Source organism: Coregonus clupeaformis, chromosome 29, assembly GCF_020615455.1.
Source record: "Coregonus clupeaformis isolate EN_2021a chromosome 29, ASM2061545v1, whole genome shotgun sequence".
Taxonomy (NCBI): Eukaryota; Metazoa; Chordata; class Actinopteri; order Salmoniformes; family Salmonidae; genus Coregonus; species Coregonus clupeaformis.
This window is the reverse complement of record NC_059220.1, coordinates 42,239,078-42,512,968: the sequence shown is the minus strand read 5'-3', so window position 1 is coordinate 42,512,968 and position 273,891 is coordinate 42,239,078. Positions and strand designations below refer to the sequence as shown.

Below are 273,891 nucleotides of genomic sequence, written 5' to 3'. Positions count from 1 at the left end.
ACTACATATATATTTTCCAATGAATTCAGTATTACAGCTCGTGATGTTTTCTCAAACCCACAACTTGGCTCAGGATGTTTGTTGCTGTATGGTTAAATGCACAAAATAATGAGATTATTGTGGATAGTCAGATTAATGTTATAGTTCGATTAAAACGTTTACATGCTTTGCAAGAAGAACGATTTTCAAACAGAACGATTTGCCCCGTCGTAGCTGATCCTCAATTAGCCTACCCCATTCATATACCCTACCCCTTTCAGACATATGGAATGTGTTTGTCTGAAAGAGCACACTAAGCGCCACTGAATGAGCATTTAACTTGTCTATAAAGGAATGCCGCTTCTGAACAGTGGAGAAAAAATAATCGATTCCTCGACTCCTTGCCCGTCGACTCCCGGTGTCAACTTTAATTTCTGGGTGTCAAGCTTAAATTCCGCTAAGAATCGACTCCTCGACTCCTAAGATTCAGTATTTTTCAAACGGAGGAAGCTATTTTCCGTAGTCTCCTTCGAGAACACAAACTCTCGCATATTTCACAGCAAAGAAAGAGCGAGCTAGCGAGGGAGAGAGAGAGATGGGAGGGGCACAGCCAGGCAAAGCAGCCACCAGGCAGAACTGTGCATCCGTAATCAAAAGATGTAGGCGATAGGCTGTCGCAGTGTTGTATTTCGCAATTTCTTGGCTTGCAATGTCTCGCGCAAATTCACTAAAGTAGGGGCTAAATCAATGAGTAGGCTGAGCTATTCTACACGCAACAGACCGAAGACTAAACACACACTAGCGTTTCTCACAGCGAAGAGAAATGGGAGCAGGCGAGGGAGAGAGGATCGGGGCAGACAGAGACGGTCAGAACCGTGCGCATAGGCTATATTTACATTTACATCATTTAGCAGTCGCTATATCTTGGTAATCTGTATCTCGCAATGCCTCAAATTCACCTAAAGTATATTAAAGTATATATTAGGCTATCAATGAGTATGGCAAAGCTATTATGGCAAAGCTATTATTCATAGTGCCAGTGAATTGAAGTTGAACATCGCCAAATGCATCAGTTTAATTATGTGCAATAAAAAATGTTGCCTATATCTTATTTAATGAAACCCTAGCTGTCTGTTGATGTCCTAGCTTAGGGCTCTCCAACCCTGTTCCTGGAGAGCTACCTTCCTGTAGGTTTTCGCTCCAACCCCAGTTGTAACTAACCTCATTCAGTTAATCAACCAGCTAATTATTTAATCCGATGCTAGATTAGGGTTGGATTGAAAACCTGCAGGATGGTGGCTCTCCACGAACAGGGCTGGAGAGCCCTGTCCTAGGCAATAGATCGCAAAGCAGCATCCCCGCTAAACTTTTTGGAAATTGCAAGTTCACGTTCTCATCCATAAACACTGTCAAGTGCAAATACGGTTCAGCAGCTCAAATCAGCAAGATGTGGGGCATTGTTATTAGGAAGGACGTCTACCATGGATGGATCGCTAAAATAATGATTATGATCACAATTCATTAATTTAAATATTATGGGGAGACCTATACATTTGGCAGCCAAACAAACACGAGTTATCAGTGAAGCCTATTATCGTCTAGACATGACGTTGAAATCTCTTCAAGCCTACAATAAAAACCTCCAGGCTTCCGTCATACAAGTCAACGCAATTTGAAAAAATTACGAATGACAGGGCAGTCTGGAAAAACTAATCCTGTGTGCATCGTCCTCTCCTCTGGAATAACGCACATGCTTGGATAATCATTACAAAACCAACATCTCTATTAAAACCTGTCCGAATAGGGCTATAACATGGCAAAGAATAGGTTTATCAGCGTAGAGTGCACCGCGTCATTCCATGGGATCCGACAAGGCTGCACACAGCAGAAATATCACTGAAATATTATAGTTCCTACACATCACTTTCTATATTCAAACAAAATAGGCCTTTTATAGGCAAATGGGCAGCATTGGAGTTGAGTGGCGAGACAATGAGTTTTGGCGGTGTAGCCTACCTCCGACTACATCGAGTCGGTATCAGTCTATACTTGTAAAAATGTCGATTCTTTCATGCATATCTTGTACCTATGTTTGTCCTGTGTAATTGCGTTCTTTTCTTTGGGTACCGCAATCCATAGTTTATGATAAAAAATAACATTTTACGCGACCTCCGCCAAGGGAGCCATTTGTTAAAGCAGAAGGAGCGGCGCAATTTGACAGAGGTCACATACAATTAAGTTTTTATCAAAGATGAAGGATTGCAGCAACCAAACAAAATAACGCAATTACACAGGACAAACATAGGTAGATGGTATGCATGAAAGAATGGACATTTTTACAAGTATCGACCGTCTCTCAACTTCATCCGGTATCGTGGAGTTGAGAATTCGTGGCTAGAGACATCCATGTCTTCATTGCTGAAAACGATAAACTGTTGAGTTAGATGTCATTTGAAAGCTTATTTGGTGTCGAGACAACGATGCTGATATGCTGTGTAGACAAGAAATCCACGGACACTGTACTTGATTATAAAGGTTTATTATATCAAAGGTTCCAGCATCAATTTACAGATTTCTGCAGAAATCCGGAGAACAACTAACCCAATCTAAAAATGATTATTCTCCCAGTCCTTTGTTCAAACATGGTATTTATCCTATGTAACATAATATGGGTGTTTTTAATAGACCAATCCCTGGCTTCCACATATCCAAGTCTCCTCTGTTTCAGGGGGGCCCTATAGTAATGCTTTCCAGATGTTTCAGCAAGGCAAAGTAAAGTTCATCTAACACACCATTTGCAAACGTCAGCCAAAATTATAAACTGTTCAGATACTACACTTACAAACAGAGTTGTCAAACTATTCTGTGATTTCTTGAAGAATAGTTCATTTGAGGTCCAATTGAGCTGTTTTTATCTCAATATTAAATCATTTCTGGCTAACAATTAAGAACCTTGGTGTGATTATTTTAAATTAAAACGGTCAAAAAGAAACAAAAATGCATCCCACCAAAACAGGCTGAAATGTCAGGCAATCTTTTCAAACAGTTCTTACACTAAAAGGGAATTATCATCATTTTCACAATTTCACAGTATTATTCTAACCTCATAGAGTGGAAATATATAAAACACAAGAAAATCACATTTTTGACTACACTGGGCCATTAATAATAAAAAATAAATAATAATTTCCTGTAGCCCTCTACACTCGTACCCGTATACGGGTTGAAAATGGCAGGTTTGGGCACTGATAAGCACCTAAATTGGAACGCAGTGGCTGTATAGTAAGTAACATGCTATAAATGACGTCAGAGTTCAGGATCTGCGCTTCACAGCATTGTATGGATTTTGACTGACAGCCGTTCTGAACTTGAACACCCCACGTGACAAGAAGTTGACCACAGCCCTCTCGCTAATTGGGCAACTTTTGCACATGGGCAACTTTTGCACATGTTGGCAATAGAGCAAACTTTCAAATTATGTCCACCTGAACCAGATTGCGATTTATAATGGGCCGTTTTTGAGTAGGTGTGTCCAATCTTTTGACTGGTAGTGTATATATGTACACACACACTACCATAAAACATTTTGGGGTCACTTAGAAATGTCCTTGTTTTCCATGAAAACATACATGAAATTAGTTTGAATAGGAAATATAGCAAAATGAATAGGAAATGTAGTCATTGACAAGGTTAGAAATAAATATTTTTAATTGAAATAATAATTCTGTCCTTCAAACTTTGCTTTCGTCAGAGAATCGTCCATTTGCAGTAATTACAGCCTTGCAGACCTTTGGCATTCTAATTGTCAATTTGTTGAGGTAATCTGAAGAGATTTCACCCATGCTTCCTGAAGCACCTCCCACAAGTTGGATTGGCTTGATGGGCACTTCTTACATACCATACGGTCAAGCTGCTCTCACAACAGCTCAAAAGGGTTGAGATCCAGTGACTGTGCTGGCCACTCCATTATAGACAGAATACCAGCTGACTGCTTCTTCCCTAAATAGTTCTTGCATAGTTTGGAGCTGTGCTTTGCATCATTGTCCTGTTGTAGGAGGAAATTGGCTCCAATCAAGCGCCGTCCACAGGGTATGGCATGGCGTTGCCAAACGGAGTGATAGCCTTCCTTCTTCAAGATCCCTTTTACCCTGTACAAATGTCCCACTTTACCACCACCAAAGCACCCAGAGACCATCACATTGCCACTACCATGCTTGACAGATGGCATCAAGCACTCCTCCAGCATCTTTTAATTTGGTCTGTGTCTCACAAATGTTCTACTTTGTGTTCCGAACACCTCAAACTTCGATTCGTCTGTCCATAACACTTATTTCCAATCTTCCTCTGTCCAGTGTCTGTGTTCTTTTGCCCATCTTAATCTTTTATTTTTATTGGCCAGTCTGAGATATGGCTTTTTCTTTGCAACTCTGCCTAGTTTTGAAAAGAAGGTTGACGACATCCGATCCTCATTTGTTAAGTCAAATGACACTGCTGGTCCTGCTCACACTGCCCTACCCTATGCTTTGACTTCTTTCTCCCCTCTCTCTCCAGATAAAATCTTGCGACTTGTGATGGCCGGCCGCCCAACAACCTGCCCGCTTGACCCTATCCCCTCCTCTCTTCTCCAGACCATCTCCGGTGACCTTCTCCCTTACCTCACCTCGCTGATCAACTCATCCTTGACCGCTGGCTATGTCCCTTCCGTCTTCAAGAGAGCGAGAGTTGCACCCCTTCTCAAAAAAACCAACACTCGATCCCTCTGATGTCAACAACTACAGACCAGTATCCCTTCTTTCTTTTCTCTCCAAAACTATTGAGCGTGCCGTCTTTAGCCAACTCTCTTGCTATCTCTCTCAGAATGACCTTCTTGATCCAAACCAGTCAGGTTTCAAGACTGGTCATTCAACTGAGACTGCTCTTCTCTGTGTCACGGAGGCTCTCCGCACTGCTAAAGCTAACTCTCTCTCCTCTGCTCTTGTCCTTCTAGACCTGTCTGCTGCCTTTGATACTGTGAACCATCAGATCCTCCTCTCCACCCTCTCTGAGCTGGGCATCTCCGGCGCGGCTCACTCTTGGATTGCGTCCTACCTGACCGGTCGCTCCTACCAAGTGGCGTGGCGAGAAGCTGTCTCCGCACCACGTGCTCTCACCACTGGTGTCCCCAGGGCTCAGTTCTAGGCCCTCTCCTATTCTCGCTATACACCAAGTCACTTGGCTCTGTCATATCCTCACATGGCCTCTCCTATCATTGCTATGCAGACGACACACAACTAATCTTCTCCTTTCCCCCTTCTGATAACCAGGTGGCGAATCGCATCTCTGCATGTCTGGCAGACATATCAGTATGGATGACGGATCACCACCTCAAGCTGAACCTTTGCAAGACGGAGCTGCTCTTCCTCCCGGGGAAGGACTGCCCGTTCCATGATCTCGCCATCACGGTTGACAACTCCGTTGTGTCCTCCTCCCAGAGTGCGAAGAGCCTTGGCGTGACCCTGGACAACACCCTGTCGTTCTCCGCTAACATCAAGGTGGTGACCCGATCCTGTAGGTTCATGCTCTACAACATTCGGAGAGTACGACGCTGCCTTACACAGGAAGCGGCACAGGTCCTAATCCAGGCACTTGTCATCTCCCGTCTGGATTACTGCAACTCGCTGTTGGCTGGGCTCCCTGCCTGTGCCATTAAACCCCTACAACTCATCCAGAATGCCGCAGCCCGTCTGGTGTTCAACCTTCCCAAGTTCTCTCACGTCACCCCCGCTCCTCCGCACACTACACTGGCTTCCAGTTGAAGCTCGCATCTGCTACAAGACCATGGTGCTTGCCTACGGAGCTGTGAGGGGAACGGCACCTCCGTACCTTCAGGCTCTGATCAGTCCCTACACCCAAACGAGGGCATTGCGTTCATCCACCTATGGCCTGCTGGCTCCCCTACCTCTGCTGAAGCACAGTTCCCGCTCAGCCCAGTCAAAACTGTTCGCTGCTCTGGCACCCCAATGGTGGAACAAGCTCCCTCACGACGCCAGGACAGCGGAGTCACTCACCACCTTCCAGAGACATTTGAAACCCCACCTCTTTAAGGAACACCTGGGATAGGATAAAGTAATCCTTCTAACCCCCCCCCAAACATTTTTTTTGTGTAAAGTGGTTATCCCACTGGCTATAAGGTGAATGCACCAATTTGTAAGTCGCTCTGGATAAGAGCGTCTGCTAAATGACGTAAATGTAAATGTAAATGTAGAAGGTCAGCATCCTGGAGTCGCCTCTTCACTGTTGACGTTGAGACTGGTGTTTTGCGGGTACTATTTAATGAAGCTGCCAGTTGAGGACCTGTGAGGCGTCTGTTTCTCAAACTAGACACGCTAATGTATTTGTCCTCTTGCTCAGTTGTGCACCGGGGCCTCCCACTCCTCTTTCTATTCTGGTTAGAGAAAGTTTGCGCTGTTCTGTGAAGGGAGTAGTACACAGCGTTGTACGAGATCTTCAGTTTCTTGGCAATTTCTGGCATGGAATAGCCTTCATTTCTCAGAAGAAGAATAGATTGATGAGTTTAAGAAGAAAGTTATTTGTTTCTGGCCATTTTAAGCCTATAATCGAACCCACAATTGCTGATGCTCCAGATACTCAACTAGTCTCAAGAAGGCCAGTTTTATTGCTTCTTTAATCAGCACAACAGTTTTCAGCTGTGCTAACATAATTGAAAAAGGGTTTTCTAATGATCAATTAGCCTTTTAAAATGATAAACTTGGATTAGCAAACACAACGTGCCATTGGAACACAGGACTGATGGTTGCTGATAATGGGCCTCTGTACGCCTATGTAGATATTCCACAAAAAAATTGCTTTTCTTTAAAAAAAAAACAAGGACATTTCTAAGTGACCCCAAACTTTTGAATGGTAGTGTATATACAGTGAGGGAAAAATTTATTTGATCCCCTGCTGATTTTGTACGTTTGCCCACTGACAAAGACATGATCAGCCTATAATTTTAATGGTAGGTTTATTTGAACAGTGAGAGACAGAATAACAACAACAAAAATCAGAAAAACGCATGTCAAAAATGTTATAAATTGATTTGCATTTTAATGAGGGAAATAAGTATTTGACCCCTCTGCAAAACATGACTTAGTACTTGGTGGCAAAACCCTTGTTGGCAATCACAGAGGTCAGACGTTTCTTGTAGTTGGCCACCAGGTTTGCAAACATCTCAGGAGGGATTTTGTCCCACTCCTCTTTGCAGTTCTTCTCCAAGTCATTAAGGTTACGATGCTGACGTTTGCCAACTCAAACCTTCAGCTCCCTCCACAGATTTTCTATGGGATTAAGGTCTGGAGACTGGCTAGGCTAGGCCACTCCTTTGTTGCCTTGGCCGTGTGTTTTGGGTCATTGTCATGCTGGAATACCCATCCACGACCCATTTTCAATGCCCTGGCTGAGGGAAGGAGGTTCTCACCCAAGATTTGACGGTACATGGCCCTGTCCATCGTCCCTTTGATGTGGTGAAGTTGTTCTGTCCCCTTAGCAGAAAAACACCCCCAAAGCATAATGTTTCCACCTCCATGTTTGACGGTGGGGATGGTGTTCTTGGGGTCATAGGCAGCATTCCTCCTCCTCCAAACACAGCGAGTTGAGTTGATGCCAAAGAGCTCGATTTTGGTCTCATCTGACCACAACACTTTCACCCAGTTCTCCTCTGAATCATTCAGATGTTCATTGGGAAACTTCAGACGGGCCTGTATATGTGCTTTCTTGAGCAGGGGGACCTTGCGGGCGCTGCAGGATTTCAGTCCTTCACGGCGTAGTGTGTTACCAATTGTTTTCTTGGTGACTATGGTCCCAGCTGCCTTGAGATCATTGACAAGATCCTCCCGTGTAGTTCTGGGCTGATTCCTCACCGTTCTCATGATCATTGCAACTCCACGAGGTGAGATCTTGCATGGAGCCCCAGGCCGGGGGAGATTGACAGTTCTTTTGTGTTTCTTCCATTTGCGAATAATCGCACCAACTGTTGTCACCTTCTCACCAAGCTGCTTGGCGATGGTCTTGTAGCCCATTCCAGCCTTGTGTAGGTCTACAATCGTGTCCCTGACATCCTTGGAGAGCTCTTTGGTCTTGGCCATGGTGGAGAGTTTGAAATCTGATTGATTGATTGCTTCTGTGGACAGGTGTCTTTTATACAAGTAACAAGCTGAGATTAGGAGCACTCCCTTTAAGAGTGTGCTCCTAATCTCAGCTCGTTACCTGTATAAAAGACACCTGGGAGCCAGAAATCTTTCTGATTGAGATGGGGTCAAATACTTATTTCCCTCATTAAAATGCAAATCAATTTATAACATTTTTGACATGCGTTTTTCTGGATTTTTTTGTTGTTATTCTGTCTCTCACTGTTCAAATAAACCTACCATTAACATTATAGACATCATTTCTTTGTCAGTGGGCAAACATACAAAATCAGCAGGGGATCAAATACTTTTTTCCCTCACTGTATGTGCTTGTGATAAAACTTAATCCACAGTTATTTTTTTATAAACTATTGATCCTCTGTGGCTAAATTATGCTCTCTGGTATATTTTCAACATTGAGAGCGGGCTTCTGTGGTTGGATTAAACATTTGAATAATAAAACAATTAAATAATCAGTTACCCAATCAAGGCAAGGCCTCCCAGTTACCCACGTGGGCCACCTACCTCCTCTCCTCCTCCCATCTGATGATTATCAGAGCGGCAGTAGCAGGCTGTCTACACTCATTGACAGCTGGCTCCTGAGTCTTTCTGTGGTTGGCAGTTACAGTGAAAAAACTAAATATATACTACATATATAATATATACTGTATATATAATATATGTATATATAATGTATATATAATATATACAGTAAATACAGTGCATTCGGAAAGTATTCAGACCCCTTCACTTTTTCCACATTTTGTTAAGTAACAGCCTTATTCTACAATGGATTAAATAAATTTAAAAAAAACTCAGCAATATACACACTATACCCCATAATGACAAAGCAAAAACAGGTTTTTATAATTTTTTGCAAATGTATGAAACAAAAAACAGAAACACCTTATTTACATAAGATTTCAACCCTTTGATATTAGACTCGAAATTGAGCTCAGGTGCATCCTGTTTCCATTGATCATCCTTGAGATGTTTGTACAACTTGATTGGCGTCCACCTGTGGTAAATTAAATTGATTGGACATGATTTGGAAAGGCACACACCTGTCTATATAAGGTCCCACAGTTGACAGTGCATGTCAGAGCAAAAACCAAGCCATGAGGTCAAAGGAATTGTCCGTAGAGCTCAGAGACAGGATTGTGTCGAGACACAGATCTGGGGAAGGGAACCAAAACATTTCTGCAGCATTGATTGTCCCCAAGAACACAGTGGCCTCCATCATTCTTAAATGGAAGGAGTTTGGAACCACCAAGACTCTTCCTAGAGCTAGCTGCCCACCCGGCCAAACTGAGCAATCGGGGGAAAAGGGCCTTGGTCAGGGAGGTGACCAAGAACCCGATGGTCACTCTGACAGAGCTCCAGAGTTCCTCTGTGGAGATGGGAGAACCTTCCAGAAGGACAACCATCTCTGCAGCACTCCACCAATCAGGCCTTTATGGTAGAGTGGCCAGATGGAAGCCACTCCTCAGTAAAAGGCACATGACAGCCCACTTGGAGTTTGCCAAAGGGCACTTAAAGGACTCTCAGACCATGAGAAACAAGATTCTCTGGTCTGATGAAACCAAGATTTCACTCTTTGGCCTGAATGCCAAGCGTCACGTCTGGAGGAAACCAGGCACCGCTCATCACCTGGCCAATACAATCCCTACGGTGAAGTATGGTGGTGGCAGCATCATGTTGTTGGGATGTTTTTCAGTGGCAGGGACTGGGAGACTAGTCAGGATCGAGGGAAAGATGAACGGAGCAAAGTACAGAGAGATCCTTGATGAAAACCTGCTCCAGAGCGCTCAGGACCTCAGACTGGGGCGAAGGTTCGCCTTCCAACAGGACAATGACCCTAAGCACACAGCTAAGACAATGCAGGAGTGGCTTCGGGACAAGTCTCTGAATGTCCTTGAGTGGCCCAGCCAGAGCCCGGACTTGAACCCGATCTAACATCTCTGGAGAGACCTGAAAATAACTGTGAAGCGACACTCCCCATCCAACCTGACAGATCTTGAGAGGATCGGCAGAGAAGAATGGGAGAAACTCCCCAAATACAGGTGTGCCAAGTTTGTGGCATCATGCTCAAGAGGACTCAAGGCTGTAATTGTGTTTTGTGTTTAGATTGATGAGGGAAAAAAACAATTTAATCAATTTTAGAATAAAGCTGTAATGTAACAAAATGTGGAAAAAGTCAACGGGTCTGAATACTTTCCGAATGTACTATACAGTGGGGAAAAAAAGTATTTAGTCAGCCACCAATTGTGCAAGTTCTCCCACTTAAAAAGATGAGAGAGGCCTGTCATTTTCATCATAGGTACACGTCAACTATGACAGACAAATTGAGGAAAAAAAATCCAGAAAATCACATTGTAGGATTTTTAATGATTTTATTTGCAAATGATGGTGGAAAATAAGTATTTGGTCACCTACAAACAAGCAAGATTTCTGGCTCTCACAGACCTGTAACTTCTTCTTTAAGAGGCTCCTCTGTCCTCCACTGTTACCTGTATTAATGGCACCTGTTTGAACTTGTTATCAGTATAAAAGACACCTGTCCACAACCTCAAACAGTCACACTCCAAACTCCACTATGGCCAAGACCAAAGAGCTGTCAAAGGACACCAGAAACAAAATTGTAGACCTGCACCAGGCTGGGAAGACTGAATCTGCAATAGGTAAGCAGCTTGGTTTGAAGAAATCAACAGTGGGAGCAATTATTAGGAAATGGAAGACATACAATACCACTGATAATCTCCCTCGATCTGGGGCTCCACGCAAGATCTCACCCGTGGGGTCAAAATGATCACAAGAACGGTGAGCAAAAATCCCAGAACCACACGGGGGGGACCTAGTGAATGACCTGCAGAGAGCTGGGACCAAAGTAACAAAGCCTACCATCAGTAACACACTACGCCGCCAGGGACTCAAATCATGCAGTGCAAGATGTGTCCCCCTGCTTAAGCCAGTACATGTCCAGGCCCGTCTGAAGTTTGCTAGAGTGCATTTGGATGATCCAGAAGAGGATTGGGAGAATGTCATATCGTCAGATGAAACCAAAATAGAACTTTTTGGTAAAAACTCAACTCGTCGTGTTTGGAGGACAAAGAATGCTGAGTTGCATCCAAAGAACACCATACCTACTGTGAAGCATGGGGGTGGAAACATCATGCTTTGGGGCTGTTTTTCTGCAAAGGGACCAGGACGACTGATCCGTTTAAAGGAAAGAATGAATGGGGCCATGTTTCATGAGATTTTGAGTGAAAACCTCCTTCCATCAGCAAGGGCATTGAAGATGAAACGTGGCTGGGTCTTTCAGCATGACAATGATCCCAAACACACCGCCCGGGCAACGAAGGAGTGGCTTCGTAATAAGCATTTCAAGGTCCTGGAGTGGCCTAGCTAGTCTCCACACCTCAACCCCATAGAAAATCTTTGGAGGGGAGTTGAAAGTCCGTGTTGCCCAGCGACAGCCCCAAAACATCACTGCTCTAGAGGAGATCTGCATGGAGGAATGGGCCAAAATACCAGCAACAGTGTGTGAAAACCTTGTGAACGCTTACAGAAAACGTTTGACCTGTGTCATTGCCAACAAAGGGTATATAACAAAGTATTGAGAAACTTTTGTTATTGACCAAATACTTTTTTCCACCATCATTTGCAAATAAATTCATTAAAAATCCTACAATGTGATTTTCTGGATTTTTTTTTCTCATTTTGTCTGTCATAGTTGAGTGTTCCCATGGTGAAAATTACAGGCCTCTCTCATCCTTTTTAAGTGGGAGAACTTGCACAATTGGTTGCTGACTAAATACTTTTTTCCCCCACTGTATATATATCAGTTGAAGTCGGAAGTTTACATACACCTTAGCCAAATACATTTAAACTCAGTTTTTCACAATTCCTGACATTTAATCCTAGTGAAAATTCCCTGTTTTAGGTCAGTTAGGATCACCACTTTATTTTAAGAATGTGAAATGTCAGAATAATAGTAGAGAGAATTATTTATTTCAGCTTTTATTTATTTCATCACATTCCCAGTGGGGCAGAAGAATACATACACTCAATTAGTATTTGGTAGCATTGCCTTTGAATTGTTTAACTTGGGTCAAATGTTTTGGGTAGCCTTCCACAAGATTCCCACAATAAGTTGGGTGAATTTTGTCCCATTCCTCCTGACAGAGCTGGTGTAACTGAGTCAGGTTTGTAGGCCTCCTTGCTCGCACACGCTTTTCAGTTCTGCCCACAAATGTTCAATAGGATTGAGGTCAGGGCTTTGTGATGGCCACTCCAATACCTTGACTTTGTTGTCCTTAAGCCATTTTGTCACAACTTTGGAAGTATGCTTGGGGTCATTGTCCATTTGGAAGACCCATTTGCGACCAAGCTTTAACTTCCTGACTGATGTCTTGAGATCTTGCTTCAATATATCCACATAAGTTTCCTTCCTCATGATGCCATCTATTTTGTGAAGTGCACCAGTCCCTCCTGCAGCAAAGCACCCCCACAGCATGATGCTGCCACCCCGTGCTTCACGGTTGGGATGGTGTTCTTCGGCTTGCAAACTCCCCCTTTTCCTCCAAACATAACGATGGTCATTATGGCCAAACAGTTATAATTTTGTTTCATCAGACCAAAGGACATTTCTCCAAAAATTACGATCTTTGTCCCCATGTGCAGTTGCAAACTGTAGTCTGGCTTTTTTATGGCGGTTTTGGAGCAGTGGCTTCTTCCTTGCTGAGTGGCCTTTCAGGTTATGTCAATATAGGACTCGTATTACTGTGGATATAGATACTTTTGTACCTCTTTCCTCCAGCATCTTCACAAGGTCCTTTGCTGTTGTTCTGGGATTGATTTGCACTTTTCGCACCAAAGTACGTTCATCTCTAGGAGACAGAACACATCTCCTTCCTGAGCGGTATGACGGCTGCGTGGTCCCATGGTGTTTATACTTGCGTACTATTGTTTGTACAGATGAACGTGGTACCTTCAGGCATTTGGAAATTGCTCACAAGGATGAACCAGACTTGAGGAGGTCTACAATTTTTTTTCTGAGGTCTTGGCTGATTTCTTTTGATTTTCCAATGATGTCAAGCAAAGAGTTTGAAGGTAGGCCTTGAAAAACATCCACAGGTACACCTCCAATTGACTCATTTTCTGGAATTTTCCAAGCTGTTTAAAGGGACCGTCAACTTAGTGTATGTAAACTTCTGACTCACTGGAATTGTGATACAGTGAAATATAAGTGAAATAGTCTGGCTGTAAAGAATTGTTGGATCATGCACAAAGTAGATGTCCTCACCGACTTGCCAAAACTATAGTTTCTTAACAAGAAATGTGTGGAGTGGTTGAAAAAACGAGTTTTAATGACTCCAACCTAAGTCTATGTAAACTTCCGACTTCAACTGTATATATACAGTGGGGGAAAAAAGTATTTAGTCAGCCACCAATTGTGCAAGTTCTCCCACTTAAAAAGATGAGAGAGGCCTGTAATTTTCATCATAGGTATACGTCAACTATGACAGACAAATTGAGAATTTTTTTTCCAGAAAATCACATTGTAGGATTTTTTATGAATTTATTTGCAAATTATGCAACTCGTCGTGTTTGGAGGACAAAGAATGCTGAGTTGCATCCAAAGAGCACCATACCTACTGTGAAGCATGGGGGTGGAAACATCATGCTTTGGGGCAGTTTTTCTGCAAAGGGACCAGGACGACTGATCCGTGTAAAGGAAAGAATGAATGGGGCCATGTATCGTGAGATTTTGAGTGAAAACCTCCTTCCATCAGCAAGGGCATTGAAACGTGGCTGGGTCTTTCAGCATGACAATGATCCCAAACACACCGCCCGGGCAACGAAGGAGTGGCTTCGTAAGAAGCATTTGAAGGTCCTGGAGTGCCTAGCCAGTCTCCAGATCTCAACCCCATAGAAAATCTTTGGAGGGAGTTGAAAGTCCGTGTTGCCCAGCGACAGCCCCAAAACATCACTGCTCTAGAGGAGATCTGCATGGAGGAATGGGCCAAAATACCAGCAACAGTGTGTGAAAACCTTGTGAAGACTTACAGAAAACATTTGACCTGTGTCATTGCCAACAAAGGGTATATAACAAAGTATTGAGAAACTTTTGTTATTGATATAATTTGCAAATAAATTCATAAAAAATCCTACAATGTGATTTTCTGGAGAAAAAAAATCTCATTTTGTCTGTTATAGTTGACGTGTACCTATGATGAAAATTACAGGCCTCTCTCATCTTTTTAAGTGGGAGAACTTGCACAATTGGTTGCTGACTAAATACTTTTTTTCCCCACTGTATATATATCAGTTGAAGTCGGAAGTTTACATACACCTTAGCCAAATACATTTAAACTCAGTTTTTCACAATTCCTGACATTTAATCCTAGTGAAAATTCCCTGTTTTAGGTCAGTTAGGATCACCACTTTATTTTAAGAATGTGAAATGTCAGAATAATAGTAGAGAGAATTATTTATTTCAGCTTTTATTTATTTCATCACATTCCCAGTGGGGCAGAAGAATACATACACTCAATTAGTATTTGGTAGCATTGCCTTTGAATTGTTTAACTTGGGTCAAATGTTTTGGGTAGCCTTCCACAAGATTCCCACAATAAGTTGGGTGAATTTTGTCCCATTCCTCCTGACAGAGCTGGTGTAACTGAGTCAGGTTTGTAGGCCTCCTTGCTCGCACACGCTTTTTCAGTTCTGCCCACAAATTTTCAATAGGATTGAGGTCAGGGCTTTGTGATGGCCACTCCAATACCTTGACTTTGTTGTCCTTAAGCCATTTTGTCACAACTTTGGAAGTATGCTTGGGGTCATTGTCCATTTGGAAGACCCATTTGCGACCAAGCTTTAACTTCCTGACTGATGTCTTGAGATCTTGCTTCAATATATCCACATAAGTTTCCTTCCTCATGATGCCATCTATTTTGTGAAGTGCACCAGTCCCTCCTGCAGCAAAGCACCCCCACAGCATGATGCTGCCACCCCGTGCTTCACGGTTGGGATGGTGTTCTTCGGCTTGCAAACTCCCCCTTTTCCTCCAAACATAACGATGGTCATTATGGCCAAACAGTTATAATTTTGTTTCATCAGACCAAAGGACATTTCTCCAAAAATTACGATCTTTGTCCCCATGTGCAGTTGCAAACTGTAGTCTGGCTTTTTTATGGTGGTTTTGGAGCAGTGGCTTCTTCCTTGCTGAGTGGCCTTTCAGGTTATGTCAATATAGGAATATGAAAACCTTGTGAAGACTTACAGAAAACATTTGACCTGTGTCATTGCCAACAAAGGGTATATAACAAAGTATTGAGAAACTTTTGTTATTGATATAATTTGCAAATAAATTCATAAAAAATCCTACAATGTGATTTTCTGGAGAAAAAAAATCTCATTTAGTCTGTTATAGTTGACGTGTACCTATGATGAAAATTACAGGCCTCTCTCATCTTTTTAAGTGGGAGAACTTGCACAATTGGTGGCTGACTAAATACTTTTTTTCCCCACTGTACACACTTTTTTTGGGGGGGCCACCCCGGTAAATCCCTGCAATAATCCGGCCGTGGCCATCGCCTGTTCTCTCTCTCTCTCAAACTCCCTGCAAGTTCTTTTGGCTTTTGTATTTAACATTCAGCAAACAAGAGCAAGCTTGCATCCCTCTTCGAATAGTCTATTACTGTAGTATAAGAAATGCAACAACAAAAAAGTCCAAAAAGCTATTCTAGTCCACCTTTTCCTGGGACTCCACAAGAGCTAAGGAGAGAGGCCAGAGGAGAGCAGGTGTGTAATTGTGCAAGAAAACAGTGAACTGTCCAACAATCTTGAACAGGATTATCTATTTTGCATGCAATTTGAATGGAATTGATGGAGAGGGAGAAAGATTTAAACCAACAATATTCGAGTGATAGGCTGTTTTAAAACTCTGCAGCTACAAAAAATGTTTTATAAAACATCTTTACAATTAAAAAATAAGGTGGGTTAATTAGGCTGCGTGTAGACAAGCAGCCCAATTTTGATATTTTTTTCCCACTAATTGGTCTTTTGACCAATCACATCAGATCTTTTCACATCAGATCTTTTTCAGAGCTGATCTGATTGGTCAAAAGACCAATTAGTGGGAACATTTTATCAGAATTAGGTTGCCTGTTTAAACGCTGCCTTCATATTAATCTATCATAGGCTATGCTGCAGCAAATTGAGCTGTCACAACAACAAAAAGTTACAAGTTGATGATTGATCATGCAGATGGCAGAGCAGAGAAGGCAGATTTAGACATTGCATATAATTTAAGTTTCATTTCACATCATGCTGTTCATATAAATAATTTATTATAATTTACTGGTTTCTTGCAGTTATTTATCCCGGGAAACGGCAGTGGGTTTGGGTGGTAAATCTCGGTAACCCAGTTCCTGCTATTAAACCCTAATGTTTAAATGATATCAGAGTGAGAGTGACTAAGAATATTAATGGGGGCCCTGACCCAATTATTATAATAATACTTTTTTTAGGAACTCAGTCACTGACAGTCATTCAATTAGCCTTTTTCAGCTAACATTTTTTAAATTGGTAAGTTACACTAGCTAGCGATCTAAACGTGTAGTAATCATGGTGTAATTATCGTGCCCAGGGGCCCTGACCTCCAGGGGGCCCACATTGATTTTGTTAGTCATCTCACTCAGATATCATATTAGCATAAGTCATGGCAAAATGTGTAGAATTGCAGGAAATTAGCTTTAAAACTGCTAAATGTTCTCTACACCCCATGACAAAATGTGTAGAATTGCAGTAAAATGTTGCTTAGGGCCCCCAAAAGGCTATGGCTGTCCCTGGGTCAGTAATTCGGTCATGATTACAACAAGGTTTAGATAGCTGGCTAGACTAATTTACCTAACAATCTATAAATTATTAGCAGACATGGGCTAATTGAGTGACTGTCAGTGACTGACATAACGAGGAAAACTGCTGATGCACAACCAAATTTCTAAATTGCACGTTGTGTATTCTACTTTCCCAACTGTAAGTTAGTTATAATATAATGTTTAATCATGTGCAATTTTAAGGCTCAATAATCTTTAACTCAATAAACTTTTGCAGGTGACGATACAGACGCAAATAGAGATTTACGGGAGTTTGGCAATGCGTTCGAACCACATGGAAGACAGAGGGGGTGAGTGCCTCAGTGACATGTTGAAAAACCACCATATGAAGGTCTGTAGTTTGGACTTTGGGCTGACGGCTGTCTGTCTCTCCATAGGTGTATGGATTCTACAGGAGCATGTCTTTGCCGGTCACCACTGTGTCCGTCAGCTCCTCTGTAGTGTTTGGCGTCTACAGGAATGTCCTGCAATGTCCTACGTCAACTACGCGCCACCCCCACAGGTTTAGATTTTCTGCAAGCCAAGGTGGACATCTTCTTGTCCGGGTTGTCAGGCGTTGCCCAGGTAGTCTACTTATTATTATATTAGTCTACAGTCGTTGTGACATTACATGACATGATGCTTTTAAAATATTGATCAGTTTCAGTAAATTCCTTCAGTAAAACTAAAACTAAAAGTTCCCCTAAGCAAAAACTGGGTCATATACCACTAGGAACCAAATGGAAGTTGTCCTAGTTGAAACGTTTGTTTTCCTTTTCCGTTGCAAGCGTTTTGCTATGGTATGCACTAATACGATCCTGATGACATCATTACCACAACACCTAGGGTTTGAATCCTCCCTCTCTTATCCTCTTTAAAGTATCAGTGGTGGCACCAGCTGACATAGTGAAAGTACGGATGCAGTGTCAGATGGTACATCAAGGCTTGGACGCTCAGCAACCCAATGCACGGTCTGAAGACCATCGCTCGTGAGGAGGGCTTCCTCGAACTGTACAAGGAAGCTAGTGCACTCGCCCTGCGAGAAAGCCCTTGTTTTGCCACCTACTTCACTATTTATCACGTTATCTGTGAGCAACTGTCACCACCTGGGAAGACCCAGTCAGGTAAACACACATCATCACAATCCCGTTTGCAGGTGGACGGTATAGGCAAGAGGAGATACAAGGGTTTCTTCCACTACAGAGCATAGGCACTGAGGGGCCGGGTGTTCTCTTCAAAGGCCTGGGCCTCAATTGCATACATGCCTTCCCCGTCATCATGTCTGTGTTCGCCATGTACGAGGTGGATGTGCGCCTCCTTCGACCGTGAATCTATAGGTCTGGGTTGAATTCATTAGGCATTAAACGGAAGAAAACTGACTGAAATAGTTTAGTGTCCTAATGAACACAACCCTGGTTTTGAAAACTTGGGTGACAACCTTTTTTTATTTACTTTTTTAAACAAGATGTGATTCTATTTTAATGATGTTTCTCATGCAGTTTTCCATGATTGGAATAATCCAGTTAGCGTTTATGCTATATCACCATTCACCTTTGCCTCAGTTGCTGCTATATGTGATTGTTCAATAGTGCCATATTGCACTATAAGGGAAACTTTCAATATTCCTGCAAAGTATTTCAAGTGAAAATGAATACGGTGTTAAAACAGTTTTATGGTAGATTTCTCAGCCCTTTTGGGAATAGCACTACAGTACCTTCATTTGCACATCATTTTTATTTATTTGAAGGGAGGCGTTACTTTTTACACAACCTTCCCTCACGGACCTTAATACAGGGTTGTATTTTACACAGCAGGATCACTTGATTTTACTGCTTTATAAATTAAGCTGAAGTGGATTAGTAACAGTTTGTTTTATCTTCTTAATGAATTTGAAAGTATGGAGATAGTTATTTCTGAATACTGTATTAAGGAAAGTTACTTAGCAATCTTGTTGATCCTGCCCTAAGAATTATCCCATTCTTTATATCACTCCTGTCACAGCTTGGAAAACAAGTGCCTTTGCAATAGGGCCACCAGCCAGCAAACTGCAGTATTCTCGGTGTATCATCAGTATTTAGGAATTGATTCACTTCTGCCACAGGCTTTCACCTCACATTCGGTATGAACATGAGTGAAGCCGAGGCTAGGAATTGATCAACTTTGCTTTGAAAATACAATAGAAAAATATTTGATGTTACTGGATCCAAGCAGTAACAATTCTGAGACGTTGACATATAGTACTGCCTTAACTCCCAGTTCTCAAAATACTGTGAGTCATTCTCTGTATACCTCATGTAGTGATGATACTGTAATTTGATTTTGAATGACAATCCCGTTATTTGGTAGTGTTTGAGAAAAATGAACTTCTAAGTTGTGTATCCGATTTTGGTGTGATTAAAAATAATGGATTTTTAACATAAACATTTCTGCAGTGTAAAGTGAACGATTTAATTATTGAATAAAAATGTGTCCAATCACAAGACCAAGGTTATTTTATTAATCCAATAGTATTGGTGTTAAGACTTCCTTCTTTGACCATGCTTAGTAAGCTTGATGTGAAGCCATATAGTTGGTTAATAATTAGACATGAACTGTGCAGCATAGGGAGATGTAGTTGACACATTTAAGTTAATGTTTCTGGCATCACCTTGTACCAGCTGCGTGTAGGCATGCTGCATGTCAAGACCTGTCACATTCAGTAGGTAAAGGTTGTGGAATGTTGCAGATAGAAATGCAGTGAATAGATCAGACACGATTCCTTTATGCTACACGTCAGAGGCATATCTGTTCTACAAAAAATATTTATATCTGAACGTTTCACAACTTGTGCCCTGCTGAACGCAGCCCTGCTGAGTTTCGACATGGACGACCTCCAACATTGCGTTGAGACTTAGCACATGATTAAAACGCTGCGCACTGGCTAGAAATTGAAATCAAGAGGTCTCGGGGTCATGAACTGCTTGACTGTCTCTTCTGTGACCTGCTTGCGTCTCTCCTGATGGGCTGTGATGATTGGCTGCAGGGTCTCTATCAGACTCTTCTTCAACTCGCCGGTAAGCAGCGCTCCACTGGCGTAGTCCTGTAGAGAGAGAGAGAGAGATACAGTACAGCAATGACTGAGAGGATTACTTAGGACACAATACAGCTAAGAACTGGCAGGAAATCATTAGCCCGGTTGTCCAATCTGTTTGTGTTTTAGCCACTCCTCTCTGTTCGTTCTTTGCCAGGCCAAACATGGCATCTATAGAATAGATGGCTACAGCACATAATAGGAGAGGCACCAGGAATCTAGCTTTGTTTCCAGACAGTTTACCATTCTGATAATACTTTCTGACACACAGAAAGCAGCATAGTGTTCAATTGGGGAGATTTCATAAACAGAAATTAATCTTATCTGACTAGGACAGTCAAATATCCTGCTCTGTCCAAGAGTGTTGATACCAAATAGAGAGCTGTTAGTGTGCTTATTTCTGATAAAAGTCAGTTATTCTCTACCTGTGGGTAGTCATGGATAGTATGGTTGAGTGGGTAAAAACAAAACACCAATTCAAATATAGGGCTATGAAGAATGTTTTTTTTTTTTTTTTACAAATAGTATGACTGCGGGTTAAGAAAACACCAGGCCCTAACCCTGGTCCGCAATACGTGTTAAACCAGGTGCATTGGGTTCTCTGACAGTTGTCGAGCAGCACGCTCCCCCACCTGTCGGATTTTCTCCAGCTGCTCATCGTCCTCCAGGAAGAAGGTCAGGTACATGAAGGACACATCCACGTCGGGGTTGCCGCCATATTTCCGGTGCTCCTCTACCGTGTCCTTTCCCCCGGAGAAGGCGTGCTTGTTCACCTGGGAGATGATAGCGACAACGCGACATAAAATATAGTTGTGATATCAATCAATAGAATGTAATGTGTAATGTATACTGAACAAAAATGTAAACAACATGCAACAAATTCTAAGATTTTACTGATTTACAGTTCATATGAGGACATCAGTCAATTGAAATAAATTAAGCCCTAATCTATGGATTTCACATGACTGGGAATACAGATATGCATCTGTTGGTCACAGATAAAAAATAAAATAAAATAAAAGCCTCAGAATCGATAAAATGCCAATTGTGTTCGTTGTCTGTAGCTTATGCCTGCCCATTCCATAAACCCACCGCCACCATGAGGCACTCTGTTCACAATGTTGACATCAGCAAACCACTCGCCCACGCGACGCCATACACATGGTCTGCGGTTGTGAGGCCGGTTGGACGTACTGCCAAATTCTCTAAAACGACGTTGGAGGCGGCTTATGGTAGAGAAAATAACATTCAATTATCTGGCAACAGCTCTGGTGGACATTCCTGTAGTCAGTATGACAATTACACGCTCCATCAAAACTTGAGACATCTGTGGAGTTGTGTGACAAAACTGCACATTTTAGAGTTACCTTTTATTGTCCCCAGCACCTGTGTAATGATCATGCTGTTTAATCAGCTTCTTGATATGCCACACCTGTCAGGTGGAGGGATTATCGTGGCAAAGGAGACATGCTCACTAACAGGGATGTAAACAAATTTGTGTACAACATTTGAGAGAAATAAGCTTTTTGTGCGCATGGAAAATTTCTCGGATCTTTTATTTCAGCTCATGAAACATGGGACCAACACTTTACATGTTGCGTTTATATTTTTGTTCAGTGTAATTTCCATTTCAGTTGACTGTATGTGGAATTAATAAAGTAAGGTAAGTGTATCTATAAAGCTCCATTTACATCAGAAGTTGTCACAAAGTGACCTCTTTCACACTACTAAGCTGAGCTGTACTGCGCCAGTCTGGTTACGGATTCACTATTGCTGGAACCATGCCGGAAAGGACGAGGTGAAAAGAAAATATCAGAACAAGCCCAGTACAGTTTGGGTTGGCAAGATAGTGTAAAAAGGGTATTAGAAAGCTTCAGTGTCACCTTATTTTTGATCTGCTTGGGCGTGTCTGTGAGGAAGATGGAGGAGTTGGCGTCGCTGGCGGACATCTTGGTCTGGGCCCCCTGCAGCGCGGGGAAGAAGGTTGAGTGCAGCAGGGCAGGCTTGGGGTAGCCGATCCTGGGTGCCACATCCCGGGTCATCCGGAAGTAGGGGTCCTACAGGGGTAGAGTAGGAAACAGGCATGGGTAATTGGAGGGATAGGTCTTCAAACCCATTATAGTGCTCTAGATGTGATGCTAAAGTCCCTGTAAACTTAACCAGATCAGACTGAACTTTACTGAGTTCTTTACCGTCTCAGTAACATGCTGTCAGACCCTACTAATCAGATCCTTTTGTTCCTCTCAAAAATATGCTTTTTAACTTCACATAATTTTTTATTCTGGCTAAATGAAAATATACAGTCACAAGCATAGTGTGTAGAAAGAAAGGCTGATTCTAAGGTTATTCAGTTGCCACTAGTTCAGCACATTGAAGATGATCAGTCAGAGCATCCCATTTCTAAAATGAACTGGAAAATCTTTCCCTGTTAAAGGTTAGCAGACAGTGTGCGTCCTAGTTGTGCCGTGTGGCCCGACTGACCTGGTCTATGGCGCAGGGAATGAGACACTGGACGTCTTTTCTGCCCTTGAAGATCTGAGGGAAAGAGTTACTGAACGATGGAGCGGCCTGGATGGCTGGGAAGGCGATCTTTCCTGGGGTGGGAGAGAGAGAGGAATACGTAGCTGTTAAAAAGCATTCACCTGGGTCGTATTCATTAGTGCACACTGTAGCAAAACATTTTTCTACGGAAAATGAAAATTAGTCTTTCTTATTGGACAGTTAGTCCTTGTTTTTTTCTGTCCGTTTTCTCCCGTTTGGTGTCTAGTGCACTGCACTGTGCCAGTCAGCACAGTTCACATTGCAGCACCCACTATGCAGATCAGAAATAATTCATAGTGTTAATTTAGAATGAAAGCGAAATCTCAGCATTTGTATAATCGCTCAACAGGTGTTGACTATCTTCCTGCAATCTCTTACCGATGCAGTCACTGTCACCAAATCCAAAAATGCCTTTGACCTGGTTGAAAGTCACATGCTTCTGTATTTTCACCACATTCCTGTAGAAGTCTGGGGACGCCCTGTAGAGACAAAACAATCAGAGTTAAGAACAATCAGTTAAATCGGCAACATACTGTAGCAAACATGACAGCCCCATACCACTAGCCGGACATGGGTGCACTTTGAATAGGTCAAGTATTTGTCACCGTGAACCTCCTATCGAATGATAAGCATCGGCTTTGTAATATCTCCCAGTCACATCAGGCTGTTGAGCATATCACCCACAGCTAATAATTATGGTGAAGAATTATGATGAATGACAGGAGAGAGAGAGAGAAAGAGAGAGAAATGTAGGCGTCTATCTGTATTGACTTCTTTCAAGTTATTGCACTACAGCACCACCTTCTGGGAGATCAGTGAACAAAGACATGGGATAAAGCAGAAGTACCACAGGTCTTGTGGGAGAGACCCGTTTTTAGTATTCCCATGATGTATAAATGCTCAAACAGCAAAGAGCTTGATGAGGGGATTCTGAAACAACAGGCAGAATATCTAATTGTACTAAAACATAGAGTACGTACAGTCCCTGCACCTCTAAGTAAAAGAGGACCAGGGCCCGGATCCACAAAGCTCCTCAGAGTAGGAGTGCTGATCCAGGATCAGTTTAGCCTTTTAGATCATAACGAGTAACATTATATGGACAGAGGGGATCTGATCCTAGATCAGCACTCCTACTCTGAGACACAGTGAGACAGAGGGTCTGTGGTTGGTTAGTTACCCCATGTAGTCCAGGTCAGAGAAAATGAAGGTCTTGTTGACGTTGAAGCCACAGGCGATGATGTCCTTGGCGTTCTCCACGGCGTAGCGGTGACAGTCCTCCAGGGACAGGTCCTTCCACAGGTACTTCTCATCGTCTGTCAGCTGGATCACCAGCGGGATGTCAAACGTGTCCTGCAGCCACCTGGGAACAGGTGGAGGAGCCCAACCCTTTACTCTCAACTGAATCCACTACCATCCCAACCGGCCTTAAGCCTCCTTCTACAAGCCTGACCTAAAACGCTAGGGCATTATGCAGCATGTGTTATATAGGCAATGCGTGATACACTAGGTAGGGCTTAGTGTTTCCTGACAGAGGGACCTAACCAGGACAAGGTCTGGAATATACCATAGTGTAGGGATCATAGACGTAGTCTACAAAAACGATTGAAATGTCAGTGGTTCTTCAGAGTCAACTCCATCCACTAATAGATACTAAAACTAATAGAGATAAACCGTATAATAGCCGAGCCTCACTTTGTGAAGATGAAAGGGATGAGGTGACCCACGTGCATGGCCTCTGAGGAGGGTCCTCTGCCCGTGTAGAGGTAGAAAGACTTGTTCTTCTCATATGCATCCAGAACCTGGTGCATATCTCTGAAAAAGAGCAACATAGTTACAGCATATAACATAACCTAAAATGCCCTCAAGGTAAAATGAGAGCAGATTAAGACTAGATTCTTAATACAATTTCGTATCAATTGCTCATGCTCAATCCCAGACAGTCGGACACGCCGCCCTCTAGAGTACATTCAAATACATTAATAGGAATGAGGAACTCAGTGATGACATGCACAGCGGTCATACTAGAGAAGTGACCCATATGGTGACTGTGTTGACCAGTGGCGGCTCCTGAAAAAATTCTCAGGAGGGGCAATTTTTCTGATGATTTAGGTGACCTACACACATTTAAAAAAAGATATGTCCAGCAACAACATGAAGACAGGGGCAGCATATAAGTCAATACCAGAAGCATTTATTGACTGATCTCAAAAGTGTTGGCTTACCAGGGTTGGTGGAGCCCTCAGTTTCATCTTTGCCTCGCAAAGCTAACTCAAACACTCGCAGAAACTTCACACACTGGATTAGCCGGCTGAGGATGTGGCGGTTCTTGCTAATGTCGTAGTAAATATATTTGTTATAGTGAATATGGAATATGATATGTTGAGTAAAATGTTGTGCTAAGATCTATTTAGGTCAGGAGCTGGTTATAAGTTCTGTTCCTATCCAATAACAATGGACAAAAGGGTCCTATCTTGTCAGCCTTGTCAGCAGGTGGCCAAGGACAACACCCACGCCATAGGCCTCTCAGTTCTTCCAACTCACGAGTTCTTGCTCTGAGGACACACACACACAAACACACACACACACACACACACACATCATCACTGTTAAACACACACACACACACACACACATCATCACTGTTAAACACACACACACACACACACACACACACACACAAAAAATCCCCTCTCTTAGGCTGAACATTTGAAGACAGAGAACCCGACTCAGAGCCAATGCAACAGTGACAGTAGCCTGCAGGGGACCTCGCCCAACTCATCAGGACCAATCAGAAGATCAGAACTACTAGATTGAACCTACTTCATTTATTGCATAAAATGTCTGCACACAATGTTTCGGGGGCTCTCTTCACATAATAATAATAATAATAATAATAATATGCCATTTAGCAGACGCTTTATCCAAAGCGACTTACAGTCATGCGTGCATACATTTTTGTGTATGGGTGGTCCCGGGGATCGAACCCACTACCTTGGCGTTACAAGCACCATGCTCTACCAGCTGAGCTACAGAAAGTGGATACTCATGGATGCGCATTGCAATTGTAAAATGTCAACACAATTGGAGACACCACGTCATTTTTGGAGACATGTTATTGACAGTAAACTATTGTAGATGCGACTGCTAACTAAATAAAACATTTTAGCTGGCTAGCTAATCATCTTAGCTAAATGTGGGGCAAACAATTCAGTTATTTACCGTTAATTTGAGGGATTGGGGTGAAAGAAATCGAGTTACATAGTGATACTTTACGATATACTGTATTGACAATATCGCAATATTTTAGCGCTAGTTGGCTGTACCTGCACCAAAACACCATTATTGTTCCTTCATAGCTTGTTCTCAATCTTTTCACATTGGGAGCAAATTTGTTTTCAGCACTTTTATTTCCATGACTGATCAAAACTCGTTCTCATGGCTTTCTGATCCCTCTGCAACAGACATATGGTGCGCAATAAAATCACAGTATCGAATCGCAATACGTATAGAATCATGAGACTCGCAATGCTGATGCATATATCTTATCGTGAGGTTCCTGGCAATTCCCAGCCCAAGTTCATTTGCCACAACAAATCTCTTCGCTTAGCAAACGCGATGTCTTCTCCAAAACGGCAATGTGTCTCCAGCAATGTTTACTTTTTTGACGTTCTATGGCATCTCCACTTTCCAAGCATATATGACCACATGTAATATTTTGGTAAGTGATGCAAATAGTGAACTATGTAGGGCCAGGATGTAAAAATATATGTAGCTGCAGCAATTTCTCTTATCTGATATGGTAAGTAATGGGGCTTAATTTATAGCTCCCTAAGAGTTTGACGAACGGGTCCGTGAACGCGATTCCAGATATATTTACCTCTGAATAAACTGCCTTTATTACACCATATCCACATCCAGTAAACTTGTGATTATCAACACTAACCTCATCGTTGTGGCGGCGGACAGCTAGCCTGTATCCCTCGTCATCCAGTTGAGTGAGTGGCAATGTCTTTTTTTTTTTTTTTTAATTTTTGGAAAATCCTCGGGTGTAGGACTTTCCGCCTTTAGTAGAAACCTGTTGAATTATTAAATTTGGTCTGGGAGGTCCTAATTGTTTCGTTGCCAATTTATCTTCATTTGTTCGCCGAATCGCCGACAAAAAGGAACTTCTTTCAAACAATCCACTCTTTTCTCAGTTACGTTCATGGTTACGTAACGTATGACGAAAGCGCGTAAGTGCAAGCCCACAGACACCCATTGAGATTGTATTGAAGGCTCTGAAATTTGAAAAAAATAGATTTTACATGGGAGTCTATTACAGACTTCTGGGCGATTTTCAACCTGACTGAAATCGCCCTCAAAAAGGGGGGAGCCATTTGAAGCACGACTTTAGCCTGATTCGACATTTAGTGGCAGTGTGGCACTGTGGCAGATCAGACGTATAGATTACAACACTGATAACTACTGTTGCCGTGATATAATTGATTAGAAAAAAAATCCCTTCCTTTTCCCGTTTGGCAGTGCGTCGCCCATATCGCCCTATTGAACAGGCCGCCCCTGGTGTTGACTAGTGCACCACTGACCTGTGAGAGAAGAAGATTCCTCGACGTAAAAATCGGTGTGCTTTCTGTCCCGAGACGCTCTCTATTCTGTCCACCAGCTCCTGGTCAATCTTGCTACTGCCAAACCTCACTGAAAAAAGAAAAAAAAATCATTTTACAGCAGTTCACAATACCATTAATTATGCTCTGACTATGCATATAAAAAAATTTAATAGCTTGACATTAGATAACATCCATTTGTTTGGAGCAAGTGTACAGAAACGTGCGAGATCTCACAGACTTATTTTCGCAAAGGCCCAAATTCTCCCATGGACATCAATGCAATGACAGTGGCTAACTAGCCTTGGTGGTTATCCAATACAGTGCATTCGGAAAGTATTCAGACCCCTTGACTTTTTCCACATTTTGTTATGTTACAGCCTTATTCTAAAATGGATTCAATTGTTTTTTCCACCACTCAATCTACACACAATACCCCATAATGACAAAGCAAAAACAGGTATTTTTTGGCAGCAATTACAGCCTCAAGTCTTCTTGGGTATGACGCTACAAGCTTGGCACACCTGTATTTGGGAAGTTTCTCCCATTCTTCTCTGCAGATCCTCTCAAGCTCTGTCAGGTTGGATGGGGAGCGTCGCTGCACAGCTATTTTCAGGTCTCTCCAGAGATGTTCGATTGGGTTAAAGTCCGGGCTCTGGCTGGGCCACTCAAGGACATTGAGACTTTACCTGAGGCCACACCTGCGTTGTCTTGGCTGTGTGCTTAGGGTCGTTGTCCTGTTGGAAGGTGAACCTTTGCCCCCAGTCTGAGGTCTAGAGCGCTCTGGAGCAGGTTTACATCAAGGATCTCTCTGTACTGTGCTCCGTTCATCTTTGCCTCGATCCGGACTAGTCTCCCAGTCCCTGCCGCTGAAAAACATCTCCACAGCATGATGCTGCCACCACCATGCTTCACCGTAGGGCTGTCATGTGCCTTTTACTGAGGAGTGGCTTCCGTCTGACCACTCTACCATAAAGGCCTGATTGGTGGAGTGCTGCAGAGATGGTTGTCCTGCTGGAAGGTTCTCCCATCTCCACAGAAGAACTCTGGAGCTCTGTCAGTGACCATCAGGATCTTGGTCACCTCCCTGACCAACGCCCTTCTCCCCTGATTGCTCAGTTTGGTCGTGCGGCCAGCTCTAGGAAGAGTCAACATCTCAAGGATGATCAATGGAAACAGGATGCACCCTGATCTCAATTTCGAGTCGCATAGCAAAGGGTCTGATTTTTTTTTAAACATTTGCAAACATTTCTAAAACCTATTTTCGCTTTGTCATCATGGGGTACTGTGTGTAGACTGATGAGGGGAAAAAATAACTACATTCATTTTAGAACAAGGCTGTAACGTAACAAAATGTGGAAAAAGGGAAGGGGTCTGAATACTTTCCGAATGCACTGTATGTTTCCCATAGCGTTGCCTCTGTTCTGAGCTACTATACTACGCCATGACAGTGGCTTTTGGTTGAAAGGACATGTTTATCAAATAAACACTGGTACAACAAAGGAAATATTCAAAATGTTTACAAATAATTCACATACACGTACTGTTCAGATTTCATGGCATAGCTGCCAATCTACTCATTCAATTTGCATCAGCTTGCGTGTTGGGGGAAGTGTTCCGGGGAAATGTATCCCCTGAGAAACAAGTACTTGATCTATATAGTTCCACTATGCATTTATTTATTACCGTAATAAGAGAAGTTATAATATTTACATGTCAAAACGTTAGAGAAAAGCCAGTCTCATCAAATGAGAAGGTCATAAAGTGAAATGCATAAATGACAATGCAAGTCTGGTCAAACCATCAACGGTGCCTGCTGGAAATGTTTTTTGTTCCGACTGACTGATTTCAAAATAAAGTTTGTCAAGTTCTGTGCGATTGTCAAGTGAAGTGTGCGGCGTGCAAGTCAGGATTCAGGGCTCTACACTGCCCTTTTTTTTTTTTCAAGGAACATGTGTGCGCCTAAATTGAAAAATGTAGGAGCACAATGAAATATATTTGAGGCAAAAAGCAGTTTTCTTTGTAGTAATGGCACAAGCATTCCTGTCCTGCATCTGCGCTCAGTGTATTCTACATGGTACTCAGGGGCTGTGGTACAGTGAAGAAATCATCGCAACAATTATCATCAGGGTGATTTTTTTCTAGGCACACTGGTGCTACTAAATTTAAATTCCAGGTCGCACAGCTAAATATTTAGGCGTATATGCAAATAAAAATGGTCCCACTGTAGAGCCCTGGGATTCTGCCCCCAGAGATCTAACATTATGATTTTCCCTCTGACCTATCAGCTTGTCATAGTCCACTCCTTTGGCGCTGGAGGTGGACACATTCCAGGGGTCAACCATGTCTTCCCCATCAGCAGCTGCTGCTGGCCCATTGTCTTGTGAAATGGCGCTTTCTGAGGGTGGACATCCAGTCTTATAGTCCTGACCCGTTACCTGCTTGTAGTCAACTTTGAGCTTCAGCAGCAACTGTACAGCAGCATCAATATCAGCCTATAATCCAAAACAGAATACAAGATACAGGTATTACACTGACATAATGGTATCCCATTTTCATGGCCACGGATGAATTCACTATATGAAGAAGATATGACACATTTTTATTATGACTGTATTGCATAACTTGGACAGTAACTTATTATTATATTAAAGCTCACTTTTGCAGCCTTTTCCGTTTTCAGAGTTCGGACTGTCTCTCCTTGTGATGTTAGTTTCTCATATAGGTCCATTGGGGTCATATCCCCTGCCCCGTCTCCCTGACAGTCTGTCATCTTCAACCTGGTCAAGACCCATTAGGAGAGATACAAGGCTATGTGACACTTTTACATACAGTAGTTTACATCATGTACGTTAGTTTTAGCTAATGCAATCGCATATATGCTATCTTGCTAGCTAGCATGTCTAGCTGATTCATAACGTCGTAAGGAGTATATAGTTACTAGTAGTATGGCATAAAACCGCATTTTGTCTGGTAAAATATAGTCCAGGTTTTTGAGTTTCTTGGGCTAGGGAAAGTAGCTAACTAGCTAGTGTATGGGCCATTTAAATCAACAAAACACACGTGGCTGTCAAGGCTTGTTTTTGAAGTTCACTTACATAGCTAATGAACTGCAATATCTAGCTGTCTGGTTTTGTTATGGTCCATGAGGCCACCTGAACAGAAAGGATGGTTCAAGGCGAATATTGTATGCTGTGAACTACTCTCTACTGTATTAGCTCGCTAACTAGCCTTGGTGGTTATGCCATAGTTTCCCATACCGTTGCCTCTGTTCTGACCTGATCTACCACGCCTTGACAGTGGCTTTCGGTTGATCGGACATATTTACCAAATAAACACGGGTACATCAAAGGAAATATGCCAAATGTTTACAAATAATTCACATACACTTACTGTTCAGATTTGTTTGAAACCGCTGCCAATCCACTCATTGACTTGCATCAGCTTTCGTGTCGGGGGAAGTGTTCGGGGGAAATGCATCCACTGAGAAAAAAGTACTTGATCTATATAATTCCACTATGCATTTATATATTATCTTAATAAGAGAAATTATAATATTTACATGTCAAAACGTTAAAGAAAAGCCAGTCTCATCAAATGAGAAGGTCATAAAGAGAAACGTATAAAACGACATGCAAGTCTGTTTAAAACGTCAACGGTTCTTCTTCTTCTGTGGGTTTTATGGCGGACTAAATCCAAAAGTTGTATTGCCGCCACCAGCTGGACGTTTTGAAACCACAAAATCTATAAAATAAAAAATAAATCCATCCTTAATAGTAATACTAACTTACTCCACCCTAATAAAAATGGTACATTGCAAAAACAAACAAAACTCCCATGACTTCCTACTTTTAGTTCTCCATCTCTCTCTTCTCAGGCTCTAGGACCTGAGAGCGTGATACGGCTTTCAAATCAAATCAAATTTTATTTGTCACATACACGTGTTTAGCAGATGTAATTACGGGGTAGGGAAGTGCTTGCGCTTCCCCAATACACATACATCTAAGTAAGGAATATAATTAAGAATATATACATATATGGACAAGCAATGACAGACTGGCATGGACTAAGATACAGTAGATTATACAACACAGTATATACATATGAGATGAGTAATGCAAGATATGTAAACATTTTTAAAGTGACTAGTGTTCCATTTCTTAAAGTGGCCAGTGATTTCTATAGACAGCAGCAGCCTCTAATGTGCTAGTGATGGCTATTTAGGCCTTGAGATAGAAGTATGAAAAAGTATGAAAATGTATGCACTCACTACCTGTAAGTCGCTCTGGATAAGAGCGTCTACTAAATTACTAAAATGTCAAACGTAAGCTGTTTTTCAGTCTCTTGGTCACAGCTTTGATGCACCTGTACTGACCTCGCCTTCTGGATGATTGCCAATATTCCATGTAACAAAAGAAAATCCATACATGATAGGGAAATTAACTAAACCCACCCAAATAAAATAGTACATTGACAAAACAAAACTCCCATTTCTTCCTTCTTTAAAATATCCATATCTCCCTTCTCAGTCTCTAGGGCCTGAGATGGTGGTACGACTTTTGCCAATATTCCATGGAACTCTTCTACCAAGAAAACTTTCAGCCCCAGGAACTGTTCCGCTGCAACCACAATGATGTATATCTTCTTAGATCTTTTCTCCACCTTGGCAGTGCCATTAATCACCATTGCGATAAAGGCCAAAGTCCACCTTTGTAACCTTTAAAATGTCAGGATCAACTTGGTGAAAGGCAACCCCTGCAGCTTGCATTGAAGGCCTATCCACCACCATGGACTCTTCAGGAGCACCATTCGATCCCTCAACCCTTTAAACAGCCGCTGCATATGAAATGCTCTGGACAGCCCTGACTTTGGCCACCTAATTTTCTTTCACCCTTGTCAGACATTCAAAAGGCGTGGCTTCATGGTTCCCACCACAATTGCAACATTTCACTTTTTAATCACTTTTACAACACAAATGATATTTTCCACAACTTGGACATCTCGGTTTCTCCCTTCTGCAAACCCTTGACGCATGACCAAAAGCTTTACAGTGATCACACTGCATTGGTCTTGGGATAAATGCTCTGACTTTGTAGTTTATATACCCCAAATGCACTTGAGCAGGGAGAGACTCCATATCAAAAAATAAAAACTTCACTTTTTCATCATTCATCACTCGATTCATCCGACGTGCATCAATCACTCAAGGAATATTTTTCATCTCTATAACATCGACTTCCCACGAGACGCCAGATAATACCCCCTTAAGGGGTGACCTGTTCCGAAGAGACACACACGACACGACAAACTTTTCAAATCGGGAGAGCCGCAACACACGTTCCTTCTGATCCGCAGAAGTACAACAAATCAAAACAAACCCGCCTCTCGTGATCCTCACAGCCTTCACTTTACCCATCACTCTCTCCACCAGTTTGGATAGCTCAAATGGATTCTTCAAGATTGGTATTTCGATAAGCTGCTCCTCATTAACAAACCTTACTCCTACAAGATATAAAGGGACATTCTCTGCACTGTACCCTACTTTGCTCCCTTTTCCATTCTTTTGAACAATACTCAAATCCTCCTTGATTCTACCGCCATTAGTCACAATCCACTTCATCGTACCCTCTTCTTCTTCTTCTTCTTCTTCTTCTTCAGTGGGGTTTATCGGCGGTTGGCATCCAACGTTATGGTGCATTACCGCCACCTACCGTACTGGAATGTGGGCCAGAGACACGGATAAACTAAATCCTACCTGCCAACCCCGTTTCTCTTAAAAAAGATAACAAAATATTTGAGACTATATCTAATGACGTTCTGCTCAATATACTCTTTAAACTAATTTCCTGTATCCCCTTCTCCCTCATACTAAATCTCATCCTCTCTCTTTCCCTCTGATACTGCCCACACTGTAGCAATACATGCTCCACCGTCTCTATTTCCTGACAATAATCACACTTTCCTGATGGATGCTTTCCTATCACGTTGAATGTCTTATTCAACAGGCTGTGTCCCACCCTTAATCTTGTAAAAATAGCCTCCTCTCTTCTGTTCCTTCCTGCCGTCCTCCCCTCCCCGACTTTCCTCTGTACTTGAAATAAATGCCTTCCCATATTATCTCTATTCCACTGCTCCTGCCATCTCTGCACCATCACTGTATATATCAGTCTTTTTGCCTCTGCCTTGCTCATTGACACTTCAACATCAACATCCCCACTACTAAGTGCTTGTTTAGCCTGTTCATCTACTGCCTCGTTCCCCTCCACCCCCACATGGGCTGGAACCCAAGTAAATCTTATCTGAATACCCATCTGTTTAATCCTGCCATGGGTTTGTAGCACCTCATAAAGCAGGTCTTGTCTGGTACGTGAGGTAAAGGACTGGAGACTCATTAACACTGCACATGAATCAGAGCAAATAACTACTCTGTCTGGCTTAACTTTCTCCACCCACTGCAAGGCCAACAGTATGGCCATCAGCTCCGCCATATATACAGCCAGATGATCTGTAATAGGTTTCCTGACTTCCACCCCACATTCCTGCACTACAAATGCTGACCCAGTACGTCCTGTCCTTGGATCTTTTGAATCATCTGTGTAAATGGACACAAAATCCTGATACACATTTTCCAGACATCTCTTAAAGAAATCAGCTGGATCAACCCCCTCCCTATCTTTCCGTAGTCTCTCCAACACTTCTAGATCAACTACTGGAGGCGGGAGTAACCATGGTGGATTTACAGGAATAACTACTGTTGGACTAAACTCCCTTCCATACAGTCCCATCTCCTTCGCCTGGGTATTACCCACCCACCCCTCGCTCATGTTCCCAGCATGCCTGTAAAATCCCTTTTGCAGGATGAGACACCCATGTCCTTGTAGGTTGACCCAATAATTAATTACCAGCTGCTGTCTCCTAATCTGCAACGGCATATCCCCCATCTCCACCTGTAATGCAGCCACTGGGGACGTACGAAACGCCCCACTACATATTCTGAGTCCTAGCCTTTCAAATCAAATCAAATTTTATTGGCCACATGCGCCGAATACAACAGGTGCAGACATTACAGTGAAATGCTTACTTACAGCCCTTAACCAACAGTGCATTTAAAAATTAAACAACAACAAAAAAAGTGTTGAGAAAAAAAGAGCAGAAGTAAAATAAAATAACAGTAGGGAGGCTATATATACAGGGGGGTACCGGTGCAGAGTCAATGTGCGGGGGCACCGGCTAGTTGAGGTCCGGGCTGCCGATCCATATGCTATACTTCCCATAGTCTATTACAGATCGGATCAATGCAACATACATGGTCTTCAATGAGGAACGCCCAGCCCCCCACTCCATCCCCGTCAGACAGCGCATCACATTTAGCACCTTCTTACACTTTCCCACCACTCTCTCAATGTGTTCTGCCCAGGTCAGTCTAGTATCAAAGTATACCCCATGGAACCTGAAGGCCCCCACCCTCTCCAAGTTTATTCCATATAACCTCAAGCATACCTCATCTCCCACCTTCCTCCTGGTAAAGAACACTGTTTGAGTTTTCTCTACAGAGAACCTGAATCCCCACATTAATGCCCACAGCTCTACCTCATCAATTGCTTCCTGTACCTTCCTGACTATGTATGGCACATTTCTACCCCTCTTCCATAAGGCCCCATCATCTGCAAATAACGACCTCCCTATATCCGGCTGTACCTGAGAGTAAACATCATTGATCATGATTGAGAACAGAGGACTAATCACGCTCCCCTGCGGTGTACCATTATCCACCAAGTAGCTGCCTGATAAAGACTTCCCCACCCTCACCTGGATAGACCCTCCAAACAGGAAATCCTTTATCCAGTTGTACATTCTTCCTCCTACCCCCATAATATCAAGCTTGATTAACAACCCCTCCTTCCACATCATATCATACGCCTTTTCCACATCAAAAAAGACAGCTACAACAGTTTCCTTGTTCACCTGAGCCTTCCTGACCTCTGCTTCTAAGCAGAGCACTGGATCCATAGTTCCCCTACCCTTCCTGAACCCACTCTGATGTGGCGTTACTAGGCCTCTGCTCTCCAGGAAGTAAGTTAACCACTCCGTAATCATACGATCCATAATCTTACATACATGTGATGTTAAAGCTATTGGCCGATAGCTTGTTGGCTTCGTTGGATCCTTCCCGGGCTTCCGGATTGGTACCACTCCTCCCACACTCTGTTGTACAACACCAATACCTTATCCAGTGCCTCATCACTAAGATGGGCCAACATAACATAGCACACCTCATCTTTCCCAGGTGAAGTTAACCCAGCCTTACCTATTGCTCTTTTCATCTCTGCCATGGTAAATGGTGCATTCAATGCATCATTTACATCCTCCCTCCTTTCCACCACTCCAGGATGCTCCTCTCTCGCGTTCTCTCTCCCCCTCTGCCCCTCCACTGACAGATTTGCGGAGCTATGCACATGGACAAATGCTTTGGCCATCATCTCTGCCTTCTCCTCCTCTGTTACTGCCACATCCTCCCCACTCGTCAACACTGGATAATCCCACTCTCTTCTGACCCCACTCATCCTCTTAATCACCCCCCCACACTTCTCCCACACACTTGCCCCACATTCCTCCGTCCACCATGGGACTGCTTTCCTCCTCCTCCTCCCTGAACTCTTAGGTATAGCCTCAGTAGCTGCCCCCACTAACGCTGTTCTCACCCAGTTATTCATACTATCTACATCCCCTCTCATATCCACCTGAGCCATCACCTGCTCACTCAGCTCCTGAAACTGATCCCACTTTGCCCTTCCAAACACCCACCTGCCTACTCCATCCACTGACACCTCCTCCTCCCTCCGGCCTACTGTGCATACAATGGGGTAATGATCACTCCCTACTGTCGACTCCTCCCATACCTCCCACTCACATATTCCTGCCATCGCACTAGATACCAGAGTGAGGTCCAAAGCAGACTCTTTCCCTGTGGCTACATCAATCCTGGTCCCTCTGCCATCATTCAGGCACACCAGATCTTTCTTTTCTATCAAATTTTCCATCACTTGGCCATTTCCATCCATCCGTTTCCCCCCCAACGTGTTGTGGGCGTTAAAATCCCCACACCTCATTACCTTACTTCTTTCCTGGCCCTCCACCCTCTCCAGCACTTCCACGTCCAATATCTGACACGGATTATAGTAATTCACTACCACTAGCACCCCTCCTCTCATCCACACCTCCACCACCACATACTCCTGTTCAATTCCTTTGCCTATCATCTTGTAGGGAATTCCTTGCTTTATGAAGGTGGCACATCCCCCCCCCCCTCCCCCTATATCTCGTTCCCTACGAACCACTACATATCCCTGTATGATAAACTCCACATTCAGTTTGAGTTTGTTTCCTGCACACAAATCACATCAGGCTTAGCTATCATATCAACAATGAACTGCTTGAATTCCTGCCCATTAGCCAACAGGCTTCGAGCATTCCATTGTAGTACTACCACCATAACTAAGATCCAGTAATACGACTCCACCATCGGCTGATTGAGGTAATCTCGAACCTCTTCCCATGTCAACCCTGTCATACTCAAATGTCTCCCAGCAGCTTTCACTATTAGTTTAATCCTCTCTGTTTTAGACTCTACCTTATCAGTGCTATTGATAGCTCCTGCTATGAACGTCACCAGCTTTCTCTTTTCTATGTATACCATATTGCTGCCCACCTGCCCCGTAATCCCCGGTCTAGATGCTCCTACCCATCTCTCCCTTGAACCTGTATCTCCCTGGACCTGTACCACCCTCACTGCCTCAGCATATGACACCCTTCTCTCCTGGACCACCCTCACTGCCTCAGCATATGACACCCTTCTCTCCTGGACCACCCTCACTGCCTCAGCATATGACACCCTTCTCTCCTTGACCACCCTCACTGCCTCAGCATATGACACCATTCTCTCCTTGACCACCCTCACTGCCTCAGCATATGACACCCTTCTCTCTGCTCTCACTTGTTGCACCTCCACTGCCTTCTTCATAGCCTCACACCCACTTTATGCCACACTATGAGCACCCCCACAGTTGCAGCACTTTGGTTGTACACCATCTCCACACTTCCCATACTCATGCTCTCCTCCACACCTGGCACACCTCTTTTTCTCTTTACAGACTGTTGCCACATGCCCAAACCTCTGGCATTTATAACATCTTAAGCCCTCACATAATAACTCATATATCCTATTGTTACCTTATTTGGCAGAACCCGGTCCTTAAAATGTAACAGAATAGACGTGCTATCTACCCTATATCCACCCCTTGTTGCTTGCAATCTGTGTACATTCACTAGAACGCCTACTCTCAAATGTTCCCTTACCTCTTTAGTGCTAACACTCACAGGCACTCCTGTTATCACCCCTTTACTCCACTGCTTCCCTGCTTGATCAGTCCAGCTGCTCGACTCCACCTTACACTTCCCTATTTGCTTCACTCCGATAGCTTTTTCCCTCTGCACCATGTCCTTACACCACACCAACAATCTCCCATCTCTTAACACTTTAGCATTAACAACTTCCCCAATCAACTCTTTATCACAGCCGTCAACCTTATCAGACTCATCGCCCCAACTCCCCCTTCCTCCCTAAACTTCATAATCACTTTATGCTCCTCCTCACCTCCATGTTCCTCTCGTGTCTTATGCACTTTCTACCCTCTGCACTTTCTACCTCCGAACTTCCGCTAGCATTGGAAGCTAGGTTGCTCTCCTCAAACTTCCTTTTCTGCCTCCTCTCTACCTCCGTAGACCTCTCCCTCCCCTTCATACCCCTAGTCCCTTTCTCTCCCGCTTTCTTTTTCGCTTTCTTACTCCCTCCTTTATTTGTACCACTATGTTCCATTCTTGCTTCACTTTCCTCTCCATCACTATTTCCTACCATCCCTGACCCATTCACAGCACGGCCGTTTCGAACCGCCGCCTTGCAAGATCCTATTGGCGCGTTCCAGAATTAATTGGCAGATTTCCGTTAGGGAACGCCTCTGTCGTACCCTCAACTGTCACTCACGTCTAATAACCTCCACAGTGTTGCCAACTCCTCAGTAAGGAAAGTAGCTATTGGCTGTCCTAAAAGTCGCTAGAAGTCGCTAAATGACGTAATCACCTAATTTGCATAATTGGCCATGTGCATATAATTGTGATGGACGCTGTAGGAGAGAGGAATACCGTTGTGGGAGAGACAAAAAGTGAGTAAAAAACACCCTAAATATGTTTGGAACTACAAATGAACTTTCTTCTGTCGATTCTTGTTGTTTTTTTATGTCACAATTCCAACCCTCCTCCTTTATCCAGGCTTGGGACCGGAAAAAGTGACCCAAAAGAGACACTCTGGCGGAGTTACTTAGTTTTTTATTATTATTTTTTTTAAAATATATATATATATATATATATATCTTCTTATTTTTTTCTTTTTTTCTTAAGTTTGGTTTTTAACCTTATGGTCCACTTAGGAGCCTACAACAAGTCATTTTACAATAGAAAAAACTGTCAATGGCAATGTGAGAAAATGATGGTAACTAGTCTGGCCCTAATTCAGGTTAATTGTTTGTTTTTTCCAGACCCCCCTCCACACTCACACACAGGTTGTGCTGGCTCACAGAAAGAGTGGGTCATCGTCATTTTGGTCAAGGCTCTCTATGGCAGGTTCAGCAACTGAGGGAGCTGACTTAAATGAGTAAGCAGCTGATGTACCAAAAAGCTGCAAAACATTATCATGCAGCTGGTGCTCATAGCAAGCCTCACCAGACAGCTTCAGTCCATATCGAATGTACAGGATGGAGTTAAGGGTCTGCAAGGACATCCGATTTCTACGTTTGCTTTTTACCACACTCATCTGGCTGAATACTCTCGACTTCAGCATTCGAGTGTGGCAAGGACAACACAGACACAGCAGCCATGGAAAGTTCTTGAAACGGGTTGATATCAACTGCATCCCTGAACTTCCAAAACCCACTCCAGAAGCCCAGTGTGTTTTTTGTCTCATTCCATTTACTAAGATGGATGGCACGCCATTGCTGGACAATCTTGTCTATCTCTGCAGGGGAGTAGCCAAGGAGCTTGGCAATTTTTTCTATTTCTCCAGGGCTCTTATTGTGCTTTAGAGTTTCCTCCACATTGAAAACTGACATGTACTGCAATGCTTCGATGTTGTCCGGCAGTCTCACCCTCAACTCATTAGTGAGGGAGATGGTGAAGGCTACACACCGCTTTCGGACATTATTTTCATCCTCAGGCGCAAGGTGGAGCTCAGCTGCCTTTGACTCAAAAAAGGTAACCAAGGTACCTACTAGTCCTTCAATCTATAGGCAGATAGCGTTGACATTTTATGCATGTAAATTTATGGAAAGGATGATAATGGAAAGGCTGACTTACTTTCTGGAGAGTAGAGGCCTAATGTCACCAGATCAAAGTGGGTTCAGGAAAGGCAGCGGAATGATATATCCTGTACTGTGCCTTGAGTCAGTCATAGGGAAGGCACAGGCAAATAAGGAGGTTTTGGTAGCCATTTTCTTCAATGTAGAGAAGGCTTATGATATAATGTGGAAGGAAGGCCTACTTATCAAGCTTATCATGTGGGTTGGAGGAAGGGTTTTTAACTGGATAAAGGATTGTTTTGGGGGGCGATCAATACAAGTGAGGGTGGGGGGCTCTATGTCAGAAAGTTATGATGTAGATAATGGTACCTCCCAGGGAAGTGTCATTAGTCCTTTGTTGTTCTCCATTATGATTGACTATGTATTCTTCCAGGTGAAACCTGATATTGGGAGGTCATTGTTTGCGAATGACGGGGCACTGTGGAAGAGAGGGAGAAATATTCCCCATACAGCCAGGAGAGTTCAAGAAGCGATCTGTGAAATTGAGCAGTGGTCCCTCAGGTCGGGCTTCAAGTTCTCAGTTAATAAAACACAGATTGGTTCTAGAAGGAAGTTTGGGGAGGAAATATACTTGGAGCTGTACGGAAGGAATCTGGAGAGGGTGGGATTTTAGGTTCCTGGGGGTCTGGTTTGACCCTCAAATGACATGTGCAGAGCATATTAACAGAGAAGATGTCAATGGAAAGAAAATATTGAATGTGATGTATTGGCCTGTCAGGTATGGAGTGGGGGCAGATAGAATGGTGTTGAAAATGCTATGTATACATTGTGACGTCACGAGAGGCTACACAGCTTTCAGCGGGATTGCTCAAGTAGTGCAAGGAGACAAGGTTCAAACAAAACAAGGATTTTATTATAGGTCTTGGGAAATTAACGAAAATATAACAAAATTCTGTTCTCTTGTGGCTCTTTAAGGGTTAACAGTTCAGGGATGTCTCTTCCACATCCAAAATCATAATTCTCACTCGCTCAGATAACTTTTCCCCAGCCTTACTGTAGTCCACGTTGCAGCTAGTGGCCAACCCAGCAAAAAGTCCTTCCAAATGTCTCTCACGTATTTCCACAGGTGCATATATCCAAAGGTGAGTATTTCCCAAAGGTAAGTATCTCCAAATCCTTATATTCCTCATGGAAGTGGACGTGCAGCACTCTTGTCCTCCAGAGAGCCCAGGTTGGAGACTGTGTCTCTTCCCTTCCCAAACCTTCAGCTCATCAGCTCCTCATTTGTTTCAGCTGCGTGGGAAGATTGGCCATAGAGGGGTGGAGTTCCCGACCATACCAGCAGATGGAGCCATAGCTGTCTGGGTTTGCAGCCACCTCAGGGGATGTAACGTCCCTCCAGGACACAGCCTCTCGTGACATCACACATCCCCCTCCTCGGGACCGACGCCCCTCGTCGGGTAAAGGCAGCGAAGAAGGCATCACGCCGGGAGAGGGCGTCCGCATTGCCGTGGTGCTTGCCAGACTGCTCTCTCTTCAACTCCTCCAACTCTAGGACCAGGGACTCAGCCTCCTGTTGTCTCTCCTTGAGTTTCTTACTGAACGCATCAGCCTTGGTTTTAGCAGAGTTTAGCTTCTGTTGAGCAGCTTTCAGTTCCTTCTCTCTCTCTGCCTCCGCATTCTTCATCTTGTTCTCCAACACCTTGTACTTCTCCTCTGCCTTCTTCTGGACCTCCTTACTACTGCGCAGGGTCTCCTCACACTCCTCGATGGTCCTGCGCAGCCTCTCCAGCTCCTCCTGTTGCTTAGGGAAGGAGCTCTGTTGGAGTTTAGCCTGGAGGATATCTAACTCTTCTGTCTTCATGTCTAACTGTTGCTTTAACAAACGATACCTCTCAGCGGTCCCCTTCAGACCAGACAGTTCTTTGTCCAGATTCTGTAGCTCCGTCTCTGTGTCGGTCTGGGCACCTGCCATCCCTATCAGAGCCCGGGGCGGGAGTGAGTAACTCGGAGGATTGCACCGGAGCCTTCCCAGGATGAGTCTTGCCTCTCCGTTTCCGAGGTACTCGGGTTATCCTCTCCTGAGACTCTCTCCAGAGTGGGTAAAAGGCTGGGCAGTCTCGTCCAATTAGGACAGGGACGGGGAGGGAATCAACCACCCCCCGCCGTCGTGTGTATGGTTCCCCGTGTGCTGGTCATTGTAAGTTCAGTAATGGGGTATTCTCTGGTGTCCCCATGGACACAGGAAACTGGGAGGACTTTCCCCGGGGGTCAGACACGTTGGGCCCACCAAATCCTTACGCACCAGGGTGGCCCGGCTACCAGAATCCAGTAAGGCCTCCACATCATGGTGATTCACAGTTACCGGGCAGGTGGGGGGTCGATCTGGGCCGCCATCTACGACTCCCAAGAGCGAGGCAAAACGGTGTGTGGGTGCTGAGCTGGAGGACTCCGCAGTGGGCATAGGTTCATCGACTGGTTTCCCACACTGCCAGGAGATATGTCCCATCTCCCCACACCGGTAACACTGTCGAAGTTTCCCCCTCCTGGTGTACTCTTCTTGGACCCGCCTGGTTTCTGGCTCCCCCTGAGCCGGGATAAGTCCTGACGTGGCTGGGTTCGAGACCTTGGGGGTCCTTTGGACGGGTTCTTCCCATTTGTGGTGGGGCCGCCCTCCTGGGGTCTTTCCGGGAAGCATTCAGCATCTCCGCTGTGGCCTGGTACTTTTCCACAGCTTCCACGGTCAGATCAGCCGTGGTCAAGGCCTGTTGACTGATGAACCGTTTTGCCTCATAAGGCAGGGCGCGTAGGTAACGATCCACCACAACGGCCTCCACCACCGCCGCTGCTGTATTCCTCTGCGGATCCAGCCATTTCCTTGCGATTCGGACAAGTTCATGCATCTGCGCCCGAGGAGGTTGGTCTGGTTGGAAGGTCCAGCTGTGAAAGCGCTGGGCCATACCAAACTTTGTGAGTCCATATCTGCTGAGGATCTCAGACTTCAGGGCATCATAGTCAGTAACCTGGTCAGGGCCCAGGTCCCGGACAGCATTCAGCGATTCCCCGGTTAGAAAGGGGGCTAACAGACCAACCCACTGTTGCTTGGGCCAGGCTTCCCTAGTGGCCGTGGCCTCAAATGCATGCAGGTATGCCTCAATGTCATCGGTAGCTCCCACCTTAGATATAAAGTCACTTGCCTTTATTGGGCGGGTATTTTGGACCACCCTCTGTCTCTGCAACTGCAATTCCTCTGCCTTCAGAAGGTTGGCTTTCTTTTGCTCCTCCAAGAGAGCCACGTTTGCTTGCATCTGGGATTGCTGGCCAGCAACAAGGGCTTTCAATATGTCCTCCATTTCAGTCGGGCGGGGAGCCTACGGCCAACTTGGAAAACTGGGTGATCAAACCTTCGGTATCCTCCTCTGACATGCACTATTAACGCTTGAGCGTGCCCGTATTCTCCACCATCTGTGACGTCACGAGAGGCTACACAGCTTTCAGCGGGATTGCTCAAGTAGTGCAAGGAGACAAGGTTCAAACAAAACAAGGATTTTATTATAGGTCTTGGGAAATTAACGAAAATATAACAAAATTCTGTTCTCTTGTGGCTCTTTAAGGGTTAACAGTTCAGGGATGTCTCTTCCACATCCAAAATCATAATTCTCACTCGCTCAGATAACTTTTCCCCAGCCTTACTGTAGTCCACGTTGCAGCTAGTGGCCAACCCAGCAAAAAGTCCTTCCAAATGTCTCTCACGTATTTCCACAGGTGCATATATCCAAAGGTGAGTATTTCCCAAAGGTAAGTATCTCCAAATCCTTATATTCCTCATGGAAGTGGACGTGCAGCACTCTTGTCCTCCAGAGAGCCCAGGTTGGAGACTGTGTCTCTTCCCTTCCCAAACCTTCAGCTCATCAGCTCCTCATTTGTTTCAGCTGCGTGGGAAGATTGGCCATAGAGGGGTGGAGTTCCCGACCATACCAGCAGATGGAGCCATAGCTGTCTGGGTTTGCAGCCACCTCAGGGGGATGTAACGTCCCTCCAGGACACAGCCTCTCGTGACATCACAACATATATATATATATATCGCTGTCAAGGTCATCACTGGACTATGGAAGTGTAGCATATGGATCAGCAACTCAGACATCTTTAAAAAAGCTAGATGTAATCCAGGCTCAAGGCCTAAGAATACAGTATGTTGTGGAGCAGTCAGGACCTCCCCTGTGGCAGCGCTGCAGGTGGAGTTGGGAGAGAAGCCGTTAAAGTTAAGACAACCACCCATGACATAAATCGTCAAGGACATAAGGTTACACATCCTATAAAAAAAAGGTGCTCTTAGTGTGCTAGGAGCATTAAATAAATCTGAATACAAGTTTTGGGTGGATAGGTAATGGTATGGCGAGAGAGATGGGGTTGTTTGGGAGGGAGTTTAGCGCCTCTGTGGTTCTTCCTGCTATCCCACAGAGCTGTTGAGGAAGGAGTAGATTCCGTTGTAAGTGAACATTTAAGAACACAGTACTATGCTTTCTTGAATATATTCACAGCTGGAACTAAGGACCCTAAAACAGGGAAGACAGGCACAGATTTTAGTATTCCTGAGTTTAAAGTGGAAGTGACAAAAAGAGCAATGGATCTTTAATCTGTTTACAAAATGGAGTTGCTGGCCATGCTTTTGGCGGCAGAGTGGGTGGAGGTGGTGAGGCCAGACAGGGTAGTCATCTGCTCTGACTCCTGTGCAGCACTGATAAGCTTCAATTATTTGTGTCTCGGAGCAGACAGGATGTACTGTATGAGGTTTTGCAATGCTTGTATAGGGTGAATCAGATGGGGGTATTTGTGATGTTCCTCTGGGTACCAGCTCATGTAGGAGTAGAGGGGAATGAGGAGGTAGATGTTCTTGCCAAGCAGGCTCTCAAACATCCTAATGTTGAAATGAAATTGTCAAAATCAGTAAAGCAGAAGCCATGGGGTTGATAAAAACAGTGGTTAAATACAAAAATGGCAAGAGTTGTGGAACAGGGAGGGAAAGGGAAGACACCTGTATAAGATCCAGAAAAAGCTGGGGGCAGGGAGGGCCTTAGGTCGAGAGAAAAGAGAGGAAAATGTCATCACAAGGCTGAGACTGGGACACACAAGGCTCAATAGTATATTGAAATTGGTAGGAAAACATCCGACTGGGAGGTGTGATCATTGTCAGGAGGAGATGGAGACCGTGGAACACATTCCATTTCAGTGCCAACAATATGGGAGGGAAAGGGAGAGATTGTTATGAGATTTAAGGAGTAATTGGGTTGAAGAGCTAAGATTAACTGAACTGCTGGGGAAATCTTCAGGGGATGTAGAATTTCATTATATATCTTGTTTCCTTAGGGAGACGAGAACAATGGGTAGGATTTAGATCTTTCCGGTCTTTGGTCCACACTCCAGTCCAGTTGGTGGCGTTAATGCACCTTAAAGTTGGTTGCCAACCGCCATATAAAATCTACAGAAGAAGGCGGCTTCTGCACAGGCTTCCCACAGGACAGGCTGTGGAATGTCAGACTGGAAAACAAATGAGATAAGTGCAGGAGAGGTAGGGCTCGAGTTTGAAGAGGAGGGAGAACAGGGCTTAGCATGTCTCTCTAAAGTTAGATTTTGGCTTGGAAAAATTGAATATTTTCAGAAGGAGTTGGGTAATTGGTTAAGACTGAGGGAGGCAGAGGGTAGGTTTGAATCTGTTGAAGCTAGCAATAACAATGGAGAGGGTATGTCGAGAAGATTGGTGTCAAGTTCAAACAGAGTGAGCTGGACGCCAGTTTGAGTTCTGGAGGTGAATTGGAAGGGGTAGAAGGTGTTGTGAGGACATGGTTATGATGATAAAGATATGTTTGGTCCAGTGGGAGTGAGATTTTTGAAGAGGGTGGAACCAGGCCTTTTGGCTGATCCATGGGTGGTTTCAGGTTGGGTGGAAAAGATGGTGGGTGCTGTTGAGTCGGGGAAGGTAACTCAAAGTGGACTTGTGATGTTTGTTTGTGTTTCTTCAGATCAGAGGGAGCAGACGCTCCATGTGACGCAACTTGGGGAAAGACCTGTATCTTGCTTTATGCTTTACCATTGAAGGGAGTGATTTCTGGGTTAGCGTTAAGTGTGGAGGTGGAGCAATTTAAGTTGAAGATTCCTGGTGTTTGTGACGCTCACCGTTTGCTGCGACGCAGATCCAGTGGGGAGCGTGGTGAAACATAGGTGACAGTCTGTTCTTTTGAGATTTGATTCCGAGTCTTTACCTGACAAAGTAATGTTAGGATATATTAGTTATTCTAATAGAGTTTGTCGCAGCAGTGTGTAGGAGGGAGATTCCAAGACGTGGGAAGTGTGCAGGAGGACATGGGACAGAGGAATGTGTAGTTTTGGTGGAAAGAGTGGTGTCAACTGTAGGGGTGCCCATGTTGCTGGGGATCGGAGGTGTCCGGTGCGAGAGAGGCAGGTTGAGGTGGCCAGGGTCAGAGTAGTGCAGAATATGTTGTATCCTGAGGCAGTGAAGGAAGTAGAGGAGGGTGGACCAAGGGTGAGGGATTCTGAAAGGATCCCTGTGAATAGTTGATCTTTGCCAGAACAGAGGGATAGGCCAATGAGTGATACACTACATGACCACAAGTATGTGGACACCTGCTCTTCGAACATCTCATTCCAAAATCATGGGCATTAATATGGAGTTGGTCCCCCCTTTGCTGCTATAACAGCCTCCACTATTCTGGGAAGGCTTTTCACTAGATGTTGAAACATTGCTGCGGGGACTTGCTTCCATTCAGCCACAAGAGCATTAGTGAGGTTGGGCACTGATGTTGGGCAATTAGGACTGGCTCGCAGTCGGCGTTCCAATTCATCCTAAAGGTGTTTGATGGGGTTGAGGTCAGGGCTCTGTGCAGGCCAGTCAAGTTCTTCCACACCGATCTCAACAAACCATTTCTGTGTGGACCTTGCTTTGTGCACAGGGGCATTGTCATGCTGAAACAGGAAAGGGCCTTCCCCAAACTGTTGCCACAAAGTTGGAAGCACAGAATTGTCTAGAATGTTATTGTATGCTGTAGCGTTAGGATTCCCCTTCACTGGAACTAAGGGGCCTAGCCCGAACCATGAAAAACAGCCCCAGAACATTATTTATCCTCTACCAAACTTTACAGTTGGCACTATGCATGGGGCTGGTTCTCCTGGCTTCCGCCAAACCAGTGGCGGTCGGTGCAGTTTAAGATGAGGAAGGAGGACCAAAAAGTTGTTTTAATGAGCGTGGCCTTATTTGGATTACAGCATATTGGATGACTGTCATTCATTTTCCATTCACTCAGTTCAATGTAACAGTGATAGGTTTAGGCTACTAAATGATGCGCACATTTCCCCTATACCCATCATGAGGTTGCTACAACCTAGCCTATGAATGGAAGTTTACAACGTAGGTGCACACAGGTCGACACATTCAATACCGCCTTGCACACTCTTGCCTGCATCTAGCTGATACAGTGTGTAATCATTAGTCCAACAGTTGCAAACAAGAGTTTCTATTGGACAAATTCAGGTATGTTTATCCCAGTTTCGTTCCGTTTGCTTCTGTTTAAGAAACGTTTTTCAATAGAATCGGCGGAATGAATACACCCCTGATCACGTGTAAACACATTTCACTTTCATAGCAGCCAAGTTGTATTCCTTCTCGCATCTATGCGCTCTCCTCCTCTCACCTTTTGCTTGTGGACTTCAATGCACAACACATCAGCTGTATGTGACCAGGTGAAAAAACCTTTCCAAGCCAAACCATATCATAACCGCTACACACAGCCTACATCGTTGTCACCATATTAGCTAAAGTAACATCATAGTCAACATAGCTAATAGAACTAACGCGTTAGTAAACCCACTACAATCATGCAGTAACATTAGTGTACAGTCAGTAAGCAGTTTAGCACTTACACCGGCGGACCCTGGTGGCAATAAATTAGTAAAACCAAAAGCTTACCTTGACTTGGAAGAGTTCCAATGTTGTGATGGATAGTCATAGCCAGCTAGCTAACATACCATCCCTCTGTTTGAGCAGGGTGTTTGAGTAGGCTAAACTAGCTAGCTGCATTTGCTAGCTACGTAAGTGAAACTAAAATTTCTCTCACTTCTCCTTAATTTTGGAAGACATTTATTTTTTCAAAACTGTTCAAATATTTTCTCTCTCTCTTTTTTTGAGTCAAATACTCACCACATTTTATGCACTGCAGTGCTAGCTAGCTGTAGCTTATACTTTCAGTATTAGATTCATTCTCTGATCCTTTGATTGGGTCGACAACATGTCAGTTCATGCTGCAAGAGCTCTGATAGGTTGGAGGACGTCCTCTGGAAGTTGTCATAATTACTGTGTAAGTCTATGGAAGGGAGTGAGAACCATGAGCCTCCTAGGTTTTGTATTGAAGTCAATGTACCCAGAGGAGGATGGAAGCTAGCTGTCCTCTGGCTACACCATGGTGCTACCCTACAGAGTGCTGCTGAGGCTACTGTAGACCTTCATTGCAAAACAGTTTGTTTTAATAAATTATTTGGTGACGTGAATATATTTAGTATAGTTTTATCAAAAAAGGCAAGCTTTTAAAATGTTTTACAATAATTAAATTAAATATCACTGAGGAGGATGGTCCTACCCTCCACGGCACCAAACTCAGATTTATCCATCGGACTGCCAGATGGTGAAGCGTGATTCATCACGCCAGAGAACGCATTTCCACTGCTCCAGAGTCCAATGGTGGCGAGCTTTACACCACTCCAGCCAACGCTTGGCATTGCGCGTGGTGATCTTAGGCTTGTGTGCGGCTGCTCAGCCATGGACACCATTTCATGAAGCTCCCCACGAACAGTTCTTGAGCTGACGTTGCTTCCAGAGGCAGTTTAGAACTCGGTAGTGTGTATTGCAACCGAGGACAGACGATTTTTATGCGCTATGCACTTCAGCGGTCCCGTTCTGTGGCCTACCACTTTGCGGCTGAGATGTTGTGGCTCATAGACGTTTCCACTTCACAATAACAGCACTTACAGTTGACCGGGGCAGCTCTAGCAGGGCAGAAATGTGACGAACTGACTTGTTGGAAAGGTGGTGTCCTATGACGGTGCCACTTTGAAAGTCACTGAGCTCTTCAGTAAGGTCATTCTACTGCCAATGTTTGTCTATGGAGATTGCATGGCGGTGTGTTCAATTTTATACACCTGTCAGCAACGGATGTGGCTGAAATAGCCGAATCCACTCATTTGAAGGGGTGTCCACATACTTTTGCAAATATAGTGTACATGTTTCAGTAAGGTTGGCTTCTTAGTGTTCATAGCAATGTTTATCAACTGTACCACAGAGATGGAACGTAAGTCACAGAAAATAGATGTTGTGGTGGCAGCTGAAGAGAAGTGCTTGGGGGTATGAGATTTGACTTCAGATGAGTTACAGGGTGTGTTGAGTGATAGTGTCCCGTCCTCTCAGGTCGTTGGCCTGGGGTACGATCAGATATGGTTATAGTAGTGGAATAAGGTGATGGGTTTTAATGAGTGTAGGGTATTTAAACAAATATATTATTTGTCCCTTTTCCCATTTTGTATCACAAAGTGTAATGGATTTGTACTATAGTTCAGTTTGGGGCGGTAATGCAACATATTGGATGCCTACCGCGGTTAAACTTCATCGAAGAAGAAGGCTTCCCACATTTGGAGCTGGACGAATTGGTTAGGCACATTTACTGTACTTTCTCCTTAACCACGGTCGCTGAATTGTAAGTAACGTTAGCTACAGCAACCATTCCCCCGTAACGTTAACTGTAGTGGCATATCTGTTATAGACACAGGAAGATAGATATTGCTAGGCAGCTTATTGCTTGAGTTGTTAGCTAGCTAATGACCGCGTGGCTAATGTTATGCGGTTGTGCCTGACTTCAGCACATAGCTAGCCAATTTGCCCATGATTTGTGCTAATAGCCAGCTACCCCATTCATAGATGCTAACTGCTTTAGCGCCTATTGACGATATGAGAGTATCTTCTGACCGGGGCAGTTTTAAGAGCCCCGAAGCTTGTTCTAAACATTAAGACGCGTCGCTTACGGTACGGTTTTAGAAACATAAGGAACGTATCTTTCATATCAGTTAAATTACGACACTCCTTTAAATGGTTAAGGTTCCCACACGGCCATATTTCTATGTTACAGCGCTTGTTTACAGAAAACAGACGGAAGACAGTGGACTAGTGCGTCGAACACCTGTGTGTGGAAACGGAAGACGGAAGCCATAAAAGTGTTGTCACAAAAAAATGCTGTCGGCTGCAACTGTGTTAAAACCGGGTCATCCAGTGAAGTAAGTGTGTATTTTGCATTTGTGAAAATATTTTGACGTGATATGAAAGTAGAGGGATTTATGTTTCTAGAACCGTTACCGCAATTGAGAATCGATTCACGTTTAGATGGAGTATGTGTTGGCATCCAGAGCGAATTCGCCTTTAAACAGAACATGTAAGGTCCTTGGACTAAAATGAGTACAGTAACGTTATTCTACTTTAGTCCGTTATTGGGGTAATAGCCATCTAGTTAAGGTTAAATGGTGCAAAAAGCATTTCCTCATTGATCAATGTGTTGGCTGGATTTGTAACAGCAACATTTGAAACATTTTGGTATTCTAGTTCTGAAAGCAGATAATTGCTACCAGTGACATTATGATTAGGCCTACTCTGCCAGAAAGCTATTATAATATCCGTAGTTAATGTCTACAAGAGGACACAATTACTAGAACTGTTGTGTACTTTGTTAGGCAGGGCTCTACAGTGTTACCATTTTACTTGCATATGAGCCAAAATATTTTGCTGTGCGACGTGGAATTTAAATTTAGGAGCACCACAGATTCATGACCACCATGCTTGCATTGTGCTCATACATTTCTTTGTGTGCTCCTATGTTTTTCAATTTAGGCGCACACATGCTCAATGTAACGAAGGTCAGCGTAGAGCCCTGTTAGGCTATCAGCTTTTCAGCTGTCTGGCTTTTCAGCTGTCTACATAGCTACAGATTGTAACACAAATAATGTTATTTAACCAACATTGTTTGGTATCCATTATACTGGGAGTTACAGGTTACCGTTAGGTACTGTTTGGTGTAGCAGAGAGAATTTTCGACCAACCTTAGCTTGGTGATACCATATTCTTCCTTGATTCGTGGAAACCGGAGTGTCATAAAATTGACTTTTGCAGGGGTTCCGTTTGAATTGAGAAAATGATCCGTTATTAAAATAAATACTTGTTTTGCTCCATGAAGTAAATAATCCAACAATGTGTACGCCGCCATCTTGTCTATTTAAAGTCTTCTTTCATTGATTGAGACAGGTGGGTCCACCCTGAACCAGAATCTGGCCTTACAGGAGACGTTGAATATGGCGATTCTCCTTTAAGCCCAGGAAGCAGCCATTCACCAACTTTTCAAGTTTAATAATGTCGAAATACTTTAGGTACTTACCAAAGAATGAAGTTTTGCTGAGCAACTGTCGTCATGGCCAGTGTACTTCCAAAAAAGGTCTAAATAATAAGTTCCATTGGTTGGTAGCCTAGTGGTTAAGAGCGTTGGGCCAGTAACCGAAAGGTCACTGGTTCGAGTCCCTGAGCCGACTAAGTGAGAAATCTGTCTGTGCCCTTGAGCAAGGCACTTAACTCTAATTGCTCATGTAGTTCACTCTGAATAAGAGCGTCTGCTAAATCACTGAAATATAAATAAATAAATAGTAGTGTTGCTTGCTTATAGTAAGAGTTATTCATGTGGCCTGGTTGTTCTAGTGGTATTGCCGCAGCCTCCAGCACATGTCTACAGTGTTGTCATAGGTTCGAATCCGGCCTACTTCCCTTTGACACAACCTCTCTCTATCTTTTCCAACTGTCAACCTCTCCTCTCTCTAATCCTTTAAAAACATATTTGTGAAAATGGTTTTTCATTTCTAGGGTGCGGTTGTCTGGGTGGCCCATGTTATGCCTACTCCTGGACTAAAAACACATGTTCAATCTCTATTGAATGTGCTCTTTAGCCAAGGAATAGATTGTGGAGGAAACTGTCTGCAAATGATTTAGATTGTGGTGTGGTCTGCAATACTTCAATCCAGCAGGTGTCACTAGTATCTCTTATAAAGTACATTTTTATGCAGTGGATGGAAGTGGAGAGGGAATTGCATATGGACAGAGCTTTAGCCTCAATGTAGTAGATCAAGGGTGCGTTCAGTTCGCATCAATGTTTGCTATGTAGCATGATGGTTTGTACTGAAACCGTGGCACCGTTCTTCAACAGCCTTTGAGGTACGTGTTAGAAAAAAAGGAAGGGAAGCGGTCCTAGGGTAAACAATAGGTCAGGGTTCTTCAATTCCGGTCCTGGAGGGCCGAAACACCTCTGCTTTTCATCCTCTCCTTATAATCAGGGGCTAATTCAGACCTGGGACACCAGGTAGAAATAAAAAACAGAAGTGTTTCGGCCCTCCAGGACCGGAATTGAAGAACCCTGCAATAGGTCTTTGTAGATAGAAGGTGCTCTTTGGTAAAATGGGTAAATTGGTCATCAAAAAGGAAGGAGAACCAAGGCACTCTTCAGATAATGAATTAAAATGTATTTATTTGTATGGCATGTTCAATGGAACAAAGATTTAAAAACGGATGCGTTTCGGCTGCATGGCCTTTGTCAGGGAGTACAAGCATTTTCCAATCAACGCTGATTGAAGAGGGAGTGGTTACAGAATAGTTAATAGTCAATATTCATTGGACAACACCTAGTAATCAATACTGTACATTCAAAAGTGAAATGGATAGGCTATGTTATAAAAATGCATATTCAAGTTAGAAGTATTAGAAAAGACAAATTAGTTCTAGCCTTGAATGGGAGTGGGCGTAGGAGAGCCATACATTTTATAGTGCACTATATGACAGCAAACATGGACCACAGCATTCCAAACAGAGGACAATAGGGCAATATGTTCACTAGATGACAGCAAAGGGACCACTAAGACCCTACAGGAATGGTGAGAAATCCAAATCTTCATTTAAACCAGGGTACTTAGTGGCCTGTAGTTTGTAAAACCAAAAACGTTCCCTTTGGTTTAGCTGTTTAAGGTGGCCCCCTTTTCTGATTGAGGCCGGAACATGATCAATACACATAGCTTGTAGGGAGGCAGGGTTACCATGGTGTAAGCTGGTGGTTTTGGTTTTACAGTTAATGAAATGTTTGACTTGATACTCTATGTCAACAAAATACTTTTTCTGTGCAATATTTCTGCACTGGTTGCATTTGAAAGAGCCCCTGGGTTTGTGGTTTAGCCAAGTCTTTTGAGTGTCACCAGGAACGTAGCTGTGGACTAGTTTGTCTCTTAAAGCTTATGACTGGTGGCTCTGGGAAGACTTTGCATAGTAGCGGATCACTTTGGATGATTCCCCAATTCTCTTTTAAATATTATTTTAATGTTCTGTGCTATATTTAAGCAACAAGGCCCGAGGGGGTGTGGTAATGGCCAATATACCATGGCTAAGGGTTGTTCTTATACACGATGCAACGTGGAGTGCCTGGATACAGCCCTTAGCCGTGGTATATTGGCCATATACCACAAACCCAGAGGTGCCTTATTGCTATTATAAACTGGTTGCCAATGTAATTAGAATAGTAAAAATAAATGTTTTGTCACACCCATGGTATACGGTCTGATATACCTTGTCTTTCAGCCAATCAGCATTCAGGGCTTGAACCACCCAGTTTATAATTTGTAACAAAGTACACTCTCTCTTGTCCATCACGAGGAGTTCCCCTCCGCAACAAGTCCTCTCTGTCAAGTCGTCCGGCCCTTGTACCTGCGTCTTTCAGAACTTGACTGCTTCACCCCGGCTCAAGAAGCGATTCTCCAATTCAGCAGAATTGATCGCAAATTCTGCAGACTCTTTGGAATTGGCTATAAGGAATGTTCTCTTTTAGCCTTTTGGGGAGGAACTGTCTGCCCTCAGAATGGTATTCCCATTTGTAGGCTTCCTAAAGTTGTACGTGTGCATAAAGCCTTTGTCATTTTTACTGATGTCAAGATCTACAAAATGTATGTTATCTTTGCTGTACTCAATAGTTAGTTTGATGTTAGGGTTAATGCTTTTAAGGTATTGGTGGAAGGAAATAAGTTCATCTTCTGAGCCAGACCAGAACAGGCAGACATCATCAACATAAAGCCCCCACCATATAATCTGGTCAAAGAACTGGTTTTTAGAAGGATCCAGAAAGAAGTCATTTTCCCATTTACCGAAGTGCAATCCAGCGTAGGAAGGGCTGTAGCAAGCTCCAATGACACATACTTTGACTTGTTTAAAGATGAGGTTCTGAAGACAAAGATGTTATTATTAAGAGTCCATTCAGTCAGTGAGACAATTAATTATGTGGGAGGTGTCTCAGGCCGAGTACTCAAGAATGGTGCATAGCTGCCAATACTTGTTCAAGTTCAGTGGTGGTTTACAAAAACTCCACATCCATGGTGACTAAAAATAATGAAGCTGTGCCTATGTTGTTAAATTCCTTAATTTTGTTCAACACATCTGTGGTGTCTTGAAGAAAGGCTGGGAGTGATGGCAGAAAATGCTTAATAAAGTAATCAATGTACTTGGAGATGGGTTCTATCAGACTTCCATTAGCCTACCGCTAATGACTGGTCTGCCTGGGGGGGTTCTCAATATTCTTTATTATCTGAAATATAACCATTCTCCTTAGCTTCGGTGAGGATCCCTTTCAATTCAGTTTTTAGGGCCTCTCTAGGGTTGAAAGTAAGAGATTGGTAGAATTCATCATTGTCTAATTGACGGCAGGCTTCTGTCACACATTTGTTCTTACCCAACACTACTGTAGCGCCATCTTAGTCTGCTTTTTTAACAACAATCCGTTCATTTTTGGACAAGTATTCAATTGCATCCCTCTGTCTTTGAAAGGTTACATTATGTTTGGTTAGTGTCACTTTTACCCTTAAACAGGTTCGCCACATCAAAATTCATATTCTTGACAAATGTGTTTTGTGTGGCATTCTGGACAATGGGACAAAAAGTGGATTTAGGCTTAAAATGTGTTTTTGAGGGCACACAAACTGACTGACATGACACTGGTGTCTGTAGTTAGAAAGGTGTTCTGCTTGTACCAGGCCTTCAGATGTAGAAACAAAATAGGTAAATCTTTGTGTTAAGTTCATTAGTTGAGTATGTGGGCGCAAAGGACAGTCCTTTAGACAAGACCCTTACACAGTCATCAGAAAGGGGTTCTCCAGAAATGTTGATCACAGCCTTGTTCTGGTCCTGCTCCGTGTGGTTGGATAATCTTGCTTTCTTCCTTCCCCTCTGTGTTGGCCTCTTCCGCGTCTTCTCCTGTTTGAGAACCTACGTTGCTCCTCTTTCTGGTCAAAAAAATCTTGGGAGGAGCCGGCCTCGGAGTGTCTTGGATGATCCTCATCGTCACTACTCACAAAGTTGAAAGAAACTGATCTGGGCTTCCTCTGTGGGTGGTTCCTCTTGCATGTTGGTTTTCTCCACGAAAAGACCTTCTCTGTAGTCTATTTCATCTCTTCTAAACTTCCTTAGCTTGTCTTGCTTCAATTTCAGAGTGAATGTGTCTATATTGCGGTACGTACACTTGCTCCCGTTTGGTGGGTGTGGTGTGTTGTGGCCTGATCAATATGGGTGTGGCCATTTTCAATCGCAAAACTTGTGCAGCACGCTATACGGTAAGCACCATCTGGGCCACCATAATCACAACATTTTTCAACTGGTTGTTCAGTACAGTTTCCGTTAAATTCAACGTTGCACACTGTTTTGTCATGTTCTGTTGAACTGAATGCAACCCAGGATTATTTAACACTGCTTTAAACCTGTCTCAAATTTGTTTATTTCATTGACATCCCACAGGGTTCTGGGGAAAGGACAATGACCTCGTTAGTGGCCTATGATGATTCTGACCAGGAGGAGGATGACGGCGCACTCCCTCCTCTTGCCATCTCTCCCATGGATGATATTAGTCAGTCCCAAGGAAACCAGAAATCGTTGGGTTCTAACTTCTATGGACCATTATTACCCAGTCCCCACTACAAACAACTTGAAATAGGACTATGTGATGGTGGTGATGGTAGGACAGTGTTCAAACCTCACAGGGAGATTTATCCCCCTGCGTTGGGTCGCTCAGGGATTGTGGAGAACAGCTCAAATGCAAAACCATACTCTACTCCACAATACCATGACTGTGTTAATTTGACCACAGTGAAGAGGCATCAGGCTGCACCACCTGGTGTCAGGCCATACATTCCCAAGAGACAGAGGTTGGCCACACCAGGAAATGGAGAAGAACCAACCTCTTTGGAAACGAACGACAAGTCCACTGTCTCCAGGCTGCTGACCGAGGTCTCTGAGCGGGTGCGTCCGTACCTGGGGCCCAGGCCTGGCAGGGCAGCGGTGCCCAGGCGCATGCAGCTCAGCCTCCAGGCCCACCAGGCTCCAATCAACATGATCCAGTGGTGCCCAGTGCCCCAGCTCAGCCATCTCCTACTGTCGGCCTCCATGGACAAGACAGTTAAGGTAACCATGATGATGATGATGATGGTATTGGGAATGGATGTGGTAAATGGTGTGTGCCATTAAGTGCTCCATGTTTTCGGTCATACGTGTGGTAGCGTACACACAGCACAATTTCACACTTGTGTCAGTCCTAGGGGCAGGCAAGTGGGTAATCAGTGTACAGATGATCTGACAATCAATGTAAGTGGCTCACCACGTTACAGACGGTAAGATGGATGATAACCGTCTTGCAGTGAGATGGAGACATAGAGACATGCTGCCTTTAGAAACTCCTCTGTCACTGTCAGAGCAATGTGTGTCGGGGCCCATGGGCTTTCCTTTCCTCCACTCCTACCTACTAGTGTTGTCACGATACCAGAATTTTGACTTCGATACCATGTTTAGTATCACGATACTACATACCAAAACAATACCCAAATGATACCACGGCAAAAAAAGAATGCGTATTAGCCAAAGTCACAGGATGGCACTTGATCCAGACATCAATATAATTACATTGATTTTTGAATGTATGCTTTAATGAATCAATTATACAATCATACAATCAATATGACTTTAGTTTTTTTTACCAATCTAACTACATAACAGCATAATGGTTGTCATGTATTTGAATGGTGAATCTCTATTGATAAACTGGGTAACTCAAGATGTAGCCTAGGCCTATCCACAATACAGGTGAATGCATTGAGTTATTGAGCTTGTTTTGGCTGATTTCATGAGGCTACAGATGGAAAACAATCTGTTTACCTTCCATTTGGGACTTATTTTATTGTACTGATCAACATTTGCATAGAAGCAGTCTCTTCTTTTATAAAAGTGACGCTATCTCTAAGATCCATGATGTCATTCCCACACAAAGTCCGTTCGAGGCTCGAGCCAAGATGATCTTGACTGGGAGAGACGTGAGGCGGGGGAGACAAAGTGAATGAATAACATTTTGGTGACAGTCAGCAATATTTTGCGTTATGGTTTGCATATGACAAACAAGGTACTAGGGTAGTGAATTGATGTTTGCTTCAGCTGTAAGCTAGCAAGGAAAGTTAGCCTACAAAGCTGGAAGCTACCGGTATTTTCTTGTATTGTGGTGTTCTAGCCTGTACTGGACATTGTTTTGGGAACCGTAATTAGCTAGCAGTTTCAACATTTCTACATATCGGGTTGCATTATTTAAGTGTGTTAACTTATTTGCAGCCTAAGCAGTGATGCAGCATAAACTCCCAGTGGGCTCACTGAGTATGTTTACATGCACACTAATAATTCGATCTTAAAGTGATTATGCAGAGTATGGAAATATCTTACTCTGCTTATCTTTTTTGGTACTTTTTTTATCCCTTTTTCTCCCCAATTGCGTGATATCCAATTGGTAGTTACAGGCTTGTCCCATCGCTGCAACTCCCGTACGGACTCGGGAGAGGCAAACGTCGAGAGCCATGCGTCCGCCGAAACACGACCCCGCTAAGCCGCACTGCTTCTTGACACACTGTTTACTTAACCCGGAAGCCAGACGCACCAATGTCTTAACCCGGAAGCCAGCCGCACCAATGTCTTAATCCAGAAGCCAGCCGCACCAATGTGTCGGAGGAAACACCGTACTGCTGGCGACCAAAGTCAACGTGCATGCGCCCGGCCCGCCACAAGGAGTCACTAGAGCGCGATGGGACAAGGACATCCCAGCCGGCCAAACCCTCCCCTAACCTGGACGACGCTGGGCCAAATTGTGCGACGCTGGGCCAATTGTTCGCCACCTCATGGGTCTCCCGGTCGAGGCCCGGTATCGAACCCGGATCTGTAGCGATGCAGTGCCTTAGACCGCTGCGCCACTCGGGAGGCCTTTACTCTGCTTATCTTAAGGTCAAAATCGAAGTAGGCATACACCAATTAAAACCCCTGGTTTTCAGAGCAATCTTTCAAATTTTGCGTTCCAGTGTTGTATTTGATCTGCGCATGTGGCAGCACTGGTAGCGCCTCCCTCTTATGCCGAGTGAAGAGAGTTCAGAAAAACTATAAGTATGCATCTTAGAAATAGTTTTCACGTACAAACTTTATATGTCCGAACTCCGAATCAAATAGGCTTCGCAAAAATAACATGGTCACTGTTGTAGAACGTTTATTTTGATTGGCAATTTTCTGCATGAATTTAAATCCCATCAGGTAGCCTGATTTCAGATGTGTCCATGTAAACAGGATTATTAGGGAAATCGTTCTTCTTGCAAAGCATGTAAACTTTTTAAACAAACTATTTATATTAATTCTGTGCAACTTCCGGCGCGTGTTTACTGTGAACACTGAGGCTGTACCCGCTTTAATTTACTGTTTTAACAGTGGCCAACTAGGCTACTGTGGCTATTTGATCATAATGTAGGCCTACCAGAGTGGCCTATTATAAAAAAACAATGGAGAAAATGCATCACATAACATTTTAACATGAAAATAGTGGTTTTATCATTCAGTCTACAGTAGCAGCCAATGTGTGGTGTTCAATGTAGGCCTACATTCCATGAGACTTGAAAAAACTAAACGTGCAGGGCTTGACATTAACCGGTTTATCCACTTGTCCTTCAGACAAGGTGACTGAACATTTTGTGTGTTTTAATGTAAGAAACCACTTAACAAAATAAAATTAATTATTGTTCCCATACCATTATTACAGAAAATCAGACAAATTATGATACCCTCTGCCTATTGGCTACTTAGCTTATTCAAGCCTGTCTCAAAATACAACACTGCCCCTTTTTAAGACATAAAAAAAAGCTCTGTACCTGACTTGCTTTTCAAAGATGGCTAGAAATGTACACATTTTGTGCTCTTGTAGGAAGCAATCACTCCCACATTGCTGACTACAATTTAGCTATAACTGGGCTAATAACTCATTAACTAGTAAAGAATATGAACAAATGTTGCAGTGCTCGCTTTGATCTCAAAATGAGCGCATAATAATCGTGACTGCTCATGCTGTACAACAGTCCAGTTCAAGGTGAATGGCACAAATCCATATATGGCAAGGGTCTATTTGCAAATAGGCCTGCTGCAGCTCTGCTTCGTTATGACGCACCAGTCTGTGTAGAGTACGGGCCTGTGTCATGCCTGTCAATGCAATAGAATCCTATTCTGATGCACTCTGCCTACAACAAAATCTCTTGCATAGTTCGTTTTGTTTCGGTATGTTGCATCGAAAGTGGCTAATATTGCATTGATTCGATCACAATTCCCACAGTAAAGGGAAACATTAATAGTGTTAACTAATGGGGAAAACTCTAGAAAGTTGAGCGATGTTCAATCTCTTGCTTCTCTCTGCTGGCTGATATTTTTTCTGCAAGGCAGTTCTGGAGGAGCTGCGCACCCGCGCTCAGCTTAGAGGGAACATTGCATGTAACCGTGCTCAGTGTTTCCTCATGGCAGGCTAGAGCTAGCAATGAGTAAGTGGAGCAGGCATGGGGATCTCGCGCTATGGGAACATCAGCTGATCTGATGGACAGACTTGATCCTCTCTCAATCAGTTGACTTTGTGAGACACATTTGACAGAAGTACCGAAAGTAAAAAAAAAGTTATAGTACCGAACCGTTTTTCATGTTCTAGTATCGAGAAAGTACTGACGTTTCGGTATTCCGTGCAACACTAATACCTACCACATTTTACAAGGGTCGTATGGCACCAAATGGAAGAAAACTGGGAGAGACTACCTTAACTTACCCAATAAGAAATTATTGTTTTCATTTTCTGTTGCAAAATGTTTTGCTACGGTGTGCCCCAATTAATACGACCCAGGAAGACCAACGTTTACCTAATGTAACCCCGGTTCTATGATATTATGAGTGATGTCTCTCACTTTGGGTAGCGCCTTGTTAGTGGCGGAGTCTAGGAAGATCCAATCACACAACGTCTGTCAGACAGGAGCAACGACCAATAGTGGACCAACCCACTTCCCATATAAGTCAATCATCTCACAAATAATTTGAATGGGGCACCCAATTGGAATATGCAATGTAAATATTTTCAAAGTTCCTCCAAGGAAACAAAAATGGGTGCCCAGCTGAGGAAAGGGGGGACAGGTCAGTAGGGGACACGGGTAGGTCAGAAGAGGACCCTATGTCCCTGGCCAGCCCTGTTCTTTTGTAGGCGACTATTTGTCATTTAGCTGCAGGAGAGAGATGTTTGTAGCTGTACACAGTCACCATGTTGACAGCAGGTGTCTCGCCGTAGTGTTTACGTTGATAACATGAAGACAATTTTTATATTTGTTATTACTTAGAACCCATTAGGAGGCTGATTTTAAAGAACGAGTCATTTGCAAGGACTTGAAGTGACCAGTGAAATGGAAAATGTTGTAAACATTCATTCTCTACATTAAGCCTACACATTTACACCTACTGTCAGAATCTCTCCTTTAGAGGGCAGTGTTTCCCTTACAATGATTATTTAGCTGAACTTGTTTAGATGTTACTGTTGATGTTGTTCATGATAGAGACGGAAATAGTATTGTACAGTTCACCTACTCCAGTATATTTCATTTTCAGCTCTTTTTTTGTGTTGCTCTGGCATTCCCTCAAAATGTCTTCACTGCTTTACATTTCCAAAATATTCACCCTCGCCTGTAAGCTTCTAGGGGATTCTGTTTGGTAAAGGGCAGCAAAGAAGGAGCTTGTTCCTGGATTGACATGTCACACATTCCAGTCGACTCTCTCTGGAGTATGGGAGCTGTCATACTTCTCCATGCTCTTTTATGCTCTGTGCAGTACAGTGTTCAATAATGAAATAGACGGAGACGGATCTGGCTCACAGATCTTCAAAGACCCTCTGTGGGTCTGGATATGCTAGGGCATAGAAACTTCTCATCATTAGTTTTGGCCTTCACACATGAGACCACCCACTCAATTTCAGACGTTTCCCCGGGGAGACTTTTCCAAAGGGGCTGGCAGATGCTTTCTTTTGACACTGAGATGTCTCCAATAGCACCGACAGTTGGCCCCAGTGCCCCCTACTTGAATCAGGGTTTGTCAGGTTCGGCAAGCCTCTAATTAAACTCCAAAGTGTGAACACTACTTATTTGAACCAGCGCCACTTCAGTTGTCATTGGGCTCCTGTACGTCTGTTTTTGCAGCCTTCCTCTTGTCAAGCACTAGAAACACAAAGCGGTGAAGCATTGAACAACACAATCACGCTCGTGAAAGGCTGGTGCACTCTTTTCCTTTGTCTCTTCACGACTAGGATCAGAGAAGCCTGCACAAATCACAAAATCATTTAGCTGTTTCTTGCTAGAGATTGATTTATGGCACTCACAATGGTAATTAGCTAGATAAATTAATTAGTGAGGGCTGTCTTGCTTTTTTAAACCCTCAAAATAAACCCTAATTTACAACCGAATGAAGCCAATTTGTCAGCACTTTGCGTTTTGTTAAAATAGAACACCTTTAAAGGTCCAATACAGCAGTCTTCATCTCAAGATCAAATCATTTCTGGGTAACAATTAAGTACCTTATTGTGATTTTCAATGAAAATGGTAAAAAAATAAAAAAAATAGTGTGGAAATATACACTGAACAAAAATATATAAATGCAACATGTAAAGTGTTGGTCCCATGGTTTCATGAGCTGAAATAAAAGAGCCCAGACATTTTTCTATATGCACAAAAAGCTTTTTTCTCTCAAAGTTTGCGCACTTTGTTTACATCCCTGTTAGTGAGCATTTTGCCTTTTCCAAGATAATCCATCCACCTGACAGATGTGGCTAATTAAGAAGCTGATTAAACAGCATGATCATTACACAGGTGCACCTTGTGCTGGGGAAATTAAATGTCCACTCTAAAATGTGCAGTTTTGTCACACAACACAATGCCACAGATGTCTCATGTTTGGAGGGAGCGTGTAATTGGCATGCTGACTGCAGGAATATCCACTAGAGCTGTTGGCAGATAATTTAATGTTAATTTCTCTACCATAGGCCGCCTCTAACATCGTTTTAGAGAATTTGGCAGTATGTTCAACCGGCCTCACAACCGCAGACCACGTGAATGACATCATGTGGGCGAGCACTTTGCTGATGTCAACGTTGTGAATCGAGTGCCCCGTGGTGGTGGGGTTATGGTATTGGCAGGCATAAGCTACGGACAGCAAACACAAGGGAATTTTATCGATGGCAATTTGAATGCACAAAAATACCGTGACGAGAACCTGAGGCCCATTGTGACGTCCATTTTATTTTAAGGTATCTGTGACCACAGATGCATATCTGTTTTCCCAGTCATGTGAAATCCATAGATTAGAGCCTAATTAATTTATTTCAATTGACTGATTTTCCTCATGAACTGTAACTCAGTAAAATCAATGAAATTGCTGCATGTTGCGTTTATATTTTTGTTGTGTGTGTATGTATGTATGTATGTATGTATGGTGGGACTGGTGCACTTCACAAAATAGATGGCATCATGAGGAAGGAAAATTATGTGGATATATTGAAGCAACATCTCAAGACATCAGTCAGGAAGTTAAAACTTGGTCGCAAATGGGTCTTCCAAATGGACAATAACCCCAAGCATACGTCTAAAGTTGTGGCAAAATGGCTTAAGGACAACAAAGTCAAGGTATTGGAGTGGCCATCACAAAGCCCTGACCTCAATCCTATAAAAAATGTGTGGGCAGAACTGAAAAAGCGAGTGCGAGCAAGGAGGCTTACAAACCTGTCTCAGTTACACCAGCTCTGTCAGGAGGAATGAGACAAAATTCACCCAAATTATTGTGGGAAGATGGTGGAAGGCTACCCAAAATGTTTGACCCAAGTTAAACAATTAAAGGCAATGCTACCAAATACTAATTGAGTGTATGTAAACTTCTGACCCACTGGGAATGTGATGAAATAAATAAAAGCTGAAATAAATAATTCTCTCTACTATTATTCTGACATATCACATTCTTAAAATAAAGTGGTGATCCTAACTGACCTAAAACATATAATTTTTACTAGGATTAAATGTCAGGAATTGTGAAAAACTGAGTTTAAATGTATTTGGCTAAGGTGTATGTAAACATTGCAAAATACCACTGCAAAAATATAAGTTTCTCTAGTTTTACTATTTATAGGTATGTGTTTGGGTGAAATTAACATTTTTGTTTTATTCTATAAACTACTGACAACATTTCTCCCAAATTCCAAATAAAAAATATTGTCATTTAGAGCATTTATTTGCAGAAAATGACAACTGATCAAAATAACAAAAAAGATGCAGTGTTGTCAGACCTCGAATAATGCAACTGGCGCGAAAATTCAAGCAGCATAAATTTATTTGCATTTTAATGAGGGAAATAAGTATTTGACCCCCTCGCAATCAGAAAGATTTCTGGCTCCCAGGTGTCTTTTATACAGGCAACGAGCTGAGATTAGGAGCACACTCTTAAAGGGAGTGCTCCTAATCTCAGTTTGTTACCTGTATAAAAGACACCTGTCCACAGAAGCAATCAATCAATCAGATTCCAAACTCTCCACCATGGCCAAGACCAAAGAGCTCTCCAAGGATGTCAGGGACAAGATTGTAGACCTACACAAGGCTGGAATGGGCTACAAGACCATCGCCAAGCAGCTTGGTGAGAAGGTGACAACAGTTGGTGCGATTATTCGCAAATGGAAGAAACACAAAATAACTGTCAATCTCCCCTTGGCCTGGGGCTCCATGCAAGATCTCACCTCGTGGAGTTGCAATGATCATGAGAACGGTGAGGAATCAGCCCAGAACTACACGGGAGGATCTTGTCAATGATCTCAAGGCAGCTGGGACCATAGTCACCAAGAAAACAATTGGTAACACACTACGCCGTGAAGTACTGAAATCCTGCAGCGCCCGCAAGGTCCCCCTGCTCAAGAAAGCACATATACAGGCCCGTCTGAAGTTTGCCAATGAACATCTGAATGATTCAGAGGAGAACTGGGTGAAAGTGTTGTGGTCAGATGAGACCAAAATGGAGCTCTTTGGCATCAACTCAACTCGCCGTGTTTGGAGGAGGAGGAATGCTGCCTATGACCCCAAGAACACCATCCTCACCGTCAAACATGGAGGTGGAAACATTATGCTTTGGGGGTGTTTTTCTGCTAAGGGGACAGGACAACTTCACCGCATCAAAGGGACGATGGACAGGGCCATGTACTGTCAAATCTTGGGTGAGAACCTCCTTCCCTCAGCCAGGGCATTGAAAATGGGTCGTGGATGGGTATTCCAACATGACAATGACCCAAAACACACGGCCAAGGCAACAAAGGAGTGGCTCAAGAAGAAGCACATTAAGGTCCTGGAGTGGCCTAGCCAGTCTCCAGACCTTAATCCCATAGAAAATCTGTGGAGGGAGCTGAAGGTTCGAGTTGCCAAACGTCAGCCTCGAAACCTTAATGACTTGGAGAAGATCTGCAAAGAGGAGTGGGACAAAATCCCTCCTGAGATGTGTGTAAACCTGGTGGCCAACTACAAGAAACGTCTGACCTCTGTGATTGCCAACAAGGGTTTTGCCACCAACATATATATATATATATATATATACAGTGACCTATTTCCCAGCCAAAGTGAGAGGTGAACACAGAGGCTCAGATTGCCATTTATCCTTCTCAAAAATAATTAACTGCCATTCTAAAGGACTGTGTGGCTGCCTGGGGCCCACGATGTGGGAGGCAGCAAAGAGGATGAGAGATTTGTTTACACGTACAGCAGCCCATGGATTTTAGGTCGCCGCCAGATCATTATCTCAGCGTGATCCTACTAGTAGGTGTGGATTGCCGGCTTTACCTCAATTGCCTTGTCACATTGACATTCATTCAGGCAGTCTGAAAGTAGAATTTTTTAATATCTTATGCAATTCATAATAGATGTCACTCAACCATGGATACAGACACATTGTTGTTAGTTGTTACTGCTCAGATGCTTTAGGCTTAGTAATTTGACTTTTCCTGTTGGTAAAAAAAAAGAACTGGGCGGAAAGGCACTCTGGCTAGCTTCAGTTCTCTGTAGTGTCCAGACTCCTGATGGCAATGAAAAGAGACTGACAGGACTTATTAGACCAGTGGCCCTGTCATAATGTCACAGGCTCTGTCTCACCAGCTCTGGACAGCGAATATCCATCACATAGCTCTTGTTCTCCACCAAAGCCATTGATCTAGGTGGACATGTTTTGTAGTGTTTGCTTGTGGACTTCATTTTGCACAAACCCTTGAACCAATGTGCTATTGGAGGCAAAATGCCTTTAATTGAAGATGTTTAATCTACAGTGGAGAGTTTTAATTTTTTATATCCCTCCTGCATACACTTAGCAATATGATCGTGGGACAGGCAACTTTTTATTTTATGAAATCAACAAAATTCATGCTTTGAGAAAGGGCACATTTGAATGATGTTGTTGATGATTTCTGTAAGCAGGAAGTTGCCCTGCTGTGTGTGATTTCATATGGCCGACTCGTTGCCAAAATGAATGGTGCCACTGTAAGTGTTTAGGCTCAACATTTGCACAACAGAGTTTCATTGTGAGTTACAGGCCTATGTGTTTCAGTGCTAAAATACCTGTTACACCAGAGGTGTGAAAGAATATGTCCAACTTGTTGAATAAAAAACCTGAGGCAACCTGTTTTAATGTAGTCAAATTTATTTGAATTGAAGAACCGTGAAAGAAACCAATGAGTATCCATATTTTATAGAGTATCCATCTTTTTTCCTATAATTTATAGGGAAATTGTCCAGGTTGAAAGCCCCCATATTACTGATTTACTTAGCCGAAGTGTGAATGTAGCACGCTCCTTAAAGAACATACTTTATTCCGATACAGAATAATGCATGTGATTAAAAAGCCTCTTTGTGCTCTCTCTGTGCGGTGTATGAGAATTCCCATTACAACTGATAAAGTTCCTCAAAACATGACTGTCTCTAATTAACCACTGCACTGTGTCCAGGGGTGTATTCACTAGGAACCAAACGGAAGCAAATGGGACGAAACGGGCAGCGAACTACCTGAATTGGTCCAATAAGAAACTCGTTTTCAAAAACGTTTTGCTATGGTTTGCACTATGGGTGCGCAGGGTCAGCTGTTTGTTCACCCACAACCGCCTGCAATCGCTAACAACCCATCTGCAACTGCCCGACTATATGTGGTAGTGAAAATCTGAGGCCCGACCCTAACCTGCAAATATAGAAAATGCGCTATAGACTACAGCCAAAGACGGCAGAACAATTTTTTGACAGGGTGTGCAGGATTTGTTGTTGTTGCCTGATTTTAGATATGTTTCTGCTTATAATTTCCAACATTTTGGTAGGCTATTTGTTAGTCAACTTGTCTATAAATTAGATACAGTGCTGTGAAAATGTATTTGCCCTCTTTCAAATGTTCTCTACTTTTGCATATTTTTGATACTGAATGTTATCAGATCTTCAACCAAAACCTAATATTATATAAAGGGAACCTAAGTGAACAAATAGCACAACAACTACAATGCCCCTGTGTGAAAAAGTAATTGCCCCCTTACACTCAATAACTGGTTGTTCCACCTTTTAGCTGCAATGACTCCAACCAAACGCTTCCTGTAGTTGTTGATCAGTCTCTCATGTCGCTGTGGAGGAGTTTTGGCCCACTCTTCTATGCAGAACTGCTGTAACTCAGCGACATTTGTGGGTTTTCAAGCATGAACTGCTCATTTCAAGTCCTTCCACAACATCTCAATTGGGATTAGGTCTGGACTTTGACTAGGCCATTCCAAAACTTCAAATGTGTTGCTTTTTAGTCATTTTCATGTAGACTTGGTTGTGGACGACAAGAGTCCCATTATGCCTAGCCAAAAAACCAAACACTGCATTCCACAGTAAGAACCTCATACCAACGGTCAAGCATGGTGGTGGTAGAGTGATGGTTTTAGGGATGCTTTGCTGCCTCAGGACCTGGACAACTTGCCTTAATAGAAGGAACCATGAATTCTGCTCTGTATCAGAGAATTCTACAGGAGAATGTCATGCCATCCGTCTGTGAGCTAAAGCTCAAGTGCAGCTGGGTCATGCAGCAAGACAATGATCCAAAACACATAATCAATTCTACATGAAAATGGTTAAAAAGCAACACATTTGAAGTTTTGGAATGGCCTAGTCAAAGTCCACACCTAATCGCAATTGAGATGTTGTGGCAGGACTTGAAATGAGCAGTTCAAGCTTGAAAACCCACAAATGTCGCTGAGTTAAAGCAGTTCTGCATACAAGAGTGGGCCAAAATTCCTCCACAGCGATGTGAGACTAATCAAAACGACAGGAAGCATTTGTTTGGAGTCATTGCAGCTAAAGGTGGCACAACCAGTTATTGAGTGTAATGGGGCAATTATTTTTTCACACAGGGGAATTAGGTGTTGCATAACTTTGTTAATTCAATATATAGAATAAGTTAAAAAAAAATATATATATAGATATATATTTGTAAACGCAGGTTCCCTGTATCTAAAATATTAGGTTTTGGTTGAACAACATTCAGTATAAAAAATATGTAAAAATAGAGAAAATCAGAAAGGGGGCCAATACTTTTAGGAAATATTTTCTTTGCAAAATGTCCAAATGACATCAGTTTGACCAGTTGTAAGGAAAATGAAAGCTGTGAAAACGACCCACCGTGTTTCTGATAAGATTTCAGTTCGGCTTGGATGCATATTTTATGTGGTTGAAATACTATCAGCTGTTATGATGCTAATAAAGATAGCACCTTAACAGATGGTATCTAACTGAGCATTTGCATTCTCTCAAGATGCTAAAAGAAATCAATCATATTTCTCCACTCCTGTTCCCGAGTAAAAATGTAGCCTACATTTGGTGTATCATTTTACTGCAAGAAATGCTTCATTCTAAAGGAGTAATTTTAAGGCTATGTGAGAGGTTATAGACCTACAGTCAGTGTCCAGATTTCAGTTTCCATTTAACCCGTCTGAACAGTAGGCTACAGTTCCCTTGACATGCCATAGGCCTATTTGTAGACCCCATCTTGTGATTGTCGAATTTGTATAGAGCCTCACAATCATCACACATAACATAGCCGGCACTGCTATCATCCTCTTTAACCACTTCACCAAATCTTTCCCAAACATGACTTTTCTGGCCCTCCCTTCTCTTTATTTTCAACTCTCCTTTCGCGCCTTTTGCACTTATTGAATTAAACATTGTCCTTTTTGCCTCCCTGGATTGACATTAACTTTTTCTGCCCGTTCCCAAAAGCATTTGGCAATTGGCGTGTAGGCTATTTGGCGCGTGTACAGTTAGGCCATACAGCTTAGGCTTATGCACTAATGCCAGATAGCCTGAAAGAAAAACCTCAATGTAGCCTATAGATATAAATTGCACAAGAATAATACATTTATGGTTTTTTAAGATATTGTTTTCTCTTTATTTAACCCGCATGTCACCCACCCGCCTTTCATCCACATAATATTTAATGACCCTAAACCCGTCCACCCCACCGGGACTGCGGGTTCTGAGTAAACCTGCGCATCACTAGTTTGCACTAATGAATAATCTGTGTTGCAGATTTGGGATGGTGCAGAGAGTGGGCAGTGCCTGCAGGTATACTCCTCCCACTCGGGGGCGGTGCGAGATGCCTGTTGGTCCCCCTGTGGGCGACGCCTCCTCACTGGCTCCTTTGACAACACGGCCATGGTGACGGACGTGGAGACAGGTGAGCAACACTCTCTGGGACAATGGAAGTCACTGGTATTTCATATTGGTGACCAACAATGTTTTTTTGTATTTTCTTTTGATTAGTTTAGGTCTACTAGTATCCATTCTACATGTATTTACCACAGATACTCCAAGATCTAACATCAGATTTTGTGTTATGAACATTAGACCATTGAAAAATGCCATATGTAGAAAAAACCCAATTATGGAAAATCGTTAAGACAAATGGCATTTGATAAGACTGATCAAATTGTGAACTTAAAAACCTGTGCACTTAAAAACTGCATATCCAAGGTAAGTAGAACATCTTGTAAAATCCTATTTGGAGTGATCCATCCCCTTAAATCCTCCCGTAATGCATATCCTATTTTCTTAAATGTTTTTTCAACCGTAAACACATGTAAGTAGTTGGTTTAAAGCTCCCAGTGGCACTCCATCTTTTAGGTCACCACATGATTAGTCGTTGCAGCGTGCACTTCCTCTCCCCGTGTGACTGTCGATTCTGCCAATAAAGCCCCTGGATATTTGCTTCACCCGCCCATTAAATACCCTGGCAGCTCGGGGTAAGTGATCGATAGCAGATCCACAGGCAGAATCCAGCATGCCCACACACCACCAACCCTCAGTCACCAGACTGCTGTGACATTATCTCCTGTTTACCCTTCATGTCGTTGGTTACAGAGTGTGTTGACTCAATGGAGGACTGACCCAGCAAACAGGGGATGGCTGAGCGTTCTTGGAAAGCTACAACATGATGTTTACCTCAGTTTGGTTGCAAAATAACTTTACAGTAAGGACTCTTGATGACCATTTGGCGTGACAGTTGGGCTCCATCAGTGAACTTTTACACTGGTAGGCCAGCACTCTTGAATACCGGTATGCTGTGCTCCTTTATCTGGCAGGCAGGGAGACTAGGCTCCCTTGCAATGCCTGAGAAGCCTCTACCGCCATGACTAGATTTATATCCCTCTGGATGGCGCATTTTGGTGAATGGCCCAGACCCGAGGTATTGAGATAATTAGAATATCAATGCAGCAGCATTTGTTATGTCCGCGCTGACAGTCACAAATTCAAATGATATGTTAATAGCAAGTGGAGTGAGGAGCTGGAGTGGCGTGCTTGTGTTTGGAACATCAGCTCGTAATCAACAGATGTGATTGATTGGCTCTTGATGCTCTTCAATAAAGCAGAAGCTCTCGGCTGCAACGAGAAAGGCTGGGTTCTTTAGATGATGGGCCCTCAATGTAAACAGCACAGCTCTTGGCTGTCTGGCTGGCTTTTGGAGAGCCTGCACTTACAGTGCCTTCAGAAAGTACTCATACCCCTTGACTTATTCCACATTTTGTTGTGTTACAGCCTGAATTCAAAATGGATTAAACAGATGTTATTTTCACCCATCTGCACACAATACCCCATAATGACAATGAGCTTACTAAAATGTAACATTGGTGAGGGAGACTTTAACACTGCTTATAGAAGTCTTGGTTGTGTGTGGGATTAATTAATGAGGAGTCGCATGGCCCTGAGGCACATTTTACATAGCCTTTGACAGGTCTGCTGCCTGGGCATAGTCTGGAACGGTCCCCTTGCAGGTTTGTACTATACGTTCCGACGGTTTCCTGGGGAAACATTGGGCTGTCGCACCCTTTCAGGCTTAATTAAATTCAAGCCCTGCAATGTTTTTGTTTTGAAGCTCAACATCACTATAATTTAATAAGAAATGCTTGCTGACACTCGCTGGCCAAAACAGTGGATTTTTGTTTAGTTTTTTAAAACATATTTGTATCATTTCTTTGTCAGTTTAAATTAGCTTTTTATCTGGACTTTTTACTGGTGTGAGATAAAAGCTGCTTTTGGTTTTCAAATACTAATTTGTTCTACATGGTTAAGGGCATAGTTCCAAAAATATCACAGGACTGTTTCCCAAATGTCTCATACTTTATTTCGGTATCACTGATGCATTGTGCCAAAACATTGTACTAACTGGGTTTGTCATATATGGTACATGATGTTGAAAACCAACCACCGCAAGCAGGGGTTTCCAACCTAGGGGGGACCAAAAATGTCCTGGGGTGGCGCAAGACCTTCCTCGATCTGAGGGCTTCTTTGACTTTGAAATGGCTCTGTGTCCAATTGCTCTGTCATATATGCTTTTATCCAAGTCGTCATTTTTCCGTACTCATCTCCTGTTTGTAAAAGATTTGCTAGAGGTTTGTGATGGTGGTTTCTGTGTTTGGTTCTTCAGGACAGCAGATCGTGAAGGTGGGCAACCAGTTCAAGGTGATGTGCTTGGCAGTGCAGCCCAACGACCCTGAAGTGTTCCTGTGTGGGGGTTACAGCGCAGAGGTCAAGGCCTGGGACGCCCGTACCTGCAAGGTCAGCTGCATCATTAACCCTGTCTTCTCTCCAGAACTGTAGGCCTATCCCTGTTAGACTAGTATTTGTTTTCTTTGAAATACTTTCGTGATGGAAACATGTGCAAACCTCGCCCATCTGGCACTCTAGGCAGGCTCTATCAAACGCTCAATTTGATAGTTGTTCCCAGGTCTGATCTCTCTGTGGCTGTCCGTCACCGAGACAGAGAGAGTCATCTGAGCTAACAGCACTGTCAAGGCATGCTAATCTACACTATGGTGCACTGCACCCCTTCTGGCATGAGTTCAGGCTGGCATGTTCCCAAGTGGCTAGCCACTAGTACATTTTAATGCATAAGCAATTTGTTCTGCCAGTAGGTGTCAATGTATGTTGCAGAGGAAGTGGAATTGTCAATTTATGCCCCATCTTCTCTGTTTCCCCAGGTGGAGAGGGTGTACAGGGCAGGGATCCAGCAGACTCTGGCCATCTTGTTCCTGACTGGGGGCAGGGAGTTTGTGACCAGCAGTGACTCGGTCAGCCGGGATTCTGCCGAGCGCACGCTCATTGCCTGGGACTTCCAAACCACCGCTAAGGTCTCCAATCAGATCTACCATGTAAGTAAGACCAGGGTTGTGTTCAGTAGGGAATACTGTATCAAAACAATTAGCAACAGAAAATGTATATGATAGTTTCTTGTTGGACAATTTCAGTTAGTTCCTCCCTAGTTCTCTCCGTTTCAAAGTGTTGCCAACCTACGGGACATGGCCTAGATAGCTTGTCTCACCTCAGCCATGTTGTCCCTGCTGCTGCAAACATACTGTACCTGGAAGGAGCAAAGAAAATCTCTCAACTAGTTATAAAGTACTTTATCTACTGATTTATTTATGCATCTATCTTAAAAGCGGCAATCTACGATTGGTAAATAAATTTTTTTACTTTTAAATTAATTATATATATATATACCCATTGATTCTCGAAGAATATAACATAGAAATGCAGCTCAGTTTATTTGTCATACGCCATCAGAACTCAAAATATAAGCTTCTTTTACTCCAATGTTTGTTAACAATGTAAATGTAAATAAACACAATATAGCCTCAAAGCATGAATAAAAATATACTGAAGAAAAATATAAATGCAACATTCAACGATTTTACTGAGTTACAATTCATATAAGGAAATCAGTCAATTGAAATAAATTCATTAAGCCCTAATCTATGGATTTCACATGACTGGGCAGGGGCACAGCCATGGGTGGGGCCTAGGAGGGCATAGGCCCACCCACTTGGGAGCCAGGCCCACCCACTGGGGAGCCAGGCCCAGCCAATCAGAATGAGTTTTTCCCCACAAAAGGGCTTTATTATAGAGAAATTCTCCTCAGTTTCATCAGCCTTCCTGGTGGCTGGTCTCCGACAATCCCACAGGTGAAGAAGCCGGATGTGGTGGTCCTGGGGTGGCGTGGTTACACGGTTGGATGTACTGACAAATTCTCTAAAACGACGTTGGAGGTGGCTTATGGTAGAGAAATGAACATTAAATTCTCTGACGACAGCTCCAGTGGACATTCTTGCAGTCAGCATGCCAATTGCACGCTTCCTCAAAACTTGAGACATCTGTGGCATTGTGTTGTGTGACAAAACTGCACATTTTAGTGGCCTTTAATTGTGCCATTGCACCTGTGTAATGATCATGCTGTTTAATCAGCTTTCTTGATATGCCACACCTGTCAGGTGGATGGATTATCTTGACAAAGGAGAAATGCTCACTAAAAGGGATGTAAACACATTTGTGCACAACATTTTTGCGAATACGCTTTTTGTGCATATGGGAAAATGTCTATATTTTATTTCAGCTGGTGAAACATGGGACCAACCCTTTATATGTTGCGTTTGTATTTTTGTTCAGTATATAATGTTGATATCATGGATGGTCAGTCCTTGCATCCATAGCTATGTTTAAGAATTTGAGTGGTTACAATTTTCCAGCCTCCATCCTTTCGCTTTTTACTAAAACAGTGACTGGGTGTTTGCTTTGTTATTGTTTCAACTGCAGATTGCCCCTTTAAATCTCTTGTTTTTATTTTCCATAATAGTTGGATACTAAATTCTTCCTCTCCCTTTAATGTATGTAAATGTTGGTCCATGCAGCCATAGATGTCTTATTGACTATTTAAGTACATGTGGGTGGTTTTTATGGCAGAAAATACAGATAACAGTATAATTTGAGTATGAATGCCAACCCAGTTGAATGCTCTCTGACCTTCTCCCATTCACTTGAATGAATCCAGGAGCGGTACACGTGCCCCAGCCTAGCCCTTCACCCCCAGCAGGACTCCTTTGTAGCGCAGACCAATGGTAACTACATGGCCCTATTTTCTGCCCAGCGGCCATACAGAATGAACAAGAGGAGGCGGTATGAAGGACACAAGGTCAGTGGTGATGAGGCCGTGAGGTTGCATGGGAGATCATACACTCTACACACAGCTCTATAGCTAAAAGCAGTAGTCCCTCTGGTCTGTCATTTACAATCCTCTACCAACAAACATGGTTAACCAAAAACAATTACACCAATGAGTCACATATAGAACGTGACATTCAGATATGTTATACAAATATTAAAGGGACCTGCTGAGTTTTTGCTGTCAAAATTTGTCTTACGAGTGAGTAGCCTATAGCTAACTATAAAAAGCAGCTGTTACGTTAGTGTAGTTTCAACGTTGGTCCTTTGTGTAAAACATGGTCTGTCTGCTAAACGGTGCTAATTGAAAAAAATCGACAATCTAATTAGAATACGCACAATAAACATGTCATTTAATTTGTTTATACATGTTATTTCCCCTGTTTGGGAATGATGTGCTAAACAGCACTGAGACGCGTATTACTAACAATAGGCATAGGGGGTCTTTATCTTAAAGCCTCTCATGTGCATGAGATGGCATGGCGGAGGTAATAAAGTAAACAGTGTGAATATGAAATGCATGCAATAATAATAGTAATTGCTAGGGCTTTTCTACCAGGTGCTCTAACTGCTATATGGAGAGTCTCAAGCAGACAGCACAGGATTCCAACCTCAATGCAATCTCGAGCTGCATTGTTGTATACTTGTTTTGCATGAATTGCCAATTCCCATCTACATTTTGATAATGTTTTGCACTGCAAGTGTCCGAATAGAAGTGGAAAATGTGGGCCTGGGTCATTTGTAATGTGTATAGAGTCTAAATTGATTTCAGTGCGTTGCTAATGTGTGATGGTTTAGGTAGAGGGCTACGCGGTGAGGTGTGACTTCTCTCCGGATGGGTCCATACTGGCCACGGGCAGCTCCACGGGCTCCGTCCACTTCTACGACCAGCAGAGTGCTCGGACGCTGCACACGCTGCTCGCACACCAGCAGGCATGCATGTGTGTGTCTCTGCACCCCGTGCTGCCCGCTGTGGTGGCGACGTGCGACTGGGGTGGCGAGCTCAGGATCTGGCAGTGATTGGCACAGAGAAGGGAAAGAATTATAACACCCAGACATTACAAACATCCAGCCGTCCTTCCGATCCGAGCTGCCATAGAGGAAAGAAACTGCTAAGGGAGGTTACCATGAGGCCAATTGTGTGGCAACTTACTCTTCATACTGAAATTCGCTTCTATTTGAAGACATACCTGTTGACCAAACTGCTGGCAGTTGTCCATTGGTTAGCTTGTATCCTAACTTCAATCAAATGGCTAGGCAAAAATGTCAAATGGACTGTATTTTTTTTTGGTACCATCGCTTACTCAGGAATTAGTGTACAGGATGCTCACTCACATTGTAAATGAACGACGTGATGAACTTGTTAGTCACAGCTATAATAAAAGTACCTCATTTCATTGTACAACAACCTATTCTACATTCATTGTCATGCATTGTACTGTGTGTGGTCTTTGTAGAGGTAAATCATTTGCTTTCCTACAGCACCGAGCAAGATTGCAACATGAGCTGTGGCAACAAAGGCTTTTTTTATGGAAATGTTTGATTTTAAGTATGTCACTCCCAAAGGGCTCGACAGGAGTTGTTTAGGCTCCTGTAATCCTGGATGGTGGTTGAAATGCAGTCAGGGCACATTACAGTGCAGAGGATCAAAGACAGGTTTTCTTAATTAACATTTCAAAGGGTAAACTGTTAAAAGCTTTGGCTTTGTGAGTTTATTATTTATCATCAGACAGTAGTGGGTAAGGATGCAGCTCTAGCCTGTCTGTCATATTCAGTCACCTGACCTAATTGCGAAGCCAAGTCAGAATTACTCTCTAAATGAAGCAACTTGTATATTTCCTCTTCCAATACAGTCATTTGGTAATTAAATAAACTTTTCAAAGGAATGTCAATGCCTGTCACAATCCAGCCTGTCAATCAGAAGTATTCCGAAAGGCCAGAGATTCTGTACCAGGTAACAATGATTAAATCAACTGCATGTGTAAATATTTTGAATATCTGTGTACCTACAGTTGAAGTCGGAAGTTTACATACACCTTAGCCAAATACATTTAAACTCAGTTTTTCACAATTCCTGACATTTAATCCTAGTAAAAATTCCATGTCTTAGGTCAGTTAGGATCACCACTTTTATTTTAAGAATGTGAAATGTCAGAATAATAGTAGAGAGAATTATTTTATTTCAGCTTTTATTTCTTTCATCACATTCCCAGTGGGTCAGAAGTTTACATACACTCAATTAGTATTTGGTAGCGTTGCCTTTAAATTGTTTAACTTGGGTCAAACATTTCGGGTAGCCTTCCACAAGCTTCCCACAATAAGTTGGGTGAATTTTGGCCCATTCCTCCTGACAGTGCTGGTGTAACTGAGTCAGGTTTGTAGGCCTCCTTGCTCGCACACACTTTTTCAGTTCTGCCCACACATTTACTATAGGATTGAGGTCAGGGCTTTGTGATGGCCACTCCAATACCTTGACTTTGTTGTCCTTAAGCCATTTTGCCACAACTTTGGAAGTAGGCTTGGGGTCATTATCCATTTGGAAGACCCATTTGCGACCAAGCTTTAACTTCCTGACTGATGTCTTGAGATGTTGCTTCAATATATCCACATAATTTTCCTTCCTCATGATGCCATCTATTTTGTGAAGTGCACCAGTCCCTCCTGCAGCAAAGCATCCCCACAACATGATGCTGCCACCCCCGTGCTTCACGGTTGGGATGGTGTTCTTTGGCTTGCAATAACCCCCTTTTTCCTCCAAACATAACGATGGACATTATGGCCAAACAGTATTATTTTTGTTTCATCAGACCAGAGGACATTTCTCCAAAAAGTACGATCTTTGTCCCCATGTGCAGTTGCAAACCGTACTCTGGCTTTTTTTTTATGGCTGTTTTGTAGCAGTGGCTTCTTCCTTGCTGAGCGGGCTTTCAGGTTATGTCGATATAGGACTGGTTTTACTGTGGATATAGATACTTTTGTACCCGTTTCCTCCAGCATCTTCACAAGGTCCTTTGCTGTTGTTCTGGGATTGATTTGCACTTTTCGCACCAAAGTACGTTCATCTCTAGGAGACAGAATGCGTCTCCTTCCTGAGCGGTATGACGGCTGCGTGGTCCCATGGTTGTTATACTTGCGTACTATTGTACTATGATTTCTTTTGATTTTACAATGATGTCAAGCAAAGAGGCACTGAGTTTGAAGGTAGGTCTTGAAATACATCCACAGGTACACCTCCAATTGACTCAAATGATGTCAATTAGCCTATCAGAAGCTTCTAAAGCCATGACATCATTTTCTGGAATTTTCCAAGCTGTTTAAAGGCACAGTCAACTTAGTGTATGTAAACTTCTGACCCACTGGAATTGTGATACAGTGAATTATAAGTGAAATAATCTGTCTGTAAACAATTGTTTGAAAAATTACTTATGTTATGCACAAAGTAGATGTCCTAACCGACTTGCCAAAACTATAGTTTGTTAACAAGAAATTTGTGGAGTGGTTGAAAAACTAGTTTTAATGACTCCAACCTAAGTGTATGTAAACTTACGACTTCAACTGTAAATACACCTATCTGCTGGTAGTGAGTGACATCTAAATACATAAGATTAAATGTAACAAATAATGTCAAATGCAGCAATGAAATTATACAAGATTATAGTGTATTATTTTACTTTAGATTACCTTAATCTTAACTGCTGATGTTCCTTTTATCCTCCTCTTCTCACCTGTTTATGTCTGAGCGAGGCAAGGCGCGCACTCCAAACTGTTCAGTCTGGTCGACCTGCCACCCAGTTTACTTCCTTTAATTTAGGCCCGATCCTGGACAAGCCCCCAATCTAGGGCCGATCCTGGACAAGCCCCTAAACTAGGGCCGATCCCAGATGAGCCCCCAATCTAGGATCAGAAATTGGCTTTGGGGGCAGGACGACCAGAACGAACAGTTACTGCAAATATAATGGATCAGAGCCATATATTTAGAAGAGGACAGACATTTTAAAATGTTGAATATTGTTGTAATTCTAAGCATTTGTTTTAAATATTCCCCTATGTAATATTAATGGGGGAGCTAACATGGCTGCCATAGAATTTTGACGTGTCATATAAATGCATCATAATGCTCCTTCTCTTCTAGACATTATATTCCCCATGTAATGTTAATGGAGAGCTAACAATGACGAGACAGCCCACAGGGAGGAGGTGAGGGCCCTGGCAAAGTGGTGCCAAGAAAATAACCTCTCCCTCAACGTCAACAAAACGAAGGAGCTGATCGTGGACTTCAGGAAACAGCAGCGGGAACACGTCCCTATCCACATCGACGGGACCGCAGTGGAGAAGGTGAAAAGCTTCAAGTTCCTGACAGTCTGAAATGGTCCACCCACACAGACAGTGTGGTGAAGAAGGCGCAACAGCGCCTCTTCAACCTCAGGAGGCTGAAGAAATTGGGCTTGGCCCCTAAGACCCTCACAAACTTTTACAGATGCACAATTGAGCGCATCCTGTCGGGCTGTATCACCGCCTGGTACGGCAACTGCACCGCCCGCAACCGCAGGGCTGCCCAACGCATCACCGGGGGCACACTGCCTGCCCTCCAGGTCACCTACAGCACCCAATGTCACACCTTAGAGGCTGCTGCCCTATATACACAGACATGGAATCACTGGTCACTTTAATAATGTTTACATACTGCTTTACTCATTTCATATGTTTATACTGTATTCTATTCTACTGTATTTTAGTCAATGTCACTCCGACATTGCTCGTCCTAATATTTATATATTTCTTAATTCCATTATTTTACTTTTAGATGTGTGTATTGTTAGAAACTACTGCACTGAAGCATTTCGCCAAACCTGCAATAACATCTGCTAAATATGTATATGTGATTGTGACCAATAAAATTTGATTTGATTTGACATGGCTGCCAAATAATTGTATAGTGTCATGTAATGCATCATAATGCAAAACCTCCTCTTTATTAAGTAAATAAACATACAGCAAAAATATAGAAACATGCATCAAACAACCAGCTGGCCTGTTGGTCCTTGAAAAGTTATTTGTCGTACGTAGTCTGAGGTAGAACAGGACAGGAGGACATTTATTCAGGGGTCAAAGTAAAGAACATCAACATAACCAGGATAAAAATATAAATAGTAACGATTATATATATATATATTCTTATTACATCCACAACAAAAATACTCTGTCTTTGGGGATCAGAATAGGGGCCACTTCTGTACAGTAGTTTAGATTTAGGGAAACCATCAGGTCTGTGCACAATGTTACCTCTGCAAAAATGGACAGAAAGAACCAAAATGGCCGCCTGGTGGAAGAGCTACAGTGATGCCAGTGCTCAGATGGGTGGAACTGCCTCTGCGCCCTCTCTGTCCCTGGCTTCAGCAGCATTTTGCAGGTGTCCACCTTCCCCAGATGGTATCCTGAGACCAGGGCATGAACGACATGTCCTGGTCTTAAAGTTTTGGGGGAAGTTTATTCTCCAAAAACGTCACAGTGAGAGGACTCGTCAGAGAAAGAAATGCTTTGTTTTGGTTAGAGATCAATGTGGCTGATGCCAACAATGTTCAAGATTGTAGAGTAGGAAACCTGACTGGTATATTAATTAACATTTAATAACAACATAAACACACACTACTGTCAGATGTGTTGAAAAGGAGAAGACTTGCTACAGAACAGAATTAAGGCTAAATGTACTAGCTAGTGGTTGGGTATTCATGAAATCATGCAACAGCATTGAATTCATGCTCTTTTACAATTTGGACATTCAAAACTGCTTAGTTGAGACATTAGGTGCTTGGGCCAAATTCCTACATGAAATATTTAGAGTAAAACTAGCCCAGGTACATGGAATAATTTACACCCTGCTTTGCAACTTTTAAAATAATTAATCAATATCTCACTTTTTAGCTAAAGGATTGTCAGTCTGCTCTGTGGGGATATTTTGTACATAAATTCCTTATATTTTCTGTATTATTGGCAGGAAAATACCCCCATACTGCTCCACCAGCTTTGAAATGGTGTTATTAACAGTCTATTCTTTTTAAAGCTGCCTTTGATTAATCGAATTCCAGTGCATGCCAAATTTATTTTTCAGACGTGTTCCTCCTAAGTATCAATATGCATGTAAATTGGATAAGAGAAATTAACTTTTTTAAATTTATTTCTGTAGTCCCTGCCCAATGTTCAGGAGCTAACCATGAGTTGCTGCCTAGAAGAAATCACTCTAGGGTTAGAAAGGGTAAGAAACACTTTTCATACAGTGCATTCAGAAAGTATTCAGACCCCTTCCCTTTTTCCACATTTTGTTACGTTACAAATTAATTACATTGTTATTTTTCCTCATCAATCTACACACAATACCCAATTTTTGTGCAAATGTATTCAATATAAAAAACAGATACCTTATTTACAGACCTTTTGCTATGAGACTCGAAATTGAGCTCAGGTGCATCCTGTTTCCATTGATCATCCTTGATGTTTCTACAACTTGATTGGAGTCCACCTGTGTCAAATTCAAATGATTGGACATGATTTGGAAAGGCACACACCTGTCTATATAAGGTCCCACAGTTGACAGTGCATGTCAGAGCAAAAACCAAGCCATGAGGTCGAAGGAATTGTCTGTAGAGCTCCGAGACAGGATTGTGTCGAGGCACAGATCTGGGGAAGGGTACCAAAAAATGTCTGCAGTATCGAAGGTCCCCAAGAACACAGTGGCCTCCATCATTCTTAAATGGAAGAAGTTTAGAACCACCAAGACTCTTCCTATAGCTGGTCGCCCAGCCAAACTGAGCAATCGGCAGAGAAGGGCCTTGGTCAGGGAGGTGACCAAGAACCCGATGGTAACTCTGACAGAGCTCCAGAGTTCCTCTGTGGAGATGGGAGAACCTTCCAGAAGGACAACCATCTCTGCAGCACTCCACCAATCAGGCCTTTATGGTAGAGTGGCCAGATGGAAGCCACTCCTCAGTAAAAGGCACATGACAGCCCACTTGGAGTTTGCCAAAAGGCACCTAAAGACTATCAGACCATGAGAAACAAGATTCTCTGGTCTGATGAAACCAAGATTGAAGTCTTTGGCCTGAATGCCAAGCGTCACGTCTGGAGGAAACCTGACACAATCCCTACGGTGAAGCATGGTGGTGGCAGCATCATGCTGTGGGGATGTTTTTCAGCAGCAGGGACTGAGAGCTTGTAGCGTCATACTGTACTGAGTAAAGGGTCTAAATACTTATGTAAATGTATTATTTCAGTTTTTTATTTTTAATACATTTGCATACATTTCTAAAAACCAGTTTTTGCTTTGTCATTATGGGGTATTGTGTATAGATTGATGAGGGGGAAAAAACTGTTTAATCAATTTTAGAATAAGGCTGTAACATAACAAAATGTGGAAAAAGTCAAGGGGTCTGAATACTTTCCAAATGCACTGTATATGCATAACATAACATAACATGCAGTTTGTCCATGAGAAAATGAGGCCTTGGAAGTTGTGTTACAGCTTTCGAGTCAGCAGGATATCCTATACATAATATGTAGCCTTTAGTTGGTGCTATGCCATGGTAAAGAATACGGGATGATATACTGTAGGAAACGGTACGGAAATCTGGTGGCTAGTCTCTCTGATAGCTACACCGTATAATACCATATAAACAAACAGCCAAGTAACAACAGCTGTGTAGCATATGACAGCTTGAAACTTGCCTTCACCGGATTACAAAAAATCTCAAATCCATGCCAACTGTGTGTTTGCCACAGGAAACATGGAGATGTACATAATCACCATGCATAAGAGGAGAAGCTGTTGGTAACACTACTTCAAGCCGACCGGTATAATGATGTATGTTTTATTACTTGTTATAAGCAGGTATGAGCTTTTATGTCTTATTACAAGGTTTACAATATATGATGTCCTTTTTATTAAGCATATTTTCAACTTGCTCAAAATGGCTGTTATTTAGTCATTGAGATAATAATACAACTTTTTATAAGGGGTCATACGTGCTTATGACAAGTCTTACAATTAATTATAACCGCATCATAATGCATTATACCGGTCAGGTAAAGTGTTACCGAGCTGTTCAGTTCAGGAGGGTGCCGTACAGCTGGGCCTTGGTCAGACTGTCCTTCCTGCTAAGTCCTGTTCCTGTGCTTCCAAATTGTTGGTGTTGTTGAGAACTCTTCTTGGGAAGAGCTGGGCTCAGGCTGGGCCTCACTCTCTCCCTCTGGTAGGGTTGCTGCTGCAAACAGGAGGCTTCCAGGGAGGTTTGGTGGTGTAAGGACTCGGCCAAGCTGTTGGGGCTCACATCCACATATTCCTTGTTCATGGTCCCCCGTGCCGCTCCAGCCGCCCCGCTGTCCTTATCCTTCAAGTTCCCTGAGAGGAACTGCAGGCTGCACTCTGAATCCTGGCTGTCCTCCTTGGCTCTGTAAAGGGGCTGGGGCTTGTCTGGCTTGCCCCGCAGGCCCATACTGGGGTGTTTGGGGCTGGGACTGGGTGAGAGTCCGCCACCACTGACAGCAGCGGCCAAGCACTGGTCCAGCACACTGTTGTGGAGAGAGACGTTGTCGTCCCCTTCCTGGAAGCTGCTGTAGAGGGGCCCCAGTTTGAGCTTGGCTGGGCCTATGGCAAAGTGCTGCTCGGAAAAGCTGTAGGGAGACATGCGACCCGGATTGCGGTTGTAGGAGTACGAGTTGATGTCCTCCACACTCAGCTGCCTCCAGCGTCCAGTCAGTTCCTCTTCCGTGGGGATACCCATGCTGCCCATGCTGGCCTGGCTGTCAGAGCGCTCCACCGCCCGGGGTCCTCCTCCACCCTGGGCCGAGCCCACGCTGTGCGACGATGCTAGGCGGGGCGAGTGGTACGGCTCACTGTAGGCACAGGACGGCGTGCGCACGTACGCTGGCGAAGAGCCGCCGCCGCCTTTCGCCGGGTTGGGGGAAGGCGGCATCGCCATGTGCTGGAAGCTGTGGGACTTGGGGAAGAGGCTGGAGCTGGGAGGGCTGTCCTTCTCATAGGATGAGGTGCTCTTGCGCTTGCCGTACCCCCAGTCCCGCCAGTCCATGTAGAGCGCCTGGTGGGAGGAGGACATGGTGCTGCCGGGGCCGCCGTCGCAGCCTTCCCCTCCCTTCTCCTCCTCCGACGCCTGGCTGAAGCTGGAGTAGGAGCTAGAGGCCGGCAAGGAGCCCACCGTAAACTCTCCGTGGAAGGAGGGGGCCCTGTGTTGGGAGAAGTTACCTGAATGGAAGGCCACCTCCTCAGGGTTGGAGTCGGTGGAGTTCTGGGCCTGGAGGAGGAGACCCATGGGGAGGCCGTGGACGTCTACGCTCTGCCTACGCTCCTGCCAGCGCTCAGGGCAGTAGAGGGCCGTGTCGCTGCAGTACAGGTCGGCAGTCCGGTAGGCAGTACGGCGCTGAAGGCTTTCACCACCCACGCTATTGGGCACGAAGTCACGGTCATGGCCCTCAGCCACCAATGGCTGTGGGCTGGGCGAGCGGGTGACTGGGCAGCTGCTGCCCGGTTCGGGCTTCTCTAGCACCTTGGCGATGACGGCGGTGGGCACAGCATCAGAGTAGGATGAGTGGCACGGCGCCATTGTGACGCCGCGTGCGTGCTTCTCTATGTGGGAGCTCACCCGCTCCTGGAAGTCAATGGGCAGCTAGAGAGAGAGAGAGAGAGTTGGTGAGGAGAAATATTAAGAGAGGAAGGAGAGAAACCTGGATAGACAAACATAAAGGAAGAAATGGGATTGAATTTAAGAGAAACTGATTCAGAAATTACAGCAATAAATAACAAATGAGGACTACTACTGCTCTAACAATGTTATAGAGATTTTACCAGCATAACTTTCTCTACAACGAAGCATTCCTAAAAATAGACTCCGGCATATAGATTCATACAATGCTGACAACCACTATCAAATCTCCCCGTACATATAGTACCAGTCAAAAGTTTGGACACACCTACTCATTCCAGGGGCTTTCTTTATTTTGACTATTTTCTACATTGTAGAATAATAGTGAAGACATAAAAACTATGAAATAACACATATGGAATCATGTAGTAAACAAAAAAGTGTTAAACAAATCAAAATATATTTTATATTTGAGATTCTTCAAATAGCCACCCTTTGCCTTGATGACAGCTTTGTACACTCTTAGCATTCTCTCAACCAGCTTCATGAGGTAGTCACCTGGAATGCATTTCAATTAACAGGTGTGTCTTCTTAAAAGTTAATTTGAGGAATTGAGTTCCTTCTTAATGCGTTTGAGCCAATCAGTTGTGTTGTGACAAGGTAGGGGTGGTATACAGAAGATAGCCCTATTTGGTAAAAGATCAAGTCCATATTATGGCAAGAACAGCTCAAATAAGCAAAGAGAAACGACAGTCCATCATTGCTTTAAGACATGAAGGTCAGTCAATCCGGAAAAAGAACTTTGAATGTTTCTTCAAGTGCAGTCGCAAAAACCATCAAGCGCTATGATGAAACTGGCTCTCATGAGGACCGCCACAGGAAAGGAAGACCCAGAGTTACCTCTGCTGCAGATGATAAATCCATTAGTTACCAGCCTCAGATTGCAGCCCAAAAAAATGCTTCAAAGAGTTTAAGTAACAGACACATCTCAACATCAACTGTTCAAAGGAGACTGCGTGAATCAGGCCTTCATGGTCGAATTGCTGCAAAGAAACCACTACTTAAGGACACCAATAAGAAGAAGAGACTTGCTTGGGCCAAGAAACATGAGCAATGGACATTAGACCGGTGGAAATCTGTCCTTTGGTCTGATGAGTCCAAATTTGAGATTTTTAGTTCCAACCGCCGTGTCTTTGTGAGACGCAGAGTAGGTGAATGGATTATCTCTGCAGGTGTGGTTCCAACCGTGAAGCATGGAGGAGGAGGTGGTGTGGGGGTGCTTTGCTGGTGACACTGTCTGTGATTTATTAAGAATTCAAGGAACACTTAAACAGCATGGCTACCACAGCATTCTGCAGTGATACGCCATCCCATCTGGTTTGTGCTTAGTGGGACTATAATTAGTTTTTCAACAGGACAATGACCCTAAACACACCTCCAGGCTGTGTAAGGGCTATTTGACCAAGAAGGAGAGTGATGGAGTGCTGCATCAGATGACCTGGCCTCCACAATCACCCGACCTCAACCCAATTGAGATGGTTTGGGATGAGTTGGACTGCAGAGTGAAGGAAAAGCAGCCAACAAGTGCTCAACATACAGTTGAAGTCGGATGTTTACATACACCTTAGCCAAATACATATAAACTCAGTTTTTCACAATTCTTAACATTTAATCCTAGTAAAAATTATCTGTCTTAGGTCAGTTAGGATCACCACTTTATTTTAAGAACGTGAAATGTCAGAATAATAGTAGAGAGAATTATTTATTTCAGCTTTTATATATTTCATCACATTCCCAGTGGGTCTGAAGTTTACATACACTCAATTAGTATTTGGTAGCATTGCCTTTAAATTGTTTAACTTGGGTCAAACGTTTCGGGTAGCCTTCCACAAGCTTCCCACAATAAGTTGGGTGAATTTTGGCCCATTCCTCCTGACAGAGCTGGTGTAACTGAGTCAGGTTTGTAGGCCTCCTTGTTCGCACACACTTTTTCAGTTCTGCCCACAAATTTTCTATAGGATTGAGGTCAGAGCTTTGTAATGGCCACTACAATACCTTGACTTTGTTGTCCTTAAGCCATTTTGCCACAACTTTGGAAGTATGCTTGGGGTCATTGTCCATTTGGAAGACCCATTTGCGACCAAGCTTTAACTTCCTGACTGATGTCTTGAGATGTTGCTTCAATATATCCACATAATTTTCCTTCCTCATGATGCCATCTATTTTGTGAAGTGCACCAGTCCCTCCTGCAGCAAAGCACCCCCACAGCATGATGCTGCCACCCCCGTGCTTCACGGTTGGGATGGTGTTCTCCGGCTTGCAAGCCTTCCCCTTTTTCCTCCAAACATAACGATGGTCATTATGGCCAAACAGTTCTATTTTTGTTTCATCAGACCAGAGGACATTTCTCCAAAAAGTATGATATTTGTACCCATGTGCAGTTGCAAACCGTACTCTGGCTTTTTTTTATGGCTGTTTTGTAGCAGTGGCTTCTTCCTTGCTGAGCGGGCTTTCAGGTTATGTCGATATAGGACTGGTTTTACTGTGGATATAGATACTTTTGTACCTGTTTCCTCCAGCATCTTCACAAGGTCCTTAGCTGTTGTTCTGGGATTGATTTGCACTTTTCGCACCAAAGTACGTTCATCTCTAGGAGACAGAACGCATCTCCTTCCTGAGCGGTATGATGGCTGCGTGGTCCCATGGTGTTTATACTTGCGTACTATTGTTTGTACAGATAAACGTGGTACCTTCAGGCGTTTGGAAATTGCTCCCAAGGATGAACCAGACTTGTGGAGGTCTACAATTAATTTTCTGAGGCACTGAGTTTGAAGGTAGACATAATTCTCTGGAATTTTCCAAGCTGTTTAAAGGCACAGTCAACTTAGTGTATGTAAACTTCCGACTTCAACTGTATGTGGGAACTCCTTCAAGACTGTTGGAAAATAATTCCTCATGAAGCTGGTTTAGAGAATGCCAAGAGTGTGCAAAGCTGTCATCAAGGCAAAGGGTGGCTATTTGAAGAATCTCAAATCTAAAATAGATTGTGATTTGTTTAACACTTTTTTTGGTTACTACATGATTCCATATGTGTTATTTCATAGTTTTGATGTCTTCACTATTATTCTACAATGTAGAAAATGGTCAAAATAAAGAAAAACCCTTGAATGAGTAGGTGTGTCCAAACTTTTGACTGGTACTGTATTCACAACCACTCCATTATCGAATGCTTGCCACATCCGCACAGCTGTTTTGTCAATGCTGTTCCCTAGGCTCCAATCGAGGTTGAGTTTAGAGAAGTAAGTTATTATTGTGTGTTTACTCAGACCAGCTCGGAGACACCGGTGGGACTTGCACTACTCTGCCCTCTCTAATGAACTGACCACAACCACTGCTGTGCTTTGGCTCTTCTTTTTCTTCTAATTTCTCAGATGTTTACTTCGCTGAGTTGTAGGATACATCCATCAGCATGGACAGAGGTACATCAAGACACAGACACACACCCACTTTCATCAATACACACTTGTACTGTGCCTTCAGAAAGTATTCATAACCCTTTACTTATTCCACATTTTGTTGTCACAGCCTGAATTCAAAATGGATTAAATATATTTTTGTTCTCACCCACTCTACACACAATACCTCCAAAGGTTTGCACATTTATTGAAAATGAAATACAAAAATATCTAATTTACATAAGTATTCACACCCCTGAGTCAATACTTTGTAGAATCACCTTTGGCAGCGATTACTGCTGTGAGTCTTTCTGGGCTTTCCACATCTGGATTGTGGAACATTTGCCCACTATTCTTTAAAATGTTCAAGCTCTGTCAAATTGGTTGTTGTTCATTGCTAGACAACCTTTTTCAGGTCTTGCCATAGATTTTCAAGTAGATTTAAGTTGAACATGTAACTCGGCTACTCAGGAACATTAACTCTCTTCTTGGTAAGCAACTCCAATGTAGATTTGGCCTTGTGTTTAGGTTATTGCCCTGCTGAAAGGTGAATGAATCTCCCAGTGTCTGGTGGAAAGCAGACTGAACCAGAAATATTCCTCTAGGATTTGCCTGGGCTTAGCTCCATTCCATTTCTTTTTTTTATCCTATAAAACTCCCAAGTCCTTAACGATTACAAGCATACCCATAACATGATGCAGCCACCTTGAAAATATGGAGAGTGGTACTCAGTAATGTGTTGTGTTGGATTTGCCCCAAACATAACACTTTGTATTCAGGACATAAAGTGAATTGCTTTGCCACATTTTTTGCAATATTACTTTATTGTCTTTTTGCGAACAGGATGCATGTTTTGAAATATTTTTATTCAGTACAGGCTCCTTCTTTTCACTCTGTCATTTAGGTTAGTATTGTGGAGTATCTACAATGTTGTTGATCCATCCTCAGATTTCTCCTATCACAGCCATTAAACTCTGTAACTGTTTTAAAGTCACCATTGGCCTCATAGTGAAATTCCTGCGTGATTTCCTTCCTCTCCAGCAACTGAGTTAGGAAGAACGCCTGTATCTTTGTAGTGACTGGGTGTATTGATACACCGTCCAAAGTGTAATTAATAACTTCACAATGCTCAAAGGGATATTCAATGTCTGCATATTTCTTTTGCCATCTATAAATAGGTGCCCTTCTTGGAAAACCTCCCTGGTCTTTGTGGTTGAGCTGTGTTTGAAATTAAATGCTTGAATGAGGGATCTTACAGATAATTGTATGTGGGGTACAGAGATGAGGTAGTCAATAAAATGTTCAACACTATTATTGTGTCCAATTTTTACTCCTGAACTTATTTAGGCTTGCCATAACAAAGAGGTTGAATACTTATTAACTCAAGACATTTCAGCTTTTCATTTTCTATTAATTTGTAAAAATTGTGTGTACGCCAGTAATACAAAAATCACTGGGAGCAGCTTAGATTTAAATTAGACCAGTGCTCAAGGTCTCCAGCTGAGAATAAAAAAGAGACAATTCCCACTGTTACTTTTGTGTTGAAAATAGACACCCGGCAGAAAAAGACCAGTGTTTGAAGTATGGAGCTTTTTTTAGCAGCCTGCTTTCCCCATTTGAGAATTGAGTGGAAAAGTAGGTGAGACTGCAGGGCTAAATTTTGCCTCCAACACGCCGTTTTCATTAGCTTTCCTGAGGGGCTCCTCTGTACACGATACATTTCTCTGGCTGGTAATTTGCAGAGTTAAGTCCCAATGAAAATCATACAGCATCCCTTTGATCGCACTCAGCTATATTCACCACTGCAGTTTTGATGGATTCGTCAATGCTCTGGAATTGGTCATTGACATTCATTACTAGTGCTGCGTCTCACTTTCAGTCGACTCGAAACAAGGAATGTGCTTTCAAAAGCCAATCACTTATATTTCATCGGAGTATGATTGTGGGGAGCCAGCTGTGGATGCTGATATTCTACAGTACCTCCAATAACTCTGTCAATTTCATACCATAGCTGCATTACTACTTTGTCCATATATGCGTGACCTTACATTTAAAAGATAGTCCCACGTCTTTGAGGAATTTCGATGAGGAATTGTGAGGATTTTCTCTCATAGCTCACTTCCTACTCCCCTTCGAGTGGACTAGATGTTGTCGGAGATGGTTTGTCCTCTTTTGTACTCAGGTTGTACGGTGAAATCAACAGGGGAAGTAATAAGTGGCCATCAAGAGCCAGACAGAAGGGGCTATTTGTTAGTGTGAGTGGAGAGCAGAGCAGAACTCACCTCAGATAGCTTGTGGGCTCTGTGGTGTGACTTGGAACATTGGAGGAGCTGTGCTGCCAGGTTACAGTCCTTCCTGTACAGGTCCTGGCATGGGAAAGATAAACACTGTTGATTCATAGGTTGGGATGTCAATGCTGACTAAGAACTGTATGAATTGTAATGGGAGTAACTGACCAAAATTTGTTTCAAATAGGTTACTACATGTAATGACATGGTATTAGGACAACGGAGTAGAATGGGACCAAACAGTCATTTCAGCATGTGGCATCGCTTACCTACCAATGCTTGACAAACAAAAAAGAATGCCCCCGAATAAAATATTCCAGATTGATTGCTACATCCTGAAGCTGTTTTCCCCCTCAACCATCTTGTGACAACCCCAAAAGTTTACTTCAATTTAAAGCTCTGAGGGTCTAACACTTAGGGAGAACCCAATCGAAGTAACAAACGCATCATCGGCCACGGAACAAATCCATCCGCCCAGAAACATTGTGCTTGTTTTTCTCATCAGACCCCTGGGGCGCTGACAATGGCATTAATGATCTGCAAAATCGTGTTAACTCTGAGGAACTTTTTTCTATTGAAATACAGCTCTTCACTGTTTAATTTCAGTACGGGGCTTCTGAAATGGGTTCTTCTCCTCTAGACTAGAGGCTAGGCTAATAAGCTTCCTCTCTGTCAGTCTGTGTATCCATGCTCTCTATTTTCCACTGCAACTCCTCTGTGACACAGCAAAATCTGACAGCCCTCTCATAAACAAAGGCATTTCTTTGACAGCTTCAATTCTCCTCCTAGTTAACTGTGTCCGCTTTTCAAGCTATTTCTTTTTCACATACAGAACAATTGGGACTGTGGTAGTTTGAAGGCAGGACAAATACCTGTCTAGTCCAGGCATTGATGTCTCTCTCAATGTCAGCCATGTAGTTTTCTCTCTGGACTCTGTGATGTGAAGAAGTGCCATACTAACTGAGAGAATAGCTTGTGGCTGCAACCAGAGGAAAATGGCTAGCTGTGAAACCTGTTGCTAACAGCAGCAGCTACCCCCAAAAATAGGCGACAAAAGACACATTTACCGTTATACCAAACTCTTCCTTCCACATCGTTAAACGCAGCCAGAGACAACCTAATGGCTTATTTGGTCTTCCTCACATTAGAATCATTCTGCCATCTCCAATTAATTCAAAGCATTCCCTGAAGACAAAATGGCTGCCTTCTCCTAACAGATAAAGTTATCCTGTAAGACCCAATTCTGACCCCAATCAGCCTCCCTGGATCCAAGGGGATTCTCACCATACCCAATGGCTCAGATGTGTCTAGCTAGCACAGCAGCCCTGCAGAGAGCTAGGTAGAGTGCGATGCTAGGCAGATGCTTGGGCATTCACATCAAAGAGACTAAGACCGTAGATTGACACAGTAGGTCCTCAGGGCTAAATCCAGACTCTCTAGCTTTAAACCTGCTTACAGTCTCGAATCCCCTATTGATTTAGGAGTAACTACTGTACACAGAGTACAGAACATTAGGAACACCTTCCTAATATTGAGTTGCACCCCCTTTTTCCCTCAGAACAGCCTCAATTCGTCGGTGCATGGACTCTACAAGGTGTCAAGCGTTCCACAGGGATGCTGGCCCATGTTGACTCCAATGCTTCTCACAGTTGTATCAAGTTGGCTGGATGTCCTTTGGGTAGGGGACCATTCTTGATACACACGGGAAACCATTCTTGACACACTCAAACCAGTGCGCCTGGCACCTACTACCATACCCCGTTCAAAGGCACTTATCTTACCCATTCACCCTCTGAATGGCACACATACACAATTAATGTCTCAAGGCTTAAAAATTATTCTTTAACCAGTCTCCTCCCCTTTATCTACACTGATTTGAAGTGGATTTAACAAGTGACATCAATAAGAGATCATAGCTTTCACCTGGATTCATCTAGTCAGTCTATGTCCAGGAAAGAGCATATACTGTATGCTGTGAAAAAGTATTTGCCCCCTTTCTAATTTCATAAACTAAGTTATGCAACACGCAATGCCCCTCTGTGAAAAAGTTATTGCCCCCTTACACTCAATAACTGGTTGTGTCACCTTTCGCTGCAATGACTCCAACCAAATGCTTCCTGTAGTTGTTGATCAGTCTCATGTCGCTGTGGATACATTTTGGCCCACTCTTCCATGCAGAACTGCTTTAACTCAGCGACGTTTGGGGGTTTTCAAGCATGAACTGCTCGTTTCAAGTCCTACCACAACATCTCAATTGGGATTAGGTCTGGGATGACCACCACCATGCTTGACCGTTGATATAAGGTTCTTACTGTAGAATGCAGTGTTTGGTTTTCGCCAGGCACAATGGGACCCATGTCGTCCACAAATGAGTTAAAGCAGTTCTGCATACAAGAGTGGGCCAAAATTCCTCCACAGCGTTATGAGAGACTGATCAACAACTACAGGAAGCATTTGGTTGCAGTCATTGCATCTAAAGTTGGCACAACCAGTTATTGAGTGTAAGGGGGAAATTACTTTTTCACACAGGGGAAATAAAATAAGTTTAAAAAATCTTATTTGTAAACTCAGGTTCCCTTTATCTAATATTAGGTTTTGGTTGAAGATCTGATGACATTCAGTATAAAAAATATGCAAAAATAGAATATCTGAAAGGGGGCAAATACTTTTTCACGGCACTGTATCGCTCTCTCTCTACAATAGCACTTCAAAGAATGTACTATGAGTTACATTTTACATTTACATTTTAGCCATTTAGCAGACGCTCTTATCCAGAGCGACTTACAGTTAGTAATACTGGCCCCCCGTGGGAAACGAACCCACAACCCTGGCATTGCAAGCGCCATGCTCTACCAACTGAGCTACACAGTTTTTATGTTGGGTTCATGTTAGAGGTGGCACAGGTGGCAGGGCCACCACCAGGCACTGGTTGTGTAATTGGCCGTGTAGTTGTTTCAGTGAATCACTCAAAAACCTGATGAAGTAAGGATTTTGCACAGTGACTGGCTATACAGTATACTCACGTTGTCCTCTCTGAGCTTTTCAATGGTGATCTTGGCCTCCAGGAGGTGATTGTTGAGGACGATGATCTCCCGACTCAGCTCTCTTTTCTCATCCTCATGGTGCTGGGACTAAAGGAGGGAGGAGAGAGGAGAGGAGGAATTGAAAGACCAGGAAGAGAGAGAAGGAGAGCAGCCAGTCAGTCAGTGTTCATGCTCTCTCTGCCAGTAGCAGGTCTTAATTAAAAGAAGATTACACTGGCCAGTGCCCATATCAAATCAATTACTCTGCCAGGGTGAGAGAAAGTAGCAATCATAGTCCTGAGAAATGAAAGCTCCCTGTGTTGCTGTTACAGCGATGGCCATTTTTTGACACCTTCGTATTTCCTGAGATTTTGCCTCAAACAATACATGCCAACAAGATCCTTTCCCCCTCACCCAATAATTTTCACTCCCTTGTTGCGTGGCAGGATTTGACAAAGTCTGCATCATCGAGTCTCCAACACACAAGGGTCACGATTGTTTTGAATTACAGGGTGGGGGAGCAGTTTAATAGAAGTCAATTATTGTCTGTTTAAGCAACAGGTTGGCATTGATATTCAAATCCATTCTGTAAGTCTCTCATTAATCAGCTCTGGCATGTTGCTTTGGAAGTCACATTCAGGCCTATGATGTTCCACATTGTGGTCATATTTCACTCTGGTGGAAGGTGGGTCTTGCTATAGGCCTCCTACATAGGAGACTGACACGAGTCTCCAAAGCCACTAACGCCTTGTCCCCAGCTTTTTTCAGAGATTTTCACATCCCAAAACCCCCTCTCAGAAAACTAGCCATTCCTGACGTGGAAAGGGTTTGTAAAGTTGCCAGAAATGTATTGAGCGTGTCCACTCCAGGGAAGGTGGAAATTGTAAAAATGTGAGTTGTAGCCATTACATTTAGCTTGAATTTGGATGACTCGCTTCAGCTGTTTCTTGGGTTAGTTTAATACCATTATCTAATCTGCAACCTGTTTGGATTGTCCACCACAACCTGACATTCAGCCGAGGGCTGATTAACATCCGAATATTGGAAATGGTCTAGATGTTGCCTATAGATTAAAAGAGTGATGGATATTATAGATTTGCACATGATGAATGACATGGTCATATTCCATCTTGGCTGTAAAGTTTGAGGCTTTATTTAATTACATTGTTAGGGTAGAGAGTGAATCATGGCCTCCACACATACAAGCCGCTGATGCGCGCCTTTGGAACATCTACATTTAAAAAAGTCTAAATCAATTAAATATACACCAAATCCATTATTTATTTTAGTCAGGTCTAAAGAAACATTATGATATGAAGAAAATGTATTTCAGAAGAACAGAGTTGGCCTACTGTATGTTATCTGGCTATGTGCCAAGCCATAGGCTGTAGGCTTATTCATTTAGCAGACAAGATATGCTTATAAGTCCCGTGTCATTATTTTATATGAAATGATTTTATAGTAAGAAGAATATAATTGAACTTAGCTGAATAAAATATTAATGATATTTTTCCCAGTCTGGAGCGAGAGTGCGCATATGAAGTGGGCAGTAGTGGAAAAAGTACCCAATTGTCATACTTGAGTAAAAGTAAAGATACCTTAATAGAAAATGACTCAAGTAAAAGTGAAAGTCACTCAGTAAAATACTACTTGAGTAAAAGTCTAAAAGTATTTGGTTTTAAATATACTTAAGTATCAAAAGTAAAAGTATAAATCATTTCAAGTTCCTTATATCAAGCAAACCAGGCTGCACCATTTTTTTGTTTTTATTTATTTATGGTTAGCCAGGGACATACTCCAACACTCAGGCATCATTTACAAACAAAGCATGTGTGTTTAGTGAGTCCGCCAGATCAGAGGCAGTAGGGATGACCAGGGATGTTCTCTTAATAAGTGTGTGAATTATCTTCCTGTCCTGCTAAGCATTCAAAATGTAACAAGTACTTTTGGGTGTCAGGGAAAATATATGGAGTGAAAAGTACATTATTTTCTTTAGGAATGTAGTGGAGTAAAAGTAGTAAAAAATGTAAATAGTGAAGTACAGACACCTCACAAAACTACTTAAGTAGGACTTTAAAGTATTTTTACTTAAGTCCTTTACACCACTGGAAGTGGCTATGTTGAGCGTAAAAGTGATCCCCTCTCTCTGCGTGCTGGAGAAAGGAATGAAAGACAGAGGGGAGGAGATGGAAACGCAGGTGGTGAGATATTCTGTAGATAAAGGTAGTGTCAACCTATTAATTATGCAACTATAAAAAATTCCCTATTACTAGGCTATTCAAAATCAATACAATTCACTATAATTGTAGGCTAACTCTGAAGTTTAAAAATTTAGGCTAGATCAATTTGGTACCAAAGATACAGTATCTTCAATCAGTATACAGTATATATTTTTTCTTCTGCAGTGTGTAATATGGGGTAGGCTATGTATTGTATAACCATTATTTATATATATATATATATATATATATGCATTGTATAACCATTATTTATATATATATATAAATTATGGTGGAAAATAAGTATTTGGTCAATAACAAAAGTTTCTCAATACTTTGTTATATACCCTTTGTTGGCAATGACACAGGTCAAACGTTTTCTGTAAGTCTTCACAAGGTTTTCACACACTGTTGCTGGTATTTTGGCCCATTCCTCCATGCAGATCTCCTCTAGAGCAGTGATGTTTTGGGGCTGTCACTGGGCAACACGGACTTTCAACTCCCTCCAAAGATTTTCTATGGGGTTGAGATCTGGAGACTGGCTAGGCCACTCCAGGACCTTGAAATGCTTCTTACGAAGCCACTCCTTCGTTGCCCGGGCGGTGTGTTTGGGATCATTGTCATGCTGAAAGACCCAGCCACGTTTCATCTTCAATGCCCTTGCTGATGGAAGGAGGTTTTCACTCAAAATCTCACGATACATGGCCCCATTCATTCTTTCCTCTACACGGATCAGTCGTCCTTGTCCCTTTGCAGAAAAACAGCCCCAAAGCATGATGTTTCCACCCCCATGCTTCACAGTAGGTATGGTGTTCTTTGGATGCAACTCAGCATTCTTTGTCCTCCAAACACGACGAGTTGAGTTTTTACCAAAAAGTTCTATTTTGGTTTATCTGACCATATGACATTCTCCCAATCCTCTTCTGGATCATCCAAATGCACTCTAGCAAACTTCAGACGGGCCTGGACATGTACTGGCTTAAGCAGGGGGACACGTCTGGCACTGCAGGATTTGAGTCCCTGGCGGCGTAGTGTGTTACTGATGGAGGCTTTGTTACTTTGGTCCCAGCTTTCTGCAGGTCATTCACTAGGTCCCCCTGTGTGGTTCTGGGATTTTTGCTCACCGTTCTTGCGATCATTTTGACCCCACGGGGTGAGATATTTTCCCAGATCGAGGGAGATTATCAGTGGTCTTGTATGTCTTCCATTTCCTAATAATTGCTCCCACAGTTGATTTCTTCAAACCAAGCTGCTTACCTATTGCAGATTCAGTCTTCCCAGCCTGGTGCAGGTCTACAATTTTGTTTCTGGTGTCCTTTGACAGCTCTTTGGTCTTGGCCATAGTGGAGTTTGGAGTGTGACTGTTTGTGGTTGTGGACAGGTGTCTTTTATACTGATAACAAGTTCAAACAGGTGCCATTAATACAGGTAACGAGTGGAGGACAGAGGAGCCTCTTAAAGAAGAAGTTACAGGTCTGTGAGAGCCAGAAATCTTGCTTGTTTGTAGGTGACCAAATACTTATTTTCCACCATAATTTGCAAATAAATTCATAAAAAATCCTACAATGTGTTTTTCTGGAAAAAAAAATCTCAATTTGTCTGTCATAGTTGACGTGTACCTATGATGAAAATTACAGGCGCCTCTCATCTTTTTAAGTGGGAGAACTTGCACAATTGGTGGCTGACTAAATACCTTTTTTCCCCCACTGTAGGTGAAGTTGAAAAATCATATTTGTACATGCAGATGCAATGTGTCCCTCACTTTAGCGCCTCAATTTGGAGCTACATTTTGTTTTGCAGTGGGTTAATATTTTTATTACGCTTCCAACAAACAATCTATCGACATCAGATTGGCAGATGGCTCATGCACTGTCATTTTAATAAAATCTGAGTCAGCCATCCGTTATAGACATAAGATGAGGAAACACGATGAGAATAGATAACACCAACCTCACTCGTAAATTGCCATTGTATCTACATCCAGATTGGCTCTGAATAGACTAAGGCAGCATTGTCAAAGACCAAACTATTTATAATGACCGAGGTCACATTTTGTCCTCTCGGCTGAATAGAATGCTCTGCGGGTGACAATGAAATGAGAATTACTCCTACATTGAGTTGTTTCCTGCTCAATATAACGATGCCGAAGGCCCCATATTGTGACAGATTAAATAGATTCGTGGTCTTCGAGCACAAAGCAATTAGACATTTCCCCTCACCTTCCAATCTAATCACTGACACCCGATTGGGCGAAGGGGTTTCCATGAAAACCTTTCAAATCAGAATCGTACCCTGTTTCGTACAAAAAAAAGGATATTGATTCCCCTCACTGTATGATGTAAAATTGTAATGGAACAGTAAGATAAACTAGGTCGCTTCTTTGTCTGACTTCTGGGTTCTGTTTTCCTGTAATGATTTTGAGGGGGGAAGGTTTAAGTGCAAAGGTTGGGTGAGAAATTAGCTAGCGTGTCTGTCTCCGCTGAGCTGCTGTCTTCACCGGACAACAAACGGAGCTTATCTCCCCAGAGACGCAATTACTGTATACTGGAGTTGGGGAAAGGGAGAGAAAAACACAAGATTTACAGGCTTCTGAGAAAAAAATACAATTTCTAACCTTAAGAAAAAGGATTTCAAACTCTCTCAAGAAATAAATAACCACCTGCTCAAAAGTTTTAAATGATCAATCGGTTTAAAGTTCTCTGAAATGCCTACAATTCTCTAAAGGATAGGGCTGGCCATATTTGACTTGAAAGCCAATTAATCTCAAGTTTGATATGCTTCAACTAAACCTTTTAGGTTTTCTTTAGCTCCTTTTCCCTTCTGGCCCCAGTTCAATTCTTAGGGTGAGAGACATTATCTTTTGAAGGAGCTTTACTTCATGTGTTTATCTAGGTTAAGTTTGATAGCTGTTTGAGATATTTTCCATCAATCCATGACAAGCCTGGTTAATGGATAAGGGGTAATGCATGTTGGGTAGGTCAAATGCTGGTAAAACTAGCAAGAGCAGAACGGTGGCAACAATAACCCAATTTGGTGAGCTGTATGTTCTGTGATGCCTATCCCCTGGGTGTAATTTGCACTTTTTATTGAAAAGCATTGACTAATGAGAACACAGCGAATGGCACATTTGAGAAATGTGCGACTCAGAAAACAGGCTCTTCTGGCACACTGGTGAGCACGGCAGAAAGGCAGCACACCCTGATGAGAGCTCTAATTAGAGACAAAGTGAGTCTGCACCGCTCACTGCAGTGCCAGTAGGGCCGGGAGCTGCCTGCTTAGCCGGGATCTTGAAAGGCACACACACCCCCGCTAGTGTGCAAGCATGCACACACACATCCCCTTGATCACAAGGGCAATATTACCCTCAATGTGCCATACTGTATTTGAGGCACTCATTAGCTGTTAGCTATTTAGCCCCCAGCTCGTGTGTGGTGGCTTTGGACAACAACGACACTAACAAAAACAACAACCACTCCAGGGGCCTCAGCCCCACTAATTATCTTGTTCACTGGTGTCACGAAGAGGCACGCTAACCCTTCCTCATAGAACCAAGGCTTCATTCAACTTTCCACTCTATTCTGATGGGCTAATTAAAGTTGTCATTAGAGTACATGTTTGTTCTGGGTGCCTTGTATTCTACCAATCCATATACAGTTTAAAATGGGTCATTGATACCTAACATGTGGTATGAAAAAATCTGTTTGCCATACTTGCTCTTACCCTGAAGAAGTCATGTTTAGCTTAATCTCAGATCCCAGAACCAAATCTTGTGTGTACTTCTAGTCTTTTACGAAATACTATTTTTAGTTTTAGTCGTGGTCAAAAGTTTTGAGAATGAAACAAGTATTAGTCTTCACAAAGTTTGCTGCTTCAGTGTTTTTAGATATTTTTGTCAGATGTTACTATGGTATGCTGAAGTATAATTACAAGCATTCCATAAGTGTCAAAGGCTTTTATTGACAATTACATTAAGTTTATGCAAAGAGTCAATATTTGCAGTGTTGACCCTTCTTTTTCAAGACCTCTGCAATCCGCCCTGGCATGCTGTCAATTAACTTCTGGGCCACATCCTGACTGATGTCAGCCAATTCTTGCATAATCAATGCTTGGAGTTTGTCAGAATTTGTGGGTTTTTGTTTGTCCACCCACCTCTTGAGGATTGACCACAAGTTCTCAATGGGATTAAGGTCTGGGGAGTTTCCTGGCCATGGACCCACAATTTCGATGTTTTGTTCCCCGAGCCACTTAGTTATCACTTTTGCCTTATGGCAAGGTGCTCCATCATGCTGGAAAATACATTGTTCATCACCAAACTGTTCTTGGATGGTTGGGAGAAGTTGCTCTCGGAGGATGTGTTGGTACCATTCTTTATTCATGGCTGTGTTCTTAGGCAAAATTGTGAGTGAGCCCACTCCCTTGGCTGAGAAGCAACCCCACACATGAATGGTCTCAGGAGGCTTTACTGTTTGCATGACACAGGACTGATGGTAGCGCTCACCTTGTCTTCTCCGGACAAGCTTTTTTCCGGATGCCCCAAACAATCGGAAAGGGGATTCATCAGAGAAAATGACTTTACCCCAGTCCTCAGCAGTCCAATCCCTGTACCTTTTGCCCTTCTTGACACCAAAAGTCTTCGCCTCACTGTGCGTGCAGATGTACTCACACCTGCCTGCTGCCATTCCTGAGCAAGCTCTGCACTGGTGGTGCCCCGATCCCGCAGCTGAATCAACTTTAGGAGACGGTCCTGGCGCTTGCTGGACTTTCTTGGGCGCCCTGAAGCCTTCTTCACAACAATTGAACCTCTCTCCTTGAAGTTCTTGATGATCCGATAAATGGTTGATTTAGGTGCAATCTTACTAGCAGCAATTTCCTTGCCTGTGAAGCCCTTTTGTGCAAAGCAATGATGACGTCACGTGTTTCCTTGCAGGTAACCATGGTTAACAGAGGAAGAACAATGATTTCAAGCACCACCCTCTTTCTAAAGCTTCCAGTCTGTTATTCTAACTCAATCAGCATGAGAGTGATCTCCAGCCTTGTCCTCGTCAACACTCTCACCTGTGTTAACGAGAGAATCACTGACATGATGTCAGCTGGTCCTTTTGTGGCAGGGCTGAAATGCAGTGGAAATGTTATTTGGGGATTAAGTTCATTTTCATGGCAAAGAGGGACTTTGCAATTAATTGCAATTCATCTGATCACTCTTCATAACATTCTGGAGTATATGCAAATTGGCATCATAAAAACTGAAGCAGCAGACTTTGTGAAAATTAGTATTTGTGTCATTCTCAAAACTTTTGACCACGACTGTAGAACTAGAGAAGTGTTAGACAAGGTACAGTTAATAGGATATTTCATCTGGTTCAGTGTGCTGCTGGCTGGGCAGCACTATTTCAGCACCCTGGAGAGCGCCCTTTCCCTTGGCCTTTGCCCAAATGGCTTTTCAGCACTGACCAGGCAGACAGCTCCACAGCTCTGTCAATACTGCAGTCACCACAGCCAGGGTCCAGGGAGGGCTGCATTCCACAAAAATAGGGCCATGAGTTTTTCCCCTGACCAGGTTAAACTCTGGGCCCTAGTTGGGTAACATGGTCTGAAAAAACTCCTGTCCCTATGCAAAATAATAGAAACCATTTTAGAAATCCTCCCACTATATTCTCTTAGTTGGTTCTTTTATTCGTTTGGTTTGTAATTTTTTTCAAATGACCTTCTCCGTAGTTTCTCCTCCAGAACTTTTTAATTGCATGTTTGATTTGATTGAACCTCTTTGTCAACGAGTGTCTATCTAAGACCATTTCCAGCTCGAGACATATTTTCCCCATAAAATGCCATTTTGAGACATCAAAAGGAATGGCAATCACAATGAGGCATGCTTCTGAAGCAATCCTATACTACTTCCTGTCATGAATGGTGATTAGTTACACCAAGGTCCTCAGAGCTAATTCCTTTGAAAAGCCAACCTCTTCAAAAAATATTTTCACATGACTGGAATACAATAAAAGTGTGTGTGACAGAATATGATTCGGGATTCATTTTTTGCCTGTTGTCTTTTGTGACAATGCAATTCTGATTACTCAGACGTGACAAAAAGCCAGGCTAAAGAGCGATGGGTGAAGAAACTGCAAATACTGTAGAACTGGTGTAAATAATATACAGTACTTTGGCTGGATCAATGTTCGGAATCTGTCATATAACGACATGTAATAGATAGGCCATTGCTTTTCACTCCAAGTCTTATACCTCCGCACCAATGGATAGAATAGGCCTACAAAACATGTAGCCCACAAATAGGCAAGGCTAGGGTCAATGTTGAGACAATGTTGTATGAACAGTGTTATCACCACAATCTCTTGCCTGAGGCAATCATCTTAATCATCTAAGAAGAGGTGGTTGGGAAAATAAATACATTTCACACAGTCGTATTCTATTAAAACGGCCATGCGGAGAATCCGCCATGGTGACTCAAACTTCTGTTCTGATGAGATTAAAAATCTTTAAAAAAAAATTTAATCATAATACGTCTTAAATATGGACCTGAAGCCTGGCCACGGACTCATCTTGAACAGTAATGACAGTGTCTTCGGGGTCTGAAGGGGGAACTAATGTGAAGGGGAGCTCTCGTCGGGGGAGATTGGGAGAAATATGCCGAGAGAAAGAGGTTGTAATAGTTTTCTAACAAGGTTCTATGGCAGGGCAATCACTTTGGACATTGATTGCGCTCCGTCTCTGATCATGTAATTGCTTTTAGAGTGGTGAGAGGGGCCTCTCACCGAGGGAGAACGCATGTTCAGATCGATTATACTGAAGTTCTCATCTAAGATCTCAAAACACTGACCACATAGCCGATCACCAAGAGAGACAGCCAAACCTCAATTCAGAAAGAGTATGGAATAATCAATATACCTATTCTTAGGTGTTCTTACTTTTATAATTTTCATGATAACTGTTTTGTTATACATTTTACTGTTAGGTCTATGTTATATTGGCTGTATTTGACAAAACAAAGCTGATAAGCCTCTTAGCAGTCTGTCACACACTTCTTCAAACAAACAAACGCACGCACACACACACACTCACTCACTCACTCACTCACTCCTAGAGCTAATCTGTCCCAGCTCCAATTACAGGGGCCAAGGTGCCTCAGAGCCATGTGTGTGCGCAGGTGAGTAAGTGTGTGAGATTGCGTCAGAAGCTCGATTAGGTTCTGGGGGGAGATGTATGAGAAAATAAACTAACGAGACTAGCAAAGTCTTCACCCCCCCAAATAGATACTCTCAGCCCCACCCCTTCCAAAAACTTTCCGCTTGAAATCCCTGCCCCCACTTTAAGCACCACCTTCACCCAATCATGATACGTCAAAATAACCAGTGACGGAAAACCAAAGCACCAGAACTACGGTTGCTCGTTAGTCGTCGCACTCAGCAGTCTTTTGACAGATGTGACGCTACCATTTATGTTATGTAAATGCAACATAAGGTGCACTGCGGAGGTGTAACTATCAAGCCATCGACTTGTGTATTTACCAAACGGAATCTAAAGCTGATTGGAATGGTTGCAGGGGACGTAAACATGATTTCTCAATTCACTGGAGTGTGGTGCATGGAGCTGCCTCCCAGGCTGCCTTAAAGAGAGCTTATTCCTTAGATGCCTTATTCACCAGGGGACCCCAGGGGACCACTGGAGTGGCTGGTGGGGAGCGCAGAGCAACCTCCATCCACCTCCTACATTATTTCTGAGAACAAAGTGAGAGCTGAGGTACTTACAGGGAACATTAGAACACAACAAATATATCCCAGTGATGTCAATACTAAGATCTTGGTAATGCCCCTCCGCCACAACTGTGACGAGGTGGAGACTCTTGGAGGAGGAGTGAAGAAGTGGATGCTTAAGGGACAGGACTTTATGGGCACACTAGGTGATGTAACGAAGGTCGGAATGCCAATTAAGGTTGAAATGTTGCCAATTCAAATGGTCTTTCTCACTTTCATACAAGGCTGTAGCTCATCAAGTCTGGCTAAATGGAGTGCACTGTTGTTCAACTGCCTATAATTTTGACAAGTTCACAACCCACACTGTTGGATGTAGGCAGGTCTTGGAAGTTTCCAGGAGACCTGAGGTGAGATGCTGTTTCTGAGCTGCTTCGTTGACCCCAGTATAGACTGTCGGAGGCAGACACAATGCTGTTGGAGTCTAGCAACAAACTGCCAGGAGCAATAGAGTTGTTTTTAGGTCATTTCACTGTACATCAGCTCAGTGGAGTCAAATGTGAAGGATGATGTTACTTTAGTTCTGCTTGATTGAGCTTAACTGGCGGAACCAATCGAAGTCCCAAAAGTGAAAACGTGTGGTATTGGAGTGGGTGTCAGCGGAGTGTATGGCTGAAGCAGCAGAGTGTATGGCTGAAGCAGCAGAGTGTATGGCTGATCAGGTGTCTTACTGTCCTGTGCACCTTGTCCTCCAGGTCTTGATTGATCCTCTGTTGAGCTGCATAACTGCTCTGGATCCTGCAGGACAGGAAAGAGTACACATTGGTGAAACATGGGTTATGTAAGTCTTGATTATGAATATGCTTTCAAAACCAAGTATTCATTGACTTATTTTTCAAGATGATGAATATGAAAATCCAAAGCAGTGATTTGAATTTCAAGATCATTCAATGGAAATGGCGCCGGAGGGGATGGCTGCCGTTTTATGGACTCTTAACCAACCGTGCTATTTTGTTTGTTTTTTCGCATTGTTTGTAACTTATTTTGTACATAATGTTGCTGCTACTGTCTCTTATGACCAAAAAGAGCTTCTGGACATCAGAACAGCGACTACTCACCTTGAACTGGACTAATAATGTTTCTTTAATGAGTCGGACGAGAGGGATTTGCTCCAGACACCAGACAGGGCCCTCATCCCTGTCATTCGCAGTAGAAAATAAAATAAGATATCGCGGAAGGAGATCTGGGTGCCTGGTAAGGATCCGGCGACGGGTGGCTAATCTGCCTTTGCCATCGATACTATTGGCCAACGTACAATCGCTTGATAATAAAGTGGACGAACTAGAAGCACGTATATCCTACCAACGGGACATTAAAAACGTTAATATCTTATGTTTCACCGAGTCATGGCTGAACCACGACATGAATAACATACAGCTGGCGGGTTATACACTGTATCGGCAGGATAGAACAGCAGCCTCTGGTAAGACAAGGGGTGGCGGTCTATGTATATTTGTAAACACCAGCTTGTACACGATATCTAAGGAAGTCTCGAGGTTTTGCTTGCCTGAGGTAGAGTATCTCATGATAAGCTGTAGACCACACTATCTACAGAGAGTTGTCATCTATATTCTTCGTAGCTGTCTATTTATCACAACAAACTGATGCTGACACTAAGACCGCTCTCAATGAACTGTATACGGCTATAAGCAAACAGGAAAATGCTCATCCAGAGGCGGCGCTCCTAGTGGCCGGGGACTTTAATGCAGGGAAACTTAAATCCGTTTTACCTCATTTCTACCAGCATGTTAAATGTGCAACAGAGGGGAAAAAACTCTAGACCACCTTTACTCCACACACAGAGACTCATAGAAAGCTCTCCCTCGCCCTCCATTTGGCAAATCTGACCATAATTATATCCTCCTGATTCCTGCTTACAAGCAAAAACTAAAGCAGGAAGAACCAGTGACTCGGTCAATAAAAAAGTGGTCAGATGAAGCAGATGCTAAGCTACAGGACTGTTTTGCTAGCACAGACTGGAATATGTTCCGGGATTCTTCCGATGGCATTGAAGAGTACACCACATCAGTCACTGGCTTCATCAATAAGTGCATCGATGACGTCGTCCCCACAGTGACTGTACCTACATACCCCAACCAGAAGCCATGGATTACAGGCAACATCCGCACTGAGCTAAAGGGTAGAGCTGCCGCTTTCAGGGAGCTGGACTCTAACCCGGAAGCTTATAAGAAATCGCGCTATGCCCTCCGACGAACCATCAAACAGGCAAAGCGTCAATGCAGGACTAAGATCGAATTGTACTACACCGGCTCTGACGCTCGTCGGATGTGGCAGGGCTTGCAAACTATTACATACTACAAAGGGAAGCACAGCCGCGAGCTGCCCAATGACACGAGCCTACCAGACGAGCTAAATTACTTCTATGCTCGCTTCGAGGCAAGTAACACTGAAACATGCATGAGAGCATCAGCTGTTCCGGACGACTGTTTGCATACCGCCCCAAGAGATCCAAAGATGATGCAATCTGTATTGTGCTCCACACTGCCCTTTCACACCTGGACAAAAGGAACACCTATGTGAGAATGCCATTCATTGACTACAGCTCAGCGTTCAACACCATAGTGCCCTAAAAGCTCATCACTAAGCTAAGGACCCTTGGACTAAACACCTCCTTCTGCAACTGGATCCTGGACTTCCTGACGGGCCACCCCCAGGTGGTAAGGGTAGGTAACAACACATCCGCCACGCTGATCCTCAACACGGGGGCCCCTCAGGGGTGCATGCTCAGTCCCCTCCTGTACTCCCTGTTCGCTCATAACTGCATGGCCAGGAACGACTCCAACACCATCATTAAGTTTGCCGATGACACAACAGTTGTAGGCCTGATCACCGACAACGACGAGACAGCCTATAGAGAGGAGGTCAGAGACCTGGCCGTGTGGTGCCAGGACGACAACCTCTCCCTCAACGTGATCAAGACAAAGGAGATGATCGTGGACTACAGGAAAAAGAAGATGACCGAGCATGCCCCCATTCTCATCGACGGGGTTATAGTGGAGCAGGTTGAGAGCTTCAAGTTCCTTTGTCCACATCACCAACAAATTAACATAGTCCAAGCACACCAAGACAGTCGTGAAGAGGGCACGACAAAACCTATTCCCCCTAAGGAGACTGAAAAGATTTGGCATGGGTCCTCAGATCGTCAAAAGATTCTACAGCTGCACCATCGAGAGCATCCTGACTGGTTGTGTTACGGTTCGGCACTGTTGGTCCGGTTCCCGCTTGTTTCCCTTTTCCTTTTTCCCCTGTGTGTGTGTGTTGTCTGTGTCTGTCTCCCCCTGCTGTGCAGCCCAGTCAGAGGATCTAGGTCAGGGGGCGTGGCCATTCTCTCTCATGCTCCGTTACTTCCAGCTGCGGCTCATTGTCATCAATCAACCAGCAGTTATCTACCCGGGCTGGACACCTCTCCAGCGCCAGTTCGTTCCTACACTACCTGTGGTAACTTGGCCCCGTACAGCAATCTCAGTCTAGTTGTTACTATCTCAGCATTATAGTTGTTTCTGCCACGTTTTGTAACCTGTCTCTCCTTCGACCAGATCCCGTCTGTTCCTGCTGCCTGCCTACCTGCCATTCCCACGCCGCAACCTGCTCATCTGTTGTCTGATATCCTCGTCATCCAGCTCTCCGGACTACTGGCTCTCCCCCCACTCAGCTCCTACCCCGGTCTGAAGCTATTCCACCCTGAACTGTTTCTCTCTGCCAATTCACGCTGAATAAACGACATCCTAATTCACCCTCTGTTGTCCGTGTGTCCGTCTCTGCACCTGAGTCCCCCACCAAGCCTAATAGAACGAACTGGCCAAACATGGACTCAGCAGAGATGCCACATGAAACAACGGGTGATGGCGTACTAACGCGCCCTCCATTCACAGGGAATGTTATTGGGACAACACGACCAACTCATCCGGACTCTTGTGGATAACAACCAGCAGTTGTTGGATCAAGTATCTCATCTCACCTCTCAGGTAGCTAACCTGGTAACACTCACTACCCTTCCTCCCTCTGCTTCTCCTCCGCCTGTTCCTCCTACAGTGGCTCCAGGCTCGGCTTCCGCTCCTGCCCTTCGGGAACCCCCTACAACCTCACCCGAACCTTTCACCGGGGACCTGAACAAATGCCGTGGTTTCCTGCTTCAGTGCCGCTTGGTGTTCCAACAGAAGCCCCTGTCTTTCTCCACGGAATCCTCAAAGGTACATTACGCACTGGGGTTAATGAGGGGCAAAGCTTTGATTTGGGCAGAAGCGGCTTGTTCTACTCAGCAGATTGCCAGCCTGTCGTTTGACGATTTTTCCTCTCAATTGAAAGTTGTGTTTGATCACCCGGACCATGCCGGGACCGCCACAAAGAGACTATTGAAGCTACGACAGGGCACGGGTAGCGTGGCTGAATACGCCATTGATTTTTGGACCTTGGCAGCCGATTCCAAGTGGAATGACGAAGCTCTTCAGGGAGCGTTTGTTAACGGTCTAAGTGACACGATTAAGAATGAACTAGCTGTTCGTGATGAGCCTGCTAACCTTCATGTTCTCGTTTCCCTTGCTACACGAATAGACAACAGGCTACGGGAGAGGAGACAGGAGAGGGGCGGTCGGGTCCACACCGCAGGCGGGGCCCCCTCGCTTTCTGCAGCCCGAGCTACACCACCACTCGGACACCGCCCACACACCGCAGCGGATCCCTCCACGGAACTAGACGAGCCCATGCAGCTGGGCCAAGCTCGTCTGTCCCCTGCCGAAAAGGAACGGCGCATGCGGGCTGGTGAGTGCATGTACTGTGGGGACCGCACTCATTTCCTGGTTAACTGTCCGGTTCGCCCAAAAGACCAAGCTCGCAGGTAAAAGTGGGCATACTTGCGAGTGCTACACCTGACTCAATGCCCACAGCACCCCGTCTAGTTATCCCAGCTACAGTCCAGTTCAGGAATCTATCTCTCCCACTAGCTGCTCTCATCGACTCTGGTGCTGAGGATAGTTTCCTTGACGTTAACCTGGTCACTCAGGCTGAGATCCCTGTTAAGCCCCTGCCTAAGCCTATAACAGTAACCGCTATTGACGGCCATCAGTTTGCCAACATCACCCATCAAACTGTCCCCGTTTCTCTCATGCTGTCCGGCAATCACAAAGAAACCATCCAGTTTAAAGTAGTCTCCTCCTCGGCCTCCCCCTTATCCTCGGTTTCCCTTGGCTTAGCATTCACAACCCCCATATTGACTGGCAAAACCACAAAATACACAGTTGGAGCACTCACTGCCATTCTGTTTGCCTTGGGTCGGCTATTCCGCCCTCGGTAGGTTCCCCTGCTTCCCCTGTCAAAACCCCAGACCTCTCTTCAGTCCCTGAGGAGTACCTGGACCTGGCCGAGGTATTCAGTAAGTCCAAGGCACTTTCATTACCACCTCATAGGCCATACGATTGCGCTATTGAGTTACTGCCTGGAGCCCCTTTGCCGTCCAGTCGGCTTTTCAATCTGTCCCGTCCTGAGAGAGAAGCTATGGAAACCTACATAGGCGACTCCCTAGCCTCTGGCATCATTCGTCCCTCATCTTCCGCTGTTGGTGCTGGGTTCTTTTTTGTAGAGAAGAAGGACAAAACATTACGCCCCTGCATTGACTACAGAGGACTTAATAACATCACAGTCAGAAATACGTACCCCCTGCCTCTCATCAACTCAGCATTTGAACCCCTTCATGGTGCCACCGTGTTTACCAAACTCGACCTACGTAACGCTTACCACCTCGTTAGGATCAGGCCGGGAGACGAATGGAAGACTGGGTTCAATACCCCTCTCGGACACTTTGAATACCTAGTCATGCCATTCGGTCTCACTAACGCCCCAGCAGTGTTTCAGGCCATGGTTAACGATGTGTTGAGGGATTTTCTACACCGTTTTGTGTTTGTCTATTTGGATGACATTCTAATATTCTCTAAGTCACAGGATGAACACGTCTCCCACGTCCGTCTGGTTCTCCAACGCCTCATGGAAAATAAACTGTATGTGAAAGCAGAAAAATGTGAGTTCCACCGGCAGTCCGTCCCCTTTTTGGGCTTTATTATCGAGCGGGGACAAGTGTCACCAGACCCTGACAAGATCAGAGCGGTTGTGGAGTGGCCCACACCCACGTCTCGGAAGCAGCTAACGCTTCCTGGGCTTCGCCAACTTCTACCGCCGCTTCATCAGGGGTTTCAGCCGAGTGGTTGCCCCCCTGACCAAGCTCACCTCCCCTAAGGTGCCATTCCTGTGGACGCCTGAGGCCGAGTCAGCTGTGAGTACATTGAAGGAACTGTTCACCACCTCACCTGTTCTTATTCATCCAGACACTAGTTTGCAGTTTATTGTGGAAGTGGACGCCTCTGATTCGGGGTGGGGGCAGTCCTGTCACAACGTTCCCCCACGGACCAGAAGCTCCATCCTGTGGCCTTTTTCTCCAGGAGATTGACCCCTGCTGAGAAGAACTACGACGTGGGTAACCGGGAGTTGCTTGCTGTCAAGTTGGCGTTGGAGGAGTGGAGGCACTGGCTAGACGGAGCAGAGCAACCCTTCATAGTCTGGACAGACCACAAGAACCTGGCTTACATCCAGTCATCCAAGAGGCTGAACTCCCGTCAGGCCAGATGGGCTCTGTTCTTCAGCAGGTTCAAGTTTATTTTAACATATCGTCCTGGCACACGTAATGTCAAGCCTGATGCTCTCTCTCGCCAGTTTACGGACAATGAAGACTTCAGCAATCCTGAACCTGTTCTGCCCGCTTCCTGTTTGGTGGCGGCTGTTCACTGGGAAATCGAGTCCCTAGTCCGATCGGCACAAGAGTTGGAACCTGGACCGGCCGATGGCCCCCCCGACCTTCTCTATGTTCCCGCAGCCGTGCGGCCGCAAGTGCTCAACTGGATCCACACCTCACGATTCTCCTGCCACCCTGGTATGAACCGTACACTGTCGCTACTTAAGAGGCACTTTTGGTGGCCATCCGCCGAGGCTGACGTCCGGGAGTACGTGGCGGCCTGTTCCATCTGTGCCCAAAATAAGGCTTCCCACAGGGCTCCTTCGGGCCTGCTGCGGCCTCTCCCAGTCCCGAGTCGTCCTTGGTCTCACGTGGCCTTGGACTTCGTCACTGGACTTCCTATGTCTGAGGGTAATGACACCATACTCACCATCGTGGACAGATTCTCTAAATCTGCCCATTTTGTTGCATTACCAAAATTACCGTCTGCCAGTGAGACAGCCGACCTCTTTGTCCTACATGTATTCCGTCCCCATGGAATACCTGTGGACATAGTGTCCGATAGAGGTCCACAGTTCATTTCTCGGGTATGGAAGGAGTTTTGTTCGGCTCTGGGTGCCTCTGTCAGTCTCTCATCAGGTTTCCATCCCCAGTCCAATGGCCAGACTGAGAGGACCAATCAGGACCTGGAGGCTGCTCTACGCTGTGTGACATCCCAGAACCCGTCCACCTGGGCCAAACATCTCCCGTGGGTCGAATATGCCCACAATTCCCTCACCTCATCTGCCACCGGCCTCTCACCCTTTTGAGGCGGCTTTGGGGTACCAACCGCCATTGTTCCCGTCTCAAGAAAAGGAGTTAGCCGTCCCGTCAGTTCAGGATAACCTTCGTCGCTGCCGCAAGGTGTGGGTGGACACCCGTGAGGCCCTTCTACGGACAGCAGAGCGTAACAAGAGGGTGGCGGACAGGCACAGGGTAGTCGCTCCCCAGTTCCAGCCTGGTCAGCGAGTCTGGCTCTCCTCCAGCAACATCCCCCTGCGCACTGACTCCCGTAAGCTGTCGCCCCGGTATTTGGGTCCTTTCGAGATCGACTCCATCATCAACCCTTCGGCTGTTCGGTTGAAGCTTCCCCAGGCCATGAGAGTCCATCCTACATTTCACGTGTCCCAGCTGAAGCTGGTCTCCTCCAGCCCTTTGTGTCCGCCTGTGGATCCCCCTCCGCCACCGCGTATTGGACGACCATCCAGCCTACACGGTGCGGAGACTGCTGGACGTCCGGAGGCGTGGTAGAGGGCTTCAGTACCTGGTGGACTGGGAGGGATACGGTCCCGAGGAGAGGTCCTGGATTCCCCGACGATTTATACTGGATCCGCAGCTGGTGGCTGACTTCCATAGGGACCACCCTGACAAGCCGGGTGGGTCGCCGGGTGGTGCCCGTTGAGGGGGGGTACTGTTACGGTTCGGCACTGTTGGTCCGGTTCCCGCTTGTTTCCCTTTTCCTTTTTCCCCTGTGTGTGTGTGTTGTCTGTGTCTGTCTCCCCCTGCTGTGCAGCCCAGTCAGAGGATCTAGGTCAGGGGCGTGGCCATTCTCTCTCATGCTCCGTTACTTCCAGCTGCGGCTCATTGTCATCAATCAACCAGCAGTTATCTACCCGGGCTGGACACCTCTCCAGCGCCAGTTCGTTCCTACACTACCTGTGGTAACTTGGCCCCGTACAGCAATCTCAGTCTAGTTGTTACTATCTCAGCATTATAGTTGTTTCTGCCACGTTTTGTAACCTGTCTCTCCTTCGACCAGATCCCGTCTGTTCCTGCTGCCTGCCTACCTGCCATTCCCACGCCGCAACCTGCTCATCTGTTGTCTGATATCCTCGTCATCCAGCTCTCCGGACTACTGGCTCTCCCCCCCACTCAGCTCCTACCCCGGTCTGAAGCTATTCCACCCTGAACTGTTTCTCTCTGCCAATTCACGCTGAATAAACGACATCCTAATTCACCCTCTGTTGTCCGTGTGTCCGTCTCTGCACCTGAGTCCCCCACCAAGCCTAATAGGTTGTGTCACTGCCTGGTATGGCAACTGCTCGGCCTCCGACTGCAAGGCACTACAGAGGGTAGTGCGTGCGGCCCAGTACATCACTGGGGCCAAGCTTCCTGCCATCCAGGACCTCTATACCAGGCGGTGTCAGAGGAAGGCCCTAAACATTGTCAAAGACTCCAGCCACCCTAGTCATAGACTGTTCTCTCTGCTACCGCACGGCAAGCGGTACCGGAGCGCCAAGTCTAGGTCCAAGAGGCTTCTAAACAGCTTCTACCCCGAAGCCATAAGACTCCTGAACATCTAATCAAATGGCTACCAAGACTATTTGCATTGCCCCCCCTCTCTCTCTTTTATGCTGCTGCTACTCTCTGTTTATTATCTATGCATAGTCACTTTAATAACTCTACCTACATGTACCTATTACCTCAATTACCTCAACTAACTGGTGCCCCCGCACATTGACTCAATACCGGTATCCCCTTTATATAGCCTCGCTATTGTTATTTTACTGCTGCTCTTTAATTATTTGTTACTTTGATTTCTTATTATTTTTGTATTTAATGTTTTTTTGGTATTTTATTTGGTATTCTTTCTTAAAATTGCATTGTTGGCTTGTAAGCATTTCACCGTAAGGTCTACACCTGTTGTATTCGGCGCATGTGACAAATAAAATATGATTTGATATCTGGTTTACTGTACTATACTGTATAGTAATACTTTTTGGATGTGAAGCCTAGCCTCACAATGGAAGCATGGAAAAACACATTTCATGTGATGAAAGCAGAATTTGAATTCCTTTCATATTTTTTAGGAGAGAAAATTGGCGGAAAATGCATAACTCGTGAATGAGCTGAGGATTTTGGAAACATTTCATCGCCGGTCGAGGTGTGTTTCCCAGCACAAAACACTGTCTGGTCGGCTTCCAAAACATTAGTGGGCTTAATCGAATAAGCTGTTCTTCCACCTCCACTTTCCATTAGTTAAATCATTACTAGCATTAGGCTACTATCTCTTTTTCAGCACACAGTGCTTGCTGCATGTCATTATCACTTGCCCCGGTCTCATGGGGGTTTGGATACAAGCATTTGGAGATTAATTGTAAAAAATGTCTGATATAGAAGAAAAGACGGTGCGTTAGAAGTGAAGTGGATTTGGAGGTTATATTTCAGGGTGCTCAACAATGATTTATCTCATAACACGTTCTATATTTTGTATATATTTTTCTTTGTTTGCTGTCACAAAGTTAAATTGTAGGCCAAAAAACATAGGTATTGTAGGGAGAGACCGGGGACAGTTGTAACAGGATAAATAACTCCAATTAGAAGCCACTTAGAAAGGTGTTATTCAATGAGCCAATGCTTGGTTAGTGTCTCTACATGCATGCCTATGAAGATTTTGAAATTCATGAATCAAGTGATTATTGATCTGTGGAACATTCTCCATACTGTATCTAACATACAGAATATACTTTTTATCAGTAAGATAAGGTATTTTGATTAATATAGTTAATGACAATAATTATTGTTGTATTTTCTCACAAGCCTTTAATTAGTATACTTGAGATTAGTTGTAACACAGTGTTACAACTTACCTCTTACCTAAAATGTTATATTATATAGACACATTAAGATATTTACATAAATGTTGGCAGTGCAACTAAGATTACACCTTAGAAAAATTATGTTGAACGCTAATACAAAATATCATATTTAAATATATTGTGTCAATTTAGTGTATTTTTATCCAAATATCAGTTTCAAATCTCAACATTGTTGAATTACTACTCATTTTTACTATTAAAGACAATGTTACAACTGTCCCATATACCGTTTCAACTAACCCTGCTATTGGGGTTAATTGTAACATCAGGGTTTTTTCAGACTTAAGCCAGAATTGTGAAAACGGCACACTTAGCACAGTTCCTTAAACGGTACTATTAGTTAGCAGACAAATGTACATTTTGAAATCTCTACATCACAGTGTTAATGTAAATGTTTTACAATTGTCCCCCGTCTCACCGTAGTAATTGGGAATGTTAATTACTTTAAGTCAATATGGTAGCTCAGAAAATGTGACTTCTAAAAAATAAAAAAAACAATTTCTTTGTCTCTGGCGAAAGGAAAAGCCACAGGCTACATATGTACTTCTGTTGTAAATTACTTTCATTTTAATTATTACTGGCTTTCGATCTAGCCCTGCAGTAACACAGATGATTCAGCTAATTATGGTCCGGACTGAAGACCTTGATTAGTTGAATCAAGGCGTGTTCCTGCCTGCCTGACGACTCACCTTGAATTTAATTCCGCTGCTCTGTCGATCGCTACATACATTCAGTCTGAAACTGCCATCCTATAAGTATTTTGTGTGACTTCAAAATGAGGGACATTGTACAAAACAAATTAATCAGCGATTGGATCGACTCTAACCAATCAGAGTATCAAAGTTGATAACTTCATCATGTAGGCCGGCTCTGGCCAAACCCATCGGTTTCTGGGACCAATCAGAATGTCAGAATGTGTTCGCATTCTAGAAATCGTCGGGGAGGGAGACAAATCCAGAATAATCATGGAGAAGAAACATCAGTTGGCCAGAGCAATGTGGATGGGTAGCCAGGCAATGTTACTGCAGGGATAGGATCATAGACCATAGTTGGAGAACCAGGCATTAGATTATTCCTAATGCAGATTCAGTTGAAAATAGTCGATTGTCAATCCATTGACTCATTAGTATGAGGTGAAAGATGGCGTAGTCGCGCTTTGTTAGACACAGGCGTTTTGGTAAGAGACTAAAGATGGCGTAATGGGACTGACATGGAATAACGGGACTGACATGGAGTAACGGGACTGACATGGAGTAATGTGGCTGACATGGTGTACCGGGACTGACATGGTGTAACAGGGCTGACATACCTGCGTAGTTTGTCAGTGAATTTCTCCAACTCTTCTTGGGCTCGCCGGAGTTCCGTCTCCAGGTACTGACGGGTGGAGTCAAACTCCGACTCCACCATCTCTAGTTTGTGGGTGGTGTAGGACAGACGCTTGTGAAAATCATCCTTGTGATCATGTAGAGAACTAGACAGGAAGTAGAGTGACGGGCAGAAAGACAGGGTCAAAACAGCTCATGGTATCATGAGGTCTTAATTTAGGCTGTGCACAAACTGCTGAACATTCTTTATGAGGTAATTGAAGTTCATGACTGGACATAACGTACATTATATATTCTTGAACTAAACAACATTTCACACTCTTTTTGAAAAATAATATATTATATATTATCTACACATATGTAATCTACATATCAACTGTCTTCTGAATTGTGTTAAAGATACAAAACAACTACATTCATACTAATTGTTCACAGTACTGTTGCATAACCCGAACACAGTCAGACTTAGTAAGAGCAAAAGAGAGGTATGAAATTGAGATTTAAATCTAATTCAGCATGGTGTGAAAAGTCCCAGCCAAGGAAGGCCCGTGGGTATGTATTGATGGATGGAGGCTCGAGCGGTAACGATTTTCCATTGGCAGTCAGGGAACCGGGGCAGTTCACAATGTAATGGTGACTCCCATTACACACGTCTCCAGCGTGACATCACTGGCAAACCAGAAAGAGATTCTGATTCTATCGAGATACAATGCCGTAAGGGATTTGTGTTTGTGAGGAGAGGGATGTGAGTTGGTGAATATGTTTGGTCTTATAAAGTACTGTATGAATAGGGGAATACTGATAATTTTTTTCTGGAGAGTTTATTTTGGTAAATGAGAGAGAGAATGTGTGTGTGAGTGCTTGCGTGCGTGTGTGTGTGAGAGAATGGCATACCAAGAAAAAGAGAGGCTGGGAATAAAGGAGGTATGAAAGGGAACAAAGAACAGGGAGCAGTTTGATCTGGGGATTTAGAGGAGACTGATACAGCGCCTTGCAAAAGTATTCAGACCCCTAGGATTTCTTCATTTTATTGTGATACAAAGTGGGATCATTAAAAAATATATATATATAGTAGTTTGCATAAGTATTCCGCCCCTTTGTTTAGGCAAGCCTAAATCAGTTAATTAGTAAAATGTGGCTTAACAAATCACATAAGTTACATGGACTCATTCTGTGTGAAATAATAGGGGTTGACGTGATTTTTTTAAACAACTAAACCTCCTCTGTCTCCCATACATACAACATCTGTAAGGTCCCTCAGGCAAGTATTGAATTTCAAGCACAGATTCAATGACAAAGACCAGGGAGCTTTTCAAAAGCCTCATAAAGAAGGGCAGTGATTGGTAGATAGGTAACAATAACAAATCAGACATTGAATATTTCTTTAAGCATGGGCAAGTTAATAATTATGCTGTGAATTATGTATTAAACCACCCAGACACATCAAATATGCAGTCCTCCCTCTGAACTGAGCTGCAGGACAGGAATTAAACTGCTCAGGGATGTTACCATGAGGCCATTGGTGATTTTAAAACAGCAACAGAATTCAATGGCTGTGATGGGAGAAAACTGATGGATTGATCAACAACATTGTAGTGACTCCACAATAATGACCTAAATGACAGAGTGAAAAGAAGAATACAAATATACAGAATAAAACTATTCCAAAACATGATTATTTTATGTAACAAGGCACTAAAGTAATATTGCAAAGGAATACACTTTCTGACCTAAATGCAAAGCCTTATGTTTGGGACAAATCCAACACATCACTGAGTGATTATTTCCAAGCATGGTGGTGGCTGCATCATGCTATGGGTATGCTTGACATCGGCAAATACTGTGCAGTTTTTCAGGATAAAAAGAAACGGGATGGAGCTAAGCACAGGCAAAATCCTAGAGGAAAACCTGCTTCAGTCTGCTTTACTCCAGACTGGGAGAGGACTTCATCTTTCAGCAGGACAAATCTACACTGGAGATACTTACCAAGAAGACAGTGAATGTTCCTGAGTGGCGAAGTTACAGTTTTGACTTCAATCTGCTTGAAATTCTATGGCAAGACTTGAAAATTACTGTCTAGCCATGATCCCCAACATCTTGACAGAGCATGAAAATGTTGAAAAGAATATTGGGCAAATATTGCACAATCCAGGTGTGCAAAGCTCCTATAGACTTAACCAAGAAGACTCACAGCTGTAATTGATGCCAAAGGTGTTTCTAACATGTATTGACTCAGTGAGCTGAATACTTGCAACAACTATATTTTAGTTATTAGATTTTTATCAATACTTTGACATTAGTGTATTTTGTGTAGATTTTTTCTCTCAATAAAAATCAATTTTAATCCCACTTTGTAACACAATAACATGTGAAGAAATCTGAATACTTTTGCAAGGCACTGTAGACTCTGACTCAGAGACAGTACCCCTGTAGAGGTTCAATATCAAGCTGCCAGTGTCACACTGATCTCATGTCATGACAGTCCAGAGCCCAACTCCAAGGTAGGCCCATTTTAAGGGACCATGTGACTTTCTCACAGCCTGGTTGGCTACTGCAGAAACAGATTGACAAGGCTAACCAACCTCTAATATGAGAAATAGCATTAAAGACAGAGTACATTAGAATGATGTAGGACCAAGACTTGACTTGAGAAAAAGGTATCGTATAACTAGCTGTCCATCAAATGATTGCTGTCTGGTACACAAAGCTGCAGCGAGGTCGTAGCAGCTGCGCCGGTTAAGTAAGCACATTACGACTCTGCCAGTCTGGACTTCATGATACTGTACACCTTAGTGTGCTTATGTGTAGGTTAATGGTTGTGGGTTTAACCCCCCACTCAGAAACACTAGGGTCTAGGCTATCCCAAGACAATGTCTTTAAAAGCATCTCACTGACAGCAGTAATTGATGCCTTAAATTGGCGGGCTTAGTGCCATAGATTGAAGTACATGTCATGATAGCTCTTGGTCATAAAGTGATCACAGTTTTGTTGTATGTGTGGTTTGAAACACTTACTGGTATTCTGAAATTGGGAAATATCATAAAGAATATGCAGGGTAACATATAACACATCAGGTTTTGAAGGTTATATGTCTATAAGGCTATATAAGGTTATATGATATGTCTAAAAGTTTAAATGGAATACTGATGACTGAGAATGTCTGAGAAATTGGTACCATGAGATGGTAGTACAGGTGGTGTATAGTTGAAATGACATTTTGATTATTTTGGTAGTATTGAGACAAAAATGATTGGAATGGGTTCTCTAATGATTATGATCGATTCACATGATATCGATGGCATTTAGAAGTTAAACCACCCCTCTTACCTTATTTTCTGATGTTTGCAACCATTTCTCTGGGCTTTGAGGGCTGTTTTCCCAATATATATCTTTTTCATATTTTTCGCTTTGCATTCACTTTCATGTGTTTTCTAGTTGCTGATGACGCTGACGCAGTGTGATCTCTAACCCCAACCACTCAGGCCCTAAGTCTTGCCTGTGGAGTCAGGCAGCAAGCAGTTGTCTATCTGTGTTGACTGCTGACCCTGCCAACAGAGCACAGAAACAGCTTTGCAGATTCAAGTGTACATGTAATACATTACTACTATAGCTGGTATGTGCTGTGAATTCATGCAATCATTATTGAACAAACCCACATTCTTCATGGATGATATTGAGGAAGACCATCAGATGGCCTATGCTACAGTACAGTCATACGCTATGATTTTCTACAGTGGCCCCAATAGGTCACTTAATAAAGCTCCCCTTTCATGTCTCTCTGTTTGTCCCATTTAAAGTAACTGTCCAGTGTTTACAGATTTCTATTAAATATGACTTATAATTAATTACAATATGAGTGAAAAAGTATGTTGACACCTGCTTGTCGAACATCTCATTCCAAAATTATGGGCATTAATATGGAGAAGGTCCCCCCTTTGCTGCTATAACAGCCTCCACTCTTCGGGGGAGGCTTTCCACTAGATGTTGGAACATTGCTGCAGGAACTTGCTTCCATTCAGCTACAAGAGCGTTAGTGAGGTCGTCCACTGATGTTGGGTGATTAGGCCTGGCTCTCAGTCGGTATTCCAATTCACCCCAAAGGTGTTCGATGGGGTTGAGGTCAGGGCTCTGTGCAGGCCAGTCAAGTTCTTCCACACCGATCTCGACAAACCATTTATGTATGGACCTTGCTTTGTGCACGGGGCATTGTCATGCTGAAACAGGTTCCTTCCCCAAACTGTTGCCGTAACGTTGGAAGCACAGAAACGTCTAGAATGTCATTGTATGCTATAGCGTTAAGATTTCCCTTCACTGGAACTAAGGGGCCTAGCCCAAACAATCAAAACAGCCCCAGACCATTATTCCTCCTTCACCAAACTTTACAGGTAGTATTCTCCTGGCATCCACCAAACGCAGATTTGTCAGTCGGACTACCAGATGGTGAAGCATAATTCATCACTCCAGAGAACGCGTTTCCACTGCTCCAGAGCCGGCGGTGAGCTTTACACCAATCCAGCTGACGCTTGGCATTGCGCACGGGGATCTTAGGCTTGTGTGCGGCTGCTCAGCCATGGAAACCCATTTCATGAAGCTCACGGCGAACAGTTCTTGTGCTGACGTTGCATCCAGAGGCAGTTTGGAACTCGGTAGTGAGTGTTGCAACCGAAGACAGACAATTTTTACTTTGCATTTAGGCCAAAAAGTGTATTCCTTTGCTTTTTTTTGTATTACTTTAGTGCCTTGTTGCATACAAGAAGCATGCTTTGGAATAGTTTTATTCTGTATATTTTTCTTCTTCTTTTCACTCTGTCATTTAGGTCATTATTGTAGAGTCACTACAATGTTATTGATCCATCCTCAGTTTTCTCCCATCGGAGCCATTGAACTCTGTATCTGTTTTAAAATCACCAATGACTTCATGGTGACATCTCTAAGCGGTTTCCTTCCTGTCCTGCAGCTCAGTTCAGAAGGACGACTGTATCTTTGATGTGTCTGGGTGGTTTAATACATCATCCACAGCATAATTATTAACTTGACCATCCTTAAAGATATATTCAATATCTGATTTGTTATTGTTACCCATCTACTAATCACTACCCTTCTTTATGAGGCTTTCGAAAAGCTTCCTGGTCTTTGTAGTTGAATTTGTGCTTGAAATTCAATACTTGACTGAGGGACCTTACAGATGTACAGTGGCTTCGGAAAGTATTCAGACCCCTTTACTTTTTCCACATTTTGTTACGTTACAGCCTTATTCTAAAATTGATTAAATTGCTTTTTTTCCCTCATCAATCTACATATAATACCCCATAATGACAAAGCAAAAACAGGTTTTTAGAATTTTTGCTAATTTATTGGGTATGACGCTACAAGCTTGGCACACCTGTATTTGGAGAGTTTCTCCCAGCGTTGCTGCAGAGCTATTTTCAGGGGTCTCCAGAGATGTTCGACCGGGTTCCAGACCAGGCTCTGGCTGGGCCACTCAAGGACATTCAGAGACTTTTACATTTTTTTACATTTTAGTCATTTAGCAGACGCTCTTATCCAGAGCGACTTACAGTTAGTGAATACATATTTTTTTTATACTGGCCCCCCATGGGAATCGAACCCACAACCCTGGCGTTGCAAACGCCATGCTCTATCAACTAAGCTACATCCATGCCGGCCATTCCCTCCCCTACCCTGGACGACGCTGGGCCAATTGTGCGCCGCCCATGAGTCTCCCGGTCGCGGCCGGCTGCGACAGAGCCTGGATTCGAACCAGGATCTCTAGTGGCACAGTTAGCACTGCGATGCAGTGCCTTAGACCACTGCGCCACTCAGGAGACGTCCTGAAGCCACTCCTGCATTGTCTTGGCTGTATGCTTAAGGTCGTTGTCCTGTTGGAAGGTGAACCTTCGCCCCAGTCTGAGATCCTGAGCGCTCTGGAACAGGTTTTCATCAAGGATCTCTCTGAAAAACATCCCCACAGCATGATGCTGCCACCACCATGCTTCACCGTAGGGATGGTGCCAGGTTTTCTCCAGACATGATGCTTGGCATTCAGGCCAAAGTGTTCAATCTTGGTTTCATCAGACCAGAGAATCTTGTTTCTCATGGTCTGAGAGTCCTTTAGGTTTCTTTTGGCAAACGCCAAGAGGCCTGTCATGTGCCTTTTACTGAGGAGTGGCTCTGTCTGGTCACTGTACCATAAAGGCCTGATTGGAGTGCTGCAGAGAAGGTTGTCCTTCTGGAAGGTACTGAGTGACCATCAGGTTCTTGGTCACCTCCCTGACCAAAGCCCTTCTCCCCCGATTGCTCAGTTTGGCCGGGCGGCCATCTCTAGGAAGAGTCTTGGTGGTTCCAAACATCTTCCATTTAAGAATGATGGAGGCCACTGTGTTCTTGGGGACCTTCAATGCTGCAGACATTTTTTGCTCTGACATGCACTGTCAACTGTGGGACATTATATAGACAGGTGTGTGTGCCTTTTCAAATCATGTCCAATCAATTTAATTTACCACAGGTGGCCTCCAATCAAGTTGTAGAAACATCTGAAGGATGATCAATGGAAACAGGATGCACCTGAGCTCAATTTCGAGTCTCAGCAAAGGGGCTGAATACTTATGTAAATAAGGTATTTCTGTTTTTTATTTTTAATACATTTGCAAATATTGAATCCATTTTAGAATAAGGCTGTAACGTAACAAAATGTGGAAAAAGTCAAGGGGTCTGAATACTTTCCGAAGGCACTGTATTTGTGTATGTATGTATATTATACAGTATGTATGTACAGTGGGGGAAAAAAGTATTTAGTCAGCCACCAATTTTGCAAGTTCTCCCACTTAAAAAGATGAGAGAGGCCTGTCATTTTCATCATAGGTACACATCAACTATGACAGACAAAATGAGAAAAAAAAATCCAGAAAATCACATTGTAGGATTTTTAATGAATTTATTTGCAAATTATGGTGGAAAATAAGTATTTGGTCAATAACAAAAGTTTCTCAATACTTTGTTATATACCCTTTGTTGGCAATGACACAGGTCAAATGTTTTCTGTAAGTCTTCACAAGGTTTTCACACACTGTTGCTGGTATTTTGGCCCATTCCTCCATGCAGATCTCCTCTAGAGCAGTGATGTTTTGGGGCTGTCGCTGGGCAACACAGACTTTCAACTCCCTCCAAAGATTTTCTATGGGGTTGAGATCTGGAGACTGGCTAGGCCACTCCAGGACCTTGAAATGCTTCTTACGAAGCCACTCCTTCGTTGCCCGGGCGGTGTGTTTGGGATCATTGTCATGCTGAAAGACCCAGCCACGTTTCATCTTCAATGCCCTTGCTGATGGAAGGAGGTTTTCACTCAAAATCTCACGATACATGGCCCCATTCATTCTTTCCTTTACACGGATCAGTCGTCCTGGTCCCTTTGCAGAAAAACAGCCCCAAAGCATGATGTTTCCACCCCCATGCTTCACAGTAGGTATGGTGTTCTTTGGATGCAACTCAGCATTCTTTGTACTCCAAACACGACGAGTTGAGTTTTTACCAAAAAGTTCTATTTTTGTTTTCATCTGACCATATGACATTCTCCCAATCCTCTTCTGGATCATCCAAATGCACTCTAGCAAACTTCAGACGGGCCTGGACATGTACTGGCTTAAGCAGGGGGACACGTCTGGCACTGCAGGATTTGAGTCCCTGGAGGCGTAGTGTGTTACTGATGGTAGGCTTTGTTACTTTGGTCCCAGCTCTCTGCAGCTCATTCACTAGGTCCCCCCGTGTGGTTCTGGGATTTTTGTTCACCGTTCTTGTGATCATTTTGACCCCACGGGGTGAGATCTTGCGTGGAGCCCCAGATCGAGGGAGATTATCAGTGGTCTTGTATGTCTTCCATTTCCTAATAATTGCTCCCACAGTTGATTTCTTCAAACCAAGCTGCTTACCTATTGCAGATTCAGTCTTCCCAGCCTGGTGCAGGTCTACAATTTTGTTTCTGGTGTCCTTTGACAGCTCTTTGGTCTTGGCCATAGTGGAGTTTGGAGTGTGACTGTTTGAGGTTGTGGACAGGTGTCTTTTATACTGATAACAAGTTCAAACAGGTGCCATTAATACAGGTAACGAGTGGAGGACAGAGGAGCCTCTTAAAGAAGAAGTTACAGGTCTGTGAGAGCCAGAAATCTTGCTTGTTTGTAGGTGACCAAATACTTATTTTCCACTACAATTTGCAAATAAATTCATTAAAAAATCCTACAATGTGATTTTCTGGATTTTTTTTCCTCATTTTGTCTGTCATAGTTGACGTGTACCTATGATGAAAATTACAGGCCTCTCTCATCTTTTTAAGTGGGAGAACTTGCACAATTGGTGGCTGACTAAATACTTTTTTCCCCACTGTATGTGTGTATATATGTATGTATGTATGTATGTATGTATGTATGTATGTATATATATATATGTATGTATATATATGTGTATTTATATATATATATATATATATATATATATATATATATATATACATACATACATACATACATACATACATACATACATACATACATACATACATACATACATACACATGGACAGAGGAATGGGTTTGTCATTCAGAAATCATGTCAATCCCTATTATTTCCCACAGAGTGAGTCCTTTTTGTGATTTGTTAGGCCAAGTTTTACTTCTAAACTAATTTAGGCTTGCCTAAACGAAGGGGGTGAATACTTATGCAATGACTATATTTTAGTTATTTAATTTATATTCATTTGTAAACATTTGTTGAATGTTCTATTCACTTTGACATCATGTAGTATTTTGTATAGATCAATGACAAGAAATTACAATTACATCTATTTGAATCCCACTTTTTAACTCAACAAAATGTGAAAAAAAGTTCAAAGGAGTGTAGACTTTCTATAGGCATTGTACGTGTACAAGTTTGAGGTGGGGTTTTTATTTATTTATTTTTTATTTATGATTTGGCAACAAATTCAAGTATATGATGAGCCAACAACATTATTTGGGTATGAGTTAACAGAATTTTCACTGGACAGTTACTTTAATAATCATCAACAGCTGCATTCACAAATAACGAAATCCTATGGAGCATCAATGACCTGGCAGGTTATATAGATCAGCATTACAATATCCCGCTAACAGAACCTATGGTGTGTCTTCATCACTCTCCATCTGAACTGACTGTGGTTGGGATCAGTGGAGGAGCTTGAAGAAGATGGCTAGCTAGCGTTGCTGACCTAGTCACAGTCCCCCCTGGGAATACAGAGTAGTAGGTAAAAGGTCTGGTTGGCTAACTGTGAGATGGAGCTGAATCACAATAGCGACGTGCTGCTGCTTTGCTACTATTTTTTACTTTATTTATGGCTAATGTTGGCAGTATTGACTGCATGATTTACAATATGATCCTAAGACAGGTAAAATAGGAGCTTGAAGGGTGGGAGGTGATCAGACATCTCATTTCCACTGATTCCTATATCACTAATTTCTCCAACACTGATTTCCTTAACACTGATTTCTCCAACATTGATTTCTCCAAAACTGATTTCTCCAACACTGATTTCTCCAACACTAATCTAACACAGATTTTTTTTTAATACAGATTTCTCCAAAACTGATTCACTTAACACTGATTTTCTCCTTCAAACTCAAAGGAGACCGTGATGAATCTGTACCAACTCTAATTCCCCACAGAGTTCACACACATCTTTAGCAATTGGCTCCTAAACATCCTCCAAAATGAAAGAGAAACTTCAGGCTGTTGATAATTTACTATGACAACAGCTGCAAGGGATTAGAGGCCTTTATGTGCAGGCTCGTCCTCACTCCAGGGACCTAGCGTATGCTGAGTGATTAGTCAAAAGGAACGTTTCGCCTTTGCATGCTTTGTCAGTTATTACAGAAAATCTTTCCACTAATGACCGCTTTTAAAGAGGTTGAGAGCATAAACAAACTTTCAATCCCAATAATCCTACAACAAACTCTTTTAGATGAACACTTCAAGTGTCAATGTGTGACTCCACTGAGTATTCAACATCATTCAGATAGCATGCTATTGAAAGAACGCCACAAACAAAATAGGTTGAGATACTGTAAATGTCTAGCAATTTACCCTATGAACGATCCTCCTGTCAGCTGCAGGCACCTATTAACCTGATAAAAACATGACAAGGAAGTTCTACATATCTGTGGAGAAGTGTTATCACTGTGCTTAAAGAGCCAAAGCCTCAATGTAAATACCAACAGGGCTGCAGTAACCCTTCATCGGGGCCCTGCAGAACAGAGTTGCTGTACAACAGCGAGGCAAAATGAATGTTCGTCGCCTGCCTCTTTTGCTCCAAAGACACCACTAATTATTATTTTTTAATCTCCCTTTCACACTGCCTGGTAGAAAACTAAAAGTAGCCGGGATACACGCTGAACATGGTCGCTAGCTGTGGTGTTATCTCTAAGCTGCAGAGAGAGACTCATAAAAAGTTGCTGGAGTGAGGAATTGTGATTGTAGCTAGCCAAACCCCTATTTTATCTTTACTCTCTAGTGCTATTGTTACTCCCTCCCTGTGTGTATGCTATCTTACCTGTACTAGAATACCTCAGGGGAGTTAAGAGAGGACTGGGCCTACGACATAGACACTTCTGATACTGGAGGATGTAAACAAACACAAGATATTAGCCGTATGTCTTACATTTTACATTTACATTTTAGTCATTTAGCAGACACTCTTATCCAGAGCGACTTACAGTTAGTGAGTGCATACATTTTTATTTTTTTTATTCTGTCTTCACAGTCTTCAAAGGACCCATGTGAGCAGCCTAGTCGTACTCCTGAAGAGATGTACCACTCAACAAACAAACCTTGAACAAAACATTTGTTCGATTGTAACATTCTAATTTCCCACCCTCCACAGCACAGTAAACACATTTTCACACAACACCTGTGATCATTCCTCCCTCCTCAGAGAAAGCAGCTCTCGTGGCTCTTTATTTAATTAAAGATACATTCTCTTTAATTCTGCTGAACATGTGCTAAAGGTCACTGCAATGCGACATCCATCTTAAGTGTGGTGCCTGGTGCCAGCTTCAGGAGGTTATTTAGTGCCTATGAGTCATGGGAAGGAAGATAGAGCTACCTCCAAGATATATTACTTTATGAGCTAATGGAGGTCTGAAATTTTAATGACTACAATGTAATGTGATCACTCCTTATAGACTGTGTGGACCTTTCAGGGAAAACAGAATGGTCTGTTAAAGTTTTAATCAAGGAACCAGATCGACCACATAATGACTACGAAATGCACTGGAGGAGTAGCCGTCCCACTTTACATTATATAGTATAACAAGTTGTTGGTACTAGGTTATAATGTGTACTTACATTATAATTGTACCTATGAGAACAAACCAAAAAGAAGTACATGCAACTGGTGTAAATCAATGCAAAAAGTATGCATTGTATAGAAAAATGAAATCTGGCCGTACGAAAGGCAAGAATAAAAAGAAGTTTGGTCCAACTTTTTGCTTATTTTCTGTGGGCAAAACACAGCAATTGATTCTGAACACTCCAGAAAGCTTCTCCTATGTAATCCCCAGTGTGCGCCACCAAAAGCAGTAAGGGCAAGCCCATGGTAACGGAATTGTCACTTTTTAAAATGTATGCCAAACAAAAACAACTGATTTCAAAGTTAATCAAACCATACAACTCCAACTCCATTTGCTGGAAGAACAGTGCAAATGCAAAGTTTGGTAATAGAATTTCGGTAAAATCTCCCTCAGTTTTTTATGTGACCAAATGTTTAAAAAAATACTCTACTCCGAATTAAGATTCAAAGATGTCTGCAGAAAGAATGGGGTGTCAGCTGTGACATGAAATCTTGACTTTGAAAAATTATTTTGGTTAAGTGTAGTGGATTTACACCCGGTAACAGAATTGCTGTAACGGATTTACATCATGGGTCCCTGATCTGTATTATCCAGAAATGCATAATTATGTATATGAATATTACTCTGTATGACGATATAGCCTGAATAAGTACACAAAGGTATACATATGCAATATCCTCCTTTACATATTTGTGTATTATTCTACAAGCTGGCAATTATTTTAATGAGCTCCGCCCCCAAACAAGACCAAATCTGAACCTATTATTGACATCTATGTTGCACAAGTTTGGACATCAAAGTAGATTTGGCTTTGTGTTTTACGTTATTGTCCTGCTGAAAGGTGAATTAATCTCCCAGGGTCTGGTGGAAAGCAGACTGAACCAGGTTTTCCTCCAGGATTTTGCTTGTGCTTGGCTCCATTCCGTTTATTTTTTTAATTCTGAAAACCTCCCCAGTCCTTAACGATTACAAGCATACCCATAACATGATGTAGCCAACACTATGTTTGAAAATATGAAGAGTGGTACTCAGTCATGTGTTTTATTGGATTTGCCACAAACATAACACTGTGTATTCAGGACAAAAAGTTAATTGCTTTGCCACATTCTTTCCAGTATTACTTTAGTGCCTTGTTGCAAACAGGATGCATGTTTTGGAAAATTTGTATTCTGTACAGGCTTCCTTCTTTTCACTCTGTCAATTAGTTTAGTATTGTGGAGTAACTACAATGTTGTTGATCCATCCTTAGGATGTAGTGATCACAATATAGTAGCCATATCTAGGAAAACCAAAGTTCCAAAGGCTGGGCCTAATATTGTGAATAAGAGGTCATACAATATGTTTTTTAGTGATTCCTATGTTGATAAATAATAATAATAATATGCCATTTAGCAGACGCTTTTATCCAAAGCGACTTACAGTCATGTGTGCATACATTTTTACGTATGGATGGTCCTGGGGATCGAACCCACTACCCTGGCGCTACAAGCGCCATGCTCTACCAATTGAGCTACAGAGGACCACGTTGATGATGTAAAGAATATTTGCTGGTCTGTGGTGTGTAATGAGGAGCAACCAGACGCTGCACTTGACACATTTATGAAATTGCTTATTCCAGTTACTAATAAGCATGCACCCATTAAGAAAATGACTGTAAAAACTGTTAAATCCCCTTGGATTGATGAGGAATTGAAACATTTTATGGTTGAGAAAGGTATGGCAAATAAGTCTGGCAGCCCAATCGATTGGTAAACGTACTGCAAATTAAGAAATCATGTGACTAAACTAAATTAAAATAAACTTTACTATGAAACAAAAATAAAGGATATAAAAATGATAGTAAAAAGCTTTGGAGCACCTTAAATGACATTTTGGGAAAAAAAGGCAAACTCAGCTCCATCATTCATTGAATCAGATGGCTCATTCATCACAAAACCTACTGATATTGCCAACAACTTTAATTACTTTTTCATTGGCAAGATAAGCATACTTAGGCATGACATGCCAGCAACAAACGCTGACACTACATATCCAAGTATATCTGGCCAAATTTTGAAAGACAAGCATTATACATTTGAATTATGTACAATAAGTGTGGAAGAGGTGAAAAAATGATTGTTGTCTATCAACAATGACAAGCCACTAGGGTCTGACAATCTGGATGGAAAATGACTGAGGATAATGGTGGACAACATTGCCACTCCTATTTTCCATATCTTCAGGCCTGGAGGGAAGCAAAAGTTATTCCGCTACCCAAGAATAGTAAAGCCCCCTTTACTGGCTCAAATAGCCGACCAATCAGCCTGTTACCAACCCTTAGTAAACTTCTGGAAAAAATGGTGTTTGGCCAGATACAATGCTATTTGACAGTAAACAAATTGACAACAGATTTTCAGCAAACTTATAAGGAAGGACATTCAACAAGCACAGCACTTACAAAAATGACTGATGATTGGCTGAGAGAAATTGATGATAAAAATATTGTGGGGGCTGTTTTGTTAGACTTCAGTGCGGCTTTTGACATTATCGATCATAGTCTGCTGCTCAAAAAACGTAGGTGTTATGGCTTTACACCCCCTGCTATATTGTGGATAAAGAGTTACTTTTCTAACAGAACACAGAGGGTGTTCTTTAATGGAAGCCTCTCCAACATAATCAGGAATTCCCCAAGGTAGCTGTTTTGGCCCCTTACTTTTTTTTCAATCTTTACTAACGACATGCCACTTGGCTTTGAGTAAAGCCAGTGTATCAATGTATGCGGATGACTCAACACTATACACATCAGCTACTACAGCAACTGAAATGACTGCAACACTTAACAGAGATCTGCAGTTTGTTTCAGAATGGGTGGCAAGGAATAAGTTAGTCCTAAATATTTCCAAATCTAAAAGCATTGTATTTGGGACAAATCATTCACTAAACCCTAAAACTCAACTACATCACGTAATGAATAATGTGGAAATTTAGCAAGTTGAGGTGACTAAACTGCTTGGAGTAAGCCTGGATTGTAAACTGTCATGGTCAAAACATATTGATACAACAGTAGCTAAGATGGGGAGAAGTCTGTCCATAATAAAGCACTGCTCTGCCTTCTTAACAACACTATCAACAAGGCAGGTCCTACAGGCCCTAGTTTTGTTGCACTTAGACTACTGTTCAGTAGTGTGGTCAGGTGCTACAAAGAGGGACTTACGAAAATTGCAGTTGGCTCAGCACAGGGCAGCACGGCTGGCTCTTAAAAGTACATGGAGCGCTAACATTAATGATATGCATGTCAATCTCTCATGGCTCAAAGTGGAAGAGAGATTGACGTCATCACAACTTGTTTTTGTAAGAAGTGTTGACAAGCTGAATGTACCTAGCTGTCTGTTTAAACTACTAGCACACAGCTCGGACACCCATGCATACCCACAAGACATGCCACCAGAGGTCTCTTCACAATCCCCAAGTCCAGAACAGACTATGGGAGGCGCATAGTACTACATAGAGCCATGACTACATGGAACTCTATTCCATATCAGGTAACTGATGCAAGCAGTAGAATCAGATTAAAATAAAACAGGTAAAAATACACCTTATGGAACAGCGGGGACTTTGAAGAGACACACAAAAGTACAAACACACGCATACATTGTGATATTGTTGTATGGTCGAATTATACATTTTGTATTGTACATTTTGTATTGTAGATATGTAGTGGTGTAATAATGTTATATGATGTACTGTTTTATCTTTTGTTTTATATGTAATGTAGGTGCTTTAATGTGTTTGGACCCCAGGAAGAGTAGCTGCTGCCTTGGCAGCAGCTAATGGGTATCCCTAAAAAATACAAATACAAATCTTTGTAGTGACTGGGTGTATTGATACACCATCCAAAGTGTAATTAATAACTTCACCATGCTCAAAGGGATATTCAATGTCTGTTTATTTTAAATTTTTTAATCTACCAATAGGTGCCCTTCTTTGTGAGGTATTGTAAAACGTCCCTGGTCTTTGTGGTTGAATCTGTTTTTGAAATTCACTGCTCAACTTACAGATAATTGTATGCTTGGGGTACAGAGATGGGGTAGTCATAAAAAATCATGTTAAACACTATTATTGCACACAGTGAGTCCATGTAACTTATTATGTGACATGTTAAGTACAGTTTTGCTCCTGAATTTACAGTATTTAGGCTTGCCATTAAAATTGACTCAAGACATTTCAGCTTTTCATTTTTTATTAATTTGTAAACATTTTGAAAAACATAATTCCACTTTAACATTATGGGGTATTGTGTGTAGGCCAGTGACACAAACTATCAATTTAATCCATTTTAAATTCAGGCTATTACACAACAAAATGTGGAACAAGTCAAGGGGTGTGAATACTTTCTGAAGGCGCTGTATGTGGGTATTTTGGTAACGGAATTTCAAGGCACAGGGCAATGTTTCTTAAACTTACACAAAGCAAAATAATTTCCCAAAATCTAAATATACTGAACAAAAATATAAACGCAACATGTGAAGTGTTGGTCCCATGTTTCATGAGCTGAAATAAAAGATCCCAGAAATGTTCCATACGCACAAAAAGCTTATTACTCTCAAATTCTGTGCACAAATTTGTTTACATCCCTGTTAGTGAGCATTTCACAATTGCCAAGATAATCCATCCACCTGACAGGTGTGGCATATCAAGAAGCTACTTAAACAGCATGATCATTACACAGGTGCACCTTGTGCTGGGGACAATAACATAACATAATGCCACAGATGTCTCAAGTTTTGAGGGAGCGTGCAATTGACATGCTGACTGCAGAATGTCCATCAGAGCTGTTGCTCCATTGTAGCGGTTGGGTTAAGGTACAGGTAGGCATAAGCTACGGACAACGAAGACATTTGCATTTTATCGATGGCAATTTGAATGCACAGAGATACCGTGACGAGATTATTAAAACCTACCCTAACCAGAAACCGTGGATAGATGGCAGCATTCGCGCCAATCTGAAAGCGCGAACCACCGCATTCAACCATGGCAAGGTGACTGGGAATATGGCAGAATACAAACAGTGTAGCTACTCACTCAGCAAGGCAATTAAACTGGCAAAACATCAGTATAGAGACAAAGTGGAGTCGCAATTCAACGGCTCAAACACGAGACGTATGTGGCAGGGTCTACAGACAATCACGGACTACAAAAGGAAAACCAGCCACATCGCCGACACCGACGTCTCGCTTCCAGACAAGCTAAACACCTTCTTCGCCCGCTTTGAGGATAACACAGTGCCACTGACGAGGCCCACTACCAAGGACTGTGGCCGCTCCTTCTCCGTGGCCGACGTGATTAAGACATTTAAGCATGTTAACCCCCGCAAGGCTGCCGGCCCAAACGGCATCCCTAGCCGTGTCCTCAGAGCATGCGCAGACCAGCTGGCTGGTGTGTTTATGGGCATATTCAATCTCTCCCTTTCCCAGTCTGCTGTTCCCACATGCTTCAAGATGGCCATCATTGTTCCTGTACCCAAAAAAGCAAAGGTAACTGAACTAAATGACTATCGCCCTGTAGCACTCACCTCTGTCAACATGAAGTGCTTTGAGAGACTAGTCAAGGATCATATCACCTCTACCTTACCTGTCACCCTAGACCCACTTCAATCTGCTTACCGCCCCAATAGATCCACAAACGATGCAATCGCCATCACACTGCACACTGCCCTATCCCATCTGGACAAGAGGAATACCTATGTAAGAATGCTGTTCATTGACTATAGCTCAGCATTCAACACCATAGTACCCTCCAAGCTCATCATCAAGAACCCTGCCCTGTGCAACTAGGTTCTGGACTTCCTGACGGGCCGCCCCCAGGTGGTGAAGGTAGGAAACAACATCTCCACATCGCTGATCCTCAACACTGGGGCCCTACAAGGGTGCGTGCTCAGCCCCCTCCTGTACTCCTTTTTCACCCATGACTGCGTGGCCAAGCATGCCTCCAACTCAATCATCAAGTTTGCAGATGACACAACAGTAGTAGGCTTGATTACCAACAATTACGAGACCGCCTACACGGAAGATGTGAGGGCTCTGGGAGTGTGGTGCCAGGAAAATAACCTCTCACTCAACGTCAACAAAACAAAGGAGATGATCGTGGACTTCAGGAAACAGCAGAGGGTGCACCCCCCTATCCACATCGACGGGACCGCAGTGGAGAAGGTGGAAAGCTTCAAGTTCCTTGGCGTACACATCACCGACAAACTGAAATGGTCCACCCACGCAGACAGTGTGGTGAAGAAGGCGCAACAGAGCCTCTTCAACCTCAGGAGGCTGAAGAAATCCGTCTTGGCACCTAAAACCCTCACAAACTTTTACAGATGCACAATTGAGAGCATCCTGTCGGGCTGTATCACCACCTGGTACGGCAACTGCACCGCCCGCAACCGCAGGGCTCTCCAGAGGGTGGTGCGGTCTGCCAAATGCATTATCGGGGGCAAACTACCCACCCTCCAAGACACATACAGCAAACGATGTCAGAGGAAGGCCAAAAAGATAATCAAGGACATCAACCACCCGAGCCTCTGCCTGTTCACCCCGCTATCATCCAGAAGGCAAGATCAGTACAGGTGCATCAAAGCTGGGACCGAGAGAATGAAAAACAGCTTCTATCTCAAGGCCATCAGACTGTTAAATAGCCATCACTAGCATATTAGAGGCTGCTGCTGCCTATTGAAATCACTGGCCACTTTAAGAAATGGAACACTAGTCACTTTAATAATGTTTACATATCTTGCACTACTCATCTCATATGTATATACTGTATTCTATTCTATAATATTCTACTGTATCTTAGTCCATGCCGCTCTGTCATTGCTTGTCCATATATGTATATTTTCTTAAATTCCATTCCTTACTTAGTTTTGTGTGTATTACAGTGAGGGAAAAAAGTATTTGATCCCCTGCTGATTTTGTACGTTTGCCCACTGACAAAGAAATGATCAGTCTATAATTTTAATGGTAGGTTTATTTGAACAGTGAGAGACAGAATAACAACAAAAAAATCCAGAAAAACGAATGTTAGAAATGTTATAAATTGATTTGCATTTTAATGATGGAAATAAGTATTTGACCCCCTCTCAATTAGAAAGATTTCTGGCTCCCAGGTGTCTTTTATACAGGTAACGAGCTGAGATTAGGAGCACACTCTTAAAGGGAGTGCTCCTAATCTCAGTTTGTTACCTGTATAAAAGACACCTGTCCACAGAAGCAATCAATCAATCAGATTCCAAACTCTCCACCATGGCCAAGACCAAAGAGCACTCCAAGGATGTCAGGGACAAGATTGTAGACCTACACAAGGCTGGAATGGGTGACAAGACCATCGACAAGCAGCTTGGTGAGAAGGTGACAACAGTTGGTGGGATTATTCGCAAATGGAAGAAACACAAAAGAACTGTCAATCTCCCTCGGCCTGGGGCTCCATGCAAGATCTCACCTTGTGGAGTTGCAATGATCATGAGAACGGTGAGGAATCAGCCCAGAACTACACGGGAGGATCTTGTCAATGATCTCAAGGCAGCTGGGACCATAGTCACCAAGAAAACAATTGGTAACACACTACGCCGTGAAGGACTGAAATCCTGCAGCGCCCGCAAGGTCCCCCTGCTCAAGAAAACACATATACAGGCCCGTCTGAAGTTTGCCAATGAACATCTGAATGATTCAGAGGAGAACTGGGTGAAAGTGTTATGGTCAGATGAGACCAAAATCGAGCTCTTTGGCATCAACTCAACTCGCCGTGTTTGGAGGAGGAGGAATGCTGCCTATGACCCCAAGAACACCATCCCCACCGTCAAACATGGAGGTGGAAACATTATGCTTTGGGGGTGTTTTTCTGCTAAGGGGACAGGACAACTTCACTGCATCAAAGGGACGATGGACGGGGCCATGTACCGTCAAATCTTGGGTGAGAACCTCCTTCCCTCAGCCAGGGCATTGAAAATGGGTCATGGATGGGTATTCCAGCATGACAATGACCCAAAACACACGGCCAAGACAACAAAGGAGGGGCTCAAGAAGAAGCACATTAAGGTCCTGAAGTGGCCTAGCCAGTCTCCAGACCTTAATCCCATAGAAAATATGTGGAGGGAGCTGAAGGTTCGAGTTGCCAAACGTCAGGCTCGAAACCTTAATGACTTGGAGAAGATCTGCAAAGAGGAGTGGAACAAAAATCCCTCCTGAGATGTGTGCAAACCTGGTGGCCAACTACAAGAAACGTCTGACCTCTGTGATTGCCAACAAGGGTTTTGCCACCAAGTACTAAGTCATGTTTTGCAGAGGGGTCAAATACTTATTTCCCTCATTAAAATGCAAATCAATTTATATAATTTTTGACATGCGTCTTTCTGTTTTTTGTTGTTGTTATTCTGTCTCTCACTGTTCAAATAAACCTACCATTAAAATTATAGACTGATCATGTCTTTGTCAGTGGGCAAACGTACAAAATCAGCAGGGGATCAAATACTTTTTTCCCTCACTGTAGGTATATGTTGTGAAATTGTTAGATATTACTGCACTGCCGGAGCTAGAAGCACAAGCATTTCGCTACACCCACTAAAACATCTGTTAAACACATGTATGCGACAAATACAATTTGATTTGATTTGATTTGAGATCCTGGGGCCCATTGTTGTGCCATTCATCTGCCTGCTGGAAGGTGAATTTATCTCCCAGTCTGTTGGAAAGCAGACTGGACCAGGTTTTCCTCTAGGATTTTGCCTGTGCTTAGCTATAGTCTGTTTATTTTTATCCTAAAAAACTCCCTAAACCTTGCCGTTGGCAAACATAACCATAACATGATGCAGCTACCCCAAGCTTGAAAATATGAAGAGTTTTACTCAGTGAGGGATTTGTTGGATTTGCCCCAAACATAACGCTTTGTATTCAGGACAAAATGTTGGTGCTCATGGGTCATTTTACATGGAAATGCCCATAACCAACACTTTGGATTTTGTAAGCACACTAAATGACTAATCAACAATATGAGACTAGGGAACCGTGCAGTGACTGGGGAAAAATCCAACCCAATGTTTACATCCCAAAAGGTCTCTGTTTTTCTGATGTTCTCTATTTTTCTGAGGAAACCATATCCTCACAGCAAGCTCTAGCCGGGAGGTAGAGAAAAAGAACATAATGTTATTTTGAGTAGCCAAGACAAGCAGCCAGCATCATCTGTTTTATCTGATCATAGTGCTTGATTTGCCAATTGCAAACCTGGGTTCAAATAGTATTTTAAATCTTTCAAATTCTTTAGCTGTGCTTGATTGAGCTTGTCGAATGCAATGGAACCAATGGGATAGATCCAAAAGTGCAAACCCCACCCACCTGACACACCTGGCCAAGATTATCGGCCATGTTTAAACTTTAGTTACTTGTGGATCAGGTGGACGATGATTATGCTTGATGAGCATCTGCATACCATAAGTACTAACGAGGAAGTACTGCCCTCCACCTGCCCTTTCCCACCTGGACAAAAGGAACACCTATGTGAGAATGCTGTTCATTGACTACAGCTCAGCGTTCAACACCTTAGTGCCCACAAAGCTCATCACTAAGCTAAGGACCCTGGGACTAAACACCTCTCTCTGCAACTGAACCCTGGACATCCTGGCAGGCCGCCCCCAGGTGATAAGGGTAGGCAACAACACATCTGCCACGCTGATGCTCAACACGGGGGCCCCTCAGGGGTGCATGCTTAGTCCCCTCCTGTACTCCCTGTTCACCCACGACTGTGTGGCCAAGCACGACTCCAACACAATCATTAAGTTTGCTGACGACACAATGGTGGTAGGCCTGATCACTGATAACGATGAGACAGCCTATAGGGAGGAGGTCAGAGACCTGGCAGTGTGATGCCAGGACAACAACCTTTCCTTCAACATGAGCAAGACAAAGGAGATGATTGTGGACTACAGGAAAAGGGGGGCCGAACACGCCCCCATTCACATCAACGGGGCTGAAGTGGAGCGAGTCTTGAGATTCAAGTTCCTTGGTGTCCACATCACCAACAAACTATCATGGTCCAAATACACCAAGAAAGTTGTGAAGAGGGCACAACAAGGCCTTTTCCCCCTCAGGAGACTGAAAGTATTTGGCATGAGTCCCCAAATCCTCAAAAGGTTCTATAGCTGCACCATCGAGCGCATCCTGACCGGTTGCATCACCGCCTGGTAAGGCAACTGCTCAGCATCCGACCGTAAGGCGCTATAGAGGGTAGTGCGTACAGCCCAGTACATCACTGGGGCCAAGCTTCCTGCCATCCAGGACCTATATACTAGGCGGTGTCAGAGGAAGACCCAAAACATTGTCAAAGACTCCAGTCACCCAAGTCATAGACTGTTCTCTCTGCTACAGCACGGCAAGCAGTACCGGAGCGCCATGTCTAGGTCCAAAAGGCTCCTTAACAGCTTCTCCCAGCAAGCCATAAGACTGCTGAACAATTAATCAAATGGCCACCCAGACTATTTACATTGACACTGCTGCTACTCACTGTTTATTATCTATGCTTAGTCACTTTACCCCTACCTACAGTGAGGGAAAAAAGTATTTGATCCCCTGCTGATTTTGTATGTTAGCCCACTGACAAAGACATGATCAGTCTATAATTTTAATGGTAGGTTTATTTGAACAGTGAGAGACAGAATAACAACAACAAAATCCAGAAAAATGCATGTCAAAAATGTTATAAATTGATTTGCATTTTAATGAGGGAAATAAGTATTTGACCCATCTGCAAAACATGACTTAGTACTTGGTGGCAAAACCCTTGTTGGCAATCACAGAGGTCAGACGTTTCTTGTAGTTGGCCACCAGGTTTGCACACATCTCAGGAGGGATTTTGTTCCACTCCTCTTTGCAGATCTTCTCCAAGTCATTAAGGTTTTGAGGCTGACGTTTGGCAACTCGAACCTTCAGCTCCCTCCACAGATTCTCTATGGGATTAAGGTCTGGAGACTGGCTAGGCCACTCCAGGACCTTAATGTGCTTCTTATTGAGCCACTCCTTTGTTGCCTTGGCCGTGTGTTTTGGGTCATTGTCATGCTGGAATACCCATCCACGACCCATTTTCAATGCCCTGGCTGAGGGAAGGAGGTTCTCACCCAAGATTTGATGGTACATGGCCCCGTTCATCGTCCCTTTAATGCAGTGAAGTTGCCCTGTCCCCTTAGCAGAAAAACACCCTCAAAGCATAATGTTTCCACCTCCATGTTTGACGGTGGGGATGGTGTTCTTGGGGTCATAGGCAGCATTCCTCCTCCTCCAAACACGGCGAGTTGAGTTGATGCCAAAGAGCTCGATTTTGGTCTCATCTGACCACAACACTTTCACCCAGTTCTCCTCTGAATCATTCAGATGTTCATTGGCAAACTTCAGACGGCCCTGTATATGTGCTTGCTTAAGCAGGGGGACCTTGCGGGCGTTGCAAGATTTCAGTCCTTCACGACATAGTGTGTTACCAATTGTTTTCTTGGTGACTATGGTCCCAGCTGCCTTGAGATCATTGACAAGATCCTCCCGTGTAGTTCTGGGCTGATTCCTCACCGTTCTCATGATCATTGCAACTCCACAAGGTTAGATCTTGCATGGAGCCCCAGGCAGAGGGAGATTGACAGTTATTTTGTGATTCTTCCATTTGCGAATAATCGCACCAACTGTTGTCACCTTCTCACCAAGCTGCTTGGCGATGGTCTTGTAGCCCATTCCAGCCTTGTGTAGGTCTACAATCTTGTCCCTGACATCATTGGAAAGCTCTTTGGTCTTGGCCATGGTGGAGAGTTTGGAATTTGATTTGATTGATTGCTTCTGTGGACAGGTGTCTTTTATACAGGTAACAAGCTGAGTTTAGGAGCACTCCCTTTAAGAGTTACCTGTATAAAAGACACCTGGGAGCCAGAAATCATTCTGATTGAGAGGGGGTCAAATACTTATTTCCCTCATTTAAAATGCAAATCAATTTATAACATTTTTGACATGCATTTTTCTGGATTGTTTTGTTGTTATTCTGTCTCTCACTGTTCAAATAAACCTACCATTAAAATTATAGACTGATCATTTCTTTGTCAGTGGGCAAACGTACAAAATCAGCAGGGGATCAAATACTTTTTTCCCTCACTGTACATGTACAAATTACCTCGACTAACCTGTACCCCCGCATATTGACTCGGTACCCCCTGTATATAGCCTCGTTATTGTTATTTTATTATGTTACTTTTTATTGTATTCTTTACTTTAGATTATTTAGTAAATATTTTCTTAACTCTATTTCTTGAACTGCATTGTTGGATAAGGGCTTGTAAGTAAGCATTTCACAGTAAGGTCTACACCTGTTGTATTTGGCACATGTGACAAATAACATTTGATTTGATGTTCTTTTATTGTAACACTTGAAGCTCGTAGGAATTATTTAGTTCATAATGAATAGTTCTCCCCTGTTGTGAGTTGACTCATCACTAAACTCACTACTACTCCCTCATGCCTCATCCCTGGCCTTGGAACAGCATGTCTGTCACATTGAGGCGTGTGTGTTGGCCTCCACAGGAGGAGAAAACAGAAATTAAATCAACATTGGCCTTATTCCAGGTGAGTCACAAATCTCGCTCCGATCGGATCACGCCAGGGAGCCACAGTTGGAGAAGCCTCGGGGACCATGTATACCCAGCATAGTGTGTGTGTGTATGTGTGTGTACGTTCATGTTTGTGCCATCCTACACTACTTCAATACAGTGTGTACGTGACAAGCAGATCGTAGAATGGATCAGTCTCTGAGACCTCTCCTGAGGGAGCTTGTGACTCTGAGATTGGTTAGCCTTTTGAGTGCTGGTCCAGAACGAGTTGTCAACGTTCCAACAGCATCAAGATGAGTTTGCCTACGCAGAATTTAACATCTTGCCTGGAGCCACCATCTCCATATGGCAAGGCACAGATTGAGTGTTGAGCCTTGGAGCTAGTAGCTTTAAATGGGTCTAAGAGCTGTGTGGTTTGCTACTTGCAGCACTATAGTTTCACATAGTGAAATTTCAAATCACTTTGTCATGCAGTGTATTCAGTGATATCCTGAGCATCTCACCCTTTAGAATATTTGGCACAGGATCTTATTCATTTTGAAGGACAATTTGTAAAGAAGCTCACATACCTTCACTAATTAGCTAGAACATAGTCATTTAAAAGGGCAGTGCAGTCAAAAAGTATTTTTTTAATGATATGATGTCGAAATAACACAGGAATTATTAAAATATATATGATAATGCCCTTTTTCTGTAAGAGATGTTTGAAAAAAACACCTGGAATTTCAGCCTGTTCAGGTGGGTTGGTGTTTTTGTGGCCACCGCATAACGTCACCTGGCGGTCTGTTTGCAATAGACCAATGACAGTAAATCTTTGATTTCCATATTCCCTCCTAATGTCCCGCCCTGTCAAATTGTTGACATGCACAGGAGAGGTTGGTAGTTATGCACGGCCAAAAGCAAGAGAGATTGTGCAGTAGCTAGCTGCAAGGCAGCAATTGTTTCTTTGCACTGTCTTCCATCAGAACAATCACTTCGTCTGATTTGGCATATGCTCAGCACATTTTGACAAGGTAGCTAGCTAGCTACTCTAGCTAGCCAGTGGATTTGCTAGCAGCTTCATCCATCGTGCTCCATCAGGGTTCTGTCCGTACATCTGGCAGCGGCAGCCAGCCGTAACCGTTCAAGAAGTAAGTCTCTAAATAGTTATTCTTCTAGCTATTATTATTAAAAGTAAAGGAGATTATATTGTGGTGCTGCTGCTAGTTAACTAACGTTAGCTTAGCTAGCTACTAGTGTTGACCGCAACTAGGATAGCTAGCTAACGTTACCTACTGACCTGACATTTATATTTACATAGCTAGGGAGCCTACCAGTTACTAGCTACATAAAAAGTAATGTCAGAATTGTAAAGGGGGAATGCTGCCCTACGGCCTAGGCAGACGATGCCTCCCACACATTCCCCCCATGTCTGTGATTCAGCTAGCTAACGTTAGCTAGTCTCTAGATAGCTAACTAGCTTTGACTGCACACAAGCTGCACAGGACTCGTTAGAACAGAGAGTGGACAGGACCAGGCATAATTAGACTGTGGGGAAAGCACCACATAATTGAAAGCAATGTAAATTATGTAATTTTCTACACAGAAGAGCATACACAATTATTGCCTGGTGATCTTCTGATCACTTCCCAATACCTTTCTGAATCTTATAGTCACTTCAAACTATACTTCCTTCAGATTGACATACTGTCAAAGTACTGTCACACTGATTTGTAATAGACTGACATAGCATCAAATAAAAAAGTAAACTTTGGCTGTTGATTGGGTTACCACTTTTACCAATAACTATTCACCACATTCTATAATCAAAAGGTAAGGTGTAAAAGAGTAGTGAATATTCCGTTTCAATCTAGCAAATTATGGTATGCATATGAAAGTGGTTCCAATGTATTGCAGCTCATATTTTGTTTGTCTGTCCATTTCTTTCTGCAGACAGGCTCCCAAACCCATCCAGGATGGGTTCCCTGGGCATCCCGGAACTCCTGGTAGATGCGATGGACTACGCAGGCTGCAGCACCACTCTGTTCCTACGGCCCAGATAGCACCAACTGACTAAGCTCCTATAGGCCAGATACCTGTAATGACTACCCATGTCTTCTATTGGTCATACACCCAATCACAGATAGACAAATATCAACGGGCATGGTTTAACTTGGAAAAATAGTAATATAATTACCCAAGATTGTTCTGCTATGGGGACAAAAGTTCTATACAGTATATTACTTGTTTCGAGAGTGTAGTGGTTGAACCATGCCCTACTGTATAACCGATTTAGTAGGAATTGTCAATGGGTAGGGGCTATGGGTCTATCTGTGATTGACTCTGACTATTTAAAAACACATTTGTAGTGTGTGTAGGGGCAGTGGTCACCAACCGTCCTCCTGGAGATCTATTCTCCGGTAGATTTTCACCCCAACCATCACATATCACAACAGATTCCGCCAAGCAAGTTCTTGTTGAGAAGCTAAGTGTAATTGTGTGTGTGCAATAAGTGTGAAATACTAACTCTTCCACCTTTCCTGTCACAGGATGAGAATATACAGTGGGGAGAACAAGTATTTGATACACTGCCGATTTTGCAGGTTTTCCTACTTACAAAGCATGTAGAGGTCTGTAATTTTTATCATAGGTACACTTCAACTGTGAGAGACGGAATCTAAAACAAAAATCCAGATAATCACATTGTATGATTTTTAAGTAATTAATTAGCATTTTATTGCATGACATAAGTATTTGATCACCTACCAACCAGTAAGAATTCCGGCTCTCACAGACCTGTTAGTTTTTCTTTAAGAAGCCCTCCTGTTCTCCACTCATTACCTGTATTAACTGCACCTGTTTGAACTCGTTACTTGTATAAAAGACACCTGTCCACACACTCAATCAAACAGACTCCAACCTCTCCACAATGGCCAAGACCAGAGAGCTGTGTAAGGACATCAGGGATACAATTGTAGACATGCACAAGGCTGGGATGGGCTACAGGACAATAGGCAAGCAGCTTGGTGAGAAGGCAACAACTGTTGGCGCAATTATTAGAAAATGGAAGAAGTTCAAGATGACGGTCAATCACCCTCGGTCTGGGGCTCCATGCAAGATCTCACCTCGTGGGGCATCAATGATCATGAGGAAGGTGAGGGATCAGCCCAGAACTACACGGCAGGACCTGGTCAATGACCTGAAGAGAGCTGGGACCACAGTCTCAAAGAAAACCATTAGTAACACACTACGCTGTCATGGATTAAAATCCTGCAGTGCACGCAAGGTCCCCCGCTCAAGCCTGCGCATGTCCAGGCCCGTCTGAAGTTTGCCAATGACCATCTGGATGATCCAGAGGAGGAATGGGAGAAGGTCATGTGGTCTGATGAGACAAAAATAGAGCTTTTTGGTCTAAACTCCACTCGCCGTGTTTGGAGGAAGAAGAAGGATGAGTACAACCCCAAGAACACCATCCCAACCGTGAAGCATGGAGGTTGAAACATCATTCTTTGGGGATGTTTGTCTGCAAAGGGGACAGGACGACTGCACCGTATTGAGGGGAGGATGGATGGGGCCATGTATCGCGAGATCTTGGCCAACAACCTCCTTCCCTCAGTAAGAGCATTGAAGATGGGTCGTGGCTGGGTCTTCCAGCATGACAACGACCCGAAACACACAGCCAGGGCAACTATGGAGTGGCTCCGTAAGAAGCATCTCAAGGTCCTGGAGTGGCCTAGCCAGTCTCCAGACCTGAACCCAATAGAACATTTTTGGAGGGAGCTGAAAGTCCGTATTGCCCAGCGACAGCCCCGAAACCTGAAGGATCTGGAGAAGGTCTGTATGGAGGAGTGGGCCAAAATCCCTGCTGCAGTGTGTGTGTAGTGTATTGAGATTATGATGGTGTTAAATGTTTTTAAGTGGAACTGAAAGAATGTTCATTTTAGTATCAAGAGGGAATGTTTTAGTGTAATGTCACATACAACAGACAGGAAGTGTGTTGTAGACAGGGGAGACTGGTGATTGGCCAGAAGAGGGAGCCACCCATCTTTTTGCATTGTTTATAAATAGGGGCTAGACTACAGAACGGCCATTCCAATCTGAGGCGCCGTTCTCCGGGTGTCATGTCACCTGTCACTTATGCTGAAGCTTGTGATCTGAATAAACCTTATGATCAACGTTCAGTATGAGCGGACTCCTTTGTTCATCAGCAATAATTGCCACCACTCACTCGATACGACATGTGCAAACCTGGTCAAGACCTACAGGAAACGTATGATCTCTGTAATTGCAAACAAAGGTTTCTGTACCAAATAATAAGTTCTGCTTTTCTGATGTATCAAATATTTACAGTGGGGGAAAAAAGTATTTAGTCAGCCACCAATTGTGCAAGTTCTCCCACTTAAAAAGATGAGAGAGGCCTGTAATTTTCATTATAGGTACACGTCAACTATGACAGACAAATTGAGGAAAAAAAATCCAGAAAATCACATTGTAGGATTTGTAATGAATTTATTTGCAAATTATGGTGGAAAATAAGTATTTGGTCACCTACAAACAAGCAAGATATCTGGCTCTCACAGACGTGTAACTTCTTCTTTAAGAGGCTCCTCTGTCCTCCACTCGTTACCTGTATTAATGGCACCTGTTTGAACTTGTTATCAGTATAAAAGACACCTGTCCACAACCTCAAACAGTCACACTCCAAACTCCACTATGGCCAAGACCAAACAGCTGTCAAAGGACACCAGAAACAAAATTGTAGACCTGCACCAGGCTGGGAAGACTGAATCTGCAATAGGTAAGCAGCTTGGTTTGAAGAAAAGCATTTGGATGATCCAGAAGAGGATTGGGAGAATGTCATATGGTCAGATGAAACCAAAATAGAACTTTTTGGTAAAAACTCAACTCTTCGTGTTTGGAGGACAAAGAATGCTGAGTTGCATCCAAAGGACACCATACCTACTGTGACGCATGGGGGTGGAAACATCATGCTTTGGGGCAGTTTTTCTGCAAAGGGACCAGGACGACTGATCCGTGTAAAGGAATGAATGAATGGGGCCATGTATCGTGAGATTTTGAGTGAAAACCTCCTTCCATCAGCAAGGGCATTGAAGATGAAACATGGCTGGGTCTTTCAGCATGACAATGATCCCAAACACACAGCCCGGGCAACGAAGGAGTGGCTTCGTAAGAAGCATTTCAAGGTCCTGGAGTGGCCTAGCCAGTCTCCAGATCTCAACCCCATAGAAAATCTTTGGAGGGAGTTGAAAGTCCAGCGACAGCCCCAAAACATCACTGCTCCAGAGGAGATCTGCATGGAGGAATGGGTCAAAATACCAGCAACAGTGTGTGAAAACCTTGTGAAGACTTACAGAAAACGTTTGACCTGTGTCATTGCCAACAAAGGGTATATAACAAAGTATTGAGAAACTTTTGTTATTGACCAAATACTTATTTTCCACCATAATTTGCAAATAAATTCATTAAAAATCCTACAATGTGATTTTCAGGATTTTTTTCTCATTTTGTCTGTCATAGTTGACGTGTACCTATGATGAAAATTACAGGCCTCTCTCATCTTTTTAAGTGGGAGAACTTGCACAATTGGTGGCTGACTAAATACTTTTTTCCCCCACTGTATCCTCATGAGACTGTAAAACTGACCCACTAGATTGCAGGGGTGGAAGTAACAAATTACAAATACTCTCGTTACTGTAATTGAGTAGCTTTTCAGAGTACTTGTACTTTTTGAGTATTTTTCAAAGTCAGTCATTTTACTTTTACGTAAGCATGTTTTGAATAAGGTAATGTATTTCGCTACCTTTTTTAAATAATCCGTTACAGAGTACAATTTTGTAGGCTATGCTATTCATAATAGTAGATCACAAGGGCATGGAAAGTTTGCGACCCGGCGCCAGAAAAAAACTGCTCATCGTTGTTTAGTCAGTGACAAATCAAATCAAATTTCACCCATCATGCCAATATAGGCCAGTCAAATCAAGCTGTGAACACTATGATGATGGTCGGAAGATGGAAATGGTGCTGGAATGTACTGTGTACCATTTTACAGGCTGCTGATGAATTCTTCCATTTTGTGTTTTTCTGCGCTGATCGTAACTTTTTTGTACATAATGTTTCCGCCATCGTTTCCTATGACCGAAAATAGCTTCTGGACATCAGAACAGCGATCACTAGCCTTGATTTGAATTAATATTTCTACTTCAATGAGTCGGCGGCACAGGACATACTGCTCATCCCAGAGCAGGCCCTAATCCCCGACAATCGGAAGAGAAAGAGACGGCGATATATAGAGCCGATATATAGAGGCAGATGTGCGGGTACCCTGATGAAGCTATGGTAGAGAGTAAATAAAATGCCTCTACCCTCTGTTCTATTGGTGAATGTAAAATCACCGAAGAACAAACTGGACGAGCTCCGTTCGAGGCTATCCTATCAACGAGACCTGAAGAACTGTAATATGTTTCTCAGAAACTTGGCTGAACAAGGACATAGATACTCAGAGGCGCTACTTTGGTTTTAGAAGTGGGGGGGGACATACAGTACCAGTCAAAAGTTTGGACACACCTACTCACTCAAGGGTTTTTCTTTATTTTTACTATTTTCTACACTGTTGAATAATAGTGAAGACATCAAAACTATGAAATAACACATATGGAATCATTTAGTAAACAAAAAAGTGTTAAACAAATCAAAATATATTTTATATTTGAGATTCTTCAAAGTAGCCACCCTTTGCCTTGATGACAGCTTTGCACACTCTTGGCATTCTCTCAACCAGCTTCATGAGGAATGCTTTTCCAACAGTCTTGAAAGAGTTCCCACATATGCTGAGCACTTTTTGGCTGCTTTTCCTTCACTCTGCGGTCCAACTCATCCCAAACCATCTCAATTGAGTTGAGGTTAGGTGATTGTGGAGGCCAGGTCATCTGATGCAGCACTTCATCACTCTCATTGGTCAAATAACCCTTACACAGCCAGGAGGTGTATTTCCTGTTGAAAAACAAGTGATAGTCCCACTAATCGCAAACCAGATGGGATGGCGTATCGCTGCAGAATGCTGTGGTAGCCATGCTGGTTAAGTGTGCCTTGAATTCTAAATAAATCACAGACAGTGTCACCAGCAAAGCACCATCACACCTCCTCCTCCATGCTTCACGGTGGGAACCACACATGCAGAGATCATCCGTTCACCTCACAAAAACACGGCGGTTGGAACCAAAAATCTCAAATTTGGACTCATCAGACAGAAGGACAGATTTCCACCGGTCTAATGTTCATTGATCGTGTTTCTTGGCCCAAGCAAGTCTCTTCTTCTTATTGGTGTCCTTTAGTAGTGGTTTCTTTGCAGCAATTCGACCATGAAGGCCTGATTCACGCAGTCTCCTCTGAACAGTTGATGTTGAGATGTGTCTGTTACTTGAACTCTGTGAAGCATTTATTTGGGCTGCAATCTGAGGTGCAGTTGACTCTAATGACCTTATCCTCTGCAGCAGAGGTAACTCTGGGTCTTCGTTTCTTGTGGCGGACCTCATGAAAGCCAGTTTCATCATAGCGCTTGATGGTTTTTGCGTCTGCACTTGAAGAAACTTTCAAAGTTCTTGAAATGTTCTTAAAGTAATGATGGACCGTCGTTTCTCTTTGCTTATTTGAGCTGTTCTTGCCATAATATGGACTTGGTCTTTTACCAAATAGGGCTATCTTCTGTATACCACCCCTTCCTTGTCACAACACAACTGATTGGCTCAAACGCATTAAGAAGGAAAGAAATTCCACAAATTTACTTTTAACAAGGCACACCTTTTAATTGAAATGCATTCCAGGTGACTACCTCATGAAGCTGGTTGAGAGAATGCCAATAGTGTGCAAAGCTGTCATCAAGGCAAAGGGTGGCTATTTGAAGAATCTCAAATATAAAATATATTTTGATTTGAACACTTTTTTGGGTACTACATGATTCCATATGTGTTATTTCATAGTTTTGATGTAGTCGCTATTATTATACAATGTAGAAAATTGAATGAGTAGGTGTGTCCAAACTTTTGACTGGTACTCGGAGGTGTCCGCATGGTCCTAAAGCACACCGTTGACCTGTTACGTATCACATTCCAATGATAAAACTGGGGGGAACAAAAATGCAATTTCAGAATGTGGGGGGGACATTAATAAGTGCATCGACGACGTTGTCCCCTAATCATACTACACCAGCTCTGACGCTAGTCGGATGTGGCAGGGCTTGCATACTATCATGGATTACAAAGGGAAACCCAGCCACGAGCTGCCCAGTGACGCGATCCTACCAGACAAACTAAATGCCTTCTATATTCGCTCCGAGACATCCAATACTGACCATGCGTGAGAGCACCAGCTGTTCTGGACGACTGTGTGATCATGCTCTCCGTAGCTAATGTAAGACCTTTTAAAAAGGTTCACATTCACAAGGCCGCAGGGCCAGATGGATTACCAGGACGCGTACTCAGAGCATGCGCTATCCAGCTGGCAAGTGTCTTCACTGACATTTTCAACCTCTCCCTGACACAGTCTGTAATATGTACATGTTTCTAGCAGACCACCAGTGCCTGTGCCCAAGAACGCTAAGGTAACCTGTCTAAATGACTAATCGCCCTTAGCACTCACATCTGTAGCCATGAAATGCTTTGAAAGGCTGGTCATGGCTCACATCAACACCATCATCCCAGACCCCATCCAATTCACATACCGCACCAACAGATCCACAGATGACGCAATCTCTATTGCCACCCAGGTCAAAGACTGTTCTCTTTGCTACCGCACGGTAAGGCTTCACTGGTCCAAAAAGCTTGACCCATTCTGAAATGGAGCTGGGGATTTCCCATCCTGGCCCGATATGCATAAATGCATTGCTGCTTTGATGACTTATGATTGGCCAATAACAACAACAAGGTACACACGTCACTCTCTTGAAAAGCAAAGAGCAGAAGCATAAATTATAAAATGTCTCTCTCTCCCTCTCTCTACTGCAGCAGTCGCATTTGGATATATATGGGTCCTTCCGGACAAGTCAATTATAATTACACATACCCGAGACCCGTGACAATCATGTCATATCAGATCCGATCCAGACCCGTGACATTATTTAGAATTCTGGATCCGGACCCACTCGGGTCCCGGACTGGGTTTCAGGTACAGGTGGATCCGTGAAGACCTCTAACGCACGGCAAGCGGTACCGATGCACTAAGTCTGGAACCAACAGGACGCCGAACAGCTTCTACCCCCAAGCCATACCACTGATAAATAGTTAGTTAAACAGTTAACCAAATAGCTACCCGGACTATCTGCATTGACCCTTTTTGCACTTACTTTTTTTACTCATCACATACGCTGCTGCTACTGTTTTCTATCTTTGACTTTATTCCTAGTTTTCCTCTAAAACAGTGGTTCCCAAACTGTGGGTCCCCCCCCCCCAAATAAACCATATAAATATTTTTTTTACGAACGGCTTTCAATTTACTCTTGAAAGTTGTAAAAGTAGAATGCACTAGTGGAATCCTCTTGTCATGTCAGTCATTGCATACCTTAGAGAGCAATTTATAACTTGTCAGAAATGTCCAGATCAACTAGCCCATGTGAGCTAACGTTTTTTTACCTAGGTTTTATAGCCCATAGATTGTGTTGTAATGTTTGAGTCACTCAAATATCACATGAATAAGCATGGCAAAATGCATAGAATTGCAAGAAAATATGTTGTAAAACTGCAAAATATTGTCTGCACCTCATGACAAAATGTGTAGAATTGCATGAAATAAGCTTTAAAACCTGCAAAATGTTCTGTTCACCAACAAGAGGTCATGAACCGTGCTTGTGCCCATAGAAATAGATGTGGCGCACGCGCATGGGGGAGGGGGGTGGTTCTACTAAGCTAACATATAGAATTGTTTTAAGATGGTCATACCATGGATCATTTAGCTACTATTTTGAATTTAGGAGCCCTTTAGGTTTCCCCCAAAAAATATTGAATTGGGCCTTTACAACTATAGCCCATAGATACGCATTGAATAACACATAAATGGCAAAAAAAGACATCATAAGGAATAAGGTTTTGAAGTGTCTATCCTACATCAAGGAGATATACGAAAGCTCAGGATATATATATACACTACCAGTCAAAGGTTTGGACACACCTACTCAATCCAGGGTTTTTCTTTATGTATCTGATAATAACAAGTATGGAAAGTCTTTGTTTGGGCTATTGTAATGTCAGTGATATTATGAATTAAGTTGCCACATATAGCAGAATTTGCTGAAATATTCAATATGTGTATGTTGTGTATTTGCCACTGTACAGGTTTGGTCTACCTGAAGCATCACCTTGACACAATGACAGAGGACGAGACAGAGCAACAGAGGCAGCATTCATCTGAAGAAGATTATTTATTCTCATCACTGATGCCCAAAAGGTCACAAGGTACAGGGGAGCTGGATGTCAGACAAGATGGATTTGCTTCATTCCTTTCCACACATAAAGAAGCTGTCTCTCAAAATGAACAAAGGCCTGCCCGCCTCTGCCGCTTGTGAGCGTGTTGGACTGCTCTTCAATTTAAAGTGAGCCAGGATAGACTTGATTCACTTTGAAAATCAGCGCCTGCTGAAACTGAACAGCAAGTTCAGAGAGAAGTAGTCCCGTGTAGCTCAGTTGGTAGAGCATGGTGTTTGCAACGCCAGGGTTGTGGGTTCGATTCCCACGGGGGCCATTATGAAAAATGTATGTGCTTACTAACTGTAAGTCGCTCTGGATAAGCGTCTGCTAAATGACTAAAATGTAAGTGAAGGCATTAGAACAGAACTCCTTTGTTTTTACTCAAGGAACACTACATAACCTCATGTACTATGTACATGTAGCCTATATACTGTATAGTTGATCAATCTAATGCAACATCTATAGCCCCTTTTCTATTTCAGGGGGTTTGCTAATTAATTTAGCATTTCATTAATGTTGTTGCCTCCACAGCAAATTTGAAATCAAATCCTTTAGGTACTGAATGTCCAGTGTGCCCTGGCAATCCATATTTGGCCTTGAATGGGTGAGTGAGTGAATGAGGGAAAGAGGGAGTTTGTGGGTGAGGAAAAGAGCGTGAATGAGTGATTTTTTGTTTATGAACTTTATTTTGTATTGCTTATAATTCATCAATACATTTTTATTGCTTTGAATGTAACATTTTTTTCTCCAATATTAATAGTATAGTTTTTACGAATCCTTTGTTTTTTTTATATACAGATGTGCCTTGTTGCAACTCAAACAATAAATTAACTTCATACTGTACATTCCTTTCCTCTCTTCCTTTTACATTTATTGAAATAATGTGTAACAACGTTCAGGTAACTAAAGAGTTATTTTAAAAGTAACTAAATTATTTTTACTCGGAGTACTTTTTAAATGAGCGACTTTTTACTTTTACTTTAGTCATTTCTTACACCAGTAGTTTTACTTCTATGTTACAGGAGGGGGTCGCAGTTCCGGAGCGACCCACTAGGTGTCATCCTCTGACAACCTCAGGCACCTCCTCACTCACAGTCTGGACTAATCATCATCCTATTGGTGTCACCTGTGTCTATCTGTTCACCTGTGTATTTATGCCCTCACTTCCCTGTGTTCCCTTGCTCAGTTTTCTCTGCTAGTTTCTCTATGCTCAGCAGTACTAATCAGTGTCTGATCGGAGAAGTATGTACAGGTACTGAAGAAGTGTTCTCCCTGTTTCTTTATTATTTCAGTCGTAGTTACTATTTCATATTTTGGCTGTCAGTCTGTTTTTGGAGGCTTATTTGCTCCACCTTTCTTTTATCATGTTAAGTCAGTTGTTTTGTATCCTGGCTTCGGGACCACCAGTAAAGATCCTTGTTTCACCATCTCTGCCTACTGCCTACTGTATATCCTGCACTGCACCTGGGTCACACCTCACACCAACCCTTACACTTCTACTTGAGTAAAATGTCATTAAAGTAATAGTACTTGAATGCCCTCTTTACCCCTACAACACAATATCTCAAATAAGCAGGCTTAAAAAGACAACACCTAAGTCAAGCAAGCTTGAACCCCTGTAAACATCACAACATCTTCTTTATCAATACTGTAATTCATTTCATACCCTGGTTTGGAGAAAGGGGAAAATTGAACTTGCCTCTGCATGCTGAGTAACCTGAGAGAAATCTGATTTGATACTGTGTAAAATCCTCCCTGATCTCGAGGTTGCCCAGACAACACCAGTCGTGACATACCTCATACCTTTGCTCGCAGCAAAAGTCCCATCAACGGACCACCCAAATCGAGCCTGCATTGTTACTGGCAATTACTGCACACCAATAACAAAATGAAGATACTGAAAACCTAAAGAGAGACAGCTATGCATGCTTTAGTTTACAACCAGCAGTGGGGTTCATCCAGTATCTCCTGTGCACAGCAATGTGGAGGGGTGTGACATTCAAATTTGGCTCCTCAGAAAAAGCTTGTATTTTACCTTGAAGCCCTTTTCCCTTTATCAGCCCAATCCAGAGGTCGGGTATCCACAGCTGGATATATTCCCCCTACACAAGCCCTGTGCTGGGCTGGGGAAGGGGGGAGGAGGGGTGGTGGTGAAGGGAAGCCTCTGTACTTCTGTCAATGAAGGAGTCCGCATTCCCATCAGAGAGAGAGAGAGTTCCCTGAATTCTGAAGCCGTAACAACAGCAATAGCAGAGCTCCTGATGAAAGTATCACATTGTTTGAAAATATTTGTCTTATATTCAGTTAATACAAAAAAAAACTTTAAGGAAAATATATATCAATAGATTTAGCAAGCTAATGCTAAGCTAGCAAGGTAGCAAGCTGCCATTGTTACCATAGCAACACCAATCAATTGCTTGTTTTTAAGCTAGCTATCCACCTAATTTTCAAACATTGCTATGGGCACATCCAAATAACGGAAGTGATGGATTCGACTTCTGCTTTACTTTCCTACTGCATCGCGCCGGTGGCAAACTTGCTAGAGTAAATTATTTGAAGGAGTCAATTTATAGAGTATAAAAGTCAAATAAACAAGTGTAAGTGTAGTTTATATGTATTTCAAGTTCGCTAACGTTAGCTAGACCTACTACTAGTTCTGTTGTGATAATTACGTTAGTTGTGTCGTGTAAGAGTTAAGGCCATCCACCAATCCAATAACTATAACGATAACTATAAACTATAGGCTAAATAACTATAAAACGTTGGTGAGCATCCACACTAGAGGATAGTTTATCGTTCTAAAGTCCTGCACCTGTCAATCAACTGATCAACGCATCCTACTACAGGTTGCCTATTAATAAGGTGGTAACACAAATTCATGAGGTCTCTAATGCACAGATACTGGTTCAGACCATTCAGTGCTTTCAGGATGTGTTCATTGTCAATAAAGGGCACTGTCTCTATGCACACTCACAGGGCCCTACACACTCACACACACTGTCAATCCAACACACACACACAAACACTCACTCCATCATTTGCTCTCTCATAATATGCACATACATTTATACTGTCTCAACACACCCGCACACCCTGCTCATGCACATGTAAATATGGTATTGGAACTGACTTTAAATATTTCCTGTGTATAGTATGTTTATTTACTTTATTGTGAATGTAATTTCTTATTTCTATTTTTTCTAGTAATACATTGTTATTGATTATTGCATTGTTGGGTTTTGAGCTTGCAAGAAAGGCATTTCACTGTACTTGTGCATGTGACATAAAAACTTGAAACTTGAAATATGGGCATCTCCTTTCCAACTCCCCACCCGTCCTTAATTATGTAGCCTATTTTACATTCAGCAAGCAAGAGCAAGCGTTCATCTCTCCTTCAATAATCAACTAGTAGGCTGAAGAAAAAAGGTTGAAATAAGTATCCAACAAGCTTTTGTAGTCTGGCTTTTCGTGGCAGCGGAGAGTTGATCAGATAACGAAATCATAGGTAGCTACACAATGTGTGCTCCCGCTCCCTCCTTGTCCCCTGGTACACATCTGGAAAAGTTACTATATGTTTACGTTTTTTTAGGGACAAGAAATGTATCCTACTTAGGCTACAACACAATGCAATCAATAATGTTATTATTGTTTTCAAGTGAGTACAAAACTCTAGTCTAGGCTGTAAACTGCAGTGAATAGCCTATGTCCTTTGAATAACCACTCAAAAGCCTGGCGTTTTGAATGCATCCTGGTATTCATTTCGAAATAACTGCATCTGGCCTGGTCTGATTGGGCAACCATTCGGATCAGTTATGTTTTTAGTCTACAAGGACCAGGCACATTAGCAGGCCAGTAATATGTTGTATTTTGTCAGGCCTTTACGATAATGTTACGATAATGCGCAAGTGCGGAAGAAGTTGTAGCCATAGTTTCCGCGTTTCTCAAATTTATTTTTACTACTTCATTTGCTACTTTTCTACTTTACTTTTCTTTGAAATGTATAATTGAAGAGGAAAGAAATGAGCTGCTGATTTTGCAAAAGGTTTTGGGGATGCTGTTGCAGTAGAAAGACTTGAACTGTGAACTGAAATAAAAATAAAGCTGAAAAAAAGCTGAAAACGCTTGGAAAAGAACTAGAAAATAAATTACTAAGAGAAAATCTAAATGGAGATTATGTACCCTACAGATGTCTGCTCTTCCAGGGCAAACAACTTCTAAAGTAATGTAATGAGAGAGTTATCCGAGACCTTGGTGGCAGACTTGTCAACAATAGAGGGGAAGAAAACAACAACAAATATCTTCATACTGAGAGCCCCACAGCCTGGCACACTGCCCTGTGCACGAAATACCCAAAATATAGAAAGAATGGTATTGGAAAATGCAGACAGATAACAATCAATGAGGACAATGATTAAAATGGCCCCTGCCTCACTGTTAACGTTTACCATAATGGCACCATCATGGTTTAGGGGTCAGAAAGCAGCCTGAGGAAGTTCCAGGAAGACTTCCATTCCCTCAGAGAAGAAGCAAAGGAGCAAGAAGCCTCTCCACAGACGACCAAAACCCAGGAGAAGACCACTCCAAGCCCTGACAGCAGCCCCATCTCTCCAAGACTCGCCTCCAATATAAAATCACTCAGAGACAGTTTATCTGTTTTAGAAAGATACTTTGCTGCGTTCAGGGATACATCCTTGACTTGCCTACAGGAGAACAGAGGCAGTCAGCAGCCGACAGAGGAGGAGACCAGTCTGGTATCTCATGTGAAACAGCAATGGAGAGAGATTCGGGAGCTATAGTCAGCCATGATAGAACTGGAGGAGGATAACCAGGCCCTCAGAATGGAAGTGGGTCGCCTGAGAGAGAAGCTGACCACCGCTGTCGACCACAGCCACCTGCATCAACAACAGAGAAAGCTACAGGAGCTGAAGGAAGAGGTCATCAGCCACCAGCTCAGCCAAACAGCCACCCTCCTCCCCCTTCTCCTCCCATCACACACACAACACCTTGTCCCCATCACATCGACACATACCATGACCCACCCAGCACTGACACACACACCCTTGCCCAGCACTGACCCAAGGAACAATCAGAGGAACAACCCAGGATTGCACTCGTGTGATTCTAACTGAAAGTTAATTGACTTGAAGTGTCTCTTCCCTGGAAAAAATAGTCATCAAGCTCTGGTGCCCCACCACAGACACTTCCATGGAGTTGCTCTCAGATGAGAGACTGAGAGAGGCAGAACACATCCTGATCAACACACCCGGACAAACAAATGTGACGGCACGCAGGGACGACATGGCCAAAGCTCTGACCCAAATGGCTACTAAAGCTACCAGAGTTCCCATCAGCCGGAATCAACCTCTTCACTCTTCTCCCCAGATTAGACGTGCCCCAGCGAGTCATCGACCCCATCAACACAGAGTTATCACAGGCCTGTTCCCCTCTGACAAAGGTGACTCGTTTCAGGAAACTAGGTGTATGTTGCGCGTCACTACTGGACGCGTTTTGAAATCAGTGGAATGCCCGGTGGAAGCAGAGTATTATAGCTAAGGAGATGGAGAAAATGATGTTGTTTGATTGCAAATATGCAAAGGGGGTTGAAAAGACAACACACAGAAGGCGGTTGTATAAAACACCTGTCTCCGGATTACATCTTCAAACTAAGGGCAACCATGGCATCTGTGACAGAGAGGGAGAAGCGTTCACCCATGTATACGGGTAAGAGAGTCTAGCTAGCTACATTTTCAGATATTATACATTTTGAATTTAGTCAGAAAGTCATTTTCATTGCAAGTTAAAGCATACTGTTAGCTAGCTGGCTCGCTAACTAACGTTACGTGTATGATCTGTGTGGTAATATTATTTGTGCAGGGTAGTAATGTTATGAGTTGGGATTATGGTTAATTGTTTAGCTAGCTACATGTCTAAACAAAAAGCTCCACTATGCAAATAACCATTTCACTGTACCGTTTACATCTTCTGTATCCTGTGCATGTGACAAATAAACTTAGATTTGATTTGATATAGTATGTGTTTACCAGAGACGGTAATGTGAAGAACAACATGACCTGCGCCAAAGTCAAATTAGGATATAACGTTAGGCCAACGAGACAGTGTCCAAGTTCTAAAATTCTCCGGTAGAATGCCCTGCTTTTATTTCATCACACACTCAACCGTAAGCTATTTTCTTTAATTGGCTTGCCATTAACTTGGTGTTAAAATACACCAGTTATGCTATTTTGGACCACCATTACATTTACATTTACATTTACGTCATTTAGCAGACGCTCTTATCCAGAGCGACTTACAAATTGGTGCATTACATCAGCAGCCTGTAGTTTTTGTGTTTATACTGTTTCATAACGACAAGTTTGATGTCGGACGACAATAGAATGTTCATGATGTCACTGCGACAACTGTCTACGGACATGTCGATAGATGTAGTATAAACCAGCCTTTAGTCTTGAACTCTTTGGTTGTTTAGCACATGGCCTCACATGTGAATCCTTAAAGAGATGGGTGGGGCTAAGGCTTAAGAGGGTGTGAAACATGCTGAATGGGTGTAGAAAAGAAGAACTCTCCAGTAGGTACCAAAACATTTTACCAAGGCCATTTTCTCTAAAGTGGGGTTACAAGTTTATCAACTTTCAAAGCAGAATTACTTTCCCATTGTTCCTCAACTGTAGTGTATGACATACCATTTTCTAGCTCTGAGTCTCTACTTTTATCCAATGTAAAAAACACAATTTCAGATTTTGCTATATAAGACCGAATCGAGCCAGTCGTTCACATAAGGTGCACCTGTTTTTAGACATTTCCTAAATCAGGACCCATATCTATTCAATCTCCCTCCCAAATCAAAAAAGACTTTGCAACACAGTATTGTCTAAAAAAGACTAATGTGGGGAAAACATACACACCAAAAATACCCAAAGAAAAATGGCTTGACAGTGAATGTAATACTGTCAGGAAAAACCTGAGTCAACTTTCAAACCAAAAACACAGAAACCCCACAGACCAGGATGGAGGTATAAAATATCACCTGCCCCTAAAACAATATAAAAAGTTGCTACAAGATAAAAAAGCTATCTACAGTTCTAATCCACTTGAAGAAATTGAAGAGGCAATAAACCAAAACTCATTTTGGGAACTATAGGGAAGACTTAATGCCTCACATAATGAGAAAAACATCCCCATTCGAAATGGAAACACCTGGAAAAGCTACTTTGAAAAACTGTATGAAAATCCAGAATGCCTCAGACCAGTTGAAAAATTACAAAACTTAGAAACAACCATTAAAGAGCAACAAAATCCATTGGATATACTCATCACCAGAGGTGGGACAAAGTCATTGTTATGCAAGTCACAAGTAAGTCTCAAGTCTTTGCCCTCGAGTCCCGAGTCAAGTCGAGTCAAAGATGAGGCAAGTCCCAAGTCGAGTCAAAAGTCAAAGCCATCAAGTCTCAAGTCGAGTCCAAAGTCCTACATTTTAGTTTCGAGTCATTTCAAGTCCTCTTAGCAAGCCTTTGCAAGTCATTACAAGTCCTCGTAGCAAGTCTTCTCGAGTCATAAGGCGCAAGTCCAAGTCAAGTCACGAGTCATTGATGTTAAAGTCCAAGTCGAGTTGCAAGTCTTTGTACATTTTGTCGAGTCGAGTCTGAAGTCATCAAATTCATGACTCGAGTCTGACTCGAGTCCAAGTCACATGACTCGAGTCCACACCTCTGCTCATCACTATAACAGAGCTGAAAATCAAAGCCCTCAAGTGTGGTAAAGCCTGTGGGCCAGACAGTATCTGCACTGAGATGCTGAAGAAAAGCAGCTCTAAGCTGCAGGAAGCCATACTCAAGCTCTTCAACCTAGTGCTGAATGTAGGATACTTTCCAGAAATATGGAATAACGCCCATATTCAAAAGTGGAGACAAATTCGTCCCTAATAATTATCGCATTATCTGCATGACCAGTAATGTAGGGAAGGTTTTCTGCAGCATAATAAATGTAAGGATACAGACCTTCCTTAACAAAAAAAGTGTTTTAAGTCCATGTCAAATCAGCTTCCTTCCAAAACAAAGAACATCTGATCACATCTACACCCTCCACACCCTTATCAAAAAACATGTTTATCAATCCACCAAGGGTCTACACTGATTGAAGTGGATTTAACAGGTGACATCAATAAGGGATCATAGCTTGTTTTGATAACTCACAGTGGGATATGGCCAACTCCCATATCGCATAGACATGCTCTCCGAAGCCAGGGTAGTCCCAACATCAGCCACCATCAAAGACTTTGAAACTGAGGGAGTACGCACCAAGAAGTTGCATAAACACTCTATCGGGAAAAAAAATCATTAAAAAAGTAAGGGGAAGCCCAATACGTGGCACAATCTCAGTTTATGTCCCAAAAACAATGCCCAAGAGGTAAACTCCTCTGTATAAGAGGGCCCTTCCAGGCCACATATATGCTTAGGGACACCAAGGGCCATAGTAAGGTGAAGGATGGAGGGATATTACATCTCCATGCTTTTCAGAGGCTAGTAGCTGCTGTGGAAGGATCTTAAGCACAATAGACATTTCCCAGGATGAGCTAAAGGCTTAGAGACTGGGTGTAAGCGACCCCCTTAGAGACAACACAAAGGTTATGGAGAAACTGTATCACTGTCAGGGCCTTGGCTGGCAAAGAAGGACCTTAACAATGATGAACCCTCTCTCCATCCCCAAAATCCTACAAGGAGCATAGGACCATTGAAAACAGAGTGTAGGAAGGAACAATGTGTTTAGTCGCATCACTTCTCCAAGAAAAACGAAACAACTGTAAAACAGAGTGTAGGAAGGAACAATGTGTTTAGTCGCACCACTTCTCCAAGAAAAACGAAACAACTGTAAAACAGAGTGTAGGAAGGAACAATGTGTTTAGTTGCACCACTTCTCCAAGAAAAAACGAAACAACTGTAAAACAGAGTGTAGGAAGGAACAATGTGTTTAGTCGCACCACTTCTCCAAGAAAAACGAAACAACTGTAAAACAGAGTGTAGGAAGGAACAATGTGTTTAGTCGCACCACTTCTCCAAGAAAAACGAAACAACTGTAAAACAGAGTGTAGGAAGGAACAATGTGTTTAGTCGCACCACTCCTCCAAGAAAAACGAAACAACTGTAAAACAGAGTGTAGGAGGGAACAATGTGTTTAGTCGCACCACTTCTCCAAGAAAAACGAAACAACTGTAAAACAGAGTGTGTGCATAAGAGGGCTGGCATTCTCTTCCAAGAGTCTCCTCTCTCTCACCGGCTATACCGGACGGCTAAAGCATCCGGGTGAGGATAGGGAATTGCTTCATTCGCTAGGGTTACAAACTCTGCATGGAGATAGCTGCCAGGACTGGTGGTGAGCAGGGTGTAACTACCGACCGAAAAGTCACAGGTCATCGAGGGGCTCAAAGATAAGGGAAAGGCCCTATTTCCTTGCTCCGTGTAGACAGAAAAGGGAGGGTAGGCAACACAGGAGGAAAAGCATACGGTATTCACCCTATTTCCATGGGTGTGTCAGCTCTCCCACCCCAAATGGAGTGGTCACCGTTTTGCGGATGGGGTCTCTCAGGGCCCTCACAGGGTCGTCGCTTCTACCAGGCTGCAGCAAGTCAGTACGGATAGAGCGGGAAGCGGGCTCTCTCGTCAGAGCAGCCAGTGGCATGACGTAAGACATCAGGCAATCTAGCCGGAGGAAGAAGGAAACAACTGAAGTGCAGTATTCCTAATCCTGGGCAGTAGGACAGCTATGTAACTCGTCTTGGCACTGCTCCATTGAAGATGGTTGTCAAGAGCGAATATACACAAAAGTATGTGAACACCTCCTCATTCCAAAATCATGGGCATTAATATGGAGTTGGTCCCCCCTTTGCTGCTATAACAGCCTCATCTCTTCTGGGAAGGCTTTCCACTAGATGTTGGAACATTGCTGCAGGGACTTGCTTCCATTCAGCCACAAGAACATTAGTGAGGTCGGACACTGACGCTGAGCCATTAGGCCTGGCTCGCAGTCTGCGTTCCAATTCATCCCAAAGGTGTTCGATGGGGTTGAGGTCCGGGCTCTGTGCAGGCCAGTCAAGTTCTTCCACACCGATCTTGACAAACCATTTCTGTATGGACCTCGCTTTGTGCACAGGGGCATTGTCATGCTGAAACAGGAAAGGGCCTTCCCCAAACTGTTGCCACAAAGTCGGAACCACAGAATCGTCTAGAATGTCATTGTATGCTGTAGCGTTAACATTTCCCTTCACTGGAACTAAGGGGCCTACCCCGAACCATGAAAAACAGTCCCAGATCATTATTCCTCCTCCACCGAACTTTACAGTTGGCACTATGTATTCGGGCAGGTAGCATTCTACTGGCATCCTCCAAACCCAGATTTGTCCGTCGGACTACCAGATGGTGAAATGTGATTCATCACTCCAGAGAACGCATTTCCATTGCTCCAGAGTCCAATGGCGGCGAGCTTTACACCATTCCGGCTGCTCGGCCATGGCAACCCATTTCATGAAGCTTCCGACAAACTGTTCTTGTGCTGACGTTGCTTCCAGAGGCAGTTTGGAACTTGGGGTAGTGAGTGTTGCAACTAAGGACAAACTATTTTTACACGCTACGCGCTTCAGCACTCAGTGGTCCCGTTCTGTGAGCTTGTGTGGCCTACCACTTCACGGCTGAGGCGTTGTTGCTCCTAGACGTTTCCACTTCACAATAACAGCACTCACAGTTGACCGGGGCAGCTCTAACAGGGAGGGCCGAACAGGCCCTCGTTAACATCGACAGGGCTGTAGTGGAGCGGGTCGAGAGTTTCAAGTTCCTTGGTGTCCACATCACCAACAAACTATCATGGTCCAAACACACCAAGACAGTCGTGAAGAGGGCACGACAACACATTTTCCCCCTCAGTTCTACAGCTGCACCATCGAGAACATCCTGACCGGTTGCATCACCGCCTAGTATGGCAACTGCTCGGCATCTGACCGTAAGGCGCTACAGTGGGTAGTGCGTACGGCCCAGTACATCACTGGGCCCAAGCTTCCTGCCATCCAGGACCTATATACTAGGCGGTGTCAGAGGAAAACCCCCAAAATGGTCAAAGACTCCAGTCAGCCAAGTCATAGACTGTTCTCTCTGTTACCGGACGGCAAGCGGTACCGGAGCGCCAAGTCTTGGAACAAAAGGCTCCTTAACAGCTTTTACCCCCAAGCCATAAGACTGCTGAACAATTAATCAAATGGCCACCCTAACTATTTACATTGACCCCCCCAGTTTTTAGACTGCTGCTACCCGCTGTCTATTATCTATGCATAGTCACTTTACCCCTACCTACAAATTACCTCGACTAACCTGTACCCCCACACATTGACTCGGTACCGGTACCCCCTGTATATAGCCTCGTTATTGTTATTTTAATGTGTTACTTTTTATTTATTTTTACTTTAGTTTATTTGGTAAATATTTCCTTAACTCTTTCTTGAACTGCATTGTTGGTTAAGGCCTTGTAAGTAAGCATTTCATGGTAAGGTCTACACCTGTTGTATTCGGCGCATGTGACAAATAAAGTTTGATTTGATTTGAAATTTGACGAACTGACTTGTTGGAATGCTGGCATCCTATGACGGTGCCACGTTGAAAGTCACTGAGCTCTTCAGTACTGGCCATTCTACTGCCAATGTTTGTCTATGGAGATTGCATGGCTGTGTGCTCGATTTCATACACCTGTCAGCAACGGGTGTGGCAGATATAGCCAAATCCACAAATTGGAGGGGTGTATATAGTGTATATCGTCATTCTCTCGCTCCTGTAAGATGGGTGCCAGAGCAGGCAGTGGCCCGGTTGCGTGAACCAATCTCCGTAAAGACGAGACAAGGAAAAGCCAAATCATTGTGGACCCGGGATTACTAGATAGCCGTCTGGGGCTCTGACGCCTGGTGAGGGTGCCGTCTCCCCTTATTTCCTAAGACCCATAAAGTACAGTTAGTAAAACTATATTAATATACTGAATGATCTGTAGGTGTACTTATCCAAATAATCTACAGACTATCAGTAACATGTCAACTGCATGTCTGTTGACTTTCAACAAGAAAGTGTCTGTAGTCCATCTAAATGTATGCACTCACTAACTGTAAGTCGCTCTGGATAAGAGTGTCTGCTAAATGACTAAAATGTAAATGTACAGATGTTCAACAAACTATCTGTAGACTCAGCAGCATTTCAACATTTTACATTTTAGTCATTTAGCAGACGCACTTATCCAGAGCGACTTACAGGAGCAATTAGGGTTAAGTGCCTTGCTTAAGGGCACATCGACAGATTTTTCACCTAGTCGGCTCGGGGATTAGAACCAGCGACCTTTCGGTTACTGGCACAACGCTCTTAACCACTAAGCTACCTGCTGCCCCAGCATGTCTTTAGCCTTTCAGTAGCATCTCAACAGTATAGCTCATCATTTTCAAGTTAGTCAATAGTCTATCTATAGATGCTCAACAAACCATCTTTAGACAGCAGCATTTCGACAGTATGTCTGTAGCCTGTAATTCATATTTCAACAGTATACAGGATCCGCTCATGCCTAGCTGAAGTGAGCACTGTGTGTGAGCGCTATAGAAGCTTTATATAACACCAATGTTTGCTTTGCTCCCGAGTGGCACAGCGGTCTAAGGCACTGCATCTCAGTGCTAGAGGCGTCACTACAGACCCTGGTTCGATTCCAGGCTGTATCACATCCGGCCGTGATTGGGAGTCCCATAGGGCGGCGCACAATTGGTCTAGTGTCGTCCGGGTTTGGCCAGGGTAGGCCGTCATTGTCAATAAGAATTTGTTCTCAACTGACTTGCCTAGTTAAATAAAGGTAAAAAAAAAATAAAGTAGGATCTACAGATGAAACATTATGGAGTCTTAAAGGAGGCCTGGGTAAGGCCAGAATGTAACAAATATGCCAACTTTGATAAATTATTTCTCAGTTATGCTTTTAGATACAAATGTCAAATATATGTCAACAATCCTTCCTTCAAAGGACTATTCTATGGATTATATTTTGTAAAAATCGCCCAAATCATGGTCATTTTTTGTCCGGGTTTTGTGAGGAATCACTCAATAGCAAATGGGCACCATCTCCTAAATTCATTTTCCACCTCGAGATTAAGTCTTGAGGTGAAGGCAATTAACTCCAAGGATGTAATGGTCACATTATGCTGATGACAACATTATAAAGTCGTTTGAGAGCAATATTTGTAAATAGCGTTCTACATCACTCAGCGTTGTGCTAAATCAAATCTTCTCCAATCTCCCATGCTTGGCAAAGCCTTATCGACATAGGTTTGGACATGAAGAGAGAAAAGTTTCAAGTGAGGATATCAACTTAGTTTCATGTCATGTCGTCATAGTCTCTCTTTCTGTGGGGCCATTTTTGTAAAGCTAGGGAAGTGTCTCTAAATGACAGGTAAAATGCTTAAAGTACCATAATTTCTAGTTCAATTTAATTCACGATACAAATAACCTCAATGGGCTAAGTGAAAAATAATTGACTTAAACAGAAGTGTTAACACACCACTATTACCCATATCCATTATCCAACTGACTGTAAGATCTCTCAACAACACACGGCATGAATAAATACACATGCAAGTCCACTTCCTGTATTGCACACATTCTACAAACATACAATTATGTGCTTCCGCCTCATAATATGCCTGGCAATTTACCCTGATCATCTCACCACTCAGTCAGTGGTTCTATTTTCACACAGTGTCAAAACAGCAACAAGGCAAAGCACTACAAGGCAAATAAAAATAACTACATCAAAGCATTCACAATCATTACGTGTAAATTATATGGCAGCTTTCTCTTACATACTCACACACACATAGCATACCCACTCATGACCGCATGCTTCCCTCAATCTCCTCTGCTTACCGTTTATATGTTTTACATCTCATTTTCAATGGGTAAGATCACAATATTAATGTGTCTGTGCATCTGGAGCGCTGAGCAGTAGCAGTAGCAGCAGTAGCGGCATGCATTAAGAAATAAGCCCTCCACCAATGCTGACTGAATACAGCATTCTGGCAGGCAGGAGGGACCTCATAGCTGAATGAAGCAGGAGGGAGAGAGAGGAGTGGGAGAGAGAGGAGGGGGTTGTAGTGTTTCAGCACCTTAGCACAGAAGAAAAGTGAAAGTAGCCTACCTCATGTCATACATCTCTCCATCAGAAGAAGCCTAGGGGGGAACGGGAAAGAGAAAAGGGGGAAGAAATGAAAAGATGAGATGGATAAAGCAGTTTTTATCCCGGGTTGTTACTGAGCTGAGGCACTGTCTAGTATCTTTAACAAGCCACTTTTCAGTGGTAGAAGTGCCTCTCACTTACACACTCCATATCAGCATTAAGCAGAGAGAGAGAGAGAGAGAGAGAGAGAGAGAGAGAGAGAGAGAGAGAGAGAGAGAGAGAGAGAGAGAGAGAGAGAGAGAGAGAGAGAGGAAAGGAGAGGAGAGAGAGAGAAGTGTACACACTTCATATCAGCATTAAGAGAGAGGAGAGGAGAGGAGAGGAGAGGAGAGGAGAGGAGAGGAGAGGAGAGGAGAGGAGAGGAGAGGAGAGGAGAGGAGAGGAGAGGAGAGGAGAGGAGAGGAGAGGAGAGGAGAGGAGAGGAGAGGGGAAAATGACAGATTTACGGTAAGATAAAACAAGAATGGGACCAGGTACCCCCATGGCCATGAGTAATGAGAGAAAGAGAGAGAGATCAGCTTTCTACTTTACCTTCTTTTTTAATTGAAGAAGAACATGAGCTGCTGATTTTGCTAAAGTTTTTTGGGATGCTGTTGCAGTAGAAAGACTGAACTGAACTGAAATAAAACAGAGCCGACAAAAAGCTGAAAAAGCTTGGAAAATAACTACAAAAATAAATCACTAAGAGAAAATGAAATTGGAGATGATGTACCCTACAGATGTCTGCTCTTCCAGGGCAAAGAAAAACTTCAAAAGTAAAGTAATGAGAGTCACCTGAGACCTTGGTGGCAGGCTTCTCAACAATAGAGCGGGAAAAACATAAATTCTCATATTTCACACTGAGAGCCCCACAGCCTTACACACTGCCCTGTCCACAAAAAACCCAAAACACACAGAATGGTATTGGAAAAGGCAGACCGATAACAGTCAACGAGGACAATGATGGAAACGGCCTGTGCTTCACCGTTAACATCTACCATGACGGCACCATCATGGTTTAGAGGTCAGAAAGCAGCCTGAGGAAGTTCCAGGAAGACTTCCATTCCCTCAGAGAAGAAGCAAAGGAGCAAGAAGCCTCTCCACAGACGACCAAAACCCAGGAGAAGACCACTCCAAGCCCTGACAGCAGCCCCATCTCTCCAAGACTCGCCTCCAATATAAAATCACTCAGAGACAGTTTATCTGTTTTAGAAAGATACTTTGCTGCGTTCAGGGATACATCCTTGACTTGCCTACAGGAGAACAGAGGCAGTCAGCAGCCGACAGAGGAGGAGACCATTCTGGTATCTCACGGGAAACAGCAACGGAGTGAGATTCGGGAGCTACAGCCATGATAGAACTGGAGGAGGATAACCAGGCCCTCAGAATGGAAGTGGGTCGCCTGTGAGAGAAGCTGACCACCGCTGTCGACCACAGCCACCTGCATCAACAACAAAGAAAGCTACAGGAGCTGAAGGAAGAGGTCATCAGCCACCAGCTCAGCCAAACATCCACCCTCCTCCCATCACACACACAACACCTTGTCCCCATCACACCGAAACACACCATGACCCACCCAGCACTGACACACACACCCCTGCCCAGCACTGACCTAGGGAACAATGAGGGGAACAACCCAGGGATTGCACTCGTGTGATTCTAATGGGAAGTTCATTGACTTGAAGTGTCTCTTCCCTGGGAAATGAGTCATCAAGCTCTGGTGCCCCACCACAGACACTGCCATGGGGTTGAGAGACTGAAAGAGGCAGAACACATTCTGATCCACACCGGGACAAACAACGTGACGGCACGCAGGGACAACATGGCCAAAGCTCTGACCCAAATGGCTACTAAAGCTACGAAAGAGTTCCCATCAGCCAGAATCAACCTCTTCACTCTTCTCCCCAGACTAGACGTGCCCCAGCCAGTCATCGACACCATCAACACAGAGGTATTACAGGCTTGTTCCCCTCTGACAAAGGTGCTCCTAATGCATCACTGGGACATTCAGCCTCACCAAGAATGGAGTTACGCTCTTTGCAAATGCCCTGAAAGACACTGCCCTGAACCGGACCCCCACAAATACCCACACCAAACCCATAGACTCTAACCAGCACTACAAGAGTCCCAGGGCCCCTCCTCAATATCCAAGGAGCCCCAAGCTACAGAGAGCCCACATCCCCACTGGAACCAGTCACCACTAATCCTGGTCCTCATGCCTCCCCCACGAGTCATCCCTTGCAGAGCACCCAGCACAACATGCAGCACAGCAGAAGAGCTATGAAGCAGTGACTGCAACAGGATCCCCAGCACCAGTGTCGGATTAAGAAATCCTAGGACCAGAGGCTATGGGTTTTTTTAACTGCGGTCTTCCTGACTCTAGGCGTACTGGTAACTGCCAAAATAAAGGAAACACTTGAGTAAAGAAGGGATACAAAGTATTTGTTTTGGTGTGGGGTGCATTTTCCTGGCATGGTTTAGGTCCACTTATAAAATCTATGTCAAGGAGCATTGAAGCTGTTCTGGCAACTCGTGGTGGCGCAACACCCTTTTAAGCCACTTTATGTTGGTGTTTCCTTAATTTTGGCAGATATGTGTATGCGCTTGTGATAACTTAATCCACAGTTATTACATTATGCTCTCTGGCATATTTGGAACATTGAGAGCTTGCTCCTGTTGTTAGATAAAATATTATATTAAATATAGATATAGATATAATTATTATTATTATTATTATTATTATTTTTAATTAAATGTTTTGCTTCTTGGGCTTGGGCCCAGCCCCTGACCCACACAATTGACCAGTCACATTTATTTATTATTTAGTTTATTGAAATGTTTTTATTAATCAGTTACCCAATCAAGGCAGTTACCCACATGGGCCCCCTACCTCCTCTCCTCCCGATTAGCAGAGCGGCAGCAGCAGGCTGCCTACACTCATTGAGAGAGTCTTCCTGTGGTTGCAGTAAAAATATATAAAAGATATACTACATATACAGTTGAAGTCGGAAGTTTACATACACCTTAGCCAAATACATTTAAATTCAGTTTTTCACAATTTCTATCATTTAATCCTAGTAAAAATCCCCTGTCTTAGGTCAGTTAAGAATGTGAAATGTCACAATAATAGTAGAGAGAATGTTTTATTTCAGCTTTTATTTCTTTCATCACATTCCCAGTGGGTCAGAAGTTTACATACACTCAATTAGTATTTGGTAGCATTGCCTTTAAATTGTTTAACTTGGGTCAAACGTGTCGGGTAGCCTTCCACAAGCTTCCCACAATAAATTGGGTGAATTTTGGCCCATTCCTCCTGACAGAGCTGGTGTAACTGAGTCAGGTTTGTAGGCCTCCTTGCTCGCACACGCTTTTTCAGTTCTGCTCACATATTTTCTATAGGATTGAGGTCAGGGCTTTGTGATGGCCACTCCAATACCTTGACTTTGTTGTCCTTAAGCCATTTTTCCACAACCTTGGAAGTGTGCTTGGGGTCATTGTCCATTTGGAAGACCCATTTGCGACCAAGCTTTAACTTCCTGACTGATGTCTTGAGATGTTGCTTCAATATATCCACATACAGTGCTATGAAAAATAATTTGCCCCCTTTCCAGTGGCGGCTCCTGAAAAAATTCTCAGGGGGGGCAATTTTTCTGATGATTTAGGTGACCTACACACATTTTAAAAAAGATATGTCCAGCAACAACATGAAGACAGGGGCAGCATATAAGTCAATACCAGAAGCATTTATTGACTGATCTCAAAAGTGTTGGCTTACCAGGGTTGGTGGAGCCCTCAGTTTCATCTTTGCCTCGCAAAGCTAACTCAAACACTCCGCAAAACTTCACACACTGGATTAGCCGGCTGAGGATGTGGCGGTTCTTGCTAATGTCGTAGTAAATATATTTGTTATAGTGAATATGGAATATGATATGTTGAGTAAAATGTTGTGCTAAGATCTATTTAGGTCAGGAGCTGGTTATAAGTTCTGTTCCTATCCAATAACAATGGACAAAAGGGTCCTATCTTGTCAGCCTTGTCAGCAGGTGGCCAAGGACAACACCCACGCCATAGGCCTCTCAGTTCTTCCAACTCACGAGTTCTTGCTCTGAGGACACACACACACACACAAACACACACACACACACATCATCACTGTTAAACACACACACACACACACACACACACACACACACACACACATCATCACTGTTAAACACACACACACACACACACACACAAAAATCCCCTCTCTTAGGCTGAACATTTGAAGACAGAGAACCCGACTCAGAGCCAATGCAACAGTGACAGTAGCCTGGAGGGGACCTCGCCCAACTCATCAGGACCAATCAGAAGATCAGAACTACTAGATTCAACCTACTTCATTTATTGCATAAAATGTCTGCACACAATGTTTCGGGGCTCTCTTCAGATAATAATAATAATAAGCCATTTAGCAGACGCTTTTATCCAAAGCGACTTACAGTCATGCGTGCATACATTTTTGTGTATGGGTGGTCCCGGGGATCGAACCCACTACCTTGGCGTTACAAGCGCCGTGCTCTACCAGCTGAGCTACAGAAAGTGGATACTCATGGATGCGCATCGCAATTGTAAAATGTCAACACAATTGGAGACACCACGTCATTTTTGGAGACATGTTATTGACAGTAAACTATTGTAGATGCGACTGCTAACTAAATAAAACATTTTAGCTGGCTAGCTAATCATCTTAGCTAAATGTGGGGCAAACAATTCAGTTATTTACCGTTAATTTGAGGGATTGGGGTGAAAGAAATCGAGTTACATAGTGATACTTTACGATATACTGTATTGACAATATCGCAATATTTTAGCGCTAGTTGGCTGTACCTGCACCAAAACACCATTATTGTTCCTTCATAGCTTGTTCTCAATCTTTTCACATTGGGAGCAAATTTGTTTTCAGCACTTTTATTTCCATGACTGATCAAAACTCGTTCTCATGGCTTTCTGATCCCTCTGCAACAGACATATGGTGCGCAATAAAATCACAGTATCGAATCGCAATACGTATAGAATCATGAGACTCGCAATGCTGATGCATATATCTTATCGTGAGGTTCCTGGCAATTCCCAGCCCAAGTTCATTTGCCACAACAAATCTCTTCGCTAGCAAACGCGATGTCTTCTCCAAAACGGCAATGTGTCTCCAGCAATGTTTACTTTTTTGACGTTCTATGGCATCTCCACTTTCCAAGCATATATGACCACATGTAATATTTTGGTAAGTGATGCAAATAGTGAACTATGTAGGGCCAGGATGTAAAATATATGTAGCTGCAGCAATTTCTCTTATCTGATATGGTAAGTAATGGGGCTTAATGTATAGCTCCCTAAGAGTTTGACGAACGGGTCCGTGCACGCGATTCCAGATATCTTTACCTCTGAATAAACTGCCTTTATTATACCATATCCACCCTGTCCAAAGTCTCTACTTGGTCTCAGTTCTCCAGTAAACTTGTGATTATCAACACTAACCTCATCGTTGTGGCGGCGGACAGCTAGCCTGTATCCCTCATCCAGTTGAGTGGCAATGTTATTTTTTCGTTCGTACCAATCTTTGGAAAATCCTCGGGTGTAGGACTTTCCGCCTTTAGTAGAAACCTGTTGAATTATTAAATTTGGTCTGGGAGGTCCTAATTGTTTCGTTGCCAATTTATCTTCATTTGTTCGCCGACAAAAAGGAACTTCTTTCAAAGACACAATCGAGTTGCACTGAAGCCTAGCCATTTTGATAGTAGTAGTGAATTGATTGAGGCTGCTACCCGGTCTTTTCTTAGTTACGTTCATGGTTACGTTACGTATGACGAAAGCGCGTAAGTGCAAGCCCTCAGACACCCATAGAGATTGTATTGAAAGCTCTGAAATTTGAAAAAAATAGATTTTACATGGGAGTCTATGACAGACTTCTGGGCGATTTTCAACCTGACTGAAATCGCCCCAAAAGGGGGGGGAGCCATTTGAAGCACGACTTTAGCCTGATTGGACATTTAGTGGCAGTGTGGCACTGTGGCAGATCAGACGTCTAGATTACAACACTGATAACTACTGTTGCCGTGATATAATTGATTAGAAAAAAAATCCCTTCCTTTTCCCGTTTGGCAGTGCGTCGCCCATATCGCCCTATTGAACACACCGCCCCTGCCCCTTTCTTATTTTCTCTACTTTTGCATATTTGTGATACTGAATGTTATCAGATCTTCAACCAAAACCTAATATTAGATAAAGGGAACATAAGTGAACAAATAATGCAAATATTACATATTTATTTCATAAACAAAGTTATGCAACACCCAATTCCCCTGTGTGAAAAAGTAATTGCCCCCTTACACTCAATAACTGGTTGTGCCACCTTTAGCTGCAATGACTCCAACCAAATGCTTCCTGTAGTTGTTGGTTGGTCTCTCACGTCGCTGTGGATGAATTTTGGCCCACTCTTCCGTGCAGAACTACTTTAACTCAGTGACGTGTGGGTTTTCAAGCATTAACTGCTCGTTTCAAGTCCTGCCACAACATCTCAATTGGGATTCGGTCTGGACTTTGACTAGGCCATTCCAAAACTTCCAATTTGTTGCTTTTTAGCAATTTTCATGTAGACTTGATTGTGTGTTTTGGATCATTGTCTTGCTGCATGACCCAGCTGCGCTTCAGCTTCAGCTCACAGACGGATGGTCTGACATTCTCCTTTAGAATTCTCTGATACAGAACAGAATTCATGGTTCCTTCTATTAAGGCAAGTCGTCCAGGTCCTGAGGCAGCAAAGCATCCCCAAACCATCACACCACCACCACCATGCTTGACCTTTGGTATGATGTTCTTACTGTGGAATGCAGTGTTTGGTTTTCACCAGGCATAATGGGACCCATCTCGTCCAAAAAGTTGACTCAAGTTTGCCAAAAAGCACCTGGATGATCATCAAGACTCTTGTAAGAACGTTCTATGGACAGGTGATTCAAAAGTATAACTTTTTGGACGACATGGTTCCAGTAAAGCCTATCAGAAGTTTCTAAAGCCATGACATCATTCTTTGTCAGTGGGCAAATGTACAAAATCAGCAGGGGATGAAATACTTTTTTCCCTCACTGTATATATATATATATATATATATATATATATATATATATATATATATATATATACACACACAGTGGGGAGAACAAGTATTTTATACACTGCCGATTTTGCAGGTTTTCCTACTTACAAAGCATGTAGAGGTCTGTAATTTTTATCATAGGTACACTTCAACTGTGAGAGACGGAATCTAAAACAAAAGTCAAGAAAATCACATTGTATGATTTTTAAGTAATTAATTTGCATTTTATTGCATGACATAAGTATTTGATACATCAGAAAAGCAGAACTTAATATTTGGTACAGAAACCTTTGTTTGCAATTACAGAGATCATACGTTTCCTGTAGGTCTTGAACAGGTTTGCACACACTGCAGCAGGGATTTTGGCCCACTCCTCCATACAGACCTTCTCCAGATCCTTCAGGTTTCGGGGCTGTCGCTGGGCAATACGGACTTTCAGCTAACTCCAAAGATTTTCTATTGGGTTCAGGTCTGGAGACTGGCTAGGCCACTCCAGGACCTTGAGATGCTTCTTACGGAGCCACTCCTTAGTTGCCCTGGCTGTGTGTTTCGGGTCATTGTCATGCTGGAAGACCCAGCCACGACCCATCTTCAATGCTCTTACTGAGGGAAGGAGGTTTTTGGCCAAGATCTCGCGATACATGGCCCCATCCATCCTCCCCTCAATACGGTGCAGTCGTCCTGTCCCCTTTGCAGAAAAGAATCCCCAAAGAATTATGTTTCCACCTCCATGCTTCACGGTTGGGATGGTGTTCTTGGGGTTGTACTATATCTATCTATCTATCTATCTATCTATCTATCTATCTATCTATCTATCTATCTATCTATCTATCTATCTATCTATCTATCTATCTATCTATCTATCTATCTATCTATCTATCTATCTATCTATCTATCTATCTATCTATCTATCTATCTATCTATCTATCTATCTATCTATCTATCTATCTACAGTTGAAGTCGTAAGTTTACATACACTTAGGTTGGAATCATTAAAACTCGTTTTTCAACAACTCCACAAATGTATTGTTAACAAACTATAGTTTTGACAAGTCGGTTAGGACATCTACTTTGTGCATGACACAAGTAATTTTTCCAATAATTGTTTACAGACAGATTATTTCACTTATAATTCACTGTATCACAATTCCAGTGGGTCAGAAGTTTACATACACTAAGTTGACTGTGCCTTTAAACAGCTTGGAAAATTCCAGAAAATGATGTAGTGGCTTTAGAAGCTTCTGATAGGCTAATTGACATAATTTTAGTCAATTGGAGGTGTACCTGTGGATGTATTTCAAGGCCTACCTTCAAACTCAATGCCTCTTTGCTTGACATCATGGGAAAATCAAAAGAAATCAGCCAAGCCCTCAGACATTTTTTTGTAGACCTCCACAAGTCTGGTTCATCCTTGGGAGCAATTTCCAAACGCCTGAAGGTACCACGTTCATCTGTACAAACAATAGTACGCAGGAAGGAGACGCGTTCTGTCTCCTAGAGATGAACGTACTTTGGTGCGAAAAGTGCAAATCAATCCCAGAACAACAGCAAAGGACCCTGTGAAGATGCTGGAGGAAACAGGTACAACAGTATCTATATCCACAGTAAAACCAGTCCTATATCGACATAACCTGAAAGGCCACTCAGCAAGGAAGAAGCCACTGCTCCAAAACCGCCATAAAAAAGCCAGACTACGGTTTGCAACTGCACAAGGGGACAAAGATCGTACTTTTTGGAGAAATGTCCTCTGGTCTGATGAAACAAAAATAGAACTGTTTGGCCATAATGACCATCGTTATGTTTGGAGGAAAAAGGGGGATCTTGCAAGCCGAAGAACACCATCCCAACCGTGAAGCACGGGGGTGGCAGCATCATGCTGTGGGGGTGCTTTGCTGCAGTAGGGACTGGTGAACTTCACAAAGTAGATGGCATCATGAGGAAGGAAAATGATGTGGCTATATTGAAGCAACATCTCAAGACATCAGTCGGGAAGTTAAAGCTTGGTCGCAAATGGGTCTTCCAAATGGACAATGACCCCAAGTATACTTCCAAAGTTGTGGCAAAAAGTCAAGGTATTGGAGTGGCCCTGACCTCAATCCTATAGAAAATGTGTGGGCAGAACTGAAAAAGCGTGTGCGGAGCAAGGAGGCCTACAAACCTGACTCAGTTACACCAGCTTTGTCAGGAGGAATGGGCCAAAATTCACCCAACTTATTGTGGGAAGCTTGTGGAAGGCTACCTGTAATGTTTGACCCAAGTTAAACAATTTAAAGTCAATGCTACCAAATACTAATTGAGTGCATGTAAACTTCTGACCCACTGGGAATGTGATGAAATAAATAAAAGCTGAAATAAAACATTCTCTCTACTATTATTCTGACATTTCACATTCTTAACATAAAGTGGTGATCCTAACTGACCTAAGACAGGGAATTTTTACTAGGATTAAATGACAGGAATTGTGAAAAACTGAGTTTAAATGTATTTGGCTAAGGTGTATGTAAACTTCTGACTTCAACTGTATCTATCTATGTCCTTATTCAGTATAAAGGAGGAAATGTTGCTTACTTGTTGAGCAAAATCAAAGCTGTAATGCATCCTGATATCTTTGCTTGCTGGTTCAGTAGGGCCCCTCAGAGACAACTGCAGGTCCTGACAGATGGTCTTGCAGTCAGCAACCATCTTCTGGTAGACAGATCGCTCACTCTGAAAAAGCAGGAGATGCTGCTCTTGCTTCTTCAGCTAGGCTGATTTAACAGCTTCTGGCAGATTGGCAGACCTGAAGACCTGATAGTTGTTCCTCTGGCACTGCCAACACAGGTCTGTCCTGGGCTTAGTGCTTGAGATGTGGGGCAGTAATTTTCTCCACAGATTCCTGAAGGTTCAGGACTCGATGCAAGTCCTCATGCTTCAGGTGTAACCTGTGCTTGCTTGGGCCAGCTTTCTTTTTGATGGGAGGCATTAGACCATTCTCCTTGTATGACTGGTGGAGGAGAGTCAGGCGTGTTCTACTGATGCTGAAAGACACATTCCAGATACAAATATTTTAGCATTATTATACAATAGATAGCCATAATCACTGTCAGACACACCTGGCTAACTTGATGGGTCATGTAATCATCTGGTGGAGTCTTTTGTTTAGACATGTAGCTAGCTAGCTAAACAATGAACCATAATCCCAATCCATAGAGTACTAGCAATACAAACTAATTGTCATAGCTAGCTAAAGTTAACCAAATAGGTTCAATGTTAGCGAGTTAGCTAGCTAACATTAGGCTATAACTAGCAATGCAAATGGCTTTCTGAGATAATATTACTACACAGATCATACACGTCATGTTAGCTAGCAAGCCAGCCATCTAAAGTAAACTAGCTAGCTAACAGTATACTTTAACTTGGGGTCTTTTGTTTAGACATGTAGCTAGCTAGCTAGCTAGCTAAACAATGAACCATAATCCCGATCCATAGAGTACTAGCAATACAAACCGATTGTCATAGCTAGCTAAAGGTAACCAAATAGGTTCAATGTTAGTTAATTAGCTAGCTAACAGTAAGCTTTAACTTGCAAAGAAAACCACTTTCTGAACAAAATTTGAAATGTATAATGTAGCTAGACTCTTACCCGTATACATGGATGAATGCTTCCTGGCTTTCATTAAATAAGACGTCGTTTCCGTTTTGTTTGTACAGCTTGCTTGACCCATTGTGTCAAGTCACTCTGGTTCACACTGACCGTGTGCAATGCCATAAGAATCATCAGATCTTTCTCCCTCTCTGTCACGGATGCCATGGTTTCCCTTAGTTTGAAGATGTAATCCGGAGACAGGTGTTTTATACAACAGCCTTCTGTGTTCTCTTTTCGAATCCCTCTGCATATTTGCAATCAAACGCCAGAATTGTATTCGTCTCCTTATTATACTCTGCTTCTACCAGACATTCCACTGATTTCAAAACTGGGTCCACTTCTTCCGTGACAACGACACTGTTGATCGCCATTACACGGCAGACCAATCCGAAACTCATCTCTCGGCATGTCCAGCCCATTCATTATCTCAGGCAATCATGGCTAGCTGGAAGGTTCCTGTCTTTTTCTGTGGCTAAACCAACTAGGCTCGTAATTTTACAACTTTGTTCGTGTTTACAGACGGCATACAAGTTTCTTATTAAGGCACATGAAAGTTCAAATGTCCGAGAAGGCATTTCTGCCTTTCTGTAGATTGATGAGGGGGGAAAAAATCATCAATTTTAGAATAAGGCTGTAACGTAACAAAATGTGGAACAAGTGAAGGGGTCTGAATACTTTCTGAATGCACTGTCTGCACATACATTTATACTGACTCTACACACACGCACACCCACTCACATACAAGCTGCTGCTACTCTGTTTATCTTATATCCTGTTGCCTAGTCACCTTACCCCTATACATATCTATCTCCATCACTCCAGTATCCCTGCACATTGTAAATATGGTATTGGAACTGACCCTGTATATAGTATGCATACTTACTTTCTTAATGTGTTCTTCATATTTCTTCTTATTTCTCGTGTGTTTTTTTCTAGTATTACATTGTTACTGATTATTGCATTGTTGGGTTTTGAGTTTGCAAGAAAGGCATTTCACTGCACTTGTGCATGTGACATTAAAACTTGAAACTTGAAGTTGGATGTCCTTTGGGTGGTGGACCATTCTTGATTCACACATGAAACTGTGGAGCATGAAAAACCCAGCAGAGTTGCAGTTCTTGACACACTCAAACCGGTGCGCCTGGGCACTTCAATATTTTGTCTTGCCCTATCACCCTCTGAATAGCACACATACACAAACCATGTTTTTCAATTGTCCTAAGGCTTAAAAATCCTTCTTTAACCATCTATACTGATTGAAGTGGATTCAACAGGTGACATCAATAAGGGATCATAGCTTTCACCTGGATTCACCTGGTCAGTCTATGTCATTTAAAGAGCATGTTTTGTAGATTCAGTGTAAATATTATAGGCTACTAAATACATTGAAGCCTAGGCTACTCACTGGTGAAGGCCAGTGTTGGGGGGTAATGCGTTACTTGTAACGCATTAGAGTACTCAGATTACATTTTTGCGGTAACAAGTAACTTTTGGTGGGATGGCCTGCCTGGTGACATTATTAGTTAATAGACCAATCTAAACCTCTCTGCCAATAACAACTATACTGAACAAAAATGCAACATGTAAGGTGTTGGTCCCATGTTTCATGAGCTGAAATAAAAGATCCCAGAAATGTTCCATAGGCACAAAAAGCATAGTTCTCAAAAATGTTGTGCACAATTTGTTTACATCCCTGTTAGTGAGCATTTCTCCTTTTCCAAGATAATCCATCCACCTGAAAGGTGTGGCATATCAAGAAGCTGATTAAACAGCATAATCATTACACAGGTGCACCTTGTGCTGGGGACAATAAAAGGCCACTCTAATATGTGCAGTTTTGCCACACAACACAATGCCACAGATCTCAAGTTTTGAGGGAGCATGCAATTGGCGTGCTGACTGCAGGAATATTCACCAGAGCTGTTGCCAGAGAATTGAATGTTCATTTCTCTATCATAAGCCGCTTCCAACATCGTTTTAGAGAATTTGGCAGTACGTCCAACCGACTTCACAACAAGTTTTTTTACATTTGAATTGTGGTGGTTTCGTTTTTTTCTTCTTCGTTTGTACATATGGCCTACAGTTACATAAACTAATGAAAATGCTATTCTTTGAAATATATTTTCTTTCATATTCTAATGTTACCTACATAAACACAACCAAATGATTATTATTGTGGTAGGCATAGGCCTATATGAAATTCATTTATTAGACTGTTAGACGGTTGAATACAAGAAGACGTGTTATTGGCTTAGCTTACATAGAGGCCGGCTTTTCTAGTGTTAAGGAAATAGCATAACAATGACCAACATGCACAAGGCATCTTTGACGTAATTTTTTTCTTTTTAGTAACGTTATAACGTAACAAGTTACTTTTAATGGAAGTAACGTTGTAATGTAAAGAGTTACTTTTATTTAAATGTATCAGGGGGTGCTGCAGCACCTCCAGCACCCCTAATTCCCGCAGCTATGGATCAAATAAAGAGGCTTGAAAATGGCATATACCCGAGTGCGTGAAGTGTAATTACAGTATTTTTTTAACAAGGCTGCATATGATCAAATATTTCAAAGCCTTGAACATGACAAACTCAAGTCATTATGCATCTCTGTAATCTGGTCCCTTCTGCTCCCCAGTTTTTTTTTATAACGGATCTCTGCTCTGCTCTGCTCACCAGGGAACTCATTGCTAAGAATTTTGCATTTGGTGTATGATGCAGTCCTGTTTAAATTAAATGTAGAATTCATTACTGTAATTAAGATATTGTAATCCGGAGGAATGTGTAACTATGTGTGTATGTATGGTTTTCTACAGGGTACTACTCACCGAGTTAGTAACAGGTCTAGGCAGAGAAGTGGACCTGTATTGGTATTTGGAAAAGCCTTGGGGCCAGGACAAGACAGGACATGGACTTGGGCTTCTCAGTCCCTCGAAGCTCACTCGAGGGGGTTCAGGACTGCCACACATGGTTCTTCTCTCCCTTTCCCTCCCTCTCTCCAGGGAGCCATTAAACTCCAGTTCATCCTGTCTCCTGACAATGTCGATGTCCGTCTCCAGATAGGTTTTCCCTACGGACGCCAGCTCTGAGTAGATACAGCGTTCTCCCTGGCCCACTTTCCTCAGGCCTTCTCCAGGGTCCAGCACTTTACAGCTGGGTAAGCTGTACTTGCTCCACTGGTGCATCAAGTTGGCACAGTCCACCCTCGGGTCTTGTAGTTCCTGAATGGTCTGTAGAGAGGAAGACATTGGGCTGTACCAGGAGGCAGCACCTGCAGCTGGTTCTCTCTGTCGGACTGGGTTGAAGGACTCCCAGGGACTCCCGGGAACCAGCACCCTGTTGGTGACCTCATCCAGGAACTGGGAGAATTTGAGCCGCTCCTCCACTTTCTGCTCTTGCTGTGCTGAGAAGGTTACAATCTTGCCCTGACACTGGTTGCTGGATGACGACAGGCTTTGGGTTGAATCCCATTTTACTTTCAACACTTGCGCCGGCCCCTCCTGGCACTCGGCTCGATCTGTTCTACTATCAACCTTGTCGTTTCCCAGGGTCTGGTAGACGTTCTCTGTAGACGTGTCGCTGGCGGTGGCCTTATCAGTCCTGTCACCAGGACCAGGGGAGCTGGCGCGTGCCCGGAACACCTCGTTGCTGTGCTGCTTGATGGAGGTGCGCAGCAGGCAGGTGGCACCGGAGCTCCAGCTGTTGGTGTCCCAGCTGTCATCCTCGCTGGAGCTGCAGCTGCACAGGCTGGAGCTAGAGGTACTGTGCAGACTGGGACTAGAACTTCGCAAGCTGGGACTAGAGCTGTGCAAGCTGGCGCTATGGCTGGGTCTAGAGCTACGTGGACCCAGGCTAGAGCTACGCAGGTCCGGGCTGGAGCGATCCAGGCTCACCAAAGAGCGCCTCAACCCAGAGATGGAGCCCTTCAGGCTGGGTAAGGAGCCTTGGAGGCTGGGTAAAGAGCCCTTGGGGTTGGGACCGGACGAGTGGAGACTGGGTAAAGAGCCCTTGGGACTTTGGCCGGACGAGTGGAGGCTGGAGTTGGAGACACATTTGTGGAGGCTGGAGTTGGAGGTGGACGAGTACAGGCTGGAGTTGGAGCCCTGGAAGCTGGGATAGGAGAGGCTGGAGGGGCAGTGTGAAGGTGGGTCCTCCTCTTGGTCACTATGCCTGCCGGAGAAGACGGGACAGGAGGCGGTGGAGGAGCAGGAACTGCGCTCCTGCCGGGTGAGGGAGGGCGTCCTGGCCGTCTGGGGCCGGGGAGGGTGCTGCCGCTGCAGGGCACCAGTGGTCCTGTTCGCCATCATCCCTCGACCCGTCTTCGCCAATCCATTCGCTGATCCTTTTGCAGATCCGTTTGTTGATCCGTTCTGCATTTGAGGGCTGGAGTTTGGAGGTGCACTCTCAGAAATCGCTCGCACAGGCAACTGAACCATGGCCAGCTGAGTGTGACAGATTTAAAGCGGGTTTTCGGTCCTGTAGCTTCTATATCACTGGTTGTCCTAGATGTGTTGGCTTCCCATTATGATCTCTATCTTTCGCTGAAGACTGACACAGTTTCAACCCCCAGCTGGTTATGGCTGGATTTGGGGATGTACTTCCATTATGGACACGCTGACATTCTAAACATAATCTATTCCTCTTTACAAAAGTCATTAGAAAGCTCAACAAGTGCATAAACTCTGTGGACAGTATTTGTAATGAATATGTGTAGCTATTGATATAGGTTTTACAGCAGAGCCCAGAATGCTTTCCAGGTCATTGGTTTGGTGGGGCAGAGACATTGATCACAGATACCATGTGACATCTGGAATGTGGGCATCGAAACAAAGTTAGAGTGCCATAATCAATGACTCTGTGGCACATAGTAGGTGTTATTTGATGTTTGTCAAACTTTAGTTTGTCAACTTTAGTTTGTTAAAGAACCTAAGTGCTTGAAATTCAACTGGCACAGTGTTTTGTTTTATATTCCATGTGTTGTAACTAAGCACCTGAGGGTACACTACGCATGCAACTATTACAGCGGAAATGCAATGAGTTTGAGACTTTCAAAAGAGTCTTGAAGAGAGATTTGAATAAAAACGGTGCATTGTACTGCATTCGCTATAATTGAAATATGCTCCCAGTAGTAATTCATTCTTTTATATCATGCTACCTATATCCCATTGATGGATCACCACATCAAAACGAAGATACAAACAGGTAAGAACCCGTTTCTTTCTCAATTTTTCCTTCCTTTTCTTTCTTTTGTTCCTTCATTTCCCCACCTGTTTTGTATTTTAATAAAGTGCCATAAAAAGTAAAACAGAAATGTGGCTCACTAGAAAGATATGGATTTAATGTTAAAGACATGGGATGGTGGATAATTAATACGGGACCACACATTTTATATTTCAACCAGCAGAAATGATGCCCATAGGTGAGAAATACATCCTTAATGGCCAGGTGTCTAGACAAAGTTACATCTGCTGGGGTGGGTCTTTTTCATTCTTGCTGTAAGCAACAGCTGCTATCCTGGAAGACACCTTCAGATAGACCTGCTATATTTAGATAAAGGGGCTTTGCATGCACCGTCATGGAGGTTGTGGAGAATTCATACACACATAAGTATTAACGCCATTGTAACCAGGCCACAGCAAAACAAGCTGAAATTCACTACTTTCATTTTCTTTGTTTATTGACATTCACAAATGTCAATAAATAAATAATGCCCGCCAAGCAAAAACCTGATAGAAAATGTATTTATTAGATTGCTGTAAGTACAGAAATTGTTTGCTCAGTGGGGAATGAATGTCCAGCTAGTCAGTGACAACTGTGTGGAGTTTGTAGTTTGTGACAGCAACTATGTGAGCTTATTATAGTATTATAGACACTATTTCATGGGCGGAAATTAGTGACATTTACTGTACTATTCATAAAACATCACCCATTGTCTTATATCCATGTCTGTGATCTGTCTTTATGTGTTTTGAAGTCTGTCTGAGAGATACAATATAAGAAAGCTCAGGAAAACATCAGGAATGAAATATTTCTGTATGTAGCTCAGCTGGTAGAGCACGGCGCTTGTAACGCCAAGGTAGTGGGTTCGATCCCCGGGACCACCCATACACAAAAATGTATGCACGCATGACTGTAAGTCGCTTTGGATAAAAGCGTCTGATAAATGGCATATTATTTATTATTATTTTATTATTACTATAAAAACCCTTGCATCCTAACGAGTCCTGCAGCTTGTGAGCGTCGTAGCAAAACAGACAACACGTTTGTGTTCGTGAGAGTCTCAACTTTCCAAGGTAGGGTCATAATAGTCTGTAGCTCAACCCGTTCAGACTTTAGAGACGTTTCCATGAGAACAACCGATTTCGGGATGTCTCCTGGTCTCATAAACTACACTCTAACTCAACCTCCGCCCATAGCACAGGCCTGTGGCTACTATGGGCGGATACAGGACAAATACACGTGGCAAATGACGCGTTCTGGAAGACTGTAGCTGAATCAGAACCAGTGTTCAGAACCAGTGTTCAGAACCAGTCCAAATCACGGATCGGTGATATTGGGCATGATGGAGTTTGAAAAGTAGGACTAGGGGTAAAGAAAAACTTTGGCAGTAACAGTCATGCATAATTTATGTTCATTTTCGGAGTTTGAAACCAATTCATACATGGGTATGGTGTCCATTTAAGAACATCAGCCTTATATGTCTCAGAGAGGTTTGGATTAACTCAAGCAGTGGTGTAGTGGAAGGTAAATGCTGTTTACACTTCTTTTTTTTGCATGAGCGTTTGTCGTATCGGGTGAATGGTGGCCATTATTGCTGTCAACAAAGAGTCCGTTTATGCTGCATCGTGTTAGAGGCTTTTATTAAAATCACGAGGTTACAGCATAAATGACAGGTGACATGACACCCGGAGAGCGACGCCTCCGAATGGCTGCTCGTTCTGACTTCTTCTTTGTTTAACCCCCCTATTTATAAACAATGAAGCTCCCTCTTCTGGCCAATCCCCAGTCTCCCCTGTCTACAAGACACTTCCGGTCTGTTGTATGTGGCGTCACAATAAAACAGTCCCTCTTGATACCAAAATCAACATTCTTTCAGTTCCATTTGAAAAACATTTAACACCATCATATTGTCAATACACTACACGTTTACCCACCTTTTGCAGAAAAATGCATTGAAAGTATTGGGAGCATTACCACGAATGGTAATCAGTGATTTTGGAACTGCTCTGGGGTAAACACAATGGAGCAAATGGACATACTAAGTTTCTGAATTTAGATACAGTGAGGGAAAAAAGTATTTGATCCCCTGCTGATTTTGTAAGTTTGCCCACTGACAAAGAAATTATCAGTCTATAATTTTAATGGTAGGTTTATTTGAACAGTGAGAGACAGAATAACAACAAAACAATCCAGAAAAACGCTTGTCAAAAATGTTATAAATTGATTTGCGTTTTAATGAGGGAAATAAGTATTTGACCCCTCTGCAAAACATGACTTAGTACTTGGTGGCAAAATCCTTGTTGGCAATCACAGAGGTCAGACGTTTCTTGTAGTTGGCCACCAGGTTTGCACACATCTCAGGAGGGATTGTCCCACTCCTCTTTGCAGATCTTCTCCAAGTCATTAAGGTTTCGAGGCTGACGTTTGGCAACTCGAACCTTCAGCTCCCTCCACATATTTTCTAGGGATTAAGGTCTGGAGACTGGCTAGGCCACTCCAGGACCTTAATGTGCTTTTTCTTGGCCACTCCTTTGTTGCCTTGACCGTGTGTTTTGGGTCATTGTCATGCTGGAATACCCATCCACAACCCATTTTCAATGCCCTGGCTGAGGGAAGGAGGTTCTCACCCAAGATTTGATGGTACATGGCCCTGTCCATTGTCCCTTTGAAGTTGTCCTTTCCCCTTAGCAGAAAAACACCCCCAAAGCATAATGTTTCCACCTCCATGTTTGACAGTGGGGATGGTGTTCTTGGGGTCATAGGCAGCATTCCTCCTCCTTCAAACACGGCGAGTTGAGTTGATGCCAAAGAGCTCCATTTTGGTCTCATCTGACCACAACACTTTCACCCAGTTCTCCTCTGAATCATTCATTTGTTCCTTGTCAAACTTCAGACGGGCATGTATATGTGCTTTCTTGAGCAGGGGGACCTTGCGGGCGCTGCAGGATTTCAGTCCTTCACGGCGTAGTGTGTTACCAATTGTTTTCTTGGTGACTATGGTCCCTGCTGCCTTGAGATCATTGACAAGATCCTCCAGTGTAGTTCTGGGCTGATTCCTCACCGTTCTCATGATCATTGCAACTCCACGGGGTGAGATCTTGCATGGAGCCCCAGGCCGAGGGAGATTGACAGGTCTTTTGTGTTTCTTCCATTTGCGAATAATCGCACCAACTGTTGTCACCTTCTCACCAAGCTGCTTGGCGATGGTCTTGTAGCCCATTCCAGGCTTGTGTAGGTCTACAATCTTGTCCCTGACATCCTTGGAGAGCTCTTTGGTCTTGGCCATGGTGGAGAGTTCGGAATCTGATTGATTGATTGCTTCTGTGGACAGGTGTCTTTTATACAGGTAACACGCTGAGATTAGGAGCACTCCCTTTAAGAGTGTGCTCCTAATCTCAGCTCGTTACCTGTATAAAAGACACCTGGGAGACAGAAATCTTTCTGATTGCGAGGGGGTCAAATACTTATTTCCCTCATTAAAATGCAAATAAATTTATAACATTTTTGACATGCGTTTTTCTGGATTTTTTTGTTGTTATTCTGTCTCTTACTGTTCAAATAAACCTACCATTAAAATTATAGACTGATCATTTCTTTGTCAGTGGGCAAACGTACAAAATCAGCAGGGGATCAAATACTTTATTCCCTCACTGTAGGTGTCATGGACAGTGTGCTGTATGCTTGGTAGCTTTGGTGTTACTCTATTACTCCATTTCGAAACCTCACCACTGACCAATTACGGAATCACATAATTATTTGATTGACTAGTTAGTGAGTAATGCAGTGGGACTATGGCGTGATTCAACAACAGTTTTATTATTTGACAAACATTGAAAAGTACAGTTGTGTTCAGAAGGGATGTAACATTTTTATAGAATATTTTGTATATTGTAACATCATTGCTGTGTTGTTACTTTGTTTATAACAGAGGCTTACTTTCTCTTCTTACTAATTACAAAGTGCCATTGCAAGGACATGAATCTCAAATGTTTACACAGTAGGCCTATGTAGATCAAGGGTATATAGTACTGTTGATAGTTTGAGGCTGCATTTGATCTTGAACATTGCATAATCCCTAGACTCAGTGCTACCAATTACATATCACTGTAGGAAAAGGAAACCATTTTTTTTGTTTTGACTTACAAAGTTGCCAGTGTACACACTTTTTCCTCCAAATACAGACCAGTGAAGGTTGAAATTAACAACATGCACCATTTTTATTTTGAATCCGTATAAACCTGCGCCACATACTACAGGGGTGTCCTGGTAAAATGGCATTAGATAAAGGCTTTTTCAACACCATTAACTATCTGACTTCAAGCTGAGTTGTTATATTTGTCCTTAATCAAGAGGTAGCTTTCTATTCATATGGGAGCCTGTTGTGAGCAAACAAATGACAGTATAAACTACCACAGTATAAACTGCATCAGAGCAAATACATTAATATTCACAAGCATCACTGCTTCTGTTTCACTCAATATGACACAGGCAGATAAACAAATCATTGGACACCAACCGCTACATGAGCAAAGAACAAATCCATTACAACCAGCCAAGATGCATATCCCCCGATATCATTTGAGCCGTCAACACATTGTTTTTTTTTTCTTTTATCCCCATGCCATTAAGGTTGGGTGTTCAAACAAATGGCGTGTTCTCAATTCCCTTGTGTCAACATTAATGTCGCCATGGCAACAGGATCCAAAAGCTCAAGATTAGACAGTCTATAGCTACCTTGAGAATACAGAGCTATTTCTTAAATGCCAAACTAGAGCCTCACTTACCTATAGAAAATGTCACTCCCGTTTCCTAGGCTGCAAAATTTGTACTAGGATGACAGGATGATATGTTTTCCCTCTTTAACGTCCGACCTTATTGAAGTGAGGAACTTGATCATTTCCATTGGAAATAAATGGACCTGAATGTCAGAGAAAATCTAATTAAAAAGGTCTAACATGCCAGCATGCCATATAACTGTCATTAAACCTATAACAAGCAGCAAAGATCTAAGTATCTGTGTGAGACAGGATGACAGACTGAATATGATTCCATTTGTGAGGGAGGTATAGGCGGGAGCAAGGTCATTAAAACCTAGAGAAGTGTTTAATGTGAAACATGTTCTTCCATTGAACACCTCTTTTGAATGTATCTTTCGGCCCCTTGCTCTTGATGCTATGCTCTGACTTCGGCTTGTCAGTTTCTGATTTATTATCTGCTCTCTGTCACTCTTTCTAGTTTATCTGCCAATTACAGATTGAGTGACCACAGCTATCTCCAGAACGCACACACACCTAAAGTACATGGATAGTTCTATAATTCTAATTTAAAGAGGCTATACAGAACTTTTGCTTCCGGAGGTGCTTTTGAGTCAAGGGGTCCCCTAATTGGAAATATATATTGTCCAGAAATGACCTCATTGGAGGTACTAAACTAACGATTTGTGTTGTTTCATGAGATAAGAAATTGATTAATATTATACATAAACCATACAGCCAACATTCAAGCCAAAATTTGATGTAAACAATACGCATCTAAAGGTCCATAGTATATCTTTAAAGAGGCCCTAACCTCTAAAACTAAAGTTCAATTTTTGGATCATGGGAAACAAACCAAGCTATTTCTATACTGAAAAACACGGCTGGTTTGCATGTTGCAGTCAAAGCATGCTTCATACTCAGTACAATATGTACATTAATGTAGTCAAATGAGAGTTGTTTATATATGCAACAGTGCCCACTAGTGGTTAAATACAGTCATGTGCTCAACTTCGTTAGTGTCCATTACCCTTTTTTTTACACAGGCTTCACCCTTAACTTCACCAATTCACTGCTTGTACTGTGGATGTCTAGGCAAAAACATGACACTGAAAAATGTTTGGTCAGATTTTAGATTAAGTGACTCTATACAACCATGTACATTGTCCTATTAGGTTTGGGTGTTCATTGATAATGGAACCAATTGTTTACATTTACATTTGAGTCATTTGGCAGACGATCTTAATTGTTTGCATTTAGCAGACGCTCTTAATTGTTTGCATTATTTCTTTGATTTTCTTATACGTTTTTTCTCTAAATGTACACTATGATTTCTGTGGCTTGTGGCATCTTGCTTGATACAACACATTTTGTGCAAGATTTCACATTCATGCAACTGTTCATAATGTCATTACCATTTCAGTGCTCGCCCAGGTGTGAGTGTGTGAAAGGATCTTTACATTTAAAGCCTTAGTTACCAAGTAAGCTTTGCTTACGGCAGTGTACAACGCCAAAGTCACAGTCAGTCAGGGATGCACCTGCTGTCACTCTGCAGGTCCCACTGACTGTCCCAGCATCCTCATGCAGGGGGATTCTATGGGTTGTGAAAGAAGTGACACAGGCGGTAACTGATGCATGCTATGAATAAATAGATGGAATACATAATGTGGCTGCTTGTGATTGGTAATAATATCAGAGGACTTTACCGAGGCATGTGTGGTATTCATGAGATGTGTGTGATCTGAATCCAGGGAGGTAAATTGTTTATAGAGGACATGGAAACAAATATGCACATTGCATCGCTGCATCGTGCTGATCATACTGAAGATGTATTGTACAGTAGTGTGAGTACAGACAGTTATCTGTTACAGGGATGGGGGTGGGGGCCACAAAACATCGGAACTCATCATGAGGGGCCGCAGTCTGGGTCTGCGAACCCACATCCATACCCACACATGCAGTCAGAGCCTTTTGGGGGCCATAAGCGAAATGTTGTTCATTTGCTCTACTAAGATGAGTGTGGCAGTGGTGGCACCATTCTATTCCCTCCCTGCTCCTTCTGTAATCAAAGGTATAGATCTTAGGTCAACTAGCTAGCTACATGGCTTTGTTTTGTGGTTGTGTCCATTGTGTGGCTCTCACTTACTCCTTTGTGTTGTATCCACTCAATGGAGAGGCTGTGTGTGTGTACTGTTCCAGCAAACTTTACATTATGTCCAGCAGACGATTCTCATCCATTGTTCATTCATTCACAATTACACTCAACGTGTACATTGTCATCCACCTGAACTCAACCCTGTTGATGCTGTCTTCTATTGATTTGAACATGTTATTCATTGAAGCTGGGTTGTGTTCATTAGAGCACACGCCATAACAAAACGTGTTGCAACGAAAAAACCAAAACAAGCATTTGATATTAAACACGTTCAGATAGTATTCTACCTCACTGTGTTTTCTTCTGTGTTGTGCCTTCTGAACATTTCCCTGTCCTTTATTAACTTCTTCTCTGTCAGTCTCTGTAGTGGCCTGTTGTTGTTATTGTTTTATTGACCATGTTGTCTTCTGTTGTTATTCCCCCAGTGACCTGGCTGCGTTGGGCCGGGCTGTGAGGTGATGGTTTCTGGGTGCTGATCTAGGCGGAGAGGCAGAGGCAGGAGGAGCCTGCAGTGGAGGAGTGGCTGTGGGTGTTGAAGTGGTGCCCGTGCTAGGCTATGCCCGGGTGCCGGAGAGGACCGAGTAGATAGCAGCTGAGCCGCTCTGCTCTGCCCTCCCTGAGGGGGGACGACACCCAGATGTAGAGAGAGAGACATACACACACGGATGGGGTACATTACTGTACTATAACAAGCAGGTTTAACATCCCCCTCCCCAAACACACACATACTTTACTTATTTACACAAGGCTCATTCCATGGGATGTGAAATGTGTAAGCCTATTTGATCAGACCCCCTTTTGAATTTTTGTTTAAGTTGACTATCAGTCTGCAATTATCATAAGACAGTGAGGGAAAAAAGTATTTGATCCCCTACTGATTTTGTACGTTTGCCCACTGACAATGAAATTATCAGTCTATAATTTTAATGGTAGGTTTATTTGAACAGTGAGAGACAGAATAACAACAAAAAAATCCAGAAAAATGCATGACAAAAATGTTATAAATTGATTTGCATTTTAATGAGGGAAATAAGTATTTGACCCCCTCTCAATCAGAAAGAGTTCTGGCTCCCAAGGCAGTGGACTACTGGTCCATCAGAGTCATCACCTACATGCTGTAAGTATGAGGGACAGACTTTTTCTTTAACGTTTCACCTAGCATTGCTAAGAGGATGGCCTGTTCTCTGCAGACTTATGGAGCCTTATTTATCCTTTCCTGATCTAACATAATTGGATAGGGTCAAAACAAGGTGTCCACTTCATGGCTTACACCAGTAAACTCTTGTCAGATCAGTGATTACATCAAAGAAAGGAGAACGATAGGATTCAGTTTGAACAAAATAATGTCACATCTCACACGATGCCTCTGTGCTCTTGCCCAACCACAGTTTGTGTGGATACCCTCCGTTCTACGATGAGAACGATGCCAAGATCTTTGAGCACATTCTGAAGGCGGAATACGAGTTTGACTCCTTACTGGGTCGATATCTCCAACTCAGGAACGGTAGTCCTCCACTCAGATGAGAGAGACATGAATCCTGTCCAGTTCAGTATATATTACATTACGTTGCCAGTATTACTCCTCCTTGTCAGTGGTTTCATATTATTGGAAATGGCTCCCTGGAATTGGTGTTGCTTTGAGTGTGTGCCAAACTGTCAGTGTGTGTATGGGATTAGCCATAATACACTGACTGGCCAAGGAACAATCACTGACAGAGTCACTGTGTGTGAGATCATTACTTAGAGAGCTCCAGGTTCATGGTGAACAGAGTACTTAGAGAGAGACCTGTAGGACTGGTTCGAAGTCAGGCCAACGCCAGGCCGGAGTCTGGACAGTGTTTTTACTGCAGTCAAGCTCCTTGTTGGTCTCTGGGTTAAAGTGATAGTTTAACTCTCCTTTGCCTAACCTTTGTTATATAGAACTATACGTCATTAGGTCATCTGCTGAGTTGTAAAAACAAATGCTCTTTATATTTGTATGTTTGAAATATGATTTATAATATGAGTTGTGTGTTTCAGCTAAAGAGTCTATAGTCCACATGATTGACAAGGACCCAAGGATACACTACATGTGACCAGGCTCTTCAGCACCCCTGGTACAGTGCACACACACACACACACACCCTTTACAAGGGTTTATAATTAGTTTATTCATGGTTAATTAATAATTTATAAATGCGTACATCTCTGATGGGAATATATTTGGTCCTGCAGCAAGCGTTTAATGCCACAGCAGTGGTCCGTCACATGAGGTGTCTCCAGTTGGGGACCAGTCAGGAGGCTCCCAGCCAGACTACCCTGCCCAGCCCCTGTAGAAGCCACCTGCTGCTGCCTGAGGCGTAACACACAGGTCAGTGGCTCACAGTACGACCCACTAGGATGACACGTAGTGTCTCACTTACTAGCGTGTTAAGAACCCAGGGTGGGGAGGAGGGACTCGATGATGCCAACGGAGGTCACTTGAACTAGATTGGGACGAGTGAAGGATGAGCTGAGAGGAGAGGAAAGGAGAGCTGAATGAGCGGCGTCGTACGTACCCAGTGTCTCCTGGGTGATATTATTTTGGGAGTGGGACAGAGCTTGGACAGTGTTTTTACTCGTGCTTTTTAAATCTGTATTTCTGTATATGTTTTCTTTTATCATCATTATCCTTCCCCCTTGACAACATATAGAGGATTGATCCACTGATGTTACCTGCAGTCATACATTTTGACTGGCAACAGGTGTTTTTATAGCATGACAAGTCTGTGGTACCACCCATTGTGGAAGTGTATGTAGTACCACCCATTGTGGAATAGCTTTTGTACAGCAGATAGTGTAGCTAATACCTCATGAGAAATTGACTTACAGTACATGCAGGGCTTTTCCTCGAACTAGGAAGAGGTCTCAGTTAATCCACACTTTTACTCCTTGATTTTCTAAATCACATTCTAACTGGAAGGGGCAATACGATCCTTTAGATAAAGACCATGGAGGATGAAATGAGCTCAATCCTCTTGCTTAAGAGCAGGGAGTAAATGTGTGTGAATACAAAGTCAAATTTTTGTGGATGTTTTTCACCGTGTAGATACACCCAAATAACATTCCCCTTTGGATCAACCTTCCATGGATATTTTCTTCATTCATATTGGGGTTGTTCTTCCAAGCCATTGTATATGTACAAAAATTACTTAAATTAAAGAATGTAAATAATAATCCAATCGTCTCACTTCATCATTACATCAGTTGCTCTCATGTTAATTTATTTATACTTTTGGTAACCTATTGTACATAGCAACACTGACAAAGGAATGCTTAGATTTAACATTTCAAGTGCTTTATTAAACTAGAATTTATGAATTGGCATAATTCATTCCCAAATTAAAATAAAATCAGCTGATTTTGATCAATGATGATAATGATTGTTGGTTCGCTGCTTTTGGAGTGAGGGTGGACAGGTTGAGGAAGGAGATGGTCTTTGCAAGGCCCTTCTCATCAGCCAGAACAAAACTACTCCCCCTGGGGACAAGAGATGGAGAAAAGGGGAGATAGAAGAGAGAAGGGGGTGGAGAGAGAGGAACGTGAAATATCAAAATAATGATGAAAGAATACTCCAATTTAAACAAGATGTAAAAGACTGAAGACTGGACATAGCTAAACCAGGAGTGGACAATCTTAGCCCCATTAATGACTAGTCCATAATGTAATAGCCTTTTTGTAATTTCTAATATAATAACCAGTCTCCTGGCCCATAGCAATAGATAAAGAGAGAGAAATAGAAGCGGTAGTACCTCTGATACTATGGTCCACACCAATTTCCTGCCCAGCATCACAGTGATGAAGATATCCAGGTGGTAGTGCATTAGATGAAAGTTCTGCAGAGATGAGACATTAGATTTCTTATTTGATTTATTAAGATCCCCATTAGCAGACGCATAACGGAAAAGACAATACAGACAAAATACAATTTACATACATTTAAAAACATGTAGTGTGTCTGTGCAGCTGTCAGTTACACATACAGTTGACGTCAGAAGTTTGCATACACCTTAGCCAAATACATTTAAACTCAGTTTTTCACAATTCCTGACATTTAATCCTAGGAAAAATTCCCTGTCTTAGGTCAGTTAGGATCACCACTTTATTTTAAGAATGTGAAATGTCACAATAATAGTAGAGAGAATGATTTATTTCAGCTTTTATTTCTTTCATTACATTCCCAGTGGGTCAGAAGTTTACATACACAATTAGTATTTGATAGCATTGCCTTTAAATTGTTTAACTTGGGTCAAACTTTCCGGGTAGCCTTCCACAAGCTTCCCACAATAAATTGGGTGAATTTTGGCCTATTCCTCCTGACAGAGCTGATGTAACTGAATCAGGTTTTTAGGCCTCCTTGCTCGCACATGCTTTTTCAGTTCTGCCCACACATTTTCTATAGGATTGAGGTCAGGGCTTTGTGATGGCCACTCCAATACCTTGACTTTGTTGTCCTTAAGCCATTTTGCCACAACTTTGGAAGTATAATTGGGGTCATTGTCCATTTGGAAGACCCATTTGCGACCAAGCTTTAACTTCCCGACTGATGTCTTGAGATGTTGCTTCAATATATTCACATAATTTTCCTTCATCATGATGCCATCGATTTTGTGAAGTGCACCAGTCCCTCCTGCAGCAATGCACCCCCACAGCATGATGCTGCCACCCCCATGCTTCACGGTTGGGATGGTGTTCTTTGGCTTGCAAGCACCCCCTTTTTCCTCCTAACATAACGATGGTCATTATGGCCAAACAGTTCTATTTTTGTTTAATCAGACCAGAGGACATTTCTCCAAACAGTACGATCTTTGTCCCCATGTGCAGTTGCAAACCGTAGTCTGGCTTTTTTATGGCGGTTTTGGAACAGTGGCTTCTTCCTTGCTGAGTGGCCTTTCAGGTCATGTCGATATAGGACTCATTTCACTGTGGATATAGATATTTTTGTACCTGTTTCCTCCAGCATCTTCACAAGGTCCTTTGCTGCTGTTCTGGGATTGATTTTCACTTTTCGCACCAAAGTACGTTCATCTCTAGGAGACAGAACGCGTCTCCTTCCTGAGCTTCTAAAGCCATGACATCATTTTCTGGAATTTTCCAAGCTGTTTAAAGGCACAGTCAACTTAGTGTATGTAAACTTCTGACCCACTGGAATTGTGATACAGTGAATTATAAGTAAAATAATCTGTCTGTAAACAATTGTTGGAAAAATTACTTGTGTCATGCACAAAGTAGATATCCTAACCGACTTGCCAAAACTATAGTTTGTTAACAAGACATTTGTGGAGTGGTTGAAAAACGAGTTTTAATGACTCCAACCTAAGTGTATGTAAACTTCCGACTTCAACTGGACATGTCAGTACATACAACATAAACGGAATGAAGAAGTAAGTGTGTTTGCTAACCAGAGCGGTAGAGGCGGCATGGTGGCTGTTTGTGTGTGTGTGTCTGTAATACTACTAACCGGACACGTTGAGGCCGCTGGATGACTATAGGGTTACCACCACACGGTCCTGTAGATATTAATGTACTGTGTGTGTCTTTCTGTACTACAACTCACCAGTGACATGGAGACTGCAGGATGACTGTAAGGTTATTACTACACGGTCCTTGAGATGTTGATGTACCGAACGAACAACGCCGCCAACAGGAAGAGGAAGAGCAGTAATTCAAACAGCAGGCTGCTGTCCAATGTGACTTTGGGTATCCAGGAGTGACGGACAGGTTCCGGCGTGATGAAGGCCGAAAGGGGCAACGCCAAGAGACACACACAGTTACTCCAACTAGATGGAAACATAGGTAGTGGGATCACGGCAATCAGCAGTTGAAGGCGTTCTCCCCGCAACTGTTTCGGTCAAAAGCTGGAGAAAAGTAACCACTCAAATTCATAGACAGAGCTACAGTATGGGTGCAAGGACTGACCCTCCATGATATCAAAATTATAGTTTTAACCATGTTTGGAGGCTATACAGTGTTTTACATTTACTTTGTTTACAAACATTGGGGTAAAACAAGCTTATATTTTGGGTTCAGTTGAACTAAGCTCATGAGGCATTTCTAAGTTATATTCTTCATTATAAACTGGATGGTTTGAGCTTTCATAAATTCATCAGTTATTCTGCGCTCTGGCACACTCAGACGAGGGTGCTCTGAAATCGGAGTAGATAGCCAGAGCGAATTAACAATGTCCATTGAGAATGCATAATGACTATACCACTTAGCTAAGCTAAGAATGATGTGAATAATCAAGTCAAACGTTGGGTAGTTAGTTAGATAGCATATGGTTAATATACTGGCAAGTTCGATGTATTAGTAACTAAGTAACGTTACATTAGTTAGCTAGCTGACATACTGGTAATACTGCTGTAATGATATGCTATGCGGTTCGTAAGGATAGCGTAGCTAACAAATTGTTATTTAAAAGGAATTACTTTTTTACATCGCTCAACATTTTCTTAACATTTGTCATAACTAGTTAAACCAATGAATTTGTATCTGCTCTCGTCGGACTTCGGCTGCATATTTTCCACCATTTACTTCAAATCTGAAAATGTTGTGAAGCCACGCCCATTTTATGAAGAATTGCATTATGGGCCCTAAAAGCAAGGAAATAGTATCCACTGCTTGTATACTTCGTATTTTGGTGAATTTAGTACGACATCCGGGAACTTTTGGCATACTAACTATAGGAGGGGACTAAGCACACACCCCTGAGGGGCCCCCATGTTGAGGGTTAGTGTGGCGGAAGTGTTGTTGCCTACCCTCATCCCCTGGGGCTGGCCCGTCAGGAAGTCCAGGATCCAGTTGCAGAGAGAGGTGTTCAATCCCAGGATCCCTAGCTTGGTGATGAGCTTGGAGGGGACAGTGGTTGAAAAGGGTCCATATCAGGGGATATCTCTACATGACACGTTTTTGATATTCTACAGAATACAGACAATTTCCATTGCATATTTTGAGTTTTGTGGATATGCACCATATCCTGATAAATTCTGAATCCAGATGTGTCTTTTAGACATACAGCTGCGTAAAAAATTAAGAGGTCACTGCAAAATTATCAGTTTCTCTGGTTTTAGTATTTATAGGTATGTGATTGGGTAAAACTAACATTTGACAACATTTCTCCCAAATTCTAAATAAAAATATTGTCATTTAGAGCATTTATTTGCAGAAAATGACAACTGGTCAAAAGAACAAAGAAGATGCAGTGTTGTCAGACCTCGAATAATGCAAAGAAAATAAGTTCATGTTCATTTTTAAACAACACAATAGTAATGTTTTAACTTAGGAAGAGTTCAGAAATCTATATTTGGTGGAATAACCCTGATTTTCAACCACAGCTTTCATGCGTCTTGGCATGCTCTCCACCAGTCTTTCACATTGATGTTGGGTGACTATGCCACTCCTGGCGCAAAAAATTCAAGCAGCTCGGCTTTGTTTGATGGCTTGTGACCATCCATCTTCCTCTTGATCACATTCCAGAAGTTTCAATGGGGTTCAGGTCTGGAGATTGGGCTGGCCATGACAGGGTCTTGATCTGGTGGTCCTCCATCCACACCTTGATTGACCTGGCTGTGTGACATGTCACATTGTCCTGCTGGAAAAACCAATCCTCAGAGTTTGGGAACAATGTCAGAGCAAAAGGAAGCACGTTTTCTTCCAGGACAACCTTGTACGTGGCTTGATTCATGCGTCCTTCACAAAGACAAATCTGCCCGATTCCAGCCTTGCTGAAGCACCCCCAGATCATCACTGATCCTCCACCAAATTTCACAGTGGGTGCAAGACACTGTGGCTTGTAGGCCTCTCCAGGTCTCCGTCTAACCATTAGACAACCAGGTGTTGGGCAAAGCTGAAAATTGGACTCATCAGAGAAGATTACCTTACTCCAGTCCTCTACGGTCCAATCCTTATGGTCTTTTGCAAACCTCAGCCTGGCTCTTCTTTGCTTCTCATTGATGAAGGGCTTTTTTCTAGCTTTGCACGACTTCAGCCCTGCCCCTAGGAGCCTGTTTTGAACCGTCCTCGCCGTGCACTTCACCCCAGCTGCCGTTTGCCATTCTTTTTGTAGGTCACTTGATGTCATCCTACGGTTGTTGAGTGACATTCGAATGAGTTGGCGGTCATCCCGGTCAGTAGAGAGTCGTTTTCGCCCTCTGCCGGTCTGTAGCTTTGTTGTTCCCAATGTCTGCTGCTTGACCTTGTTCTTATGAACCGCCGTCTTTGAAATTTTAAGGATGGAAGCAACCTGACGCTCACTGTATCCCTCTGCCAGTAAAGCCAGAATTGAACCCTTCTTTTCCTCACTCAAAACATTCCTTTTCAACTCTTTTGGCATGGTCAATAGTTATTTTTTTAATTAATATTACTTTTGAGGTACTATTAGCACTGTTTTTTTGCCATCCAGCTGGTCCTATTGCAAGAGGATAGTGATGACCACAGCAGTGGTTTTAATACTTTTTCTCGTTAAATAAGATTTGGTTCATGTGATCACCTAATCAGTACCTAATTCAGTAGAATGAGGTGTGCCTGTATTGGAATTCAACAGACACTGGAATGGAATGGCTGTCATACATGTAGAGATGCAGATTTAAGAAACATTTGCAGTGGTCTCTTAATTTTTTCCACAGCTGTATATGATATTGGGATTACTCCGAATATCACACATGGGCATTTCCTATGGCCGGATATGGACTCATTCAATATGCTGAGATATGCGACATCCTATTTTCTCTCTTCATGTTGACAAATACTGACTGTATACATCGCATATCTGTGTTTTCTCAGCACATTCAAGATATGACACTATATTGATTCCAGATATGCTTCTCTAGGCTGAGGTCCATATCCGGATCTTGATATTATTTTTGATATAATGAAAATTAGGACGATTTCTGATGCATTTGTGAGTTTTCAGCACATGCTCAACAATTTGTTAAATATTAAATCCATATAATTAATTCAGACAATAGCTATAATTGTTGTATTCCCTCTGGGTAAAGGCGCTCGCAAACTGCAAGCTAAAAGCACTGTAACTGGTAGCCTAGCAACAAGAATCACATGTTTTCTGCTGTGGAGTTCAAACTGTCATTTGTTTATTTGGGCGCCACAAATGAGTGTGTAAACGTGTGTGGTCGAACTGCCAACTGGAGAAACAAAGAAGTGAGAAGCTGTTCAGAAAATACCTCAAAGAAGTTAACACTAAAGTGAGTAGCTAATTTGAGATGTCTTATTTATCTTAGTAACTAGAATCAAGAACATTAGCTAATTTGGCCAGTAGCCAGCAGGGCTAGCTAGCAAGCTAGGCTTGATAGTGGGGTAAAAGCTAACTGGTAACCTAGCTAGCTAACAAATAAAGAAATTGCCTTCCCTTCAGGGTTGTTTTTTTTTTACACCCTATCAAGCTTCAAGGTGACAGTTAACGTTTTAGGCGGAAAGTATTCAGACCCCTTGACTTTTTCCACATTTTGTTATGTTACAGCCTTATTCTAAAATGGATTAAATAAATAAAAATCCTCAGCAATCTACACACAATACCCCATAATGACAAAGCGAAAACAGGTTATTTAGATATTTTTGCAAATTTATTACGAGCCTAGTTGGTTTAGCCATGGAAAAAGACGACAACTGGTTGGTTAGCTTCCTGCAGATTCATGCAGCGTAGTAACATTATGAGTTGGGATTATGGTTAATTGTTTAGCTAGCTAGCTACATGTCTAAACAAAAGACTCCACTATTCAATTAACTATTTCAATAGAATGTTTATGATGTCACTGCGACAACTGTCGATAGACGTAATTGGTGGTCCTCTGTAGCTCTATTGGTAGAGCATGGCGCTTGTAACGCCAGGGTTGTGGGTTCAATCCCCGTGACCACCCATACGTAAAAATGTATGCACACATGACTGTAAGTCGCTTTGGATAAAAGCATCTGCTAAATGGCATATTATTATTATTATTTACGTAATTGGTAAATTCGCTCTGGCTATCTACTCCGATTTCAGAGCACTCTCGTCTGAGTGTGCCAGAGCGCAGAATAACTGACGAATTTACGAACGCTCAACACCTGTTAAATATGGCCGGTGTCAGTAAACGTTGGCAAAAAAAGCGTAATTAAATTGTTGCCAGCAGCACAGTTGCATTCACCAACGCTCTGGATAACATAAAACAGCCTAACCACCTCTGCTAGGGCGAGCAAAATGGTCAGAGTGAGCTGTTCTCTCACTTGTGTCTGGAAGTAGCTAGCAAGCTAGCCAACGTTAGCCAGTTAGCTTGGGTGCTTGACTGCTGTAGTTAGGCAGAACGCTCGGATCAACCCTACTTTTCGGCCAGAGCGTCCAGTGTGCACTCCCAGAGCGAAACGCTCTGAATTTACGAATGGCCAATCTGACAATGCTCTGAGTTTACGAATGCTCAGAGCACACTCTGGCACTCCAGATTACATTTACGAACACACCCGTAGTATAAAACAGCCTTTAGTCTTGACATCTTTGGTTGTTTAGTACGTAGCCTCACATGTTAATCCTTAAAGAGATGGGTGGGGCTAAAGCTTAAAACGGTGTGAATGATGCTGAATGGGTAGACAAAGAAGTGCTCTCCAGTAGATACCAAAACATTCAAGGGCCATTTTCTCAAAAGAGAGGTTACAAGTTTATCAACTTTCAAAGCAGAATTACTTTCCTATTGTTCCTCAACTGTAGTGTATGATATATCATTTTCTAGCTCTGAGTCTCTACTTTTATCCAATGTAAAAATGGTCCCACAGTTGACAGTGCATGTCAGAGCAAAACCCAAGCCATGAGATCCAAGGAATTGTCCGTAGAGCTCCGAGACAGGATTGTGTCGAGGCACATATCTGGGGAAGGATACCAAAACATGTCTGCAGCATTGAAGGTCCCCAAGACCACAGTGGCCTCCATCATTCTTAAATGGAAGAAGTTTGGAACCACCAAAACTCTTCCTAGAGCTGGTCTGAATGTCCTTGAGTGGCCCAGCCAGAGCCTGGACTTGAACCCGATCGAACATCTCTGGAGAGACCTGAAAATAGCTCTGCAGCAACACTACCCATCCAACCTGACAGAGCTTGAGAGAATCTGCAGAGAGGAATGGGAGAAACTTCCCAAATACAGGTGTGGCAAGCTTGTAGCGTCATACTCAAGAATACTCAAGGCTGTAATCGCTGCCAAAGGTGCTTCAACAAAGTACTGAGTAAAGGGTCTGAATAAATATGTAAATGTGATATTTCAGTTTATTTATTTGATAAATTTGCAACAACTTCTAAAACCCTGTTTATGCTTTGTCATTATGGGTAATGTGTGTAGATTGATGAGCAAAAATACAATTTAATCAATTTTAGAATAAGGCTGTAATGTAACAACATGTTGAAAAAGTCAAGGGATCTGAATACTTTCTGAATGCACTGTAAGCTAGCTAACTAACTTAGCTATCTAGCTAACTAGAAACTTGGCTAGCTAGCTAACTTATTCCTGTTCGTTTTCTCGTCATGAATGAAGCAGGTAGAGTAGCTACACAATAATCACAAAAGTATGTGGACACCCCTTCAAATTTGTGAATTCGGCTATTTCAGCCACACACGTTGCTGACAGGTGTATAAAATCGAGCACACAGTCCATAGCTAAACATTGGCAGTAGAATGGCCTTACTGAAGAGCTCACTGACTTTCAACGTAGCACTATCATAGGATGCCACCTTTCCAACAAGTCAGTTCGTCAAAAGGGGTCCCAACTCCATATTAATGCCCATTATTTTGGAATGAGATGTTTGACGAGCAGGTGTCCACATACCTTTGGTCATGTAGTGTACCTTTTGGTATCGCTCTGTGAAATGACAATGTTTTCTTGCAATATCGACACAATTTTGATTTTGCATTAACAGTTTGGAGTGGATCACAGACCAACGCTACCACCACGTTGGGTCTGGAATGCGAGGGACCGCCGCTGACGTCCCAATCTGCACCTATTGCATCCATCATCCATAACAAACAGGGCAGGCAGGGGTACTTGATTTTCTGTTTAAAAAAAAAATATGTATTTGGCCTACGTTTGCATCTTTACACAAGACGCGTTGTGATTGGAGCTCTGGATTTGCTATAATGCATTTTTGAAACAGAAACAGCAGAGTTGTGTTTTAGAAATAGCAACTTGGATTAAATATGACGATGTTTGCCTTTCTGTGCCTTGTATAGCCTACTACTGAATATGGTGCACATTTCTCACCTTCATGTAAAGAAGCACAATGACTTTCGGCGCTGAACAGGTCAAATAATTTGGGGGCTGGACATTTCACGAGTCGGATTTAGCCCATTTTCGATCAGACATACGAGGATTAATATTACATATCATGTAAGGATATCTATTGAAATTATGAATTTTTTAAAATAAGGATACATAAGTGATCAAGTAATGACTATAGATATGATCTATTTCTGGAAACGTGGATTCGTTCATGCCAAAGTATAAAGGCTTAGATATGTCAGCATGTTGGCACATACCCTTTCTGGAGTTAGAATATTCTACAAATATGTAAGTGGGTGCATGCGCATGCGGCGCAACTAGGGAGAGCTTGGTTTGTTGTTTTGGAAAGTTTGTTGTTTTGGAAAGTTTCTTAGTAGCTAGCTACCTTTTGAGTTTGGACCCCACGACGTGGTTGACATCAGTTGCTGGGACTGCTACTCTCTGTCCAGTGATCCTGCGACCAAGGCCGGGTCTGAGGAGCTGTTTGGCGTAGCAGCTAGCTTAGCTGCTAGCTAGCTGCCAATCAAGCTAGCTGGGTTTTCTTGAGGGCTTGAATGCAGCCCACGACGCGGTTAGCCATTGTGGCTGGGACCTCGGATTGTCCCGGGCTTGTGGCTGTCTAGACCCCTGCTGTTTGTTGTTGTTTTCAATCTTCCCTGTGACCTGCCCTGTCTGGAACTGTGAGGAGTAACAGCATAACCTACAATGCTACCATGGCAAAGACCAAAGCCGACGGGAGTACCGTTGAGGACAGTGGTGTCTGTCACAGTTGAAGGATCTTTTAAATGAACAAAAATAATTCTACAAGCAGTTGTTGTAACAACAAGAAAATAGTTTCAAGAGTTTTGTCCAAATACTGGTGGAATCAACTAATAAAAAAATGGACGACCTGACCAGAGAGGTGCAGAACCTGAAGGACAGTTTGCAGTTCTCCCAGGGTCAGCTCGATGAGTTTAAACAGGAGAACAGCAAGATGACAGCAATCTGTAAGTCATTGAGAGTGGACATCCGTTCTGTATGTGAATCCATGATAACAATGATGGAGAAATCAGATTATCTCGAGGGACAATCAAGGCGGAATAACATGGTTGTGGACGGAATTGCAGAATCTCCACATGAGACCTGGACGGAGTCTGAGGACAAAGTGAGGGAAATGATCTCGGAGAAACGGAAGATGGACCACAGGAAGATTGAGGTGGAGCGAGCCCACAGAATTTGAAAGCCCACCACCTGCCCAGGTGACAGGCCCAGGCCGATAGTGGTCAAGTTCCTGAGGTTCAAGGACAAGGTAGATGTTCTGGAAAGAGCCTAGAACTTGAGAGGAACATATATCTTCCTCAATGAAGACCATCCTGAAGCTGTGCGCCAGAAGAGGAAATAACTTATCCCAGCCATTGCTTGCATCCGCTATGACAGGCTCATTGTCCACCCTCCCTCCCAAAAGCCTGGAAGGGATGAGAGAGCCAAGCCCATGGGTTCGTAGCTTCAACCCTGCAGCACACACACACACACCAACTGATTATTGGACTACTGAATGTATATTTTTGTCTCTTGCTTTGTTTGCTCTTTTCCATATTATAGAAAAGAGGAAGCTTCTCACTATAACCAGTGCCTGTAATCTGGTTCAGGTTATTAATGAACCTACCAGGGTGTTTACAAACACTACAGGAACAAGATCATCCACATGTATTGATCACATTTTTACTAATATTGTAGAACTTTGTTCTAAAGCTGTATCCGTACGCATTGGATGCAGTGATCACAATATAGTGGCTATATCCAGGAAAGCCAAAGTTCCAAAAGCTGGGCCTAAAATAGTGTATCAGAGATCATACAAAAGATTTTGCTGTGACTAATGTGAATGATGTAAAAAATATTTGTTGGTCTGATGTGATTAATAAGGAGCATCCAGACGCTGCACTTTATTAATTTATTAAATTGCTTCTTCCAATTATTGATAAACATGCACCTGTTAAGAAAGTGACTGTTAGAACAGTTCATGCTCCATGGATTGATGAGGAATTGAAAAATTGTACTGTTGAAAGAGATGGGGCAAAAGGAGTGGCTAATAAGTCTGGCTGCCCATCTCACTAGCTGACTTACTGCAAATTGAGAAATTATGTGACTAAACTCAAAAAAATGAAAATAAACTGTATTATGAAGCCAAGATCAATTAATATAAAAATGTAGAAAACATTTTGGGAGTAGTTTAAATGAAATTATGAGCAGAAAAACAAATTCAACTCCATCTTTCATCGAATCAGATGGCTTATTCATCACAAAACCATTTGATGTTGCCAATTATTTTAATGATTACTTCATTGGCAAAGTGGGAAAACTTAGGCAGGAAATGCCAACAACGAACAGTGAGCCATCATACGCGTGCATAAAACAAATATATAATGAAGAAAAGCTTTGCAAGTTTGAATTTTGTAAAGTTAGTGTGGGAGAGGTGGAAAAATTATTGTTATCGATCAATAATGACATACCTCATGGCATTGACAACTTAGATGGAAAGCTACTGAGGATGGTAGCTGACTCTATAGCCACTCCTATCTGTCATATCTTTAATCTGACCCTAGAGGAAAGTCTTTGTCCTCAGGCCTGGAGGGAAGCCAAAGTCATTCCGCTACACAAGACTGGTAAAGTGGCCTTTACTGGTTCTAACAGTATACCTATCAGCTCGCTGCCAGCTCTTAGCAAACTGTTGGAAAAAATTGTGTTTGACCAAATACAATGCTATTTCTCTGTAAACAAATTAACAACAGAGTTTCAGCATGCTTATACAGAGGGGCACTCAACATGTACTGCACTGACACAAATGACTGATGATTGGTTGAAATAAATGGATAATAAGAAGATTGTGGGAGCTGTACTGTTAGATTTCAGTGCAGCCTTTGACATTATTGACCATAACCTGTTGTTGAGAAAACGTATGTGTTATGTCTTTTCGACCTCTGCCATATTGTGGATTCAGAGCTATCTATCTAATAGAACTCAGAGGTTTTTCTTTAATGGAAGCTTCTCTAATATCAAACATGTAAAGTGTGGTGTACCGCAGGGCAGCTATCTAGGCCTCTACTCTTTTCTATTTTTACCAATGACCTGCCACTGGCATTAAACAAAGCATGTGTGTCCATGTATGCTGATGATTCAACCATATACGCATCAGCAACCACAGCTAATGAAGTCAATGAAACCCTTAACAAAGAGTTGCAATCTGTTTTGGAATGGGTGGCCGGTAATAAACTTGACCGGAACATCTCTAAAACTAAGAGCATTGTATTTATACAAATCATTCCATAAGTTCTAGATCTCAGCTGAATCTGGTAATGAATGGTGTGGCTGTTGAACAAGTTGAGGATACTAAATTACTTGGTGTTACCTTAGATTGTAAACTGTCATGGTCAAAACATATAGATTCAATGGTTGTAAAGATGGGGAGAGGTCTGTCCATAATAAAGAGATGCTGTTTTTTTTGACACCACATTCCAAAAAGCAAGTCCTGCAGGCTCTAGTTTTGTCTTATCTTGACTTTTGTCCAGGCGTGTTTGAGTGCTGCAAGGAACGACCTAGTTAAGCTGCAGCTGACCCAGAACAGAGCGGAACATCTTGCTCTTCATTGTAATCAGAGGGATAATATAAATACTATGCATGCCAGTCTCTCTTTGCTAAGAGTTGAGGAGAGACTGACTGCATCACTTCATCTTTTAATAGAAACATTAATGTGTTTGTGGTGTCGAGACAATGCTGCTGAGATGCTGTGTTAACAAGGAATCCGCTGACACTGTACTTGATTATAACTTTTATTACATCAAGGATTTCAGCATCAATTTACAGATTTCTGCAGAATCTGGAGAACAACTAACCCAATCTCAAATATGATTATTCTTCCCGTCCTTTGTTCAAAACCTGGTATATATCCTATGTAACATAAGATGGGTGTTTTGGATAGACCAATCCCTGTCTTCCACATATCCAAGTGTCCTCTGTTTCAGGGGGCCCCTATAGTAATGCTTTCCAGATGTTTCAGCAAAGCAGAGTTCATTTAACCAACAGTATGAAAACCTCAGCCACAGCTATAAATGTTCAGATACTACATATTTCCCCCCTTCGAGACTAATTAAGTCTCGGAAACAAAAAAGAATAGGATTATGACAAATACATTTTTTTATTACATCAGGCTTCTTGAGTAACTTTATCAATAAAACAAAATGTATGGAGTGTAAACAAAAAAAAATTAATGGAGTGTAGACACATTTTTATGGAGTGTGAGAGCGAAAAACCTGTCTGGCAGCTTTCATTCCAAATATCCATCAATCAATCAAGACAGGAAAATTCTCTCACGGCCCCTCTGCCCCAGGCGACCACCTAATTACTCCAGATCAATTTATACATCTTTATCAATGCATTTTAAGCTATGATGCAATTGAATACACATGAAAACCTCAGAAAACAAAATACAATCAAAAACCCATCCACATTCAGGCTGGTCGACCCATCGGACCCTCCTGTGGATTCTCTCTGTCCCTGCCTAGACCCAATATCCCTAAGCATCCACGAAAAAAACAAAAACCTCTGAGGTCCCCACTTGTACCCAACCACAGAAAACATCATTCTTCAAAAAATTTATACAAAAAGAATATGACACAAATTATGTATTACACATGCAGATATGTATTCATATCAGTGCAAACACTGGAATGTAGTCCACTACACTGCAGCTCCTCAGCAGTGTCGACTTTCAATGCAACGTCAATGATGGAATCTGAACATTTCCACACCGTCCTTGTTCAACTTCCTCCAGTCCATTCATATTGTCCATGTTTGAGTATTTGAATCCCACTCTACACATTCCCCTATGCTTCTGGAAGAAAAGAAAACACCAACCAGTATCTTTTGCAAAGCAACACATTCAAATTAAAACATCAATATCAAAAATAATATAAAAATGATATATAAAATGATATCACATTCCATTTCCCCCTTTGATTCATAAGAAAAGACTAAATATCACAATAATATGCAAAGAAATGTGAAAAATGATCGAACAATCAGATATAACAAATTTCCTAGATTTACTTCAACCCTAGTTTTCGTAACGTTTTGGTCTGACCTTTTTCCCAATTTTTGAAAAATCAATTTCACTGATTTATCCACAAAACTCTTTCCCATTATCTGAGGATATTTCGATCGGGAAGTCCCCACCTGCTTATGACTTCTTTACACAAAAACTTTGCAACCGACTGAGCTTCTTTTTGCTTGGTTGGACATGCCTCCGGCCATCGTGAAAATCTATCTACAACCACCAGCATATATATTTTCCCTTCAACTGGTTTTATCATATCAACAAAGCCGATAACCAACTCACGCATAGGACCTCTCGGTGTAGGAATGTGACCAGGAAGAACAGTCACACCCCTGCGAACATAATTTTTCAGACAGATTGTGCACCTGCCTATGACATAGTCAATCTGTTCAAGCAAATATGGTGCCCAAAAACCATACTCCTTTGTGATCTTTCTCCTAACCTCCCCCCTTGCAACATGAGCTAACCCATGTGCTTCCTGAATCATCAGGCCTAATATGTCTAGAGGCGCTACTATCAACCCCTCATGGTTTCTCCAAAGACCAGTAGCATCTTTGAGGGCACCTCGGTCTAGCCATAACTGTTTGTCAATTGTAGAAGCAGCTTCCTGCATCAAAATCACATCCTTAAGCGTAATTTTTTCTTCCAAGTCCACTCCATGAGTGACCAGAAAAACCTTGCCCAATTTGTCCGCTCCTGTGACGGCTTTTGCAGCTTCATCAGCAGCTTTGTTCCCTTGTGTGACTTTTGACACATCTGTTTTATGAGCTGCACACTTAGCTATCGCTATCTCTTTAGGCTTCATCATAGCATGCAACAATTTCATTATTTGCGCGTGATGTTGTATCGGAGAACCATCAATTTTCTTAAACCCTCTACCTTTCCACACTGCTCCAAACAAATGACATACACTATGTGCATTTGCAGAATCAGTATATAGCGTCACTCACTTTCCTTTTGCTAACAAACACGCTTCTGTTAGCCCCACAAGTTCAGCAAGTTGTGCGGACGCAGGCTGTGGTATTACTTCAGCCTTTTCAACAACAAATCCAGTTCCTTGGGCTTTAACTACTGCATAGCCAGCACACAATTTATCTCCCACACGATAACAAGATCCATCAGTCCAATACTCCAGGTCTGCCTCACGTAATGGAAAGGCTTGCAAATCTGATCTAAGCCTTGAGTATTTCTCTGCTTCTTGAACACAATCATGTGGCTCACCATCCTCTGAAGTTGGCAAATTCTCGGCTGGATTCACCGTATCACATCTCACTAGGGTGACATCTTCCTGCTCTAAGAGCCTATGATAGTCTCTGAGCCTAGGCATAGTCAATGTATATTTTCCATAGTCTATGATGGGTAAGAATTGTTACTGGGTAACCCATCGTAACAGATGATGCTTTATCATACATTGAATATACTCCCACCATTGCTCTGTAGCACAGTGGTAGCCCTAGTTCTACTTCTGAATAGGCAGTAGAGTAGTAGGAAATAGGTTGAGGATTCGTCCCTGTACCTGTCGGCTGACAAAGAACTGCACATGCATATTTACCTCCAGTAGAAGTAGACACATATAGCAAGAAATTCTTAGAGTAGTCTGGCAGTGTGAGTGCAGGTGCCTCCTGTAGCCTCTGTTTGATCGTTTCAAATGACACAAGGCCTTCCTGTGTCCAAGAAAGATCGCTATGGAGTTGACCATTCCCAGTATCTTTAACCATAGCTCTCGAAGGCAACCGTTTATTTTGGCACTTCTACCAGACAGCCGTCTGGCGTACATTTTATTGTACAATTCAATCTACACAATGCATCTCTTCCCAACAATGCAATAGGTGTATGTTCCGATACCAGTACAGTATAGGTATTGTAATTTTCTGATTTTTATAGCAGAGCTCAATTGGTTCCGTAAGAGGAATCAGCTGTTTCACTCCCTCAAATCCGATTGTCCTAATTAGTTGATTGGACATGGGGAGATGTGTAGCATCTTCAGACCGAACACAGGTGAAAGCAGCTCCGCTATCCACCATCACTTCCAATGGTCGATTGTTTACTTTCACCTCAATTGTTGGATCTTTTTCCGGTCCTGATGCTACCAGCTGACACCCCCCCTTCGGATCTTCTGGGCACCTCTAGAATCCTTGCTCCGGGCCCCTATAAGGGTTCACCGGTCCTCCAAATGATCTTGACTGGCCCCTGTATCTTCCTCTGAAATTCCCTCTGGTGTTTCCTCCTGGCCCATTACACTCACGGGCAAAGTGACCAACCTGTCCACAATTATAACACACTTCTGAAGATTGCTGGAAGTATGGCTTAAATCTTCCTCCTCTTCCTCTTCCTAAGCCTTCTCATCCTCTTCCTCTCCAATTCTGTGTCTGTCCAGAAACTGGCTGTGGATATGAAACAACTGGTCCCACTAGTGGTGGCTGGTACAATTGCGGTTGGACCTGGTTAGGTTGAAGCTGTGGCAGTGATTGTTGATTTGGTGAACACTGATTCTGCATAACCAAAGTCTGTTTCTTCTCCTTCTTCTTATTCTCCACCAGTTGTATTTGATTGAGTTTTCTGAGAGTTTCTTGGTCCTGTTCTTTCTGGTTGTGTTTCTTTTTCCGGTACAGATCCACTTGATGGGCTATATGATCTGTATAGACACCTTTTGTCATGCTTCCAAGTCCAACCACCTCTGCCAGTTTGCTCCTTACTGGTGAGGGCAGCCCCATCTGCAGTTTAGCTCGCAAAATTGACTGTTCAATTTGACTCACATCTGGATCATTTCCAGTAATATTTCTCCACACTTGATGAGCTCTTGACACATAGGCTCTCGGATTTTCTTGTTGTCCTAGTGGGTCAATCAGAATGTTGTCAGGATGCACATTTGTTGGAAACGTATCTTTCAGTGCTCTCCACAGCCGATTTCTACTTGCAGCTGACAACTCAGGATCATTCACCGCAGTCCCCACATATCGATTAAGTCCAGCTCTCTGAAAAATGTATTCCATACCTGGAATCCCAAGGAGATTAGCCAAAAGTCTCTTAATGTCTCCTATGGCAGACTGTGTTCCCACCGTAATTTCTTCCAACTTAAAAATCCAAGGATATGCTCCATCTTGAAGAGTAGGCAGCTTCTCGAGTATATCTGACATATCAGTATTCTGCAAAGGTTCTGTCCTCGAATTATCACTGGCATCATCTTCTTACTTGTGCTCCCTTTTCTTGGCCGCAATGTATATTTCCTCTCCAATTTTTGGGATTCTTTTTCAGCAGTTTTTCCTTCTGTATCTTCAACTTCTTGAGTTGTTCTTCCAATTCTCTTACTTCTTCTAAATTATTCGCCTTATCCAAACATGATATGCATCGATCCATATCTCTTTCTATTTCTTCTGTGCTAGTCATTGTAGGATAAAATCCTCTTGAACATGAAGCTCCTTTAATCTCCAAATCTTCATCGCTGTCTCCATCTTCACTTTCATCAGAGATCGAATCTCCTGTATCCTTCTTCTTCCAACTTCCATCACCCCTTCTTTCCGCTCTGGCCAACCTCTGTCTGATCACAGGGTCATATCCACCCATGATCTCTTCTGAATCACTCTGATCATCATCATCATCTTCAAATTCAAATTCCATCCTCCTGAACCTCACTTTTCTTCTTACTTTTGGAGTTCGGATCCATCTTTATGGTTGTTTCTGCTTGTCCTCTCTCTATTATTCGTTCATCTTCATCTCTGATGCAATAATCACCCTCCTGAATGATTATTGGAAGCTGAGGATAGACGTCCTTAAACTCTACTTCTTCCTCGTAAGGTGGGGGCCTCTTTGCTGAATCCGTATGTGAGAAAGGTGTATTGACTTCAGCCATTAGTTTTTCTGTTACCTTCGCCTCTTTTGCCATTTTCTCTATACCTCTGTCTCTTATCTTTTGTATCTTTTATCAGTTTTTGTCCCTCATTTTCAAACAACTTAAGAACACCCAGCTCTCTTTGTCTCTTTTCTTTACGCTGTTCCCCTTTTTTCCCCTTCTTTTGATCTGCCTTATATGTAGACACAAGCACTTGCATTATCTTAATTACTTCTGGGTTAAGAGTCCCTTCCACTGGCCATGGTTGTTCAATGTCAGGCCAACGTTTATTCCATTTTCCAGATAACCTTGCAATACCATTAACTAAAGGGTTACTATTTTGTACTACATCAACAGGAGTAATTACTTTCGTAGTTTTGATGTCCTTTTTCCGCATTGTAACAACTCTTTTATATTCCTTTATTGTGAATTATTGTATTATTATTATTATTTTAAACTAATTAATTTGTAAACCAAAAAATACTTTAAGCTATGTAGCTTATCATTCCCTCCAATTTTTTTTAGTATTCTTTTGTATTTTTTTGTATTTGTATTGTTTTTCTACCAAAGTATTGATTAGTGGCAATCTTACCACATCCGATAAAGAAAGGTAAAGGAAACTAGTCAACTTCAGAGCAATCAAAAAAGAAAGACCTGCAATCCAGCAACACTACAGCACCCACAAACCAATTGCTTAATAAGCACACAATCACTTTAATTTTACAGAATAATCTCAGTGCTGGATTTCCAACACAACTCTAATCAAAACAACCCATGCACAAAAAACTTCAATGTGCAATTCTCAATTACATCAATTGATCAGTCTGTTGCCAAGTCCCTGTCAAATGGTCACAACATGAAATATTCTATGCATACACAATGTATCTATTATATCCTGTAAAGGAAAGTAAGTTTGTGGATAGAACAGTACTGGCCTTAATTGGACTGGATCCGGGACAGCACACGCTGTCGTGTGACGCACTGGTCAGCACCTCCTCTCTCTCTGTCTCCTCCTTCTCGTTTCTCACATCACAGGAGAACAAAAGAAACAGACAAGAATTTAGTATTTTATGCACTCACTGGGTTATTTCAACCATACAATAACCTTTTAGACATACCTATGTTCACATTCGCGCTAAGAAATAAGCAAACAGCTTAACTCAGGAATATTATAAATAGCGCAATAATATTTTTTAATCCGTCAACATAGCTCTCATTTATAAATTCAATGGATCTCAATCAAATGGTTTCATAGTTAAGCAACAGCCACTTAACAAACAGAATACTTTATTTGTGTGTACTCAAAGTCTCCCCTTCCTTCTTTTTCAGCTCTAAGTCTGCATCTCCCAGCAGCTCAGTGCAGGCAGGGGAGTGGCATATTTGCTCTGTGTAACTCTAAACTCATAAAATCCCACACATGCGCAGCTCATTTACTAGTGCGATTTCAAGGTGAGAGGAGCTCTCCCGCAAGTAACTTTTCTCGAAGTCAAACAGCAGACAGACCAGCTGTCCCTCCGTTCTTTCCAACACAGACAAACAGTAGCACTGAACAAAACGCACAAACCAACACAAAACATAGAACACAAATCCTACTTCGAAGTTTCTTAACTTTACTATCTTCACTTATTCTACTCTAATCTGCAGATTTATAGTTATTTTCTTATCCATTACAAATCCTCTCTATACAATCATAACGTCCTCCCGGGGGCTCATAGATTTTAACAATGTTGAAAACGAATCCTCTCTATACAATCATAACGTCCTCCCGGGGGCTCATAGATTTTAACAATGTTGAAAACGAATCCTCTCTATACAATCATAAGGTCCTCCCGGGGCCTCATAGATTTTAACAATGTTAATCCTTTGTTAAATTATATTTCCCTTCATTACTTTCCAACCCCACCACCCCTTCCCCAATTGGAGGAAACTAATGAACAACAACGCTTAGGCCTCTAATTCCAGCCCATACATACTATATACATTTTATGGACACAGTCAAATTCTACAATAATTATATTTTGTTTGTTTTTATTTCTGAACTTCCTCCAATCATTTTCATGATGTCCATCTGGTTTGCTTCTATATGCCATATTTTTCGAACTGTGCGCTTTCACAAAAGCTCTCAACAAATAACCTATATACTTATTATGGACACAGTATGCTTTACATTAGTTAACTTGTTGTTATTAGTTGTTGGTATTAGTCCCATCCTTCAGCTCCATTCAACACCTCCCATCTATCTCTTAACACCATCCATATTGGATTTCTATTTGCCATATATTTTTCAACTGCACTGTGATGTTTTACAAAAAGTTCTGAACCTTTCTATTCTCATTGTTTCTACAGATCGTGAATTGAAAATAAACATTTTTGCTAAAAGTATTATTATATTATTGATCGATTGACTGACTTTTCAGATCACCCAGTAGTTCTATCTGCAGGGTTAGCTCCAGGTAAATATTGCAATCCTTTAGCCATTCCTGGATCTGTCCCCAAAAACAAGCTACAAATTGACAGTACCAAAACAAATGATCTAATGATTCTGTATCTTCGCAGCAAAATCTGCACAGCTGGGAAGATTGTATCCCCCATATAAATAACATTATATTGGTAGCAAGAATTTTATATAATAATTTGAACTGAAAAATTCTAAGTTTTGAATCCGGCGTCGTTTTGCGTATCAATTCATAAACACTATGCCATGGAATCGGTACGTCAAAAATCTCTTCCCAACTTTGCAATCTATATGGGACGGCTGTCAATCCTTTGGTCCTTAAATGAAACTGGTATACTTTTTTATTTATCACAATTTTCTTTAACCAATTATATTCTTTAATGCAAGGCCGACAGACAAGTTCCTTACTTTTTCCCCCTTCCACTTTCCTTTTCCATTTTTGCGGTAATGCTGCAATTATTTGGTTGTAATTTTGGGTAGAGCAGACATTTCCATATGTTTTTGTTAGCTGCATGTTCGACATAACTCCACCAGTCCTACCGATAATATAATTTACGAAGATTATACCTTTTTTAAACATTTTGTCAAAAAAATAAAGGTTTTTTATCAATTAGTATATTTGAGTTTAACCACAATATTTGTTGCATTATTTGTTCTGTCGTTTCTGGAGGATTAAATTGAAATTGCAACCAACTTTCTATGGCTTGTTTTAGAAATAGTGATATTTGGGAGATGATTTCCTTTTCAAATAACTGCAAATGAGTTGTTGTAATCTGAATAACGGGAAAAAGGCCATTCTTGAACATTGGGTGAGACAATCTTACTAATTTGCTAGAGAACCAGTTCGGATTTAAGTATAACTTTTGTATGACTGAAGCTTTTAGTGATAGGTCTAATGCTTTAATATTTAATAATTTCTGTCCTCCGAATTCATATTAATTATATAAATAGGCCCATTTAATTTTGTCTGGCTTGCCGTTCCAAATTAAATTGTATATTATTTTCTCATATAATTAAAAAAAACTGTTCGCTAGGCGTAGGCAAGACCATAAGCAAATAGGTAAACTGGAATAATACTAAAGAGTTAATCAGGGTGATTTTTCCACAAATTGACAGGTATTTACCTTTCCATGGTAGCAAGATCTTATCTATTTTGCTAACTTTCTATTAAAATTTATTGGAGTGAGATCATTTATTTCATTTGGGATATGTATGCCGAGTATGTCCACATCACCATCAGATAATTTTATTGGTAAACTACATGGTAATGTAAAAATTGTACTTTACATAAAAAAATATATATATATATATAAATATTATATACCATTTCAAATTTTGCTACATAAGACTGAATCGAGGCGGCCGGTCAAATGTATCATTACTCCATTGCTTGTTGGCCAGTAAATGACTGGGACGATTCCCATGGAACTAATGGTTGAGTCTGACTCGATGGATAGCAAATTCTGCTCTCTGTCGTCTCAATAAATTGAGTTACGTCTTGACTTTGGAAAGAGTAATAGCTACCTGGTCTGAAAAGAGTGTTTGTTGAGAACGCTCTAACACAGATAACAACATTTCCATATCTGATATCCTCTTAAATTGTGATTTAGTCAATCCAGATGCAAATGCAGTTGTATTATTTTAAATAAAACCTTTGGTGACATTCCATAGAATCCGGGGGTCATCGACTGAATTTGTATTAATAATTATTAATTAATTTAGTTCAATTTCACAGAATGTAGGATTTTGTAGTAATGAAACATTGAAATTCCATCTTGTGGGTCTTTTAGGAGATTCTGAAATTCGAATTTGGCATTAATAAGCGTGGTCGTCAGACAAGCTCATATGTTGAATTTCTATTTTCTTGATCAAAGAAAATAGAGGTGTAGAGAATAGCATGAAATCGATTCGTGAGAATGATTTATGCCTGTTTGAGTAGAATGTGCTTTAGTATTATGTGTCACCAGGTATCAATGAGGTTGTAATTAGAGAGTATATGCTGGAGAGCCTTGGTTGCGTGTGGATTGTAGTTGGTCTTATTAGATTTGTGTTTCAGGTGTGTTTCTTGGAGCATTGCTATATCAACATGGTTTCTTGCTAGGATATCAAGACAGCTGAAATGTAGAATGTATTGTTAATGATGTAATTATCTTTAGTATTAATAAGCCCATGAATGTGAAACAAAAAGCAGAACCCACAGGGAAACCCACCCATTGGTCGTTCAAGTTGAGCTAGCTAGCTTTGTTTGCCATACCTAAAATGTACTGTAGCCTAACGTTATAGCTAGCTAGCTAACATTAGCTAGCTAGCCTCAGTGCATCTCATTACGAGCAAAACTGGAGAAAGGTTTTGATGATGATGACGAAGAGTACAGGAATTACTTTGGCTTTATTACTCATATTACTATTTGAGTAACTACTGTATACCTGTGTGTTGTAGCTAACAACACACGCCCTACTCTCTACCTTCTCGTCCTCTGTATCCGCTGCTAAAGCCACTTTCTACCACTTTAAATTTCAAGCTTCTGCCTCTAAACCTATGAAACTCTTTTCCAGCTCCTCCTCTCTCCTCCACCCCCTCCCCCTGACGACATCCGCTACTCATTCACTCAACCTATTGAGTCCACTCGTTTCACTCACACAGAACTACCCTACGCCTTGATCTCTTTCTCCCCTCTCTCTCCAGATGGCATCCTGCGACTAGTGAGGTCTGGCCGCCCGACAACCTGCCCGATCGACCACATCCCCTCCTCCCTTCTCCAGACCATCTCTGGAGACCTTCTCCCGTTTCTCACTTCCCTCATCAACTCATCCCTGACCACTGGCTGCGTCCCATCTGACATCAAAATGGCCCGAGTTGCCCCCCTCCTCAAGAAACCAATATTCGACTCATCTTACGTCAAAAACTATAGACCTGTATCCCTTCTTTCTTTTCTTTCCCAAACACTTGAGAATGCTGTGTCTGATCAACTTTCTCGTTATCTCTCTCAGAACAATCTTCTTGACCCTAACCAGTCAGGCTTCAAGACGGTTCACTCAACCGAGACTGCTCTTCTCTTTGTCACGGAGGCTCACCGCACTGCCAAAGCTGACTCTCTCTCCACCGTGATCTATCAGATCCTCCTCTCCACCCTCTCAGGGCTGGGTGTCTCAGGCTATGCACACTCTTGGATTGCATCCTACCTGGCAGGCTGCTCCTATCAGGTGACGTGAGAGGGATCTGTGTCTGCACCACATACTCTCACTACTGGTGTCCCGCAGGGCTCGGTTCTAGGCCCTCTCCTCTTCTCTCAATACACCAGATCACTCGGCTCCATCAGATCCTCACATGGTCTCTCCTATCATTGCTATGCGGATGACACTCAACTACTTTTCTCCTTCCCCCCTTCTGACACCCAGGTGGCAACACACATCTCTGCGTGCTTGGCAGATATCTCAATTTGGATGTCCGCCCACCACCTCAAGCTCAACCTTGATTAGACGGAACTGCTCTTCCTCCTGGTGAAGGCCTTTCCCGCTCAACGACCTCTCCATCACAGTTGACAACTCCACAGTGTCGCCCTCCCAGAGTGCAAAGAACCTTGGTGTGACCCTGGACAACACCCTGTCGTTCTCTGCAAACATCAAAGCAGTGAATAGCTCCTGCGGGTTCATGCTCTACACCATCCGTAGAGCACGACCCTACCTCACACAGGAAGCGGTGCAGGTCCTAATCCAGGCACTTGTTCTCTCCCATCTGGACTACTGCAACTCACTGTTGGCTGGGCTCCCCGCTTGTGCCATCAAACCCCTGAAACTTATCCAGAACGCAGCAGCCCGCCTGGTTTTCAACCTTCCCAAGTTCTCTCATGTCACCCCGCTCCTCTGCACACTCCACTTGCTTCCAGTTGAAGCTCGTATCCACTACATAGCCTTCAGGCTATGCTCAAACCCTACACCCCAACCCGAGCACTCCGTTCTGCCACCACTTGTCTCTTGGCCCTTCCATCCCTACGGGAGGGCAGCTCCCGCTCAGCCCAGTCCAAGCTCTTCTCTGTCCTAGCACCCCAATGGTGGAGCCAGCTTCCCCCTGAAGCTAGGACAGCAGAGTCCCAGCCCATCTTCCGAAAACATCTGAAAGCCTACCTCTTCAAACAGTGTCTTAAATAATCCTCCTCCTCACCTCAGGCAAGGGGACACCGAATCCCCTTGCCTTCGTGTGTTGTTGGGGCCATTCAAGCAATTTATCCCTCACACGATGGACAGTATGGTGGATAGAAAGAAGTTGATGACTTAAGAGATCTGAAAGGTCCCATAACAACAACTTCCATCTGTAGCAGATAGCCTAGCGGTTAAGAATGCTGGCCAGTAACCGAAAGGTTGCTGGTTCAAATCCCAGAGCCGACTAGGTGACAAATATGCGATGTGCCCTTGAGCAAGACACTTAACCCTAGTTGCTCTGGGTAAGAGCATCTGCTAAAAGGTATCAAAGTGACTCTGAACACCACTCTGCACCCCCCAAACACACCATATGCAAGAATTCCCTTCGTAGAACTGTAGTATTTGCATTAGTAGTATATTTTTCTTCTACTGTATATATGTCATACATTGCCATAACTGCTGCATATTTCTGTGTAAACTCACCTTGGTCTCCAGAGTAAATAAACTGTCTTGAATACAAGCCATTTGCTACATTGACATAAGAATCTACTGTTTTACTGAAACATCTTTACTTGCGAACAAATGAAAGCTGAAATGATACACCAACTCCCTGCATAACTTGCTTTAGCAGTAAGATTGTAACAAGTTACTTCCAAATACATTTCATGAATATCACTATGAATTGATCCAGTCAACACTTTATTGATTTCTGATGCAGCTGGAATCATTTATTCACTTGTCAGTACACTTGTAAAACAGATTATACATATAATCAAACTCCATTATATACATATGTACAAGAGCTAGCAATATCTATATGACAATGCAGTTGTGAGCATACTAGGCATTCTATATTATACTACAACATCAGTCTAACTAAATATGGATATTGTATTGGCTGAATGTTCCAAGAAGGGTCCTGAATGTTATTCAGCTGGTGAACCTCGTCTTGTGTTGGCAGTGGCGATTTTAGCATATAAATCTTGGTGGGGCAAACAAAACAAAAAATGTGGGACGCATGCCAGCAAAGCCACTACACAACACAACACTAAACAATATATTAATTGCACTATAACGGTGACAAACGGTGCCCACAAACTGTTAGGGCCTACATAAAGCTGTCCCAACAGCAGTCCCAACACCTTACCACTGCCACACCTGGCTATCAGCAGAGCCTTACCTGGCAGAGAAACAGTTCATTCAGCCTCATTTACTGCTTTAAAAAAAAACATAGCTGATATGGCTGACTTGCTTAAACAAATGTGGTTTCTACTGACAATTGAGATGTACAAACTGTGGCATAAGGGGACGACAAGTGGATAAGAGGCAATCCGTAATTTTGATTAAGACATTAATGAGCGAGCTAGGACGGATGTAGTCAATATAACTATTTGTTCAGCACTTTTGAAATATACAGCGACAGAATTCAGAACATGGGCCGTTCTTACAGTGTTCTCCCTGTACACCAACTCAGAACCATAGGATAAATAAAGTGGGCATATAAGCAGACAATGAAAGCTCTTACAATATTCAATGATTACATTTCTCAAAAACAGGTAATAGGCTACATGTGCACCACCAAGTCAGAACAGTAGGCAAAATTAAGAGGGGAAAATATACCAAATTGTTAGGGTGAGGCACATGGGCTACTAACAGTTTACTACACAACATACACTTAGTATTACTTTCTTACCTACAGTAAACATATCTCCCTGGCATATTACATCATTTATGCAGCAGCATACAAGACATTTTTGGACTCACCTTGTTGTGCTGTGCTCACTTGAACAGGAAGGTGGTGCGGCGGTCCTTCGTGGGAAATTTTGTCATCAAACTTTGTCATCAAAGTCTGGCATTCTCTGGATTTATGGTGCGTTCAAGACAACTGTGAACTCGGGAAAAAAACAAGGTCGACTCATGATGACGTCAGTGATCTTCAGGTCATAGCTCTAGAAAGAAGCCTGAGTTCCGGATTTATAATTCCGAGTTGGATGACCGTTGAAAAGGGTATTTTGCCAGTTGGAGTTGTCTTGAACTCACTGAAGTCATATTTCGCAGTTCCGAGTTAACTGTTGTTTCGAGCGCGGCACAAATAATGCTTCATTGACAGCATGGCCAATGTTGAATGTTTATCATTTTAAGCTTGGAAAAGAGACCCTTAATCCCAGACTTGGGACCACACAGCCACTCCACTGAATAGCAGGTTAGTGATTGCTTTGCAATGCTTGCAGTTAGCCACTGATTCCTTCTAAACCACTCATTGTTGAATTTGCGATTTCCAACTTGTTGTGTAACGTCTATGTCCAATGGCCGATAAGCACCGATACGTTTTATCTATCATTTCTCTTCATTATTTCTCTTCATATGACAAGGATTAAAAAGGATTTGCCCGTAGATTGTCGACTTGATTCATGATGATGACTGCTAGCTAAGATTTTGAAAGTATGATGTTGACATGATCAGTCCAATCAAAGCTACTGTAGATATAACGTGATTTGACGTCATTTTATCTGTGGCCAATGACCTTGAGCCTTCTTGGATGGGCATTTCTAATGTAACTCTATGGCAGCACCCAAGGAGCTTGAATTTCCGAGCTCTACCCTTAGACTTGGCGGTGACGTAGTGTCCCCATGAGTGACAGAACACTGAGCCAATCACGGCGCAACTAGAGAACATTACCAACACCTATGCTCCGTATTTTCTGCTGGCTGCTCCACCACCACAGAAAGCACTGAGCTAGGCTGAAACAACTGCATTTTGGAGCTGCCTTACTCAAGCAAAAAAGCGGCTTCATTAACTCAATTACTTAATTGTCTTTTTCTTTTTTTACAGTAATATTATCTCAGACAGACCATGACCACTCCATGGCTATTCTAAGGAATACAAAGTTCCCATAGAAGCGTCAAATAATGGAACACTCAACACTATCAATAATAGGCATTGTAATAAATTTTTTGGGAAAATAATAAAATACAACAGTTGATAAAGTAATAAACTTCAAATACACTATACCATTCAAGATAGGGAATGTAGTATAATAATTGGTGTTCGACTTTCTATTTATAAATATATAAAAGACAGCATTAGAAGAAAGGACGATTCATGAAATAATACCTCTTCAAATATAAGAAACTGGAACACAAAAGTACTCAAAAGCCTGAAATTAGGCAGGAATCACCATGGTAGAGGTAAAACACAGCAAACAGAGGACATAGAAGGCACAGTATGTGGGTACGTACAGGTGTATATGAGGAGGGGAGTGTGGCTGTGATGAAAGATGGAGTGTGTGTTTGTGTGATTGGAAAGGTGTGATGAGTTAAGTGAGTGAAAAAGGAAAATGGTTGCAAAAGCCAGAGCCCAGGAGTTGTGACAGAGAGAGTTTTCAATTTTGTGCAGATATGGGATCTACATTTTAAAATAAATTACAATATAGTTTAATTTATTGTCCTATCACGATTAAACGGTCCCCAACCTTATATCCTAGACACCCACCTGAGCGACCCACACACTAAGGAGAAGTCATTATCTGTTTTATAGGCCCACTGCAAGTAGCCTATATGCAGCCAAGACAGAAAGATAAACGGGGTCAGAGACCCACTAAAGCAGCATCATCCCCTCAAGAGTCTGAGCCTGCCTGGCAGAGTTGGTCCAATAAAGCCAAAGCTCCCGGATGGATGAGCATAATATACAAGGAATTTCTAAAGCTGCTAATGAGAACCTTGACGATGTCATTTTTGTAATGCTAGTCCTGGTTATAGGTAACAATCCTTCGTAGGAAGTGCCTATATTATTACACATATTATTAGTTAATTGTGGAAATAAATGAAGATATGCAAGAATTTGGCTGTTCATCTGCTTCTGTTCTGTAGGTGGCACTGTGTGCTCTTTTCAAAGGTTGGGTCCCAATCTCTCAAAGGGCAAATATAGTTCTCCCATGGGCAAATAAACTCAAAAGGGGTGAAAATATGAATTAACAAAAATGTTGATCAGAACGTGCAAACTGTTCAAACAGATCCGCAAGGTAGATGGATACAAAAAAATATGTTATTGATCCATAAACAGATTTGGCTCATTAATCTATACTGTCCAAATAATGATGATCCACGCTTCTTTGAAAATACACTACCGTTCAAAAGTTTGGGGTCACTTAGACATTTCCTTGTTTTCGAAAGAAAAGCAATTTTTTGGTCCATTTAAATAACATCAAATTGATCAGAAATACAGTGTACACGTTGTTAATGTTGTAAATGGCTATTGTAGCTGTAAACGGCTGATTCTTAATGGAATGTCTACAGTAGTGGTCAAAAGTTTTGAGAATGACACAAATACTAAATTTTGCAAAGTCTGCTGCCTCAGTTTTGATGATGGCAATTTGCATATACTCCAGAATGTCATGAAGAGTGATCAGATGAATTGCAATTCATTGCAAAGTCCCTCTTTGCCATGAAAATGAACTTAATCCCCCAAAAAGCTGACATCATGTCAGTGATTCTCTCAATAACACAGGTGAGAGTGTTGACGAGGACAAGGCTGGAGATCACTCTGTCATGCTGATTGAGTTAGAATAACAGATTGGAAGCTTTAAAAGGAGGGTGGTGCTTGAAATCATTGTTCTTCCTCTGTTAACCATGTTTACCTGCAAAGAAACACGTGCCGTCATCATTGCTTTGCACAAAAAGGGCTTCACAGGCAAGGATATTGCTGCTGGTAAGATTGCACCTAAATCAACCATTTATCGGATCATCAAGAACTTAAAGTAGAGAGGTTCAATTGTTGTGAAGAAGGCGTCAGGGCACCCAAAAGTCCAGCAAGCGCCAGGACTGTCTCCTAAAGTTGATTCAGCTGCAGGATCGGGGCACCACCAGTGCAGAGCTTGCTCAGGAATGGCAGCAGGCAGGTGTGAGTGCATCTGCACGCACAGTTAAGCGAAGACTTTTGGAGGATGGCCTGGTGTCAAGAAGGGCAGCAAAGAAGCCACTTTTCTCCAGGAAAAACATCAGGGACATTTACATTTACATTTTAGTCATTTAGCAGACACTCTTATCCAGAGCGACTTACAGTTAGTGAGTGCATACATTATATATTTTTTTATACTGGCCCCCCGTGGGAATCGAACCCACAACCCTGGCGTTGCAAACGCCATGCTCTACCAACATCCCTGCCGGCCATTCCCTCCCCTACCCTGGACAACGCTGGGCCAATTGTGCACCACCCCATGGGTCTCCCGGTTGCGGCCAGCTACGACAGAGCCTGGATTTGAACCAGGATCTCTAGTGGCACAGCTATCAGTGTGCGCCACTCGGGACAGACTGATATTCTGCAAAAGGTACAGGGATTGGACTGCTGAGGACTGGGGTAAAGTCATTTTCTCTGATGAATCCCCTTTCCGATTGTTTGGGGCATCCGGAAAACACCTTGTCCGGAGAAGACAAGTGAGCGCTACCATCAGTCCTGTGTCATGCCAACAGTAAAGCATCCTGAGACCATTCATGTGTGGGGTTGCTTCTCAGCCAAGGGAGTGGGCTCGCTTCTAAGCCAAGGGAGTAGGCTCACTCACAATCATCAACCATCCAAGAACAGTTTGGTGACGACCAATGCCTTTTCCAGCATGATGGAGCACCTTGCCATAAGGCAAAAGTGATAACTAAGTGGCTCGGGGAACAAAACATCGACATTTTGGGTCCATGGCCAGGAAACTCCCCAGATCTTAATCCCATTGAGAACTTGTGGTCGATCCTCAACAGGCGGGTGGACAAACAAAAACACACAAATTCTGACAAACTCCAAGCATTGATTATGCAAGAATGGGCTGCCATCAGTCAGGATGTGGCCCAGAAGTTAATTGACAGCATGCCAGGGCGGATTGCAGAGGTCTTGAAAAAGAAGGGTCAACACTGCAAATATTGACTCTTTGCATAAACTTAATGTAATTGTCAATAAAAGCCTTTGACACTTATGGAATGCTTGTAATTATATTTCAGTATACCATAGTAACATCTGACAAAAATATCTCATAACACTGAAGCAGCGAACTTTGTGAAGACCAATACTTGTGTCATTCTCAAAACTTTTGACCACGACTGTACATAGGCGTACAGAGGCCATTATCAGCAACCATTGGTCCTGTGTTCCAATGGCACGTTGTGTTTGCTAATCCAAGTTTATCATTTTAAAAGGCTAATTGATCATTAGAAAACCCTATTGCAATTTTGTTAGCACAGCTGAAAACTGTTGTGCTGATTAAAGAAGCAACAAAACTGGCCTTCTTGAGACTAATTGAGTACCTGGAGCATCAGCAATTGTGGGTTCGATTACAGGCTCAAAATGGCCTGAAACAAATAACTTTCTTCTGAAACTCGTCAGTCTATTCTTGTTCTGAAAAATGAAGGCTATTCTATGCGAGAAATTGCCAAGAAACTGAAGATCTCGTACAACGCTGTGTACTACTCCCTTCACAGAACAGCACAAACTGGCTCTAACCAGAATAGAAAGAGGAGTGGGAGGCCCCTGTGCACAACTGAGCAAGAGGACAAATACATTAGAGTATCTAGTTTGAGAAACAGGCGCCTCACAGGTCCTCAACTGGCAGCTTCATTAAATAGTACCCGCAAAACACCAGTCTCAACGTCAACAGTGAAGAGGTGACTCCGTAATGCTGACCTTCTAGGCAGAGTTGCAAAGAAAAAGCCATATCTCAGACTGGCCAATAAAAGGAAAAGATTAAGATGGACAGACTGAGATATGGCCTTTTCTTTGCAACTCTGCCTAGAAGGTCAGCAAACCTAGATTCAAATAAAGGTTCATTTATATCAAATTACTATAGGCAGAATTAGCTGTTTTTGGCTGGTGTCAAAATTACCCCAAAGGACTTGAATTTTTCAAAAGTCCATATTGATACAGAAACACTGATTTAGATTTTTTAAGAACAAGTTGATTGACCAAATCATGAAAAAGTAGAAGAATTTAATAAACCACCTTTGGGCTATGATAAAAAAATATGCCTCTGGGGTCAAAATGACTGCCGTCGGTAGTATGAGGTTTAATTAAACCTGTCAAAGACTGATTGGAAATGTAACTATTCCTTGATTGGAAATATACTGTACAATGTTTTCACCTTCAGTATTTGGGTTATATTAGCTATCACTGTGAATTCTGGCCATGTCATTTGGCAAATCCTTGTTGGTTTAAAACAGAATTAGAATTATGTTTCTATTGGTAAGAAAGTGTTGTGCTTGACTAATGTTTTGGGAGGCATGACGTTTTGATAATCCCTTTCAGTAATTCCGGTCATTTCAAATCAAACCCTTTGCTGAACCTTGTAATTGGATGCTCTGGACAAAATTGAGGCATGACACAGTCCACCACTGTGGATCATTCAGCTGGAAACTAAGCCATGGTAAATAGGAAGTACTAATCAATTGATTTTAATTTGCTCACTGTGTAATAATACATTATTTTTCTATCCTCTGTCCCACAGCTGACCTGTCCATACATTCATTTGTATACCCTCATCATTGTGTCAGACAACGTGGGAAGAACAATGTATACATGTAATGGTGACATTTTGGCTTTTGCTTGTGGCCGGACATGCTAAGATACTGTTACAGTAGCCCTGTTGTCATGGCTACATTTCATGTTACAGACCTGTGCTGTGCTCCTTTCGGTTGCTGAATTTCTTGGCCCCGGAGAGGTGAGAATATGATAAAAGCACAGTGGGCTGTCATGAACTCAACCTCCAAACCTCTCAACTCAGCAGTAGCAGGTGAGTAGTAAAGCCATGAGAAAATAGATAGCACAAGCAAATAATAATAAGAAAATAAGGCAAGATTCTTTCTACTTCTGTATAACAAAAACCCCAAAACTCCTACTACTTCTGTGTAACAAAGTTCAGGAAATGAGGAAAGTTCCAGCAATACCAATGATTGCCTTTTGAAAACGTATTTGTCAATGTCAATGTACTGTAATTTGAACTCGGACCTGATGGAGGATAAATGTTGCTTGCACAGTAACCATTATCTTGACTTCACTGTTTTCATATCAGGTATCTTGATAGACAGTTCATGCAATTATACTGAACAAAAATATAAACGTAACTTGCAACAATTTCAAAGATTTTACTGAGTTACAGTTCATATAAAGAATTCAGTCAATTGAAATAAATGAATTAGACCCTAATCTATGGATTTCACATGACTGGGCAGGGGTGCACCCATGGGTGGGACTGGGAGGGGATAGGCCCACCCACTTGGCAGCCAGACCAACCCACTGGGCAGCCAGGCCCAGTCACACTAAGCTGCTAGCCATCAAGCTAATGATGTTGGTACCAGATGAGTTTTGTAATGGAGCCCTCTTTGTCTGGAGAACTAAATGAACGGTTCCAGCGCTGTAGGAGCTGTATATATTACGTTTTGTTTCGGGACAAACCGGATCACTCTGAGTTCCAATGCGGCAATTGTTTACTTGCCGAGGATTATAGGCTTGAGGTGGCTTCCTTGATCATGCAGGTCGCCAGGCTACGTAAGAAACTAGGGAATAAAGCAGAGTGGAATGTTTACATTTTCCATGCCGGTGGCTGGACGGTGTTTGCGCTTGTTGGATGCACCTCCGCCTTGTCGTTTGTCGTTATCCGACTGGCCGGTGATGCACGGAGCTCCCCCATCTTATAGCGCCGTCGAAGGAGCACAGCATGAGGAGAAAGGCAATCAACGATGGTCGCATGTCACGAGCCGTGGAAGCCGAAGACAGCGACCTCCCGCAAAGCAGTCTACACTCTCAACGAGAGGCCCGGAGCGGATACAAACAACGAATAGTTTCGCCGTCCTAGAGCCTGATCTTCCTGCACCTTCATCGCTAGGGGTGCCTGTTTTCTGATGCAGCAGTGCCTACTACTACAATTTCAAAGTCAACGTCGGCAACCTTCCGTCCCTGCTCTGGATCGAGCGGGGATTCTCCATCTGTCGGAGGCCCACATCTTGTGAAGCGTGGGAGTGGGCGGATTTCCTCATCCTTCTCGCCAGCCGTGATTTTGGGCAGCTCCATGGTAAGAAATGTGACCGCTCCTGGTGCAAAAACAATGTCCTATCCCGGAGCTAGAATAAATGACATTACTAAGCTGCTCCCGAATGTACTACGTCAGGACATGGAAATCGATTCTACCGTAGTCCATGAGGGTTTTAATGACGTTATGAAGGGCAGCTCTGAACAGTTGTAACTGGATTTTAAAGCACTGATTGACTCTCTGCTAGACACTAACAAAAAACCCATCATATCTGGCCCTGTGCCCTCTCTGAATCGTGGCATTGAACGCTTTAGCAGTATTCTTGCTCTTCACAACTGGCTATGTGATTATTGCAGCTCAATGGGTGTAACTTTTGTTGACAATTTCGATACCTTTTGGAAACAAAACAGGTTTTATAAAGAGGATGGGATCCACCCAAATAATTTGGGTTCCTGGATCCTTTCACAGCATTATAAGGCTGCGTTGAGACAATGACTTATCAATGACCCAAGCCAAACTCAGCTAATCCCTACCATTGTGACGCAGAGTTGTCATAATGCTACATTCTGACTATCTCTGAAACTCACTTAGATAATACCTTTGATGATACAGTGGTAGCTACACAAGGTTATAACATTTACAGAAAAGATAGAAATGCCAATGGTGGAGATGTTGCTGTTTATATTCAGAACCACATTCCTGTGAAGATTAGAGAGGATCTCATGTTAAATACTGTTGAAGTAATATGGCTACAGGTTCATCTGCCTCACCTAAAGCCCATTCTGCTGGGAAGCTGCTATAGACCACCAAGTGCTAACAGTCAGTATCTGGATAACATGTGTGAAATGCTTGATAATGTATGTGATATCAATAGAGAGGTATACTTTCTGGGTGATTTAAATATTGACTGGCTTTCATCAGGCTGCCCACTCAAGAGAAAGCTTCAAACTGTAACCAGTGCCTGCAACCTGGTTCAGGTTATCAGTCAACCTACCAGGGTAGTTACAAACAGTACAGGAATTAAATCATCAACATGTATTGATCATATCTTTACTAATGCTGCAGAGATTTCTTTGAAAGCAGTATCCAAATCCATTTGATGTAGTGATCACAATATAGTAGCCATATCTAGGAAAACCAAAGTTCCAAAGGCTGGGCCTAATATTGTGTATAAGAGGTCATACAAGACGTTTTGTAGTGATTCCTATGTTGTTGATCTAAAGAATATATGTTGGTCCATGGTGTGTAATGAGGAGCAAACAGACACTGCACTTGACACATTTATGAAATTGCTTATTCCAGTTACTAATAAGCATGCACCCATTAAGAAAATGACTGTAAAAACTGTTAAATCCTCGTGGATTGATGAGGAATTAAAAAATGGTATGGTTGAGAGGGATGAGGCAAAAGGAATTGCAAATAAGTCTGGCTGCACAACCGATTGGCAAACGTATTGCAAATTGAGAAATCATGTGACTAAACTGAATAAAAAGAAGAAGAAACTACACTACGAAAAACAAAGATAAATTACATAAAGAATGATAGTAAAAAGCTTTGGAGCACCTTAAATGACATTTTGGGAAAAAAGGCAAAATCAGCTCCATCATTCATTGAATCAGATGGATCATTCATCACAAAACCAACTGATATTGCCAACTACTTTAATTATTTTTTCATTGGCAAGATTATCAAAGTTAGGCATGACATGCCAGCAACAATTGCTGACACTACACATCCAAGTATATCTGACCAAATTATGAAAGACAAGCAATGTAATTTTGAATTCCGTAAAGTGAGTGTGGAAGAGGTGAAAAAATTTTTGTTGTCTATCAACAATGACAAGCCACTGGGGTCTGATAACTTTGATGGAATATTAATGAGGACAATAGCGGACGATATTGACACTCCTATTTGCCATATTTTCAATTTAAGCCGACTAGAATGTGTGTGACCCCAGGCTTGGAGGAAGCAAAAGTAATTCCGCTAGCTAAGAATAGTAAAGCCCCCTTTACTGGCTCAAATAGCTGACCAATTAGCCTGTTACCAACCCTTAGTAAACTATTGCTATTTTACAGTAAACAAATTGACAACAAACTTTCAGCATGCTTATAGAGAAGGACATTCAACAAGCACAGCACTTACACAAATGACTGATAATTGGGTGAGAGAAATTGATGATAAAAAGATTGTGGGCGCTGTTTTGTTAGACTTCAGTGCGGCTTTTGACATTATCGATCATAGTCTGTTGCTGGAAAAACGTATGTGTTATGGCTTTACACCCCCTGCTATAATGTGGATAAAGAGTTACTTGTCTAACAGAACACAGAGGGTGTTCTTTAATGGAAATCTCTCAAATATAATCCAGGTAGAATCAGGAATTTAGTAAAGCCAGTGTGTCTATGTATGCGGATGACTCAACACTATACATGTCAGCTACTACAGCAACTGAAATAACTGCAACACTTAACAAAGAGTTGCAGTTCGTTTTGGAATGGGTGGCAAGGAATAAGTTAGTCCTGAATATTTTCAAAACTAAAAGCATTGTATTTGGGTCAAATCATTCACTAAACCCTAAACCTCAACTACATATCTTAATGAATAATGTGGAAATTTAGCAAGTTGAGGAGACTAAACTGCTTGGAGTAACCCTGGATTATAGACTGTAATGGTCAAAGCATATTGATACAACAGTAGCTAAGATGGGGAGAAGTATGTCCATAATTAAGCGCTGCTCTGCCTTCTTAACAACACTATCAACAAGGCAGGTCCTACAGGCCCAAGTTTTGTCGCACCTAGACTACTGTTCAGTAGTGTGGTCAGGTGCCACAAAGAAGGATTTGGGAAAATTGCAGTTGGCTCTGAACAGGGCAGCACGGCGGGCCCTTAAAAGTACACGGAGAGCAAACATTAATGACATGCATGTCAGTCTCTCCTGGCTCAGAGTGGAAGAGAGGTGTTGACAAGCTGAATGTTGCGAGCTGTCTGTTTAAACTACTATCACACAGCTCGGAAACCATGCATACCCCACAAGACATGCCACCAGAGGTCTCTTCACAGTCCCCAAGTCCAGAACAGACTATTGGAGGCGCATAGTACTACATAGAGCCATGAATACATGGAACTCTATTCCACATCAGGTAACTGATGCAAGCAGTAGAATCAGATTTAAAAAACAGGTAAAAATACACCTTATGGAACAACAGGGACTGTGAAGAGACACACACAAGGGTATAGACACATGCATACGCACACATTGTGATACTGTTGTATGGTGGTATTAAACATTTTGTATTGTAGATAGGTAAGGGTAAAATAATGTCATATGATGTACTGTTTTATATTTTGTAATGTAAGTGCTTTAATATGTTTGGACCACAGGAATAGTAGCTGCTGCCTTGGCTAATGGGGATCCCTAAAAAATACAAATACAAATCAGAATGAGTTTTTACCCACATAAATATATGATTACAGACAGAAATACTACTGCAATTTCAGTTTAATCCACTAGAAAAGACAGAACAAATATTAGAACAAATATTACGGTTACACTCAAATATACTAATTGATAAAAAAAATTATGCTTGGAAAGAAGAAAAAAAAAAACGGTATAATCTTTGTAAATTATATCATAACTAGGACTGGTGGAGCTATGTCACACATGCAGTTAACAAAAATATATGAAAATGTCTGCTCTATCCAAATTTACAACCAATTGATTGCAGCATTACCGCAAAAATGGAGGAGACAAGTGGACAGGGGAGAAGGTAAGGAACTTGTCTGCCGGCCCTGCATTAAAGACCAAAATTGGCTAAAGAAAATTGTGATAAATAAAAAAGGACCAAAAATTGACAGCTGCGCCATATAGGTTGCAAAATAGTTGGGAGTAGATTTTTGATGTACCGATCCCATGGCACATGGTTTATGATATACAAAACGATGCCGGATTCAAAATTTAGAGTTTTTCAATTTAAATTATTATACAAAATTCTTGCAACCAATAGAATGTTATATATAAGGGGGATACAACCATCCCAGCTCTGCAGATTTTGCTGCGAAGAGTCAGAATCATTAGATCACTTGTTTTGGTACTGCCCATATGTAGCTTGTTTTTGGTCGCAGGTCTAGGAATGGCTGAAAAATTGCAACATTTACCTGGAGCAAGTAGCACTGCTGGGTGATTTGAAAAGTAATAGTCAATTGATCAATAATATAATAATACTCTTATCAAAGGTTTTTATCTTTAATTTACAATCTGTAGAAACTACAGTATGAGAATAGAAAGGTTCCGAACTTTTGCACAGTAGAAAAATATATGGCAGCTAGAAATCAAAACTGGATGGTCTTCAGAGATAGATGGGAGGGTTTGAGGGTAGCTGAAGGCTGGGACTAAAAACAAACAAAAGATAACTAATGTAAAATATACTGTCCATGAAATGTAAGCAGTATTTATAAGCTGGAAGTGGAAGCCTAAGTATTGTTGTCCATTAGTTTACTATAATTAGGGGAGGGGTGGTAGGGTTAGGGGAAAATAATAAAGAAGGAAAATATATTTAATTAGTTTGATCCAATTAGGGGAGGGGTGGTAGGGTTAGGGAAAAATAATAAAGAAGGAAAATATATTTAATTATTTTATTCCAATTAGGGGAGTAGTGGCAGGGTTAGGGTAAAATAATATATATACATTTACAAAAAATATATATGGGGGATTGGAAATGATGCAGACAATTACACTGATAGAAGCCACAATCTATCTGCAATATTAAAGCTGATCTACTCCCTAAGAAATAAGGTGTGTCAACCAGATCTGGGTTCAACAACTATTTGAAATCATTTAAAGGCCCTTTTAGTGTAAGAGCTGTTTGAAAAGACCGCCTGAAATTTGAGCCTGTTTTGGTGGGATGGAGTTTTGGCCTTCCATGGTGACATCACCATGCGGTAAATTAGTTAATAGACCAATAAGAAAGAGAGTTTCCTAGACAGTCCTAGCAAAATTATTTTTGAGAAATTGCTCTTTGCTAAGAAGCTATTTTTGTTTGTTTTTGACCATTTTAATTGAAAAAAATCACCGTAAGGTACTTAATTGTTACCCATAAATTATTTTATATTGAGATAAAAATGGTTGCATGGACCTTTAAAATACTTCAGCTGGGCTTGATTGAGCTTGCCTGGTGAATAGAATAGTTTAAAAAAACTACAAACTCCACCTATCTGGCACTCCAGGCAGGCTAGAGCAAACACTTAAAGTAGGATTTCAAATAGTATTTGAACCCAGGTCTGGCGTCGACACCTTTGCACAACTGTAGGTGGGTGATGTCATGTTTCACTGTGGGATGCCTAGAGGTATAATTACCAGGGGGATTAAATTAAAATGTAACGACTTTCAGTATCTGAAGTCATACTTTACTGTAACAGAAAACTGTAATTTATACAGTAATTGTAGGTATTATCAACAGTAAAAAACTCTGAAACGTTTTACTTCAGCATACTGTAAATTATGGTGCATTGTGGGAAAATTGTTGTATTAAGAATGGTACTGTAATTCCACCCCACAGAATACAGTCTTCTTTTTTTAACCCATAACCATGTGTGTGAGGGGTATACTTTTGTTTCAAAGTAGATTTGTTTAAGACTACCAAGAATCACTCTATGTGACCCTGATTTAGTCCATTGCAGTAAAAGGTTAACTCCTATGTGGTTATAGTGCACCATCAACATAAACTGAATAGGGGACAGATTAGAGTGGCAGCAAATCTTAAACCTTAAATGGTTGAGCATTTTGCCCTGTTCTTTTGGTCTGTTTTCTCCTGTAGTCGCTGCCAGTTTGGAAGCCTTTGTTAAGGCCTCCAGAAGTGACAAGTGATATAAAACACCAAATATGAATTAATATGCTGTAATGTGCAAACACTTTACCTAGCAGACAACCTGCTTGCACCAACCCCTTGTATTACATTAAAATACTGTGAAATTCAAATCCCTCCCCTCAATGAATTTCATTCATTCATTCATTCATTCATTCATTCAGATTACGGTAGCATGTACTTTTTTTTACAGTATGATCGTCAGTTTTACGGTATTGTACTGTATGTCATTACACAGTACTTACTTTGATGCCGTATTTATATTACAGTGTGTGTACTGTAATATTAAATACAGAATTTTACTTGCCACCGAGCTGACTGTAATTTACTGTCAAATTCATGGTAACCCCTTTACAGTGTGTATATGAGATTATTTCCCTTCAAGCATCCTAAAACGCATGTGCTCTATTGTAGAGAAACTAATTAACTCGAATAGATTTACATGGTAAAGTATAATTATAAAAAATACCATTATTAGCATGCAGTCAATTTGGTTGTGAAATGAGTGCAATCCTTGCAGGGCTCGACATTAACGCTTGCCTGCTTGCCCCAGGACAAGTTTTAAAAAATTGTCGGACAAGAAGAATATAGATTTGAGAATCACACAAAAATCACATTATCAAACAATTACTCTGATCAGAATTGGATCAGAGTTAGATCATTTTCCTATGGATGCGATGTATTGATGTTTTCCCAATTTCTTCAGAGCACATCGGGTAGGATTGTATTGCATTGAAAGGCAGAAGCGGTCTTTCAATCATTCCCAGTTGCGAGCTTTTGAGATCAAAGCTTGTAGTCGCTTGTGCACATGTGTTGATATTCCTTGCTAATTAGTGAGTTATTTGCACATTTATAGCACATTTTTGGTCAGCAAACAGGGTTCCAATGGTAGTGAAAATCCTGGAAAAGTCATGGCATGCGCATCCCCTGCATGTGTGTCAGTGCGAATGGAGGAGAGAGAGCGAGAGACATTACAGCAGGTAGGCCTAGCCTATAAAATAATGATAGACAACAGACTAACTAGATAGCCAATTGAACACATATCATGTAGCCTGGCACATTATCTCGGTAGTTAACATTTGAGCTATTAGCGTGTTTTAATGTCCGATGTCCTAAAAACTTTCCACCGCAAATGGCTGACAAGCACTTGATGAACGGGTGCATTATTAAACCAATGAGTCCCACCGTCACGATTTAGGACTTCTAGACCCTTTTAAACGTTATGTGTTTTATCTACAGACTTCTGGGTTGTATCATTGGATTCGTCTATCTTCTGCATCCGTTAGTAACCATTAGTCTGTGTGATTAACGGGGCCGAGCTAGATCCGTGTTTGTGAGACAAGGGCGGATCACGAAAGGGCCCTAGGCCGGGTCTTTTTACAAAAACGTCTGTAGAGTCTGAATGTTTTGAGCTATAAACTACTAAAAGTTATCTATGAAAAGCTGAGACTCTCACGAACAAACATGTTTGAATCTATGACGCTCACAAGCTACACAAGAGGTAAGGGGTTCTTCTACATAGAATATCATAGGCAATCCAGGACATAGTGTCTATAATACTGTAATCAAATCAAATCGTATTTGTCACATGCGCCGAATACAACAGGTGTAGACCTTACTGTGAAATGCTTACTTACAAGACCTTAACCAACAATGCAGTTCAAGAAAGAGTTAAGAAAATATTTACTAAATAAACTAAAGTAAAAAATAAAATAAAAAGTAACACAATAAAATAACAATAACGAGGCTATATACAGGGGCTACCGGTACCGAGTCAATGTGCAGGGGTACAGGTTAGTCGAGGTAATTTCTACATGTAGGTAGGGGTAGTGACTATGCATAGATAAGAAACAGCGAGTAGCAGCGGGGGGTCAATGTAAATAGTAATTGTTCAGCACTCTTATGGCTTGGGGGTAGAAGCCGTTAAGGAGCCTTTTGGACCTAGCCTTGGCACTCCGGTACTGCTTGCTGTGCGGTAGCAGAGAGAACGGACTATTGCTTGGGTGACTGGAGTCTTTTACCCTTTTTTGGACCTTTCTCTGCCACCGCCTAGTATATAGGTCCTGGATGGCAGGATGCTCGGCCCCAGTGATGTACTGGGCCGTACGCACTACCCTCTGTAGCGCCTTACGGTCAGATGCCGAGCAGTTGCCATACCAGGCGGGGATGCAACCGGTCAGGATGCTCTCAATGGTGCAGCTGTAGAACTTTTTGAGGATCTGGGGACCCATGCCAAATCTTTTCAGTCTCCTGGGGGGGAAAAGGTGTTGTCGTGCCCTCTTCACGACTGTCTTGGTGTGTTTGGACCATGATAGCTCACACATTGTGATAGCTCGTAATAAGCTCACACAGTTGCTCTCACCTACTCCAAACAGTTGTCACTGACTAGTTGGATATTCATTTTCCACTGAACAAACCATTTCTGTACTTACAGCATTCATATACATTTCTTTTTTATCAGGTTTTTGCTTTGGCGGACCTTTTTTTATTGATGTTTGTCAAGAAAACTCAGGAATGCAACTGTTTATGTCAAATTGTTTTGTGTTCTACTTGTAGCCCTAGTCCTGAAAAGAAAATGGTAAAACACTTCATTGTGAGGCTAAATATAAGGGCTGGAAGTGCAGATATATGAAAGTGAGATAAATGAATAGCCGATTTTTGCTGGGGTTTCGGGACTGATATGGTTAAACCAATGCTACATTCAGTACTCCTGTTGTTAAATCGCCTCTCAAGCGTGCAATATTGGGAGCTGAGAAATAAATAGCTGGGATTCCCGTCTATTCAAAATTGGCCATGTCATTCAGACAATTTTTAAATATATTCTTAGAATAGCCAAATATCTCCCATGCTGTAGATCTCCCCTGAAACCTGAATATTTTAGCCTTAGGTTATAGATAAACATGTGTTAGTTAATGTAGCTACCTTGCTTTGAAGTAGTATACTTTAGCCATTTGATCCCTGATTCATTGAATGAGGAAAGTATTTTATAAAGACATACAGTATTCATACCCCTTGACTTATTACACCTATTTTGTGTTACAGTGCTACACACAATACCACATAATGACAATGTAAACGATTACAAGCATACCCATAACATGATGCAGCCATAGCTCTTTGTATTCTGGACAAAAAGTTAATTGCATTGCCGCAGTATTACTTTAGTGCCTTGTTGCAAACAGGACGCATGTTTTTGAATATTTTTATTCTGCACAAGCTTCCATGTTTTCACTCTGTCAGTTAGGTTAGTATTGTGGAGAAACTACAATGTTGTTGATCCATCCTCAGTTCTCTCCAATCACAGCCATTAAACTCTCAAGTTGCATAAATAACTCTACATGTAGCATATAGGAGGACCAGTTTCTTTGTTAACCGCTCAACACAGCGCACTCCCTTGGAAATCCTTTGGGAAAAATATCCTATTTTATTCAGCTATATTCAATTTCATTCTTCTTACTATAAAATAATGCCACAGGAATTATAAGCAAATCTTGCCTGCTAAATGAACTAGTGTAGTCCACAGCCATATGGCATAGCCAGATCAAGGCCAAACATAAGGACGCCTCGGAATATGCTATTCTGATCTTCTGAAATAGGCTACATTTTCTTCATATCATGTTTCTTTAGACCTACCTAAAATAAAAATTTGATTTATTGTGAAGGTGTAGGCTATATTAAGGTCCGCATCAGTGGCTTGTAGGCTATGCGTGGAAGCCAGGAGATGCTAAACACGTTTATGTTAATTAACAGTCAATTACCGTGAGACCGGCAGTTATTTGTATGACAAAATGTTGTGACCACAACAGCCCTAGTTGATGGGAGCCATGACCAGCCTTCCAAAGCATTTTATGGCTACGGATGTGAGTGCTATGGGGCGATAAACATTTAGACATTTTACCTTGGCGTAGTTGGGAACAACAGGGTTGGCTGAGTTTTTTTGCGTGTTTTTGGGGGGGTTTGAAAATCTTTCATGCACTATTGTGCTCCATTCCGTAGGCTACCTCACTATTTTCAATTTCATCTTGTCTTTACATCGAATATTATAGGCCAATGTGTGCAATTAGTTTTGATAGGTTACTTTACTGGACTCGCTAAATGTACAGTAGCCCTTATCCAGCTATTCAGTTAGCTAAACACTCATTCAAATAACTCTGTGAGAAGCAGAGTGCCGTTTTGGTAGTTTACTTGAACCACGGTGTGAAACTGCAACAAACACAAAAGTACATGTTTTCAGTTACAGCAGTATAGAGCACAGAATGTCTTACACAATAACTCCACTAAATGTACAAAATAAGGAATAAGAGTACTCAATCTAGAGTCAAATATAAAATAAAGTTACTAGAATGCAACTGTATGCTTGATATTGCTAAGCTAGTTGTCCCTAGTGAGAAATAGCACTGAAGCTAATGCAAAGTAGCTAACAGCTAACTCAATTCTTAATATTTTACAGAAACATGAAAATGATATGTGATAAACATTTATCTTGTGTTAATACACAAATGTACTTACAGACATTGCGTCTTACAACGCTTATAAAGAAGGATGTTGAAGGATTGTAACAACTATGTCACACATCATACACATTGCTTCACTTCTGAAACTGCTTCCTGTCACATGACACAAACAGGTAAATTCTACACTGCTGCACTTAAACTGCCACTAGGGGTGCTAAACAACTAACAGGTCGAGAACAGTTACAGTAGGCTATAGTTTAGGTGTAGCCAACGGCTGCATTTCGGATTCACTTGACATGTATTCCGTAGTGGAGAGCAATATCTATTTTGTGTTACTAAGCTATATATAACAACGGTTGTTGATGTTTATGGATGCATTTCACATACATGCTTGCTATCCTCTCTTCAGGTAAACAAAGGGTCTTCTGAGGATGCACCACACTCCTCACAGATAGCATCATCTGTGTTGGTTCCTATGGTAACATGACAGGGATTAGGGTAGGAGCCAACAGATTTCTCTCTCTATCTCTCATGCACCCTTCATTAGGGCCCTCTTGGCAGCACAGGGCCCGGGTTGCCATGATGATGAACGAGCATGAGCACATCGCTTAATGAAATTAATCGGATGTCTCCAGGCCCTCCACATAACTGAGTAGCTTGCGAGATGTGCGAGATGCACAGACGCCGGGCTCCAATTGGCTGCCTTCACACACCCCTACTCTCTTTTTGTGAACCTCTGAGTTAGATTTCTGAAGGGCTATCGCTAGTACCTCATTTTAAGCCTCTCAACCAATACAAGTTGAATACAAGTCCCGAGCAACAATAAATTGGGCTTTTTAATCCTGTTGAAACATTTGCCTCGCAAAAAAAATATGTAAAAAAACGAGGTCTCAACAGAAAAGGTTATTACCGTCCCTCAGATTAAAAGAAGAGTTGCTCCACTAGAGCCGAACAATGATTTCTGCATGGGACCCCTCCCACAGATACGCCACAGACACCGCCATGTCAACGAGCTAACTTAAACTTGACATAACGCAGGGCATCAGTGAGCATCAGCTGACAGACAGCCAATCGATGGAGGCCGCACTCTTTCGCTCACTTAATAACCTTTTGGAGAACACTTGAAAGTGCTCCATTACTATGAGGAAGTATGAGGCTACATTCAATTGAATAGCTTCTTGTGATCTGAGCTTTTGGATCCTAGAGATAAAGGAGGAAATTCAAAGGTTTTGTAGATACAAGAGAAGAAAATGTCAGGGTATCGGGTCTAGGCCCATGTTCTGTACCAGTTACTGTTGGTGTATTGTGAACCATTTGAAGTTGATGTAACAGCAGTGCAATGTTGAAAAGTGTTCCAACTGGCCAACGCTCAAAGCAGCAAATATGGCCGACGTCGAAAGAAGTGACCTTGGCAAAAAACAGTGATCATTTTGATCACTAAACAAAGTAATGACTAAGCCATGTCAAGCAGCCTCCCAGTTTTCTGTGATATGGGCGCTGGGGATTTCAAAGAAATATGTAGCTTCAAAACTGGAGACAGAAATCCAATGCTTTAAATCCTGCCAGGAGCATAACCATGTCCCTGGAGCTATGCAGAAGTCTGCCTCTCAGCAAAAGCAAACAAAATGCACAATCCACCTCCAGTCAAAAGCAGTGCAGAAGACATCAGGTTGGTTTTATAGTCTGCGTCCCACTTGCCTGGGTACCCAGATTCCTTGCTCCGGCCAAACGCTACGCCACGCCCACGGACGTTAGTTTCTTCTCTGCAATGAGTCTGGATGTGAGTAACTCGCTGACCCTTCACCAAATGCGAATGATTGGTCCAGAAAACACACGTGGGTAAAGCAGCAGTTTAAAAATTAATCTTTGGCTTTTGATACTCTGATTGGTTAGAGACGATCCAATCGCTGATTACTTTGTTTTTTACAATGCACCTCGTGCCCCTCCTCATCACAAACAACTTCAATGATGGCAGTCAGACTAAAGTATGTAGTAAATGACAGAGTAGCGGAAGAATTTAGTGTGAGTCATCAGGCTAGCCTCCCACATGGTGTGTGTGTGTGTGTGAGAGAGAGAGAGAGAGAGAGAGAGAGAGAGAGAGAGAGAGAGAGAGAGAGAGAGAGAGAGAGAGAGAGAGAGAGAGAGAGAGAGAGAGAGAGAGAGAGAGAGAGAGAGAGAGAGATCCTGGTTTTCCACAGATATCACTTAGTCCTTAGGGAGCCTTTGTGCTACTAAGAAGAGACACATTTTCTCTGCATTGAGTGGTTGATGGTACTTCCTGGGCGTCTGTCTGGCCTTTTGTGGATGTGTCCCTCTCTGCAAGCTGGCTGTTTACCATTGTTCAGGGGACAGAGATTAAGTTAGAATACATTTTAGGAAAAGTGTTGCTGAGTTATATTCTTGGGCTATGGCTTCAAGCTGAGAGCCACATTCATGTCAATCCTCTCTTTCTCTCCTCCTTCCTACTATGCCTCATGAGGGTGAGATGATTATCTCTCAGACAAAGGGACTAAAGCCTGTGTAATGATGTGATTATTACGTATTATGAATAGTTTATGACTATGGACATTGACGTCAAGAGACCAAATTGACTCGATAATTTGCCTCTGGCTGTTAATTAGATTGGAAACACTCTTGAACACTCCCACTCTGTAGTGAAATACTGTAACAGACACAGCACATCATAACTCCATAATTTAACATCAGAATTTTAGTAATATATCTGCATTGGTCTTGTTGTCCAGAACTGCAATGACTTGAGCTATCTTCTCTATGAGTATACCAAAACAATTATGACTACCATCTTAAGTCTCCCGAGTGGCGCAGTGGTCTAAGGCACTGCATCGCAGTGCTAGCTGTGCCACTAGAGATCCTGGTTCGAATCCAGGCTCTGTCGTAGCCGGCCACGACCGGGAGACCCATGGGGCGGCGCACAATTGGCCCAGGGTAGGGGAGGGAATGGCCGGCAGGGATGTAGAGCATGGCGTTTGCAATGCCAGGGTTGTGGGTTCGATTCCCACGGGGGGCCAGTATGAAAAATAAAAAGATAATGTAAGTCGCTCTGGATAAGAGCGTCTGCTAAATGACTAAAATGTAAATGTTACCCAAGGAAACATCAAAAGATGACTATCCCAGAAAAAGAGAGAGGAGCACTCAGATGTCTGCAATTATCTTTGAGGTTTATTATGGGCAAACAAACAAGGTTATAGTAACTCAGCACGTCAGAACTCAGACACCTTCCTCAGAGATGGTAAGATGTTTTTTAAAATGTTTTTCCTGGATTCCTAAGTCCCTAAGTTGAGCACCCTTTCCCTTTTTACGCAAGGGAAGACTCAAAGCTGGGCTGAAGCATGTCTGGGTGCATTCATTCTATCACTACCACTGCATATGGCATTTTGTGTAGGTGTACATTACATCACAGCACTTTTGTCTTTGACCGAGCCATGTCTCTGAATGGGGCTATGCCTCATTAAAGGACGACTGCACTTGCTGATTTGGCCTCGTTTTTCATCAATGCTCATTAAGAAATGCTAGCGGCCATGACTGAATGCAAACGAGAGTTGTCTTGTAGGTGTGGTTTGAGGTGGGTGTTTCTTGGGTGTGTCTTTGCCATGCAATCACAACAAACAAGGATAGTAGCTAGCCAGTTTGAGTTGAAACATTATTGAAAGCAAGCTGGCAACATGGATCAAACATGTCTTCAGGTGCAACATTAGCTATGCAAATCTTCCTCTCACATTGCACGGTAGGGAAAGGCTATGTATTTAGTTAGTTACATAACAGTATCATAGCCTAATATCATAGCGGCATAGCCTATCAAATAATGACGTTTAGCTAACGAGCTTAACAAAACATAGCTACTTACCAACAACACACCAGTCTCAGGTTTGACGGTTGACAGCCCAAGTAGAGAATTTTAGGACCCCATTAGGTATAAAAAAATATATATTAAAAAATGATTTGAAAAAATATTGAATTTACTACTATAGCCCATAGAAACGCATTGAACAACACATTCATAAATGGCAAAAAAGACAGTAAAAAAATAAATCATGAAGAGTAAGGTTTTAAAGTTTCTGTCCTATATCTAAAAGATATACGAAAGCTCAGGATATATATATATATATATATATATATATATATATATATACATATAAATACAGTGGGGGAAAAAGTATTTAGTCAGCCACCAATTGTGCAAGTTCTCCCACTTAAAAAGATGAGAGAGGCCTGTAATTTTCATCATAGCTTCACGGCAACTATGACAGACAAATTGAGAAAAGAAAATCCAGAAAATCACATTGTTGGATTTTTTATGAATTTATTTGCAAATTATGGTGGAAAATAAGTATTTGGTCACCTACAAACGAGCAAGATTTCTGGCTCTCACAGACCTGTAACTTCTTCTTTAAGAGGCTCCTCTGTCCTCCACTCGTTACCTGTATTAATGGCACCTGTTTGAACTTGTTATCAGTATAAAAGACACCTGTCCACAAACTCAAACAGTCACACTCCAAACTCCACTATGGCCAAGTCCAAAGAGCTGTCAAAGGACACCAGAAACAAAATTGTAGACCTGCACCAGGCTGGGAAGACTGAATCTGCAATAGGTAACCAGCTTGGTTTGAAGAAATCAACTGTGGGAGCAATTATTAGGAAATGGAAGACATACAAGACCACTGATATCTCCCTCGATCTGGGTCTCCATGCAAGATCTCATCCCGGAATCCCAGAACCACACGGGGGGACCTAGTGAATGACCTGCAGAGAGCTGGGACCAAAGTAACAAAGCCTACCATCAGTAACACACTACGCCGCCAGGGACTCAAATCCTGCAGTGCCAGACGTGTCCCCCTGCTTAAGCCAGTACATGTCCAGGCCCGTCTGAAGTTTGCTAGAGTGCATTTGGATGATCCAGAAGAGGATTGGGAGAATGTCATATGGTCAGATGAAACCAAAATAGAACTTTTTGGTAAAAACTCAACTCGTCGTGTTTGGAGGACAAAGAATGCTGAGTTGCATCCAAAGAACACCATACCTACTGTGAAGCATGGGGGTGGAAACATCATGCTTTGGGGCTGTTTTTCTGCAAAGGGACCAGGACGACTGATCCGTGTAAAGGAAAGAATGAATGGGGCCATGTATCGTGAGATTTTGAGTGAAAACCTCCTTCCATCAGCAAGGGCATTGAAGATGAAACGTGGCTGGGTCTTATAGCATTACATTGATCCCAAACACACCACCCGGGCAACGAAGGAGTGGCTTCGTAAGAAGCATTTCAAGGTCCTGGAGTGGCCTAGCCAGTCTCTAGATCTCAACCCCATAGAAAATCTTTGGAGGGAGTTGAAAGTCTGTGTTGCCCAGCGACAGCCCCAAAACATCACTACTCTAGAGGAGATCTGCATGGAGGAAGGAATGGGCCAAAATACCAGCAACAGTGTGTGAAAACCTTGTGAAGACTTACAGAAAATGTTTGACCTGTGTCATTGCCAACAAAGGGTATATAACAAAGTATTGAGAAACTTTTTTGTTATTGACCAAATACTTATTATCCACCATAATTTGCAAATAAATTCATAAAAAATCCTACAATGTGATTTTCTGGAGAAAAAAAATCTCATTTTGTCTGTCATAGTTGACGTGTACCTATGATGAAAATTACAGGCCTCTCTCATCTTTTTAAGTGGGAGAACTTGCACAATTGGTGGCTGACTAAATACTTTTTTCCCCCACTGTATAAGAGGACTGAAGGGACCGCCCTGGCGGAGCTTGTGGCAGACTTGTACTTTTTTACGTGTGCTTGTTGTAACCTCTCCAGTTAACTGATAATAAAGAGTGATTCATTTAATATTGACTTCAGGTGTCCCTGGTGTAAGGTTCTGTATTTGTTTTCTTTGTTCACCATTTGTTCTTGTACGTAGCCCTGTTTCTTTGTGTTCTTGAACGTAGCCCTGTCTTTCATTTTTGTTCATTGATTTCACCTGTGTTAGTTACTCACCTGGTCTCATCAGCTCCTTATTTAGTTCAGTTCTTCCTGTTTGTGCCTTGTGAGGGATTGTTTGTTTTGACTCTACTAAGCCTTTTTTATAGCTTGTTTGTGAGAACCAGTTATTGCCTTCAGTCCTAGTTTTTGATTCTCCTGCCTATTTGCCTACCTGTGTATGACCATTGCCTGCCTGTGACCACGATTCCTGCCTTTTGCGAAGGCGAAATAAACACCTGCCGCGCTCTGCGCGTGAATCTACACCTTTTTCTCCCTGAGTATTCATTACGGAATACCTCACCTAAAAAACGGAATGGATTCAGCGGAGCTACAGTGGCGCCTAACCCGGCAAGAAGAGTGTATGGAGGTAATCGGCCATCTTCTCTGCCAGCCTATCCCTACTCCTCAGATGCCAGGTATCGTAACCCATAGCCCTCCGTCATTCATATCCATGCCTGGAAAATATGATGGTTCACCTGGGAAATGTCAGTGATTTCTGATGCAATGCAGCAAATACATTGAGCACAACCCCACTAACTTCGCCACCGACAAGAGCAGGGTGGATTTTGTTGTGTCACTACTCATAGGCAAAGCCCTGGATTGGGCCACCGCCATTTGGACTGCCAACAGCACAGAACTCGGATCCGAGACCCATTTCCACACCCTCTTCAAAGAGGTATTCGATCACTCTCCTTCCGGTCGTCCTATAGGGGACCTCCTCATAGACCTTCAACAAGGACGCAATTCAGTTGCAGAGTATGCCCTCAAGTTCCACACCATGGCTGCAGGGAGTGGATGGAGTGAGGCTGCTTTACTTACCGTCTACCGAAGAGGGCTCAACAGGGAACTTCAGGCGGAGCTGGCCTGTATAGGTGACCTTCAGAATTTAAATCAATACATTCGTATGTCCATCGCCATCGACCATCTCATCGCTGACCACCGAAGAACTCTGCCACCCAGGAACCCGAAAACTTCTCTTTCCATGAGTCCGTCATCCCGTCCGAGTCTTCCAGAGCCCATGCAGTTGGGTCAAGCTCCTCTCCCATGTATCGAACGTCAAAGGCAGATCCAAGAAGGGCTCTGCCTATACTGTGGACGGAAAGATCATCTAATCAGCTATTGCCCTGTTCGCCCCCCACGGAGAGATGAGAAGGGTCCCGCTGCTGCCATGCAGGTAGGCGGGTCTGTATTTCTAAATATCTCCCAGAAGCAATTCTCCATCCCAGTATTGATAATCGTGAAGGGGGTTACGAAGTACGTAGAGGGCTTGATAGATTCGGGAGCAGCAGGTAGTTTTATCGATCACCAGCTAGTACAAGAGCTTGACATTGATCTTACACCTGTCACCCCTCCCTTAAGGATTAACACCCTGGATGGGCAGCCATTGGGAACGGGCTTCATTACGCACCTGACACAGAGCGTTACCCTCCAGATTGGAGTCTTCCACACCGAAACCATTCAACTCATGGAACTCTCATCCCCCAAACAGCCACTCATCCTCGGACACCCCTGGCTTTGTCATCTTGTGGCGACAAGGTGAACTACTGTCCTGGTCTTCTACCTGCTTCACCAGTTGTCTCAGCCTACCCTGCAGATCCACCACCATTGAGGACACTGCCTCTGCAGTGCCACCCACCATACCATCTGAATACGCCCAGTACAGCAATGTCTTCAGCAAAATCAAGGCCTCCACTCTGCCACCACATCGCCCAGGGGACTGTGCTATTGACTTACTCCCTGGAGTGTCCCCACCGAAGGGCCGTGTTTACCCCCTATCTATCCCGGAAAATTAGGCAATGAAGAACTACATTGATGAAGCACTCGAAAACGGTTTCATTCATCCTTCTTCTTCCATGGCTGCGTCCAGCTTCTTCTTTGTTAGAAAAAAGGACGGTGGTCTTCGTCCATGTATTGATTACCGTTCCCTGAATGACGTTACGGTCAAGAACCGTTTCCCTCTTCCTCTGATCCCAGCGACCCTTGAACAAGTGGGCCACGCCAACATCTATACAAAAATCGACCTGCGGAGTGCTTATAACCTTGTCCGTATAAGTGAAGGCGACGAATGGAAGACGGCCTTTATCACCGCACGAGGGCACTATGAATACCTGGTCATGCCCTACGGCCTTACTAACGCCTCCGCCGTCTTCCAATCCTTTACGAACGAGGTTTTCCAGGATATGATCAACCGCTTTCTCATCGTCTACATTGATGACATCCTGATTTACTCCCACTCCCTGAAGGAACACATACAGCATGTACAAAGGGTTCTTCAACGGCTCCCTGACCATAAGAGCACCTTCCATGTAACCTCAGTAAACTTCCTCAGTTTTGTACTGACATCTGGAGGGGTCAGCATGGATGAGAACAAAGTCACCGCTGTCAGTAACTGACCCAAACCCACCACCGTTAAGGAACTCCAACGTTTCATTGGGTTCTCTAACTTCTATCGCCAGTTCATTCGGAACTTCAGTTCTACTGCCCTTACCAGCCAAAAGAATCGGACCCTTCAATGGACTGATACCGCACTGACTGCTTTCAAAACCTTGAAACGCCTCTTCACCTCAGCTCCTGTCCTTCGCCAACCTGATCCGACCCTTCCTTTCACCCTGGAGGTGGATGCCTCCGAAGTAGGAGTAGGAACCATACTCTCTCAGTGAGGGGGAACACCTCCAAAATCACATCTTTGTACCTTCTTCTCCAGGAAGTTATCCCCCGCTGAGAGGAATTACGATGTGGGGAACAGAGAACTCCTCGCCATCAAGCTGGCCCTCGAGGAGTGGCACCACTGGTTGGAGGGCGCACAACATCCCTTTCTCGTCCTAACAGATCATCGTAATATGGAATATATCAGAGGGGCCAAGAGGTTAAACTCCAGACAAGCCCGCTGGGCTCTCGTCTTCACACGCTTACATTTTCATGTTACTTACATCCCTGGAATGAAAAAGGTAAAAGCTGATGCTCCTCCCAACAATTTGACCTTCTGAACAGTTACTCAGACCCTACACCCATTCTTCCTTCCTCTTGCATTATGGGATCGGTACAGTGGGAGGTTCACTCTGCCATACAGGAAGCCCTAACCTCAGACCCGGCTCCTCCTGAGACACCAGCTGGGAAGAGTTACGCACCAGCATCTGTTAGACCCCAACTGATGCAATGGTGTCACACGTCCTTGGGGTCAGGACATCCGGGCATTACATGAACCACCAAACTTCTAGCCCGTAAATTCTGGTGGTCCTCACTGGCATCCGACATCAGGGATGACGTACTCTCCTGTCCAGTCTGCGCCCAAACCAAAAGCCCTCGTCATCTCCCTTCCGGTAAGCTTCAACCTTTACCAATCCCTCACAGACCCTGGTCCCACATAGCTGTTGACTTCATCACAGACCTTCCTGAATCCTCTGGTAACACCACCATCCTTGTCATAGAAGTAGTTTTTGAAAAATGTATCGTCTGGTTACTCTTCCTCATTTACCGAACGACATGTAATTGGCTGAGTGTATGTTCCCACAGGTGTTCCGTCTGTATGGGATTCCGGAGGACATCGTCTCTGACCGCGGGCCCCAGTTTGTCTCCCAGGTGTGGCGAGCCCTCTGTGACCGACTGGGGGTCGCTCTCGGCCTCTCCTCTGGGTACCATCCCCAGACCAACGGGCAGACGGAACGCCTGAACCAAGAAATAGGGAAGTACCTCCACCAACAATGTTCTGCCTCTCCACACAACTGGAGTCGGTATATGGCCTGGGCCGAATACGCTCATGCATCCCTTCGCCTTACTCCGTTTCAGTGTGTCCTTGGTTACCAACCCCCCATGTTTCCCTGGGAGGCAGAGCCTGGTACTGTCCCAGCTGTCGACGACTGGTTTCGGCATAGTGAGCGGGTATGGGACACCACTCACCGCCATCTGCAGGAAGCCTCTAATACCCAGAAACTCTTTGCCGACAGACGCCGCCGACCTACGCCAGTCTTTCACCCTGGACAGCATGTGTGGCTCTCTACCAGAGACATCCGGCTCCGCCTCCCCCGCAAAAAGTTCTGTCCTCGCTTCATTGGTCCCTTCAAGATAACCCATCGCATCAACCCTGTCACGTACTGCCTCCAGTTACCCCATCAGTATAAGATATCCTCGTCCTTCCATGTGTCTCTGTTAAAACCGGTCACCTACAGTCCTCTTCATCCTACAGTCTCAACCCGCAGTGCGCCCCCACCGTTGGATGTTGGAGGGGAACCTGCCTATGCCATTCAGGCCATCCTTGATTCCAAACGCCTGAGAAGTCGCATCCACTATCTAGTGGACTGGGAAGGTTATGGGCCTGAAGACCGGTCGTAGGTCCCCGACCAGGACATCCTCGACCCAGAGATGATTCAGTCATTCCACCGTAACCGTCCGGATTGTCCCGCTCCCCGACCTCGTGGTCGACCCCCGAACAGACCCACTGGACATCAGCCTCGATGCAGAACGTCGGGTCAGTCCACGACCGTGTCGAACCAGCCTGCCGGACCTCGCCCCCGAGGTAGGCGGCTGACTCTGCTCCCTGATGAAACCAAGATTGAACTCTTTGGCCTGAATGCCAAGCGTCATGTCTTTTGGAAACCTGGCACCATCCCTACGGTGAAGCACAGTGGTGGCAACATCATCCTGTGGGGATGTTTTTCAGCAGCAGGGACTGGGAGACTAGTCAGAATCAGGGGAAAGATGAATGGAGCAAAGTACAGAGAGATCCTTGATGTAAACCTGCTCCAGAGTGCTCAGGATCTCAGACTGGGGCGAAGGTTCACCTTCCAACAGGACAACGCAGGAGTGGCTTCGGGACAAGTCTCTGAATGTCCTTGAGTGGCCCAGACAGAGCCTGGATTTGAACCCGATCTAACATCTCTGGAGAGACCTGAAAATAGCTGTGCAGCGACGCTCCCCATCCAACCTGACAGAACTTGAGAGAATTTGCAGAGAAGAATGGGAGAAACTCCCCAAATACAGGTGTGCCAAGCTTGTAGCGTCATACACAAGAAGACTCGAGACTCGAGGCTTCAACAAAGTACTGAGTAAAGGGTCTGAATACTTATGTAAATGTGATATTTCAGTTATAAAAAATATAAAAAATGTAAAGATTCTACAAACCTGTTTTGCTTTGTCATTATGTGGTATTGTGTGGAGATTGATGAGGGGGAAAACAATTTAATCAATTTTAGAAAAAGGCTATAACGTAACAAAATGTGGAAAAAGTAAAGGGGTCTGAATACTTTCCGAATGCACTGTACATTGCTGTTAATATGCATGCATGTAATTACATTTGACATGTTCTCCTTTATAATATGCCAGTGTTTGTTTTGTATCCAATGTATTTATCTTACATTAGGACAAAGTAGTCTAGGCCTTCTAATCTAGTTTTCTAGTCTAGGCCTTCTAATCTAGTTGTTTTGCATCATATCACCTATCAATTAGTTATCAATGAATAAGGTGAATATAAAACCAAAGTATCGTGAACATCAGTGTAATTTAATAATATGCATGGGTATTATAATTGTATGAATGTATCACAATGCAAGCCTGCTCATTGGAAGTAAAACACCAGCAGTCCTAATACAATGCAACATTAGCTTCACAGTGAAACACCACTATTCTGGCTATTTGTCATCCTTAAACAGTAAGCAAAATAGCTTATTTAGCTATTTCTTTATTTTTAGATTCAGCCTCAATGCATGAAAGCTTCTCTGTCATACGTCCACAATGATGTAGCAGCAGATCAAGCAATTTGCGAGAGGAGGACCGCACGTAAAATTATTTTGGTCGGTGTCAGCTTAATTCACTAACAGGTACTGAGAAAATCGATTTTGTTACTTGTTTACTTGCTATTTGTGTTAAATATTTCCATTCTTGTTCACTGAATTGCTAGCACTAGTTGCTCACGCTGCTAATTGGGTGCAATGTAAACAGATGTAGCTAGCTAGCCGGCTGCATGATGATGCAGCTTCCTGTTTAGGTTAGAGGTCACCCTCATAGAATTAACTGTAAGTAATGTTTACGACCACAAATAACAATAACGACCCTGTTTTTATAAATGTGTATATCTACTTTGCTTTCGTGGCACAGTCAGTGCCATGCAGGGCTACAGGCCAGAAGGATGAGTGTTCACCGACCACCACAGATCAGAGCCAGTTGCAGACAATGATCAGCTAGGGGAAATCAACATTTTGATGCCATATTTATAATTAACGAATTTTCCACCAACAGGTTTCTGTGCCAATGCACCACACAACCAATAAACAAAACATACCGACATGGTTTGCGTTTTCAATACCACAATAAATAGACTATGTCAAGAAAATACATCCCACCCTACTTTGTAGGCTTACCCAGTATCGAAGGCTTGCCTTGACAATCTCTGAATGTCATTAAGCTTTTTGATGTTTTGTAACAGACATCTCTTTCCATTCATCAAATTGCCTCTGCAGAGTTTGGATTGATTGATTGATTTTATTTGTCATAAAAAAAATACACACTGTATATATACACAAATCATTTAAAAAGTGATTGGGATTGCACAATAAACTTAGGGATTTATTTCCATTGTGGTTCCTATATTTGCTTCAGCATATGCTCCGGTAATAAAAGGACTGAATGCACATCTAATTTACACATCTCCATCTGGCTTTCGGGGGTCACCTTATTTTGAAACAAACAGTGCCTTGCAAAAGTATTCATCCCCATTCGCGTTTTTCCTATTTTGTTGCATTACAACCTGTAATTTCAATGGATTTTTATTTGGATTTCATGTAATGGACATACACAAAATAGTCCAAATTGGTGAAGTGAAATTAAAAATATAACTTGTTTCAAAAAATGCTAAAAAATAAACTATGGAAAAGTGGTGCGTGCATACAGTGGGGAAAAAAAGTATTTAGTCAGCCACCAATTGTGCAAGTTCTCCCACTTAAAAAGATGAGAGAGGCCTGTAATTTTCACCATAGGTACACGTCAACTATGGCAGACAAATTGAGAAGAAAAAAAATCCAGAAAATCACATTGTAGGATTTTTTATGAATTTATTTGCAAATTATGGTGGAAAATAAGTATTTGGTCACCTACAAAGAAGCAAGATTTCTGGCTCTCACAGACCTGTAACTTCTTTTTTAAGAGGCTCCTCTGTCCTCCACTCGTTACCTGTATTGATGGCACCTGTTTGAACTTGTTATCAGTATAAAATACACCTGTCCACAACCTCAAACAGTCACACTCCAAACTCCACTATGGCCAAGACCAAAGAGCTGTCAAAGGACACCAGAAACAAAATTGTAGATCTGCACCAGGCTGGGAAGACTGAATCTGCAATAGGTAAGCAGCTTGGTTTGAAGAAATCAACTGTGGGAGCAATTATTAGGAAATGGAAGACATACAAGACCACTGATAATCTCCCTCGATCTGGGGCTCCACGCAAGATCTCACCCCGTGGGGTCAAAATGATCACAAGAACGGTGAGCAAAAATCCGAGAACCACACGGGGGGACCTAGTGAATGACCTGCAGAGAAATGGAACCAAATTAACAAAGCCTACCATCAGTAACACACTACGCCGCCAGGGACTCAAATCCTGCAATGCCAGACGTGTCCCCCTGCTTAAGCCAGTACATGTCCAGGTCCGTCTGAAGTTTGCTAGAGTGCATTTGGATGATCCAGAAGAGGATTGGGAGAATGTCATATGGTCAGATGAAACCAAAATATAACTTTTTGGTAAAAACTCAACTCGTTGTGTTTGGAGGACAAAGAATGCTGAGTTGCATCCAAAGAACACCATACCTACTGTGAAGCATGGGGGTGGAAACATCATGCTTTGAGGCTGTTTTTCTGCAAAGGGACCAGGACGACTGATCTGTGTAAAGGAAAGAATGAATGGGGCCATGTATCGTGAGATTTTGAGTGAAAACCTTCTTCCATCAGCAAGGGCATTGAAGATGAAACGTGGCTGGGTCTTTCAGCATTACAATGATCCCAAAAACACCACCCAGGCAACGAAGGAGTGGCTTCGTAAGAAGCATTTCAAGGTCCTGGAGTGGCCTAGCCAGTCTCCAGATCTCAACCCCATAGAAAATCTTTGGAGGGAGTTGAAAGTCCGTGTTGCCCAGCGACAGCCCCAAAACATCACTGCTCTAGAGGAGATCTGCATGGAGGAATGGGCCAAAATACCAGCAACAGTGTGTGAAAACCTTGTGAAGACTTACAGAAAACGTTTGACCTGTGTCATTGCCAACGAAGGGTATATAACAAAGTATTGAGAAACTTTTGTTATTGACCAAATACTTATTTTCCACCATAATTTGCAAATAAATTCATTAAAAATCCTACAATGTGATTTTCTGGATTTTTTCTCTCTCATTTTGTCTGTCATAGTTGACGTGTAGCTATGATGAAAATTACAGGCCTCTCTCATCTTTTTAAGTGGGAGAACTTGCACAATTGGTGGCTGACTAAATACTTTTTTCCCCCACTGTATGTATTCACCCCCTTTGTTAAATAAGATCTGCTGCAACCAATTATCTTCAGAAGTCACATAATTAGTTAAATAAAGTCCACCTGTGTGCAATCTAAGTGTCACATGATCTGTCACATGATCTCAGTATATACAGTGGGGAGAACAAGTATTTGATACACTGCCGATTTTGCAGGTTTTCCTACTTACAAAGCATGTAGAGGTCTGTAATTTTTATCATAGGTACACTTCAACTGTGAGAGACGGAATCGAACACAAAAATCCAGAAAATCACATTGTATGATTTTTAAGTAATTAATTTGCATTTTATTGCATGACATAAGTATTTGATACATCAGAAAAGCAGAACATAATATTTGGTACAGAAACCTTTGTTTGCAATTCCAGAGATCATACGTTTCCTGTAGGTCTTGACCAGGTTTGCACACACTGCAGCAGGGATTTTGGCCCACTCCTCCATACAGACCTTCTCCAGATCCTTCAGGTTTCGGGGCTGTCGCTGGGCAATACGGACTTTCAGCTCCCTCCAAAGATTTTCTATTGGGTTCAGGTCTGGAGACTGGCTAGGCCACTCCAGGACCTTGAGATGCTTCTTACGGAGCCACTCCATAGTTGCCCTGGCTGTGTGTTTCGGGTCGTTGTCATGCTGGAAGACCCAGCCACGACCCATCTTCAATGCTCTTACTGAGGGAAGGAGGTTGTTGGCCAAGATCTCGCGATACATGGCCCCATCCATCCTCCCCTCAATACGGTGCAGTCGTCCTGTCCCCTTTGCAGAAAAGCATCCCCAAAGAATGATGTTTCCACCTCCATGCTACACGGTTGGGATGGTGTTCTTGGGGTTGTACTCATCCTTCTTCTTCCTCCAAACACGGCGAGTGGAGTTTAGACCAAAAACCTATATTTTTGTCTCATCAGACCACATGACCCTCTCCCATTCCTCCTCTGGATCATCCAGATGGTCATTGGCAAACTTCAGACGGGCCTGGACATGCGCTGGCTTGAGCAGGGGGACCTTGCGTGCGCTGCAGGATTTTAATCCATGACGGCGTAGTGTGTTACTAATGGTTTTCTTTGAGACTGTGGTCCCAGCTCTCTTCAGGTCATTGACCAGGTCCTGCCGTGTAGTTCTGGGCTGATCCCTCACCTTCCTCATGATCATTGATGCCCCACGAGGTGAGATCTTGCATGGAGCCCCAGACCGACCGAGGGTGATTGACCGTCATCTTGAACTTCTTCCATTTTCTAATAATTGCGGCAACAGTTGTTGCCTTCTCACCAAGCTGCTTGCCTATTGTCCTGTAGCCCATCCCAGCCTTGTGCAGGTCTACAATTGTATCCATGATGTCCTTACACAGCTCTCTGGTCTTGGCCATTGTGGAGAGGTTGGAGTCTGTTTGATTGAGTGTGTGGACAGGTGTCTTTTATACAGGTAACGAGTTTAAACAGGTGCAGTTAATACAGATAATGAGTGGAGAACAGGAGGGCTTCTTAAAGAAAAACTAACAGGTCTGTGAGAGCCGGAATTCTTACTGGTTGGTAGGTGATCAAATACTTATGTCATGCAATAAAATGCAAATTAATAACTTAAAAATCATACAATGTGATTTTCTGGATTTCTGTTTTAGATTCCGTCTCTCACAGTTGAAGCGTACCTATGATAAAAATTACAGACCTCTACATGCTTTGTAAGTAGGAAAACCTGCAAAATCGGCAGTGTATCAAATACTTCTTCTCCCCACTGTATACACCTGTTCTGAAAGGCCCCAGAGTCTGCAACACCACTAAGCAAGGGGCACCACCAAGCAAGTGGCACCATGAAGACCAAGGAGCTCTCCAAACAGGTCAGGGACAAAGTTGCGGAGAAGTACAGATCAGGGTTGGGTTAAAAAAATATCCTAAACTCTGAACATCCCACGGAGCACCATTAAATCCATTATTAAAAAATGGAAAGAATATGGCACCACAACAAACCTGCCAAGAGAGGGCCGCCCACCAAAACTCACGGACCAGACAAGGAGGGCATTATTCAGAAAGGCAACAAAGAGACCAAAGATAATCCTGAAGGAGCTGCAAAACTCCACAGCTGTGATTGGATTATCTGTCCATAGGACCACTTTAAGCTGTACACTCCACAGAGCTGGGCTTTACGGAAGAGTGACCAGAAAAAAAGCCATTGCTTAAAGAAATAAATAAGCAAACACGTGGTGTTCGCCAAAAGGCATGTGGGAGACTCCCCAAACATATGGAAGAAGGTATTCTGGTCAGATGAGACTAAAATTTAGCTTTTTGGCCATCAAGGAAAACGCTATGTCTGGCACAAACCCAACACCTCTCATAACCCTGAGAACACCATCCCCACAGTGAAGCATGGTGGTGGCAGCATCATGCTGTGGGGATGTTTTTCATCGGCAGGGACTGGGAAACTGGTGAGAATTGAAGGAATGATGGATGGCGCTAAATACAAGGAAATTCTTGAGGGAAACCTTTTTCAGTCTTCCAGAGATTTGAGACTGGGGCGGAGGTTCACCTTCCAGCAGGACAATGACCCTAAGCATACTGCTAAAGCAACACTTGAGTGGTTTAAGGCGAAACATTTAAATGTCTTGGAATAGCCTAGTCAAAGCCCAGACCTCAATCCAATTGAGAATCTGTGGTATGACTTAAAGATTGCTGTACACCAGCGGAACCCATCCAACTTGAAGGAGCTGGAGCAGTTTTGCCTTGAAAATTTGCCAAATATCCCAGTGGCTAGATGTGCCAAGCTTATAGAGACATACCCCAAGAGACTTGCAGCTGTACAAAGTATTGACTTTGGGGGGTGAATAGTTATGCACGCTCAAGTTTTCTATTTTTATGTCTTATTTCTTGTTTGTTTCACAATAAAACATATTTTGCATCTTCAAAGTGGTAGGCATGTTGTGTAAATCAAATGATACAAACCACCAAAAAATCAATTTTAATTCCAGGTTGTAAGGCAACAAAATAGGAAAAATGCCAAAGGGGGTGAATATTTTCGCAAGCCACTGTAGCTACATCTATGGGTTTTTATGTTTTTCTGTCATGCGTAATGTGTGGTAGCCTATCATAGGCTATGTATTGGATAACAGCACAATCATTTGGACTTTTTGGGCTTGGGCTCATAAAATGTCTTCAATGTAGAGCTCATAAAATGTAGTTAATGTATGGCTCATCAGGCTCAGGTAGCATCAGACTTGAATTTTCATGCCGATCAAAGCTATAATCAAATCCAGACATGAATATGCTTTATATACTTTAGAATGACACTTTTGGTTTGGGCGGGAAATACCGGGTTATCCGGGAGAAACGTGATTATTCTCGGAATGGAACATTTTCTAAAATACAGGGAAAATATTCCACCCTAGTCTGTAGTTTATTCTTTAGATGTTTGGGGCTGCAGGTGAACCATGATGTGCAGGCATAATCAAAGTGACACTGGACTAGCGCACTTGCCAGAGTCTTTAGGGTGTCTATAGGTTTCCATCCAATTGGCGACAGATTTTAATGCAAATATTCTAAAATATGCATAACAACAATATGCACATTTCAGGGTTTCCTTTAGGAAAGTTTTGCGCTGGACAACGTGACCGGGAAAATTTTAATTTACCAGACATTTGAGAAATGTACTGGACATCCATATGCATTCAGATCCGACTTGGCGCAGCCAGCGCCATCAATAAACGAGGGATATTGGCCAAATATGCCACATTTAAATGTCCTTAACAGCCTATGACAAATTACAAAAACACTATTCCTCGTGTTTCGATGTGTAGCATATGCAAAACATTATAGCCAATTGTTTTATTGTTTTTTAGGCTACTTTCCTGAAAAAATAATTGTCCACCACGGTTCAGCTGTCGGAGATTTGAGCACTAAATGCTCCAGGAAGAGAAGCTTAGGCCTAGCCTAAATTTGTTAGGGTAATATCAAACGTTAAGCCATTGTTTATAGGGAAAATACAAGCAGGCTATTATATTGCGGTTAACACAGCATTACAATTGGAACTTCATTTGACCAAAGAAAATGGCTCAACAGAATGAAACAAAATGCTGGTTTAAACCTTCACAAAAGTTTTGAACAGGCTATATTACAGCAATTACCAACAAAGGCAAGTGCCTACCATACCCAACAAATGACAGAAATAGGCTAATGTTATTTATTTTACAACAGACCTACTTATAACCTATCTTAAACAAATTATGGATATGTATGTAACGATTCCGGCAGTCTGAGTCGGTTCCGTCTGTGTATTAGTTTTTCTGCTCGGGATCTCCAGTTTCCCGAGGGTTCTGGAACGCTCCCTGCCTGGTTGCCGGGCTACGTTGCTAGGCGGGAGCTCTCCTGATTTCCACACCTGCATTCCATCAGCAATCTGCACACCTGGCCCTGATCATCACCTTCATAAGCTCTGACCTGACATCCATTCCCTGCCGGATCGTTAGCCATGAACAGTATGTTTGTCCGTGTATCAGCCTTGGAACTTCTAGCGTTAGTTTTGTTGTTTTGCACCTTTTTGACTTGCTGTATACTTACCTCCGTTTTGTTCTATCTGCAGTCACTCACCCGGAACCTTCACCCAACCTCTGCCTGATGGTCGGCGGCTGCCGAGCCATTACTGGACCTACCACTGCACCCTCAACAACCCATCCACGCCACCCGCTCTGTTCCCTGGATTATTCAGCCTCACTCGTGGATCTATTAAATAAACACTCACCTTTGTTTCAACTTACCTTGTCCTGGTCTGCTTCTGGGTTCTGGCTTAGTAAACCGTGACAGAACGATCCGGCCAGTATGAACCCAGCGGACCTGGACTCTGTTCGCCATGCCATTACCCATCAGGAGAAGATGTTGGGTCATCATAGCACGGTACTACAGGAGATCGCGTTGTCAGTTCGGAACCTTTCTACCGGTCTGACGGAGGTCCAGAACCAGCGCAAGTTTCCGGTGGAGGATCCACTACCGGTTTCACCCATCTCGCCTGCCGCTTCTGGAGCCGTGTCCTTCCGTGAGCCCAAGGTTCCGACGCCGGATAAATATGAGGGGGAGCTGGGAAGATGCCGTTCCTTCCTTATGCAGTGTGGGTTAGTGTTCGATCTACAGCCCTACTCTTATGCCACAGACAAGGCTAGGATAGCCTTTGTGATTGAGTTGCTGCGTGGTCGAGCGCTGGAGTGGGCTTCAGCCGTTTGGGAACGACAGGATCCCTGCATGGCTTCATACCAGGGGTTCACGGCCGAGATGAGGAAGCTCTTCGACCATTCCGTCCGAGGGAGGGACGCAGCTAGGCGCCTGTTTCGCTTCGCCAAGGAACTCGCAGCGTGGCCGACTTCGTGATCGAGTTCAAGACGTTGGCTGTGGAGAGTGGGTGGAATGAGGAGTCTCTGCAAGCGGCCTTTTACCAGGGTCTGTCGGAGCAGCTCAAGGATGAGTTGATCTCCTATCCGGAGCCTAGTGACCTGGACAGCTTGGTAGCCTTGTCTATTCGGGTGGATAATCGAGTCCGAGAGCGAAGGAGGGAGAAGCAATGGGTCCCGTCCAACCGATCAGCTTCTCAGGTTCCAGTCGGGTCAGGGATTGGACCAGAATACGTCGATCATCGTCCACCACACAGGATTAGTGGAGAGGTCCTGTCTCCCGATTCTGAACCCATGCAAGTGGGGCGGCACGGGTTAACCAAGGAGGAGCGCCAACACAGACGTAGGACTAACTGTTGCCTCTACTGTGGTGGTTCGGGACATTACCTCGCCACTTGTTCCCGGCGGTCGTCAAACTGCGCGGCTCGCTAAAGTTGGGAGGACTTTTAGCGAGCCAGTTTCGACCTCTCAATACCTCTGTCAGACCCCGTTTCCCGGCTACCCTTATGAACAGGAATCAGAGCTTAGCGATTAACGCTTTTATCGATTCAGGTGCCGATGGAAGCTTTCTTGATGCCGAGTTGGTGGAACAGCTGGGGCTTTCCAAGGAGCAATTGCCGGAAGCCATTGAAGCTACCACTCTGGACGGCAGTAGTCTGGCACGTATCACGATGAGGACTGAACCGGTTAAGATGCTGTTGTCGGGGAATCATTCTGAGATGATTTCATTCTTCATTCTGCCGTCTTCCCATGTTCCTCTGGTCCTTGGATACCCCTGGCTGAAGGAACACAATCCCACGTTCGATTGGGTGACGGGCAAGGTAACGAGTTGGAGCCTTGATTGTCATGCTAACTGTCTCAAGACTGCCTGTCCCCATTCGGTTCCCAGTCAGGTGATTGAGGCTAAACCCCCAGATTTGTCCCTGGTTCCCCGAGACATATCACGATTTGGGGGAAGTGTTCAGTAAGCAGAAGGCTCTGTCACTCCCTCCCCACCGACCATATGATTGTGCCATCAACCTGTTCCCTGGAGCTGTCTACCCCAAGGGAAGGTTATACAGTATCTCCCGACCTGAACGTGAGGCTTTGGAGACCTACATCAAGGAGTCCCTAGCTGCTGGTCTCGTTCGTCCCTCGTCATCACCCCTGGGGGGCAGGATTCTTCTTTGTGGGTAAGAAGGATGGCTCTCTTCGACCGTGTATTGATTATCGGGGGTTGAATGACATCACGGTCAAGAACAAGTATCCCCTGCCCTTGATGAGTTCTGCCTTCGACTCCTTACAGGGTGCTACGGTGTTCACCAAGCTAGACCTACGCAATGCGTATCACATGGTCCGGATCAGAGAGGGGGACGAGTGGTTGACGGGTTTCAATACACCGATGGGTCACTTCGAGTATCAGGTGATGCCGTTTGGACTGACCAATGCTCCAGCGGTATTCCAGAGTATGGTGAACGACGTCCTGAGAGATATGATCGGTCTCTTTGTGTTTGTTTACCTGGATGACATTCTGATCTTCTCGAAGGAACCTTCCGACCACGTCCAGCATGTCCGGCAGGTTCTGCAGCGATTGTTGGAGAATCGCCTGTTCGTGAAGGCCGAGAAGTGCGAGTTCCACGCCCACACGACATCCTTTCTCGGGTACATCATCTCCAGGGGAGAGATTAGGATGGACCAGGAGAAGGTTAGAGCGGTTCTGGAATGGGCCCAGCCCGGTACGAGATTGCAGCTCCAGAGATTTTTGGGGTTTGCGAATTTCTACCGCAGATTCATCCGGGATTACAGCCGTGTGGCCGCTCCGTTAACTGCCTTGACTTCCAGTATCAGGACCTTCAAGTGGAATCCGGAGGCGGATCGAGCGTTTCTGGATTTGAAGAGGCGATTCACCAACGCACCGATTCTCTCTCAACCGGACACGGCCCGTCAGTTCGTCGTTGAAGTGGACGCGTCTGATGTGGGAGTTGGCGCCATCCTGTCGCAGCGATGCTCCACGGACAGTAAACTCCATCCCTGCGCCTACTACTCGTCGCCTTTCGCCTGCGGAGAGGAACTACGATGTGGGTAACCGGGAGCTTCTCGCGGTGAAACTTGCCTTGGAGGAGTGGCGCCACTGGTTGGAGGGGGCGGAGCAACCGTTTATTGTCTGGACTGACCACAAGAATCTTGCTTACGTGCAATCGGCTAGACGTCTCAACTCCCGTCAGGCCAGGTGGGCGTTGTTTTTCGGACGATTCAATTTTTCCCTGACGTTCCGACCTGGATCTAAGAACGGCAAGGCGGACGCCTTGTCCCGGATGTTCTCCAAGACGGAAGAGAGTGGGTCCAAGACCGAGACAATTCTCCCCCGGAACTGCGTCGTGGGAGCAGTTATGTGGAAGATTGAGGAGGAGGTGATGGCGGCCCTTGGACGCAGCCCGGTCCCGGTAACGGTCCACCCGGTCGGTTGTTTGTGCCTGAGTCGGTTCGTCCTGCTGTCCTCAAATGGTCCCACGCCAGCAAGATGGCTTGTCACCCTGGCGTGGCTCGGACGATGGCGTTTCTTAGCAGACGTTTTTGGTGGCCTGCCATGGCCGAGGATACTCGGGGTTTTGTTGCTGCCTGTCCAGTGTGTGCGCAGAATAAGAGTACCAATCGGCCCAGCTCTGGACTACTTCACCCCCCTTCCTATTCCCCGCGACCATGGTCGCATCTGGCCCTGGACTTTGTCACTGGGTTGCCCGCTTCTGAGGGGAACACGGTCGTTCTGACTATCGTGGACAGATTCAGCAAGTTCGCCCACTTTGTGCCAATTGCCAAGCTTCCCTCTGCCTCGGAGACGTCCGAGATCCTGGTTAGGGAGGTTTTCAGGGTCCACGGTTTGCCCAGTGATATCGTTTCCGACCGTGGCCCTCAGTTTACCTCTGCTGTCTGGAAGTCCTTCTGTTTGGCCATTGGAGCTACAGTCAGTCTCACATCTGGTTTTCACCCCCAATCTAATGGTCAGGCGGAGAGAGCCAACCAGAAGATGGAATCCACGCTACGCTGCCTTGTCTCTTCCAACCCCACCTCCTGGGTCTCTCAGTTGCCTTGGGTTGAGTATGCCCACAATACTCTCCCTACATCTGCCACTGGGATGTCTCCCTTCCAGTGCCTGTATGGCTACCAACCTCCCTTGTTCCCTTCTCAGGAGAAGGAGCTCTCAGTGCCCTCTGTTCAGGCCCATATTCGTCGTTGCCACCGGACCTGGCATCGGGCCAGAAAGGCACTCCTTAGAGTTTCGGACCGGTATCAGCTCCAGGCGAATCGTCGCCGGATCCCCGCTCCCACCTATACCATCGGAGATAGGGTCTGGTTGGCCACACGGGATCTTCCTTTACGGACTGAGTCTAGGAAGTTGTTACCGAAGTTCATTGGTCCGTTTGTGGTGGAGAAGGTGATCAATCCGGTGGCAGTTCGACTCAAACTACCGAGGACGCTCAGAGTCCATCCCACCTTTCATGTCTCCTGCCTCAAGCCTGTTTTCCTCAGTCCTCTGTTGCCCCCTCCGCCTCCTCCTCCTCCTCCTCCTCGGATGATCGGAGGTGGTCCTGCCTACACGGTGCGACGCATCATGGATTCCAGACGGCGGGGCCGGGGTTTCCAGTATCTCGTGGACTGGGAGGGGTATGGTCCTGAAGAGAGGAGTTGGATTCCGCGGCGACAGATCCTAGATGCTGACCTCATTCGTGACTTCTACCGCCTCCATCCTGGCGCTCCGGGAGTCCGCCCGGTGGCGTTCGTCGGAGGGGGGTACTGTAACGATTCCGGCAGTCTGAGTCGGTTCCGTCTGTGTATTAGTTTTTCTGCTCGGGATCTCCAGTTTCCCGAGGGTTCTGGAACGCTCCCTGCCTGGTTGCCGGGCTACGTTGCTAGGCGGGAGCTCTCCTGATTTCCACACCTGCATTCCATCAGCAATCTGCACACCTGGCCCTGATCATCACCTTCATAAGCTCTGACCTGACATCCATTCCCTGCCGGATCGTTAGCCATGAACAGTATGTTTGTCCGTGTATCAGCCTTGGAACTTCTAGCGTTAGTTTTGTTGTTTTGCACCTTTTTGACTTGCTGTATACTTACCTCCGTTTTGTTCTATCTGCAGTCACTCACCCGGAACCTTCACCCAACCTCTGCCTGATGGTCGGCGGCTGCCGAGCCATTACTGGACCTACCACTGCACCCTCAACAACCCATCCACGCCACCCGCTCTGTTCCCTGGATTATTCAGCCTCACTCGTGGATCTATTAAATAAACACTCACCTTTGTTTCAACTTACCTTGTCCTGGTCTGCTTCTGGGTTCTGGCTTAGTAAACCGTGACAATGTAGCACACAATTAAAAACACCGATCGAATTTAATTTAGCCAATGAAAATGTCTCAACAGAATTAAACAAAACAGATTGTGCATATTTAAAGAACTGGTTTCGATTAATAAATAGGCTTACAATAATAATAACGATATACAATAATAATAATAATAATCATAATAATGATCAAACAAATTATTATAAATAAATGTAAGTTCCAAAATTGCATCCTACCTGAATAGGGAGTTGCACATTAGCCTGCATTCTTCTCATCTTCGTCCACTACAATATAAAAACGTACATTAAATTCCCCATCTTTACAATCAACAGTAGCCTAGGCCAAGGCTCCTCTGTTGCTCTCTCTCTCCTCAGCAGCAGGTGCACATGTGCGCAAGACGTGAGAGAATAGTGCCGAAGCGTGAATTCGGTGTGTAGGATATGCTAGACAGCCTCTCCTGGACAATTTGGCCTGCTACAATTTTATTTATTGGCTTTTCATTTTTTTATCGGCCAAATGCCAGCAATTACCAGCTAAGGGAAAGCCTGGAGCAACAATCAGAGTTGTGTTTCCATCAAATTGACTTGTTGCAGATAAAAGTATTTGTGTAAATAAATAGTACACATAAAAATACCTTTTGAGGTTCAATTCCAAAGTACCAAATAAAAAATACAAATTCAATGGGTTTCCATCACATTTTCAACTCTAGGGATACTGATGGATTTGTCACAAAAAAATGTTGCATAGGTATAGTGAATGTGCCCTCTCTGGTATTGGCATGTGCACTCTAGCCAGCAGATTGCAGATACAGTGGAGGTATAGCCTACTACATGATGAGATTATTATGGACAAAAGTGCGAGATTATTTTTATTTGTCAAATGGCAGCCAAGCATCAATCATCATCTCACCAGAATAAGACCCTCGCTATTTATTGAAAGGAGCATCAACCTCATCACTGTGCACTTTCAACACCCTGTGACGTTCATGATAATTTATTTCATCTGTAGCCTAATAAACTGCATGCTTTCCCATGATGTGAGGGCATTTTTTATCAGACATGTACTTTACTTGCATAAAAAGGTTGAATGGAAACCTGGTTAATGTCAAGCCATTTTGAAGATGCTGGAATTATATTTTGGATGAACATGCGCATGCCTACAGGAGCTTTTTGAAGTAACCTACTCAGATTAAAACATTGTGACTGGTTGTGTTTATGCTACATATAAAAGGTAATACTTTAAAAAAGTTAAATGATAAATATATAGGCTATATTGAAGCGTTAGGATCTAGGTTTGGAGAGGAGGCAGAGTGTGTGTTAAGCTTTCCTGAATAACTGGGCCTGCCAGGAGCATATGTGGCCACATTATTATAGGAAGACTTGGGAGAATAATGATCTGCAACAGACAGCCCATCTCAGTATTAGAACTTAAAATACAGTCAGACTGGCCTGCTACTGTGCCTTTCTAGACCTTATAAACTGTAGAGAGTAGTCCCACAACTGATCCAAATCGAATGAAACATTCAAATCCCAGGGCTTTTGCGCCGTTATTCAAATAACATTTTCACTGCAGCCTAGAGAAGGCTAGAATGTTGAAAACTATTCATTGCATTGTGGTGTTGTAGGCTAGCCTATCTAGGTAGGATCATTGTATTGTCCCTAAACAAGATCAATAGGGGAGATTTTTGAGCTGTGTGTCACATATTCACTGTTCTTTCATGCACAATCATTCACCTGGCCTCTCCACTGCCTATCAGCTATTCCTATTTGTTCTTGTCTATTCATATAAAACATTTATGCAGCTTTGAATGATTTTGTGTGTGGTATGATTTCTAGTTAGCCTATTGCAGATCTGGACAAACGACCCACCTACCACTATTATCACTATGAATGGTGGATATAGGGCAGGATAGACTGTTAGACTGGTAGATACTGACCTGTGGTACAGTAAAAGTTAGCACACAGAAAATCGTAGTGCATAAGGGAAGTACCAAAACACCTTGATATAGGGGAGGCGCATGCAGGCAGATGAGGAAATTTGCCTAGGATGGAGAAAAAAATATATAGTAAAACTTGCAAAATAGCTAACATAAACCAGGGAAAAAACGTACTACCCTCCCCTGTGCCCAATAAAAAACCACACAACCCTCCCCCAAAGCAAAAAATAAAAGTGACAACCCTCCTCTATTTTGGGCCACCCCTTCCCCCCAGTAAATTGCGATCTGTCCCTTAGTCTTGAATGACGCATGCCAAGATATACCAGAGATAAAGGACTATTGATATTGCAACCACACAACTCAAACGCATGTTCATCGGTATGAACGAAAATCGCAAAACACTTTATTTGTTCAAGCCCTCAAGAACTGTTGTCTGTTAAATATGATAATCTGTTTGCATCGGCCAATGTATTGCCTATCCAGTATCCAGACGCCCTGTCCACAGAGCTTCCTATACAGTTAATCTCTTTCTGTAACGTGTTGAGGCCGGCAATTAAGGAGAATGAGAGGCTCAATTAAAGATGTTGCGGAACTGCTATAGTATATTTGAAGCACTCTTCCCTTCTGCCCAGTTTCCCTGATGTTGCTACGGCAATTGAGCTGTTTTTACCATCCCTGTAACTGTCGTGAGAGATCGTTTTCAAAACTAAAACGTATAAATAACTACATAAGAAGCATTAGGCTCTCCGTCTGATATGAGCTTTTGAACACCTGAGTAAACTCCACTCATTGCACTGGCGCCGTCGTCGCCTTGACCATGGCATTTGTTCGCCGATATCTCCCTTATACTTTAAATCAGTAGATTTTTTTTTTTTTTAAAGACCTGGGGCACTTTTTCAGTCACATTCCTGAAGCCCAAGAAACAAACACTTAGCTTCCTAGTACATATGGAAATTAAAAAGGTTTATGAATGAAAAAATAGACATCAGTGGCAGGCGCATGGCCCAGCCACTGAGGCTGAGCTTCCCAATTAAAAACTGCATTACTATTAAGACCTGCTTTTTGTGGGTCTTAAAACGTCCGATTAGCACTCCATTAAATTGTAACTTTTTGTGCTTGTTTTTAAGGACACCTCAAATAGTGCCACCTCTCCCATCTTAGCGCAAGCAAGATGATGTTAGACACGTAAATCGCCGAACCTGGCTTTAGGGCTGGAAAATGCCAGTGCAGTTTTTACATGAGGAAATTACAAACTAACTTTTGACACTTGCACACCCTTAGCGCCAGCCGAAAATAGAGCCCTTAATTTTACATGTGCCTTTCCCCTCGTGTGTTCAGGTCAGGGTGCTCGACAGCTCCTTTCCCAAATCAGGTGGGAGGAGCCAAGCATGGATCACTATGCAGTCTCCAATTTGACACAAAAACCTCGTCTGAATAGCTACACTGCAGTCTTTATTCCATTGAAAACAGTGCCATGCTTGAACGCATCCAATATGACTGACATCAATAGCTAGGGGAGCAACTACACGACATAGGTCAAATATTACATTTCATGCAATGTTAATCATTTAACACTGAAGATTGAAGTAAATATCGGAACGTTTTAGGATATAGTTCCCATGTCACATTTTATTTTCTGCTCGTGCGTAACGGGGTATCCTAGTAACGGGGTATCCTAGTCTATTTGGCGCTTGATGGCAGTGTATTCTTTCAGAATAAGGGCATGCCAAATTGTATTTCATGTGTAACGCTGAATGCACGCATATTTGATGGCCGCATCAACTTTTCAACAGTGTGAACCTGTTTTTTTGGAAGCGAGGGACTGGACGTGTTGAGCGCAATAGGCTGTTCCTAGAAACCCAGCATTTATTTTGGACAGAGAAAATAAAAACTGTGCTGCGACTTGACAAATGCCCATTTTACAGGAGAAGACGCATGCTGAAAATTAGGATGTGCCGAACAACATTTGGGTTATTTCTGGTCGTGAGTGTTGGCGTCACTAAAGGTAATTTAACACAGTATGTATCCACAGTCCCATAGGTGTAGCAATGGTAATTACATAGAGGTTGTGAGAATCTGTTTTCTGTAGGCTATTGTCATTGAGTTTTAATAACGTAATAATAAACCACTTACTAGCTGAGAGTATTTTCATGATAAGCAATTGTTTGATAAATGGTTATATTTATCTTTGAGGTATTTGAAAAGGCAATTCGTAACTAATCTCGTGTTTTGTCTTTCACATAAGCTTTTGAATGCAGCGCAGGGTGCAATCCGGAAAACGGCTACTGTGAAAATCCTGGGGAATGCCGGTAATGAAATGCCACTCAAATTATGTAATAAATATGGTACATTTCTCTATCAACCATGTTTCCTCAACATAAACATTTCATTTTCACCCTATTTCACCCCATTTCCACACATTCACGTCATCACAGTCAGCTAATTCCAAGTCAGATTTATTATTTAGGCCTACAACTATATAAAAATCAACTTTTTCCCAATCAATTATACAATAAACACCTGGTGGAAACATCCAATAATAGTCCATCTGAGTGAGATTTTTTTGTGTGAAGCATAACAATGGTCACATCATCTGAATCATGTTTTCAGATGCAGACCAGGCTGGCATGGTGTAACATGCAAGCAGTGCATGCCCTTCCCTGGCTGTCTACATGGGACCTGTGAGAAAGCATGGCAGTGCATCTGTAAAGAGGGCTGGATGGGGAGCCTGTGTGACCAAGGCAAGTACACTTATCTCTCAAATGTCAGTCAGCCATGACCAGGGGAGCAACATAGGGTCCTATAATATACAGCTGAAGGTTTCACTGCTAGCACAGACTTAATGTTATCTTCTTTTTGTTTACTGAACAAAAACATAAATGCAACATGCAACAATTTCAAAGATTTTACTGAGTTACAGTTTATATAAGGAAATCAGTCAATTGAAATAAATTGATTTGGCCCAGATCTATGGATTTCACATGACTGGGCAGAGGCCCACCCACTTGGGAGCCAGGCCCAGCCAATCAGAATGAGTTTTTCCCCACAAAAGGGCTTTCTTACAGACAGAAATACTCCTCAGCCCCCCCCCCACCACCATATTCTCTAAAATGACGTTGGAGGCGGCTTATGGTAGAGAAATGAACATTCAATTATCTGGAAACAGCTCTGGTAGACATTCCTGCAGTCAGCATGCCAATTGCACATTCCCTCAAAAGTTGAGACATCTGTGGCATTGTGTTGTGTGACGAAACAGCACATTTTAGAATGGCCTTTAATTGTCCCCAGCACAAGGTGCACCTGTGTAATGATCATGCTGTTTAATTAGCTTCTTGTTATGCCACACCTGTCAGGTGGATGAATTATCTTGGAAAAGGATAAATGTTTACCAACAGGGATGTAAACAAATTTGTGCATAACATTTGAGAGAAATACGCTTTTTGTGCGCATGGCAAATTTCTGGGATCTTTTATTTCAGCTCATGAAACATGGGACCAACACTTTACATGTTGCGTTTATATTTTTGTTCAGTATACACTACCGTTCCAAAGTTTGGGGACACTTAGAAATGTCCTTGTTTGCGAAAAAAAAAAAAATGTTTTCCATTAAAATAACATCAAATTGATCAGAAATACAGTGTAGACATTGTTAATGTTGTAAATGGCTATTGTAGCTGGAAACTGCTGATTTTTAATGGAATATCTACATAGGTGTACAGAGGCCCATTATCAGCAACCATCAGTCCTGTGTTCCAATGGCACGTTGTGTTTATTAATCCAAGTTTATCATTTTAAAAGACTAATTGATCATTAGAAAACCCTTTGGCAATTATGTTAGCACAGCTGAAAACTGTTGTGCTGATTAAAGAAGCAATAAAACTGGCCTTCTTGAGACTAGTTGAGTATCTGGAGCATCAGCAATCGTGGGTTCGATTACAGGCTCAAAATGGCCAGAAACAAATAACTTTCTTCTGAAACTCGTCAGTCTATTCTTGTTCTGAGAAATGAAGGCTATTCCATGCGAGAAATTGCCAAGAAACTGAAGATCTCGTACAATGCTGTGTACTACTCCTGTGTACTACGCCTAGGTGAACATCCCGGAGTCGCCTCTTCATTGCTGACGTTGAGACTGGTGTTTTTCGAGTACTATTTAATGAAGCTGCCAGTTGAGGACCTGTGAGGCGTCTGTTTCTCAAACTAGACTCTCTAATGTATTTGTCCTCTTGTTCAGTTGTGCACCGGGGCCTCCCACTCCTCTTTCTATTCTGGTTAGAGCCAGTTTGCGCTGTTCTGTGAAGGGAGTAGTACACAGCGTTGTACGAGATCTTCAGTTTCTTGGCAATTTCTCTCATGGAATACCCTTCATTTCTCAGAACAAGAATAGACTGACGAGTTTCAGAAGAAAGTTATTTGTTTCTGGCAATTTTGAGCCTGTAATCGAACCCACAATTGCTGATGCTCCAGATACTCAACTAGTCTCAAGAAGGCCCGTTTTATTGCTTCTTTAATCAGCACAACAGTTTTTAGCTGTGCTAACATAATTGCAAAAGGGTTTTCTAATGATCAATTAGGCTTTTAAAATGATAAACTTGAATTAGCAAACACAACGTGCCATTGGAACACAGGACTGATGGTTGCTGATAATGAACCTCTGTACGCCTATGTAGATATTCCATTAAAAATCAGCAGTTTCCAGCTACAATAGCCATTTACAACATTAACAATGTCTACACTGTATTTCTGATTTATTTTATTTTATTTTAATGGACAAAAAAAATGATTTTCTTTCGAAAACAAGGACATTTCTAAGTGAACCCAAACTTTTGAACGGTAGTGTATATATATATTTATATACATTTACATAACTTCCTTTACCATCTGTTTGAGGGTGGGCAGGAACGATAAAGAAAATACGCTTTCCTGCCTTTGATGGCTCTATCTGCTGCACTATCTTAAAGGCGGAGAGGTGTAACATGTGGTCTGCTGGTTTGTTTGTTTTCAATTTACCTTGCGATGATAAAATCATAACAGGCTCTGTGTGTGTGTGCGTTTGTGCATGCCTGCGTGTATACATGTTTTGTGTGTGTGTGTGTGTGTGTGTGTGTGTGATGACCTCTCCCAACAACACGCTCTGCTTTTTCTAGATACCAACCAGTGTAAATTGTGCATTGATAACTCCACTTGCATCGAGACTGGCCATGGAGGATACCTCTGCATTTGTCCACCTGGTTACACAGGAGAGAGCTGCCACCTAAAAAAGGAACCATGTCTAACAAGCGGGTACGAAAATCTGATATGGTTTGCATTATCTTAATTAAAACCTTTAATTAAACTCTGGGAAATCGCTTAATCTCTAAAGCTTTTTCTATACCAGATTACGTGCTATTGAATCCATGGAGTGTCATCCTTCCCACCTATCAAATCAATACAGGCTTGTCTCCGGAGACTGATTATACAGCCTGCCTGCCAGCCAGCCTCACTGTCCCACTATCTTAGCTCTTTGTTAGACTGTGGGTCCTTTCTCTTCAGTCGACAATCAATCATTTCAGTTCTATTTAAATCTTCGAACTGAAATGACTTTAGCATGGACATGTATAGTACCTTTCTTTTTTGGGGACTTTGAGAAACAATCCTAAAAACTGAGCTCACAATGGAGCTAATTAATCCTGGAGCTTCATTAAGCTTTGAAAGGGCCCAAAAAATGTCAAGTGCTTTTTTTTTTTGCACTCACTGTGTATAACAGTATAACATGATTAAAAAGGCATACTGTTTGAATGGCTGTGAGCATGGGGCTATGAGCACAATACTGGCTAAAAACAAAATATATAATTTGACCAAGTTTATGACCGATACAGTGCAATGCAACCTCTGACATGTGACCGAGAAATGGTCACATTAAAGACAAATCTAAAAAGCTCTATTGAGCTGTATTCAGCGCTTTTATGTTGCCATAAGCCATTGTACAGCTTTATACTGTGGACTTTAGAGATAAATCAAACTGAACTGCTTTGCCCTTCAGCTCTCCCTGCCAAAACGGTGGCACCTGCGTCGATGCCAATGGCTTGGCAGCCTACCCCTCCTGTGCCTGTCCCCTCGGATTCACTGGAGACTTCTGTGAGATTGACACTGACAGCTGTGATCCCAATCCCTGCCTCAACGGGGGCAACTGCACTGACCATGGCCCCGCGTTCACCTGCGCCTGCCCCACGGGCTTCAACGGCCCCACCTGTAACGACACACATGTGGACACCCTCTTTCCCTGTAGCAGGGCCCCCTGTGGAAACAGGGGCACCTGCGTGGTGGGGAGCCAAACGGATAGGGCTGGCGCATACCATTGTCTGTGCCCCCCAGGGTTCACATTCAACGGGCATAAATGTACGCCTACCCAGCAGCCACACAGGCCCAAAGCCAAACTCAGGCCGGCCAAACTCTCTCCACAACACCACAGCCTACCTGCCCACGCATTCCATAAACTACTCAGGCCTCTCGAGAGGGATCTTCTTAAGATCACCCTGAAAGAGACGGTTCACGCGCCCTCTGCCGCCAGCCTGGTCACCCGCAGTCAGCTCATCTGTTTTGGGATGCTGGGCCTACTCAGCTGCATGGTGATCCTGGGAACCACGGGTATTATCTTCATCAACCGCTGCGAGACGTGCATGGCCAACGCCAAGTACAGCCAGCTGGTTCGCCAGCAGAGAGAGCACTTGTTGATAGCCAATAACGGCGACTATGAGGGAGGCCACTCGGTCAACATCATCCTCCCCGAGAAGATCGAGCTCACCAGATTTGGGAAACACTACATGTCCATCTGACATTTGGTCTTTTGACTGACCAGTGAGTTTGAGTGTGAAAGAACACCTACCAAACGAATGGAGGTCATGGATTTTAAAGGGATTTTAAAGGGAAAACTGAGGTTCCCTCTGGGAAAAATGTAGTTATTCTGTTCTAATGTGTTCCACTTTATATGGCACTTTCCTCAAATAAGAGGATTGAGGACTTATGCTTGGATGTACACTACCAGTCAAAAGTTTGGACACACCTACTCATTCAAGGGTTTTTCTTAATTTTTACTATTTTTTACATTGTAGAATAATAGTGAAATGGAATCATGTAGTAACCAACAAAGTTTTATATGGTGTTTTTTTTTTTTAAAGCAAAATAGCCAAAACAACTTCATCCCTATTAATTAATTTCTGGTGCTGCAAGCTTTTGATCTAAACTAATTTCATGTTTTACTTTCATGTTTTACTTTCCTCCTTAATATTGTAGTTAATTATGCATCAAATCATGTACACATTTCAGACTTTATTTACAGTGGCTATCATAAAGCTTCAAGTGTATCAATCCTTTTGTCGATATGCTGATATTTTGGATTAGGACTAGTCAGTGCTTTTGAGGGTTTGATTCTATTTATATTCAGATTGCTGTTCTTATCTGTGTCCTACATATTGTTACTACTGGATAGTGTACATTTGCATTTAAAGTATGCATTTTCAAGTGAACCACATCTTTGCATTTATGCTGCTTTTTGTTTTGATTGTTTTAATCTATATATACAAATATTATCAAATCAGTCTGGAAATATCAACAGTATTGTCAATCTGTAATGAACATAATAAAAACCACTAGTATATGCTACTCTGAATCTATATCCCATTTTATGTCTTATGAGTATTCTTTGAAAGCACCCATTCAACTCTATAATTCAGCAAGTGTATTTATGAATGTTCATGTGACTGCAAACTTTTGCTTTGAACAAATCTCCATCCAATTTAAGATATGATTTCATGCCACAACACCAGCATCGATCCCTGCAGTTCATTTGAGGGCAAAATATGATTATATGTGGGTGGCTTTACTTTTCCAGGCCAAGAAAATGTGGGTTGGAGGCATTAATCACAGAAAAATAGGATATTGCTTGTGTGGTTGGGGCACCAGCGGGAAGTTGGGAAGCCAATTTTCACTCTCTAAAGTCTCCAGCCACATCATCTCATTTCAAACCATATACATTGTACAAAACACAAGTGAGCAGTTTGGATGTGTTACTCTTATTGATAAACATTTGGTTAGTTATAACTCACGGGGCAATGACCTGAAGTCAACATGAAATCAACATCCATATTTGGTTAAAATTTTCAGTGGCGACCCGTTATTCAGTTTTGAACCCCACATTTTTAGCAACAAAAATATATAAATTATATATACACCACCGGTCAAAAGTTTTAGAACACCTACTCATTCAAGGGTTTTTCTTTAATTTTACTATTTTCTTCATTGTAGAATAATAGTGAAGACATCAAAACTATGAAATAACACGTGGAATCATGTAGTAACCAAAAAAGTGTTAAACAAATCAAAATATATTTTATATTTGAGATTCTTCAAATAGCCACCCTTTGCCTTGATGACAGCTTTACACACTCTTGGCATTCTCTCAACCAGCTTCATGAGGTAGTCACCTGGAATGCATTTCAGTTAACAGGTGTGCCTTGTTAAAAGTTAATTTGTGGAATTTCTTTACTTCTTAATGCATTTGAGCCAATCAGTTGTGTTGTGACAAGGTAGGGGGGGTATACAGAAGACGCCCTATTTGGTAAAAGACCAAGTCCATATTATGGCAAGAACAGCTCAAACAAGCAAAGAGAAATGACAGTCCATCATTACTTTAAGACATGAAGGTCAGTCAATATGGAAATTTCCAAGAACTTTGAAAGTTTCTTCATGTGCAGTCTCAAAAACCATCAAGCGCTATGATGAAATTGGCTCATGAGGACCGCCACAGGAATGGAAGACCCAGAGTTACCTCTGCTGCAGAGGATAAGTTCATTAGAGTTACCAGCCTCAGAAATTGCAGCCTAAATGAATGCTTCACAGAGTTCAAGTAACAGCCTTATCTCAACATCAACTGTTCAGAGGAGCCTGTGTGAATCAGGCCTTCATGGTCGATTTGCTGCAAAGAAACCACTACTAAAGGACACCAATAAGAAGAAGAGACTTGCCTGGGCCAAGAAACATGAGCAATGGACATTAGACCGGTGGAGATTTGTCCTTTGGTCTGGAGTCCAAATTTGAGATTTTTGGTTCCAACCACCATGTCTTTGTGAGACGCGTGTGGGTGAATGGATGATTTCTGCATGTGTATTTCCCACCGAAAAGCATGGAGGAGGATGTGTTGTGGTGTGGGGGTGCTTTGCTTGTGACACTGTCTGTGATTTAACCAGCATGACTACCACAGCATTCTGCAGCAATACGCCATCCCATCTGGTTTGGGCTTAGTGGGACTATAATTTGTTTTTCAACATGACAATGACCCAACACACCTCCTGTCACGAGTTACAAAGCCAGAACCCAGAAGCAGACCAGGACAAGGTAAGTTGAAACGAAGGTGAGTGTTTATTTACAAATTCAAGAGTGATGCTGAATAATCCAGGGAACAGAGCGGGCGGCGTTGATTAGTTGTTGGGGGTGCAGTGGTTGATCCGATCATGGCTCGGCAGCCGCCGACCACCAGGCAGAGGTTGGATGAAGGTTCCGGACGAGTGATGTTCATGGCTAACGATCCGGCAGGGAATGGATGTTAGGCCAGAGCCTAAGAAGGGTGATGATCAGGACCAGGTGTGCAGATTGCTGATGGGATGCAGGTGCGGAAATCAAGAGAGCTCCCCGGAGCGTTCCAGAACCCTCGGGAAACTGGAGATCACGAGCAGAAAAACTAGTCCACAGACAGGACCCGACTCAGACTGCCGGGATCGTTACACCTCCAGGCTGGGTAAGGGCTATTTTACCAAGAAGGAGAGTGATGGAGTGCTGATCAGATGACCTGGCCTCCACAATCCCCCGACCTCAACCAAATTGAGATAGTTTGGGATGAGTCGGACCGCAGAGTGAAGGAAAATCAGACAAGTGCTCAGCATATGTGGGAACTCCTTCAAAACTGTTGGAAAAGCATTCCAGGTGAAGCTGGTTGAGAGAATGCCAAGAGTGTGCTAAGCTGTCATAAAGGCAAAGGGTGACTATTTGAAGAATCTCAAATATAATATATATTTGGATTTGTTTAACAATTTTTTGGTTACTACATGATTCCATATGTTATTTCATAGTTTTAATGTCTTCACTATTATTATACAATGTAGAAAATAGTAAAAAATAAAGGAAAACCCTTGAATAAGTTGGTGTTCTAAAACTTTTGACCGTAGTTATATATATATATATATATATATATATATATATATATATATATATATATATTCATTGGGGAGTGGAGCTTGCCTGTTTTGCATGTTATTTTGGCATTAATAGGTGTTACATATCAGTTTGCAAACAATGTAAAAATATATATATATATATCATTGAGATAATAAAGCCTCATACAAACATGGTCTCTTTATTGTTTTCTTGATTAAGGCAGCTCCAAAATGCAGGCGTTTCAGCCTAGCTCAGTGCTTTCTGTGGAGGTGGGGCAAGCCAGCAGAAAATAGGAGCGTTGCGCCGTGATTGGCTCAGTGTTCTGTCACTCATTGGGACACTACTTCACCGCCAAGTCTAAGTCCTTAGTAAGGGTAGACATCGAAAATTCAAGCCCTTTGTGTCCTGCCATAGAGTTACATTAGAAGTGCCCATCCAAGAAGGCTCAAGGTCATTGGCCACAGTTAAAATGACATCAAATCACGTTATATGTACAGTAGCTTTGATTGGACTGATCATGTCAACATCTTACTTTCAAAATGTTAGCTAGCAGTGATCATCATGAATCAAGTCAACAATCTACTGGCAAGTCCTTTTTAATCCTTGTCATATGAAGAGAAATAATGAAGAGAAATTATAGATAAAACATATCGGTGCTCATCGGTCATTGGACATAAATATTACAACAACAAAAAAAATTCAACAATGAGTAGTTTGGAAGGAATAGGTGACAGTGGCTAACTGCAAGCGGTCGGGAAAAAATGAGCTCAGACTGGGAAAATACGTTTTGAACTGTCATCAAACTCTGAATTGTAAATCCAAGCCTCTTTCTCTTTCTTTGATGACAAAAATTTGCCCACGAAGAACCTCCACGCCACCTTCCTGTTCAAGTGAGCACATCACAAAAATGTCTGATATGCTGCTGCATAAATGATGTAATATGCCAGGGAGATATGTATACTGTAGCTAAGAAAGTAATACTAAGTGTATGTTGTGTAGAAAGCTGTTAGTAGCCCATGTGCCTCACCCTAATAATTTGGTATATTTTCACTTCCTAATTTCGCCTAGTGTTCTGACTTGGTGGTGCACATGTAGCCTATAACCTGTTTTAGAGAAATGTCATCATCAAATATTGTAAGAGCTTTCATTGTCTGCTTATATGCCCCCTTTATTTATCCTACTGTTCTGACTTGGTGTTCAGGGAGAACACTGTAAGAACGGCCATGTTCTGAATTCTGTCGCTGTACATTTCAAAAGTGCTGAACAAATAGTTATATTGACTACATTTGTCATGGCTCGCTCATTAATGTCTTTATCGGAATTACGGATTGTCTCTTATCCGCTTGTCGGCCCCTTATGCCATAGTTTGTACATCTCAATTGTCAGTAGAAACCACATTTGTTTAAGCAAGTCAGCCATATCAGCTATGTTTTTTTTAAAGGCTGAATTAACTGTTTCGCTGCCAGACAAAGGCTCCGCTGATAGCCAGTTGTAGCAGTGGAAAGGTGTTGGGACTGCTGTTGGGACTCTGCTGTTGGGACAACTTAATGTAGGCCCTAACAGTTTGTGGGCACCGTTTGTTACCGTTATAGTGCAATTCATGAATTGTTTAGTGTTGTGTAGTGTAGTGGCTTTGCTGGGATGCACATATAATTTTTTTTGCCCCACCAAGATTTACATGCTAAAATCGCCACAGCATATTTCATTGTTTTCAATAAAACGTGATTTCAGCTTGAAATACACCAATCCTTAAAGTTCCTTTCATTGATTTGTGGTTGAATTCCAGGTAAAACATTAGACAAATCCTAAAAAAATATTTGATTTTCAGTATGTTGAAAAAGGACGTTTATAGAATGTTGTTAATTCAGTATTTTTGCCAGATGGAAAAGGTGCTCTTAGCCATCCACAGTACGTGTTACAATGCATTGTGCTTTCACTGTGGTTGGGTAGAATATTGCTTATTGTGTTTTTTATGAGCTTTGTTTATAAAAACGTAACCTGTGCTTGTCTTGTCAGAGGAGGCATTTGTTTGCTTACTTTTTCAAATAAGATGAATTTATCTCCAGCCATCCTAAATTCTATTTCAATTTACAGGTCTCAATTGCTAAATAGATTTTCTATCTCATTAACCAGGTTTCCATCCAACCTTTTTATGCGAGTAATGTTTGATAAAAAGTGTAATTACGGGCCTGATGGAAACAGAACATTTTCGACAAAACAAAATATGACTTTTTTTTTTTTTTTTTTTTGCTTTTTATATGGTAGAGAAGGTGGGATCTTTATGTGTCAGTAAAATGAATTAATGCGAGAAACGTTGGTGGAAAAGCTTTTATGCGCAAATATTGATATAATAACCATTATATTGAAGTAAACTTGGAGTCACGCGATAAAAGCATTTAGTTTATTAGGCTGCAGATAAAGTACATGATGATGAACTTCACAGGGTGGTGAAAGTGCAAAGTGATGAGCTTGATGCTTCTTTCCAATAAATATCGAGGATCTTATTCTGGTGACATGATCATCGATGCTTGGCTGCCTTTTGACAAATATAAATAATATTGCTCTTTTGTCCATAATAATCTCTAGCCTACAGAGCGCACGTACTTTACTGTATCTGAGCCCTGCCAGCTGTAGGCTAAGCACACGTGCCAATACCAGAGTGGGCACACGCTGTATAACACACTTTTTTTGGTGAGAAAAACATCAGAGTTGAAAATGCGATGGAAACCCATTTATTTAACTTGTATTTTTTATTCGGTACATGGGAATTTAACCGCAAAAGGTATTTTTGCACAGACTTTTATCTGCAACAAGTACGTTTGATGGAAACTCATCGCTGGTGGGAAAATGCGCATATTGTTTTTATGCGTATTTTTTTATATTCGCATAAAAATCTGTGGCCAAAACTGAAGAAGAAAAAAAGGTTAAATGAAATTCCCACCAGGTCTGGGTACTTATTCATAATGCGTTGGAGAAAAGGAGTACTGATCTAGGATCAGCTTTGCTTTTCAGGTATGTTGAATAAGATAAAATGACAGGAGGGGGGGACCTGATCCTAGATCAGCACTACTCTGAGACGCTTTGTGAATACAGGCCCAGATCATTGTGAGTTCCTGTATCACATTTCGGAACAGATTTTACAGAATGGTCTTTGCCTCCATCTTGTGGTGTATGTTCACACTGTATCAACCAATGGCCAAGACAACCAATGAAATTAACCCCACTGGACAAATGTAAACTTTGATGAAGTACAAACCTAAATATTGACAAGTTCATAGATATACTATATATACAAAAGTATGTGGACACACCTTCAAATTAGTGGATTCGGCTATTTCAGCTACACCCGTTGCTGACAGGTGTATAAAGTCGAGCACACCGCCATGCAATCTCCACAGACAAACATTGGCAGTAGAATGGCCTTACTGAAGAGCTCAGTGACTTTCAACGTGGCACCGTCATTGGATGCCACCTTTCCAACAAGTAAGTTTGTCAAAATTCTGCGCTGCTAGATCTGGCCTGGTCAACTGTAAGTGCTGTTATTGTGAAGTGGAAACGTCTAGGAGCAACAACAGCTCCACCGCAAAGTGGTAGGCCACACAAGCTCACAGAACGGGACCGCCGAGAGCTGTCCTCACTTTCAACACTCACTATCGAGTTCCAAACTACCTCTGGAAGCAACGTCAGCACAATAACTGTTCATCGGGAGCTTAATTAAATGGATTTCCATGGCCGAGCAGCTGCACACAAGCCTAAGACCACCATGTGCAATGCCAAGTGTCGGCTAGAGTGGTGTAAAGCTGGATGCCATTGGACTCTAGAGGAGTTGAAACACGTTCTCTGGAGTGATGAATCACTCTTCACCATCTGGCAGTCCGACGGACAAATCTGGGTTTGGCGAATGCCAGGAGAACGCTACCTGCCCCAATGCATAGTGCCAACTGTAAAGTTTAGTGGAGGAGGAATAATGGTCTGGGGCTGTTTTTCATGGTTCGGGCTAGGCCCCTTAGTTCCAGTGAAAGGAAATCTTAACACTACAGCATACAATGACATTATAAACGATTCTGTGCTTCCAACTTTGTGACAACAGTTTGGGGAAGGCCCTTTCCTGTTTAAGCATGACAATGCCCCCCTGCACAAAACGAGGTCCATACAGAGATGGTTTGTCGAGATCGGTGTGGAAGAACTTGACTGGCCTGCACAGAGCCCTGACCTCAACCCCCTCGTACACCTTTGGGATGAATTGGAACGCTGACTGCGAGCCAGGCCTAATCGCCCATCAACAGTGCCCAACCTCACTAACGCTCTTGTGGCTGAATGGAAGCAAGTCCCCGAAGCAATGTTCCAACATCTAGTGGAAAGCCTTCCCAGAATAGTGGAGGCTGTTATAGCAGCAAAGGGGGGACCAGGTCCATATTAATGCCCATGATTTTGGAATGAGATGTTCGATGAGCAGGTGTCCACATACTTTTGGTCATGTAGTGTACCTCACAAATGTCATTTTCAGCCACATCCAACATACATTATAATCTACATAGAGTATCCTAAAATACATTTCATATGCATCTAACTAATATTCAGCTGCAGCTGTATGCTGTGCATATACATGTGTGTTTGTTTACATGCATGTTATTGAAAGTATACATACTGAATGTAGCCCCCATTTAAAACCGTGATGTGGAGTATGTCCAGTAGGTGTCAGCAGCTGTCCAAAATAAAAGATCACAGCAGGCTACAAGGTTTATAGGACAAGGATGAGGATAAGGATGAACAAGAGAATAACAGCCAAGTTCGGTAGAGAGGAAAGGAAAATAAAAAAATATAGTGAAGTCATTTGTACTCTTACAGTAGCAATAACCTCACATCTATCAATCTGCAGTGCATTCGGAAAGTCTTCAGACCCCTTGACTTTTTCCACATTTGTTACGTTACAGCCTTATTCTAAAATGAATAAAATGTTTTTTTCCCCCTCATCAATCTCCACACAACACCCCATAATGACAAAGAAAAAACAGGTTTTTAGACATTTTTGCAAACGTATTAAAAATATAAAACAGAAATACCTTATTTACATACAGTGGGGAGAACAAGTATTTGATACACTGCCGATTTTGCAGGTTTTCCTACTTACAAAGCATGTAGAGGTCTGTAATTTTTATCATAGGTACACTTCAACTGTAAGAGACGGAATCTAAAACAAAAATCCAGAAATTCACATTGTATGATTTTTAAGTAATTAATTTGCATTTTATTGCATGACA

The 273,891-nt window shown here is 42.8% G+C and overlaps 4 protein-coding genes and 1 long non-coding RNA gene across 13 annotated transcripts; 3 read left to right on the top strand and 2 right to left on the bottom strand.

The window, feature by feature from the left end:
• The first annotated feature begins 16,940 nt into the window (after nucleotides 1-16,940).
• LOC121545143 lies at nucleotides 16,941-19,508 on the top strand. Its single transcript, XR_005996195.2, has 2 exons — nucleotides 16,941-17,337; nucleotides 17,425-19,508. It is a non-coding gene; the product is annotated as an uncharacterized LOC121545143 (long non-coding RNA).
• On the bottom strand, nucleotides 19,501-30,938 carry LOC121545141 (tryptophan--tRNA ligase, cytoplasmic). Of its 4 annotated transcripts, XM_041855570.2 has the most exons (12): nucleotides 30,632-30,654; nucleotides 30,337-30,393; nucleotides 29,898-30,018; nucleotides 29,520-29,733; nucleotides 27,221-27,329; nucleotides 24,330-24,449; nucleotides 23,815-23,997; nucleotides 23,016-23,116; nucleotides 22,578-22,690; nucleotides 21,980-22,153; nucleotides 20,729-20,869; nucleotides 19,501-20,105 (listed from the first exon to the last, which is right to left on the bottom strand). In XM_041855570.2, coding segments are annotated over exons 2-12 (1,437 nt in total). In that variant the 5' UTR covers nucleotides 30,339-30,393; nucleotides 30,632-30,654; the 3' UTR covers nucleotides 19,501-19,946. The 4 variants fall into 4 exon arrangements, with proteins under 4 accessions (XP_041711504.2, XP_041711503.2, XP_041711506.2 ...); XM_041855569.2 differs by lacking the exon at nucleotides 30,337-30,393 and having other exon boundaries at nucleotides 30,632-30,938; XM_041855572.2 differs by lacking the exon at nucleotides 30,337-30,393 and having other exon boundaries at nucleotides 30,626-30,937.
• Nucleotides 30,939-48,927: 17,989 nt separating this feature from the next.
• On the top strand, nucleotides 48,928-77,792 carry wdr25 (WD repeat domain 25). Of its 6 annotated transcripts, XR_005996197.2 has the most exons (9): nucleotides 48,930-49,343; nucleotides 49,773-49,917; nucleotides 55,496-56,158; nucleotides 68,671-68,818; nucleotides 71,066-71,196; nucleotides 71,619-71,789; nucleotides 73,463-73,603; nucleotides 74,431-75,586; nucleotides 77,765-77,792. XR_005996197.2 is itself a non-coding variant. In XM_041855575.2 (8 exons), the coding sequence occupies exons 1-8, from the start codon at nucleotides 49,219-49,221 to the stop codon at nucleotides 75,588-75,590; spliced, it is 1,599 nt and encodes a 532-aa protein (XP_041711509.2). In that variant the 5' UTR covers nucleotides 48,928-49,218; the 3' UTR covers nucleotides 75,591-75,703. The 6 variants fall into 6 exon arrangements, 5 of the variants coding, with proteins under 5 accessions (XP_041711509.2, XP_041711510.2, XP_041711507.2 ...); XM_041855575.2 differs by lacking the exon at nucleotides 77,765-77,792 and having other exon boundaries at nucleotides 48,928-49,343; nucleotides 75,516-75,703; XM_041855576.2 differs by lacking the exon at nucleotides 77,765-77,792 and having other exon boundaries at nucleotides 48,929-49,343; nucleotides 74,435-74,532.
• A 3,245-nt stretch (nucleotides 77,793-81,037) lies between these two features.
• On the bottom strand, nucleotides 81,038-177,567 carry LOC121544495. The gene is made up of 7 exons (XM_045208974.1): nucleotides 176,074-177,567; nucleotides 116,747-116,753; nucleotides 113,717-113,924; nucleotides 102,702-102,768; nucleotides 92,049-92,156; nucleotides 89,020-89,103; nucleotides 81,038-83,306 (listed from the first exon to the last, which is right to left on the bottom strand). The coding sequence occupies exons 1-7, from the start codon at nucleotides 177,565-177,567 to the stop codon at nucleotides 81,729-81,731; spliced, it is 3,546 nt and encodes a 1,181-aa protein (XP_045064909.1). The 3' UTR covers nucleotides 81,038-81,728.
• An 82,329-nt stretch (nucleotides 177,568-259,896) lies between these two features.
• On the top strand, nucleotides 259,897-265,522 carry LOC121544431 (protein delta homolog 1). Its single transcript, XM_041854372.2, has 6 exons — nucleotides 259,897-259,981; nucleotides 260,372-260,451; nucleotides 260,692-260,755; nucleotides 261,057-261,187; nucleotides 263,590-263,725; nucleotides 264,465-265,522. The coding sequence occupies exons 2-6, from the start codon at nucleotides 260,382-260,384 to the stop codon at nucleotides 265,255-265,257; spliced, it is 1,194 nt and encodes a 397-aa protein (XP_041710306.1). The 5' UTR covers nucleotides 259,897-259,981; nucleotides 260,372-260,381; the 3' UTR covers nucleotides 265,258-265,522.
• The last annotated feature ends 8,369 nt before the right edge of the window (nucleotides 265,523-273,891 follow it).

What these genes read in the sequence shown, in the direction of transcription:
- LOC121545141 (XM_041855569.2), bottom strand. Translation starts at nt 30,669, where the DNA reads ATGAGTGGATTGGCAGCGGTTTCAAACAAATCTGAACA. An exon ending in GTTTCAAACAAATCTGAACA is followed by an intron (nt 30,019 to 30,631) that starts GTAAGTGTATGT and finishes GGTCTTGACCAG; the next exon opens with GTTGAAGATGACAGACTGTC. An exon ending in TTCCCTGCGCCATAGACCAG is followed by an intron (nt 22,154 to 22,577) that starts GTCAGTCGGGCC and finishes CTACCCCTGTAG; the next exon opens with GACCCCTACTTCCGGATGAC.
- LOC121544431 (XM_041854372.2), top strand. Translation starts at nt 260,382, where the DNA reads ATGCTGAAAATTAGGATGTGCCGAACAACATTTGGGTTATTTCTGGTC. An exon ending in GAAAATCCTGGGGAATGCCG is followed by an intron (nt 260,756 to 261,056) that starts GTAATGAAATGC and finishes TCATGTTTTCAG; the next exon opens with ATGCAGACCAGGCTGGCATG. An exon ending in GGGGAGCCTGTGTGACCAAG is followed by an intron (nt 261,188 to 263,589) that starts GCAAGTACACTT and finishes TGCTTTTTCTAG; the next exon opens with ATACCAACCAGTGTAAATTG.
- LOC121544495 (XM_045208974.1), bottom strand. Translation starts at nt 177,567, where the DNA reads ATGGTTCAGTTGCCTGTGCGAGCGATTTCTGAGAGTGCACCTCCAAAC. An exon ending in AAAAGCTCAGAGAGGACAAC is followed by an intron (nt 89,104 to 92,048) that starts GTGAGTATACTG and finishes TTCCCATGCCAG; the next exon opens with GACCTGTACAGGAAGGACTG. An exon ending in GAGCCCACAAGCTATCTGAG is followed by an intron (nt 83,307 to 89,019) that starts GTGAGTTCTGCT and finishes CTCTCTCTCTAG; the next exon opens with CTGCCCATTGACTTCCAGGA.
- wdr25 (XM_041855573.2), top strand. Translation starts at nt 49,219, where the DNA reads ATGCAACATATTGGATGCCTACCGCGGTTAAACTTCATCGAAGAAGAA. An exon ending in AAACCGGGTCATCCAGTGAA is followed by an intron (nt 49,918 to 55,495) that starts GTAAGTGTGTAT and finishes GACATCCCACAG; the next exon opens with GGTTCTGGGGAAAGGACAAT. An exon ending in GGCGGTATGAAGGACACAAG is followed by an intron (nt 73,604 to 74,430) that starts GTCAGTGGTGAT and finishes GTGATGGTTTAG; the next exon opens with GTAGAGGGCTACGCGGTGAG.